The 288,358-nt window shown below is 41.4% G+C and overlaps 5 protein-coding genes and 2 pseudogenes across 7 annotated transcripts; 4 read left to right on the top strand and 3 right to left on the bottom strand.

Moving 5' to 3' along the window:
* Window positions 1-68,318: 68,318 nt before the first annotated feature.
* On the top strand, window positions 68,319-80,794 carry Ndufb6 (NADH:ubiquinone oxidoreductase subunit B6). The gene is made up of 5 exons (XM_004658383.2): window positions 68,319-68,379; window positions 68,460-68,647; window positions 70,926-71,018; window positions 76,616-76,660; window positions 80,634-80,794. Exons 2-5 carry the CDS (start codon window positions 68,468-68,470, stop codon window positions 80,700-80,702), a joined length of 387 nt encoding a protein of 128 aa, XP_004658440.1. The 5' UTR covers window positions 68,319-68,379; window positions 68,460-68,467; the 3' UTR covers window positions 80,703-80,794.
* Window positions 80,795-80,939: 145 nt separating this feature from the next.
* Window positions 80,940-81,677, bottom strand: Smim27 (small integral membrane protein 27). Its single transcript, XM_045160007.1, has 2 exons — window positions 81,585-81,677; window positions 80,940-81,290 (listed from the first exon to the last, which is right to left on the bottom strand). Exons 1-2 carry the CDS (start codon window positions 81,627-81,629, stop codon window positions 81,168-81,170), a joined length of 168 nt encoding a protein of 55 aa, XP_045015942.1. The 5' UTR covers window positions 81,630-81,677; the 3' UTR covers window positions 80,940-81,167.
* On the top strand, window positions 81,499-92,491 carry Topors (TOP1 binding arginine/serine rich protein, E3 ubiquitin ligase). Of its 2 annotated transcripts, XM_004658386.2 has the most exons (3): window positions 81,500-81,630; window positions 82,790-82,987; window positions 88,986-92,491. In XM_004658386.2, the coding sequence occupies exons 1-3, from the start codon at window positions 81,628-81,630 to the stop codon at window positions 91,896-91,898; spliced, it is 3,114 nt and encodes a 1,037-aa protein (XP_004658443.1). In that variant the 5' UTR covers window positions 81,500-81,627; the 3' UTR covers window positions 91,899-92,491. The 2 variants fall into 2 exon arrangements, with proteins under 2 accessions (XP_004658444.1, XP_004658443.1); XM_004658387.2 differs by lacking the exon at window positions 82,790-82,987 and having other exon boundaries at window positions 81,499-81,630.
* On the top strand, window positions 81,502-173,937 carry Ddx58 (DExD/H-box helicase 58). 2 transcript variants are annotated; one of them, XM_004658388.2, is made up of 19 exons: window positions 81,529-81,630; window positions 111,734-111,919; window positions 117,807-117,941; window positions 127,567-127,748; window positions 129,052-129,193; window positions 130,022-130,144; window positions 132,318-132,425; window positions 132,963-133,113; window positions 134,264-134,522; window positions 136,564-136,726; window positions 138,537-138,641; window positions 149,221-149,378; window positions 150,647-150,782; window positions 155,137-155,285; window positions 159,438-159,528; window positions 163,527-163,697; window positions 164,903-165,054; window positions 170,956-171,099; window positions 172,290-173,937. In XM_004658388.2, the coding sequence occupies exons 2-19, from the start codon at window positions 111,814-111,816 to the stop codon at window positions 172,584-172,586; spliced, it is 2,772 nt and encodes a 923-aa protein (XP_004658445.2). In that variant the 5' UTR covers window positions 81,529-81,630; window positions 111,734-111,813; the 3' UTR covers window positions 172,587-173,937. The 2 variants fall into 2 exon arrangements, with proteins under 2 accessions (XP_045015921.1, XP_004658445.2); XM_045159986.1 differs by lacking the exon at window positions 111,734-111,919 and having other exon boundaries at window positions 81,502-81,630.
* On the top strand, window positions 108,890-110,310 carry LOC101593986 (annotated as a pseudogene).
* Window positions 173,938-178,650: 4,713 nt separating the features above from the next.
* Window positions 178,651-237,319, bottom strand: Aco1 (aconitase 1). Its single transcript, XM_045153230.1, has 21 exons — window positions 237,236-237,319; window positions 216,482-216,645; window positions 215,069-215,237; window positions 213,144-213,281; window positions 206,332-206,401; window positions 206,052-206,235; window positions 205,085-205,224; window positions 202,828-202,999; window positions 200,250-200,350; window positions 199,263-199,379; window positions 198,180-198,339; window positions 196,598-196,733; window positions 193,747-193,831; window positions 192,719-192,875; window positions 190,572-190,696; window positions 189,491-189,595; window positions 188,718-188,860; window positions 187,636-187,783; window positions 183,424-183,546; window positions 181,644-181,829; window positions 178,651-180,783 (listed from the first exon to the last, which is right to left on the bottom strand). Exons 2-21 carry the CDS (start codon window positions 216,576-216,578, stop codon window positions 180,670-180,672), a joined length of 2,670 nt encoding a protein of 889 aa, XP_045009165.1. The 5' UTR covers window positions 216,579-216,645; window positions 237,236-237,319; the 3' UTR covers window positions 178,651-180,669.
* Window positions 237,320-255,203: 17,884 nt separating this feature from the next.
* Window positions 255,204-255,711, bottom strand: LOC101594273 (annotated as a pseudogene).
* Window positions 255,712-288,358: the final 32,647 nt, after the last annotated feature.

Genomic DNA, 288,358 nt, shown 5'->3' with positions numbered 1-288,358 from the left:
ACTAATTTTTTTCTGTGAAATCTTATTCCCTAAGAGAACTACAATAATATCTATTATTTAATTAATATATTAACATAACACTGTTTAATAATATTAATGATATTATTATATCAATATCACATAATAATTATAATAAGGAAATCTTATTCTAAATGAGATTTGAAGTTATTTTCAAAGAGAATTGGTGGAGAATTTCTACTCTGTCAATTGCACACAGATAGGTAAATGCTTACATGACTATCCATTATTCTCTAGCCAGGTATGTTTCTTAAGTCTCCATCTATCAGGTCTTTTTACACCTTGATCTTGTACTTACCACCCTCCAGAACCATGAGGAATAAATGTTTGTTATTTTTGTCATTCAATGTATGGTGATTTATTAAACCAGTGTAGCTGAGTAGGTGAGTGACTCTTGAAAACTTAATGAGGCAATGCAACTGGATTCAAAAATCTCGTTCTGCCCTTCTCTAACTATGTTATTTAAGCTCTTGTGTCTCAATTTCTCCATCTGTAATATAGGCATAGTATACCACATGGAACTATAAGTACTCAGTGAAAGGATATGCATATAAAGTGCTTAACACTTGCCTTATAAATTGGAGGCACTCTATAAATGTAAAGCTACAATGATACTGACAGTAATAGTCATTAGTATCAGCCTGAAGAGGAGAGTTTTAGGAGGAAGAAACAACTTTGATAAAAACTAAAAGATATTAGTAGGCTTAGTGTGGTGGTTTGAATGTGAATGTATGTCCTTTTCCCCCTCCCTCATAGTCTGAGGGATTTTTGATTAAGCTTGAAAGTTAAGTCTTTGGCAGCCTGCTGGAGGAACTGTCACTGAAGGCTGATCTTTTCTGAATACAGCCCTGAGGTGTGTGAAGAGCCAGTGTGAGCTCTGCCTGTTGGAGTTTGCTGGAGGTTGGTTTGTCTCTCTGCTATGGCTCTATGGAAGTGAGGCAGCTTCTTCTGCCATGATGAAGCTTCCCCTGAGTCCTGTCAGCCTGAAATAAACCCTTTCCTCCAATACACTGCCTCTGGTCAGATGTTTGTCCCAGCAATGAAAAGTAACTGCAACTCTTAGCAACTGGAAGGTCCTTCTTCATAGCAATGGATGGGGGTGAGGATGAAGCTGAACTCAGGTGGGGTACAGAGGGAATAGAAAGTGTAATGATTTGAATGTAAAATGTCCCCCATATCCTCAAATGTTTGAATACTTGGTCCTCCACTGGTGACAATTTGAAAAACTGTGGGGTCTTTGAGAGGTGGGGCTTTCGCTAGAGGAGATGTATTAAGTGCTCTGTGTGGGCTTTGGGGTGATATAGCCCGGCTCCAAGGCCAGTAGAAAGACTACTTCTCTTCCATTGGTGTGGAGATGTGACCCTGGTTTCCTGTTCAGGTCTACCATGCTTTTTCCAGCATGATGGGACTTCTCAAAACTATAAGCTGAAATAAACCTGTTCCACACACAAGCTGCTTCTGGTCAGTTGTTTTGTTCCAGCAACAGGAAGGTAACTAGCTGCTACAGAGATGTTGGTTTTGCAAGGAGGGGTTTTAGAGAGACGATTAGGCAATGTCCATTACCTATCCTTTGCCTCTCTGTGCACTGGGGGGCGGGGAGCCACTCACCAGGACAGAATGTCTTCAATTCCGAAGCCTCTGCAGGGAGTCAGGATTTTGCCTCTCTGGGTGGTACACTCCTACCTTTTCTTTACAAGAAAAATACTTAAACCCAAACTTCTAATTCTGGATTCTCTGCAGATTGTTAAATTATGACTTTAAATACTCAGAGGTTTCCAGCAGACATAACAAGCTGATACAATAAATACAAAAAGAGAAGGTGGGAGAAAGAGAAGGAAGGAGGGAGAGAGAAGGAAGAAAATCAATGAGAGAGAGAGGAAAAAAAGAGAGATTTGTAAAAGGCAGCAAGAGTGTTGTAAAAAGCTACTAATTGGTTAGCATGGGGATGACTAGGGGAGAGTTTGTGCCTTTGGAGGATCCAATGCAAGGTTCAAGCCAGGCATGGAAATTCCAGCACAGGGAGATGAGGCAAGAAGATCAAGAGGTCAAGTTCATCTTTAGCTGTGTTTGAGTTTGAAGCCATCCTTATCTCAGAAAAACAAACAACTAACTAAGCAAACACGGAAGATGGTGGATTCAGAGATTTTATTAACACATACTAAATTATAAACGTATTTTGTATGTGACTGTCAATACAGACAAAATGCAGAGCTAGTTTTCTTTCTTCCCTCTGCTTGCTGGAGAATTTATCTGTGTGGCAATAAGCTTGGGAAGTGGCAGAGAAGATGCTTGAGTTTTTAATTAGTTAATCTTGAAGTTAGCACTGTGTTTTGTGCCTGCAGTCACACTCTCACCACTAATTCTCACTGAGTAATTTCAGCTCACCAGACAAAAGGAAAAGTAATTTTTCAAGAGTAAGAACCACGGTTTCTGTTTTTCCCCAACTGAGCCAATGCTGTGTGTTTTCCTTAAAAGAACAGCAAGTAGTGCGTAATGAAGTTTCTGAGACATTACAGACCCAAGGAGATCTTCAAGTTCTCCCTACTGAGGATGCTTACACAAGTTTTTAAAAATTCATTTTTATTTACTCATTTATTTATTAGAGGCAGAGAGAGAGAATGACAACGGGCACACCAGGGCCTCTAGCCACTGCAAATGAACTCCAGATGCATGTGCCACCATGTGCATCTGGCTTACATGGGACCTGGAGAATCGAACTTGTGTCCTTAAGCTTCATAGGCATGTGCCTTAACTGCTAAACCATCTCTCCAGCCCCTGCTTATGGAAGTTTTGGCAAACTGTTATTGTGAGGAAAAAGAAAGGGCCCTGGACTGGAGTCACAACATCTAATGTCAAACTCTAGCTCTGTTACTCAGGCATGGCTAGGTCACCTCATGCCATCATTATGCCGCTGTTCCTAGTCTGTGAAATGGGGCAGTTGTTAACCTCATGTTTGTGCAATGAAATGAGAAGCCAAGTACTTAAAATGTCCAGGTTCACCTGCATCAAGGTGATAGAGACAAGCAGTGAGGATACTCGAAATGTACCTACGCAGAAATTCAGCAGCTGCTGAGAGTTCAATACTAAAACAAATTTAAAACACACCCACAATGGCTCAGGAAATTTTGTGGAGGAGGGGGTGGAAAGATTGTAACAGCAAGAGGGTGAGAGGGATTACTCCCTCACCAATGACTGACTGCTGATCTCACAACTCATAACCCACAACCCCATAGTGCATACCAACAAACCTACTGAGGAGGGCCCTCTGTGGAATGGGGGCAGGAAGTAGGTAAATTATGGTACCAACATATGATGTATCCATACAAAGTTTCTACTTAATAAAAAATAAAAGAAGCTGGGTGTGGTGGTGCACGCCTTTAATCCCAGCACTCGGGAGGCAGAGGTAGGAGGATGGCCGTGAGTTCGAGGCCACCCTGAGACTACATAGTGAATTCCAGGTCAGCCTGGGCCAGAGTGAGACCCTACCTCAAAAAATCAAAATAATAATAATAATAATAAATAAAATAAAAATAAAAGAAATGTCCAGGTTCCATTAGATTCCTTCCAAATGTGGATTCCTTAATAAATCTCTACTTTCTATTCAAGAAATATTTTGGATTCTTCCAACTTGTGGCTCTAGCAATTTTTCCACCCCTCTTCCACAAAAGGACCTGAGCCATGTTGGGTTTGTCTTAAGTCTACTTCAGTAATGGGCTCTCGGGAGCCTCTGGAGGTCTGCTTTGGTAGGTGTTGAGTGTCCTCAGTGTCTTTTTCCACCTTGGCGCTGATTATCGGTTCGGCCTGGAAGCAGCACTCTTGCTCCTCTCCCTAATTCCTCTGTGGTTTCAGTTGGGGCTAGGCTGAGGGGCCTCTGGTAGTTTATCTCCTTGGGTCTCTCTCCCATCTGAAAAAGAGAAGCAGTAATTATATTTTATATAAAAAAAAAAAAAGTCATGTGAATTGTACACGCAAGGGTAGTGGATGATCTAAGGTACATAGATTCTCACACTCCCTCCAAGCAACCTACCAAACAGGGTTAAACATGAACATGCAGTTTGGACACTTGCGGAGCCCCCAAGGGGCTGTGCTCTGATCACTTGCCATTCTGCGATGCTGCTGCACACTGCTGCCCTAAAATATACCTTTGCCTCCAAGGATACTGCAGGCTAATTTCAGCAGCTGGGAACCTGCCCAGACTGTCGTGGGCTTTTAGGGAAGCTGCCACTGGCAGGAGGACCTCAGTGGCACAGCCCCCAGCCATAGCAGGCCCCTAATGGAGAGTGATAAGTCACAGCAACAGATCCAAATATTTTTGCTAGTGTGAATATGGAGCTTGTTTAATTTTGTTTACATACAAGAAAAGAGTTACTTTGCCCCTGTGAGATCATTGTTTTCTGTTTTTGTTTTTTGTTTTTCAAGGTAGGGTCTCACTCTAGCTCAGGCTGACCTGGAATTCACTATGAAGTCTCAGGGTGGCCTCAAACTCACGGCCATCCTCCTACCTCTGCCTCCCAAGTGCTGGGACTAAAGGCGTGTGCCACCACGACTGGCTCAATGTTATTATTATTCTGTACCAGCTGTTGACACAAATTAGCAGGAAAGTTAGAAATAAGGGCTTGTGGGGGGCAGGCACTGGGTATATCTGACATCTCTTGGGGTACTGTGGTCCAGTTCCATGACCTTTACTATCAGCTAGATGAGGATCCAGTTCTTTCTTCCCTTACCAACTAGCTAGGTGATTTGTTGGCTTATATTCTCACTCTGAAGTAGGGACAGTACCTATTTCATACAATGAATTATATGAAATAATGCATATCATAATGACTTGTAAAGTGCTTTATACATAGTAAACCATGAGGAATCACACCTTATTATTTTTGTGTTACTTTTTTAAAGGGTTCTTTATTTTCATTTATCTATTTATTTTTATTTTAGAGGGAGAGAATTGGTGTGCCAGGGCCTCAGCCACTGAACTCAAACTCCAGACGCTTGCATCATCTAGTAGGCATGTGTGACCTTGTGCTTGCCTCACCTTTGTGGGTCTGGCTTACTTGGGATCTGGAGAGTCGAACATGGGTCCCTAGGCTTCTCAGACAAGTGCTTTAACTGCTCAGCCATATCTCCAGCCCTATTGTGTTACTCTTAATAATAAAAACTAAGTCTCATAGAAGTTAAGAAAGTTGGCCAGCATTACCCAGAAGGCTGGAACAAGGTCAGAGGCCAAGGCATTCTGCCTATGATTGCGTTACACTTCCCCTCACTCCACCAAAAAATAAAATAAATTTAAAAAAAGGAGGGATCACCCCAGTCATTCTGAGAGTGTTAGTTACTAAGCAAGGCATGCACTCCTGTGTTAGCATACCTTCAGAATATCCTTTTCTTTATTTTCAGCTACAACTTTATGGTGCAAGCTGAGCATACCCATCATTTCAAGCTTGATGAATGTGCCTTATGTCTGAGCTAAGCATGCACAGTAATGTGTCCACAATTTTTAAAATTATGGCCTCAATTAAGCAGGTTTAAAATTTGGCCCACCCCTACATGAATATGTATAGGTCTCTTTTTTATTTCAATCTTTTATTATCATTTTTAATTGACAACTTCCATAATTATAAACAATATCCCATGGTAATTCCCTCCCTCTCTCCACTTTCCCCTTTGAAACTCCACTCTCCATTTTATCCCCTTCCCCTCTCAATCAGTGTCTCTTTTTTTTAAAATTTTTTTTGTTCATTTTTTATTTATTTATTTGAGAGTGACAGACATAGAGAGAAAGACAGATAGAGGGTCTCTTTTATTTTGATGTTATATCTTTTCCTCCTATTATGATGTTCTTGTGTAGGTAGTGTCAGGCACTGTAAGGTCATGGATATCCAGGTCATTTTGTGTCTGGAAGAGCATGTTATAAGGAGTCCTATCCTTCCTTTGACTCTTACATTCTTTCCACCACCTCTTCCATAATGGACCCTGACCATGGAAGGTGTGATTGAGATATTTCAGTGCTGAGCACTCCTCTGTCACTTCTGCTCAACACCATGGTGCCTTCTGAGTCATTCTAAGGTCACTGCCATCTGAAAAGAGAAGGTTCTCTAACCAAAAGTGAGAGTAGCATTAATATAAGGGTATGAACATTAAGTGAAGTGCTTACTGGGCAACTTGGTGAGCATAGTACATACGTTTAGCCAGACAGCAGCAGATGTTATACCCCTAGGGCTCATGACTACCCCTGTTGTAGATTTTAGGTATCAGGGATGTATTCCCTCCCATGAAGTGGTCCTCCAGTCAAATTAGAGGGTGGTTGGCTTCTTCCATAACAGACATGCCACTATTGCACTCATTGGCTCATTTGGCCTGGCTTGCCAAATATAAGGCTTACAATATCCACTGTTGAGTATCTTCACTGGTGATTTCTCTGTCTCCCATTGAACTACATGCAGAATGGCTTCTTATAGCTTTCTGTCAGCTGGTCTACATGGAGGAGGTTTTCAGCTCAGCTCCAGCAGGATTTCTCAGTGACCTTGCAGCCCAAGTATGTTGAGTCTTCAACAATAGGGTCTTACCATCTATTACTGGTAGGAAACCAGGTCTCTTAAATAAAAGCCCCATGTTTTCCCCTGTCTGGGATGAGAGTATAGCTTTGGAGATGACTCCTATATTCTCTTTACCTGCTGCAGGTAATAAATCTTTGTCCACTCTTTTATGTCTTGGTAATGTACTTGTGGAGATGCAAAAGTGTTGAATCTGGTTATAGGAATACCAATTGCAAAGGCAGAATTTGGCAACTGCCACTATTGGGAAATAGTCAATTTGAGACAGAATTTTTTCAGGAACAAGAAGAAGAAGGAGAAGAAGAAGGAGGAGGAGAAGAAGAAAAAGCAGGACCCTATGCAATGGAGCTGATTAAACACACCAATCAGAATGAAATCTTAGAAATTCTCAGCCACCCTGGGAAATGAGCAGTGCTGTTCCTCAGAATAAGCTGAGGGTATAAATGTGTGCCTTAAAAAGATGTCGGTCCTAGGAGTGCCACTTTCTAGCAATATCCCTAATGCCTGCTGCTGAGCAGAGATGGGCAGGAAACCTTCTCTTGTGGCTGTTTTTTTTTCCTTTCCATTTAAAAAACAATATTCCTTGAATGTGTAGATTATAAAATCTCCCATGTGCTTTTTTGTAAGAAAAAAAATGGTACAAAGTAGCAATGCCTCTGGGTGTCCCTGGTCCTCCTGGAGGTACAGCTGTAGATGTCCACTTCCAGAGGCTTTACAAAGCAAGTGGGACTTTGGGTCTGGGTCTTCCACCTTTTTTTAGGCCTTTGGTCACACAACAGAGTTTAGGCTGGAATGTAAGACATGGCATATTGTAAAGCAGTCTGTGAGACTCCTCTGGGAGCTTTGGCAAGGAACATGTTGGGTCCCTGATCTTAGTTCATACTGTTGCTGCTGTGGATTTCAGTGACAGTGGCTCTTGTCCCTGTTTGAGAGAGAACACTTAGGAGTTGGGGAAAAATACTATCATAGATAGCCATTTATTTAGCTATTCCTAAAGGGAAAATTTCCAACAGCATAAACAAGCCAATTCAAGTATTTTATTAGATGAGAATGACTGCACAAATCTACTCAAAACTAAAGTAGCTAGACTGAATCAGGAGGATGTCAAGTTCAAAGCCTGTCTGGGCACAGAGTGACTGAGTTCAAGGCCAGCCTGGATAGCTTAGTGAGATTGTGTCTCAAAATAAAAATGAAAAGGTGGCTGGGGACATAGATCAGTGATTGAGAGCTTGTCTAAGATGAGTGAGGCCATTGATTCAAACTGAAAAATAGCAACAAACAAACAAACAAAAAGCCTGTTGTGATGGCTTGAATAAGATGTTCCCTATAAATTTACATGTTCTGAATGATTGGCCCCCAGCTGGTGGCAATTTGGTGGAACTATTACAGGAAACTGAGTCACACAGAGGTGGCACCAAGATAGAGTGAAGAATCAGAAAATTTGTTCATGTCGACTCAAAACAATAACTTCCAACGCCCAAGAACCAAGCTCTGAGGGCTCAGAGGTTTTATAGACAGTATGGCAGGCAGTCAGCCATCATCTTTAGTTCTTTGTAGTATTATAATTTTCTAAGGTTACATGATTTGGGGGCACAAATGGAAATTCCTTAGCAATCAGTGGTATGAAAGTACAAATGTAGGAAGAAGAGAAAGCTGTTTGTTCAGGGGTGTTTTTGCCTATGACTACACTAACCAGATAACATACAAGCAGAGTGCAGAGGTATTGAAAGAGAGGAGACACAGGGTCACGCTGTCTAAATTGTAAAGGCTTGTATAATAGAAACTTGTGTTTCAGAGTATCACCTGGGCCTGGTTTTTTTGTTAAATTTCTTGTACCACAAAGCCTTGTTGGAGGAGATGTGTTGTTGGGAATGGGCTTAGGAGTGTTGTAACCAGCTCCTCCTTGTCAGAAATGGGCTCACTCTCCTACTGCTATGTGCCACCTTCTGTGGCAGAGGTGATGCCTAGTCTCTGCTCATGCCATGGTGTCCTCTGCCATCATGGATCCATGGAGCTTCCCCTCAAGACTGTAAACTTAAAAAAAAAGCTTTCTTCCATCAGCTGCTTTTGGTTGGGTGCTATGTCCCAGAAACAGGAAGGTAACTATAATACCCATAGTATAACAAAATATAACTACTAACATTTCCAGGTGTTTTACACATTAGTAAAGAAAATTGACCTATAGTGGGTGACAGCACTATTGTTATCTCCAACATGCAGGTGATATGTAAACTTTAAGGGATATCCATAATCACAGTTTGGATAACCAAATAATGTCCTGAACTTTTTTCTGAACTGAATTATAATCTGGATTTTTTAAAAATCCAAACCTAGTGTTTGAGACCACTCTGCAAACTTCCTGGAATAATTAAGTTTCTCCTTTTATTTAAACCAGAAACTGTCACAGCTGTGAGTCTAAGGTAAGGGGAGGATTTGCATTTAAGAATTGCATTCCTGGACTGGAGATTGCCTGCAAATCCAAAGGACCTAGGTTCAATTTTCCAGGATGCACATAAGACAAATGCACACAGTGGCACATGCATCTAGAGTTTGTTTGCAGCAGCTGATGGCCCTGGTGTGCCCTCTCTCTCTCTCTCTGCGTCTTTATCTCTCAAATAAATGAATAAACAAATAATAAAATATTTTTCAAAAAAAATTAAAAAAGAATTGCATTCGTAACTTTACAGCACAGACAATATTTAAGGTTAAATTATTTTCAAAGAATAAACATTTATAAAGGACTTCAAAAGTATTTTAAAAGTTATATAAAATATGGAATTAGAAAACATCAGAATTATAAAGGATCTCAGAAGTGGCACATTCTGTCACTGCCACCTCTCTCCCATGTCATTCACAATTCTCACTAATTCATTTAAACAATTCTTTTCTTGGCAGAACACTCTTAGTTTATAATGCTTTTTGTTTTTAAGACACTCTACAACTTAGACATCTTTCTCATGTTCTCTCTACTGCCCACCTCCAAAATGGTGTGGGTGAATTATTGTTGAATCTCTACACGCTTTGTTAAGAAAACAAGATTTATACACCAGAAACAATATCCTTTTTTATTTTTTTTAATTTTTAAATTATTTTTATTTAGAGAGAGAGAGAGAGAGAATGGGTGTGCCAGGACCTTCAGCCTGTTGCAAGTGAACTCCAGATGCTTGCACCCCTTATAAGCATGTGCGACATTGCATGCTTGTGTCACTGTGTGTGGCTATGCAGGACCTGGAGATTTCAACATGAGTTCTTAGGCTTTGCAGGCAAGCTCCTTAACTGCTAAGCCATCTCTCCAGTCCAGAAACAATATTTTAACTCTATTTTTGTTTACTTTTCTCTGGACTCATGTTCATTTAATAGTATTATTTGCTGATTTGTTATTGTCTGCAACTTATTTGTAAATTTGTCCTAGTCAATAAGGCATCCATTGTCTAAATGATGCTATTGAGCCATTTGAATATCCCAACTGAGAATTACTATAAGTATAAAACATAACTAGATTTTAAGATGATACAAAATGAGATTGTAACACATGTGATCAGTACATTTACATATTGAACTAATAGTTTGAATGGGTTGAGTTCACATATATTATTAACATTAATTGCACCTATTTCTGTTTCAAGGTCATTAGTAGAAACTTTAAAGGGTCATATATAGCTCACATTGTGTTTTTATCAGAGCATAGATAAAATAATAAAGGAGATGCACCTCAAAAAGTTGAGTAAATCCAAGACTACCTATGACTACTGTGTAACAATTTCCTCAGAATTGAAATATTTCCTCCCAGAGGGAGGCTCAGGAGGTAAACAAATCTGGGAGAGTTGAATTTAAAAGGTCAGAAGACCACCCCCCAAGGTTAGAGAAGCAGTAAGCAACTGCCGGAAGGAGAACCTCTGAAAGTCACGCTGCGTGCTGGAGAGGTGCAGCTTCCTTGGGTCTTCACCAGGCGGGAGTGGGCTTTTCAGTGACGCAGCTGCCTTTGAGCCATTCATGTTCCTGTAAGTAGTGCCTCACCCTACACTCTAAATAACCCCAATCAACTCTTTGGTACAATTATGCTCTGATCTGTTGTCTGAGCCCCAATATCCCCCTCCAAATATTGCCACACCTTACAGAAATACACACTCTGTTCACTTGTTGCATGACTTTGATATTGCATAGTAAGTGTATCACTTTAACATACAAATGCAAATATCTACAGTGGTTCATGACTCACGTTTTCCAAGTATTGGCTTGCTTATGAAGTAGCTAAGTAGTTAGAAAAGTTCTCAAGAAGGGGTGAGAAGAGGGCACAGTCTTGCAAGGAAATTTGGAGAGTATTGTGTAATTTCCATCTAAGAGTGATGAAAACAAAGGCCTAAGCCATTAGCTCAGGGTGCCCTCTCTGGCAGGCCTTTGGCAAGAGACATAGCATCTTCTTAAGTGGGTCACAGACTGATTGTTTAACTTCCATTCATGGGGTCTGTTTCATTCTCTGCTGTCTCTGTTTGCGCCAAGGTGATTCTTTAAATAGTCGGGAAGGCATCACCGAAGGAGTCAAGGTTTCCTGCATGGTCATTATTAACTTCCGTTGTCAGTAGTTTCTTTACCTCCTGATGAGTCTTCAGGAGAGTCTGAGCTGCCCTTCTGGAACCCACCCAGGAAACTGTTATCAGAACTCTCCAGCCACTCGTGGATACCAACGCCAAGGAGCTGGAAAGAACTGTGTGGGAGGAAATGCCAGCCTTGCTGACTCAGGCAACTTCTTCAACCCAAGGTTGACGGGTAATTAGTGTGAGTGTGTTCCTGGGACCACAGGAGGCACGGTCATCCCAGACCCAGCTCCGTTAGCAACCCCACCAGGAGTGCTCAGGGTAATGAAATGCTCAAGCTCCACATAGAGCAGGGCCAGGACAGCCAGGCCCTGTGCTGGGAGCGGTGTGACCAGCAGCCCTCTGCATGCTGACATGTCTGGAGTGCAGGCAGCTGGTAGGGGAAAGAACTAATAATATCCCAGGAGCTATTAAAGCCCAACTACTCACAGCCTCTGCCTCTGCTTCAGAGGTGGCCTAGGTGAATGGACGCTCCAGTTTCAGTTCTCTCTAGAAAAACACTATTTGAAAGGTTAGCTACAAGACCATGGGCTTTATAGGGTCTCTAGATGTGGGACTGAGTAGTGATTCTGCAAGTTAACAGCTGTGTGATTTGGTCATATCAGTTAGCCTTTCAGAGATTCAATTCCCCTTGTAAAATGGGTACATAATAGATCCTTTTTGGGGTTGATGCCAGGCTTAGCCAAAAGCAGTAATCCAAAGTACCTGGCATTCAGCTCAAGCATGCAACAAATCCCTCTTTTTCTAGTGTATCTTTACTTTTAAGGCCTTTATGTGAGTAAACACCTTTCCTATGAAACCAGATTCCAACTTTGGGCCACAGAAGTGCTTTTCCATGTTTGTTTTGTAACTAACTATTCCACTTCAGATATTACTGAATTATGATGATGATGATAAGGTCAATGACAATGATTTTGTTATTTTGCATCAGTGTTTGGTCCTGTAACATCATTTTACCACCCCATATGACAAGTATTACCATCTCCATCTTACAGATGAGAAATGAGATTAAGAAAGACTAAGCTACAACTTTAGACATTATGCCCTGAGACATTGCCTTTCCCCAATCACTGACTGCTGCTCCCACAGTGCATGACCCACAATCCCCATGGGGATAACCTGCATCTCCAATGAGGATGGCCCCTTCAGAAAAGGGGCAAGAATAAGGGAAAGGATGGTACCAACAAGTATTGTTTCCATACTAAGTATGTCTATGACAAAAAAAAAAAAAAAAAGACTAAGTGGCTTGTCCAAGATGATGAAACTGAACAGTAGTCCTGGGAATAGTGCTGAAGTTAGCCAATGTAGACTGACTAACTACAGCACTATTATTCTTGACTGCTGTGTTATAAACTGAATCATTGTTATTCATTTATCTGTGTTTTCTAAGACCTAAAGATTTTTTATGTCCATAATAGGTATCAAAGAGTACTTCACACAGGAACCATTTCAGGGCTGGAGAGTTTGCTTAGTGGTTAAGGCCCTTACCTGTGAAGCCTAAGGACCCAGGTTCAGTTCCCCGGTATCCATGTAAGCCAGCTGCACAAGGGGGCACATGTGTCTGGAGTTCCTTTGCAGTGGCTGGATGAGGCCCTGGTGCACCCATTCTCTCTCTCAAATAAATAAATAAAATAAAATAAAAAATTTTTAAAAGGAACCATTCCAATATTAATGTCTTAATTTTGGAAGCTTACTACTATTTAATATTTTATTTAGACAAAAATTTTAATTGAAAGGTAATCAGAAAATCATTTTTTAAAAAATTTTTTTATGATTTTTATTTATTTATTTGAGAGTGACAGACAGAGAGAGAAAGAGGCAGATAGAGAGAGAGAGAGACAGAGAATGGGCACGCCAGGGCCTCCAGCCACTGCAGATGAACTCCAGATGCATGCGCCCCCTTGTGCATCTGGCTAACGTGGGTCCTGGGAAATTGAGCCTTGAACCGGGGTCCTTAGGCTTCACAGGCAAGTGCTTAACGACTAAGCCATCTCTCCAGCCCCAGAAAATCATTTTAATAAAAGAAAATTGAGCTGGGTGTAGTAGTTAATACTGTCACTTGGGAGGCTGAGGTAGGAGGATAGACAGTTTGGGGCCAATTGGGCTAGCCTGCGCTATACAGAGACCCTTTTGAAAGAAAAGAGACATAATAATTGATAGAGAGAAGACACACCCTATTAAGAGGAAAGGCTTCACCTTTAAAATACTATATGTCAAAAGTCTGAAACTGGGTGTGGTGACACATGCCTTTAATCCCAGCACTCAGGAGGCAGAGGTAAGAGGATCACCTTGAGTTCGAGGCCACCCTGAGCCTACATAGTGAATTCCAGGTCAGCCTGGGCTAGAGTGAAATCCTACCTAAAAAAAAAAAAAAAAAAAAAAAAGTCTGGGCTCTTCTTACCACCTCCACTGTTGCTCTCCTGAACCAAGCTTTCGTCATGCCTCACACTGTTGCCTGAATTACTTCAATAACTTCCCAACAGGACACCTCTTCCTTTAATTCACTACAGGCAATCTTGGTATACAGGCACAATGCAAGTAAGATAAAGTTACTTACTCTTTTTCTCGAAATTTTCAACAGTTCCTCATCACAAAGTAAAATCTGAAGGCAATATAATAATCTATAGCACCTACATAACTTTACCGTCGATGACCTCTCTTACTTCACAATTCACATCCACTTCCCTCTTGCTACCTGGACTCCTTGCATACACTCTGCCCTGGCTATATCCAAATTGCCCAGGGCAACCAAACCTTCATTTTTGGTGGTTATCTGCTTAAGTGTCATTGTTTTGGAAAGATATTCCCTGGCACTTCTTCCTTTGATCCCTTGAGTTCCCATCTTCTTTAGTCTGCCTGAATTTTTCCTGAGAACACCAGGGGGTACAATATGTAATGAAAGACCTGGAAACCAGACTGGCGCCATGACAGGCTTCAGTAAGGCACATCCCCGGCTAGGGCTAAGTTTCAAATTCCGGGTTAGGCAGAGGACCTGAGTCATCCCCTAGACACTTCCAGGCATGACTAAGACTTGCCCAAGACTTATCCCTTCTGCCTCTCTGCCCCAGCCAATCAAAATAATACAAGTACAGTTACTGTTTAAACCAACCAATCATGTAGCCGCCCCTGCTTCTTTGTTCAAATCCCTATAAAAACCCTGCCCTCCCGCTACTCCTGGCTGAGGCACGGATCCACTGTGTTGGTGAAGTAAAGAGTCCCAGCTTAAGCCAGAAATAAAGCTCTTTGCCTTTGCATGCATGTTTGGTTCTCTTTGGTGGTCACTGGGGGTGCCGAGAACTGGGCATAACAGTACTTGTTTATTTTTGGTTTCTCCCATTGAAATACTAGCCCATATTTTAGATTTCAAGAATGGTAGAGTGGATTATTCCGATCAAATCTACTGCATAAAGACAAATTGGAAACTGAATAATACACACATACTGACAAGCATTGGTAACTTAATGTATGAAAACTTGAATTTATTTATGTGTGTGTGTGCATGTGTGTGCCACGGTCTCTTGCCATTGTATAGGAATTCCAGATGCTTGTGTCACTTTTTGTGTCTGGCATTACAAAAGTATTAGAAAGTTGGTCCAGGGGCTGGAGAGATGGCTTAGTGGTTAAGCACTTGCCTGTGAAACCTACGGACCCTGTTGGAGGCTTGATTCCCCAGGACCCACGTTAGCCAGATGCACAAGGGGGCGCATGCATCTGGAGTTTGTTTGCAGTGACTGGAAGCCCTGGCGCGCCCATTCTCTCCCTCTCTCTCTCTCTCTCTCTCTCTGTCACTTTCAAATAAATAAATAAAAATAAACCAAAAATTTTTTTAAAAAGGCTCCAGGTTGGTGGAGAATCAGTTAATTAAAAAAAAAAAAAAGAAAGAAAGTTGGTCCAGGCCTGTAGGCTTCGCAAGCAAGTGACCTTAATCACTGAGCCATCTCCCCAGTCCTTGTACTCGTTACTTTTACATCACTGAGCAAATACTAATATAAACAAGTTGCCCTGGTTCATTTCAGTTGTCAATGTGAATGGATTGATAAATACCTAGGACATTAATGAGGCAGAATTTTGGGTATGTCTGTGAAGACACTTCGGGCGAGTTTTAAGGGAATGTGGACAGCACTATACCATGGGCTGGGGTTCCCAGCTGAACGAAACGGTGAAAAGGGAGTGCTGACATGCCCCTCTCTCTGCGTCCCAACTGCCCAGACAGCACGTTCTTGCCCACAGTGGCAGCTGCCTGCTATGGCGCCTTCCCAGCTGCCATGGATTCTCCCCATCAACCAGGAGACAGGTCCAGCTTTTCCTCCCTTAAGTGCATCTTGTCAGGAATTCGGTCTCAACAAGGAGAAAAGTAGCTAATAGCAATTTAAGGGAGAAGAGGTTTATTTTGGCTCGCTGTTCATCATGATGGGGAAGTGATGGCCACTGAAGTGCCTTGGCCCGGGTGGTGGAGGCTTGCAGCACCTTCTCCCCTAGTGCCTGAACAGGAAGCCGAGGCTTGTGCCAGAAGCAAGGGTAGGTTACACCTTAAAAGGCCCATCTCTAGTGGCTCACCTGCAAAGGCCGTGCCTCCTGCCACAAAGTTTCCACGACCTCCCAAAATAGGGCCATGAACTGGGGAGCAAGTGTTCCAACACACAAGCCTGTGGGAGAATTTCTCCTTCAAACCAGGGCAACCTAACAAGATAGGAAGCAATTGGAGCAAGGAAAATAATTGGAGTTCAAAGAAGTAGACCAGAACACTTTGGGAAAGGAGTTGCTGACGGTTAAAAAGCAGCGGCGGGGCAGCTCTTCACCGAGGCCTGGAAAATCACCAGCCTGCGCCCTGGAGCACAGGCGCTGCCATTTTGGCACTGAAGGACTTTGGCAACTCTGTTTGCAGCTGAGACACAGAGGGAAGCGTTTGAGACCCCAGCTGCGTGAAGGTTTGGGGAGTAGCATTCATCCCCTCACAGACAGAGAAACTCTAGTATAACATCCTTTTCTCTGGTTTGAGACAAAGACAGTGACCCAGAAAACTGTGGTATGGATTTTTTTTTTTTTTCTGGCCTGTAAACCCTCAGCCTAGTTCCAGGCTGCTAATGTACTTTACTCACATGAGTGGGGGGAGATAAAAATGAAAAGACAATGCGGTTGAAAATAACTTCGCCCTTGGTCTCAATCACTAAATATTAATTTGCTCGAAAAACTCTGAGGAAGATTATACAGCAAGTGAGGATTCAAGACACATCCAACCAAGCAAAACAGTAGACAACAGAATTGGTAATACGGATATGAGACCAACACAGAGAGGTTGTAAAACAGTACTGATACACAGGTGCTGTGTAACTTTTCCCAGGACATAAAGAGACACTTATTCATCTCACATAGAGAGGGCACCAACAGGACAGACTAAAGGAAAGATTCCATCCAAGTGCCACTTGGTTTACCAGTAAGTTTATGGGGTTATTTACATGGGTCACTTAGGGCGTCCACACCACTGGGACGTCCACAGCTTACATGCGGCTGCATCACAGAGCACTCCTACCTCAACTGCATACCTCTTCTGTAGTGGCCGTTGGAATCTCAGAGACCGGGGCAGCACTGGGAGGATCTGGAGAAGGGCTCATGATTCACCCTTCTCTCCAGAAGCAACATCAATAGTCTTCATCACCTGACGGTCTCAGCAGGTCATCACAGCTTCTCCGCTTCAAGATGGCAATGGTCATGTCCAGCCCAAGGGGACTAGTCACATTATAGCTTGTGTGTAGATGCTTTGCTTAAGCCATAAGAGGTGACATTGTAAAAGTGGAAAATGGCTAACTAGAAATTATTGAATGGGAAATAGAATGAGCAAATTTAAAAACTGAATGGACAGTCTAACAAGCAGGTTACATATAGCTCAAGAGATACTTTTTGAACCAGAAGCTGTGCCAGAGGAAAATACATAGAAACTTCAACAAAATGTAAAACTAGAGAATGTTAAAAAACAAAACAAAACAAAACACAGGATAGAGTGAAAAGACCAAACACTCCTCTAATTGGAATTTAAAGATGAGATGACAGATACAGTGAAAATATTTGAATTAAGCCAGAGAAAATATTTGAAAAGATCATTCAAAGAATTTCAGAGAAGTGATGAAATATATAAAGTTTTGTTACTTACTTAGTCCAAAGAGGTCAAATAGCACTAACTTGGATAAAAAGAAATATGCACCCAGATATTGCATAATGAAACTGCAGAAAATTAAATCCAAATAGAAAATGTTAAGAAACATAAACAAAGGAAATGGAGAGATATAAACACATGATCTGACCAAAAAGCTGAGGTCCCAGTAGTAAAGTGGAAACCCACAGTCATTGTGAAGACGTCTGCAGATCATGAAAAGTGCACAAACGATACATGGCAGTAGTGATAGAATGGCCGGAGCTTGTAATTTACACTATAGTAAAAGGTAAATATCCCTAATAAAGTTAATACAATTCTAATTTTAAATCCCAATATGAAAAAGTGAAAATTGAGCTGGGGAGATAGTTCAGCAGCTAAAGGTACCTGCTTGCAAAGCCTCTTGGCCTGGTTCAATTCTGTAGTGCCCATGTAAAGCCAGATGTACAAAGTGGAGTGTGTATCTGGACTTTGTTTGCAGAGGCAGGAGGTCTTGATGCATCTGTGCATTCTCTCTCTCACTTTCTTTGTTCACTTTCCCTTCTTCCTTTCCTCCCTCCCTCCTCACAAATACTTAAAATATATGTTAATGAAATTAACAAGATATTCTAAATTGTATATGGAAGAACAAAGAACCAAAAAGTACCAAAGTTAGTTTTGGAAAAAATAATCAAGTTTAAGAGCAGAACTCATTTCTATAAAATGTCTAGATTTAGTACGAAGGTATAGGACTTAAGTGTAGTGGGTCATGGGATAGATAAGCAAACCAGAACAGAAATTCAGAAAGGATCCATTTTCATATGGCAATATATCTGATATATGAGAAAGATAAATCAGTGATTGATATCTATGGTGTTAAAACAATTATTGAGCGAAAAGTGGAGAAACTAGATTTGTACTTCAGAATGAAATCCAACCCATTAAAAATAGATTTAAGAAGTAGATAAGAGAAGTAACACTCTACAACTTTTAGAAAGAACATAAGAGAATGAATGCCTTTATTAGTTTTAGTAGAAAAACACTTCTTATATTAGAAAAAGTATAAAGGAAAATTTGATAAGCTTGGTGTTGCAGTTGGGTTCATATTGCTGGTAGAAATCACCCAACTAAGAACAGCTTGTGGACTTGTGGGAAAAAGGATTTATTTTGGTTTACAGACGCAAGGGGAAGCTCCACAATGGCAGGGGAAATGATAGCATGAGCAGAGGATGGACATACCGCCCCCCCTCCAGCCCACATAAGGTGGACAACAGAAACAGGAGAGTGTGCCTAACACTGGCAGGGGAAACTGGCTATAACACCCATAAGCCCACCCCCAGCAATACACTTCCTCCAGGAGGCATTAATTCCCTAATCTCCATCAGCTGGGAACCTAGCTTCAGAACACCTAAGTTTATGGGGGACACCTGAATCAAACCACCACACTTGTTAAGATTGAAATCTAATATTTATAATAAGGATACCATTTAAATTGATGAAAAGACATGTCACAGTTTGGAAAAGTGCCACCATGCCCGGCTGGAAAAGTTATTTGCAATAGAAGCAATACTATACAAATTATATATGTATTATACAAAGAACTCTTCCTGATCATACTTGCACACACCAGCCCGGGCTACTTAACAAGATTCTGTATCAAAAAGAAAGAAAGGAAGGAAGAGAGGCAGGCAGGCAGGCAGGAAGGAGGGAGGAAGGGAGGGAGGGAGGGGGAGGGAAAAAATGGAGGGAGTGAAGAATGGAAGGAAGGAGGGGAGGGAGGGAGGGAGGGAAGGAAAAGTGTCACGCCCGCCTCACCAGCAAGGAGGACGCCACAATCAGGATTCTTCTGAACACACTTTATTGGGGACTGCCAAACTGCTAGATGCGAAGACGCGAAGACCCAGAACCACGAAAGGCAACTGTTTATATAGGGTTTTAGGCTGCTTACCCACAAATGATTGGTCAACTGTGGATATGTGGCCACCAGTGATTGGTTACTTTCTGGATGCCTCATTAGCATCGGCCCGCACCGGGTTGGAGCATGCGCACTGTGCTAAATTTACACCAGCTGTGACCAATAAGAGGCCAGAAACCGGCGCCAGCTTGTAATAGCGTCTGCGCGGCTCCTAACAGAAAAGGAAGGAAGGAGGGAAGGAAGAAGAGAAGAAAGAAAGAAGGAAATAAGGAAACAAAAGATAAACTCTTTCATGTCAAGAATAAGAGAGATTACTCAATACCATTACAAATTTAGATCAAATATATGAAGAGTAATTGTCAGAAAAGGAAAAGAATTAGTTCATAAACATGCAAAAAGATAGCTTTCACTAGGAAGCAGAAATGTAAAAATTAAAGTCATTAAAGATATTACACATTCATTAGATTAGTGAAAGTTATTAAGGCATCTGACAATGTCAAGTGTTAGAGTAGATGTGAAGAGCTGTAAATCTTAATCATCGATATAGGGTATATGAGCTGGCCTAGCTACTTTAGATAACAATTTGACAATGGCAAAAGTGACTGCAAGGCATCAAGTTTCTCCAGCACCATTTGCAGAAGATGCTGTCTTTGCTCCATGAGTGTTTTTGGTTCCTTTGTCAAAGATCAGGTATCTATAGTTACTCAAACTCATACCCGGATCTTCAATTCTATTCCACTGATGGGTTCTGTTGTGCCTGTTTTATGCCAGTGCTGTGCTGATTTTAGCACTGTGGTCTTATGGTATAACTTGAAATCAGGTATGGTGATACTAACTCAAGGTGTTCCTTTTGCTGAGTACATTTTTTATTTTTATTTTATTTTTTTACTATCTGAGGCCCTGTGGGTGGGCTTCCATATGAATTTTTAGATTGTTTTTTTCTAACTTTGTGAAGGATATTGCTGTGATCTTTATTGGAATTGCATTGAATTTGTATATTGTTTTTTGGTAGGATGGCCATTTTAATAATATTAATTCTTCCAACCCATAAGCATGGAAGGTCGTTCCATCTTCTCATGTCTTCCTTCAGTTCTTTATTCAGAGTTTTTGTTTTCATTGTATTGGTCTTTTACTTCTTTGGTTAGGGAGATTCCCAGCTACTTGATAGTGTGTGTGTGTGTGTGTGTGTGTGTGTGTGTCTATTGTAAATGGGACAGCTTCCCTGATTTCTTTTTCCATTCTGTTGTCATTAATATATATAAAGGCTAGAGATTTTTGTGTGTTGATTTTATATCCTGCCACTTTGCTAAAAGTGTTTATCAACTCTAGTTTTCTGGTGGGGTTTTTGGGATCTTTTAAGAACAGAATCATGTCATCTGTGAATAGGGTTAGTGTGTCTTCTTCTTTTTCAATTTGTATACCATTTATTTCTTTATAAGTTTTTAAATTTTTAATTATTTATTTTATTATTTGAGAGACAGAGAGAAAGAAGAGGGGAGGAAGGGAAATATGGGCACACCAGGGCCTTCAACCACTGCAAACTCCAGACACATGTGCCATTTTGTGCATCTGGCTTATGTGGGTCCTGGAGAATCAAATCTGGGTCCTTTGGCTTTGCAGGCAAATATCTTAACCACTAAGCAATCTCTCCAGCCCCCTTTTATTTCTTTCTCTTGTTATTGCTTGAGCCATGTCTTCAAGTACTATGTTGAAAAGCAGTGGTAAGAGTGGGTGCCACTGCCTAGTTCAAGACTTTAATGGGAGTGCTTCCAGTTTTTCCCCATTTAGTATGATACAGACTTTAGGTCTGTTGTATATTGCCTTTATCATGTTGCAATACAGGCCCTCCATTCCTATCTTCTCCAGTGTTTTAATCATGTAAAATCTAGTAGCTCTACCTCCAGGTGTGTACTTTGAAAAATGTGTCCTGAATATCTTCAAGTAGTCATATACTCTAGTATAAAAGGAACACATTGGAAACAATATAAGTGAACATCCATAGGAAACTTTGTAATATAATCATATTATAGAACATTATAGAGCCATGAAAAATGAAGAGAGTAGAGTTGAATCCATCAACATAGCCAAATAACCCAAACATAATACCTACTCAGAAAACATTCTTTTTTTAAAATTTTTATTTATTTTTTTATTAGCATTTACCATGATTATAAAAAAAAATCCCATGTTAATTCCCTCCCTCCCCCGACACTTTCTCCTTTGAAATTCCATTCTCCATCATATTACCTCCCTATCTCAATCATTGTACTTACATATATACAATATCAACCTATTAAGTACCCTCTTCTCTTCCTTTCTCTTCCCTTTATGTCTCCTTTTTAACTTTTTGGCCTCTGTTACTAAGTATTTTCCTTCTCATGCAGAAGCCCAGTCATCTGTAGCTAGGATCCACATATGAGAGAGAACATGTGGCATTTGGCTTTCTGGGCCTGGGTTACCTCACTTAATATAATCCTTTCCAGGTCCATCCATTTTTCTGCAAATTTCATAACTTCATTTTTCTTTACTGCTGAGTAGAACTCCATTGTATAAATGTGCCACATCTTCATTATCCACTCATCAGTTGAGGGACATCTAGGCTGGTTCCATTTCCCAGCTATTATAAATTGAGCAGCAATAAACATGGTTGAGCACATACTTCTAAGGAAATGAGATGAGTCCTTCGGATATATGCCTAGGAGTGCTATAGCTGGGTCATATGGTAGATCAATCTTTAGCTGTTTTAGGAACCTCCACACTGATTTCCACAATGGCTGGACCAGATTGCATTCCCACCAGCAATGTGGAAGGGTTCCAGAAAACATTCTTAAATAAAAATGCATACAAATTTTCAAAACATGACAATATTACAGATTATTTGGAGAAGCATACATAGGTAGTTCTTGTACAAAAGGCTACATCTAGCATGGTATAGCACATTTAGAGAAGGGTAATAAAGATCCCTAATTGATAATTTTTTTTTGTTCTGAAGCAGGATGTTCATTTAATTTTTCTCTATCTACTTGGGTATGTCTTAATATTATATAATAAATTTCATAACAAAGTAAAAATGATTTCAAGAAGTATACATGTCGATATTTATTTGTTTTACATGGTTATATTTTCTAATTTGTATTTTTTTTTTGTTTTCTTTTTGAGGTAGGGTTTTATTCTAGCCCAGGTTGACCTGGAACTCATTTGTAGTCCCAGGCTGGCCTCTGACTCCCGAGTGCTTGGATTAAAGGCATGTACCACCATGCCCAGCTTCTAATTTGCATTATTTTTATTTGAAAAACTTTTTTTCTTTTTATGTGTAGTATGTGGTATGTGTGTGTATGGTGTAGGCGTGTGTGTGTATGTGTGGGTACAACTGTATATGTCCTATGTGCACATGCGCACAGACCAGAGGAGGATGTCAAGTGTCCTTGTCTAACATTCTTGAGCCTTGCTATTTTTTTTTAAATTTTTTATTTTATTTATTTGAGAGAGACAGACACAGAGAGAAAGAGAGGTAGAGGGAGAGAGAGAGAATGGGCGCGCCAGGGCTTCCAGCCTCTGCAAATGAACTCCAGACGCGTGCGCCCCCTTGTGCATCTGGCTAACGTGGGACCTGGGGAACCGAGCCTCGAACCGGGGTCCTTAGGCTTCACAGGCAAGCGCTTAACCGCTAAGCCATCTCTCCAGCCCAAGCCTTGCTTTTTTGAAATGGGATCTCTCACTAAATTTGGGCCTAATCATTTTTCTGGCCAGACTGGCTGACCAGATAGCCCCAATGGATCTCCTGCCAACCTCAGAACTGGTGTGTGGTCACAGGAGTGTGTGGCCACCCTCAGCTTTTTATGTAGGTGTTGGGGATTGAATTCTCGTCCTCATGTTTGCACAGTAAGTGCCTTATACACTGAGCCATTCCCCAGCCCCATGAAGAACATTTTAAGACAGAAGATCCTTTCTTTACAGACATGGAGCTTTCACAAGGTCTTTCCTTATGCTATCTGTGGTGTTCTCTGGGACAGCCCCATACTCATATAACAGCTTGTAATCTTTCTTCTCCTGCTATTTGATCTGCTCAAGTTTAATGCTATTTAGGTTGGTACCTAGCCACTTCTCCCTGCGCCCCCACACCCTGCTCAATGATTGTTGGTATGTCTTGGACGAATGCTTTATAGTAAGTGCACAGATGACTAACATCCAAGGTCTTTGACAGGGTACATGACACCCTCTGGCTATGTCCACCTTATGTCACTTGCTCATTTCAAACACCTACAGCTCTCACAATAGACAGTGTTGTTTGCTTCTCCAAACAAAATATGCTTTCTCTGACTTCAAGGTTTTTGTCCATATCCTTCCTTATTCCTGAGGTATTTTCTCTATGTGGCAGTCATCTACAATGAATCAACAGTCAGCACCAGCATCCCTGATCTTCTCTCCTCACTCATTAATTCACTGAACAATTACTGTGATAGAATGAGTTATGCCCTCTACCACTAATTTCTCAGTCCCCAGAGGTTGTGAGTAATTCATCCTACATGGCAGAAGGACTTCAAAAATGTGATTAAGAATTTGGAGTTGAACAATGCAAGACCCACATTCCCCAGCGAGGGGGGTCCCTTCAGAGGGGTGAGGAGGCTAATGATGGTATCAATATGGCTATATACACACTGTGTACATAACTAATAAAAACAAATAATTAAAATTTAAAAAAGAATTTGGAGTTGAGAAGAAAAGATAGGTGACCAGGAAACAGAAGTAGAGAGATTTAGAGGTGCTACTTGGCTGGCCCTGGAGATAGATGAAGAGGTCATGACCCAAGGAACAGAAGGGACACAGCCCTAATGGCTGGAAATGGCAAAGAAATGGATTTTCCTCTGGAGACTGCAGAGAAGTCAATTCTACTGACACTGTGATTTTTTGCTTTGTAATTTAGATTACATTAAGAACTCCTGACATCTAGTGCTACAAGAGAATACATTTTTCTAATAAATTCTTGTCATAATGATAGAAAACTCCTAGGTTCATTTAGCTATCATTGGTCACATACAAACCCAGACATGAAAGACATAGTCATAGAAGATAGGCATGATCTCTATCTGATGAGGAATGCAGATATTAAACTAAGACAGACAGACAGTCAGACACACACACACACACACACACACACACACACACACACAAACATTCATGAAAATAATGTACTTCAATTACTTTAGGTTGATGGGGACAAGGAAAGTCTATTGATCAAATTCCATTTACTAGAACATGAAAGAAAAATAGGGATTAGTTATGTAAAGAGTGGTGAAAGAGGCTTTCTAATGAGCACATGCCAAGCCCTGAGGCAGATAGTGTTTGAGCTGGGGTGATGTGGGAAGAGAAGGGGCTGTAAGGACAGGCAGGATCTCAGTTATGGCTATCAATATTAGAGTATGGATTTCATGTTAAGTACAATGGGAAGACATTGTAAGATTTAAAACAGTGACCTGTCATAGTTATATTTTAAAAGATGACCGTGATTTCACTGTAGGGATTAGATTAGAACTGGGTGACAATGAGCTATGCAAGAAATGATGTGGGTGGAGAGGGAGAGATTTGGATAAATTCAACATTTAATTTTAAAGCAGGGCCTATTGGGACTGGAAAAGTGACTATAGGCATGAAATATTAAAGGCGTGTACTGGGTTTCTAACATAAACACATAGACAGATCTTTTGTATACTTTCTTGTAATGAGGACATGAAAGAATACATAGGGTGGGGATAGGAAATAGAAAATGTTTTGTTTTAAAAAACGTTCAACCAAGGTGCCTATGGAACAACTGAGCAGTGATTCAAGTGGGCGGTAGTTGAACATGTTGGTTGAGAACCCCAAATATGTCCCAGATGGCCTTTAAAGTCAGCATGTGGATGGGATTACCTGGGAAGAGTGACTTCTAGCCTAGAGGGAAAGACAGCAAGGGGAGGGAGACAGCAAAGAGATCAAAAGGAAATGCCCAAGAGAAGTGGAGAAAAGCCAGAAGCCATGGAACCACCAGAGCCCAAGGAAGTCAGAAGACAAGAGTGTCAAATGCCAGTAAGAGGCAAAAGAGACAGTGTTCTGAATCCAGCCATGTTGACGGCAAAGCTGGGGTAGTATTAGCCAGACCAAGGAGTGAGGCCTATGGCAAAGGGGGAGACTGTGTTACCAATTTATTTTTTAGGAGATTTTTTTTCCTTTTTGTATATCTATGTGTGATGTGTGTCTGTGTGTATATGCACATGTGTTTGTATGTGCATTGGTGCATGTATGTGTGTATAGTGGGTATACCTCAGTTATTATTCTCAGTTACACTGTCCATCTCTTTTTGAGAAAGCTTATCATTGGCCTGAAACTTACAAATTAGTCCAGACGGGCTGGCCAGCATGCTCCAGGGATCCATCTGTCTCTACTTCCCCAGTGCTGGAATTACAGGACATGCCAACCCAGCCAGCATATATGGATATTGGAGATCAAATTTGCAAGGCAGGGGCTGGAGAGCTGGCTTAGCGGTTAAGCGCTTGCCTGTGAAGTCTAAGGACCCTGGTTCGAGGCTCGGTTCCCCAGGTCCCACGTTAGCCAGATGCACAAGGGGGCGCACGCGTCTGGAGTTCGTTTGCAGCGGCTGGAAGCCCTGGCGCGCCCATTCTCTCTCTCTCTCCCTCTCTGTCTTTCTCTCTGTGTCTGTCGCTCTCAAATAAATAAATAAAAAAAAAATTAAAAAAAAAATTTGCAAGGCAGACCCTTTGCCAGTGGGGCTATCTTCCCAGTCCCCTTTTAGAAAAAGTTTTGAATAAAAGAGAATAAAATATTGAGTCACATCAGGAAAGGGATACCCAACCCAGGCTTTTCTTCAATCGTAATGACATGCCTGCTGCAGGTTTAGGCGCCGAGAGAGGAGTTCTAGTAGGAGAGAGGGGAGGTGGTCCACTGGCCAAGGCTCTTCAAAAGGCTGGAAGAAGGGTTACTTTTTGCTGGAGGAGGAAACATCTCCCACAAGGAGCAGGTGCATGCTCTTAGGTCTGCACTCTGGGAGGCAGGACAGCAGGCATTCTGCTCCATCTGATGACATGACTTCCCTCGTGTGTGCCATCTTCTGAAAGTAAGATGGAGCCGAAGAAGGAAAATGACTCACATCTTAGGAAGGTGGAGAAGTTGCTGGCCAGTCATTTATGATGAGGCAGTGGGCAGAACAGGCCATTTTTTCTACACATGAACTCTTCCTCGAACATGTGCCCACATGAGCACCATGACACCCTGCCGAGCAGTTGTCTGTGTGGCCCTTTCTCCTTTATGAGGATGTGAACACCTGGGAGGCATAGGTTTCATCTTCTCCATCTGACTGAGTATCTCCCATATCTTGCTACATTGCCTCCATGCCAAGAAAGAGTAAAACCAGTGGGAAACTTGCCACCAGTGGGCACTGATCTTCCCAGGCCCTGTAGGAAGAGAAGAGCATAAACCCAGCGAAGCCATGGTCAGCTGGCTCAGTGAAATAGTTATAGATCAAGGATCTCTCCTCAGACAGAGATAGTCAATGAACTTTGGAGAAAGTAGAAAACTCTAGAATATTTTCTGATGTCTCTTTCAACCAGAGTTGGATTAAAAAAAAAAAAAAGCCCTTTTAATGCTAGAGAGCATTATCTCCCCAAATCTCATGTTTCTTTTTCATTTTTCAGTCCTTTGTGAAGACATGACACTATGAATGTTTTGAAACAAACACTCTGAAGAAGTACACATTTTGTACTAAGCAACTTACGTGAAGAACTGTACATGATGTTTTTCTTTTTTACATAAAATTGTGTGGAAACAAGACAGGAATAGTAGCTCATATCTGTGATCTCAGTACTTGAGAGGATAAGGTGAGGCGATTGCAAATTTGAGGCCAGCTTGGTCTGCATAGCAAGACCCTATCTCAAAAAAAAAAAAATTACATGAAGGCTACAGTAATTCAGAATATGCAATATTAATGGAAGGATAGACATAAACTAATGAAATAGAAAAAGGTGACAATACCAAATATATCCAGAATTATGTGGTCAACTAATTTCTCAATGAATGTGCTAAGGCAATTTGATAAGTTTTTTTTTTTAATCAATGGTGCTAAGATAATAGAGTATTTATAGAGAAGGCAATACTTCAACCATACCATATGAAAAAACTAACTTGAAATGGATGATAGGCTGAAATGTAACATCTAAAATTATAAAGAATCTTATTATAAGTTAAAATGTTTTTAACTTTGATAAGGCAATTTTTTCCTAGGACATAAAACAAGATGAAACGTAAATGAAAAAAACTAATGAAATGAGCTTCATCAAAATTAAAAGGTTGTTGAGCTGGTCGTGGTGGTGCATACCTTTAATCCCAGCACTCGGGAGGCAGAGGTAGGAGGATCACCGTGAGTTTGAGGCCACCCTGAGACTACATAGTGAATTCCAGGTCAGCCTGGGCTAGAGTGAGACCCTCCCTCGAAAAACAAACAACAAAAAAATTAAAAGATTTATTATTTTAAATACATTATTAAGAAAATTAAAAATCAATTCAGACTAGCAGAGAACATTTGCAAAACACAAAATCGTTAAGCATTCTCCTAACTCTATAAATGGACGGGCGATCTGAGCAGCTTCTTCAGCACAGGTGAATGAAAACAAGCACATAAAATGCTCTATGTGATTAGCTACTAGGGAAATGCAAATGAAAACCACACAGATGTAACATTTCCCATCAAATAACATTTTTAAAAAGCAGTTATTGGTGGCAGTACAGACCTATAATCCCAGCCTCAGTAAGCTGAGGCAGGAGGGTTGACCTGAGTTGATGCAAGATTGGGCTATTCAGTGAGTACCAAGAAAGCCAGCACTGTGTAGCAAGACTCTGTCTCAAGAAACAAGCAAAACACAAACGAAGATGCCAAGTCACGTGCATTGCTGGTGAGCGCACAAAATGATCTAGTCATTTTGGAAAACAGTTTGGCAGTTATGTATTAAGAGTATACTTAATTACATGACTCAAAAATCCTACTTCTAAAATGTTACCCAAGCAAAATTGTATTGGTTAATTCTCTGTAACTATAATGAAATACCCAGGAAAGGCTTGGTAGGTGAAGAAGGGTTTATTTAGCTTCATTTGGGAGGCTGACAGTCCAAAGAGCATGACACTGGCTCTGGTGCTGATGAGGGCGTACTTTTGTATCACGTTGTGGCAGACACTGGTGGATGGCGTCATGTAGGAACTCAAGTGACGAAGAACGTCATGTGGTGAGATGGAAAGTCAGAGGTCAGACAACAACTTCGCTTGAGGCAATGGAGTCCCACACAGAACTTTGGGAATTATGCCCTCTGAAGGCAGTGCCCTTGATGACCTAGTCACTCTTCACGGGGGCCCACCTTTTAAAGGGCCCACACCACCACCCAACTCACCTCACTGCTGTCCAAGCCCCTAACTTTGTAAACTCTCGGGGGACAAACCACATCCAGACCAGAGCAGAAATGGATATATGCATCCATATGAAAATTTGATCACAAATGTTCATGGTAATTTTATTCACAACAGCCAAAAAACCAAGAGAAGGGGGCTGTTTAACTAATGGATAAATCAGTAAATACTGTCATAAACACACAATGGAATACTACTCAGTAATATTTGCGTGGAAGAGTCACTTTTTAAATAGCTCATGGTGACTCTTTCAGACCTGGCCTGACATTTTAGTTGTCTTTGAGGATTGCTGACAGAATATACCAGAGCTCTGGGGAGAAGGATAATGACAGATACTTCTCATTTCTCCCTCCCATTTGGCTTGCTTGCTTCTTCATCTGACTCTGTTCTTTCAGTCATTTCTGCTGTCCCAGATGGTTGGCTCATGACCCCCTAGGACACAGCCAGATAGCCAAGGATGTTGTCCCAGAAGAGCATTGCCGGGCATCTCAGCTGCCTCGCTGATTGGTCCAGTGCTCATATCGCTCAGAGCAGGAGGGGAAATAGTCCTGGGAGTGAGGGGGGTGGCTCATGTCCTGTGATTCTTGTGGTGGCCTGTCACTTACAAGCATAGAACCTTATATATAGCCCAGTGCCCATTTGCTGGCTTTCTTTTTAAGGTGCTTAGTTCTAGAGTGTGAAACTGAAATGTATGCGAAGCACACTAAAAATGCAGCAGCCTTAGAAAAGACACAATAACCTTGATGTCCTCAATTTAAAAATCTGTATGTAGACCAGCCAACAGAAAGCTGGAAAAAGCTGCACTGTATGCAGCCCAAGGGGAGACAGAAGTCATTAGCAGTGAAAACAGTGGACACTGGAAGCCTTAAGTGTGGCCAGACAGGCCAAATGACTGAACGAGTGCAACAGTGGCATGTCTGCTCTGGGGGAAACCAGCTGCTCTCTAATTGGAGTAGAGGCCCGCTCTATGGGAGGGAATACATGCCTGGTACTGAAAACCTAATCAAAAGCCTATGGCAGGGGAGGTCATGAGCCTTAGGGCTATAAAGCCTGCTCTTGTATGGATAAATGCATATATTACTCTCACCAAATTGTCCTGAAAGCACTATACTTAATGTTCATATTCATATTCATATATTAATGCTACTCTCACTTCTGGCTAGAGAAGCTTCTCTTTTCAGATGGCGATGACCACTGGGATGACCCAAAAGGCCACATAGTGCTGAGAAGAAGGGGCAGAGGAGTGTCCAGAACTGAAACATCTCTGTCACACCCTCCAAGGCTCAGAGTCCACTGTGGAAGAGGTGGCGGAAAGAATGTCAGAGCCGAAGGAAGGGGACCACTCCTTACAGCAAGTGGCCTTGGCACCCATGACTGTGCAGTCCCTAGTAATACTATACACGACCTTCATAATAGGAGAAAAAATGATGACATCAAATTAAAAGAGAGGCTAGGGCTGAGGAGATGGCTTAACGGTTAAGCACTCGCCTGTGAAGCCTCAGGACCCCGGTTCGAGGCTCGATTCCCCAGGACCCACATTAGCCAGATGCACAAGGGGGCACATGCATCTGGAGTTCACTTACAGTGGCTAGAGGCCCTGGTGTGCCCATTCTCTCTCAGTCTCTCTCTGCCTCTTTCTCTGTCTGTCACTTTCAAATAAATAAATAAGTATAAAACAAAAAAATTTTTAAAAAGAGAGACTAATGGAAAGAGGGATGGAGGAGAGAGAAATACCATGGTTTATTGTCTGTAAGTATAGAAATTGTATATATATATTTTTTTTTCTATACTAGTCTATTGCTACCTTATTTTTGTCTTCCCTCTTTCTATGTTTCCCTCCTTTTTTTTTTTTTCCTCCTGACTTCTTTCTTTACTTCTTCTTGTGTTTGATGAGTTTGGTTTTAGCTGGTTTGATTTTATTTGCTTAGTGTGGAATATTGCTGGCATTACCAATTACTGGTGGGAATAAATAGAAGTGAAAACATTTCATAGTGTTTGGAGACATAAATATGGACAATCCAATGATGTTCACTTTTATTGATGATAAGTAATGACCTCAGATCATTTAGGGCAAAGTTTTGCATTTACTAACTTTTTTCACTCAAAAAAGTAGTAGCACATGTGAAATTATAGAAAACAAAAACTCAGGCCAGAGACATTGCTTAGTGGGTAAGGCACATGCCTGTGAAGCCTAAGAACTCATGTTCAAACCTCCAAGTCTCACATAAGCCAGACATATAGTAATGCAAGTGCACAAAGTCTCATATGCACACAAGGGGATACACACGTTGGGAGTTCATTCACAGTGGCTGAAGGCCCTAGTGCACCCATTTCTCTCTCTTTCTCTAAGTAAATAAAAATTCATATATCCTAATTATAAAAGTTTTCCTCAAACTTGTTTTCCACAAGCACATGTGCTCCAGTATTTTACAGCTCTGAAGATGATGGTTATGGCGCGCACTGTGGGGAGAAGGGAAGGGAAGGCATAGCTCTGATTCCACTTGAGTGGTGGTTGTTGCTCTGCATGCCTTGCACTCAGTCTGCTGCAGGGGCAGAGCTGAGGTGGGTTTTCCCGGGTCTCTAGATTGGAATATGCAGTCAGTGACGCAGTAGGCTTCCAGTTAATAACATCCAGCTTTGTTACGGTCACCTGCTGCTGCTCAGCAGTTCCTGCAGGGTTCGATGCCTGCAGACCCGACCTGAGGTAATGATCACTCACTGCATTAAAGTGCATGTCCTCCTGAGGGGGTGGGGGCAGGGGAGTCTGAGAGGGCTCTGGTTCTTTCTCAGTTCCAGACTCTTATCTTGCCACAGGTCTCCTACGTGTGGCTCCTTTTTCCTGGAATGTGGCCCTGCGTCCACCTTCCCTCCATCTTCTACCCTCAGCACTGCTAGATTCTTCTCTTTCTCCTGTCACTTCGCCAGGAATGCTTTTCCTGCCCTCTTAAAGTAGTCTGTCAGTTGCATTATTTATTTCTCTTTTGCGACATCACAGAGGTGGTCACTGGGATTATAAATCAAGATATGGATAGCAAGAGCACCCTACACTGGGGACCAAGCTCTTCCTCCTTTTTATTGTGTCTTGTAAGCCAGAGGTTCTCTGATCATTGCTAAGTGACTAATAATTTTCTTCCATCCTAAACAATGAGGCTCCTGAACTCCATGTATCTTGATTTGGAAAAACAAAGAAATGTGCCACTCTTGCTGGCTGTATTTATTAGTCTGAAACTAGTGAATAACACAAGTTGTATACAGAAGTTTAATCTATGAAAGGCACACACAAGGTCAGTTAAGCTTTTTTTGTGGGGGGGGGGGGTTCGAGGTAGGGTCCCACTCTAGCCCAGGCTGACCTGGAATTCACTATGTAGTCTCAGGGTGGCCTCAAACTCATGGCGATCCTCCTACCTCTGCCTCCCAAATTCTGGAATTAAAGTCATGTGCCACCATGCCCAGCTCAGTTAAGCTTTTTAAAATACAACCCAGAAAAGAATACTGACACTCAAATAACCCCATACTCAATGCTTGTATATAATTCTGAGGAACTCTCAATGCTCTGTAAAAACTTCAGCGCCTAGAATGGAAATGGGTGCCACATAACTAAATAAAGAATAAAGGCTGGAGAGATGGCTTAGTGGTTAAGGCACTTGCCTGCAAAGCCAAAGGATCCAGTTTCAATTCTCCAGGACCCATGTTAGCCAGATGCACAAGGTGGTCCATGCTTCTGGTATTTGTTTGGAGTGTCTAAAGGCCTTGGCACACCTCTCTCTGTCTCTCTATCTCTCTCCCTGTCTCTCTCTCTCTCTTTGCCTCTTCTTCTCTCTCAAATAAATAAATAAAATATAAAAACGAATTAATATTTTATTATTGAAAAGGTTAAAATTTTATTGAAAGGCTAGGCGTACAGGCCTGTAACCCCAGTACCTGAGAGGCAGAAGTAGGATCATGAGTTTGAAGCCAACCTGGGCTACATAGCAAAGCCTTATTCTTTTTTCAAATGACTTTGGAGAGGTGAAGACTTTATTTTATTTATTTGAAAAAAGGAACTTCTGTCACTCTACCTTCAAGATTTCTCTGCCCAGTGGGCTGACTTGCCTTTAAGGAGATGAGTCATCCCCTGACTCAAACTTGAAGGCACTCTCTTCAGTACCTCACGTTTTATCTTTTGAATGACTTTAAGAGTCTGGGTTTGCTCTGAGTTTTTGCATTTGTGTTCTTTTCAATGTTTTACCATTCAGTCATAAGTTATATATCTACCCAGAGTTCTGTACTTTCAGAAGAAACTCAGTATTCTAAGTTACAAAAAACGCATTAATTCTAAACCCTTATTAGCAGCTTACACTCAGCTGCTATTAGTAATTTGTATTGTGTTAACAGAGAAAAGGATGCCTCTTGAAGACAGATCAGCATGCCTATGTTCTATGAATAAATATTTTGAGGTGATCAATGAATATATAAATATAGCAAAGCAATTATTCATTTAATAATTGAATGAATAATTGGTTCGAATAGGTAAGACACACACACACAGCTGCCTTTATAAGAAAAGACTTCTCCTCCTTAAAGGACTGTTTGTTAGTACCAATCCTTAGCTGTTACCATGGCTACATAATTTATCAGAAATGATGCCCTGGTATGGGTTTAAGCAAACTTTGGAGAGGAGCTGGACATACTTGGGGGTCCTGGAAGCCCAGGGACTTCTGATCTGGACATTTCAGTGGCTTGGCCTGCTGTGTGTCTCCCAGTGCTGTACATCTTATAGGAACAAAGAAAACAGGTGTATAAGCCACAGAACGAGTTAAGAGATACCCCTATATTGGTACTCTAAGAGAAATCAAATCAAGGAGCTAGCTACAGTTAGAATGGTGCTGATAAAGATTAGTGGTCTAATACAAACTCAAAATTGCAGTAAATAAAATGGTCTTCATAATATGCTGTTAATTCCAGGGCTGCCTAAGGGGTGTGAAGCTGTGCTGTTTACAAATTCTAACTGTAGATAGCACGCATACACACATGGTTGTATCTCTGAGTGCCAAGAGGTATTTATAAGTTGAGAGGCAGATGGCTAGGACAGCAGATCTGAGCATGTGAATTCTAGCTGCTGTGTGGTCCCAAAGGGAAGCAGCATACATGCAGAGAGGACAGACCAAAATGGAGGACTTGTCACCCAGTCCCAAAATGGAATGCCACTTAGGCTGACGGGCTCCTTTCAAATACTGTATCTTCATTGTTTTTTAGTTTAAATACACTATCTTCATTCTTTCACAAAAGTAATGCATTAGAAGAAAAGAAAATATGTAAAGTAGAAAGGGAAAGTCCCCGTAAGTGTGACAAGAAAACTCCATGACCAATGTGGTTTGCATGGTCCAGACACCCTTGCCATAGTGCAATGCCACTGGAGCGATGCATGTACTTCATTTAATCAGTCATGTGCTGATGAGCATTTACATTGTTAGTGACTTTTCTCTGTTTTACAGACTCTATAGGAACTATCGTTATGCATAGATTACTGTGCTCTTACTGAATTTTCTCTTTAGGAGGAATGTGAGAAGTGAAATTTCTGGATCTGAAGTGTGCACATTTTACATTTGAGTCCATGTTGCTAAATTATCTTCCAGAAAGGTCACACAACTTCACCCTCAACAATGCAGATGGCAGTTTCCCTCTGAATTATATATAACTATATATATATATATATATATATATATATATATATATATATATATAATATACTATAATCATGTAACAATTATATAATATATGATTAAACAAAATAAATTATAATTATATAATATATAATGTATATAATATATAATAATATGTAACATAATAACAATATTGTAGAAGTGCATATATACATATTGCACATAGATAATATGTAAACATGAACACATACTAGATTTTCTTTCTTAAGTGAGTTGACAGGTCCCATGTTGTGGGGTCCTATCATTGCTGTATAACAAGCAATCACAGATAAAGCAATAGCCATCTTACTAGCGTGGCAGAAAAGAAAAAAAGTTAGCAGCTAAACTGATTCACTGAGTTACTGTAAGAGTTAAGTGCTGAGGTGCTAAACTTATCTTTTTCAGCAGATGGAAAAAATCTCAAAGAGAAAACTTCAGAAAGGGCCCAGAGGGGCAATAAGAAGGAAAAACAGTTTAGGCTAAGACAAAATAAAATGGAGATTATTGTTAGGGCAACCTGACTACAGAAATGATTGATAAGCAAATTGTCTTGTTTGTTCACTTAACCCCCCCCTCGGCTATGAAAACTATAAAATAAAATTAAAATCTCAGCTTGAGGCCAGAGCTTCTTTAGAGAGCTATCTTAAGGTCTTTGGCCTGGGTAAATAAACTCTTCTACTTTCACTCATTCTGGCGTTGGAATGATCTTTCCAGAGAATTTCTGCAATACTAGGTCTCATGATTTCATGGATGAAGCATTTGGGTAGGACTCAGGTGATTCTCTTCTCCATAAAGTGTTGAATGGTTGTCTGCATAGTGTGGAGTTGGTGTCTGGGGTGGTCTGGAAGGTCCTCAGTGGTCTTAGCATTTGTTTAGTATCTCAATGGAAATGGCTAGAAGTCTTCACCAATTAATTAGTTCTTCTCTATGGAGTTCCAGAGCCTGTCTCTGAGGACACACATCACTCAAAGAACCTGCAGGAGAAATCATCAGTCATCCTAAACTCAGGGTGAGCAAATTATAACTCTCACCATCCTAAATTGATCAAAGCAGAGCTGAGAGTTGGTTCAGTCAGCCAAGTGCTTGCTTCCCCAACATGAGGACCCGTGTTTGATTACCTATACTCATGTAAAAAGCCAAGTGTGACCACACATATTTGTAATCCCAGAGATGTGGAGGTAGGCACATCTCTTGCCTGGGGCTTGCCAGTGGGCTAGTCTAGCTGAATTAGCAAGTCTTGGGTCCAGTGAGAGACTGTCTTTAAAGAGGGGGCTGAAGAGATGGCTCAGTGCATAAAGAAAGAACTTGCCACACAAGCATGAGTACATGAGCCCAGATACCTAGAACTCCTGTGAAGCAAGACCCTGAAGCATGAATGTAATTCCAGTGTCCCTATGGTGACAAGGAACGTGGAGCTAGGAGAATCTCCTAGTTCACAGGCCAGCTCGCCTGGCGTGCACAGTGGTGAGATCCTATCTCAAACAAACTGGGAGGTGAGGACCAATACCTGAAATTGTTCTCTGACCTCCACACTTGGGAATGGCACATGTGTGCCCTCACTCACACACAAGAATGCACATGCTTCATACACACATGCACATAAACATACACTGAAAAATAAGAAGCAAGAGTAAGAAAGATACACAACATTAACCTCTAGCCTACACACACATGCATGCATACACACATGCATGCACATATGCACACATTCATGTGTACTTGTACATGTACAATGCAAATCTGCATGCATACCATATGCACACATTAATTAATTAAGTCAAAAGAGGCGCAGGTCATCCTATTTCTAGAAAAAGAATATTAGAATCTACCTCTCAAGGGGAAGAGAAGAATGACAAAGAATTTGTTACCACCTTAAAGTTTGTTACAAATGTTATTAATGTATTTCTTAATATTAAAAATTCTACCCAGCATTTGGGAGCTGAGATAGGGGGATTGCAGTGAGTTTGAGAGCAACCTGAGACCACATATTGAATTCCAGGCCAGCCTGGGTTAGAGCGAGACCCTATCTTGAAAAAACAACAACAAAAATCTTAAAAAAAAAAAAAAAAAAGTCTTTGCAGTGGACAGAGGTTAATGCAGAGATCCATAACTGGCAAAAATACTGAGAATAAGTGACTATTTGTGCCCAGCTCTATATGGGACATCCCTCCAAAGCTTAGGGAACATTGCTGAAGGGGGTCAAAATATAAGAGCCAGAAAATGGGGAGCAGTGCAGTAGAGGCTGTCTTCTGGACAGGACATGGCTGCTACACTCGAACTCACAGCAGCTGTGCTTTCTGAACAAGACTGATCCCATCAACATCCTATCATGGATATAAGACCCACTCTTCCCAGAGGAGTTACTGGCAGTTAACCATTGCTGGAGAAGAGCCAGATTTTTCAGAGGTGCAGCCACTGGCAAGATACCAATCATGCTCATGCAAGCAACCCTGATTTAACTCAGAGTATCACAGAAAAAAGTAGGAAGGGGATAGTTGGGAAGAAGAATGATTTTAGTGAGAAGGGGATAAGAGAAGGTGATGGAGCACAATACATTTACATATATTAAATTATAAAAAGTAAAAGAAAGATACATTTTTAAGAGAAAAAAGAAAAAGAGCAGGAGGAAGACAAAAAGGAAGGAAGGAGAAGTCTGAATTTCTGGTGATTTTCCATATGAATTCTACATTGCTTATCTGGACTTTACTATGAGACATAAACATGTGGTCCAACATGAGTTATTTTGTTCTGTTACAACATGCACAGTGTGACATTACCAGCTTCTATAATGGCTGTGGGAAAATGACCAAAACACATTTCCAGTAATATATGATCACACAAGGAAAGCCAGAGCAGTGAACTAAAAAGAGGTCTGGCTCCAAATTAGGACAGTAAGGTTTTGGTACCTAACTTACCTATAGTCAGCTCTGTGATCTCAGCCAAATCTCTCTCTGTTGCTCTATATTCTCATTCATAAATGAGATCATTTTATACCATTAAAATATAATATAGACTGAGTTCAGTGGTGCACACCTTTAATCCCAGCACTTGGGAGTCAGAGGTAGGAGGATCGCTGTGAGTTCAAGACTAGCATGAGACTACATAGTGAATTCTAGGTCAGCCTTGGCTAGAATGAGACCCTACCTTGAAAAACCAATATATATAATATTTATCTATGGATTAGGGATATAGCTCAGTTGGTAAAGTGCCTTCCTAGAGTGTATGAAGTCCTAGGTTTGATCCACAGCACCACATAAAATGGGTGTAGTGTCATACAGCTGTAATCCTAGCACTCAGGAGGTAGAGGCAGTAGTTCAAGGTCATTCTTGGCTACATAGTGAGTTTGATGCTAGCCTAAGATACATAAGACCCTGCTTTAAAATGTGTGTGTCACTCGGGAGGCAGGGAGGAGGATTGCCATGAGTTCAAAGCCACCCTGAGACTACATAGTGAATTCCAGGTCAGCCTGAGCTAGAGTGAGACCCTGCCTTGAAAAAAAATGTGTGTGTGTGTGTGTGTGTATTTAAGGGGTTGGGGATTTAGCTCCGTGGTAAAATGCTTATCTATAGCTGCAAAATACTTTTCTGTAGTTGGAGGAGTTGAGGGTGGGAAGGAGAGTTTGTCCAGAGAAGTGGGCAGTCAATGTCAGGTCCTGACTGTGTGCTCTCTCCTGAGTCGAGCAATGTCCTTGACCAGGGCCAGCATTCCAATGTGGGGCAGGTATTGCCTCATCCATGGGCTTTAGTCGGATCCCCAGCTGGACCAGCGCCTATGAGAATGGATGCCCCACCAACCCCACATACTGAGGCAAAGACCTACAATACCAAAATGAGCTCCTGTGTATGGTAGCCTCCCTATCACTAAGACCACATCTCTACATTTTGTTTACTCCTCTTTCCTTAGTTCTCCTTCTGGAAAACAGATGTCGGCAGCAAGGTTGAAGAGCCCCTTTCCAAATGGTGTCTTCTATAGTTTTCTTTGCTTCCTTCTTGCTGGCTGCTGCTGCTGCTTACTCCTTGCCATTTAGTTGGGGTTTATTTTATTAGGTTCTGCAGAAGAAATGCGCTCTGATGTGGCTTCCTTTCACCCACACGTTCAGAAGTGAGGTGTATTGTACACCACTGGGGACTCCAGGCAGGCAATTCTTGGGCCACCCTTAGGAAAGAAACAAAGCACTATATTGATGGTTGTGGTATAAGAAGATTAAGTAAAAATGGAGACCTTTATTCCATACTGACCTTGAAAATTGAGGTGGTTTCTGATTTGTATTTATTTAAATCATGTGCTTGTTTCTAAGGGCTTAAAAAGGAAGGCCAACACACTTAGTTTTACCTTTCCCAACATAGCAAAATGCTAAAGGTAAATAATCGCAGATTTAAAACTTATGCATCTAAAACAGACTTAAAACACTCCCGCAGCATCCTCAAGGTCACATAAAACACCAGAGCCACTAAACTAAATACACAATCTCCTTGCCCTAAGATGTCTCCCTTTAAAAGCAGCTGAGCTGAACACCTCTAACCTCACCAGCCTTTAGGTTTATTTATCTTACAATGTGAAACTAATTCTTTCATTACCTTTAGAGATTAATTCTGTGTGCTGACTTCCACAAGACCTGATGGTTTCCACTTGTGCTTAGCCACATTTTCAGCAGCACCCCGGAGACAGCGTCAGTGCTGCATGCAGGGATTTCACTGCACTGTTCACAGCGAGATCAGCAAAAGGGCGGATAAATCCCTGGGCGCAGGTTTAATTTTGTTGCCAGAAAAAGAAAAACCACTGTTCAGAGACCATCAGACTCAGCTTCTCCGATGTGCCTCTGCAAAGAGCAATGGCCAGGAAACAGCATATCCTGGAGACCCCCTCCCCCATGGCAGCTGTTTGCCAGGATGGGGAGGCTGTCCTGGGAGCCCAGAATTAGGCTCTTCTGTGCGGCTAGGTCACAAGTCCTCCAGGGCTGCTTTGCTTCGCAGCTCTTGGCACGTGTGCTTCGCCATTAGCTTCACTTCCCGGTGTTCCTTGGATGAGTCACAGTGATTGCTCCACATGTCACCTTAACCCAGCAAGCGCTTGAGGAAGAATGGCTTATTTTAATGTGTCACATGGCTGAAGAGGCCTGTGGCCAGTGGCCATGACCACTGATTTTCTGGTATGCATCACAAGGATGAGTGAAGAGTAGTAATGGGGGCGGGGGAGCAGCGGTTAAGCACCTGTGCTCTGGGTTCAGGACCTTGAATCCATGTTCTACCTCTGCCTGCATGACTGGGCAAGGTATTCAAGCTCGTCACACCTCAGGTTCCTTATTTGTAACATGCAATGATAATCATGGAACCCATTGGGAGGACTTCAAAACCTAATGCCTGGAGAGTTCTTAGCCATGTGCAAATGTTCTCAGTGATGCCGCTGCCTTGTGATGCATACCAGTGGCGAAGCTTCATATTTATGCTTTCATATTTATGGCCAGAATTGCTTCCTCAGGAGGGAGTCTTATTTGTGCAACACTTTATTTTGTGGGACCCTAGGATATATTTGGATCTGAAGAAGCTAAATTACTACATGAGAAAGGGGTGAAAAATTGAAAGCAGGGGTTTGTGGGTTAAGAACCTAGGAGAGAAAGAAAGCAGTGGAAAAGGGTCAGGGAAGGGAGAACAACCAGGAAGGGAGTTTTGAAGGTGAGAACATGGAATGTGGTTTTTCACCTTTCACTTTTCTTCAGAGTGTATGCTGTAACTTCCCTTCCAACACCCAGAATCTAACTGATGCTGTTCACCAATACTGTGGTGGCAGCAGAGCTAGGAAGGCTGTTGAGTTCTGTCATCTAGTTGGTGCAGTGTGACTGAGCACTGTGAACAGACACAAAAACCAGAGGACATGTTGGGGAGATGGCACCTGGTTTCTGTGTAGATTTCAACAGGTCTGACCAAGCTAGCTGTGTTTGCCCTCTGTTAAACTTTATCTATTTAGGTAGTCTTATGGTTAGGCAGATATGAGCTCTTTCCACAGTGGGAATGGGGGTGCAAAGGGCAGTACCACAATTACCTGTTTTCCAGTACCTTTGTGTAACCTGTTCTGTGTTAGGTTTTGGGCAAACTGCCTCTCTCCACAACTGTGATATGTGGCACCCCCAGTGTGCCCAGGCCTATGACTTTGTAATACTTACTGTAAGCCCTACTTCCCCAGGGTCAGGACATCAAGGAGAGCTGGAGAGATGACTTGGTGGTTAAGGTTCTTGCCTGCAATGCCAAAGGGCCCAGGTTGACTTCCCCAGGGCGTACGTAAGCCAGATGCATAAGATGGTGCATGTGTCTGTAGTTTGTTTGCAGCAGCTGAAGACCCTGGTGTACCCAATCTCTCTCTCTCTCTCTCTCTCTCTCTCTCTCTCTCTCTCTTAAATAAAATTTAAAAAGTAAAAAACAAAGATATTAAGGAATGCTATCTCCTTCCAGTCCTGCCTGTGGCTCTGAGTGGAGAGGTGACAGTCCATGCCTCACTTCCCCAAAGGAGTTTAGTAGGTGCTCCCAGTTAGGTAGGCTTGGGTCACAGGTGCTCAACTCTCTTTCAGTCACCTTCCATACCTCCCATGCAAGCCCTCCCTCACAGTGCAGTACCCACCTCTCCAGCAGCCTGTAACAGCCACCTTCCCCTCATTGAGTTCCAAATCTTCTTTCCTTTTGCTTCTGATCCCGCCATCCTCTTGCCGGGCCTTAAATAAATCTTGGGCCCAAGAAACAGTTTACCTCTTAGTCCTTGGTTCTCAGACTCAAATCCTACACTCTACCATGCTGCCCCAACCCTCCATCAATGCCCGACATGGGCTCTGTCTGCTTTGTTCCTCGAATCAGTGTCTCCATCTGAAGATACTGGAAAACATGTTTTAAATCTCTTTCCACCAGCACTCTGGTTCAATCCTCCCAAGAGAGGTGCTGCTCTATTTCCCTTGAGATTCAATTGTATAGCACTCAGCATCCTCTTTTGCTTGCTTCTCCTTTGGGCAATGTTCTTACAGAGTGGCCACCAAACCCCATGCTGCCAGGAAGTGCATTTTTTTTTTTTTACAAGTGTTCACAACTGTGGTGTTCTGTGTGTAAATTAATGGTTTCACCATCTGCCTGGTCACACAGTCTGAAATCCAAGATTGTTGCTTTTCCCATCTGGGATTTTTTAATCCTTCAAAATTATAGACAAATTCATGAAACCACAGAGTATGACATCTTTCCATCTTTTCATGAGACTTAATGATTCTGCTGTGATTCTCTTGGAAACTTGTTCATAAGTGATGGAAGTATATACCTTTTATAAACTGGCCCTCTGAGAGCCTGGATTCGCCTCTTAACACGACTCTCTTCCTCATACTCAGGCCGTCGCCATATCTTACCAACACTACTTCTGAAATCTCTTACATGTCCCCCACTACTTTGTTAGAAGGGTTGGACCTTCCCTTCATGTGGCCACATGGTTGTAGTAACCTTTTGACTGAGTAGTTTTGCCCCTAAATTCTTCTCTTTCCCTCCATTGTTGGGTAAGTTGCTCTTGTGTTATACGGCATGGATTTTTTTTTTTTTTTTTCGAGGTAGGGTCTCACTCTGGCTCAGGCTGACCTGGAATTCACTATGTAGTCTCAGGGTGGCCTAGAACTCACGGCGATCCTCCTACCTCTGCCTCCCGAGTGCTGGGATTAAAGGCGTGTGCCACCATGCCCGGCATGGATTATTTTTTAAAAAGTCTAAACTTTGTAAGCAAAACTACTGTCAGCTTGATCATCTGTCATTCCTCTGTATTATTCAGCTTCACTGAGCAGTTCATATTTCCAGAAAATTCTATGTTAGTTCAGGCCTGTCCTGATGCTTGCTGTCAATATGATCTTTTCTTTCTTCTCTACTTAGAGGATAACTCCTAGCTTCAAATTAAATCATGAAACTACTCTGATGTCTCCAGGAAGTCTAATTAATGAGCCAGTGGTCAGTCCTATGCTTTGCCCCTTGTCTCTGTATGCTCTTCCCACAGGCAGAATATGGTTTCAATGCTTACTGAGAGCATATAATCCACAGATGTATATCTCATGCAGACTCATATGTATTCTCCATATTGACATTCCCATTTATTAAAATTCTTAAGTTCTCTCTGCCCATGTTGTGAAAATTTGAGTGAGGCCAAATTCAAAACTAAGGGTGGCACAGACTTCAGGACAGCATAGCACTCAGGATGTGGCATGGTTAGTATTGGCTGCTTTTACCCAGGTATGTTGCGAGGATTGGGAGAAAAAAAGCAGAACAGAAGCATTTGAAAAATGTAGTTTATCAAGGAAAGGAACTTAAATGTGGCTAAAGTTGCAGCCAAAATAAGTACACAAAATGTGACTATTTTAAAGAGATTTGTAGCCAGGTGTGGTGGTGCACGCCTTTAATCCCAGACTCGGGAGGCAGAGGTAGGAGAATAACAGAGTTCAAAACCACCCTGAGACTACATAGTGAATTCCAGGTCAGTCTGGGCTACAGTGAGACCTACCTGGAAAAACAAAACAAAAAATAAAATTAAAAACTTTTAAATAAAAAATAAAGAGATTTGTGTCATTAAAGAAAGTCATGAACTTTGCAATAAGACAATAGAAAGGGAGCTTTCATGACAAGATCCTACCCATTAGAGGTTCCAGTATGTTAAAATGCCAAAGCATAGAAAAAACTTTCCTTTGAAAGAAAAAAGAAACCTGAAAAAGAAAACTTCCAGGGTGCTCTGTTCAGTGGGCCAATTGGGAACTGAGAGGCCAATGATCCATGGGAACCTGACTACTTCTTATGCAGACAGCAAAACTTCATGTCATCTATATGGTGCTGATTTTGCAGGAGTTATGGGGTTATGAAGGCTTGTACAGAGGTTTTTGAGAAGAGCCTAGGAGGCTAGGCAGTGTGCATCAGGGTTGAATACCTAGCAGAGGGCCTCTGAGTGGGTTACGTGTGAAGCTGGGAATGTAAATTCTAAGTTGTAATAGAAATTCCAGGATGGTTAAAATGCCAGGATGTGTGTGTACCTGCCCAGGAAATCTACAGGCCCTGTGTGGAGCTGGCCTCAGAGAGGTCATGTATACTCTAGGTAGCAGGACCATGGGGCAGGGATGTTGGAGAGCTGGTAATGCCACCAATTGTCCCAGATGCAAGACATGGTGCTATGGGATTTAATGTTAGCTCTCTTAAGGTTTGTCCTTGCTTTGGTCCACTCTTCCCTTGCTGTCTTCCCCTTCATCGCTTTTAGAATGGGATGATTTGTGCTATGTCATTGTATATTAGAAGTATATAGCTTTCTTTTTAATTTTATCATAGTTAAGCATTTGTCTTGAGTCTCAGAAAAAACTCAACTTTCAACTTCTGAATAGTGTTGGGACTCTTAAGACTCTGGGGACTTTTAAAGATGGACTAAGTGCATTTTATATTATAAAAAGTCATGAGCCTGAGGGGGTCCAGGGATGGAGTTTTGTGGTTTGAATTTGAATGTTCCCCATAAGCTCATATTTGATTTAGTAGTCCTCAGCTTGTGGCACAAGGATGTGAAGTCTTTATGAGAAGTCTGGCTCGTGGAAGTAAATCAGAAAGGGAGGATCTTTGGAGACTATACTCCCAACATACCCTCTCTGCTTCCTGATCAGCCACATGAGAACACCTTCTGTGACATCATTGCCATGGACTAAGCTACTTCCCCACTCTGGTGAGTCTAAATAATCTTTCCTCCCATAAGTTTTTCTGCCTGTTATTTTGTCACAGTGATACAAAAGTAATATCTTTTTAATCACTTTACTTATGATCATTTTATTTATCTATATATTCATTCATTTATTAGCCATTCATTCACTTATTTTTGAAACAGTGACTTACTATGTATTCCAGGATGTTCTGGCACTCATGACTGTCTTGCCTCAGCCTCCCAAGTGATGCATGACAGGCATGTGTCACTATGTCTTCATGTTCATGGTATGCTATGATATTTCTGGGACTCCATACTGATATTGTTCTCTAGATCACCGATGCTGTGTTTATCTCTGCCTTTAGGTCTTTTTCTCCTTGTGCTAATAATTACTTTGGATACTTTCAGTTGCTCTGCCTCAAGTTCCATGATCTTATTTTGTATAGTGTTTAAGTTGTTGTTAATCTTGTACATTGTATTGTTCATTTCATAGATTATACTCTCATTTTAATTTTTTTTATTTTTATGTATTTATTTGATAGCAACAGACAGAGAGAGAAAGAGGCAGAGAGAGAGAGAGAGAGAGAGAATGGGCATGCCAGGGCCTCCAGCCACTGCAAACAAACTCCAGATGGCGTGCGCCCCCTTGTGCATCTGGCTAACATGGGTCCTGGGGAATCGAGCCTCAACCAGGGTCCTTAGGCTTCACAGGCAAGTGCTTAACCACTAAGCCATCTCTCCAGCCCTATACTCTCATTTTATAGAGTTTCATGTGTCTTTCATATCATTAAAATCTTCTGATAATTATTTTTTAATTAATTTATTTCCAAGCAGAGAAAGAGACAGAGAAGACAGAGAGAGAATGGGTATGCCAGGGCATCTAGCTACTGCAAACAAACTCCAAACACATGTGCCACCTTGTGCATCTGGCTTACATAGGTACTAGGAAATCAAGCCTGATCCTTATGCTTTGCAGGCAAGTGCCTTAACTACTGAGCCCAGCCCAATTCTTGCTTTTTATACATCCTTGAATATCTGTTGTATATTTAAAATATATTCTTTATTGCTAATCCCATTATATCATTTTGCTTTATTTCTATTGATTAGTGTTTTTTTTTCTTTTCTTTTTTTCTTTTTTTTTAAATATTTTATCTTTATTTACTTATTTGAGAGAGACACATACAGAAATAGGCAGGTAGAGAAAGAGAGAATGGAAGCACCAGGGCCTCCAGCCATTGCAAATGAACTCCAGATGCGTGCGCCCCCTTGTGCATCTGGCTTATGTAGGTCCTGGAGAGTCGAACCTGGGTCCTTTGGCTTTGCAGGCAAACACCTTCACCACTAAGACAACTCTCCAGTCCTTGATTAGTGTTTTTTAACCTCATAGTTATGTTATTTATTTATTTATTTTTTACTCCTTCACATGCCTGCCATTAGCTTGTTATTGATTTCTTAGACTTCCTTCTCTGGGGTCAGGAAGTTCTGTCTCACATGTGCCCAGATCATTTCTCAGCTGAAGACCTCATAGTTCTATAGCTTGTACCTCTCTGAAGTTCTAGCTACTGAGTCTCATCAACTTTTAATCTTTGGTTCCTCAACTTAATGGCTCTGCCTTGCTCTATTTGGAATTTTTATTCCTGTACTACAATTTGGAAACTTTTTCTAGCAGAGACAACATCAACTGTGGGTTTATCTCCAGTGTTTCCTTCTGTTAGAGATCATAGTCCTGTCTATTTGCCAATGGTTTAAAACCATTGATCCATAAATTTTGTTTGATTTTATAGTTGACTAAGGAAGAAAGCTAAATTTAGTCCCTTATAGTTCATCATAGCCAGTGGTGGAATTGTATCCACATCAGCCTCGACCCTGGACTCTACCACACATATAAAAGCATACAGAATTGTGCAAATTTGGTGGGAGCTATATTTGAGTAAGTAAAGAAATATAAAGCTTCCATAAATTTGGAAGAACTGGGATGGAAAGTTTTCGTTCCAGTCATCCAAATGGCCATGGTACTGATGGGAGATTACTTATGTTCTCAGTTCTCAGTTATTGTTGTTGATATGATTATCTGCACAGTAATGTAGAGTGTATAATAAGGGCTCTATTCAAGTGAGAGAATAATCTTAGGGGATGGAATGAGTAGAGATTCTTGTGTTGACTTCCTTGGTTTCTGGGAATAAGCCAATGTTGCTTCTACCAATTTTTTTTTTATTTTTATTTATTTATTTATTTATTTATTTGGTGGGCTGATGAGAGTAGGTGTGATAGAACATCCATTACTGGTCTCCACTGAGCAGGACCAATGACAGAGAAAGAAAGAAAGAAAGAAAGAAAGAAAGAAAGAAAGAAAGAAAGAAAGAAAGAAAGAAAGAAAGAAAGGAAGAGAGAGAGAGAGAGAGAGAAAGAAAGAAAGGAAGGACAGGAACAGGGCCCACTATCCATTTCATTGACTTTCTATCTGTTATCAGATGAATTCCTTTTTTTTTTTTTTACTTTGAGAACCAATACCTGGGGCAATGGATGCGTGTATAAATGGATGCATAGATAGGCAAAAGAGACAGTAGGATCCTCTGTTCAGTCTAATCAGCAATTATAAAGCTACTTTAAAATGACAAATTCAGGCTCTGGTTATTAAATACTGAGTTTGAAGCTTTTATTATAACCATCTCATTCAGAGAGCATTTTAACTTAGTGGACGTAACAGAGTCCTTAGGGATTTGGAAAATGTGTGTCTCAAAACAGAGCTGTAGAGAAGGGGGTGTACAATCTTTGCTGGTTGTATGATCCACTTGGAGCAAGGGAGGTTGTCAACTTGGGCTGCTTTCTGAATGCGTGCATCATGGTGGCTGATTCTGTGTTTTGTGGGAAAGGCTGTTATTTCTTTTTTTTTTTTTAAATTATTTATTTATTTATTTGAGAGCGACAGACACAGAGAGAAAGACAGATAGAGGGAGAGAGAGAGAATGGGCACGCCAGGGCTTCCAGCCTCTGCAAACGAACTCCAGACGCGTGCGCCCCCTTGTGCATCTGGCTAATGTGGGACCTGGGGAACCGAGCCTCGAACCGGGGTCCTTAGGCTTCACAGGCAAGCGCTTAACCGCTAAGCCATCTCTCCAGCCCAAGGCTGTTATTTCAATGCAGGTTTTTCATCTTAAACAATTTGTTCAAAAATGAAATACTTGCTGTTAAGAAAACTCTAGGTTAGATTATTTTACCAAAACATTTTCCATGTCATGCTAAAAGATGAAATTCACCACATCAGTAGAACTTCAGGAAAACCGGTTACAACTGATCATGAAGTGCCTGAATTCTTGACAAGATCTAAAAATGCAGGTCATTGGCAAGCTGTTCACCTATAGCCATGTAATGTTTGTAAGCAGGGATATCCAGTAGAATCCCCTTATTGTGAAACTATGATAGCACCCTCTAAAACCTTATTTTTAATGTTTTAAAATTCACTTTACATCTAAGTATGATGACACAGGTCTGTAATACCAACATTCACTCAGGAGGCTGAGGCAGGAGGATAGCTGTGAGTTCAAGACAAGCCTAGACTACTGTAGTGGTTTCAATCAGATGTATCCCATAAACTCGCATATTTTGAATGCTTGGTCCCCAGCTGCTGACAATTTGGGAGATGGAGCCTGGAGGAGGTGTGTTGTTGGGGGGCAGGCCTCTGGTTGCTATAGTCAGCTCTCCCTTGACTCATTGTCCTGCTGCTGTTATCCACCTGTGGTGGCAAAGGTAATGTCCAGCCTCTGCTCAACTCATGCTTTCCCTTGCCATCATGAAGCTTCCCCTTGAGACTGCAAGCCAAAATAAAGAACTCTCCTTCCATTGGCTGCTTTAGGTTGGTTGCTTTATTCTAGCAACACAAAGTTAACTCCAACAACCACAAAGCACAACTATGTCACAAAAATTGAGCTGAGGCTATAGTTCAGTGGTAGAAAACTTGTTAGAATGTTCAAGAATATGGATTCAATCCCCAGTACCAAAAAAAACTTCCCTTTTAATATTTCTCAGGCAAATTCCTAATATAAATAAGGCTATTCATAAATAAATACATTCCCAGCCGGGTGTGGTGTCACATGCCTTTAATCCCAGCACTCAGGAGGTAGGAGGATCACCATGAGTTTAAGGCCACCCTGAGACTACATAGTAAATTCCAGGTAAGCCTGGGCCAGAGTGAGACCCTATCTCAAACCCCCCCCCCCCCGCCAAAAAAAAATCCCACTCAAATTCCTGCCCTGACTAATTTGGCAATACCATGTTCTGTGGATATACATGTGACAAAGTTGCCAAAACTTCTAAGTTATTTGCTTATTTCTCTTTTTATGGATAACAGTATTTCTAGCCTACCTCTCACACTGCTCTCCCTTCAACTATGAGATCTCATTGGAGAATTAAGAATTCCCTAATTGACACAAAATATGAGATTTACACAGAATAATATGACATCTGATGTATAGCTATTTGTCATAGATATAATTGGATTGATGTAAGTCACCAAACACATTGTTGGCCTCATGTGAAGTCTCAAAGTGTGTGTCAATGGACTGGTTGGAGAGAAGACTTTTGAGGAAGAGCATATGTGAATCTCTCCCTTCCCCAAACAAATGGAGGGTTTATTCTCCAAATTCATTTTATTCTCACTGGAAACAGCTAAATTCTATCTTCCAGCACCTCCTACAGTTAGGTGAGGATCTGTGATTGAATTTTGGCAAGTAGAATATAGTTCTAAAAGTTCTACCCTTCTTATAGTCCTGGCATCCATAATATTTTCCATATTTTTTTTCCCTGCCCTGTCCCCATCTGGTAGATGTCATTACCTAGGAAGGCGTTGGGAGCTTCTGGCAGTCTAGATCTTTTAATGACTAAATGACACATCACCCTTAAGAATCCCCACAACCTTCAATGAACTATGGTGGGGGCATGAAATATTCATTATCAATGAAATTTCAAGTGATTTGTGAATACAGGAGAGAAGAAGTTGGGAAAAAGGTAAGATGATAATTGGATAGAAAAATATCGCATTCTTCAGACAGATGTTTGAACATTCAGACTTTGCAGGTTTCAGAGTAAGAACATGGTTGATAAGATTGAAAATGCCCAGCAGAAGAGCTCCAAGTTGAACTACAAAGTGCTTCCTCACAGAGCTTGGTTTTATGGAGCCGAAAAGGCAGGCTGTGATGATTAGCTTGGGCATAAATGCTTCCAGTGCTTTCTGTGGTGAGGCCATTGAGGCATCTGCAGTGAGGGGAATCTGGGAATGGGAGTTGCCAGTTTTACTACCAGATGCTAATGCCATCACACCCTCTTACATGGCAACTAAATGTCTTAAACTTTATTCCAGCATACTCTGCAAAATAGGATGTGTGTTTGTTTCCATACATGTTCAGGCGTATTCAGGGTATACAAGGTGTGATAATAGTAAAGTTGTTTTCATCTGAGCCAGTTGTGGAAAGCCACACTTGGCACACATTTCACACACAAGAAAGTCTTCAGATGAGCAAAAAAATAGAAATTGCTGGGCCACAGAAGTCAGAATTTACTGAGAAGGAACTTTGTATAATACTGTGTTTTGGCAGACAGGACAAGCAAACGTGAGTGGTGGGTGAGGACAGAGAGCCATGAATAATATGGTTCTGTTAAACAAAAAGGCCATTGGTTTTGTCATGCAAGCTTGGGGGAGGAGGAGAAGGGAAACTGAACAGTATATGCAAAATGAAGGCAGAATAATAAGAGCCTTGAAAGCCATCCCTAGTGCTAAGTCAGAGCTTCTAGATCAGTAAAATATATAACAAGTGAGACATAGCCAAACATTTGCTCTGATAGCTGCTATCTTCATCTTTCCCAAATGGCACACTGAAGATGGGAAAAGATAGGACTGAACACTCTGCTCCTAAATATAAACATTCAGAGATAATGGTACTCATCTGCGCTTCGTCCTTCAATATCCTTTCTTCTTGTCAGCCTGATGACAGAAGGACCTCACTCTAGATTGTTCTGAATCCTTTTCATTCTATACTACCTTTTCTGCTGTGAAGCCTCACTCAGGTAGCTAATCTCTCCCTTTCTGTGAAGCCACAGTACTAGACTTAGGTCTCTGGTATGTCCTGCTTTTTGCAAGTACTTATCGCTTATTTGGCTCCCACACTACACTGTACGTTCATTGTGGTGGGGGTAATTATGTCTCATTTAACTCTCTGTCTGAACACTGAGGGTAAGACCTGCTGTCTTGTAAGAAGGAAAATAATATTGATAAATGCATGCATACATGGATGGACAGTAGGTAAGGTTTTTTCGAGGGGGTTGTTTGTTTGCTTTGTTTTCAGCAGGGCTCAGGGCCTCAGGTATTCTAAGCTGGCCTTGCCTCCACATCTGAAGTGCTAGGATTTCAGGCATGTGCCACCAGCCGGAGCTGGGATCCAGGGTGTCATGCCTGCTAAGTAATCACTCTATCAACTGAGCTAGATCCTCAGTCCTATTTATTTCCTCTTTTAAGATGGCTAGAGCCAGGCCTGGTGGTACAATCTATAATCCCAGTTACTTTGGATGCTAAGGCAGGAATATCACACATCAAGGCCCACCTGAGATACAGAATGAGTTCAAGGCCAGCCTGAGCAACTTAGTGAAATGCTTTCTCAAAATAAAAAATTGGAAAAAAGGGGGCTAAAAGTATAGCTAAGTAGTAGACACATGCATGTGTGTGTTTCTGAGGTAGTAGTTTCAATCTCTGGTACTTGGAGAAAAAAAAATATTGGGCCTGGGCCTGGTGGCACATATCTGAAATGCAGTATTCAGGAGGCTGAGGCAGGGGAATCACAGGTTCTAGGCCAGCCTGGGGGCTTTATTCTTCCATCTACCACAACTGTGACAGACACTTGTACACTTGCTTGTCTACAAAATTGTCGTCCTTTGTTAGATGCCCTTAATTTTATTCATAAACTTATTCTCAGCACAACTCAGGATCTACCATGTGTAAAACACTAAAATATTTACTGAATGAATAGGGAGATAAATTGAGAATGCTATCTCAGAATTTGATAAAAATTCTGTACTGTAATTAGACTGTGGCCAGCACACTGCTTCTGTGTTCACATGTGGTAAGGCAAGCTTGGAAGCAGAAGTATGATGGGACATATCTGGAGGATGCTAAGAGTACACTGCTTAAGACTTAAAAATCTACGGAGAACTTTGCACTGGCCACCGTAATGTTTTGCATTTTGATTTTGAGACCTTGTCTCTCTTAAAGATATAAACCCAGTTGAGCCAATCATAATCCATGTGTTGCTTCTGAGTAGAACCTGTGAGCAAGGAGTTCAGTCAAAAGTGATAGGAGGAATTTTGTGGAAGAGGGGGCAGAAAGAATGTCAGAGCCACAAGTTGGGTCATGATACACAGAGACATTTATCCTACCCATAACTGTGGGCTAACTCCACATTGCGTGACCCATATACCTCAACAAGGAGGGGCCAGGGACATAGGGTAGGACATGGATGAGCCTAACAATGGTACCAACTTGACTGTATTCACTGAGTACAAAACTAATTAATTAAAAAAAGAAAAAAAGTGATAGGAGGCAGACAGCTGCTGTGGGTGTCATCAAAGCTGTGGACAAGAAGGCTTCTGGAGCTGGCAAGATCACCAAGTCTTCCCCCAAAAGCTTAGAATGCTAAATGAATAAACATCTACCACCCCAGTGTTAACCAGTAATGGAAAAATGGTCTTGCAACTGTTTGTCTCAATTGGCTCTTTAATAGTAAAAGACTAGTTAATGTTATCAATGCATCTTAAAACATTCAGAAGGAAAAGAGAATGTTATGTGGATGGTGTGTATGCATGCATGCATGCATGAGTGTGTGCATGCATGACAGAGACAGAGAGAGAGACAGAGAAAGAGACACAGAGAGAGTTTTACGTTACTAGTTTTTTAAAAAATTTATTTATTTATTTATTTGAGAGCGACAGACACAGAGAGAAAGACAGATAGAGGGAGAGAGAATGGGTGCGCCAGGGCTTCCAGCCTCTGCAAACAAACTCCAGACGAGTGCGCCCCCTTGTGCATCTGGCTAATGTGGGACCTGGGGAACTGAGCCTTGAACCGGGGTCCTTAGGCTTCACAAGCAAGCGCTTAACCACTAGGCCATCTCTCCAGCCCACGTTACTAGTTTTTAAAATCAGTACTTTTCAACGGAAACTCAACCAAAAATATGTCATAGAACTTTGAGACTCACTAAAACAAAGTTGGAAGGGAAAACAATGAAAGTGTTCTACTGACCTACTGTTTCTTGTGTAGTAGCTTTGGGGGCATTGGACGTGAGGAGTTGATTTCCCGTGACAGGCAGAGGTAAGAGGGCTGAGCCTAACCACAGCAGAGACTATTGAAGAATACACTAGTTCATGGCATCTTCAGAGCCAATGTGACCTTGCGATGTCCACTTTTCACTTAAGTGAAGTCACTGATGTTACATTTATACTCAGACATATCCAAGACCAGTAGAACATGTCTGAGCTTATGGTTTCTTTTTATTTTTATTTTAGCAATTTATTTATTTGAGACAGGAGACACACACACACACACACACACAGAGAGAGAGAGAGAGAGAGAGAGAGAGAGAGAGAGAGAGAGAGGGAGCAGGCCAAGGTTTCAGCCACTGCAAACGAACTCAAGATGCATGTGCTACCTTGTGCATCTGGCTTATGTGGGTACTGGGGCATTGAACCTGGGTCCTTAGGCTTTCCAGACACATACCTTACCTGCTAAGCCATCTCTCCAGACCCATGTTAAACGATTTTAAGCAATACTTTCCTTTTTTACTACTAATAATGACTCATATCATGTCACATCTAAGTAAGAAGTGAAGGTAAAAATATATCAATTATTGTGTAAATCTGTGTCATAATCAATGGGGATGAGTCAGATCCTGTGCTTTCTCTCTCCCCCCCCCCCAGCCATATTTTCCTCAGTAAGATGAATTAAAACTGAGAAGGAAAAAGATAGGATTAGTTGCCTATGGGGGTGGGGAGGTAGAAGAAGAAAGAAAACAACAGAAAAGGGAGAAAGGAAAGAAAATTGTGCTTTTGTAAAATTTAAGAAAAGTTTGGCTTAAATATTTTGTTCTTGATATTTTATAAGATATGAATTAAATGAAATTTACAAGGTTGAGGTTAGGAGATAGTCTTATATTTAAGAATACTAGTTTGTTCATCAAAAAATTAAAAATCAAAATCAGAAAACAAAAATGGAATTATATGATCCAGCAATCCCACTTTTGGACATATACAAAGAAAACAAAAGAAACCAATGTACCAAAGAAATACCTTCACTCTCAATCTCATTGCAACATTAATCACAGTAGCCTAGTTGTGCACATACGCGTACACACACACACACACACACACACACACACGAAAAGGGAAGACAAATTGTTGCATATTTCCAGTGTTATTATATCTTTACTCACATATTCACCAACATCAAACTCTTTGTATTGTTTGTTTCAGTTATGAACCTGAATTATTGTAAAATTGGTTACAACGAAAATGAATAGCATTCAAGCAATGGATGTTCTAATACAACAAAAGCAATGGTATTGGGTTGAATCGTGGGAAGATGCCTTTGGGAGGTATTATGCTTCAGACTTTTCAATGTGCTGGTACATCGGTGGAATCACTGAGTATTGTTTTCATTTTTCCTTGTAAACAATGGCATCCATTTGAAGCAATTCATTGTTCTGATGAGCTGATCTGGTTATTAGCAACCTCCAATTTGCAGTAGGTTAACAAACATTTTAATAATAAAAGGCCATAATGACAACTCTATTTTACCCATTAACTCATTTGCTGTTTGAGCTATTGCTAGTAGGTATATATAGAGATGAAAACCATGTTTTGTGAAGTGTGAAATCCAGGGACTGTTCACCACTTCCCTACATATGAATGGCTGCCACACATTCATTCAAATATTATGCCAGACACATGGCCTCCAATTGGCTCCTTCAGTTGGAAAGGCACATGCAAATCTGGATATCTGGTTATAAGGTGGTTGTTTAAGTGATAGAGATAATCTCACACCACTAAACTTTAAAAATCATGGTGGAAATGGAAACACAAGCCAGAACTTGAAGATTTACTCCTACTGTGTTAATGATTTTAATCAATCACTTCTAGATTGTTGATTGGCATCACTTGCTACTGGAAGTGATGATCCAGCTAGCAGTAGAAATCTGAACAAATGAGCCTTGCCTTCATCTACTAGATATCTGAGATCTCCGAGAGGAACCAGCCATGATGGCACAGACCTGCAATCCTCAACACTCAGGAGGCTGAGGCAAGAGGCTTGTCATGAGTTTGAGGCCAGTGTGGGCTACATAATGAAATCAAGGCCAGCCTGGGCAACTTAGTGAGATCTCCAAAAGCTAAAAATAAACAGGAATTCTGTTCTGATCTCTGAATATTAAGACAACAATAGGCATGCCAAATGTGGTCCTACATGGAAATTAATATCCAGGTCAGGGTACAGCTCAAAACTCCATCTCTGGACCACCTCGGGTCACCTTCTGGGTAAGTAATGAAATTCAGTAAGAAGTTGATTATATTGGTTTCTGTGCATTCCTCCTAAATACGAATGGAAGTAGAAATGTTTCTTACACATCTGCACAAACTTTTATAATTAACAGACAAGTTTTCCCACTTACCATCTTGCAGCCAGTGATATTTTGTGGCAGAATGATGCAATTTTTGAAGCTAAAGAGCAAGCTGAAAGAATCTTACAGGAAGCTGAAGGAAGTGAACATTTTTCAATCATTTGGCTTGAGCAGCATTTAAAGGGAAGAAGGAGCAAATGTTCTTAGGTTACAGACTGAAAGCCGGAGAGGGTCTGTCCTAGTGGCAACTGGTCTGGTAGCCAGGTCTTTCACTCAAATCAACTTTCTGTCTACTCCCTGCAATCCATGGTCTCAATTTCCTATCTGTCCCAAATAATACACCCTGCCAGGGGACAATCTAAGACCCCTTGTAAGTGTAGACTCTTTATTGACAGATCCACAGGCAAAGTAGTAAGTTTACATGACAGAAGTCATGTCCTCATTTCATCTCCTGGTTCCTTCTTTCCCCTGCCCACTAACCAGTTCCTTCCCATTTTGTGGTTACTGAGACCTTACATAAAAACCTCATTTACTTGTGTTTATGATTTTCTAGCAAGCTAGGCTGCCCTCTGGTGGGATGTCTGGTATTAACCCAGCTGGAGCTGGTTTATCCTGGTGGTGATAAACCCACACTCTTGCACTGTTTTATTCACTTCAGCCTGACAAGATGTATAGCCTGGGATAGATGAAATGGGATGGAATGTGGCAGGCAGTATCTGGTAGTACAAGAATTACATTTTTCTGAACAATATTAATTTAATTTATTATTTTCAAATGTGAGAGCGGGGGAGTGTAGTAATTTCCTAGAGAAAGTCAGAATGAAGGGCCTCCAATCAAGAAATTACTAGATGCATTTAATACCACTCATAAAGGGGACATTTATTTGGAATGTCATTGGGACCTGAAATATAGTCCTTCCTAGTATGATTAAGCATTCAGGAACTTGTTCTAATATAAGCATTAATTGTGTAGATTTAGTCATAACAGAGTTAAGGGCTCTAGCTTAGGTAATTTGCAATTTTTATCATAAAGTGTAGCTGTCATGAGACAATACAGATTAAAATAACTTAAAAAATAGTTTATTTAATAATTCAAGGCTGGGCTGGAGAGATGGCTTAGCGGTTAAGCGCTTGCCTATGAAGCCTAAGAACCCCGGTTCAAGGCTCGGTTCCCCAGGTCCCACGTTAGCCAGATGCACAAGGGGGTGCAAGTGTCTGGAGTTCATTTGCAGAGGCTGGAAGCCCTGGAGCGCCCATTCTCTCTCTCCCCCTCTATCTGTCTTTCTCTCTGTGTCTGTCACTCTCAAATAAATAAAAAATTTAAAAAAAATAATAATAATTCAAGGAATGGATTTTAATTTTTTTTTTTTTTTTTTTTTTGGTTTTTCAAGGTAGGGTTTCCCTCTAGTCCAGGCTGACCTGAAATTCACTATGTAGTCTCAGGGTGGCCTTTTACTCACAGTGATTCTCCTACCTCTGCCTCCTGAGTGCTGGGATTAAAGGCGTGTGCCACCACGCCCAGCTCCAGATTTAAAATTTTATTTGAAAATTTTAATTATTTATAAAACAGTTCATGGAAAAAATATAATGAGTCCATTATCATATATCTTCAATAACTGCCAACTCATTAATAATCTCATTTACTTTATCCTTCTTTTCCTCTTTCCCTTTATGGTTATTGAGAAATAAGTTCTAGACACCACATCCTTTCATCTGTGTAAATAGAATGTTTCTCTAAAAGATGACAGCTCCCCTTTAAAAATATTAACCACAAGATTATTATTGCAGTTTGAATGTATGTCCCCAATAGACTCATGTATTTTATTAAGCTTGTAACTTGTATTTCCAGTTTCCTGGCTGGAAGAGGTGTCACAGTGGATGGCTCCTGGGGACCAGCCCTAAGATGTGTTTGGGGGTGGATCTGATTTCTCACCTAAAGCTATACAGAGGTTTTGAGCTCTGGCTATGCTTGCTTATGGTGCTGGCTGTTTGGTGGTCTCTCTCTTTATTTGGAGTTGTGAATGGGAGCCACCTTCTTCTGCCATTGTGGAGCGTCCCCTGGATCTGTAAGCTTGAAATAAATCCCCTTTTCCCCTAATCTATGTCTGGTTTGGATGTTCATCCTAGCAATGTGGAGCTGATTACAATTATCATATGCAAAGATTAATAATACTTCCTTAATATCATGACATAATCAAAGTAGTCAATATTTCCTCTCTATGGAGGTTTTATTCTCTCCTTCATTCCTTAATATATCCTTGATTAAGATAAAAATAACCTACATGCAGTTCCTATAACTTGAATTTATCTGAATATATTATTTTAGTGTTGCATGAGGAGTCTCTCAGTGCCCTGCAATTCACCCTTCAGATAAATAGATAATCTAAAAACTGTTCAGATTCCAGTTCAATTTGTTTGGCAAAGCTATTTCACAGGCAACAAGAGATGACTGAAAGAGGAGGCAGCTGCCTTCTGTTTGAGACTGCATTGATTCATGAATCAAGGGTTGAAAATGGTGACACTAATCCTGTCAGGTTTCTTCTTTTATTAGGTTTTATACTCTTTCTCTGAAGAAATTATCCTTATAAGCTCTTTTGTACCATAGTTTGTACAAAGGCTAGCAGACATGCTTGATTTTATTTTAACCAGATTTAAAAATAACGTGTTAGTTCCTTAACCTCATCCAAAGTAACAGATTAAAAATTATTTTGAATTCAGCTATGTGAATATGTTTAATAAGTTTCATAATTTTTATGTGTGTATATATTCATGTGTGTGCCACTGTATGTATGTGGAGGTCAGAGGACAGTCTCTGGAAGTCTGTCCTCTCTTTGAACCTCATTTGCGACAAGGTCTCTTTTGCTGCCTGGTGGATGTCTCAGTGGTTAAGGCATTTGGTTGTCAGGATCTGTTTTCTTGTTATTTGGCACTGGGAAGGCCAGACTAGATGGGCTGTGAGCTTTGGAATTCTTCTGACTCTGCTTTCCATTGCCATAGGTGTTGGGGTGGACAGATATGTGCACCACTTTGTGTCTTGCTTTACATGATTCTGGGGCCCTGAACATGGTCATCAGACTTGCAGAGCAAATGTCTTTAACTCCCAGAAGTATTTTATATTTTAAAACACCAATAAAGTGATTTTTATTAATGCTCAAATTTTTCCATCGTTGATCAGGGAGAGTTTATTATTCAAGTGTCTCCTGAACCCTTTGACATGATGCTACTAGTATTTAAAAATTCCTGGGCTGGAGAGATGGCTTAGCGGTTAAGCGCTTGCCTGTGAAGCCTAAAGACCCCGGTTCGAGGCTCGATTCTCCAGGACCCACGTTAGCCAGATGCACAAGGGGGCACATATGTCTGGAGTTCATTTGCAGTGGCTGGAAGCCCTGTTACGCCCATTCTCTCTTTCTCTCTCTCTCTCTCTATCTGCCTCTTTCTCTCTCGGTCACTCTCAAATAAATAAATAAAAATGAACAAAATTTTTTTAAAATTCCTGCCAACTTCTGGATAAGATGGCAGAATAGGAACCACATGAAAGAAAAAGGGAGCGGGGGTGGGGGTGGGGGAAGAAGTAAGATTCCACACAATGCACCCTTCTCATAAAATGAAGGTCAGTGAGTAACCAGCAACCTAGAAAAGTATCTGACAGAGAAGCAAGGAGCTACCAGCAACATAATCAGTGTGGTTTCATCCCCATTCTCTGGAGCTGCTGCTAGAGAGTGTACAAGCCAGTGTCAAAGGGCTTGAGCATATCTGGGCACCAGGGCTAGGCACCATTTGGTGACAGCCACTGGGGAGTGCACAACCTAGGGGAAGGGTCAGCAGCAAAGAGATTGAGCAGGGCATGCACCAGGGCTGGCTGTCATCCTATGGTGCAGCTGGAGCACTCACAACCCAGGGGAAGGACCAGCTGGAAGAGTATGAGCAGGGCTGACGACTAGGGCTCAGACCTACTCTGTGGTGGCAACTGTTGAAGAGCACACGACCCAGGAAAAGGGCTAGCAGGAAAGGTTGAAAACTGGGCTAATCATTACTGCCTAGGAATTTGCCAGCCTGCAGGGGGTGTGGGTCCCAGGCCAGTGGGGAAGCATGGGGGTGGGGCGAACCTCAAGGGGCTGGGCAATCTCCATCAAGTAGCAGCAGAGAAGAGAATGAGGGGCCAAGATACTAGAGCACATAGCCTTTGGGAAGTGTTCCTACTTGCTAGGCCCAGCTCTGCCTTAACCACTGTGGTGGCTTGATTCAGGTGTCCCCCATGAACTTAGGTGTTCTGAATGCTAGGTTCCCAGCTGGTGGAGATTCTGGAATGAATGCCCCTGGGATGTGGTGTATGGTTGGGGGCAGGCTTAAGAGTGTTATAACCAGTTTCCCCATGCTAGTACTTGGCATACTCTTTTGTTCCTGTTGTCCACCTGATGTTGGCCAGAACGTGATGTCCAATCTCTCCTCATGCATGGTTTTCCCCTTCCATCATGGAGCTTCCCTTCAAGTCTGTAAACCAAAATAAATCGTTTAATTTTTTTCCCAACAGTTGATCTTGGTCAGGTGATTTCTGCCACCAGTGTGAATCTGCAACAGTGCCATAAGAGTAATGTTGGTACCAGAATGCTGCTAGACACCTGACTGTGTGGCTGTGGCCTTTTAGATTTTCAAGAGGAATGTGGAAGGATTTGAAACCTTGGCCTAAGATGACTTGCAGTACTATAAGTACAGCTTGATGGATTATTCTGGTCAGAGTTGCAAGACCTGAATACAGTAAGAACTATGGACTGTGAGGTTTGGCTTATGAGGGTGAGAAAGAGCTTTGTCTGGACTGGGCTTAGAAGCAGTTTGTGTGGGAGGCTTGCTGTTATGCCTATATCCTGAGAACTTGTGCAGGGTTGCAGTACGTAAAAACGAACTGGTGTGTGCAGTGGGATATGGCACAGAAAGAAATCTTTGGGCTGAAACTGCTGCCCATTCAGCTGCAATTATATGAGAGATTACAACCATTGAGACTGGGCCAGCTGACTTGCAGTGGGGCAACAGGAAGAATGTAAATTCTTTTGAAGGGACCTGAATGCTCAAAGACTGTCTTGTTCTTTAAAGTCTGCTTTATTCCCCGCCTGGATTAACAAATTAGTACTCTACCTGGTATTGTGGAGTAAAGAAATGCAGTAAAGAGAGGGTCATTGAATTTGCAACATGGTCTTGTGTTTTGGAAATGGTCATGGGCAGTGTGAAGCAGATTTGCTGGATGCCTACATGGAGACCCAATGGAGCCAAGAGGATGGACTGTAGGTTACAGTAGAGATGCAGGGACTATGAGATGGCTGCTAAGGAGAGCTGTAGGCCCTAGATGAAGTTTTCCAGGACTGTGAGTAGCCTAGCTGGAGGGGCAGAATTGGAACTCCAGAGACTTGTTGCTGGTTCGAATTATTGGACTTGGAGATTTGTCACTGGTTAGAGTTTTGGGCTTGGAGCTACAGAGGTCAATGTTTTCCCTGGTTGTTTTGAATCTTGTATTGGTTGACTATTTCTTTGTTATGCCCAATACCATCTTTTGCAGGGTGAGTGTTTATTCTGTGCCATTATGGGCTTTTGGGTTTTTTTTTTTTTGTTTTTTTTTTTTTTTGGTATTATGGCTCAGTTAAAAGAGCTTGGACTATGGGGATATATGTACATCATTAGGATTGATAAAAAAGTATGGGGACTTTTAAAGTTGGATGGATGCATTGCATTTTATATCATATATAGTTATCAGTTTATGGGGGCCAGGGGCAGAATGTGGTGGTTTGATTCAGGTGAGCCTCATCAACTTAGGTGTTCTGAATTCTAGGTTCCCAGCTGATGGAGATTTGGGAATTAATGCCTCCTAGAGGTGGTGTAGTGGTGGTAGTAGGCTTATGGGGGTTATAGCCATTTTCCCCATACCAGTGTTTGGCACACTCTCCTGTTTCTGTTGTCTACCTGATGTTAGCCAGGAAGTGATGTCTACCCTCTGCTCATACCATCATTTTCCCCTGTCATCATAGATCTTCCCCTTGAGTCTGTAAGCCAAAATAAACCCCCTTTTCCCCCAAAAGCTGCTCTTGGTCAGGTGATTAATGCCAGCATTGTGAACCTGACTGAAATAACCAGTAACCTATTTGGAAAAGATTCTACTTCTCACACTCACCTTGCAAGTCCCCAAAAGAAAAAAAAATTAAATATCTGAAGAAGGGCTGAAGTACCAGCTCCATCCCCCCAGATGGGACTTGGAGCTGATCTCACTCCAAAACTCCAGACAGGGACAAGCACTGGAAGAACAGTGCCTCATCTTGGACACTTGGCATGCCCGGTCTCCAAGGTATTGCCAAGACTTGCCTGGAGGTGGCACACACAAAGCAGACCCTGATTAGACTTAAGTGCACCCAGCCCAATCCACTGGAGAGACTTCCATTCCATACCCATTGTGATCAAATTAGGCCAGGTCACCCAACAAAGACTATACAAAAGCTGCTATTGCTGCATTCTCAGCAAGATTACTGATCTAGAGGTTGGCAGACCCCAACACAAAGCAGATAACATCTAGCAAAGGGATCCCCACCAGTCCCACAATGGAAGTCTCCAATGAAAGCTGAGAGGAAACCCAAGACCTAGAATCCTAAAATAAAATCACATAAAAGCATTTTAAACAAACTTAATAAGACCATGAAACAAATGACTGGATGAAAGAGAAGAAAATGGACAAGGAGTCATTAAAAAAGAACTCCAGGAATGGCTGAAGGAAATGGAAGAAAATTAGCAAAAAGAAATCAATTTACAAATCAAAGGATGGAAATGTGATGAAAAGAACTCAAAAAAATGGGGCCAGATGTAGTGGCACATACCTTTAATCCTCACACTCAGGAGGCAGAAGCAGGAGGATCATTGTGAGTCTGAGGCCAGCCTAAGACTACATAGTGAATTCCAGTTTAGCCTGGGTCTGGACTAGAGTGAGACCCTACCTCAACCCTGCCCCTCCCCCTAACAAAAGAACTCAAAGGATGGATGCAGAAAATGGAAGGAAATCAACAAGAATCACTCAGTCGAAGGCTGAAGGAAATAAAAGAGAATCAAGAAACAATATTCCATAGATGGTTCATTGAAATTGGGGATAATCAAAAAGATATCAATAGAAGGTTAAAGGAATTTGATGAGCATCAACAAATAACTGAGTTGATAGGCCAATGGAATGAACCCAACAAGGACATGTCCAAATGCATGAATGAACTCTAAGAGAAAAGCAAGAAGGTCAAATAGAGAAATGAAATGGAATTCAGGAAAGAGATGGAAATGCTGGAGAAAAACATAACAGAAAGCAGAAATGCAATAACTTTCTTAAAAGGCTTCCATGAAAGTTTTACCAACAGAATAGACCTCATCGAAGACATAATTTCAGAACTCGAGGACAAGATAGGAGAATTAGATCAGGGGCCGGAGAGATGGCCTCGTGGTTAAAGTACTTGCCTGCAAAGACAACGGACCAAGGTTTGATTCCCCAGGACCCACATGAGTCAGATGCACAAGGTGGTGAAAATGAATGGAGTTGCCTCTGGTGTGCCCATTCTCTCTCTCTCTCTCTCTCTGTTGTTCTCCTCTTCCTCTTTCTCTCTTTCTATCTCTCTCTCTCAAATAAATAAATAATAATAAAAATAAATTTAAAAAAGAATTAGATCAGGACTCCAAAATCAATGTCAAATTAAAAAAAAAATGTGCAAACAGAACTTGAGGGAAGTTTGGGACACCTTAAAAAGACCAAATATTTAGATGATAGGCATATAGGAAGGAAAGTAAATAAAAGCCAAATGCATAGAGAATATATTTAACAAAATTATTGAAGAAAAATGTCCAAACCTTATAAAAGAGAGAACCAACCAGTTACAGGAGGCACACAAAACACCAAATACATCAGACCAGAGAAGAGATTCCTCATGTCACATTATAATTAACACCAAACAGAAACAAGGAGAGAATACTAAAACCTGCAAGAGAAAAACAGCTAATCACATGCAGAGGTAAGCCCATCAGAATTATCTTGGATTTTTCAATGGAAACCTTAAAGCCAAAAAAGCTGAGAATGGTATATTTCAAAAGCTAAAGGACCATGACTGGCAAGCCAAATTACTATTCCCAGAAAAATTATCTCTCCCTATACAAGGTAAAAGAAAAACTTTTCACAACATAAACCAGCTTTATGTGAATATGAGCACTAAGCCAGGCCTACAGAGAATACTACATAGAATCCTCAACAGTGAAGGGATGAATATTCATATGAGGCTACAGGAGAGAAAAATAAATAATAAAAACCAGTACAGACATAAAAGCATATAAAGACCAAGAAAATATAAAATTCTACAAATCTCTCAACTTGGTAGGGATGAACCCACACCTCGTAGTTCATTGCAGTCAGCTTCTTGTTGTTGGCAGAAAACATTTGACCAAGAGCAGCTTGTGAGAGAAAAGGGCTTATTTTGGCTTACAGACTTGAGGAGAAGCTACATGATGGCAGGGGAAAACAATGGCATGAACAGAGGCTGGACATCACCTCCTGGCCAACATCAGGTGAACAACAGCATCAGGAGAGTGTGCCAAACACTGGCAAGGGAAAACTGCCTGTAGGAGGCTCTAATTCTCAAATTACCACCAGTTGAGTACCTAGTATTCAGAACATATAAGTTTATGGGGGACACCTGAAGCAAACCACCACACAGTTATGTCATTGAACATTAGTGGACTCAACTCCCCAATCAAAAGACACAGGTTAGCAAGCTGGATCAAAAAGCTGAATCCATTCATTTGCTGCTTATAAGAAACCTATCTTATGATTAAAGACAGACAACCATTTAGGGTAAAAGGACAGAAAAAGATATTCTAAGAAAATGAAATAAGAAACAAATAGAAATTTCTGTCCTCCTATCTGACAAAATACACTTTAAACCAAAAAGTAATAAAAAGATATAGGGAAGGCCACTTCATACTCATTAAAGGAACAATCCAACAAAAAGATATTTAGAATCATGAATCAATATGCACAAAACACAGGGGAACCAAATTTTACAAAGCAAAATCTACAACACAATGAACCAAATATAAATCCCCAAACCATAATAGTTAGGAGAATTTAATATCCCACTATCATCATTAGACAGATCAACCAAATAGAAAATAAACAGAGAAATAATAGCTAAGCAAAACCATAGACCAAGTGAATTAACATAGATCTACAGAACATTCCACCCTAATTCTACAGAATATATATTCTTCTCAGTAGCTCATGGAACCTTATATAAAATAGATCACATGTTAAACCATAAATCATGTCTCCATAAATTCATGTAAATTGATATAATTCCTTGCATTTTATCTGACCACAATGCAATAAAGTTAGAAATTAACAATAGTAATAACAAAAAACATACTAACTCCTGGAAATTGAACAACTCACTATTTAAAAATAAATGGGTCATTAAGTTATCATAAAAGGAAATCAATAAATTTATAGAGATAAATAATAATGAAAACACAACACACCCAAACTTATAGAGCACAATGAAGTCAATTCTCAGAGAAGTTTTTAGCACTACATGCCCACATTACAAATATACAGAGATCTCAAATAAGTCACTTAAATATCCATCTGAAGGCATTGGGAGAAACAACAGTCTAAGCCAAAAAGTACCAAATGGAAACAACTTATCACGTTCAAAGCAGAAATCAATGAATAGAAGATAAAGGAAACAATTTAAAATTGTTTAAATTTAAAAGAATGATGAAACAATGAGCTGGTTGTTTGAAAAAGTAAGTGACATCGATACACCCCTGGCCAAATTGATCAAAAGAAAAACAAAAGGACTCAAGTGAACAAGATTGGTATTGAAAACAAAATGTTACAACTAATACCAATGAGATGGGAAGAACCATCAGGCATATTTCAAAAACTACTCCACAAACCTGGAAGAAACTGATGAATATTTTGACTTATACCACCTGCCAAAAGTAAAACCAGAACAGATAAATTACCTGAACAAACCTATTATTTATAATGAAATGGAAAAAGTAATAAAAAAAATCTCCCAACCAAAAAGTCCAGACCCAGATGGATTCACAGATGAATTCTACCAAACCTTCATTCCAGAACTAAAATCCCTTCTCATTATTTTACATACTTGAAAAAGATGGAAAGTTCCCAAACTCCTTCTATGAAAACTTGCATTACTTTAATACCTAAACCAGACAGAGACGCAAGAATAGAAAACTATAGACCAATATCCCTGACAAATATAGATGTAAGAATTCTCAATAAAATCCTTGCAACTCAAATCCAATAACATTTCAAAAGCATCATCTACCTTGATCAAGTAAATCTCATCCCAGGGATGCAGTGATGGTTCAACATACAGATATGGATAAATGTAATTCACCCTATAAATAAACTTAAGCACAATAATCATATATGATAGTTTCAATAGATGCATAAAAGGACTTTGAAAAAATACAACACCCCTTCATGATTAAACCAATGCAGAGATTAGGGATGGGGAGACAATATTTCAGCATACTAAAGGCTATATGTAACACAACTTTCACAGAATGGGACAAATCTTTGCCAGCTACATCCCTAACAGGAGTCTAATATCTAGAATTTACAGAGGACTAAAAATAAATAAATAAATAAATAAAAACCCTAAGAATCCAATCAAAAAAATGGGATAGAGAATTGAACATAGAATTCTCAAGGAAAGAAATACAAATGGCCATTACACACTTAAAGAGATGTTCAACATCTTTAGTCATCACAGAAATCAAATCATCTTTGAGATTCCATCTCACTCCAGTCAGGGTGGCATTCTTCAAAAGTATCCAAAAATCCAGGCATGGTGGCACATGCTTTTAATCTCAGCACTTGGGAGGCAGAGGTAGAAGGATTACTGTGAGTTCAAGGCCAGTCTGGGACTACAGAGTGAATTCCAGGTCAGCCTGGGCTCCAGTGAAATCCTACTTCAAAACCTGCCTGCCCCCCATACACCACATTTTAAAAATCCAGGTATGGTGGCACACTCCTTTTATCCTAGCACTTAAGAGGCAGAGGTAGGAGGATCACTGTGAGTTTGAAGCCAGCCTGGGACTACAAAGTGAGTTCCAGGTTAGCCTGAAGTAGTGAAAGACCCTACTTCAAAAAAAAAAATAATAATAATAGAAAGACAACACATACTGGTAAGGATATGAGGAAAGAGCAAAAATTATCCACTGCTGGTGGGAGTGCAAACTTGTACAATCACTATAGAAATCAGTATGGAGACTCCTAAAAAAGATGAAAATAGATCTACCATTTGATCCAGCAATACCACTCCTGGGAATATACTCTGAACACTTCACTCTATTGCAGAGATAATTGCTCAGGCATGTTTGTTGCAGTTCACCATAACTAGGAACTGGAATCAGCCCAGATGCCTATCCACTGATGAATGGATAAGAAGATGTGGTGCATATACACAATGGAATTCTACTCAATATTAAGGAAAAATGAAATAATGAAAATTTCAGGAAAATGGCTGAAGTTGGGGGAAAAAAGTCATTCTAAGTGAGGTCACCCAGGCACAGAGAAACAAACACCACATGTTCTCTCTCATTTGCAGTTCCTAACTGGGACCAATTGGATATGAGTGCCAACTGTAGTAAGCATCAGGAATATGGGCATAAAACTAGAATGAAACCAGAAGAGGAAATAGGGACAGAGGAGAGAAGAGTAGATACTTGGCAGGAGAGAGGAGGAATACAGGGGGCGGGAGGGTCTTTGAGGGGTAGGGGTTAGGGAGGGTGGGAAGGGGAATTACACAAAACTTAAGACAACATGAATCAGTTCCATACAAACCCTCCTTTTGGTTAGCATTCTACAAGATACAACCACCAATAAAGGGGGAGTGCTGGCAGTCTGGTCAGCAGTGCTCTGTGGAAGGAGGACAAAGCTTAACCTTTAAATCATAGGCTCTGGCTGGTAAGTAAGTTTGGGGCCATCCTCCTGCATCAGTACCAGGAGAAAATGGTATATTTGGAGACCACAGTGCAGGAACTAGAGATGCTCTTTGCTACAGGGTTGGCCATTTTTCTTATGGCCACTATCAACAACAGACCTCAAACAGAAGTACGTATATGTGTAAAGATGACACTAATCAGAAGCCCATATTAATTCTTACTATTCAGAATTTAGGATTTGGAAGATTTTGAATTAAACTCATATAATTTATATGTTTCTCCTTTTTCCCATACCACAAATATTAGATCTAAGGGATGAGGATGTAGATTTGTGACAGAGCATTTGTTAACCTGCATGAGGCTCTGGGTTGGATTCTGGGACCACCTCTTCCCCCCCCAAAAAAGTTATTCTCAATGCTAAGAAAAAATCATTTCAGATGAAGTAGATATATTGGATGAACAATACGACCACCACAAACAACTATTTATTTTTTCTTTTGGGGGTTTTGCCTTTTCTTATTTTTGAAGTTCTTTTGTTTTCAAAACGTCTTAAAAGTTTTCACTTTGCCGTTTTTCTGTTTTTTAGGGTTCTCTTGTTGTAGATGCTCAGTAACAGATGGCTTCAAGGTAGATCCCTGTGTTTTACTTTAGAGGTTTCCGTTTTTGTAAATTTAAGTTTTAAGAAATCACTTGTTTTCATTTGTATTATTTTTAAAATTTCAGAGAGCATGTATGTACATAATATTACCACTACTCACCCTTTATTGGATAAAAGGTATACTGTAAATATAGCTTAGTGTAGGTGCGTTTAAAAAAAAAAACTGAGTCTCGATATAACTCCTGAGTTATATATAGGATTTTTGTGATATAATTTTTTCAGCTAGTCCTGTATCAAGGGATTTGGGAGGCAGTTTCCAACGTTTTGCTATGGCTAACGGTGCTGTGGTGAATATTCGTGCCCCTTCATATTTTTGCCAAGTGGATTGCTGGAACGAGTGAATGGGCCCGTGTAATCTTCTCAAAGAGCTGCTGTACAGATGGAGGAAGACACTGGAATTGCCACTCAAGGTCACTTTACCAGTTACTAATAGGACTGGGAGTTGAACTTTGATGTAACTGTCTGCAAGATCCAGGTCATGGAGACAAATCCCAAGGTGGGTTGGGACGAGCAAGGAATTAGACGCCACACATTCATAGGCCTATCTTCCTGGCTCCCAGTACCAGCTCTTTCTTATCATAACCCCCCGCCTCCCGCCTCTCATACTTTGTCACTCACTATTCCTTTATCTCATAAAAAAGGAGGCCCTCCAGGCTTAGAGGTCAAAGGTGCTTGGTTACAAAGCCTGCCGTCACAGGTTTGATTCCTCAGTCCCTATGTAAAGCCAGACTCAAAAACTGGTGCCTGCCTCTCTGGAGTTCGCCTCTCTCTAATAAATAAAAAATACATTTTTTTTTTTTAAGCGCTGGGGAGATGGCTTAGCGGTTAAGGGCAAAGTCTGTCAGTACAGGTTCAATTCCCCAGTACCCACGTCTACTGTACAAAGTGGCACATGTGTCTGCAGTTCCTTTGCAGCGGCTAGAGGTCCTGGCACTTTGGTAATCTATCTCCCTCCCTCCCTCTCTGCCCGCAAATGAACGGAAAAGACCGCGGGAGAGCGGGCTCTGCGCACGCGCGGCCGGGCCTGGCCGTGACGTCACCGCCGCGCGCCGCTCCCCGCGTCCTCGCAAGGTCGCCGTGTGCCGCGGCCGCGCGTAAGTGACCGGACCTCGGTTCGGGGGCACGCCGCCTCCTTTTTGCCTTGCTGTAAGGCTTTTTTTATTCCCCCTTACAGTTGGCGACATGACGGGGTACACGCCGGATGAGAAGCTGCGGCTGCAGCAGCTGCGGGAGCTGAGAAGGCGATGGCTGAAGGACCAGGAACTCAGCCCCCGGGAGCCTGTGCTGCCCCCGCGGAAGATGTGGCCCATGGAGGCTTTCTGGAATAACTTCCTGCGGGACGGCGCCGCGTGGAAGAAGTCGGTGAGTGAGGGACCTGCTGGGCCCGGATTTTCACACCTCACCGCGGCCGCGGCCGGCCACTGAACATCTCCGTGCAGTCGCGTCGAGGAATGACGTGGTTCTGAGCTCGCAGGACCCGTAGGTCCCCAGAGGAGAACCTCAGGTTTTACGAGGATGTGTCTTGTCCGGAGAGTCCTGGGCTGGGATCAGGAGTCCAGGAGTATCATGTCCTTTGCTGCCAAGTGTGCGAGGGGGAGACGAATCTTGGGTTTTACAGTACCCTGCACGTCGGGTTCTTTCGATTGTAGAAATCTTCCCTCCAAATGACAGGCAAGAAGGAACTCTCCGGAGTGAAAACCTGTGATTTTAGCATTTGAGGACACTGGTCTGACTTGTAAGGCGGAGATGATAAAGATGAGCTGTCACTGCATCCACTCACCTGAAAGGACAGTGAGCCCCCAGCTGGTAGCGCAGCCTCCTGGGCCACAAAACACAAGGTGCTTTGCAAGTCAGACTCTAAAGCTCCCTTTCTAAACTACCATTTTGTGCTTTTAACACACTGTTTCTTTTCTTAAAAAACAATTGCATTTCTGGACTTCCTAGACAGACTCATTCAAAGATTGGTCTTTCAGGATTCTTTGTATTTTCTTGAAGTCTGTTAGTTAAATCACATCAATTATGAGTGATGAGTCCTGTGTTAGAATTGCTTGTAGTTAAAGTAGTACTAGTAAGTAGCGTGTGCACTCTTGCTGTTTGGGTCTGTATGCTACCATTGCTTTTTACTCCTGTATGAAAGAAACTGTCCCTGATTCTCATTTTAAATGTGAGGCTTAAAAAAATTCAGTGATTTTTCCAGTGGCCCCAAGTGCTAGGAATCGAAGGAATTTAAGTTGTCTGTCACCCTTTGTGTCCCTGGTTGAAAGCACTTTAAGGAAGTAATCATTTGTTGAATTTCATTTTTATTACTGTGGATTTTTTTTTTCTTTTACAGTCATACTTATTACATACTCTTGGCCTTTCCCTGAAAGGATAGTGTGTTTCAGTCAATGAAAAGTTCCATTTTCTTTAAAAAAAATTTATTTGCAAGCAGAGGGAGACAGAGAATGAATAAAGACACCTGGGCCTCTGGCTGGCATGTGTCATTTTGTGCATCTGGCTTTCTGTGGGTACTGGGGAGTTGATTCCAGGTCATTAGGCTTTTCAGGAAAGTGCCTTAGCTGCTGTACCATTTCTCCATCCCTGAAAAGTTCCATTTTTAGTTCTTTTGTCTTTATCTTTTAAAATAGTATGTCAGAAGAGATCTCAGTGAGTTTGGACTACCCTTATCTTAATACGAAGTGTTTTTTGTTTTTTCTCCTTAAGCACATACATACAAATGCCTTACTTTAGTCTTGTGAAATGTTACATAGGCTATGGAGATTGCCCAGTGGTTAAAGGTGCTTGTTTGCAAAGCCTGTTGGCCCAGGTTCAATTCCCCAGCACCACATAAAGCTATATGTAAAAAGTAGTGCAGACATGGGGTGGTTGCAGCATCAAGAGACTCTAGCATGCCCATGTGTGCACATGTGCACACACAATAAAAAATTTAAAAATGCTAAGTAGGAGGCCTTGCATATAACTACTACAGATACTGAGTAGGTAGGTTAGCTACAGACTATAAGGAAATCTGTTCCACTTAGAAGTTTGTAATCATGACATTGTTATTCTGTTGATGGTTTTTTGTTTTGTTTTGTTTTTGCTTTGCTTTGCTTTTGTTCCACACACATTGAAAAACGAGTTATCTCACACTGGTATGGTGGCGCATGCTTGTAATCTCAGCACTTGGAAAGCTGAAGCAGGAGGAGTTTGAGGCCAGCCTGGTTTAAAGATTGAGATTCTTAGCCGGGCATGGTGACGCATGCCTTTAATCCCAGCACTCAGGAGGCAGAGGTAGGAGGATCGCTGTGAGTTCAAGGCCACTCTGAAATTCCATAGTGAATTCCAGGTCAGCCTGGGCTAGAGTGAAACCCTACCTCAAAAAACCAAAAAAAAAAAAAAAAAAAAAAAAAAAAAAAGATTGAGATTCTTGCCAGGTGTGGTGGCGCATGCCTTTAACCAGCACTTGGGAGCCAGAGGTAGGAGGATTGCTGTGAGTTCAAGGCCACCCTGAGACTACAGAGTGAATTTCAGGTCAGCCTGAGCTAGAGTGAGACCCTACCTTGAAAAACAAAAAACAAACAAAAAAAAAAATTGAGATTCTGTCTCAAGATAAATAAAAATGGTATTATTTATTTGTTTTATGTATATGTTTTTTCCATAGATCCATAATGCATACCGGTCCAGTGTTTTTGCTGTTGCTAATGTACTTATACCTCTCTGGCTTGTTCATTATTACATCAAATACCATGTATCTGTAAGTATGTTTTAAGTAAGTGCTTTTCAGGATTTATTTTAGATTGTCCAAAATAATTTCCTGTAATTGTCCTGTACTCTACTTTGGGGAAATATCATTTATATGGTGGTTTTTGAAGTACTTTGAATCCTTTAGAGTAAAAGGTTTAATGAAACTTAAATAACTGGGTACAGTTTTTCAGACAATTACTCTTTATACTAGTTTGTAACTGAAAATGTATTTCTTTGTAGAAGTAATATTTGTTCAGAATATCTAAACGTAGAGTGCTGAGCAGGATGTAGAAAATAATTCTTTTTTGAGAATAGGTATGTGTGTGGTGGTTTGATTCAGGTGTCCCCCATAAACTTAGGTTCCCAGCTGATGGTGATTTGGGAATTAATGTCTCCTGGAGGCAGTGCATTGTTGGGGGTGGGCTTATGGGTATTATAGCCAGTGTCCCCTTGCCAGTATTTGGCACACTCTTCTGTTCCTGTTGTTGCCTGATGTTGGCCAGGAGGTGATGTCCACTCTCTGCTCATGCCATTGTTTCCTTTATTGTTATGGAGCCTCTCTTTGAGCCCATAAGCCAAAATAAACCTTTTGTCCCCTCAAGCTGCTCTTGGTCAAGTGATTTCTGCCAGTAATGTGAACCTGACTGCAACAATATGGTATAAGTGGACATTCAAAAAACACAAATATTATAAGCATTCCTCCCCTTCTTTTGGCTCTTATATCCTTACGTCACCTCTTCCGCAATGTACTCTGAACCTTGGAGAATGTGATAGAGATGTCTTCCATTTAACACTCCAGTGTCACCACTTCTCAGCACTATGGTGAGTTTTGAGTCACCCCAGTGGTCACCACCATCTGCAAAGAGAAGCTTCTCTAACCAAAATAGAGGGCATTAATGTATGGACATAAAGTGTTCAGAGTGCAGTGTGGTGGGCATAATGTATCATGTAGCCAGACAAGAGTAGTAGTTACTCCCCTAGGGCTTATGGTTTCTTCAGCCATAGACTTTTGACTAAATTTCCAGTACTAGGCATGTATTCTGTCCTGTGGAGCAGGCCCTCCAAGCCAATCAAAGACTGGTTGGTTTACCCATAACAGACATGCCATTGTTGTACCAGTTGATATTTTTAGTCTGGCTAGCGAACCATAAGACTTGCAAGGGTCCACTGCTGGTTAACACCATTTATGACTTCTCTCTCACAAAAGGCTACATGCTGTATAGCTTTTTCCAGCATTCTGACAACTAGTCAGCAGGGAGGAGGTTTCTAGCTCAGCTCCAGCTTGATTTCTCAGTAACTTGCAGCCCAAGCATATGGCATTTTCAGCAATAGGGTCTTACCATCTAGTTCCAGCGGCTAACCAAGAGCCTTGGCAATGGCCTGTGATGTTTTGTGGGTATCAGGTGCCTCCCTGGCCAACAACTCACTAGAAGGTATCCCACCTCTGGCACTGAATTTTTTCCAATAACAATGTATGTCTTCTGGGGGCACCCTTATCCACGTCTAGAACTTTACTTTGTTTTTGCCTGATTTTTTAGTTTTCTTTCATTGGAACCCAAGATGTCCAAAAGCTTGAACCTTTGAAAGATCTTGGATGGGCTAACTGAATGGAGCCAGTGACCATATTTTAATGGCTAGAGATAGCACAGAGTGGTTCATGATGTTGGGTTTCAGACAGGGTAAGGGAGGTTTGAGGTTTGTGGGCTATGTGGAAGGGGGAGCAGTGGTGACTGTGCTGTGTGAACACTGGCACTCAAATACAGTAAAGAGGCCATTCTTGTACTCAGTGAAGGACATTAGATCCTGAGAGGGCTGCTCGAGAGGAGTTTAAGCACCCCTAATCGGGAAGAAGCATGGCAGCAACCTGGTTGAGGATATTGAAACCTGAGATACCTGTAGAAGGATGGTATGGGCCAGTGGTGGAGTAAGATGCTAGATCCCAAATGTGGTGAGGTTCAGCATATTGCCATATAGTGCTAGTGACAGGAGATTTAATATATGTCCAAAAAAAAAAGCCAAATATGTACATAATGTTGATAATAACAGGACCCAGAAGTCTTACTGTTGGAAAGGTTATTTGCAAAAAGGGAGAAAAGAAAACCTTGTAGAATGGAATTAGGATTGGGAGAATTGATAGGAAGCCACAGTCATTACCACATGTTCGTTGGTAGATGTGAATGGTGGTGTTTATATGTATGGTATACTCACTAGCTGTCTACTGAGAAAGCTTAGTACTGCCCTTTAGTTATTAGAACACATATCAACCAAGTCTCTTTGTGAATATATTTTTCCACTGAAAGGATGCAGTCCCTCTGTCCCTGGTGCAGTAGGTTCTCCACTTGCCCAGGCTGATCTGGAATCCACTACATAGTCTCAGGCTGGCCTCAAATTCACAGTGATTTTCCTACCTCAGCCTCCCAAATGCTGGAATTAAAGGTGTGGGCCACCACACCCAGCAAAAGAACAGCATGCTCACACTGCCCCATGGCAGCGTGGAAAGCCAGTGTTAGCAGCTGTAATGCACACTCGAAGCTGGACTTTTAAAATTTTTAATTAATTAATTTGCAGAGAGAGGAGATAGAAGAGAGACAGAGAATGAGAGTGCCAGGGCCTCCAGCCATTGCAAAGGAACTCCAGATGCATGCACCACTGTGCATCTGGCTGTACATGGGTACTGGAGAATCAAACCTGGGTCGTTAGGCTTTGCAGGCAATCACCTTAACTGTTGAGCCATCTCTCCAGCCTGGATGCTGAGCTTTTTAGAGGAATTATTGATTCCAAGGTTGGGTAGGGAAGCCATAAAAGCTTGCAACATACTGTTGAGCCAGAAAATAAATAAATGCTCAAAGAATGGTGGGGGTTAATCAGAGGGACACAATAATCATGTCAAAAGGACTCATACTGGGACATTTTGAGCATCAAAATAATAGTAGCAGTTGACGAGTCATCTAAGTAAACTAAATGTTGTGAGTCCACACAGATATAAATACAGGAGTAGAAGAGATGAGAGCTTTCTTACATAGTAGATTGGTAAGTAATAAATGGACAAAGAATGATAGAATTAGGAGTTACCATTTGAGAGTCTTCATGGTAACATTTGATCCAGCTAGGGAACATCAAAGGTTGCTAAAGTTAATCTTAAAATATATATCCTTAAAGTACGTATTTATTTTTTTTAAATAGTTTGTTTATTTGCAAGCAGAGAGAGAGACAGGATTGGTGCACTAGGACCTCTAGCCACTGCAAATGAACTCTAGATGCATGTGCCACTTTGTATATCCGGTTTTACATGGGTACTGGGGAATCGAACCCAGGTCACTAGGCTGAGGCAAGTGGCTTAACTGCTGAGCCATCTCTCCAGCCCAGTACTTAATACTAGTGAGCAGTATCTCAGCATTGTTAATGGGACAGATTGAAAGTATATATACTTGATAAGATGGAGCATCTGTTTTGTAATGTTCCTGTCAACAGTGCCTAATCTAAAGTCAATTATGAGGGAACATAAAATGAAGAAATTAAGGAACTGTTCTGCATTCTTGGCTTGTTACCTGCAAAAGTGTCAAGATCATGCAAGAATAGGAATGTAAGAAGAATAATTCCAAATTGAAGAATAGTAAAATGATGTCAAGGAAATACAAGTTTTGACTAATGAGCATAATCTTTATCAGAAGGTGATGATGTTAGAAGCTATAATTATGGAGCACAAGAGAAGGGTGTTCAGAGGAGCTTTTCTGAGAAGTCTCAACAATTATTCAGACAATTGATAAAATTTGAATGAGTTCTTTAGACTTGATAGATAGGTGTCAGTGTTAATTTCCTGATCTTGATGGTTGTATTATAATTATTCTTTTGTTTTGTTTTTTGAGGTAGGGTCTTGTAGCCCAGGCTGACCTGGAATTCACTATGTAGTCTCAGGGTGGCCTCAAACTCATGGTGATCCTCCTACCTCTGCCTTCCGAGTGTTGGGATTAAAGGCATGCACCACCATGCTTGGCCTAAAATTTCCATTTTTAAGTGAGAGAATGACTTGATAAATGCAAGAACAATGTAGAAAACATCCATATGTAGGGTAGAAGGAAGGAAAGTTCTACCTCAGGCAGGTCAGCTGGAGGCTGTTGCAGTTTGGTAGGTATTTCTGGGTGACTTTCCTTAGCCACAGGTGGGCACATTAAAACATTTTATATCTTGCTTGGGTAGGTGGAGTCCTGCATCTTCATTAAGGTTATAGCCAGTTTGCTTCAGTTAAATCCTTTGCTACATAATTGAATTCTACATCTCTCTTAAGGCATTGTACTGTTGTCCTGCCTTTGGCTACAGTTCTTAATAAAGGAATCTTATTTTCTCATATTTCATGTTTCTCTCATAATCTAGTTCTCCCTGCTTTTTATCATTCTATGTCTAATATCATGCCAATAATCTTTTAGATATTTTTATGTAGTATCTTGTATAGCCAAGTGTAGTCAGTACATTTATTCGACATATGTTTCATTAGCACCTCTGTGAGCCAGGCACTGTTCTAAACACAGGCATAGATCAATGAACAAAGCAGGTGTGTACCTGTCTTCATTAAATATGTAGTCTTGGAGACTGGCAATAAGTACATGGACAGAGTAGCACATAATATGGGTCTAAGAGCTGACTGAGTATCTAAAAGAAAAATAAGTAGGATAAAAGGAAGAGAATGTCAGGAGCTGCTATTTTAATTAGGCCTGAGGAAGTGATGCTTGCAGTCAACCTAAGTGAGATGAGGCTATGGGCCAAGCATATGCCTAGAAGAGCACTTCAGGTGGAAGAATGAGCACCAAGACACTGAGACAGCAGGTTTCACTGAGTGGACTGACAGCTAAAAAGCCATTGTGGCTTCGAACCTCAAGGGAGAGTGTGACAGGAGATCCAAGTGTCTGGTCATGTAGGGCTGTAGAAATCACAGTAAGGACTCTATTTTAAGAATACACATTGAAAGCTAGGTGTGGTGGCACACAGTCTTAATCCTAGCACTTGGGAGGCTGAGATAGGAGGATCGCTGTGAGTTTGAGGCCACCCTGAGACTTCATAGTGAATTCCAGGTCAGCCTGGGCTAGAGTGAAACCCTGCTAAAAAGAAAGAAAGGAAGGAAGGAGGGAGGGAGGGAAGGAAGGAAGAAAAAAAAGGAGAATACACACTGAAAGGGTCACTCTACCTGGTCATCAGTAGGAAGAATGACTAGGAAGTAGTGTTGAGGTGGACAGTAATAGCAGATTTGGCAAGAGTGGTAGTAGTAGAGGTGGTGAGAAGCTGTTGGGTTCAGGGTACATAACAAGGCTGGCCCAATAGGATCTGCTGAGGAGTCAGAGGTTTTGGGCCTTTAGAACTGGGGAATAAAAGTGCTGTTTACTAAGGTAGGACCCATGGGATATAGCAATTTGAGCCTTTGGAAAATTAAATGCTGGTCCTGGTTAACTTTGAGATGCCTATTGACAGCTAAGTAGAGATCCTGAATAAATTTGTTGGATCTATGTATGAGTCTGAAGTTCAGAAAGTCTGGGGCTTAAGCTGAAATTTGGGATATGATCTGTTTATTTTCAGAAGAAATTTTAATATTATAATTAACGGGTGTTTTTCTTGCAGCAAAAACCATATGGCATTGTTGAAAAGAAGCCCAGAATATTTCCAGTGAGTCTCAAAACTTATTTTTGTTCATTATTTTTCTCCCCCATCTTCAAGTAATTATTAGATTCATTAGACTAAAATTATTCTTTCTTCTTACTGACCATGTAAGTGCCTGCTTTATGTACTTATTAATAAAACAAAAAGGTGGCAGGAAGCAGTATGGCTTAGCAACCACAGTTAAAAATAGGAAGTGAATATTATAATCATCAACCTTGTTTTATGCCCTAGGTTGTCCTAGAGCAGAAGGTACCAACAGTGATTCATACTGGGTAAAAGGCTCAGGTTATGAGCCCTAGGAAATGCCTGAGCATGGTGACAACTACTAAATTTTTATTTCCAAAGTGACTTCCTGTAGCTTTGTGCCTGCAGCTCTACACTGTTGAAATCAAAAGCCATTAATATGTGTTGAAAATTCTATGCTGTGAACATGTAAGCTTTGTTACTAAGTTTTAAAAAATTATTACTCAGTATTTGGGATTGTTATTGGTTGTTGGTAAAGTTATAGGAAACCGTAAAATCTGTTGTATCTATTTGTAGTCATAATGAACTGCCACTAGCTACAACAAGGCACTTTCATGGAGAACCACCAACATTGGCTACTGTCCCTGTTGGGACTCTGCTTTAGAAGACGTAACAGGGGACTTCTGTTATTTATTTATGTATAACAAACATGTGTCCAGCTCTAGGGAGTCTTATTAGTTGGGTAATTAATATTTGGTTTTCTGTTTATGTTTGCTTCTGTTATGTTTGCCATTCCTGCTCAAAGGAAAAAGAAGGCTATCTACAGAAGACCACACCAGCGATTTGGCAGCATTTTATTTATCTTTCTGCTATGGTTCTTGCCTGTTTTTATGCCATTGACCTCTTTGAGATTCTTTCCTTTTGAGAAACACAGGAAGGAGGCTTCTTGATTTGTGTCCTGCAATTGAAGCATTTGGTGTCTTCAGCAATCGGTCCAACCATCTAGCTCTGGTGGGAAACTAAGAGCCTTGGCAATAGCATGTATTGTTTTGAGGGCTTCAGAAGCCTCTCTGGCCAACTACTGAGTGGGAAGTATCCCACTTGGGATGATTTTGAAGTGAGAGTTTGGAAGTAACTTACATACTTCACCTCAAATCTTATTAGCCAACCTCATTCTCATTTTCCCAGGTATCTATGTGCTCTTTGCTGTTTCTCTGACTGATACATGGAATCTTAGTCACCAAATAACTTTCTGCTGCTTTCTCCCACTACACACACAGTGCCTGCTGTAGGGAGAAATCTCAGAGTCCCATTCCTGCATGGTAACCAACACACAGTCCAATAGTCCCACACTATGCATGGCAGTGTATTTCAGGTCCAGATGTGAGTTCTCTACATTTGAGGATCTGTGATGCCAAGTTGTGGTTTAAATGAAACGTCCCCGGAGATGGAGCCTTGATGGAGGTGTGTCACTAGGGGCTGACCTTGGAGGTTTATTATTCCAGCCCTACTGGGTGTTCATTAGCCTGCTCACTTGCAGCTGTTTCCTGTTGATATGTGATAATGTGAGCCTGTTTGTACTCTTTCCCTACCACGTAGAAGCTTCCCCTCAAAACTGTAAGCTGAATAAACCTTGTTGTGGTTGGGTGTTGTGTCCCAGTTACAAGGTCAGTGCAACACAAGTCTCCCTTCCTGGAAGACATGCCATAGTTCTGTAGCAGAATTTGGATAGCAGAGTAGTCTGATTCTTGTAGTCAGATGTACACTACTAACCCTTATGTGTGGGGCAAGTTACTTGAGAAGGCATTGGTTTTGATTCCTGGAAGGAACACCGTCATTCACTGTTTCTCCTGAGTTGGAACGCATACTCATTAGGGATGTACAGCCTTCACAGCCTGCCTCCTGACAGGTTGAATCCTAGAAGTTTAAATTTCAAAATATTGAGAAACTTCTGTAGTCTATGTTGTTAAACCTTTAATGTTTGACAAGCAAGGAAAAAAGCTGATAAGCATTTCATGTTTGCTTCTAGTCAGCTGCACAGACCAGCATCTGTTCTCTCTATAGCCATCAAAGACTCATTTTCCTTGTCCTCAATGCATCTGCCTTTCTCAGCTCAGTGACAGCTATTTGAACTATCTGAAACAGATTGGTTCAAAGGCTCTCTTCACTTTAATCTGTTCTTGGCTGTGGGACTGAAGCCTGTCTGTGTAATGGGATGAGTTGGGCTGCTGTGGCTTAGAATCTCTTGTATTAGTAACACCCACACACACACCCTCTTCTTTTTTGGGGGGGAGGATTCTATGTAGGGTGTCACTCTAGCCCAGTCTGACCTGGAATTCACTATGTATTGTAAAGCTGGTCTTGAACTCACAGTGATCCTCCGATCTCAGCCTCCCAAGTACTGGGATGGCATGCACCATCATGCAGGGTTTGTGTTAGTAACTCTTACTGGTTAGGGATTCAGAAGCCATCTGATCTTCTGATACTACAAGTTCCATGCTTTTAGATCTTTTCCTTTTTTTTTATCCTTTCAAACCAGCCTGAGTGCATGTTTCTTAAAGTATTTAAAAGTATTTAAAGTATTTTCCTAAAGCAACCAGTAGTGCACAAATGTATTCCATAACCTTTTTTTTTCTTCTAAAAAGTTACATTGTAATTAAAATCTGCCTATAAGTTGTTGTAGGGGACACTTTCCTACATAGTCTGCCACTGCCGTTTTTTTATTTTTTTCTTTTGACATGGGTCTATGTATCCCCATTTGGCCTTGAATTTGTAATTCAAATAATAGTCCTGAGTAATACCCATCTAGGGAATGTCAGGGTTGGGGGTAATCCTACTCTATTGAATCATTTAGGGACTGCCAGGAGTCTGTAAACTTAACACATCAGAAATTTAAGTTAAATAATTTGCTTGACATCATACTGCTTTCCAGTGAAGGTTTCCCCGTATTTTTACCACTTGACTTTGGCTTCACAGCCCATACCCTTTTAACTGTGTACTGTGTCTAGGTTTGAAAAGACACTGGGACCAGTGTATAGCTGCTTAAAGACTCTATCCTTCTCAGGTGTCTGAGGTGATCACTTAGCACATTCAGTTGCTAGGAATTCATTCTCTCATTTTGAACTGATTATGTTTTCTTGGACTTCCTACTAAGACTTCTATTTCTTGAGCCATACAAAATAAAGATTACCCTTTATAATCTGGAGAACACAACATTCATATACCTTTTCTCTGGATTTTGGATACCATATACTGAAGTTTAGACAGCTTGTTTTGTTTCAGTCCTTATTAAGGTGAATATCAGAGTTCAACTAGCTTTTCCATGCAAGGCCTGACCAACATGAGATAGAGTAAAACTGCCACCTATAAAGTCTAAGATTAAAAAAAAAAAAATCAGTTATTTGCAAGGTATAAGAGACAGGTGGAGAGAATGGGTACACCAGGGTCTCCAGCCACTGAAAACAAACTCCATATGTGTGTGCCATCTAATGCATCTGGCTTACATGGGTACTGGGGAATTGAACCTGGGTCATTTGGCTTTGCAGGCAAGCACCTTAAGCACTAGGCCATCTCTCCAGCCCAGTCTAAGATTTTTCTACCTGGTGATGGAACTTTGGAGCAGTGGATGGGAGGAATAAAGGCCAGAGTCTTTTATAGTGAAATCTTTGTTTACTCCTTTGATTGTAATGATGACTTTACAGGTATATTTGTGTCAAAATTAATTATAGTTTGAATATGCAGTTTATTACATCAATTATATATCACTAAATCTTTAAGTTTTGATCTGATACTTAAGTCTGTATGAATTAACATTAAATTTAGTTATTTAAATCTCATGAAATCTAAATACATCAGTTATATATGAAAATGCACATGAAATTTCAGTTGAATATTTTAACAGATATAAAATATCAGTTTTTTGTGTTCATATATGTTGAACTAATAGTATTTTATAATGAAATGCATGTTTAATTTCAAAAGGTTTTTCTATTAAATGCTTCTTTATTTTTCTTAGGGTGATACAATTCTGGAGACTGGAGAAGTAATCCCACCAATGAAAGATTTTCCTGATCAGCATCACTAAGGATAACTTAAAATTTTCAGGGACCTATCTTATATTGCTGTAATTTACTCAATCTATTTACTCAAAAACTAATAAAGTTTAATCTTAGAAAAGTGTTTCTTATATTTTCCCCCAAACATTGTACAACTTGAGGCAGTAATTTGACAATAAATATGAAGAAAAATGCTAAGAAAATGATAAGATTAGCTACCTTTTTTCTGGTGGTTCTTGACCTGATAGACACAAAACCTACAAGTATTTAGTCAGTTACATAAAATATTTATTTTCTCACACAATGCTGATTTGGTATGGGAGGGTGAAATGTAATATGCAATAAACAGAACAAATACCTCATGCTTGCTAACCCTATTTGAAAAATTGGCATGAAATGTTTATTATAAAGAACTATCCAAAAATAAGTTTGGTAAGTTTGTATTAAGTCTTCATGGTGTCAGATAAGATTACTGAGAATTAGGCCCAGGAGAATTACAAGCGCTCATTGGCTCCGAAGATTCGGTCTGGGAAGTCCTTCCTCAGCTGTCGTCGCGCAGCCACAGTGGATGCATAGATGACGTATCCCCACGAAAGGGAAACCACGGCAAGCAGCAGCTGCGGAGGGGGGGAGCGGGAAGCAGCGTCACCGCGCGGCCCTCGCCCCGTCCCGCCGCCTTCCGCCCGGGGCGAAGGTGGGAGCACCGGCTCGGGGCGCGGGGTCCCGGCGGCGCCCTCCCGCCCGCTGGCCGCGCCCCTTACGTCACGGCGGAAGAGCGTGTCCAGGAAGGGGCGGAGTTCGGGGAGAAAACGCTGAATTCGGGAATGGGGCTTGGAGTTTCTGAGTGCCCGGGATAGTGGGCTTGCAGACCGCGAAACGGACGCTGGAGCCCCGGGGAACCCGGCACCTACCGCTGAGTACACCCAGTCCAGGGTGCGGCGACTCACGGGCTTCATGGTGAGGAGGCGGCGGCGCGCGGGAGCGGGCGGACTCTGCGGGCCCTACAGCAGGCTCGCGGGCGGGGGCAGCGGCCCGGCGGCGGCAGCCATCTTTCTCCCGGGCGGAGCGCCGCCCCCGCGCCTCGGCCCGCGCGTTCTGCCCGGCGCTGCGAGCGCGGTCACGTGCCCGGGGCCTAGCCCGCCTCCGCGTGGGCGCGGGGGGATGTGATGGGATCCGGGAGAGAATAGGCTTAAAGTTGCGTTTTATTTTCTCCTTCCCTGGGGAGCTAGGCAGTCCTCTTCAAACAACTTTCTTCCCATTTGCGGTGCAGTGTGGATGCAAAATCCTGTCCCGCCGTGTTTCTGTAAAAGTTTATTCGGAAAACAGCTCACGTTTTGCATGTTCCACGTGCCCCTCGCCCCCGGCATCGGCTCCCGCGTAGTGGTGCAGGTGGGACGTTTGCATGCTCGTGCCCCCACGAGCAGCCGCGGTCCGCCCGCTTCTGGGTCGCCTGGCTCGGTTAGTGAACTCGCCGCATCGGGAAACGAGCGGCTTGCGAATGTAGTATTCCTAAGAAGCACTGGGTCGCACGGCCGGCGGCGTCGGCAAGCGTTCGTTCACGGTAGATCGGGTGCTGAGAGCCGCATCGCGGACCCCGGCCTGCGCGGGACCCCGCCGCTGCCGGGTTCTCCGTGGTGTTAGTGTTCTGCGGAGCTCAGGGGGCGCGGAGGGGGACGGCAGGCCTTACGTAGAGGCAAGCATCTGCTCTTCCGGGGGGGCCGGGATCGACTGCCGTCCGTGGGGTTCCGGCGCGGCTTTCGGCGGCGGGTGCCGCGAGGTCCTTCATGCACTAACGCCGCAGATGATTTGGGGCGTGGGCGACGCCGAGGCGGTTGTGTGGCCCAGGTGAAGTCGAGGCCGCACACCGAGCTTGTGTCCTTGCAAGCCCCTCGACCGTTACCTGCGAAAGCCCAGGGGTCCTCCGGGCCGGTGGGGGAAGGGCGGGTGTCGGCGGCGGGCCCCGCCCCCTGCGCGCGCGCCCGCCCCCCGCCCGCCCCACCGCGCCTGCGCCTGCGCCGAGCCAGCGCGCGTAGAGTTGTGGCGCACGGGGCCGGGGAGGGTCTCGCCTTCGCCCCGCCCACAAACCGCCTTCGGTGAAGAGCGTTTCTCGTCGCAGGGCTCGCCGCCGCCGCCGCCGGGTTCGCCGCCGCGTCGCGAGGAGCGTGAAGCGCCCCCTGTGGCTCCGGCCGACGAGGGGAGGCGGAGAAGTCGCCGGGTTCGCCTGCGCGGCTCCTGCCGTCACCGACCCAGCCTCCTGGGCCGCCGGGAGCTCCCCACGAGCGCCGCCGCCGGGCCTGCGCCCGCGTCCTCCGAGGTGAGCGGGTGGGAACAATGGGGCGAGGGGGTGGGGAGGGCCGGGGACGCGGGGCTGCGGCCTCGAGCTGGTGGGCCGGCCCGGCCTGGGAGGGTCGGGGTCCCGGGGCGGCCTCCATGGAAGACACCTGTGGCTGGCCGCGGGGCGCAGTGAGGGGGCGGGTCCCGCGTCCCCGAGGGACCGCCGTCCGTGGGGAGGGTCACCTTGCCGGACCCGACCCCTGAGCCTCGCTCCAGGGGCCAGAGCAGTATTCTCCCGGTGGTTATGTAATGCGCGTGGTGCCGCCGCGGGCTCCGTGGGCCGCGGTTCGGCCGGCGCCGCGACCCGTGACTAGTGTGCCGGGTCCATACTCCCTGTGAGCTGGGCTTGCATACCTGTCACTTCCTCACCCTTGGAATTAGTCACTTTCCTCTCAGGCTGCTCCTTCAGACTGGAAGGGGGCAGTGCTGAGTTGAAGCACATAGACGTTTAAAAAGAAAACTGAATTATTTTGGGTAGGCAGTTTGGCAAATTATCTAAGAAGAATAAACCTACTACAGATGTAAGCTACGATGGTGTGGATTGTTTCTTTTTTCTTTTTTTTTTTGGGGGGGGGGAAGTTGTTTGGTTTTTTTAGCATCTGAAATGCAAAGCTCTCCAGTCAGCTGCCAACAATCATTCTTTCCTGGAATAAGTGGCCTTTTTTGAGGGTTAATAGTTCCCGAGGAAATCATTTTGCTACTGGAATTGAAACCACATTTCTTAGATGTAGTTGGTGGGTCCTGTAACTTTTGGAATTGGTGAGTACACTGCAGTTCAGAGAGATACAGTGATTTCAGCAGCAGATTTTTTTTTTTTTTAATATTAAGGCTGTCTAGTTTGTCTGCTTGTGAACTCTGTTGGACACTTCGCCTAAATATATTAAACCCCATGTGGGCTGAAGAGATGGCCCGACTGTTAACGATGCTTGCTTGCAAAGCCATAGCCTGGATTCAGTTCCTCAGTTCCCCAGTTCCCACGTAAAGCCAGATGCTCAAAGTGGCACATGTGTCTGGAGTTTATTTGCAGTGGCAAGAGGCCCTGGTGTGTGTTCTCTCTTTCTCTCAAATAAAAATGTTTCTAAAGAAACATGGTATGTATGATGGCTATTTAGTTGTTACAGACCCCTTTCCAGTTATGAGTGATCACTACCAAAAATAACTTATTTTATCAGTGTTCTCACTGTGCATCAAGCAGGTACTAAGTCCTTACATGGATTACATCCATTCACACAGTCGGAATTTTTTTTAAAAAGGCCACTGCTACCCCACAGTTTTTTTTTTTTTAAAGATACATTTATTTATTTGAGAGAGAGAAAGCGAGCGAGCGTGCGCACGAGGCCTCCAGCACTGCAAACGAACTCCAGGTATATGCACCGCCTTGTGCATCTGGCTTACATGGGTCCTGGAGAATCGAACTGGGATCCTTTGGCTTTGTAGGCAAATAGTGCTAAGCCATGTCTCCAGCCCCTGCCCCACTTTATAATTGAGAACAGTTATGGTTTTGAGAGATAACTTCCTATCAGAGCTGTGCTTTCTCTGCGTTAGAACTAACATTGGATGATTCAAATTCTACCATCCAGTGATAATTTAAGAAATATTTAAAATTAGCAGATAACCTTTTTTTTTTAATTTTATTTTTGGTTTTTTGAGGTAGGGTCTCAATCTGGTCCAGGCTGATCTGGAATTAACTCTTTCATCTCAGGGTGGCCTTGAACTCATGGCATTCCTCCTACCTCTGCCTCCCTAGTGCTGGGATTAAAGGCGTGCGCCACCACGCCTGGCTTCAGATAACTTTTATATAGGAAGTTTATCTTTGTAGAAAGTGTGATCCTGCAAGAAAGTCTGAGTTTGTAGTTTTTCAAATGTCTTGTACTTATGGTTTTATTCAAACTCCTGGTTCTTCATCTCTGCTTGTTTTCCCTAGATAGGTGTGACTGTTGATTATGTGAAATCTACTAAATTGTCACATAGAGGGATTTTTTTGCTTTGTTTTTGTTTTTTTCAAGGCGTAGAGTCTCACTCTGGCCCAGGCTGACCTGCAACTCACTCTCTGGGTGGGTCCCTCGGTGGCCCCAAATACATAGTGATCCTACTTCTGCCTCCTGGGTGCTAGGATTAAAGGCCCCTGGCCTTCATAGAGTTTTTTTTTTTTTTTTTTTTTTTTTAATTATTGTTTGAACTGTATTTGAGAAAGCAACGGTTTGGTTTAAACCAGTCATCCTAATAATAAGTTGTATTTTGGATTTGGGAGGCTTTTTAGGAAATGAGATTGGGGCATAAGAACTGATTATTATTTCTTATGGAAACATTAAGTTGTAGACTATATTCCTGTAGTGCTAGAGTGAAGGAACTCTTCTATAGACTTACTCTAAAACTTGAGGCACTAAATATATATAGATCCACCTTATCAGAACCTCCTCTATAAAGCTTTCACTCCTATCTATTCCTAGTTTTATGCTTTAACTGATTTTTTTTTTCCTTGTGGTAGGGTCCCACGCTACCCAGGCTGGCCTCAAACTCACAGTGACCCTCCTACCTTGGCTTCCTGAGTGCTGGGATTAAAGGTGTGTGCCAACATGCTTGGCCAGGAGCTTTTTCTTGGACATAAGTTGTCATTTCTATAGGATAAATACTGACGTGGAATTGGTGGGTCAAATGGTAATTTTTGTTACTTCATTTATGGTTTAACAGATTCTGAAGGGGGCTGGATTTTTCAAGGCAGGGTCTAACTTGCTGAGGTAGAGCTGGAAGTCAGTCTGTAGCTCTAGGCTGGCCTTGGACCAAAGTGATTCTCCTACTTCAGACTCTGAAGTACTGAGAGTAAAGGCATGCACAACCACACCTGACCTTAACAGACCTTTTAATTTTAGTAGTTAGTGCTTTAGTATTTAGTATTTAGATTCAGTACACCTGAATCAAACCACCACAGTGCTAATTTTGAATAGATAATCCTTTGATTATCTCTCTGCATTGCCATCATTGTATGTGTCTCGTGAGTACCATGTAGATAAGTGTTTTTTGATTTTTCAAAGTAAGGTCTCACTGTAGCTCAGGCTGACCTGGAATTCACTCTTTAGTCTCAGGGTGGCCTCGAACTCATGGCAACCATCCTACCTCTGCCTCCTGAGTGCTGGGATTAAAGGCATGTGTCACCATGCCCGGTTTAGATAAGTATTTTTTTGTGTGGAAATGCAAATTACTCTTTACCTCTTGGCCAGGGATATCCTTGGTCAGTGTTAGTCTTGCACTGTTAAAGTGATTAATAGGTTTCTATAAATTAGGGGTGAAAAGACTTGGGGTTTCATGTTTTGAAAAAGGCAGACTTCATGGAGATTTTGTTTTATTTGCATTTGATACTATCAAGTAATTTTCTTCAGTAGTTGAATTTTAGATTGGTTTTTTCTTTTTCATATTTTTTGAGGACAGAAACCAGAGACTTGAGTGTAGCTAGGCAATCATTCTGCCATGGAGTTCCCTATATGCTAAGGTCTGAGTTGTGTATTATTAGAAATGTTCAGTGAGCACTGAAATTCTAAAATTTACAAAATACACATGTAGATAAAATGCATCAATTTGAAATTCACCAGTCTTCATTATCCAAATATAAGGCATGGATTAAAGTATAGGATTGACGTAGGTTTACAGAGTCAGTTTCACTAGAAACCTTGCTTTTAGTTCAGGTCACCTAATAGCCTCAACACTTCTTTCACTGTTCTTTCCCACTAAACACACAGAACATACGTGCACTGTCTCCAATCCTATAGGTCCCCCCCCCCATGTAAATTTAACTTTGTAGTTAAATTATTATGTAGTTATTAACTATGTAGTTTCAGGTTGGCCTTGAACATTTGTCGATTCTCCTTCCTCTGCTTCCTAAGTGCTGGGATTAAAGCCATGTACTGCTACACCTGGCTAGGTTTTTATTTTTCATCCATGAATAAGTGGATTAAAGTGCATAAATAGAGGAAATTACTGAGAAATGTGATAACATTGAGAGGATAAATATAAATATATTCACAAGTGTTGAGGATGTGATATTAGTGGTAGAACACTTGCCTGGTATTTGAGAGTCTCTGGGTTCAATTCCACAGCAACACCAAAAATCTATAATCATATTGCCAAAAATGTTGTATTTACAATTCTGCTTTCTTATACCTATTTAATACTTAAAGACAGTAATGAGTTTTGAATTTCCAGAAAATAGACTGGAAATATTTGTATCCTTAAAGAAATACTTGTTCAGTATTAACATTGATTTTCTGTTGAGTTATGCTTCTGAGAGAGACAAGATACCTTAGGTGACCATGTTTAATTTGCCTTTAAATATCTTGTTTGACACACACACACACACACAAGCACATGTACGTGTGTGTGTGTGCGCGCGCGCGCAGTATTTTGTGCATCTGGCTTTATGTGGGTGCTAGGGAATCAAACCCTGGTCCTTAACGCTTTTTAGGCAGTTGCATTAACCACTGAGCAGTCTCTCAGGCAAAACAGCCCCAGAATGTGTTTAATTTGGAAATCCTATGATCGAATTTCACAAGTACAGGTTTTGTTGTAGTTTTGCTTTCATTTTGTAGTTTGTTAAGGCCAGTGAGTTTATTTATAAAGTTATAGTTAGCTAAATTTAGTACTTGAGGAGGGAAGTAGAAAATGATGAATAGTAGTCCTAGAGAAAGGCAAAGGATGAAATTCTTATTTAATATATGCAAAGTGATTACTATAGAATTTAGCAGAAGATGGCATTTATAGATGAAAAGGCCAACATATAATGCAAACTAGATTGCAGCTCTGGCGAGAGTCACTTTGTAAGTTAATGAGCTGATGTAAACTGGTACATTTGAAGAGTACATTACTGATCTTTAATATGCTAATGGTAACTGTGGGTGGAGATAACAGAAGGAGACAGGAAACATAATTTCATGATACTTCATGATTTGACACTTGATTAAATAAAAATGCTAAGGAAATCTGGGTGTGGAGAGACAAGCCTGTAACCCCAGCATTTAAGAGGCAGATCAAAGAGGATTACCATGATTAGAGGTCAGGTTATGGCAGCTAGTGAAAACTTGTCTCAAAAACTAAAAGGGATCTAAGGAAGGATCCTTACAAATATTTACAAAGGTCAATGATGGGTGGAATATATATGAGTGTAGTATACAAGTATAGGAGAATAGTGATTGTGAGCCAGGCATTCCCATTTAGCCTTCACTGAAAGGTCCTTTATAGTGAATCTTTTTTTTTTTTTTTTTTTTTTGGTTTTTCGAGGTAGGGTCTCCCTGTGGTCCAGGCTGACCTGGAATAAACTCTGTAGTCCAGGGTGGCCTTGAACTCACGGCGATCCTCCTACCTCTGCCTCCCGAGTGCTGGGATTAAAGGCGTGCGCCACCACGCCCGGCTTTATGGTGAATCTTTAAATGAAAACTATAGCTCTGCTTTAAACAGTTTTCTTATGTGTAAATTCACAAAAGTGGTTATAGGAAAGTAAATCTCCTGCATCATACAGAAAATAAATCATTAGTACATGATGTTAGGGACATGTACATATGAAAACTTATTAGAGAGAAAGGGAGAGAATGGATATGTCAGGGCCTGTAGCCACTGCAAATGAACTTCAGATGCGTGCACCACCTTGTGCATCTGGCTTTACATGGGTCCTTGGGCTTTGCCAGCAAGCACCATAACTGCTAAGCCATCTAATTGTTTTTTACTACTCTTTCTTTTATAAGGCAGAATCCATTCTCATTGACCTACACAAGTGAAATTCAAGCACACTGGTTATTGGGGGGTGTGGAGACAGACAGGATTTAGCCTTAGGAAATCTGACCATAGAGGTCATACTCTACTGTCTTGGTATCTTAAGCCATTCAAGTATTTTCAACACAGTATGTTCCAAAGTTTTATTAAGACACATTTTTGTTCATATTCTTTTTTCAGTCTGTTATCAGGTTACTGATATATTTCTTTCCCTTTTACAGATAATGGCATCAGCTGCTAAGGACTTTAAAATGGACAACTTTTCACCCAAAGCTGGCACTAGCAAATTGCAACAGACAGTACCAGCTGATGCATCTCCTGATTCTAAGTGCCCTATATGCTTGGATAGATTTGATAATGTGTCTTACTTAGATCGCTGCTTACATAAGTTCTGCTTTCGCTGTGTGCAGGAGTGGTCAAAAAACAAAGCTGAATGTCCACTGTGTAAGCAGCCCTTTGATTCTATTTTCCATTCTGTGAGGGCAGAAGATGACTTCAAGGAGTATGTCCTACGGCCTTCATATAATGGTTCTTTCACCACTCCTGATGTTCGACGATTTCGCTACCGCACAACCATGACAAGAGAACGAAATGCTTCTGTTTACTCACCTGGTAGCACGATGAATAGAAGAACAACTACTCCACCAGACAGTGGAGTGCTATTTGAAGGGTTAGGCATTTCAGCAAGATCTAGAGATGTTGAAATTCCTCATTTTATGAGACAAATTGCAACAAGGAGGCCAGCTACTTCAGATGAAAGATCTTTGCGGAAAATTCAGGAACAAGATATCATTAATTTTAGACGAACTCTCTACCGAGCTGGTGCACGGGTTAGAAATATTGAGGATGGTGGCCGCTACAGGGATATTTCTGCTGAGTTTTTTCGTAGAAATCCAGCTTGCCTTCACAGATTAGTCCCTTGGCTAAAACGCGAACTTACAGTTCTCTTTGGAGCTCATGGCTCTTTAGTCAACATTGTCCAGCACATCATCATGAGTAATGTTACTCGTTATGACTTGGAAAGTCAGGCATTTGTGTCTGACTTAAGGCCATTTTTGCTTAATCGGACTGAGCATTTTATACATGAATTCATCAGTTTTGCTCGATCTCCTTTTAACATGGCAGCTTTTGACCAACATGCTAATTATGATTGTCCTGCTCCTTCATACGAAGAGGGCAGCCATTCTGATTCTTCAGTCATAACAATATCTCCAGATGAGGCTGAGACCCAAGAGCTAGATATTAATGCAGCCACTGTTAGGCAGGCACCATGGGATGATGAAACTCCAGGACCATCTTACTCAAGCTCGGAGCAGGTGCCTGTCACCATGTCTACCCTTATAAATACTTCTGACAGTTCAGATGAAGAACTTGGCACAGAAGGGACCACATCTCAGGTACAAGAAGTACAAGCCAATGAGGATGTAAATAATGACAGTGATTCATCCTCTGATAATTGTGTCATTGTTGGATTTGTTAAACCACTAGCTGAAAGGACCCCAGAACTTGTTGAACTCTCCTCTGATTCTGAGGAGTTAGGCCCTTTTGAGAAAATGGAGTCAGTGAAGACCCAAGAACAAGAGCAGTCTTACAGTTCTGATAGTGATGTTAGCAGAAGTTCATCTCCACGTTCTGTCCTTGGAAAGGATGAACAAATGAGTAAAAGTCATTGTGACTCTACAGTAACCAAATCAAAGAAAGAAGAGAAACAAGCTATATCAGTGTCGTCTCCCAGAGACCTGAGCTCATCTGTGAGAGGAGATAGAGTGTATTCCCCACATAGCCACAAACACAGACAGAGGGGAAGATCCAGAAGTTCCGACTCACGGTCCCAGAGTAGAAGTGGGCATGATCAGAGGAATCATAGGAAGCATCATGGAAAGAAGAAAACAAAGAACAAACGGTCCAGAAGCAGGGAGAGTAGTAGCAGACCCAGAGGGAGGAGAGACAAGAAGAGGTCAAGAACTAGAGATAGCAGCTGGTCAAGGAAAAGCCAAACTCTTTCTCTAAGTAGTGAAAGCACAAGCAGGTCAAGGTCTCGTAGCAGTGATCATGGCAAGAGGAGATCACGGAGCAGAAACCGAGATCGTTACTATTTAAGAAATAATTACGGAAGCAAATATAAGTGGGAATATACTTACTATAGTAGAAATAAGGACAGGGATGGCTATGAGTCGTCATACAGGAGGCGGACTCTATCTAGAGCTCATTATTCTAGACAATCGTCAAGTCCAGAGTTTAGAATTCAGTCCTTTTCTGAAAGAACAAATGCTAGGAAAAAAAATCACAGTGAAAGAAAGTATTACTACTATGAAAGACATAGATCAAGAAGCCTGTCCAGCAGCAGGTCAAGGACCGCATCTACTGGCCCTGACCGGGTGAGAAATGAAAAGCCTGGAGGGAAACGAAAATACAAAACCCGGCATTTGGAGGGTACTAATGAAGTGGACCAACCATCTCGTGAATTTGCGTCAAAAGCAAAAGACAGTCATTACCAAAAATCCTCAAAATTGGATGGAAACTACAAAAATGAGAGTGACAGCTTTTCAGAGAGCCGGTCACCAGACAGAGAACAAAAACACAGGAGGAAAAGAAGGACCCGAAGTCTAAGTGTAGAAATCGTTTATGAAGGAAAAGCTACCGATACAACCAAACATCATAAAAAGAAAAAGAAGAAACATAAGAAAAAGCATAAAAAACACCATGGAGATAAGTCTTCTCGTTCTCCCATTGTCATAACCATTGACAGTGATAGTGATAAAGACTCTGAAGTAAAAGTAGATATGGAATGTAATAGTGGTGGTCCTCAAGACCCTATGCAGAAGGAGCTTTTGACTACTTCCTTGGACCTATTTGAAAATAAAGATGTTGTCACAATAGAAGATGAATTTGGTGCTCTGGACAGAGTGTGTGATATTACTACACTCAATAACAGCTTGAATAATGTCAATCGAACTGTGGATAACAGTCTATCCCAGACAGTCTCAATTGAACAGACACTTTATGTAAGAGAAGAAAGCACCTTTCCCTCTGATTTGGAGAGCCAGTCCAGTAATGTATCTATTCAAACTGAGCCATCAAGACAATTGCCATCTCCGCGGACATTATTGTCAGTGTCTCTTGGTAGAGACTGATGTGTCTTAAAACTGCCAAAGCATCTCATTGAGCATTCAGATGGTATAGAAAGGAGAGAACAAGCAAGAACAATCTCCTCTTCTGCAGTCAATGTGATGACTTTTCCCTTGTCAAATATTACGGGGCTTTTGTGTGCGTGTGTTAACTTGTAAAGTTCATTATTTGTTCAAATGTATGTTTCTCCCCCAGAAATATGCACTTTTAAGTGAAGAAAAATGTTGCTAGCAGTTTATTTAAAACTTGCAATCCTTTTTAAATAAAAAATTAGAAATTTTAGAAGTTATTTCATAAAGCCATATGGTATTAACATTTTTAAGGTGATGTACTCGATATTTTTGAAATTTTTTTTGAAAGTTACTCTGAAAATGGTTATAAGCTAGGATAATCCCTTTGGACAGTTATTTTTCTTAAAAGATTTATATGATTCAAAACCATTTCTTTGGGCCAAATTGAGGCCAATCTGCACAGGTTATTTTGACTTCTGCCAAAAGAAAGTTTTAATATTTCCTTTATATACTTGTTATCTGGATTGCCAGTAAAATGTGTATTCTACAAAAGAAAAAAATAAAATAACACTTGAAGACTTGAGGAATATTCCTGTGCACTATTGCGTTTTTTATTAAAAGAAAAGTTTTATGAGAGCTGGAATCTGGAAATGGGTGGTGAGCATTTATAGATGTTTGTTCCAGTGATGACTTGGGGCTGTAATCTGGTCTGGAGGATAAAGCATCTTAGTTGCTTTCTGTCTTTAGCAAATTGTGGCTTTGGAGCATATTACTACTAAAACACAAGAAACCCTTGCCAAGCTTCTATTGGTAGTCCTTCACCTGATGTAGCAATGCTTTATCTTGTTTTAAAGAAGATAAAATTGCTCTACATCTAGCCTGATGTGGGATTGCCAATGATGAGCAGAGCTTGACTAGAGAGACCCTGACTAGGAAAAAAAGTTATACATGTAATGTTTATGTGTATTTACATAAATAGGTATATATGTAAGTAAAATGGTGACCTACTCTTGGGTGGAAGTGAAGGTTGAGTTGGAATCTAGAAAAGTTGACAATAACTAGGAGTCATTTCTGTCAGTGCAGGAAAATCTGTCATGGTCCAAAGGCACAAGGGGGTGTAGCATTTTTCTAAGAAAAGGTAGCAGGAAATACAGCTGAAGGAATAGACTTTGTACTTTCAGAATTACTTTCTAGTTAGGTGCATGTCTAAAGCCAAAATGTCCACATTTTTGATTTGATTTGATTTGATTTTTGATTTGATTTCTTCCTACAGCCCTTATTGCTAAATCTAGGCAGTCAAAATTTCTCATCTGTAGTCCATAATGGGTCTCTGCTTGCCTCCACTATTACTTTATTTTCACACTTTTCTATCCATTCTTGAAATATGCAAAAGATTTTTTTTTTTTCATTTCTCTGCTAAAAATCTTCCAGTACCTTCTCTTTAAATGATAAAAGCAGACAAAAGTTCCACCTACATGATAACAGCTTGTGGATCTCTCTAGTTAGGTTTAGTCCTATCTTCTGCATTTCTTGCTCCTCTCTACTCAGGCCACACTGGTCCACGGGTCTGTAGAGGTACTGCTCCTTTCTACATCAGAGCCTTCATAGTTTTTGTTTTTCCTTTATTTCCGGAAACATTCTGGCTAAACTTCTATTAGAGTGTACTGGAACATTTCCTTCCCCCCCCCCCCTCCCAACAACTTTTAGAATATACTTGCAAGCACAGAGAATGAGTATGCTAGGGCCTCTAGCCACTGCAAGTGCACTCTAGATACATGCACCACTTTGTGCATCTGGCTTTACATGGGTACTAGGGAATTTAACCCAGGTTGTTAGGCTATACATAAAAGTGCCTTAACCATTTGATCATCTATCTCTCCTGCCCAACAACTTGCTTTTTCAACATTAGGATCTTCAACAGGCTTATCACAATTGGTAACTGGTTACAAAATTTCTACTCCCATCATTCTAAATGTCCCATAACATCTGGAAGTGTACTGCTGTAGCCTTCCACTGCTGCACATAGCAAGTACTTAAAATACTGATTGATTGAATATTCAATATGTTTCACAGTTCTCAAAAGATTTTATGTGTCTCTCTGTGGTAGGGTTTCCCTCTAGCCCAGACCTAAAATTCATTATGTAGTCTCAGGGTGGCCTCGAACTCATCCTCCTACCTCTGCCTCCCAAGTACTGGGAGATTTTATGCATCCTGATGCAAATAAAGTTACTTCAGGAAGATGGTAAACTAACATGCCCAGGAAATTCCATCACTAATTGTTTTAAAATATTTTTGTTTAAGAGAAAGGCACACCAGAGCCTCCAGCCACTACAAATGAACTCCAGATGCTTGCACCACTTTGTGTATAATCTGTTTCACATGCATGTGCTGTGTTCAGTTTAACAGAACCTTCCGTGATTGAACTTCATTTTTCATTAACCTTTCTGTATTGCCGAGGATGGCTCCTGGATCACATGTCCTTGCTCTAATTAACATAGGTTTAATCTTTTTTATGTGCCTTATATCCTTACTATTGGTTTTCAAATGATGATAAAAGGGCATGAATATTACACTTTTTAACTGGTATTTCCAAAGTAGCTTATTAAAAAGTTGCAGAAATTTTGTCTAGTAATCTGAAAGTTTTTGCCATACTCCACCCCCTTTTTTTGGCCAAATAGATGCCTTCCAGATGGACATGTATTTGCTTTTCTGGTTTTTAATTTTTTTACTAGTGTATATTGTACATAATGGTGGGTTTCACTGCACTGTTTCAAACATGTATTTAACATACATTGGTCATATTTAGTCCCAAAATAGCTTGTCCCACTGGTCTTCCTAAGTAGTCTTTGTACTTCCATGTTTGTTTTTTAAACTAAATTCCTTATAATGAGAAAACATAATACTGCCTTTCAGACTCTGGCTTATTTAGCGTGATGATCTCCAGTTGTATCTAGTTTCTTGAAAATAATATGGTTTCATTCTTTATTGTGTATATATACCATGTTTGTCCATTAATGGGCATCTAGGCTGGGTCCGTAACTTGTCTTTTGTGACTAGTATATGCAGTATTTCTGTGAACTATTTGTTACATATATAAATGTCCTTTTACCCCTTAATACTAGTCTTAGTATGATTCTCAAGGAAATGTAACTGATAAAATGACAAGTGACCTTTCTAATGTCCTTTATATTAGTTCTCCCCCCCTCCATAGGGTCCAATTCAGTAAAGCATTTTGTTTCTTTTTAAGGGCTAACAGTTCATTATCCCTTGTCTTTCCTGACATTAATACTTCTGAAGAAGTAAGTTTTATAGAATATTCTTCAGTTTCTGATTTTCTTCGTGGCTACATTCAGGCTATATGTTTGGGGCCAGACTACACGCATGTGTGTGTGGGGGGGATTGTATCTGGAGGCACTTGTCCATTTTCCCCTTGATACTTAGGTTACTTTTTTCTATGTCTAATCACTTATTTCTCTGTAATGAAGTAATCTGTGGGGAGATACCTTGAAGTCATGTAGGCAACCCGTTCCTCAAGCTTCTGCCTAGATTTAGCATTTGTTAATTTTTGCCTGAATCAGTTCTTACTGTAATGACTAAAAGTGCTAATTCTCTGTATATTCAGTAGGTGGTGGTAGTATGGACCCAGGGATTCTTCATTGAGCAGGCTACAGACTTTATTTTTCCTCATTTTTATGCTCAGGTTTTCCATATTTGGCCAATGACAACATTTCCAAGCTGTTTTTGTATCCTCTTAATAGATTTTCTCTGTGTGTGTGTGTTTGTGTGTTTTCTAGTCTTAACAAGAACATTTGAGTCTTAACTATTTACCTTCCTGAAGTCAGGTATTGCTTTTAAGGCTCTTTAGAGGCATGCTGCTTTTATCTAGTGTTTAATGACTTTACAGTCCAGCTTGGAAAATAACTTCTTTCCCCAGTATTGTTCTTCAAAATACTATACTGTGTGAGTGTGGGTGCATCATGTACCACAGCATGTTTACAGGTCAGAGGATAGCTTTGAGATATCTTTGTGTTCCACCATCTTTGAGACAGTCTCTTGTGCTGCAAAGGGGTTGCCAGACTGCAAATAATTATCAGACTCGCTGTCCTTTCAGCCTCAGATTCTCCTGGCTCTGGCTCCCATTGTCGTAAGTGAGTTGGAACCACAGGTGCATGTGCCATTTTGCATCTGGCTGTATGTGGTGGTTGAGAAATGGAATCTTAGCTGGAAGGCTTTGCAAGCAAATGCCTTTAACCACTGAGCTGTCTCACTCCCCACCTTCAATATTAACAATTTGGGTTAACAAGAACCTTGCTGTCCTTAAGATGTACCTCACTTGGACAGAAAAGTAGCCAATCTTCTCTGCCTGATAGGCAAGTTTAATACTTTTGACTTCCTCTATTCTTGCTTGATTGTACTGTATTCCATTTCACCATTGAGTCCTTGTACATTCTCTTCTAACATCTAAAAATTCTTCCTCGTTCTTTTTTGATATTGAACTTTTTGAAAGAACCAGTTTTTCCATGTAGCTTCTTCATAGATTCTGGTTGCTTCTGAATTCTCCATTGTTCATGTTTCTGTACCATGTATATTTTACTTACTTTTACAGTGTCAAATCATTCCACAAAACCTTATTTATTATGTAGATAATATGCAGTGTACTTGTACATTAGATGCCAGGAGTTTTGTGCAACAGTATAAGGATACTGCCCTGGAATTGGGGCAGTGGCTCTGGTTAAAAGTGCTTGTATAAACCTGATGACTAGAGTTCACATCTCGGACAGATGGAAATAGTGCACCTGTCTAATCCCAACACCTGGTGATGGGAGGTGGAGTCAGGAGAATCCTGAAACTGCTGGGCCAGCTAGTCTGATATTAGCAAGGGTAAAGTCCTGGCCCCAAAGTAGGAGGAGAGGACTGACACACTGGGGCTTGCACAGTGGTCCACGTGCATCTGTTCATAAATGTAGGCCTGGCCTTAATGATGGGGAAGGGTGCAGGAGGCTCAGAAAGTACTGTGTGCATCCGTGGCTCTTTGTAAAGTACATTGAAATCAGTGAACCAGTGTGACCACAAGCAGCAGGAAATGCCAAACTGACAAGGTAGCACAAGATTTGGAGGTGGTGGGCATGTGATTTGGCATTCCAGTACATGGAACAGTTCTACAAGGGTGTCAGTAACCACATGATGTAGTGGGGGTAATACTTAAGAGTTGCTGGGCTATAAAATATGACAGAATATGTGATATGAGACTGAAAGTTGGCTGTGTATTGAACATCATACAGACTTAAATATTTGTATGCAAGCAGAGAGAGAATGGGCATGCTGGACCTCTCGCTGCTGCACTTGAACTCAAGATGTATGTGCCACTGTGCATCTGGCTTTATGTACTGGGGAACTGAACCCAGTTCATTGGGCTTTGCAGGCAAGTGCCTTAACTGCTGAGCCATTTCTCCAACCCCATATAGATATTTTTTAAAATTCTTTAAAAATTATTTGCAAGAGCCAGGCGTGATGGCACATGCCTTTAATCCCAGCACTTGGGAGACAGAAGTAGGTGGATCGCCCTGAGTTTGAGGCCACCCTGAGACTACATAGTGAGTTCCAGATCAGCCTGGGTTAGAATGAGACCCTACCTCGAAAAACAGCATCTGTCTTTCTGCTTGGTTCCTCTAGCCTGCTGCTGGCTCTCTAACTTAAACATGTATTGGGATCAACAGATAGCATTGTTAAAATACCCCCTGAGGGGCTGGAGAGATGGCTTAGCAGTTAAGTGCTTGCCTGTGAAACCTAAGGACCCCGGTTTGAGGCTCGATTCCCCAGGACCCACGTTAGCCAGATGCACAAGGGGGCACACGCATCTGGAAATCGTCTGCAGTGGCTGGAAGCCCTGGCATGCCTATTCTCTCTCTCTCTGCCTCTTACTCTGTCAGTCACTCTCAAATAAATAAACCAAAAAAATTAAAAATAATAAAATACCCCCTGAGTTGATTATTCAGGCCTAGGATGCTAAGTCCTTGCTTTTCTACTGAGTTTCCCCCATGGTTTGATGCTGCTATTGACAATGCAATTTGAGAACTACTGCTTCTAGCTAATCTATCCATATATGTTCCACATCTCACCTCCCTTTGACATGGCTTCAGATGTTCACTGAATCTTTTTTCTCCTGTATTTAAATTGATTTTCTGCTCAGGTTTGCTGATGGGCAGCATCTGCATCAGCGTCTTTGGTATGCAGGATGTGGCTGCACTGGATCAGGATGTGTACTGTAATGGCTGCTCTGTGCACATGCTGATGCCGGGGACTCAGTCTCAGCAAGCAAGTGTGCGTGTTCTCAGGGTTCTTCAATCCTGCCTGTCCCCCAGTGTCCCCTTGTCAGTGGTATCACCACTCATGCAGCTGCTCAGAGTAAACAATGCAGAGTTCTGCTTTATTCTTACATATCCTATATTCAAAACACCAGTGAATTTTTATTTATTTATTTTTACTTGAGAGCTACAGACAGAGAAAGAGGCAGAGAGAGGGAGGGAGGGAAAATGGGCATGCCAGGGCCTCCAGCCACTGCAAACAAATTCCAGACGCATGCGCCCCCTTGTGCATCTGGTTAATGTGGGTCCTGGAGAATTGAGCCTTGAACTGAGGTTCTTAGGCTTCGCAGGCAAGATCTTAACCGCTAAGCCATCTCTCCAGCTGACACCAGTGAATTTTTGCAGAGGTTTTAAAAATTCTCTCTTTTGGGCTGGAGAGATGGCTTAGTTGTTAAGGCACTTGCCTGCAAAGACTAAGGACCCAGGTTCTGTTCCCTGGAACCTACCATGTAAGGCAGATGTACAATGTGACGCATGAGTCTGGAGTTTGTTTCCAGTGGCTGGAGGCCTTGGCATGCCCATTCTCTCTATCTGCCTCTTTGTGTCTCTCAAATAAATAAATGAAAATGAAATTCTATATCCTGCAAATTTACCATGACCACTGCTGTAAACCATGTCTAATTTGCCAGCATGTCTCATTTGAGCTACTGTTGTAGCTGCTTAGCTAGTCACTCCTTCTACCTTCATCCCCTAGTGGTTTGTTTTTCTTCAGTTTCTACAGTGAACTTTAAAAATATTTTATTTTATTAATTTGTTTATTTGAGAGAAAGAAAGAGGCAGATACAGAGAATGGATGTGTCAGGGCCTCTAGCCATTACAAACAAGCTTCAGATGCATGAGCCACTTTGTGCATCTGGCTTTACGTGGACACTGGACAATTGAACCTGGGTCCTTAGACAAAAATATATTAATTATGGGCTGGAGAGATGGCTAAACAGTCAAGGGACTTGCCTGCAAAGCCTAAGGACCACGCTAGAATGTGGTAAGCTCTAAGCCTATCTTCTCCATCCTGCTATTCTCAAACTAGATACTTACAATATATAATTCATGGCCAGCCACTCAGTCCTATCTCTACAATACATTTTGATTCATTGTTTAGTCTCCACTGTTACTATCCTTCCTATACCCTTGACATCTTTTACTTGAGTCACTTCCCAACTGATCTACTCACTCTGGATAGGAGCCAGAGAGGTCTTTTAAAATAAGGACTCCAGTTATGTTGCTTTAAAGGAATTAACTACCTTGTCACTTCCACTGCATACCACCCACACTGCTCACAAAATTTCAGGTTCAAATGTCTTTCACTTGTTTTTATTTTTAAATATATATTTTTTAAATTTTTTATTTATCTATTTGAGAGCGACAGACACAGAGAGAAAAACAGATAGAGGGAGAGAGAAAGAATGGGCGTGCCAGGGCTTCCAGCCTCTGCAAATGAACTCCAGACGCGTGTGCCCCCTTGTGCATCTGGCTAACGTGGACCTGGGGAACCGAGCCTTGAACCGGAGTCCTTAGGCTTCACAGGCAAGTGCTTAACTGCTAAGCCATCTCTCCAGCCCTTATTTTTAAATATTTTTATTATTAGAGAGAGAAAGAAAGAATATGGACATACCAGGTCCTTCTGCCCCTGCAAATAAACTCCAGATGCAGTCTCCTTGTGCATCTACTCCTTGTGCATCTGGCTTTTAAGGTACTGGAAAATTGAACCCAGCCTCTCAGGCTTTTAAAAAGTAATTATTTTGAGAGAGAGAGAGAAAGAAAGAGACAAATGGGCTCACCAGGGTGTTCAGCCACTGTGAACAAACTCCAGACGCATGTCCCCCTTGTTCCCATGTGCAACACTGTGTGCTTGCATCACTGTGCATCTGGCTTACATTGGGACCTGGAGATTCAAACTAAGTTAGGCTCTGCAGGAAAGCACCTTAACTGCTAAACCATCTCTTCAGCCCACAGTCAGACTTTCTATGCAAGGGCCTTTACTGCTGAGCCATCTCTTCAGTCCTTTTTTGTTGTTAACTTCTTTGTGCAGCCTGTCCCTCTGCCTAACCATCTCTTCTCAGTCCCCTCTCCCCCCGCGTGTGTGTATTTTAATGGGATTCCTTCTCATTCTTAAGTATGAGTTCCAATGTGCCCTGCTCGTTTGGGCATTCCTTTACTGTTAAACTGAAATACTTTTCTCTATGATACTCCACATTTGGCACTTACTTGTGGTTTTCCATCTTTACGTTGTGTTCTTTCTCCAACCAGACTCATAAGTTCATAAAGAACAGTTTTTAAATTTATCTTTCTATGTTAACTGCTTTTCACAGTATTTGACATTGACAGATAATCTGTAAATGTGTTGAGTAAATAAAGAGAGTCTAAGACTGAAATTTTTCTTGTCACCGTCCTGTAATACTACTTCTGCAATGGCCTTGGTCAAATTTTACCTTGGAATATGCTTTTTTTGGTTTGTTGTGGTGGTTGTTGTTTTTTTGAGGTAGGGTCTCACTCTGGCTCAGGCTGACCTGGAATTAACTATGTAGTCTCACAGTGGCCTCAAACTCCAGGTGATCCTCCTACCTCTGCCTCCCTAGTACCAGGATTAAAGGCGTGTGCCACCATGCCCGGCAGGAATATGCCATTTTCACATTTAATTTATAATATAGTTGAGGTTTAATAAATCCATTGACATTAAAGGGTTCATTATATTCCAGTGGTAGCAAAAAGAGATACATATTTTATCTTTTTTAAGGAATTTGGGATCTTATTTTTCTCAGTTAAAATCTCAAATTTAGGGCCTAACATAACCTTATAATCTTAGCACTCAGAAGGCAGGGACAGGAGGATCTGAAGTTGAAGATCAGTCTGAACTACATAGTGAGTTCCAGGCAGTCTGGCTGCTGTTTCACAAAGCAACCCAAAGCTGGGTGTGGTGGCGTATGCCTTTAATCCCAGCACTCAGCAGGCAGAGGAAGGAGGATCGCCATGAGTTCAAGGCCACCCTAAGATTACATAGTGAATTCCATGTCAGCCTCAGCTAGAGTGAAACCCTAAAAGCAACCCAGACAAAACCCCACAACTCCAAGCCGGGTGTGGTGGTGTGGGGTTGTTAAAAACCCAAATCCAAGGCCTCATACGGTGGCATAATCTTGTAATTCCAGTATTCAGGAGACTTCAGACAGGAGGATCATTACCTTGAAGCCAGACTGGGTACATAGGGAGACTGTCACAACACACCAAGATAAACCACAAATACTTAGCATAGTAGTTTGAATAACAGCTATAAATGTGACTAAATATAACTACTAAAGAAAAACATTAAGAAATTGAAGAGACTTGAAGTGTTGGGGGGGGCAACAACAGGAATTGTACTATATAAGAGTGATTTATTTGGCTTTTTTTTTTTTTTTTGAGGTAGCATCTCACTCTAACCCAGGGTGACATGGAACTCACTGTATAGTCCTAGGGTGGCCTTGAATTCATAACAATCCTACCTCTGCCTCCTGAGTGCTGGGATTAAAGGTGTGTGCCACCATGTTTGGTTTATTTGACTTTCTTTTCTCATGATAGCTTTCTCCAGTCTAGATGGAGGCCATGATGTAAGCAGAAAGCCATAATCGGTGTCTTTGAAGATGGACCCTGTTGCAGTCATGTTCACATTGCTGGCAGAAATCACCTGACCAAGAACAGCTTTTGGGAAAAGGGGGTTTATTTTGGCTTACAGACTCGAGGGGATGTTCCACAATGGCAGGGGAAAACAATGGCATGAGCAGAAGGTGGACATCACTTCCTGGCTATCATCAGGTGGACAACAGGAGAGTCTGACAAACACTGGCATGGGGAAAATGGCTATGACACCCATAAGCCTACCCCCACTAATACACCGTCTCCAGGAGGCATTAATTCCCAAATCTTCATCAGCTGCCCTTGACCCTCTAGGAGGCGTTAATTCCCAAATCTCCCATCACTGGGAACCTAGCATTCAGAACACCTAAGTTTATGGGGGACACCTGAATCAAACCACCACATTCTGCCTTTGTTCCCCATAAACTAACATACATACATGATATAAAATACAATGCATTCAGTCCAACTTTAAAAGCCCCCATGTTTTTTTTTTTTTTTTTTTAGCAATCCTACTGATGTTCAATCTTCCCCATAGTTCAAGGTCTTTTAACTGAGCCGTAACACCAAAAAAATCCCCCCCAAGCCCATAATGGGACAGAATAAACACATTGCAAAAGATGGCATTGGGTATAGCAAAGAAATAGCCAACCCAATACAAGATTTAAACAGGGCAAACATCAAACTGCAGCTTCAAGTCCAACAACTGTAGTCAGTGACAAGACTCCAAGTCCAATAATCCTAATCAGCAAGAAGATTCTGTAGTTCCAATGCTGCATCTCCACAGTCCTGGAAAACTTCACCCAGGGCCAGCAGCTCTCCTTGGCAGCCATATCATGGTCCTGGCTGCTATCACCACTGGGTCTCCACTGCAACCCATGGTTCATTCTCACGATTCTATCAGATCTCTCTGCAGGCATCCAGCAAACCTGCTTCACATTGCCCATGGCCGTTTCCAAAACAAGACTGCACTGCAAACTTAATGACCCTCTCTTTCTTGCATTTCTTATACTCTGTAATACCAGGTGGGGTGCCAACTTGTTAATCCAGGGGGGAATAAAGCAGACTTTGAAGAACAGGACACTCCTTCAGCATTCAGTTCCCTTCAAAAGATTGCATTCTTTTTTGTTGTCTCAAAGCAGTTCAGCTGGCCAAATCTCAATGGTTTCATCTTATATAGTTGTAGCAGAACAGGTAGCAGTTTGGGCCTAAAGATTTCTTTCTGTGCTATGCCCCTCTGCACACACCATCCCATTTCTACGTACTGCAACCCTGCACAGCTTCTCAGGATATGGACATCTCATACAAATTGCTTCTAGCGCAGACCAGACAAAGCCCCTTTTCACCCTCATAAACCAAACCTCACATTCCATAGTTCTTACTGCATTCAGGTCTTGCAATTCTGACCAGTATTATCCATCAAGCTGTACTTACAGCACTGCAAGGTGTCCCTTAGGCCAAAGTTTCACATTCATCCACATTCCTCTTGAAATCAGTTCCAAAAGGCCAAAGGCACACAGTCAGGTGTCGAGCAGCAAATGACCCCACTCTCAGTACCAACATTACTATTGCAGTCAGGTTTACATTGCTGGCAGAAATTACCTGACCAAGAGCAGCTTTGGGGGCAAAAGGATTCATTTTGGCTTACAGACTTAAGGGGATGCTCCAGGATGGCAGGGAAAACGATGGCATGAGCAGAGGGTGGACATCACTTCCTAGCCAACATCAGATGGACAACAGGAACAGGAGAGTGTGTCAAACACTGGAATGAGGAAACTGGCTATAATACCCATAAGCCCATCTCCAACAATACACTGCCTCCAGGAGGTCCCAAGTCTTTATCAGCTGGGAACCTAGCATCCAGAACACCTAAGTTTATGGGGAACACCTGAATCAAACCACCATAGACCCCTAGTGTTGCAGTCAGGGTTGCATTGCTGGCAGAAATCACCCAACTAAGAGCAGCTTGTGGGATAAAAAAGAGGTTTATTTTGGCTTACAAGCTTGAGGGGGAAGCTCCATGATGGCAGTGAAAACGATGCCATGAACAGAGGGTGGACATCACCCCTTGGCCATCATAAGGTGGACCATAGCAACAGGAGAATGTGCCAGACACTGACAAGGGGACACTGGCTATAACACCCATAAGCCTACCCCCAACAATACACTGCCTTCTGGATGTGTTAATTCCCAAAACTCCATTAGCTGGGAACCTAGCATTCAGGACCCCTAGGTTTATGGGGGACACCTGAATCAAACTACCACATTCTACCTCTGGCCCCCATAAACTGATAACCATCCATAACTTAAAATGCAGTGCATTCATCCAACTTTAAAAGTCCCCATAGTTTTTATCAATCCCAATGATGTTCAAGCATCCCCATAGTCCAAGATCTCTTAACTGAACCATAATACCACCCCCCCAAACCTAGAATGGCACCGAATAAACATTAATACTGAAAAAGGTAGCATTGGGCATGGCAAAGAAATACTCCAGTAATACATGATATAAACAGGGCAAATACCAAACAGTAGCTCCAAGTCCAACAACTCTAGCCTGTGACAAATCTCCAAGTCCAATAATTCTAACCAGCAACAAGTCTCTGGAGTTTCAGTTCCACCCCTCCAGCTAGACTACTCACAGTCCTGGAAAACTTCATCAGGGCCAGCAGCTCTCCTTAACAGGCCATCTTGTGGTCCTGGCATCTCCACTGGCTCTCCACTACAATCCATGGTTCATCCTCATGGCTCCAGGGGTTCTCCATACAGGCATCTAGCAAACCTTCTTCACACTGCCCATGGTCATTTCCAAAACACAAGACCAAGACCATGTTGTAAACTCAATGACCCTCTCTTTCCTGCATTTCTTATACTTCACAATACCAGGTAGGGTACCAATTTGTTAATCCAGGTTGGAATAAAGCAGACTTTGAAGAACAGGACACTCCTTGAGCATTCAGGCCCCTTCAAAAGAGTCTGCATTCTTCCTGTTGCCCCAGTGCAGATCAGCTGGCCCAATTTCAAAGGTTGTAATCTCTCAACTGCAGCTGAATGGGCAGCAATTCACCCAACGAATTTTCTTTCTGTGTTATATTCCTCTGCTCACATCAGTTCATTTCTACACAAAGCAACCCTGCACAACTTCTCAGGACCCAGGCATAAGAGCAAACTTCCCACACAAACTTCTAGCCCAGTCCAAGCAAAGCTCTTTCTCACCCTCATAAGCCCAATCTCACAGTCCATAGTTCTTACTGCATTCAGGCTGTACTTATAGTACTGCAAGGCATCTCTGAGGCCAATGTTTCAAATCCTTCCACATTCCTTTTGAAAATCAGCTCCAAAAGGCCAAAGCCACACGGTCTGGTGTCTAGCAGCAATCCCACGCCTCGTTACCACTTTACTGTTGCAGTCATGTTCGCATTGCTAGTAGAAATCACCCAACCAAGAGCAGCTTGTGGGAAAAAGAGTTTTATTTTGGCTTACAGGCTTGAGGGAGAAGCTTCATGATGGCAGGGAAAATGAGGGCATAAACAGAGGGTGGACCTCACCCCCTGGCCGACATAAGGTGGACTATAGCAAAAGGAGAGTGTGCCAAACACTGACAAGGGGACAATGGCTATAACACCCATAAGCCTGTCCCAAACAATACACTGCCTCCTGGATGTATTAATTCCCAAATCTCCATCACCTGGGAACCTAGATTTCAGAACACTTAAAGTTTATAGGAGACTCCTGAATCAAACTACCACATCTAGCTTCCAAAGTGGTTGGATTTTGAGAAAGAAATTTCAGAAAGAAAGACAAAGAGAGAGCTCTAAAACTGAAATACTTCTGTGCAGGGAGGGTTCCCAGAAGCTTATGTAAGCAATAGCTGGAAGCCTGAAAGAGCTCAAGGGATGTTTCAGCTGCCACCCCAGAGAAGTCAGATTGTAGAGGTAGAGTTCCACTGATTTAGAAGGGATGTGTAACATAGACATCTCACTAAAATTCCTGTAGGCTGCAGTTGTCAGAGAAGACCACAATCCAGCACTACAGATTAAACATGCATTAAGGGCCAAATGGAAAGAGACCTACCACCGTGTGTAAATGAAGCTTTTTTAAGTTCACAGTGAACAATTAATAATTTAATGGCATGCTAGAATAAAAGTAGCATTTCTAAGAATAAAAGAATCCAGCGATTCTATATCTATTATGTCAGCATAAAATTAAAATTATTAGATATGTGAGGGGATCCAAAATCAAGAGAAAAAGCAGTAACAAAGACAGTCTGTGAAATGAATTAACAAACAAGGACTTTAGTTTTTTTCAGTATTGGGATTAATTGGCCCTAGGACCTAATTACATAATAGGCAAATGATTTACCACTAAGCCACATCCCCAGCCCTCTACTTTTTATTTTAGACAGAATCTTAGTAAGTTGAGCACAAGGGAGAAAACACCTGTGGAGTGAGTGTCATAGCCATTGGAGGAGCTAGCAGACTGAGCGTTAGGACTCAGGAGAGAAGAGGATGTAGCCCCAGCCCTTTCTGTTCCTCACTGTGCACCTTGCCACACTTGATTAATCCAAACTTAAGAAGAAGCCACTACAGGTAAATTGTAAGAGCAAGTATTGAATCTGGACTCTTCCCTATATTGCTAGGTCTCTGGTTTTATGTTCCCAAAGTACCCTAAACATTCAACATAACCATTTTTGTTGTAAATTGCAAAGCATCTGTGCCTTGCCTGACTTCAACCTTGCTGAAGGTGAAAGTTGCTTGTCTTGGAATTTGCTACAATGTGAACAGTGTGTTCTCAAATATTTGTTGCTGTAATTAATGAAACTAAATAGCGGGGCAGGGAAGTTGCTCATGCTGGCCTTGAACTTCAAGTCTCCCTGCCCCACCTTCCTGTGGTGAGCTGGAATTATAGGCCTGCACCACCAGGCCTGGTTTGGACTTTAGAGACATTAATAGGAATGTGTACTAAACATAAAAGATAGGCATAATGGATGAACAGATGGAGATTCTAAGCTGAGTCATAGGAAATGAAGTAAGGGAAATACCCAATTAAAATTCTCAAACTGTTAAGAAAATTTTTTTTTTAAATTTATTTATTTGAGAGTGACAGACACAGAGAGAAAGACAGATAGAGGGAGAGAGAGAGAATGGGCGCGCCAGGGCTTCCAGCCTCTGCAAACGAACTCCAGACGCGTGCGCCCCCTTGTGCATCTGGCTAACGTGGGACCTGGGGAACCGAGCCTCGAACCGGGGTCCTTAGGCTTCACAGGCAAGCGCTTAACCGCTAAGCCATCTCTCCAGCCCTAAAAAAATTTTTTAAAAAACATGAAAAATGATACAGAGCCCTTAAGAGTAGACTGGAGAAGCCAGAAGAAGTGATATCATGGCAACTATGAATGGTAACAGAATGCCAAACACCATGGAGGGTTAGAAAATATGCATTTTTCTTATTTAAAAAACAACAGATTTCACAACCAAGCTTATAATATATTGCGTGTAACATACAGAAGACAAGTTTTGACAGTAGAATACCATGTGGATGGAATGGGATATATAAAATTATATGGTTATAAAGATTTATATTTTATGTGGTTATAAAGATTTTGTATTGCATCTGATGAGGTGCAATAATAATTCCACAGGGAATGAGGTTATTTAAGGATGCATATTGTCATCCTTAGAGCATCTACTAACATATACATACACTCACACGCATAAATGTGTATGTAAGTTAAGGATGCAAATTGTAATTCTTACAGCAACTACTACCATATACGCATACACATACAAATGCTTGTACCTGTGTATTACTGCAGTTACCTTTCCATTGCCAGGATAAAATACCTGACCAAAGGCAGCTGATAGGAGGAAAGTTGTTTATTTTGGCTTACAGTTTCCAGGAGAAGTGTCTTGATGGCAGGGGAAACATGACATGGGCAGAGGCTACACAGCACCTCTGCCACCACAAATGGAAAACAGCAGCAGGAGAGTAAGCCAAACTCTTAACAAGGGGAGGCCGTATATAACAGCCCTAAGCCTGCCCCCAGCGACACGCGTCCTCCAACAAGGCTCCACTTCCCACATTGCCATCAGCTGGGAAGCAAGCATTCAGAACGCATGAATTTATGGGGGACATCTAATCCAAACCACCACATGTATGGAAAGAGATGTGTAACTAATAGGTATTAAAGTAAAGTTATATTTAAATCAAAGGAATGAAGACGAAAAAGAATAAAATCAGCTGAAACCAACAGCCAAGTTGAAGTTTTTAAAAAAAAAAAAAATATATATATATATATATATTTATTTATTTATTTATTTAAGAGTGACAGACAAAAAGGCAGAAGAAGCGAGAGAATGGGCACATCAGGGCCTCCAGCTATTGCAAACGAACTCCAGACACGTGCTACCTTGTGCATCTGGCATACATGGGCACTGGGGAAATCGAGCCTGGAAAGGGGTCCTTAGGCTTCACAGGGCAAGTGCTTAACCGCCACGCCATCTCTTCTTTGGCCCACAAATTGAAGTTTTAAATTCATACCATTATTTAAATGTAAATTGTTTTAATTCTTCAATTAAATCCAAACATTTTAAAAATGGATAAAAAAGCAAGATCCAACTATATGCACTTTAAAGCAAAAGGATATTTCAAATATGCCGTGCAAACAATAGGAATAAAATTAGTGGTGTGCTGTGATTGGCTGGCACAGCTCAAAGGCCAATGGTGATAGGCTGCTGAGAAGACGGAAGGTTTGAATGATTTTCCTTTCATTGGCTGGGGTCTTCGCCTGCCTTCCTTTCTCCCAAGGCAAGTTCGTATGGACTTGCAGTTCGCAGCTGTCTCAGCTGGCGAATCACAGAGACCCGGTGGACCCAAATGGACAATACAGTGAGTTAGGAGGACTGAGTTTCTTCCAGCCAAGCTGGGTGGTCAGGATCTAGTCAGACCTCCTCTCTTCATTTCATCTTTCAAGTCCTGCGGTCGCTTGGTTTTTTTCCTTGTGAGGACTCTGAAACCATGTCTACAGAAATCTTCCCATCCCTAAAGGAAGAGGAAAACTCTGTCTCAGGACCCAGTTTTAGGTCCAATCAGAGGAAGATGTTACAGCTACTCTTGGAACTAGACTTCGTTTATCAACTGTCCAACTTACCTTCCATTTTGGGGGACAAACTCCTTGACTCTGCAAACCTAAGCATTTTATCTGGAGGAACCCCAAAACATTGCCTTGATCTTTCAAATCTTAGCAGTGGGGAGATGTCTGCCACTTAGTGTACCACTTCTTCAGACCTTGATGAAACCTGTCCCTTGGATTCTTCAGGGCATCGCGAAGTGCAGTTAGTTGTGAACAGTCATCCCCAGGACCTCATGAAAGACATCACAGCACAGTTTGTTTCTAGTGCTCCAAATTCCTCTGGCCATGGCCATGGATAGAAAGATGCAGTGTGTGCTTATATAAAAACAAAAACAAACAAACAAAACCATTACTTTAAAGGTTTTGGAGTGGCAGACACCTAGGATCCTGAGATTTAAAAGAAAGCCTCTTGCATCTCCCCTTTCTTTGCTGGACGATGGAAATGTGTTGAAAAGTAAAATGGAGTATTTGGGAAGTCCCATTATTGTGATTCTAAAGTTGGATAGAAATCCAAAGCTAGAAGACCAGGAAGAAGAAATTTCAGGTGAACTGGTGGATTTTTTTTTTTTTTTATTGGGAGATCAAGAAGATATCAAAGATTTAAGTCTACAGAAAATAGACTCTCTTGGTGACATCACTCAGACCCTAGAGGTAAATTCTGGCCAGGGACATCTGATAGGTGATTTCTTCAAGGTGTGTGTCAGGGAGACACCAAGATATGAAGTACATCAACCCAGAATCAGGACCCTTAAACATGCATAGTCAGAAAGAACTACATGACTTCTTTCTGAAGAAACCCCATCATCCCTTTGAATATCCAGAAGAGAATAATCACTGTGTTCCACTGTGAATTCTCAGAGAGAGGCCCGTGAATGTGCTGCTCTCTGAGAGAAAAGGACAGGGCTGTGAATCAGTATCCCGCACTGTATACCCGGAGCTGTATATCTTTTTTTGTTTTTGGTTTTTCGAGGTAGGGTCTCACTCTAGCCCAGGCTGACCTGGAATCCACTATGGAGTCTCAGGGTGGCCTTGAACTCACAGCGATCCACCTACCTCTGCCTCCCAAGTGCTGAGATTAAAGGTGTGCGCCACCACACCCGGCTCAGAGCTGTATATCTTTAAAGTGGGCTACAGAGACTTTTTTCCATATATGGGTCTGTGTGAGCCACAGAGCTACTGCCCAGGGCATCAGCAGTACCACCAGTCTGAGCTGCTGCGGTGGGGAAGCCAGAGCAAAGCTCAGGAAGGGGAATGGCAGTTATGGGAACAGATCGCCCACCTGGTACAGGACGTGAGCCCTTCATAGTGGGTGAGCCAAGGCAGCAAAGGAGTCACCCAAAGGTGCTAAGAGATGTCTACAAGCCGACAGGCTGCCACACTAATGAAATCCCAGGCCTGGGGACTGGTTAGGTTTAAGTGGAGCTGCTGACTGCGGCCTGGTCCTGGAGCTGACTGGCTCTAAAAGCCTGTGGCCTCAAGTTGAGTTGCTTTGGGATCTCTGGCATTCTTCTTCCCATTTCCTCATTTCTTACAAGTTAAACAGCTGCTTCTCTCCCTGGACTTTGGCCTATGGAAGATTGTTGCCTACCTTCTTTCTCAGTATTCTTTGCTGGCCCCCCTCCAATTTTTCAAATGAGAAAGTAAACATTACAGAAAGAGAAAAATAAAAAAAAATTAGTATGGCTATGGGAATATCACATGGTGTAGACTTTGAGATATAGTGATGGTGAGAAAGAGACCTTTTACAATAATGTAATAATAAGCCTAAATGTAAAAGCATCAAATACCAGTTTCAATATTTATGGAGCAAAAAAACTGATGCAACAAAAGGTACAAATAGAAAAATGAGTAATTACAGTTGAAGGTTTCAACATTTCTCTCTCAGTGTTAGTAGAGCAAGTAGAATATTAGTGTTAAGTTTTGTGGTTGGCAATGGAGGACCAATCAGGAGATTTTGGGTCTAAGACTTTATTGTACCCAGGAAGAGGGAGATAAGAAGAGAGAGACAGGGAGGAAAAGAGGGGAGGGGAGGGAAGAGAAACAAGGGTGCATGCACCCAATAGAGAAGGGGAGAAAAGGGGGGGATGCACACACCTGCAGCGGGAGAGCCTTTAAAAAGGACAGTGAGTGAAGGCCAGGGAGAAGGTTTTATGGAGAGCGGAGAGAAACTGTTCTGTGAGGGAGGGGCCTTAGGTGATGTGCTGAGGTGTGGCTTGGGGGAAGGTGACTTTCCCTCCTCTAGGCCCAGAAGTATACCCAGTTACTCAGTGTACACAGGAGGCAAACCCAGAATCCCAGGGTTAACATGACCAGGTGGCCAGATGGTGGTGGTGGGGAGATAGAAAGCTCTAAGACTAACAATTTGTTATACTTGCATTATAAGCAATAGACCCTAAAACTATAGCATAGCCATTCTTAAGTGCATATGAAGTGTCTATCAAGATAGTCTATTTTCTGTAGGACCTAGCTGATCTGGGGACAGTGGCTACAGCTGTGTAGCTATTAAAAATTCACTGAATTGCACATTTACTTGGGTGCATTTTACTGTTAGAAAGTTTACCACTACAAACGCAAAACAAAGTCTTCATTTGAAAATAGTCAGTTCCAGGGGTGTAGAATCAGCAGCTCTTCCGGAGTCAGAACCGAAACTGACGAGTCCAGCCCATCTGCAATCAGTTGCAGTTTCGATCTTTACTCCGGTAGTCACTTTCAGGTCCATTTCCCGGCAGGCCCCGCCCCTCCCTGGCCGCTCTTGTCCCCAGTTCCTGGGAGCCCCGGCCCAGACCGCGACTGCGCGGGAGGCGGCAGCATGACGGCCGAGCAGCGGCGGAACCTGTTCGCGTTCGAAAACTATATCAGGAAAATTCTGGATCCAACCTACATCCTCAGCTACATGGCCCCCTGGCTTGATGACGGTGAGTGGTCCCCAGCGGCTCCACTGGCAGCGTTAAAAAAAAAAAAAAATGTCCTTCTTGCCGGTTCCCACAGCCCCTTGTCCCAGACTGAATCACAGTTTGATGGCCAGGGTGGAGAAACTGAAATCCAGCAAGATGGAGTAACTTCGTAAAGGGTGTAACTCCTTCTTACAGGCAAAGCTGGGGAAGAAATCGTCATTTCATTTATTTTCATTAATATTCTAGACTACTGTGTGCGCAAAGCTTTGTGGCCCAAAGGGCAAGGGCAGACATACAAAAACGTGACGTGCCGCTGCCCAAGATGCTGTCACATCTCAAAGGCGGTGTACGCGAGCGCTTCCAACTGGCAGGAAGCTGCTTAACCTAGTGTGTTCAGCTTCAGTGCAGCTGTTTCTCTCTAGCACTGGAGGCGCATGATGGTGGTAACAGCCACTTTGCAAATTGTATCGACTTGCTTTCTGCTGTAGATGAATGAGCAGAGACTTCTTCCAAGAGGAAAATAGTAGTGTTTCAAAGCGTCGTTGGTCATAAGGGATTCTTGACATTACCACAGAAGGGAATTACATGATGAGCCAGTAGGAAGCAGAGTTAGAGTTTATTGAGGATATTTTTTATCATAGATCTTTAGCACAGAGGTTAATACACGAGGCTCAGGGGGAAACAATGAGATTTTTTTAAAAAGAAAAAAAAAACTAAATAAATATCCAAGTGATTCTAAGGAGAGTCACAAGTGTTTCTGTAATGGGTAAATATTGTTTTGATGGCTTTCGAGTTTCATAGGGTTTCTAAGACCCTCCTCCCTTTATCTTTAACATTACCCAGTGAGTAAGAAGGTTAAAAATTAAAGGATTTTCTCTAATAAACAAAATTGTAAGGTCGAATTTTGAGGGGAACTACCTAGCAATGAGAGGAGAGTCCCAAACACTCAAGGTTAAAGATCATTTTGGCCCCAACTGAACAGTTTATTTATAGTCTTGGATAAGATGCCTGTAGGAAACACACTGTGGACCATTCTTGCTCTAGCAGTGGCACCCCAAAGTTCCTGCCTTTTCCATAAAAAAGCAGGCCAGATTTGGGAAGCATAACTTCTTCCCTTTCTCAGGGTTCTCTTCCTATATCTTCATAAGCCCTGTCTTTTTATCCTTAGGAGTCCAAGTGAGATAGAAGATCTGATAGCTACTTTTCATTTTCCAAGTTAGGGAGTTTCTGGAAATTGCAGATAATTTGGGTGCATCATTGCTCTGGAAAACCAAACCATAGGTCATGGAATGAGGAGTGAATGTCACCAACAAGTGCATCTCCATTTTTCCATGGTGTCCAGAGAGATATAATAAAATTACTTCATAATGATCACTGTAGCTTGGGCCCCTGAAAAATGTAACCTCACTCAGGTCATCCATTTCAGGAATTTCTGGATGAAATGGTAACAGACTGTCATAACTTCTATTCTTTCATCTTATTGTTTTTTAAATTAATGTTTAAGTTAGCATACAGAGTAACAGGTTTCATTATGGCACTTTCAGAGACATGGGTCATTAGACTCTGCTCTCATTTGTTGCCCTCATTTACTGCCTTCCCCTTCTGGACCCCTCTGTCTGGTTCCTTTTCTTCTTCCAGGCACTCACAGTATTTGCTTTCTTATCATGTGTGTTCCATTATCCCAGTCCCACCACTTTTAAGATATCTTTCTTCCATATCATGGTCGATCCTCTCTAGTTTTATGACCTACACACATATGTCAATATACACACATATGTACACATATTTTATTTTAAATGCAGGATCCACATACAAGAGAATATATGCCATCTTTCTGAGTCTCACTTTGCTTAGTACATGATTTCCATTTCCATCCATTTTCCTGCAAATGCCATGGTTTGGTTTTTCTTTAGGAGGACATGAAATTATTTCCCTTTTTCTTTATCCATTCCCCAGTCTATGGTCATCTAAGCTGGTTCCATGTCCTGGCGTGAGCAGTGCAACACGGATGTACGAGTATCTCAGTGATGTGTCAATTTAAAATTCTTCTGATATAGACCCAACAATGATACAACTGGGTCATATGATAGTTCTATTTTCTGTGGATAGAAAAACAGGGAGGGAGGGAGGGAGGGAAGGAGAGAGGGAGAGAGAGAGAGAGAGAGAGAGAGAGAGAGAGAGAGAGAGAGAGAGAGAGAGAGAGAGAAAGAAAGAGGGAAAGAGGGAGCCTGGCAGGAGACAGCTCTGTGGAATTGGAACTTCCATACCAGCAGTTTTAAGTCTCAGGTTCCTATCCACTTTAGCAAAGATTTGAGATTTACCTCAGAGGAAGGTAAATTGTGAGATTTGTTTTCTTTTACCTGGTGATCTCTGAGATAAGTCTCATATTTTGGCAGTACAGAATGGAAAGATTAGTGCAAGCATTAGTGTGTGGGTAAAAAAATTGGTGAGAAAATCTGAGAGTGCAGTTTGAGTTAAAGTTGGTTGAACTTGGAATTGACTGGAACTTGCAGAAGCAGAAGACTGTCAAGATGGGAGCCATGTGATGAGGTGTGCGTGAGAGAGAATGCGTAAGTGCTGAATCCTAGGCACCGGCAATCAGTGTCAGCAGAGATCAAGCTACAGATATTTATGTTTTAAAATGTAAATTATAAAGCTAGTTAAATTTTCCCTAACAACTAGTTTTTATGTTCATGAGTACTTATGCTACCTTTTACATGATACTGAAAAAATTGGGTTGGAGATTTGAGTTGGTTTGGGGAAGAGGTTTTCGTGGTAGAATATGTTATCAGCCTAATCCTCGGTAGTCTTATGAAAATGTATCTCTTAATTATTTTTTAAACTGTATTCACATTGTCTTCCAAGATATCTTAAGTTATATTTTTTCTTTCTTTCTTTTTGTTTTTTTAGGGATGCTTCTTACTTGAGGACTACTTTTTTTTAAAATTGAGGTATAATTTGTCAGGGGCTGTGTTCTGATGAAACTTCTGACAACTGTAGCTGCATGTTTTGCTCTAGTCTTCCACGTGGCATTTTGTTTACATCTAAAGTCATGTGATCATTAACTTTGGGGACTATTTTGCATGAGTGTTAATACAAGTTAAAACCCAGTTGACCTCATTGCATGTCACCCTATGAATGTTAACAATGGAAGGAATGCCTCGCCTGTAATATACTGTTACTTTTGGACTGAAAAGCTAGAGAAGAAACTTAATTTGCTTCTTTGTGTAAATCAAGATGTCTAGAGTATCCTGGTTGACCTCAGTAGATAAGGGGAGTCAATAGTGTCTGGATCTTCATTTGGGTGGATTTGCAATCTACATGCAATATTAACTAGACCAGACAGTTTCTCAGTTCCATAAGTATACATAGGCTTCCCCCACCTCCTTGCGCACTAACTAGTTACTGAACTTTTTTTTTTTTTTTTTTTTTTTTAAATATTTATTTATTTAATTATTTGAGAACAACAGACACAGAGAGAAAGACAGATAGAGGGAGAGAGAGAGAATGGGCGCGCCAGGGCTTCCAGCCTCTGCAAACGAACTCCAGACGCTTGCGCCCCCTTGTGCATCTGGCTAACGTGGGACCTGGGGAACCGAGCCTCGAACCGGGGTCCTTAGGCTTCACAGGCAAGCGCTTAACCGCTAAGCCATCTCTCCAGCCCTAGTTACTGAACTTTTAAAACTGGTATTGTAACATTACAACAGTGCAGTATGTGTTACTTTTCTGAGGCAAACTAAGAATAAGTGGGGAAACAAGCAAGAGTGCTGTTTTTATGGTGAACCTAGTACCAGAACAAAGGTAAAGGAGATAGACACAGAGAACAATCAACTCCTACCAAACCAAATATCCAGAGACACAGAGGCCCCCAAGACCTCATCAGTGAAGCAGACCTAAAATGAATCCAACATGGCTCAGGGAAATTTGTGGGAGAGGGACCAGAAAGAATGTCAAAGCCACATGTTGGGTCATGATACACAGAGACATTCCCTCCTACCCATAAGTGATGGCTAACCCCACAATGCACGACCCATATACTCCAACAAGGAGGGTCCCTGTGGAGTGGGGGAGGACAGGGAGGAAGCTAACAATGGTACCAACTTGACTGTATTCACTGAGTACAAAACCAATAAAAAATAAAAATAAACTATTTACCAAAAAATTCAGTATCTTGGAATATCCATAAGCAAGGAAGCTTCAAGTATTTTTGATTAAGCTTCCTACTTAGTCCTCAGCTGGTGGAGATTTTGGAAGGTGGAGGCTTGCTGTGGGAGATGTTTTACTGCAGGCAGACCTTGACCTTGGGGTTGAGTAGTCCATCTCCACTGTGTGTTCAGAGGCAGCTCCTGCTTATTGTTCTCTCTCTGCTGTGGATGTCTGACATGAGGCAGCTTCCTCTGCCATCGTGAAGCTTCCCCTTGAAACTGTAAGCCTGAAATAAACCTTTCCCACCCATAATCTGCCTCTGGCCAGGTGTTCATCTCAGCAATGAGAAGCTGACTGCTGCAGGGAGGGTCAGCCCATGCTACTTTACAGAGGGTGCAGGTTTGTGAATGTGTTAGTTCTCCTAAGTTGCTGGGTAGTTACAACATAGTCATAACTGAAATATTGAAAGTTAAGTGAAAAGAGCAAATTGAAGAGCACTATGTACAGTTTTTTTTTTTTTTGTTTTGTTTTTTACATCTTTGAATGTTAGAGACACAGACGGTAGAGGGCCTTCCATCCTCTGCCAGACACTTTTAGCATTATGAATCAGGCCTGGACTATAGCTCAGTGGGAAAGCTCCCTCACTTGATGTATTGCATTCTTATGGTGTTTTGTTAAAATGGAGTGATAAAATGGTATACAATAGATTACCTTGAAAACATTGTGTTATGTGAAAGAAGCCAGCCACAAAGACCACATGCTCTATGATTTTATTTACATGAAATGTCCACTATAAGGTCTGGGGATGTAGTCCAATTGTAGAGCACTTTGCCTTATATGCACAAGGCCTGAAAACAGAGTAGCCAAGTCTATAAGACTCTCAAATTGATTACTGGTTGCAGGGAGTGAGTGCTAATTAATGAATAAGGGTTCTTTTTTTTAATCATAATGAAAATGTACTAAAAATGGATTCCTAACTCTAAAATCAATTGAGCTTTATATTTTAAGCATGAATTTTTATTGCTACCAGTAAATTTACTGTTGATAGATACCCCTTAATGAAAGCTATGATAGAAGGTGTTCCTCCCTTCTTTGTTCATTCAATAAGCCTGTGTTGGGTACCTGGATGTACCAGGTCTTCAAGCTTTAAGAACACACTGGTAATAATACTGATAACTTGTGCTCTCCTTTGGAATTTGTATTCCTTGAGCTACGAAAACAAGGGAAACTATCAAATGTGAGGCAGTGGTTTGGACAGTACTCCCTAGGCATGGAGTTACTGTGCACAATCAGAATGAACAACAGTAGATTAGTAGAGTTCTTTACCGTTAGGCTCACAGTTTCTCTTTAGCTCCTTCCACTTTTCCTACTCTCCTAGAAAATCCTAGACTAAACCATGAATATACCCTTCTTTATTTTCAGCTGCTTGTTGTACCCACTAGAATTGTTACTGATGCCGTGGACTGTTCCCTCATGCACTCTTAGTACACCTGTTGCTTCAGCCTCTTGAACAACCTTTTTCTTCAATGTAGCTGGTGCTGCTGTGACTTCTGCTTGTTGTGGGGGCAGCTTTCCAATATCTAGAAGATACTCCTTTTCTAGGTGTGATCTCAGACTTCAGAAAATCTGCTCTTTTCCTGATGTTCTTCCAATTCTGCTACTTTGTTATAGCCTTTAAATCATTCCAGAAGATCTGTTCTGCCTTTTCTTCAATGGTTAGTGGTTCTACAGTTCTCTGACTCATTTTTGCTTCTGTTTGTAGATAAGATGCAATATATCCAGGCTGAGAAAAACAACAAGGGCCCAATGGAGGCTGCATCACTTTTCCTCCAGTTCCTCCTAGAGCTCCAGGGGACAGATTGGTTCCGTGGCCTTCTAGATGCCCTATGCCATGCAGGTTAGTCCACTCTTACTCACAATTCAGAGCGTGTTATGTTGTGAATCAGGATACTGAGAAAGGGAACAGTTACTACTTTTGAAGTATTTGCATGTGGTTTATGTCTCCATATGGAGCAAGGTAAAAAAAATATTTTTAGAGAGATGACATAAGCATTTATCTGATATAGCAAAAGAAATCTCCATAGAATATATTTAATTAGTATATAAAATTAGTAGGAAAGGTGAGCAAGATTACTGGAACTCCAATGTCCTTCAAGAGGAGAATGGATAAATACATTTTCTAATGTTCACACACTAGCCTACTATACCACAGTGAAAATGTGTGAATACATCTGTATGTGACAACTCAGTTGAATCACAGACATGAAATATTAAACTTTAAAAAGGTCATAGAGACTTAACTCTTACAGGATATAGAAGCTATAAAGTTCTCTATAAACTAAACTAAGCATACACTTTAGAGGCAATCAAATGCCATTTGACTATTAAAACAATCATTAAGTGTAGGATAGTATGATGTTTAGACAGACAACATGGGAAAGAGAAGGTGTGCACAGGTTTTGGAATATTCTAGGTCTTAAGTTGAATAGTAAGCTCTTACATATACATTTTGTTATACTCTTATGACCTACAATTGCATAACTTAAAAATTTCTGTTTCAGAACTATAATGTGTTCTTTAGTCTCTGATGTTTATAATATAGAGTCAGTCTTGCCTAGAAATGACCAACATCATACAAATCACATAGTCCACCTTCCCCTTCTCTGTTCATGAGGAAACTAATGCATAGTGAGATGCCTTGTTTGGGGTCACACAGAAACTCTGGAGCTGTTTGAGGGCAATTTGCACCAAAGACATGATAATGTGAGGTCAGACATTGAATTTCAAAGCCAAATCAGCCACTTACCACCTAGGTGATTTTGGCCAAGTCCTTTGGTCTCTCTGATGCTCCACCTTACTCATTTGTTAGAGAAGTCAAGGAATCATTTTCTTTGGGTTGTAAATGGTGAATTAGAACACATACATAAAGAACTTAGCTCTGTGCATATGAGAAGCATTATAGCAAAATGATTTAAAAACTGAAAGATTAAGAAAAAATTGTTACTACTACAGGAAATAATTTGGATGATGAGGTAGTCACCATTATCTATGCCAACAAGTGGCAGGACAAATATATTATATTATATGGTATAGTAGTTTGAATAGATGGCCCCCAGTATATTAAGTGCTTTATTAGTTTTCAGTTTGGATCTACAGCTACCTGGCTGGAGAAGGTGTCACTGGGCAGATCTTAAGGTGTGGTGGTGGGTTTGAAATTCCAGTCAAAAGATATGCAAGACTTCCAGTTAAGATGGTGGCATAGGAACCACACCAAAGCAGCCTGGGGGAGAAAAAGGAAAAAAAAAAAAAAAAAAAAAAAGAAAAAAAGAAAAGAAAAAGAAAAATACACTCTTCTACTAAAAAGTGAAGGTGTATAAAAAATTATCAACCACAGCAGAGAAGTAGGAAAGATCCAGAGCTTCTAGAGATCCAGAGACCAGAGAAACAGGTAGAAGCAGCTCCAGCCATGGTGGCACTAGGTCTGCATAGCCATAGACACAGCTGCCAGGCTTGGCCTGAGCCAGCCACAGGAAAAGCCAGATGAGGGCATTTTCCACTCATACCAGCCTCCTCACAAACTCAAGAAATGTGAAGGGGAAGATGGCAGGGACCAACAGAGCAACTTGTGAGGAAGAGAATTGTGAGGACCACCAGGAAAACTTCAGCCACCATCCACAGCCCCCCCTTCCCCCACTGCCAGTGCAAGTGCCAGCAAACACCAGAGACCTGGGGAAGGGAACTCACCTTCACAGTACCCAGCACAGGCAATCAGAGCAGTGACCCACCAACTCATCAAGCCTACCTGAACCCACAGCACAGCAAAGAGGGACCCAAGTGGGCACACACCATAGCTGAGACCAAAGCCATCCCAAAAGGTAACTGGGATTATGCCAGGTCAGTACCCACCAAATAAGCCTAATATATAGGGTTGCACTGAAAGTGATAATTGCACCTTCTATGTCAGGATAAACTATATCTTAAATCTGATGGATGGGTCAGATATGCCACTCTTAAATAAGCTATGTTTTGGGCTTATAATTTGTTGCTTCCTGATTTGTAGTGCCTTTGTCTCCTCTTCTGTCTTCATTGCAGAAGGGTCTCACTTGGTCACAAGCTGACCTTGGAACCCTCTACAGACCAGAAATCTCAGCCTCCCAGTTGACAGGATTAAGGGGCAGCACACATCCTGAGGACTGTGACTTTGATAGAGGATCTGTTGTAATACCTACTCTTGCATAAATACTCTGTGCTGTTTTCCATTGAATGTGTATATTGTTTCGATAAATTTTAGAATTTGCCTGTATTTTGTTCTACCCAGCCTACTAGAATACTCTCATTGCAGGCAAACCCAAAACCTGGGTCACTTGTGTTTACTTTGAGAGTCTTTTTTTTTTTTAAATATTTTTTGTTCATTTTTTATTTATTTATTTGAGAGCAACAGACACAGAGAGAAAGACAGATAGAGGGAGAGAGAGAGAATGGGCACGCCAGGCCTTCCAGCCACTGCAAACGAACTCCAGACGCGTGTGCCCCCTTGTGCATCTGGCTAACGTGGGACCTGGGGAACCGAGCCTCGAACCGGGGTCCATAGGCTTCATAGGCGAGTGCTTAACCGCTAAGCCATTTCTCCAGCCTGACTCTGAGAGTCTTAAGAGCTATACCCAGCACCTTAAGCTCCTACCATGAAGATATATAACCTCAGATTGATTGATGCATCTAATAATACTGCAGATAATTAGAAAATCCAAGCATTAAATTAATTGAAGATGCAAAAATCTCTACAGTATAATACAAGAAATCCAAAAAGTCAAGACAATATAAGCCACCAAAAATTATAAATCCATCAGAAATGACCTACAGTGAGACTGATTTAGGGGAAATACCTGAGAAAGATTTCAAAAGAATAATTATAAATATGCTCAAAGAAATCAAAGAGGAAGTCAAAGGAATCAAAGAAGACATAGGAAACCAACTTAATGAAATAAGGAGGTCAATACAAGACATAAATAAGGAAACAGAAATAATAAAGAAAACCAGTCAGAAATACTAGCAATTACAAACACAGTCTGAAGTAAAAATTCTGTAGAAAATCTCACCTGTAGAATGGATGAAGGAGAGAACAGAATATCTAAACTAGAAGACCAGGTGGCAAATCTAATATAGTCCAACAAAGAGCAAGACAAACTAATAGGAAGGTTTGAATGGGAATTTCAAGATATTTGGGACACTATGAACTCAAATATAAGAATTCAGGATACAGTAGAAGGCATAGTAGGCATTTTCAACAAAACCATAGAATCAAACGTCTCCCAAATTGGAAAAGAGATGCCAATGCAGATACAGGAAGCCTTTAGAACACCAAATAGATAAAACTTAAGAAGAACCTTTCCTTATCATATTATAATTAAACTACCAAACACACAAACCAAAGAAAACATATTGAAATCAGTTAGAGAGAAAAATCAAGTCACATACAAAGGCAAGCCCATCAGGATCACAGCAGATTACTCAACACAAACTTTAAAAGCCAGAAGGGCTTGCAATGATATATTCCAAGTTCTGAAAGATAACAGTTGTCAACCAAGGCTACTTTATCCTGCAAAGCTATCCATTAAAATAAATGGAGAAATAAGGATATTCCACAACAAAAGCAGGCTAAAGGAATATTTGAAGACAAAACCAGCTCTACAGAAAATACTTGAAAGAATCCTCCATGCTGAAGAGAAAGAAAAGCACACATATATAAAGAACTTGGAAAAAATAAACCATACTCAAATACTAGTTAATACAAGAGAACAAAGGTAAAACCAGAAGAAATACAAAGCAAGAAAAATGGCAAAAATAAATACACACCTTTCAATAATAACTCTTAATACTAATAGCCTAATGCCCCAACCAAAAGACACAGGTTTGCAGACTGAGTTTAAAAGCAAGATTGTTCAGTTTGTTGCCTCCAAGAAATTCACCTTTCTACAAAGAATGGACAAAATACACTACTCACTACTAGATGGACAATATACTACTAAATGATGAATGGTTCAATGAGGAAATCAAGAAGAAAATTTAAAAAATCATAGAATCAAATGATAATGAGAACACAACATACCAAAACCTTTGGGACACAATGAAGACAGTCCTAAGAGGGAAATTAATAGTTTAAGTGCCTAGATTAAGAATTTGGATGGCCGAAGAGATAGCTTAGTGGTTGAGGCACTTGTCTGCAAGGCCTAAGGACCCATGTTCAACTCTCCAGATTCCACATTAGCCAGATGCACAAAAGTTATGGCAAGTGCAAGGTCACACATGCCCACTGCTGGCCCAAGCCCCTGGTGTTCAATTGCTGTGGCTGAGGCCCTGGCATGCCAATTCTCTCTCCCTGTGTGTGTCTCTCTCTCATTCTAAAATAAAAAATAAAAATACTTAAAGAATTTGGAAAGGTAGCTGGGCATGGTGGCACATGCCTTTAATCCCAGCACTTGGGAGGCAGAGGTAGGAGGATCACCGTGAGTTCGTGGCTATCCTGAGACTACATAGTAAATTCCATTTCAGCCTGGACTAGAGGAGTTAAACCCTACCTTGTAAAACAAAAACAAACAAACAAAAAAAGAATTTGGAAGGGTCACAATAAACAACTTAATGCTTCACTTTAAGACGTTAGAAAAAGAAGAACAAGGCAAACAGAAAATCAGTAGATGGGAAGAAATAATAAAGATTAGGGCAGAAGTTGATGAAATAGAAACTAAGAAAACAATCCAAAGAATCAATGAGCAAAGAGTTGGTTCTTTGAAAGGATAAACAAGATTGATAAACCTTTAGCAAATGTGACCAAAAGAAAGAGAGACACAAATTAATAAAATTAGAAATGACAAAGGCACCATCACAACAGATACCAGAGAAATTCAAAAAATCATAGGGACATATTATAACATATACTCTACTAAGTTTGAAAATCTGAAGGAAATGGATGATTTTCTTGATTTATATGACCTATACAAATTAAATCAAGATGAGATTAACCACTTAAATAGACCAATAAAAAGTATGGAGATCCAAGAAGTTATCAAAAATCTCCCAACTAAAAAATGTCCAGGCCCAGATGGACTGGTGAATTTTACCAGACCTTCATGGAAGAACTAACACCAATGCTTCTCAAACTTCTCCATAACATAGAAAAGGAAGGAATACTACAAAAATCCTTCTATGAAGCCAGCATCAACCTGATACCCAAAACAAAGTTAGAACAGAAAAAATAGAAAATTACAGACCAATCTCCCTCATGAAGATAGATGCAAAAATTCTCAATAACATAGTAGCCAACAGAATACAAGAATATATGAGAAAGATCATTCACCCCAATCAAGTAGGCTTCATCCCAGAGATGTAGGGATGGTTCAATATACACAAATTGATAAATGTAATACATTATATAAGTGGACTGAAGGACAAAATCACATGATCATCTTATTAGATGCAGAAAAAGTATTTGACAAAATTCAACATCCCTTCATGATAAAAGTCCTACAGAGACTGGGAATAGAAGGGACATATATCAACATAATAAAGGCTATTTATGACAAACCTACAGCCTACATAATACAAAATGGAGAAAAACTTGAAGCTTTTCCATTAAATTCAGGAACAAGACAAGAGTGTCCACTGTCCCCACTTTTATTTAATATAGTACTGGAAGTCTTAGTCATAGCAATAAGGCAAGAGACACACATAAAAGGAATACAAATTGGAAAGGAAGAAATAAAGTTATCACTATTTGCATATGATATGATTCTATACATAAGGATCGTAAAGACTACCAGCAAACTGTTGGAGCTGATAAACATCTATAGCCATGTAGCAGGATACAAAATAAACACAGAGAAATCAGTAGCCTTCCTATATGCTAAGAACAAACACACAGAAGATGAAATCAGTGAATCACTCCTATTCACAAAAAAAAAAAAAAAAAAAAGTAGGGAAAACCCTTCAATATATTGGTCTTGGCAAAGACTTTCTGAATATAACCCCAGTTGCTCAGGCAATAAAACCACAGATTAACTTCTGGGACCTCTTGAAACTGCAAAGCTTTTGTACAGCAAAGGACACTGTGAATAGCACAAACAGACAACCTACAGAATGGGAGAAAATCTTTGCCAGCTACACATCTGACAGTGGATTAATACCAAGGATATACAAAGAATTCAAAAAACTAATAAGAAATCAAACCACCCAACTAAAGAAAGGGCTATGGACCTAAATAGTTCTCAAAAGAAGAAATATAGATGGCATATAAACATCTAAAAATGGCAACATCCTTAGCCATCAGAGAAATAGAGATTAAAACTACATTAAGATTCTATCTCACTCCTGTCAGATTGGCTATCATCATGAAAACAAATAACCATAAATGCTGGTGAGGATGCAGAAAAAGAGGAACCTGTCTGCCCTGTTGGTGGGTATGCAATCTGTTCCAACCTTTGTGCAAATCAGTGTGGAGGTTCTTGAGACAGCTAAAAATAGACCTAACATATGACCCAGCTATACGACTCCTAGGAATATAGCCTAAGGACTTGTCTTATTACCTTAGAGACACTTTGTCAACCATGTTTATTGCCACTCTATTCACAACAGCTAGGAAGTAGAACCAGCCTAGATGTCCCTCAACTGATAAGTGGATAGTGAAGATGTGGCACATTTACACAATGGAGTTCTCCTCAGCAATAAAGAAAAATGAAATGATGAAATTTGTAGGAAAATAGATGGATCTGGAAAAGATTATACTTAGTGAGGTAACCCAGGCCCCAAAAGCCAAATGTCACATGTTTTCTCTCACATGTGGTTCCTAGCTGCAAATGATTGGACTTGTATGTGATAGGAAAAAAACTCAGTAGCATAGGCTAGTAAACTAGAAAGGGGATATAAAGGGAATATAAAGGGAGGAAGGGGGGACTTAATAGGATGGTATTGTATATATGTAAGTAGAAGAACACATTAATGGGGGTGAAAAGGCCTAAGTGAGGTCAGGGGAAGAGATTGAACAAAGTAAAGGTGGAGGAAGAGCTAATCAAAATCTAAGAGGATATAAATAAATCATATGGAAACCCACTTTGGACAATGGGACACTCAGAAGCCATAGATTGTTGGTAGAAAATTTTCAGTGCCAGGGATGGGAGACCTTCCAGTGATTTGTTGGCCAGGGAGGTCAGTGATACCCCTAAAATATTACAGGCCATTGCCAAGGCTCTTGGTTTTCCACCAGGAACAGGGGGTAAGACCCTATTGCTGAAGACTCCACATACTTGGGTTTCAAGGTCACTGAGAAATCCTGCTGGAGCTGAGCTAAAAACTCCTCTATATAAACCAGCTGACAGAAAGCTGGAAAAAGTTACACTGCATGCAGTTCAATGGGAGGGAGAGAAATCACCAATGGAGATATTCAACAGTGGACATTGCAAGCCTTAAATTTGGCCAGCCAGGCCATATGACCCAATGGATGCAATAGTGGCATGTCTTTTATGGGAGAAACCAACTACTCTCCAATTGGACTGGAGGCCTGCTCCATGGCAGGGAATATATTTCTGATACTGAATACCTTCCACAGGGGTAGTCATGAGCCCTAAGGGTGTAACATCTGCTGATATCTGGCTAAATGTACATACCGTGCTTACCAAACTGCCCAGTAAGCCCTTTCCTTTATGTTCATACCCATATATTAATGCTACTCTTACTTTTGGTTAGAGAAGCTTCTCTTTTCAGATGGCAGTGACCTTGGGATGACTCAGACGGAACCATGGTGCTGAGAAGTGACAGAGGAGTGCTCAGTAGTGTACTATCTCTATCACATTTTTCAAGGCTCAGGGTCCATTGTGGAAGAGGTGGTGGAAAGAATGTAAGAGCCAAAGGAAGGGTACGACTCCTTACAAAATTACTCCTTCAGACACAAAATGTCCTGAATATCCATGACCTGACAGTTCCTGGCACTACCTACACAAGACCATCATAATAGGAGGAAAATATCATGACATCAAAGTTTACACAAAACCTGAATATCAGACATAAATTTGCTAGAGAAAAAACCCTGAATATCAGACATAAATTTGCTAGAGAAAAACCTAGAGGGAAAATATTATGACGTTGGACTGGACAGTGATTTCTTGGATATGATCTTAAATGCTGAATGAACAAAAGCAAAAGTAGACTATTAGGTCTGCATCAAACATAAAATTTTTTGTACATTAAAAGTCACAACTGGGCTGGAGAGATGGCTTAGTGGTAAAGGCATTTGCCTGCAAAGCCAAAAGATCTTGGTTTGGTTCCCCAGGACCCACTTAAGCCAGATGCACAAGGTGTTGCATGCATCTGGAGTTTGCAGTTGTGGGAGGCCTGGTGTGCCCATTATCTCTCTGTGTCTCTTTCTGCCTCTTTCTCTCTCTCTCTCTCAAATAAGTAAATAAAATAAAAATACTGAAAAAAAAAAGTCACAACTAATGGAAGAAAGTGTTTTTAAATCATGCATCAGATGAGGGATTACTATCCGGAATATATAAAGATATTTTATAATTGCAATAAAGAAAACCAACCACCCGAGTAAAAATCTAAACAGGATTTGTTATTCCCTCGTGGCATGGAAGCATGGCAGAGCAGGAAGCCAGTGTCACACTGTAGCATAGCAAGGAGGAAAGAGCGAGAACAACAGGTAGGGCTGGGCTGTAAAACCTCAAGGCCTGCTCCAAGTGACACACTTCCTTCAGCAAGCCTCCAGGTCCTGCAAGTTGCACCTTTCCAAACATTCTCACCGACTATTAGTTAAATACTCAAACACAGGTGTCCATGGGGATGGATGTTTTATATTCAAACCACAATAAGCAAATAAATTAATAAAATTTATGGAGAAAACTATGTGGCATATATCTTCACAATAAATAATTCATCAGCTTTAAGAAGAAAGTAAAGGGCCAGAGAGAAGGCTTAGTTGTCAATTTCACTTCCTGTACAAGCATAAGACTTATTAGGTTGGTATCCATGCTGTGGGCTGGGCTGTCTGCCCATGTGAGGGTCTGAGAACCTGGTAGCTAGCTGCTCATTGTACAAAGCTGGATGACCCGGCAGTTCCCAGTTTGGTACTGAAGGCCTGGAAGATTCCTGGAGAGCTACTGGTCTTCAGGCCCAAAAAACTGGATTCAGGTGTCAGAGAAGGATAGCAGCAACTAAACAGAAGTAATCACCAGTGAGGGAGTGAAGGCAGACATGGGTAACAGGACTGCTTTTTTCCTAGCATCTCCTTTACGTAGGCTGCCACCAGAAGGGCACCCACTCTGGGGAAGGTCTTCCCTACTTCTTAGAAATGCTTTCACAGACTTGCCAGAAGGGGCGGGGGGGGGGGGGAGGGGAGGAGGAGGGTCTCTTACCTGATTAATGTTCCAATCAAGTTGACAATAGAAAGAATCATCAGACATTCAAACATGATTCCTATGATTTTGACATCAAACCACTTCTTGTTCTCATAAAATATTCTTATTTTCTTCCAGGTTACTCTGGACTTTATGAAGCCCTTGAAAGTTGGGATTTCCTAAAAATTGAAAAATTAGAGGAGCATAGATTACTTTTAAAACGCTTACAACCAGAATTGAAAGCCAAAATTATTCCAACAGATATCCTTCCTGACATATCTCAATGCTTAATTCCTCAGGAATGTGAAGAAATTAGACAGGTAAATTGATATAAAATACCAAATTTGGAGGAAGTAATTAGAATATGGGAAATGTCTTCTTTTTATTTTTTGGTACTGTTTTGAACCTAAAAAGATAATTGAACCTCACAGTAGCCCCCCTATCTAAGTAGAATTACCTAGAATTGTACTTTTAATGTGAATCAAGTAATTTTCATGTCAGAATTTTTTCAAGTTTGATGTTTTCAGTTAAAATAACCTATTGTTTTTCTGAATAAGATTTTATGTAAGGTAAATTAAATTGAACAGTATAGTAAATGAAAAAAACAAAAATGACTATAGACTAACAGTTAAGCACTTATATTCTTGGACTAAATAAATTTTGTTAAAACCCTAGCTTAACCACTTAACTAGTGCTGTGATATTGGGCAATTCACTTAGCTTCTGTGATGTCTGCTTCTTCATGCATTTGCATAAAGTAGGGAAAATATAATACCATATTAACATGGTATTTTATGAGGGTTAAATACTAGGTGTAAAGTGCTTCTATAAACCTGGTGTACAATGCTATGTGCACAGTAAATTTTAATTAGTATCATTAGTAATAAAAGTCATAATAATCCTGCTTTGAATAAAACACTTGTTACAATATTGGTATATTCTTCCAAGTATATTTCTGTTGCCAAAATGTACATATTATAAATGATTACCTAATGGATTCATTTTCTCCCATAATATTGCTTATGATAAATTTAGAAGATACAAAGACTTAGTGTGGCATATAAAGAACACAGAGCCGGGCATGGTGGCACATGACTTTAATCCCAGCACTTGGGAGGTGGAGGTAGGATTGCCATGAGTTCAAGGCCACCCTGAGACTACATAGTTAATTCCAGGTCAGCCTGGACCAAAGTGAGACCCTACCTAGAAAAACAAAACAAACAAACAAACAAACAAACACCCCACCAGATGAAGGAAGGAGTATTTGATTTGATTTAAATTTTTATTATTTATTCTGGTGTGTGTGTGGATGCATATGCATGCATGCATACACCAGCATCTCTTGCTGCTGCAGATGAATGGCTGGCTTTACATGGGTGGCTATGAAATTAAATTATTGGCAGGCCTTGCAAGCAAGTGCCTATAACTACTGAGCAATCTCCCAGCCCTTGGGGAGAGTGTTTTAAAAGATAATGTTGGGCGTAGTAAGAATGGTGGTAACTAAGACCCATGGAACCACCATTCACAGTGATTTCATTTTCATCATCCCTTGAATTAACATTTCTTCATTGAAAACCTATAAAGGGACATTGTGAGACCAATGAACTACATTTGTTTTGCTTAGATTTGCACCAATAAAGGGATGATAGCAGGTGCAGAAAAATTGGTTGAATGTCTTCAGAGATCAGACAAGGAGAATTGGCCCAAGACTTTGAAACTTGCTTTGGAGAAAGAAGGGTACGATGAACTGTGGATTGTGGACGAAGGTAGAGTATTCCAAGGAAGAGCCTGGGAACATGCCGTGCCCTGCCCCACCCCCACATATCCCTCAGAGCTTGTTGCATTCCTTCCCATTTATACTTCCTGTCACAGACTGCATCTTCAGTGAAAGATAAGCTTGAAAATACATTCTGGTAGGGAGGAAGTTACTTGCCATGAAACTGGCTGTATGTAACTCCTGAAAGTGTACAAGGGAACCTGCTGTCATTTATAATTAGCCCATCTGGTCCAAAGAATTGGAGAAGGCAGAGTATGAGTTTAGGTTATCAGAGAAATAGCTTGCCAATTATAGAGGTAAAAGTTCAAATTCCAGGATGACCTCCCTTTCAGATTGTAATCTGAATGTTAAGAATGCTAGACCATGGTTGGTTCTCTTCCCATGAAGCCATCTGGAACTGAACAGAACTAGGCTAAAGAAAAATTTGCTGTGATTAAGCAATTCATTCATGTCTGAGCTATCATTTGGCTTCTCTTGGTATCCTTTCAGAGCCCTGCATTGAAGCCAAGTTTGATAAACAGCAGCATGTCTAGTCTTAGCTTCACCCAGTCATTAGAACATAAGTTCTGGAGAATGGTTATATCAATTCACATCTGTTATCTTGGTTCAAGGATTGGTCGGAGATGAAAGCTGTGCATGTCTGCCAAATACTACTTCTCTAATGTGCCTATGAATCCTTGGAGGTCTTTTTCGAGTGCAGCTACACTTTAGTAGGGGCTCAATGGAAATGTAAACTTTTAATTTTATGGCTTTGTGGGGCTTTCACAATAAAAAACATATTCATGTTAATATTATAAAGGTTTGTCTCTTCCCAAAGGTATGAAAAATATGGAAAAGAAAGCTGTTGAAGATGATGAAATGGAAATTTCCAGCATACAGATTTTCTACCAGGAAGAGCAAGAGTGCCAGAATCTTAGTCAGAATTCCAGTCCACCTCCAGGTTCCTAGCATTGTTTGTTCTTTTCCATAATGGGGACTGTCTGCTAGTTTTTTGTAGGGGGGGGCATGTTTTGCAGTGCCAAAAGTCCAAACTTTTGAAAAGGCTTTTTTGTTGTTGTTTGCTCATGTGTATGGAGTATATGTGTGGAGTATATGCAGTCAGGTTCGCATTGCTGGCAGAAGTCAATCAGAGCAGCTTTTGGGAAAAAGGGAGTTTATTTTGGCTTACAGACTCACGGGGAAGCTCCATGATAGCAGGATAAAATGATGGCATGAGCAGAGGCTGGACATCACCCCTTCACCAACATCAGATGGACAATAGCAATAGGAGAGTGTGCCAAACACTGGCAAGGGGACACTGGCTATAATACCCATAAGCCTACCCGCAACAACACACTGCCTCCAGGTTCCCAAACTTCCACCAGCTGGGAACCTAGCATTCAGAACACCTAAGTTTATGGGGAACACCTGAATCAAACCACCACATATGTGATGTGATGTGTGGCCTGTGGAAGCCAGAGAATGTCGGGTGTCCTGTTTTCACTATCTGCCTGTTTCCTTGAGACAGAGTCTCTCACTCAACACAGAGCTGCTCTAGTGATTCTTTGGTCCACCTACTTGCCCCATAACTGCCACAGGCCTGGGGTTATAGACACTTGTGTCTTTGCCCAGCTGTTTTTGTGCGTGCTTGGAAATCGAACTCAGGGAATATCAGGTTCTCTTAGGTCCTTTCAGGCCCTAGCCACTTAAAAAGTGGGTTGAAGGAGAATTAAGAAAGGAAAGAGAATTTGTGTTAAATATAAGTACTTTATAACTAGGAATGCTATTCTTTTCTTGGCTTCCACTACTGCTATTCCTTTACAGAAATTGTTTTACTGCTAAGAAAGTATGCACATGTCAACATTGGAATGTAAAGGGAGCCCTCTCAGAGCCTCAATATCTATGAAATCCAAAGGCAGCCTTGCCCTGTAAAAGAATACTCTATTTGTGAGCCACTTACACAGTTTTCTTCCAAGATCTCTAGCTACCATGAAGGTTGATGTATTATAGGTACTCAGCTGGGATCCAGCCTAGGCTATTTGCCACAGAGTGTTTGGAGGTCTTGCCTCCAAGTGCAGGGACTTCTCATCCACACAAATGAGCTATGTAAGTTATCTGTGGCCTAGGATGTCCCTTTTATGTCTCTTAAAGCATATTTTCATGACAGGGTGATCGGAGGTTGTCTACTATGCCATAATAAAAGTTACTGAGGGAATTGGGAAGAAAGTTAAGATTAATCATGTGTAGTATCAGAAGAAAAATGTGATTTTTTTAAAAAAAGGATGAGATAATAAAAAGAGAACTTACAGATTACATCTACAAGGTTTTTGCCATTCCATATGGATTGCTTTAAATATTTTGACACATAAAGAGTTTTACATCTCTTTTAAGTGAAGTTGATTTTCTTAATATTTTAGAAAACCCTCCCTTTCTTTAAAATGGATAGGTTAGACTCACTAGATGATTTCCAAGGTCTTTTCTGTCTCTTGACATTTTATAATTTTTTGAGATTAAAGCCACTGATTATTTTTCAAAGCTCTTTTGGTTGAATTGAAAGAAAATATCATTTGAGAATCTAAGGAAATATGCAGCATGGTTACTCCTGACTAAGAAAGTGCTTTACAAATCCAAAATTAGAGATGGGCATGGTGGTGCACACCTTTAATCCCAGCACTTGGGAGTCAGAGGTAGGAGGATTGCTATAAGTTCAAGGCCACCCTGATACTAACTCCAGGTCAGCCTGGGCTACAGCAAGACTCTACCTTGAAAAACAAAGAATCCAAGATTAGCAGTTTGGTTTTCCTAAACTTCTTGAAGGGCTTTGTTATGTTGTACCACATGGCCCTGTATCAGGCCATTCTTGCTTTGCAGTTTATTCATTAGTCCTCCATGATGGCTTAAAAGTTCATTATGGGCTTTCCTCTTTCCCCTGCTTTCTTACCACTGATACTTTGTCATTGAGATGTTAGTTTGTACCTCAAATAAGTGAAGAAGGAAAGCTACAGGATTTAATGACCCAAGATTCTAAACCAGAAACAAGGCCCTTCTTGCTAGAGTTGTAGTTCATGTCCATTGAATTATGGTTATCCACAGGATTCCCCAGAGAACTAGCCATTGTTTCTTTTATCTTGTAGACAATTCTTATACTAACTTGTATGACCCATTGAAACCAAGAAATTACCAACTGGAGCTTGCTTTGCCTGCTAAGAAAGGAAAAAATACAATAATATGTGCTCCTACTGGTAAGTCAGCTGCCATTGCTTATGTGGTTTCTCTCCTTGTTTGCTTCCTTTATTTCTTACATTGAATCCTGTTGCATTTATCTTTGTAAAGATGATCCTAGAGTCTCAATATATTTTCCAGTTTACTTTTAGTTCTGGCTATTTAAATTCATGTTGTCTAGGAAGTACTGTGATAGTTTTTAACCCTAGCTAGTCCACTTAAGTTACTGGTTTGTTGGGCTAGAGAGATGGCTTAGTGGTTAAGGCATATGCCTGCGAAGCCTAAGGATCCTGGTTTGATTCTCCAGGTCTCACATAAGCCAGATGTACATGGTGGCACATGTGTCTGAAGTTTGTTTGCAGTGTCTAGAGGCCTGGCATACCCATTCTCATTCTTTCTGTCACTGGCTCTAATAAATAAGTAAATAAAAATAAGAAAAATCTTTAAAAGTTACTGGTTTATCATCCCAGTGGTATTAGTGAAATCAAAAATCAATACCTTTGCTCAGAAATAATGAACATTAGTTTTATGTTTTCTTTTTCTTTCCATTTAAAAAGGTTGTGGGAAAACCTTTGTGTCACTTCTTATCTGTGAGCATCACCTTAAAAAGTTTCCACCAGGACAAGGAAAAGTTGTCTTTTTTGCTAATCAAATCCCTGTATATGAACAGCAAGCATCTGTATTCTCAAGATATTTTCAAAGACTTGGGTAGGTATGACAGTCTGTTCAATTTCTTTTTTTCTAAGTACATGTGACAAATATATTTTGTTCTGTTTTTATTTTCTTCTTTTTGAGACAACTTCATATATATCCCAGGGTGGCCTCTAACTTACTATGTAGATGAGGCCTTAAACTTCTGATCCTTCTGTTTATAACTCCCAAATTCTACAATTATAGATTTATGCCACCATATCCAATTTTTTGTGTGTATATGAATGTATATGGGTGTGTAGGATGTGTGTTGTGTATGTATGGTGTAGTGTGTGGACAGAGAGTGTCAGATGGTGTTCTTCCATTTATTTTCTTTAAATGAAGCCTCTCACTGAACCCAGAGCTGCCATTTTCAGTCAGACAGGCTGACTAACTTCAGCAGTTCTCCTGTCTCTACTGTCCAGAGGACTGGGCTTACATGCATGCATGCATGGTCATAGCCAACTTTATGTGGGCGCTAAAGATCAATTCACTTGGTCTCAGGCCATCATGCTCATGTAGTAAGTACTCTTACCTGATAAGCCATGTCCCCAGACTATTGTGTTTTCAAAAACCATGATTAAAAAAATAAAAAGTATCAGCCAGGCATGGTTGTACACATCTTTAATCCCAGCATGTGGAGGCAGAGGTAGGTGGATCACTGTGAGTTTGAGGCCATTCTGGGCTAGAGTGAGACCTTACTTCAAAAAAACAAAACCAAAACAGAAAAAAAGTATCATAGACTCAACTTTGATTATCCAGATGTAATTCCTTTGTGAATTCAAGTCTTTTGTTGTTGTTGTTGTTGTTGTTTAGCTACCCCAGAGATCTTAAGCCCTCCTGATTTGTTCTTTCATAGTAAATGACTTGGTATACCAACATGACATTTAAATGACACATTTAACTTCTTTAGTAATTTTATGCTTTACTTGATATTATTCTTTTAATAACTCTCCAAGTGACTTGAAAGAACCATGAACACTGTGAGCAACTATAACCTACTTGCATTTGTTGGCTACTTGCTTCATGTCAGATTCACTATTGACTCAACTTCCTTCCAGATATATTCCTTTTAGCCATAAGGAAAACTGTTCTGATCTAGTATTTTGTCATTATGTTTCCTAGTTCTCATCATGGTTGGTAACAGGAAATTTCTGTTGTTTTCCAGCTACAGAGTTGTGGGTATTTCTGGAGCAACAGCTGAGAATACTCCAGTGAAACAGACTATTGAGAATAATGACATTATCATCTTAACACCACAAATTCTTGTGAACAATCTTAAAAATGGAACCATTCCATCAGTGTCTGTCTTTACTTTGATGATATTTGATGAATGCCATCATACCAACAAACACCACCCATACAATATGATCATGTTCAGTTATCTGGATCAGAAACTCGGAGGCGCGTCAGCCCCACTGCCCCAGGTATCTCCAGTCAAATGGACTCCACAGAAAAGCCAAATCTTCCTGTATTTTATTCCTATACTCTTATGACCACATTTTCAGGTTCTGAGTCCCATACTATGCAACTCAGTGATTAATTTTGATTCATTATATATTCATTCACTTAACATAGAGTTGCCCCTTGATTCCTGGCTCTCCTTAAATGCTAAGACCAAAGGTGCTTATGCCTCTTGTATAAGATGCCATTGTGTTTACATATAACTTACAGATTTCTTGCTTCTTAAAAAAATGGTAAAGTTCTGCATTTAGTTTTTTAAATTAATCGCAACCAGGCAGTTTTATTTAATACCAAAGTCAACTAATAGTAACAGTAGGTATTTTGAAATTTTTATGGTATGTTTTCCTCTGAGAAGTTTTAACTTTTCAAAAATTTTCTTTATTAATACCTGTGCTTAGTGGTTAGTTTTGGTTAACCCATCCTTTCCCTCTCATCTTCTCTAGCTGTCTGACACCTGCTACTCAGCTTTCCCCTTTCCACCGCCAGTATTCCCATTTGGATTTTCATATCACTTAAGAACTGCTACTTTCCCTACTCTTCTCTCCTGAAGCCTCATTTTCCCCATTTTAATGGGCTCCTTTCTAGTTTTCCCATCTACTTGAAATCATTTTAGCTCACTTATAATACATAGTATAATGCTAATGTTATATAAATAGTCACATTGTATCATTTAGGGAATAGTGACAGGAAAACTTGTATATGTTTAGTACCTGTGGATTTTTAAAAAATATTTTTGATTGATCCATGGTTGTTTGAACCCACAGATACAGACTGGTGGACATGGTGGGCCAATTGTATATATTATTTGTCCCCATGGGCCTTGTGCACTATTCTAGGCAATTGGGGCACCAGTATAAAAGACAATCCTATCTTTCAAACAGGTAAACTTGTATAGAGAGCTATAAAAATAGAATTGTGTTACAGTTTATTTTGAGAGGTGGGATGGAGATATGTAGAGGGTATATTTGGAACATAAGTGAGAGCACTCCTTGATGCTTTGGGAAAGGCAATGCCTAATACAGGTCAATTCCAGTAATAGGGTGCTGTTTGTCTAGAGGTGTGGAGGCATGAAAGAGCCTCTAGAATCTAGAATCTCAAAACTCTTCAATATTACTTGAGTGTAGAATGTAAGGTAGAGACTAGCAGTAGATGAGGCAGAATGGGAGAGGAGGAATGAGTGATAGAGCTGTTAAGATATAAGATGTCCCTGGAAACTAGAAAGTGTAAGGCTAGTGGACACATAGGTGAATTAGTATAGGAGACAAGGAACACCATGTCTGATGTCATGTGGGAAGAGTCAAGTCATTTCAGTGAGCATTTCTTAGATGAGTCAGGAAGGAAAAGGAATCAACCATTGGTACATAACCTCTCCTTTCTCTTGATCATGGGGGAGGTAGATCCATTGCTGGAAATCATCATCATAGACAAGTGAGAGGGAGCTGAAAGGATAGAGAAGAAACAAGGAGAACTGGGATGGATACACTGAAGAATGCCTTAACCATCTAGGAAGTACAGGTTCAAAGAAACTTAGTGTAGTATCCACAGACAAAAATGTTCCCTTCCATAGCAATCACATTTCTTACAGCTTATTCCTCTTGAGTCATGTTGGTGTTCCCAAAATCATTGGTGAGCTAACTACTCTGTAATTGCTGAGTATTTTTTAGAAAAGTTATATTATGATTCCACACAGCTACCATTTTAAATTACTGTTGTTTCTCAACTTTACAGATTTTTAACTATACAGGAATCACAATAGATGTGATTGGAATTAACCTCTGTCATTCCTTTTCCTTTTCAGTAGGATGTTCTCCATGTCATAGGGAGAACTAGGGATGAAGACAAGAGCATCCAGGCCTGGAGTGGGTTTCTTCTCTGTGTGCTGATTAGTATCTAGCAGATGAACTGGGACTCCTGCATTTAAGTAGTGATTTGCCTAGTAGGGCCTTTCTGCTTACAGTGTTTTCAAGAATGTCAGAAAGCATAATGTCAGAATGCTCCTTCCAGATCATTGGACTGACTGCCTCAGTTGGTGTGGGAGATGCCAAAACCATAGAGGACGCCACTAGTTACATCTGCAAACTGTGTGCTGCTCTTGATGTAACTGTGATAGCAACAGTGAGAGACAACTTGGAGGAGCTGGAGCAAGTTGTTTATAAGCCCCAGAAAAGTAAGTGGACTCAGCAGCAAGCCTTCTGTGATTTTTGTAGTGTTCCAGTACCCACTTCAGAGACATTTGGATGAACACTGAACTTTGATTCTTTTTTTTTTTTGTTTATTTTTTTCGAGGTAGGGTCTCACTCTAGCCCAAGCTGACCTGGAATTCATTATGGAGTCTCAGGGTGGCCTCAAACTCATGGCAATCCTCCTACCTCTGCCTCCTGAGTGCTGGGATTAAAGGCGTGTGCCACCATGCCCGGCTGAACTTTGACTCTTTATTTAGTGAAAAGTATGTAACCCCAAACTTCAGAAGTAGTCACACTTCCAACCTTTCTCCCTAAGTGACCTCTTCCTCCAACAAAGAGAGATCTTCAGAAGTGTCCTAAAAGGAGTAAACATTCTTATTACCCTCACACAGGGGCTAGCAATAATGTAAAGGAGGTGATGAGAAAAGTCTTAGCCCAGTGCCTCCCTGTCTTCCGTGCTGGAAGCAGATACTGTGTGATCATCAAAGCTTGGATATGTATTTGATAGTTGTAGTTGAAATTATCTGAATTAATCAAATCTCCCTTCAAAAGGCCATATTGGGTTTTTAACATAAGATTGACCACTAAATGGTTATGGACTTCATTGTACTAGCCACATGAGGGCAGGGGTGGTGGTGGAAAATGAGAGGTACAGATGTCATTGTTGCTCTGAGCATCGTATGACAGAGTCTAAGGCTGAAAAGATTGGAAGTTTCAAGGGGCACAGTTATGGTCCTTTTTGTTCATTTTTATTTACTTATTTAAGAGTGACAGAGAGAGAAAGAGAGAGAGAGAGAGAGAGAGAGAGAGAGAGAGAGAGAGAGAGAATGGGTGCACCAGCCACTGCAAATGAACTCCAGACACGTGTGCCTCCTTGTGCATCTGGCTAACGTGGGTCCTAAGGAAATGAGCCTTGAACCGGTGTCCTTAGGCTTCACAGGCAAGTGCTTAACCACTAAGCCATCTCTCCATCCTGGTTATGATCCTTTTTGAAAGCTACCTATGAGAAGTGTGGAGAAGGTACCCAAGCCTTTTTGTGTCACATGTGAATTTATAAATTGGTTGCTCCAGGTGGGTAAACTTCAGCTCCACTTGCATCCTGTATCCCCAGCTTTGCTGTTCTTCTCAAGCATGCTGTAATCTCTCTCTCAGTGTGTATTCATGCTGTGCATTATCCACAACTGTTCTTGCTTCATCCTTATTTCTTCCCACACTTATCCTACATCACTGCCTCCGCCCAAGGAATTAGATACTCCTTTCTCCATGCTCCATGACATTTGCCTGTCCCTATGCTACAGAGCTCTGACTTGAGAACCTATCCTTCTTTTCTCCTAAGACTGTGCCATTCTATGGAGTGTGAGGTGTGTTCTTGTCAACAAGGCTTGTGATGAGCAGTAATTTTCTGCCAAAAGAACACAATAATGAACAGTGGGAGCAGTGTGAACCCTCTTGGCAGTTGGGCATATATGGCAGGAGTATAGGAAGGCACAGAAACAAGGTTAAAGTGTAGCATTTGCAGAAATGAAGGCTATCACACATGTCAAGGCAGAGGCAATGGGAAAGCCAGAGTGAGAAGCTGAATTAAACCTTGATCATGAAAATACATGTGAGAATCAGCAGGAAGCAGCATGGAGCTGTTGCAAGCCTTTTGAGTTTTGCTGTATTACTTGAACCACTGCTAGTGAACATGGGGTCTCCAATATCCCAGAGTACATAACAAAAAGTATGGAGGTGTCTGCATTGAATATGGTCTGTGCATTCTCAACACTGCTCACTTACCTTTGATGGTTCTAGTTTCTAGGAAAGTGGAATCACGGGCTACCAACACATTTAAACTAATCATATCACAGCTGATGAAGGAGACAGAGAACCTAGCAAAGAACGTCTCTGTGGAACTTGGTAAGTTCTGTTCATAACTGTCTGAGAGTTCAACCTCAAATTCTGTTCCGTGTACTTGAGAAAATTATTATTTACTCAGCTCTATTTACTTCAGTAGTAAGAGCATATCCAGATGTGGACTTCATAGGGGTTTGTTGGTCTTTTTTTGAGACAGAGACTTGTTATATAGCTCTGGCTGGCTTGGGACTCATTATGTAGTATAGCCTGGAATCAAATTTGCAGCAGCCCTCAGGTTCTCAAGTGCTGGGATTCCAGGCATGTGCCACCATACCTAGCTCAGGTGTGGACTGTCACAATTATAGGTTATTCAGGAATTTTATAGGAACTCTTTTATTTTCTCTTCTTTCGATTTTATTTATTTATTTTTGACTTATTTTCTTTTTAAAAATTTTCTATTTTTTAAATATATTTTACTTATTTATTTATTTAAGAGAGAAAGAGGTAGAGAGTGGGAGAGAGAGAGAGAATGGGCACCCTAGGGCCTCCAGCCACTGCAAACAAACTCCAGATCCATGTACCACCTTGTGCATCTGGCTTACATGGGTCCTGGAGAATTGAACCAGGGTCCTTAGGCTTTGCAGACAAATGCCTTAACTGCTAAGCTATCTCTCCAGCCCCAATTTTTGACTTATTTTTTATATGTGTATATAGTATGCATGCTTATGTGCATATGTGTGGGTACACATGTGTACATGTATGTGTGGAGGTCACAGGTCAATACTGGGTGTCTTCCTCAGTCAGTGTCCATCTTCTTTTTTAAATTTAAAATTTTTGTTTTGTTTTGTCTTGTTTTTTGAGGTAGGGTCTCACTTTAGTTCAGGCGGACCTGGAATTCACTATGTAGTCTCAGGGTAGCTTCACACTCACACTCATGGTGATCCTCCTACCTCTGCCTCCCTAGTGCTGGTTTAAAGGTATGCGCCACCACTCTCGGCTAAATTTTTAAATTATTTATTTTTATTTGTTTTTAAATTTTTATTGACAACTTCCATAATTATAGACAATAAGCCATGATAATTCCCTCCCCCCAACTTTTCCATATACAACTCCACTTTCCATCATATTGTCTCCCCCTCTAAATTAGTCTCTCTTTTATTTTGATGTCATCATATTTTCTCCTATTATTAGGGCCTGATATGGGTAGTGCCAGGCACTGCAAGGTCATGCATATCCAGATATGTAGACCATTGTGTGTCTGGAAGAGTGCATTGTGAGCAGTCCTACCCTTCCTTTGGCTCTTACATTCTTTCTCTTTTCTCTTCCACAATGGACCCTGAGCCTTGGAAAGTGTGATAGAGATGTCTCAGTGGTTAACACTCCATTGTCACTTCTTCTCAGGACTGTGGTGACTTTAGTCATCCCAGTGGTCACTTCCATCTGAAAAGAGAAGCTTCTCTATCCAAAAGTGAGAATAGAGTTAACATATGGGTGTGAACATTTACAGAACTGATTCCTGGACAATCTGGTGAGCATAATACATGCATCTAGCCAGACACCAACAGAGGTTACAACTCCTAGGACTCATGACTACCCCCATCATAGGTTGTTAGTACCAGGCATGTATTTCCTCCGTTGGAGTGGGCCTCCTGTCCAATTAGAGAGCAATTGGTTTCTTCCATAACAGACGTGCCACTATTGTACCATTGGCTCATTTGGCCTGCCTGGCCAAATTTAAGGCTTGCAGTGCCCACTGTTATTTGTCTCTGATGATGACTTCTCTCTCCCATAGAGCTGCATGCAGCATAGCTTTGTTCCAGCTTTCTGTCAGCTGCTCTACAGGGATGAGGTTTTCAGCTCAGCCTCAGCTTGGTTTCTCAGTGACCTTGTAGCCTGTGGAGTCTTCAACAATAGGGTCATACCATTTTTCCTGTTGGGAAACCAAGAGCTTAGATATGGCCTATAATGTTTTGGGGGCATCAGGGAACTCCCTGGCCAACAACTCACTGGAAGGTGTCCCGTCCCTGGCACTGAGCATTTTCTAGTAACAATCTATGTCTTGTGGGTGTGCCATTGTCCCAAGTAGTAGGTTTCCATATGGCTTATTCATACCATCTTAGATTTTTATTAACCCTCCCTCACCCTTACTTTACTCAATCTCTTCCCCTGACCTCCCTTAGGCCATTCCACCCCCAGTAATCTGTGCATCTACTTACACATATACAATACAATACTATCCTCTTAAGTCCTCTCCTCTCTTCCCCGCGGTATAGCCCCTTCTAACTTAATGGCCTCTGCTACTGAGTGTTTTTTTTTTTTTTTTTTTCTTCTGAGGTAGGGTCTTGCTCTGGCTCAGGCTGACCTGGAATTCACTCTTCAATCTCAGGCTGGCCTTGAACTCATGGCAATCCTCCTACCTCTGCCTCCCGAGTGCTGGGATTAAAGGCGTGCGCCACCACACCCAATGCTACTGAGTTTTATTACAACTTACATACAAGTCTAAACATTTGTAGGTAGGATCTATATATAAGAAGGAACATGTGGTGCTTGGCTTTCTGGGCCTGGGTTACTCACTAAGTATAATCCTTTCCAGATCCATTCATTTCCCTGCAAATTTCATAATTACATTTTTTATTACTGCTGAATACAACTCCATTGTATAAATGTACATCACACCTTCATTATCCATTCATCAGTTCAGGGACATCTAGGCTGGTTCCTTTTCCTAGCTGTAGATGTACAAGTATCTCTCAGGTAGTAAGATGAGGCCTTAGGAAATATGCCTAGAAGTGGTATAGCTGGGTCATATGGTAGATCTATTTTTAGCTGTCTCAGGAACCTATACACTGATTTCCACAATTGCTGAGCCAGTGTACATTCCCATCAACAGTGTAAAAGTGTTCTTTTTCTGCATCCTCACCAGTGTTTATTGTTATTTGTTTTCTTGATGATAACAATTGTGACAGTATAGAGATGGAATCTCAACGTAGTTTAAATTTGCATTTTCCTGATGGCTACGGATGTAGAACATTTTTCTTAAATGTTTATAGGCAATCTGTATTTCTTCTTTTGAGAATTCTCTATTTAGTTCCATAGCCCATTTTTTCATTGGGTGGTTTGAATTCTCATTTACTTTTTTGAGTTCTTTGTATATCCTGGATATTAATCCTCTGTCAGATGTATAGCTGGCAAAGATTTTTTCCCATTCCATGGGTTGCGTCTTTGCTCTATTCATGGTGTCCTTTGCTGTACAAAAGCTTTGTAATTTCATGAGGTCCCAGTGGCTGATTTGTGGTTTTATTTCCTGAGCAACTGGGGTCATATTCAGAAAGTCATTGCCTATGCCAAAATGTTACAGGGTATCCTCTACTTTTTTCTCTAGCAGTTTCAGTTTCAGCTCTGATATTAAGGTCTTTTATTCATTTGGATTTGATTCTTGTGCATAAAGAGAGATAGGAATCAATTTTCATCCTTCTACATATAGATACACAGTTTTCCCAGCATCATTTGTTAAAGAGGCTGTCTTTTCTCCAATAATTATTTCTGGCTTTTTTTTTTTTTTTGGTTTTTCGAGGTAGGGTCTCACCCTGGTCCAGGCTGACCTGGAATTAACTATGTAGTCTCAGGGTGGCCTCGAACTCATGGTGATCCTCCTACCTCTGCCTCCCGAGTGCTGGGATTAAAGACGTGCGCCACCACGCCCGGCTATTTCTGGCATTTTTGTTGAAAATCAGGTGGCTGTAGCTGCTCAGACTTACATCTGGGTTCTCTGTTCTGTTCTATTGACCGACATCTCTGTCTTTGTGCCAGTTCCATGCTGTTTTTGTAATTTTGGCTTGGTAATATAGGTTAAAATCAGGTATCCTGATATGGCCAGCTTTACTTTTGTTGCTCAAAATAGTCTTGACTATTCAAGGTTTTTTTAGCACTTTCAAATGAACTTTAGGATTTTTTTTCTATTTCTGTGAAGGTTGCCATTGGAATTTTGATGGGGACTACACTAAATGTGTGGATTGCTTTTGGTAAGATTGCCATTTTCACAATATTGATTCTTCCAATCAGAGAACATGGGTTGTCTTTCCATTTCCTAGTATCTTCTGCAATTTGTCTCTTGAGTATATTAAAGTTTTCATTGTGGAGATCCTTCACTTTCTTGGTTAGGTTTATTCCAAGGTACTTTATTTATTTATTATTTATTTTGAGAATGGGAGTGATTCCTTGATTTCATCCCCAGCATGTTTGTTGTTAGTACATAGGAAGGCTACTGATTTCTGTGTGTTTATTTTATATCCTGCTACATTACTAAAAGTGTTTATCAGCTCTAACAGTTTGCTCATAGAGTCGGTATAGTACAAATAATGATAATTTGATCTCTTCCTTCACAATTTGTATCCCTTTTATGTGTGTCTCTTGCCTTATTGCTATAGCTAAGACTTTCAATGCTATCTTAAGTAAAAGTGGGGACAGTGGAACCCTTGTCTTACTCCTGATTTTAGTGGAAAAGCTTCAAGTTTTTCCCATTTTAGTATTATATTGGCTGCAAGTTTATCATTAATAGCCTTTATTATGTTGAGATATGTTCCTTCTATTCCCAGTTTCTATAGGACTTTTACCATGAAAGATGTTGGATTTTGTTAAATGCATTTTCTGCACCTATTGATATGATCATGTGATTTTTGTCCTTTAGCCCATGTATGTAATGTATCATTATCATTTATCAATTTGCATATGTTGAACCATCCATGCATCTCTGGGATAAAGCCTACTTGGTTGGGTGAACAATCTTTCGGATATAATCTTGTATTCTGTTTGCCAATATTTTTGTTGAGAATGTTTGCATCTATGTTCAAGAGGGAGATTGGTCTGTACTTTTCTTTCTTTCTTTCTTTCTTTCTTTCTTTCTTTCTTTCTTTCTTTCTTTCTTTCTTTTTTTTTGTTCTGTTGCTGTCTGGTTTTAGTATCAGCATAATGCTTGCTTTGTCGAAGGAGTTTGGTAGTATTCCTTCCTTTTCTATGTTATGGAGAAGTTTGAGAAGCATTGGTGTTAGTTCTTCCATGAATATCTGGTAAAATTCACTGGTGAATCCATCTTGGCCTACTTTTTTGTGCTGGGAGATTTTTTTTATAACTGCATTGATTTCCGTACTTGTTATAGATATATTTTAATGGTTTATCTTATGTTAATTTAATTTTGGTAGGTCATATAAGTCTAGGAAGTCATCCATTTCTTTCAGATTTTCAAACTTAGTGGAGTATATGTTCTTCAAATTTGTTCTTATGATTTTCTGAATTTCTTTGGTATCTGTTGTAATGGTATCTTTTTCATCTCTAATTTTATTGTTTTGTGTCTCTTCTTCCTTTCTTTTAGTTGTGTTTGCTAAGGATTTGTCAACTGTAGTAGATAGCTTCCAGGTCACTGATAATGAGCTTCCAAACCATGCACAATTATGGGAGGGAGGGGTTTATTGAAGCTTACAGATCCAGGGTAAGTTCTATAATGGCAGAAGAAGCTGGCTGGCTTTCACAGGTCCACGCAGAGAGAGAGAAGCCACAAACCCAAAACCCAAAAGCCACACCACACAGCACACTTCAGCAACTCCAGGAGGAACTCAGGCACTTTGCTTATCTTTACTCTGGAATTCCAAATCCACCACCACTCCTTATGCTGGACTGTTAGATCCCCCCAGTGACTCCTCCTCCAGCCAGGTGGCTGGAAATCCAAGAAGTTAAAAAAAAATCTCCTGAATCTATTGGGGGGCATCTACCACATCAATCTTGTTTATCCTTTCAAAGAACCAATTCTGTGTTTCATTGATTCTTTGTATTTTTTTATCTTTGATTTCTATTTCATTAATTTCTTCCATAGTCTTGATTATTTCTTCTCGTCTACCGATGTTTGGTTTGCCTTGTTCTTCTTTTTCCAAGGCCTCAATGTGAAGCACTAAATTGCTTATTTTCAGGCAGGTATGGGGGTGTACATCTTTAATCCCGGCACTCTCAGGAGGCAGAGGTAGGAGGATCACCTTGATTCAAAGGCCACCCTGAGACTACATCCAAGTCAGTCTGAGCTGGGGTAAGGCCCTACCTCGAAAAGCCAAAAAAAAAAAAAAAAAAGTTGTTTATTTGCAACCTTTCTAATTTCTTTGTACAGGCACTTACAGCTATAAATTTCCCTCTCAGGACTGCCTTCATTGTGTCCCAAAGTTTTTGGCATGTTGTATTCTCATCTATGAATTTTTTGATTTTCTTCTTGATTTCTTCATTGACCCATCTATCATTTATCCTAACTAAAGGAACTAGCAAGATACTAAAACTTTAGTATTTTATTGTTTCCTTTAGTTTCCATGATTTTGTGCATGCTGTATAGTGGGGTTTTTTTTTGTTTTGTTTTTTTTGGTTTTTTTTGGTGTTGATTTGTATACTATTGTGATGGGATAGAGTGCAAGGAATTATTTCGATGTTTTTTGTATTTGTTAAGATTTTCTTTGTGTTGTCATATATGGTCTCTTTTAGAGAATATTCCGTGTGTTGGTGAAAAGTATGTGTATTCTGAAGCATTTGGATGAAATGTCCTGTATATATCTGTTAGGTCCACTTGTTCTATGACCTCATTTAGTCCAGATGCTTCTTTGTTTATTTTTTTTGCCGGGATGACCTGTCAATTGATGCGAGTGGGGTGTTTAAGTCACCCACTACCACTGTGTTTGTTGTTATATGTGACCTTAATTCTAATAGTGTTTGTTTGATGAAATTGGGAACCTTCATGTTTCGTTCATATATGTTTAGAATTGTAATGTCCTTCTTTTGGAGTGTTCCTTTAATTAATATAAATGACCTTCGTTATCTTTCCCAACTAATGTTGGTTTGAAATCTACCCTGTCAGATATTAGGATAGCAACACCTACTTGTTTTCTAGGCCCATTTGCTTGTAATACCATTTTCAAACTTTTCACCCTAAGATAGTATCCATCTTTTTAAAAAATATTTTATATTTAATTATTTATTTATTTGACAAAGAAAGAGGGAGAGAGAGGGAGAGAATGGGCACACCAGGGCTTCTAGCCACTGCAAATGAACTCCAGACGTGTGCATCCCCTTGTGCATCTGGCTAACATGGGTCCTGGGGAATCGAACCTAGGCCCTTGGGCCTTGCAGACAAATGCCTTAATAGCTAATCCATCCCACCAGCCTGTGTCCATTTTTTATGTAAACATGATTTTCTTGGAGGTAACAAACAAAAAGATCCTGCTTTTTAACCAAGTCTGTAAGCCTGTGTCTTTTGGTTGGGGCATTGAGACCATTGATATTAAGAGTTATTATTGAAAGATGTGCATTTATTCTGGCTTTTCTTCTTGTTTTGTAGTTATTCCTGTTTATCCTTTGCTTTTGCATTAAGTATTATTTGAGTATGGTTTATATTTTCCTATTTCCTTATTTGTGTGGTTTTCTTTCTCTTCAGCATTAAGGATCTTTTCAAGTATTTTCTGTAGGGTTGGTTGAGTGGTAATATATTCCTTTAGCCTGTTTGTGTTATGGAATGACCTTATTTCTCCATCAATTTGGAGGGATAGCTTTTCTGGATAAAGTAATCTTGGTTGATAATTGTTATTTTTCAGAATGGGGAGTACATGTTTCTAAGCCCTTCTGGCTTTTAAAGTTTGTGTTGTGTAATCTACTGTGATCCCGAAGTGCTTGCCTTTGTGTGCGACTTGATTTTTCTCTGTAACTGTTTTCAATATATTTTCTTCAGTTTCTGTGTTTTGTAGTTTAACTATAATATGATGGTGAGAGATTCTTTCCTGATTTTGTATCTGTATTGTATCTGTATCTGTATCTGTATTGGCATCACTTTCTTATTTAGGTGAAATTTTCTTCTATGATTTTGTTGGAAATACCTAGTATGCCTATGGGGTGAAATTCTTCTCCTTCTACTATGCCCTGGATTCTTACGTTTGATCTCTTCATAGTGTTCTGAATATCTTGAAATTCCCATTCATGCTTTCCTATTAGTTTATCTTTCTCTTTGTTGTACTGTATTAGATCTACCACCTGGTCATCTAGTTTAGATAGTCTCTCCTCTCCTTGATTCATTTTACTGGTGAGACTTTCTATAGTTTTCTATTTGACTTATTCTATTTTGCATTTCTAGTATTTCTGATTGGTATTTTTTCCATTATTTCTATTTCCTTACTTGTGTCTTGTATTGACCTCCTTATTTCATTAAGCTGGTTTTCTGTATTCACTTTCAGGATTTTATTTTCTTCTTTGATTCCTCTGAGTATTAATATAATCATATTTTAAAAATCTTCATGAGGCATTTCATCTAAAGCAGCCTCACTGGAGGTCATGTCTGATGGATTTATAATTTTTAGTGGAATTATATTGTCTTGATTTTTTTGTGTTTCTTGTGTTATAATGTACATATTTTTGCATCTTGAGTTAATTTGATGTTTGTGCTTTCTAATTATCTACAGTGTTTTTAGCCATGTAGATCCAACTTCATATATCTTTAGAGCAGGGGTTAAGGTGCTGGCATAGCTATTATGCTCCCAGAGTAACAGCAGAAGTGACCCTAGGTGTTGAGTTTGTCTGCTGTTCAACTATTCTAGTAGGCTGAGTGGAGCGAATTACTGATGAATTCTAAAATTCAATGAGCAATATATGCATTCAATGAAATTGAGTACAGAGTATTTATGCATGAGTGGGAAGCTGGGCATGGTGTCACATGCTTTTAATCCCAGCAATTGAGAGGCAGAGGTAGGAGGATCACCATGTGTTCGAGGTCACCCTGAGACTATATAGTGAATTCCAGGTCAGCCTGAGCTAGAGTGAGACCCTACCTCAAAAAACAAAAATGAAACAAAAAATTAATATTTGTTTGTAGCTGGGTGTGGTGGTGCACGCCTTTAATCCAAGCACTCAGGAGGCAGAGGTAGGAGGATCACTGTGAGTTTGAGGCCACCATGAGACTACATAGTGAATTCCAGGTCAGCCTGGGCTAGAGTGAAACCCTACCTTGGAAAAACAAAACAAAAGAGTGGGGATTAAAACAAACAGATAATCTAATAAAATCAGAGTTCCTTAGATTGCCCCATACCCTTAACTGGGAGGCTGAGTTTTGTGGTCTGAAGTGGGTTCCAGGTCAGCCTGGGGCTGCCCCCAATAATGACAAAAAAAGATAAAGGCCCTATAAATCAGTCAACACCAAAATACAGTTTATTTGAGACTGGTAAAGCCGACCAAGATTACATCAATGAAATCTAACATATAACCTGCCATGACATTGAAGGTGAGTTTAGGGCTTCCAGTGCAGGCCTGTGTACCTGGCTTTGTGTAAGTAGCCCGTTACCTTTTGGAATGACTTCCCATCTCAGCAATGCTGAGCGCCCACCTTGGTCCCTCTCTGTTGTGCTGATGACTCAGTTAGGCTGCTTGGGTCCCTTGATCTTGTGTTCTGATCAGCTGTGCTGGATCCTGTGTGGCTGGGGTGTTGATAAGTTCTCCGGTGGTTCTTGGTACGAGTATATAGGGGATGGGAGGCTATGCAGGGTGCCTGGAGTTATACTGGAGCTGGTCAGCTCGTCCATTTGTGTTCTCTTTCAGCAGCCACTCAGCTGGTCCCTGCTGTCTTCCCTTAGGGTATCTTGACTTTGCAAGGAGGCTGTTGTGAATGGAAAATCCCTTCACCTGGCTTCTACTTCTATGGCTCTGTACTGTACCGGGCTATATAGGCATGCGGATTGGGGTCACTGGTGCTATGTCATCGCAGCCACGTTTGTGCTTTCTGCTTGCTAGAAGTTCCCAGTCTCTCCTGTTGTTCTGCTGTGGTATGCATCAGATGCCTCCATGGAAGTCTTTGAGCTCCTATTCTGTGGTTGGCTCTGTGAACTCTGCTCTGGAGGTCAGATGGTCTCTCCTCAGAGAAAGGCAGAGCAAGCTGTTCTCCCCTCCCGCTTTTTTGTTTGTTTGTTTTTCAAGGTATGGTCTCAATGTAGTCCAGGCTGACCTGGAATTCACTATGTAGTCTCAGGCTGGCCTCGAACTCATGATGATCCTCCTACCTCTGCCTCCTGAGTGCTGGGGTTAAAGGCGTGTGCCACCACACACCTGGCTTTCTCCCATTTTTGTTTATCCTTTTCTCATGAAACTTTTGAGACATTTTTTTCCTCACTGCATCATTACTTAAAAAAAAAAAAGGCTTCTTTTTTTTTAATCGAAATCCTTTGTTTTACTTGTGGGCTACTTTGTTTATCAGCTAATAAAGCCAGGAGAGTGCAAGCTCAGACATTCTAGATCTGAGATCTTATCTTCCCCAAACATATTAGCTGTGTGACTTTGGGTAAATTACTTTAACTTTGCCAAACTTCCATTTCTGCATGTAAAAATGAAATATGTACTTCATAAAATTGTAAAACTTAAGTGAAACTATGAATGTAAAGCACTTTAAGTTTTGGAACATAGTACTAGGTAAGTAATAATTTTATATGTTTATACATACACATATGCACACATGCGCAAACACTGCTGAAAACTCAGATTATTTCAGGAGAAATATCCTTATTTATAGAGAGTAAGAAGGAAATCAGAGGATGAGGCAGGTTAGAATTATAAGTAACTGAAAACTTTTTTTTTAACCCTCCAGGAAAATTATTTCAAATTCAAAACAGGCAGTTTGGCACCCAGAAATATGAACAGTGGATTGTTGCAGTTCATCACGCATGCAAGGTGTTTCAGATGGCGGACAAGGAGGAAGAGAGCAGAGTCTGTAAAGCACTGTTTCTGTACACCTCACATTTGCGGGTGCGTTACTTCTTCAGAAGGCATGTGAGCTGCGCTGTGGCAGCTGAGAGAACATTGGTTGCTGATGCTGTCCCCAAGAGCTCAAGTTAGGAATCCCTTCAGAAAATTCACCTGAAACAAACGCATACCTCAGTGTTAAATTTCAGAAAATAAGCTAGAATGGTGCTTATTTTCTGAAATTTAACACTGAGGTATAGGACTGAAGCAAAGGCTCAGATTCTATGCCATGCCTGTAGCATTCCCATATTTGACATGGTCGGAAAAAATTAGATGGTCATGAGACAGTACTGTTGTAGATACGTGAACACTGGCAGTCAACTCTGAAGTTTGATGAGTGGGTCCCATTGCTGTGTCCTGAAGCATGAAGAGAGCACATGCTTTTGGTCAAGTCACATGTTTAGAAGCCCAAGCATCCCAGGTTAAGAGAGAAGTGAAGAACAATATTAGCAACTATCACCTCAGCTTATTTTATCATTGAAGATATAAGAATGTATTCAACAGCATGTATCTGTGGGATTTTTAATTAGCTTTATTGGCTTTGGGTGTAGGTGGTGAGGTCCATCATTCTGAAAGATGCATTTACAAATTAGTGATTACTTCAGAATGTGGGATGAATGACTGAATTATGATGCAGGTTACCATAGACAGCTGAAGAAGTAACAGCCCCAGGCTGACCTGGAATTCACTTTATTCTCAGGGTGGCCTAGAGCTCGTGGCGATCCTACTACCTCTGCCTCCTGAGTGCTGGGATTGAAGGCGTGCGCCATCATGCCAAGCCTTAAGATTTCTTTTAAAAAATATTTTTATTTATTATTTGAAAGGAGAGAGAGAATGCCAGGTTCTCTTGTATTTCAAACAAACTCCACATGCACTTCAGGTATATGGCTTTACATGGATACTGCAGAATTGAATTCAGGCCAGCAGACTTTGTAGGCAAACACCATTAACCACTCAGCCATCTTCATAGCCTGATGTTAAAAATTCAACTGGGCCAGGCTTGGTGGTGCACACCTTTGATCCCAGCAATTGGGAGGCAGCGGTAAGAGGAGCACTGTGAATTTGAGGCCACCCTGAGACTACATAATGAATTCCAGGTCAGCCTGGACTAGAGTGAGACTCTGCCTCAAACAACAACAAAAATCAACTTGACTAGTTGAGAAACCTTTTCTTGAAATAAATTCTTTGCTAAGTACAACTAGTTGAGCTTTTGTATAAAGAATGTATGTGACAATGGAAACATAGTGAAACTCAATTTTCATTTTAAACAGAAATATAACGATGCTCTCATCATCAATGAGGATGCACAAATGAAGGATGCTCTGAAATACCTAAAAGACTTTTTTAACAACCTCCGAGAAGCAACATTTGATGAGATTGAGCAAGATCTTACACGGAGGTTTGAAGGTGAGGGGTGTTTTCAGAGGTGGAATCCACTGGCGTCTGATTCTGGTGTTTAGCCAAGCATAGTAACACATGCCTTTCATGCAAGTACTTGGAAGGCAGAGAAAAGGGGATTGCTGTGAATACGAGGCCAGTCTGGGGCTACAGAGTGAGTTCCAGATTAGCCTGGGCTAGAGTTAGGCCCTACCTTGAATAAAGCAAAACACAAACGAAAAAAGAATAGAGGCATAGTCTCTCTGTCCTCATTTAAAGAGACTGACTGAGGCCTCAAGAGCTCAACAGTGAACACCAACAGCCCCACTGAGGAGAAGCCTCAGGAAAAGTGGGGCCAGGGAAGAGGGAATATAAAACTACAACTTTTGTAAAAAGCAAAATAAAATAACAAAACAAAATATTCTGTTGTTTATACCAGTTCTTATCCGGAAAAAGGAAAAACAATAGGATTAGTAAATGATAGTTTCATACATTTAATAGATAGTGACATTCTTTTTGTTTAACTTTTAGTAATTTTACAAAGATTTCAAAAGCACCAAAAGCTGTCTAATAATAATATTATAATATGCATATATTTCTATATAGCGAGTAAAACAAAATGACCTTACTGCCTTCATATTATTACAAAAACGATGCAAAGATATTACATGGAAAGTAAGTTTTCTTCTTCCTCTCAAGTTACTTTTCCTAAAACAATCACTGTTAGTAATTTGTTTTTGCCTCTACAGCACTCGTTGTACATATGTGTAAGCAGTGTAGTCCTGATATGGCTAGTACTCTGGATAGTGGTATTTTCAGCAGCTTCAGGGTTAGATGAACATGAAATAAGACACATATTAGAGGTACACTCGTTTGTCAGTGATGTGTATATGCAAATTTTGCTGAAAAAAAATAGTAGCTTTACAATTGTGATTTCTTCGTTTATTTGTGCTATTCATAATTTAACAGCTAAATTTAATATATATATTATGTCTTATCATTTTCCACTTTTTCACCTTTTTACATGTGAATGGAGTGTGTATGTGTGTTCATATGTATGTGGGTGTGTTTGCGTGTGTGTGCACATGTGGAAGCCAGAAGTCAATCTTGTATGTCTTTCCTCAGTTGTTCTTTGAGACAGGGTCTGTCATGGAGCCTTGAGCTCATCAGTTCGGCTAGACTGTGTAGCCAGTGAGCCCCAGGAATCCTCCTGTCTCTGCCTCCCCACAGGCGCACATCACCATGTTAGGCATTTCACGTGGGTGTGGGGAATCTGAACTCAGGTCCTTGTACTTGAGTGGCAAGCGCTTTACCCACTGCGCCATCTCCCCAGTCACTTTCTCATCACTTTCACAAGTGTGGACTGCTAACCAAAGCTCAAACAGTATTATCTTGACTGCTGTTGTATAAATACTCCCAAGCATTGCCACCTTCAACCACCAGATGTCATTGAAATAGGGTCAAAAGACGAACAGCAGGGCTGCAGAGTTGGATCAGTGGATAAAGAACTTGCTGAGTAACTGAGGTCAGATCTTCAGGCCTCACATAAAAGCTGGAAGCTGTGGTGGGATAGAAGTATTATTCCAGTGTGCATGCTGTGAGAAATGAGGCAGAGACTGGAGAATTTCTCAGAAGCTCGCAAACCTGATGAATGAGAAACCCTTCCTCACAACATGAGGTGAGAGGCAAGGACTGACCTGAAAGTGGTCCTGTGACATCTGTACACATGCATGGCATGCCTGGCCCACACATGCACACTCATATATGCACACCCACATATGCATACTTGCACATCAACCAGAGGAAGAAAGAGAGAGAGAAGGAGAAAGAGAAAGAAAATGGTGAACAGTATCATGGCATTCTCTAACATTTCTGCCAAGCATACACAATAGATACATACATATATACTCAATAATTAAAAAGCATAAGTAGTAAAAATAGTTAAATAATGGGGATGTGCTATTTATTACGTTTATTTTATTTTTCTTTTTGGTTTTTTGAGGTAGGGTCTCACTATAGCCCAGACTGGAGTTTCAGGGTGTCCTCGAACTCACGGCGATCCTCCTACCTCTGCCTCCCAAGTACTGGGATTAAAGGCATGTGCCACCACGCCCGGCCATTTATTTTTATTTTTTAAAAAGTGTTTTGTTTTGTTTTTGGTTTTTTGAGGTAGGGTCTCACTATGGTCCAGGCTGACCTGGAATTAACTCTGTCATCTCAGGGTGGCCTTGAACTCATGGCAATCCTCCTACCTCTGCCTCCCAAGTGCTGGGATTAAAGGCGTGCGCCACCATGCCCGGCTTTGTTTTGTTTTTATTTGCAAGCACAGGGAGGTAGAGAGATGAGACACACACACAGAGAATGGGAACACCAGGACCTCCAGCCATTGCAAACTCCAGATGCATATGAAAATTGAACCTGGGTTGTTAGGTTTTGCAGGCAAGTGCCTTAACTGCTGAGCCATTTATCTAGCTCATATATCAATTTTTAACATGATTGATTACATATTCATATTATTGGATTTTGGTAGTGATTGTATTTAAAACCAGATCATATAATTCTCAAAAACATAACAATTAATTATCTCAATCTGGTGTGATCTGGCTCTAGCATGCCACATTTTTATACACACATACACAAACACATAAACACACAGTTTTTTCTTCTAAAGATTCAGGATACAATATGAAAAAATTTTTTTTAACTTAAACTATTGTAATGTGCTATCAGGGGACAAGGAACTTCTTTCCCTAGCCTTTGAATTCCAAACTTCAGACACTTGTCCATTCCAATAAAGAACTGAGAAAACAGATTCTGAAAAGGTTAAATAATAAGGCTTATTTGAAAAAAAATTGATATCCAAGGAAAGGCTGGAATGGTGGAGGGGATTTCTAGGGAAACTGAAGAAGGGCCAGAGCTTAAAGAAACACACATACCCACGAGGGAAGAGGAAAAAAGGATATAAGTCTTTTGCCTTTGTATTATAAAAACAGTTAACAAGGCAGTTAGCAAGGATCCCCTAGCTTAGAAGAGAGTAACAAAATAAAAAAAAGTCACCTCCACTGGGCTGGGATAGGGGGATGGCTTCTCAAAGTAGAGACCTGGGGTTTCAGAGTTAGGAGAAATGAATAGCTAAGAAGTAGGCCTTGCCCACTGGGCCAGCCCCTCTTATAGCTTAATCGGGGTGGACTTTACCCTCAGTCTCAGGTGGGCCCGAGAGAGAGCTGATTGTTTTAGACTCAGGGTCCTGGCCCCAAAAGAGAGTGTACCTGAGCAGAGGGTGCTGTTGCTGAGGGATGATATTGTTCCAGATGCTGGATTCTGGCTCTGCTGAAGCAGGTGATGTGTTATCTCTTTTGAGTTTCTCTTTGGGCCCTCCCCTAGCATCTTACTTATAAAATAGAACTACCTTGCTCTTATTTCTCTGTCATTATGCTTGTGATCTTTCCATATTAGTATATTTATAGATCTCTTTTTAATTCTTTTTGGTTTTACGAGGTAAATTCCAGGCTGACCTGGAATTCACTATGTATTCTCAGGGTGGCCTAAAACTCACAGTGATCCTCCTACCTCTGCCTCCTTAGTGCTGGGATTAAAGGCATGCATCACCACGCCTAGCTTCTCTTATTAATTTAAAAAAATATTTGATATATTTATTTGAGGCAGGGAAGATAGAGAGACAGAGAGGATGGGCATGCTAGGGCCTCCAGCCACTGTAAACAAACTCCAGATGGATGTGCCACCTTGTGCATCTGACTTTTTGTGAGTCCTGGGGAATGGAACCTGGGCCCTTTGGCTTTGCAGGCAAGTGCCTTAACTCTTATTAATTTTAACAAATATATTATATTTAAATCAAATGTATGTATACCCTATGATCTACTAACCTATTCCCCAGTTGCTGGGCATTTAGATTATTTCCTTGATTGCTTTTATATTCTAATCCAGTCGCATCCTTGGAATTAGCTTTGTGGTCTGGCAGATGTTGCTATGTTGACTTTTTGATTTAAATTCACAGTTATTGCTCATAAAATTCTGATCAGTAATTGAGAATTTAAATTTTTGAACTAAGGTCAGAGTATGTTGTAAATTTTATTACTTTTTAGTTTTTAAAATTAAATGTTCTCAGGCTGGAGAGATGGCTTAGCGGTTAAGCGCTCGCCTGTGAAGCCTAAGGACCCCGGTTCGAGGCTCGGTTCCCCAGGTCCCACGTTAGCTAGATGCACAAGGGGGCGCACGCGTCTGGAGTTCGTTTGCAGAGGCTGGAAGCCCTGGCGCACCCATTCTCTCTCTCTCTCTCTATCTAGCTTTCTCTCTGTCTCTGTCGCTCTCAAATAAATAAATAAAATATAAAAAAAATTTAAAATTAAATGTTCTCCATTTTCAGAAAAGCTGGAAGAACTAGAAAATGTTTCCATGGATCCCAGCAATGAGAATCCTAAGCTCAGAGACCTCTACTTGATCTTGCAAGAAGAATATCACTTAAATCCAGACACAAAAACCATTCTGTTTGTGAAAACTAGAGCACTTGTAGATGTAAGCCTTATGTGTGTGCATGTGCATGCATGTGTGTGAAACAAGTTGATCCCACTTCATCAAAAATGTTATTCTTTCCTCCCTGCTCTAAAATTATGTATCCATATATGTGTAGGTCTATTTTGATTACTTTTAGTTTATTCTTTTTTGTTTAAGAGAGATATTTTGTTTATTCTTATTTATTTGAGAGCAATAGACAGAGAGAGAGAAAGAGGCAGAGAGAGAGAGAGAGACAGAGAGAATGGATGCGCCAGGACCTCCAGCCACTGCAAATGAACTCCAGATGCATGCACCCCCTTGTGTATCTGGCTAACATGGGTCCTGGGGAATCGACCCTTGAACCAGGTCCTTGGGCTTCACAGGCAAGCGCTTAACCACTAAGCCATCTCTCCAGCCCCTTTTTGTTTATTCTTACACTAATGCCTCACTGTCTTACCATCGATTGTAAGTCTTGATACTGTAGAATAAACATTCATCCTTTTTTAATACTTCAGTCAAGAAGTTAAATTCTAGGGACTAGGGAGAAAGCTCAGTGGATAAAGTGCTTACCACTCAGGCTGGAGTACATAAGTTTGTGTCTCCTGACTCCACAGCCCACTTAAAGAACAGAAGTTGAGGCACACTTCTGTAATCTCACTCTGCCTATGACAAGATGGGCAGTGGAGGCAGGAGAATTTCCCAGAAGGTCCCAGATTAGAATGAGAACAAAGGACCCTGCCTCAAACAAGGAGCAAGAAGATGTGGGATAACACCTGAGAGCTGTCCTCGGACCTCCACATGTGCGTGTGTTGCCACACCAGTGTGCTGCGCTTATACACCTGGATCTATATCACATACCCAAAGTTTTAAAATGTAAATTATAACCAGTGTATAGGTTTTGATTTACATTTCACTAATGACTAATATGGTTGAATATCTTCCATATGCTTACAAATGACTTCTGTTTCATCTTTGCTGAGGTATTTATTCAGATTCTTTTGATCTTTTTAAAGTTAGGTTTGGGGCTGAGATACAGCTCCATGGTTGAGCTCTTTTTGCCTAGCATACATTAGGTCTTACTGAGTTTAATCCCCCAGTTCTGGAAAAAGAAATTAGATTTTCATCCTATTTTTGAGTTTTTAAAAATATTCTTTTTACAATTTGACAAAAATTTCTCTGTGAGACCTATGATTTGCAGATATTTTCTTATTCAATATAGCTTGATTTGTTTTTCTAACAAGCACCTTAACCACTGAGAAATCTCTTCAACCCACTTGATTATTTTATCTTTAATAGCATCTCTTGCAGATTGAAAAGTTAAAGTCCAGTTTATTCTTTTTTCCCCCCTGCATTATGCCCATGAAATATCTTTGTTTGCCTAAGGTCACAAGATTGAAAGTTTTTCTTATCATTTAGAAGTTGTATAGTTTTTCATCTTATATTTATACCTATAATCTACCTTGAATTTTTTGTTTGTTTGGTTTTCGAGGTAGGGTCTTACTCTAGCCCAGGCTCACCTGGAATTCACTATGTGGTCTCAGAGCAGCATTGAACTTATGATGATTCTCCTACCTCTGCCTCCCAAGTGCTGGGATTAAGGGCATGTGCCACCATTCCTGGTTTATCTTGAATTTTTAAAAATATGTTTTATTTATTTGTTTGAGAGAGAGGGAAAAACAGGGTCACAGAAAGGGAGTGAGTATGAGTCCATTAGGGTCTCCTGCAACTGCAAACAAACTCCATGTACATGCACCATTTGTGCCTCTGGCTTTATGTGGGTACTGGGGAATCAAACCCAAGATACCAGGCTTCCAGGATTTGCAAGCAAGTGCCTTTAATTGCTGAGCCATCTCTCCAGCTTCTAGTTTGAATTTTTTTGTTTGTTTGTTTGGTTTTTTGAGGTAGGGTGTCACTCTAGCCCAGACTGACCTGGAATTCACTATGGAGTCTCAGGGTGGCTTTGAACTCAAGGTGATCCTCCTACCTTTGCTTCCTGAGTGTTGGAATTAAAGGCGTGTACTACCATGCCCGGCTCTATCTTGAATTTTTATATAATGTGTGAGGTATGTGTTGAAATGATTGTTTCTTTATATGAATAGCCTGTTGTTTCAGCATTGTATGTTAACAAAACTATCTTTTATTGAATTACCATTGTAACTTGCTAAAAAATAATGAGTTCAAGGCCAGCCTCAGCTTATTCATATTGAGGTCAAAGTCAGCCTGAGTTGAATGAAACCCTGTTTTTAAAATCACTAGCCTGGGCTGAAGAGATGGCTTAGTGATTAAGGCACTTGCCTGCAAGTCAAAGGACTTGGGTTCAATTCCCCAGGACCCACATAAGCTAGATGTACAAGGAGACACACGCATCTGGAGTTTGTTTGCAGTGGGTAGAGGCCCTGGTGAGCACCCATTCTTTTTCTCTCTCTCTCCTCCACTGCCTATTTCTGTATCTTTCTCAAATAAATAAATAAATGAAATCACTAGGCTGTATTTGGATGTACCTATTTCTGTTTCTTATATCTGTACACCATGTTCTGATCTATGTATCTGTCCTGTTTGAATACTGTAGCTTTATAGTAAGTCTGGAAATGGGCACAGTGAGTCTTGCAACTTTTTATTTTAGCTATGTTCCTTTGCCTTCCCATGTGCATTTTTAGAATCAGACTGCCCATGTCTATGAAAATAGCTGCTAAGATCATATTTGGGATGGCATTAAAATCTATGGATACCTTTGGGAAGAAATGATACACTAATATTAGTAAAGTCCATGACCATAGCATATGTTTTCATTTACATAAGTTTGTTAAAATATATTTTATTTATTTATTTGAGAGAGAGAAAGAGGGAAAGGAAGAGGGAGAGAGAGAGAAAGAATGGGCTTGCCAAGGCCTCCAGCCACTGAAAACGAACTCCAGATGCATGTGCCCCTTATGCAGCTGGCTTATGTGGGTTCTGGAGAATCAAACCGGGATCCTTTGGTTTTGCAGGTAAATGCCTTAAACGCTAAGCCATCCCTCCAGACCTACATAATTTTTTTTTAATCTAGTGGTGAATAATGTTACTACCAAAACTTGTAATCATAAAATAACAAGTATTTACTATTGTATAAAATCTGTGGGTCAAGATCTAGAAACAAATTAACGGGATGTTTCTGGCTCAAGGTCTCTCATGAGGCTGCAGCCAATTTAAGTCTTTTCTGGGGATCAATTCCCATGCTACTTCAAGAAGCTATTGGCAGGTCTTGGAAGATGTGCTTCTGAGTTCACCCATGTGGGCATCCCCTCAGCTGCTTGATAACATGATGGCTAGCTATCCTCAGAGTGAACGATCTGAGAGAGAGGAGGGAAAGAATACCTATTTTGAAGTCAGTCATCTTATAAGTCATCTTGGAACTGATGTCTGTCATGCTGTTTTCATTAGAAGCAAGTTGCAAAGTCATTTCACACTCAGCGAGGGGGAAAAGCATTTGAATGTAGAGGCAGAGGTCAATAAAGGTTACCTACAATTTTTTTTTAAATCAGTTTTTGTCATTTTTAGCAGAGATCTTGCATATGTTTTGTTAGACCTAGGTATTAGTTTTTGTGTTACTATCATCAAATGTTACTTTAAAATGTTTTCAAATTGGGGCTGGAGAGATTGCTTAGTGGTTAAGGTACTTGCCTGCAAAGCCTAAGGACCCAGTTTTGCTTCTACAGGCCCCATGTTAGCCAGATGCACATTGTGGTGCATGTATCTGGATTTTGTTTGCAGTGGCTAGAGGTCCTGGCTTGCCCATTCTCTCTCTTCCTCTGTCTCTAAAAATTTGAAAAAAAAAAATTTTTCAAATTGTGTTTGTCTTTTGCTAATAGCTAATATGTATGTGTTTAATTGATTTATGCATATTGCCCTTGCATTTTGGAATCTTACTGAGTTCACTTACTTTACAATGTAGCCAGTATTCTGAACATTGCTTGTATTCACTTAAAATGTCTTAGAAATTAAACCTTAATAAAGTACCAAGTTCCATACCAGTAGAGTTAACCCTCACACGGAATTCGAGATGGATTTTCAATCTGAAATCCACCTGTACACTAGCAATATATTGTTTACTTTTGTATATATTTTAGTATTGAGTGAACATAAGGTTTACAGTTTGCATATGGTGTCCAACTGCTTATTGCTTGTCCATTTTAGGCTTTAAAGAAGTGGATTGAAGAAAATTCTGCACTCAGCTTTCTAAAGCCTGGCATATTGACTGGACGTGGTAGAACAAAGCAGGTCACAGGTATTTACATAGAGTGAATTGGATTTAGTGTACTACATGTATAAGATATATCCTACATTCACATTTTATCTTAATGCTTCTATCAGGGTTCAACAAGAGAAATACAACTAAGTAGGCAATTTTATATATGGATGTAGTGTGTATGTATATTTACATGGACACAGAAGCTTCTTGAAAATGAATTGGCTTCACAAATGGGCTAGCAATTCAAGTGTGAGACCTGTAGGGCAGTTGTTCAGGAAGGGAAGAGTAGGAACAGTTTGGAACCCCCAAAGGATGAATGGTTTGAAACTCAAACTCAGGGGTAGCCCAGGCTGTCTTTCAAAAAGGTCACCTGAGTAGGTCAGGCCTACCTAGGATGAATTCTCTTTTGATTAACTCAAAGTCAGTTGATTAGGGATTTCAAAATATATTTTTATTTATTTATTTGAGAGAAAGGGAAAGAGAAAGAGGCAGATAGAGGGAGTATAGGTACATCAGGGCCTCAAGCCACTGCAAACAAACTCCAGATGCATGTGCCACCTTGTGCATTTGGCTTACGTGGGTTCTGGAGAGTTGAACCTGGGTCCTTTGGCTTTGCTAGCAAATGCCTTAACTGCTAACCCATCTCTCCAGCCCTTATGAAGGATTTTAATCATGTCTGCAAAATCCCTTCACAGTTGTCACTGCCATCTGATAAGAGAAGCTTCTCTAAGCAGAAGTGAGAGTAACAGTCATATATTGTCATAAACATAAATACTTAGCTACTACTTTAGGCCTAATTATCCAGTTAGCTAAACAGCAGTAGTAGCTTCTCTCCAGAGCTTAAGACCCACTGAGCCATAGTGGGTTTTTTTTTTTTTGTTTTTAGATTTTCAATACCAGGCATGAATTGCCTCCCATGGAACAGACCTCAAATTCAATCAGGGAACCGTTTAGTTTGCCCTTTAACAGATATTCCACTATGACACCAGTTGTTTACATTTTGCCTGGGTTGCCAGCCATGTAGCTTGTAAGGTCTACTGTTTTTTAAGCCCATTGATAACTTTTCTCCCCTAGAAGGCTGCATGGAAAATTTTGACCATTTTTTTTTTCTGCCAAGTTCTCTTCCTTTTATAGCTGAACTAGAAAAAAATGTGGGCTTTTACAAAAAGCTATAGGTTGTTTGCTGTCTAAATATCTCCATTTAAAAAAAAATTTTTATTCAGCATTTTGTGAAAAAAGCAGGTTACCTAATCTCTATATCGCACTTTCTTTAGTCAAAAGGAAAAATAATACCAAAATACCTAGTTCATAGGGCTGATGTGAATGCCGAAATCTGAGTTATGACCTGCTTTCAAATGACTTGGGCTAAAAATAACTTTTTAAATGGTTGAAAAAAATCAAGAACATATTTCCTGGCATTTGAAATGAATATGAAATTCAATTGTAAGTATTTATAAACAGTTGGTTGGAACATAGTTGTGCTCATCCATTTGTATGTTCTTTGGTTGCTGAGCAAGTACGACAGTAAGGCCAACTAAGCCGCACACATGTCCTACCAAGCTCTATATAGAAGACACCGGATTTAGGGTTCAGACCATGTTAAATATTGGCTATCATTTACATACAGACATATACATAGTATGTTTTGTTTGCTTGGCTTTGGTTTTTCTGAGAATATATGTGACTCCAAAAGGAAAAGAAGGTACACATGTATCTAATATAGAACAATCTGGGTAAAGAAAACTCAGAAGAAAAGTTTGAAATATATAGGGATTGAGTTTTAAGCAACTTTCTAAAAATAAGACTGAATGTATTAGAATTATCATGACTTTGCATTATAAATAATTCATAAGCCCAGAGAGTCTTCTACTAACTGAGATCCAACTGCCAGTCAGGTGAAGGAAAGCAATTAGGCTTCCTGTGCTGGCCTGAGGCGGCGTTCTCTGTGAAGAGTGACGTGAAGATCAGAAGGCAGTTCAGCTAATACCCATCATGTTTTAACCTAAATGTGCGTAGTCTTTGAGCTTCCATTTTGAGTGGTGCCATGATCACGTGAATTGGCTGCTCACCACATCTGAGCTTTACTCCATCTTCAGACCATTAACATTTAGTTTCAGCTGGGTGTGGTGGCACACACCTTTAACCCTGGCACTCGGGAGGCAGAGATAGGAGGAGGGCTGTGAGTTTAAGGCCAGCCTGAGACTATATAGTGAATTCCAGGTCAGCCTAGTCTAGAGTGAGACACCTACATCAAAATAAATTAATAAGAGCTGGAGAGATGGCTTAGTGGTTAAGCACTTGCCTGTGAAGCCTAAGGACCCCGGTTCGAGGCTCGGTTCCCCAGGTCCCACGTTAGCCAGATGCACAAGGGGGCGCACGCGTCTGGAGTTCGTTTGCAGAGGCTGGAAGCCCTGGCGCGCCCATTCTCTCTCTCTGCCTCTATCTGTCTTTCTCTCTGTGTCTGTCCCTCTCAAATAAATAAATAAATAAATTTAAAAAAATTATAAAAAATAATAAATTAATAACTTCCAACATCAGAGGATATTAGAAGGCAATGTATGGATGTCTTAGCCAAGTTCATTTTCTTATGTCCTCACCAAAAGGAAATCTGCTTAGGCTCGATCAGGCAAAATGGAGTCCAGTTGCACAGTGACCAGCTCTGCATAGGACCCATGACCAGGACTTACCCTATGGTTTCATGACTGTTGTCATTGAGCCTGGAACATGGTCTGAATTCTGTGCATTTTTCACTCTTCTAACTTCTTCACACCTTACAGATTGACTACCTGCCTCCAAATGTCAGTTCAGATTCAAAAAGGAGCCCAAATATAGCTCAAGTGCTTATTTCAACCCTATAGCTGCAACCAGGGAAACAGGCTCTGTATAAATCAGTCATATAACTTCGTAACAGACTTCCATGGTTGTACATAAAAGTGCTTGTTTACTGACACCACAGCCTCTGTGGGTAGGGAGGTCAGCGTGTAGGAGGAGCTTTGCTCCAGGCACTTCCCTCCAGCTAGGGACTGTCATCCCAGAGGGCTTCCAGAGTGTCTGCTATAACCTTATTGAGACCACTAATGGGAAATACTGGGAATATGGGCAGATTTTAGAACTCAGGTTTGGAAAAGACAAGCTTTATTTTGGTCTGCATACTATTAAGTGAGAATTTAGTTACAGGCCCCATTTAAGTCTAAGAGAAACAGCGAAGTATAATTTAGCTGTGTGCCCTTCAAGAGAAACAGGGTTTAGTTGAGCAGACAGAAAAACATGATACAACTGTATTGATGCAGAGTTTCACTCCAGAGGGTCTGGTAGGAATGATTCCTGGAGAGCAGGAGTTGGGGTAAATACCCAATAGTACACACTATTTGGGTCCTAGAATTAAGCTTAATGAACCTTAAGGTCCTTTTCTATAAAGAGGAATCAAGCCGGGTGTGGTGGCGCATGCCTTTAATCCCTGCAATTGGGAGGCAGAGGTAGGAGGACTGCCGTGAGTTTGAGGCCACCCTGAGACTCCCTAGCGAATTCCAGGTCAGTCTGGGCTAGTGAGAGACCCTACCTCGAAAAACAAAATAAAAAAATAAAAAAATAAAGAGGAATCATAACACCCTCTTGGTGTAAAGAGTTAGCGAAGTTCTAACTGGTGAGTTGTGCGTTGTGAAAATGCTTTCTCAGCTGTGAACCCCTGGACACATATGAAAAGATGCTATTGTAGCTGTTGACACTTGTGCTGAAGGGTCAATATTTTTCTCCTTTTGGAATAACAAGGATAAAGGCACACAACTAGTAAGTACTGAGTTGGGATCTAAATTTAAGCAGTACCATGACGCAGAACCAGCTGCTAAAGGCTACCATCAGTGCCCTCTCTGAAACAGGCTTAGGAATAGGTGATACTGCCCAGTATTGCTGGAAGTTCATTAATGTAAAACACCTATCCAAGTGCTTGGCATGCATAAGCATCCCATGATGGGTAGCAAGTTTTTCAAGGGGAAAGTTTCTGTGGGGAGTCGTTTCAAATCCTCTTGTCTGTGCAGGGATGACTCTCCCGGCACAGAAGTGTGTCCTGGAAGCATTCAGAGCTAGCAGTGATAACAATATTCTGATTGCCACCTCGGTTGCTGATGAAGGCATTGACATTGCGGAGTGCAATCTGGTTATCCTGTACGAATATGTGGGAAACGTCATCAAAATGATCCAGACCCGAGGTGAGAGACACTTGCACCCTTTTCACATGGGACCCACTTCCTCTGGTTTGTGTGTTTGTCATTTTAGCTTTTCCCCTTTGCTAACCCATGGGCAAATACATGATCAGTGGTATAGTGGACTCATGGTACTATGGTTCCCAAAGTAGTCAGGATTGGGTGGCTGTATCTTTGCCCACAGTCCCCTGTAGTGAGATTCTTGTTCACAATGCTGCCGCTTACTTGCCCAGCATTGACTGACAAGGATAATTCCCACTCAGTTGGGGGCTTTCCCAGTCACTGTGTAGACCTGTCATAGATCTGGACTGGCAGCTCCCTATATCCCAGAAGAGATACTCCAGAGTCTCTCTTCCTTTTATTTTTCTTTTCTTCAAGTTGCCGTAAGAATAGCCATGACATTACTTTTCCTCACTAACATCTCTGGGAATGTCACTTCCTTATATAGAAACACTAGTGGCTTCTCACTTCATCTGCTGTTAAAGTTCCAGTCTCTTCTCCCTTTCTTCTCTTTGCTTATTGGCTGATTCAGCCCATTAGACTTGGTTTATTGCTTGTTGAAAGAACTGTTTATGTATTATATTCATCATTTCACATTTTCTCCATCATACTGGAACTAATTCTCTCAGCTAGAATAATCTCTTTTTTTTCTTTTTTTTTGTTTTTTTAAGGTAGGGTCTCACTCTAGCCCAGGCTGACCTGGAATTCACTATGGAGTCTCAGGGTGGCCTCGAACTCATGGCAATCCTCCTACCTCTGCCTCCTGAGCGCTGAGATTAAAGGCGTGCGCCACCACGCCCGGCTAGAATAATCTCTTTTGAATGTATGTTACCCTTTCTGTCTATCTTTGTATTAGCATTGACAGTTTTCTTCTACCTGTGTTCTGGTGGTGGTGAACCTATCTCTTTATCACCTAAAAGGCTCTTGAGGGACAATCTATTTATTATTCATCTTAGAATGCTCACTGTGTCAGTACTGAGGGCCTGTGCTAGACTATAATAGCCTGCCCATCACTGCACCTTTGGAGACCCTAACAAAGCTAACTTAAGGTGGGTCCCTAGATTATCTTTTACATATAACTGGGCACTTTCCTTTGAGTCCACTCTTAACAGTTCAGCAATGAAAGTTGAACTCTGGGGATACTTCTGTTTGTGTTCCCACTCTAATCTTGTGTCGGTTCTGTATCAAGAACACGAAATATTTTCTGATAGGCAGAGGCAGAGCAAAAGACAGCAAGTGCTTCCTTCTAACTAGTAATGACGACGTGATTGACAAAGAAAACAAAAACGTGTTTATGGAAAAAATGATGAACGAATCCATTTCAAGACTTCAAACATGGGATGAAACAAAATTTGAAAGAACGGTAGGTATTTCCTTCTGTATTATTCTTTTAGAATCTGAACAGAAATAATATCATTGTCACCTATGTGACCTATGTCTGTCTATCTCCTATCTGTCTAGATATCTATCTATCTATCTATCTGTCATCTATCTATCTATCTATCTATCTATCTATCTATCTATCTATCTATCTATCATCTATCTGGGTGATCCAGTGCCTCCAGCCACTGTAAATGAACTCCAGATGCATGCGCCCCCTTGTGCATCTGGCTAACATGGATCCTGGGGATTAGAGCCTCGAACTGGGGTCCTTAGGCTTCACAGGCAAGTGCTTAACCACTAAGCCATCTCTTCAGCCCACTTATTTGTCTTTTTAGGCAGGGTCTCATGTAGCCTAGCCTGGCCTTGAACTTGCTAGGTAGGTGATGATGACCTTGAATTTTTAAAATCTTCCTCCTCCTATGTTCCATGTTCTAGAATCATGAATCATATTCTGGAGTTATTGGTATATACCAACCACACCTGGCTGACTTTCATTATATTATTCAGAAGTTTTGATCAGAACAGTATGTTTCTGCTTAAACTTTTTTCTTGCAGTAAGCATTAAATTTATTGTTTTAAAGTATGTCAATGATAATAAAAATGTACTTTATTCATGCCAATAACTCATGATGTGTTTTTAGACCCCCAAAGCAAACTAAGCTAGATTTGCTGTTGATTAGTTCATGTTGAGGACTATGTATACCCTGACACTGCAGGATATAGCTCTTCTTCATCTCTTTAGAATTCTCCACCATTCTGAGGGTCCTCAGAGAATAGTCTCAGGCCATGGGGCAGGTGCTGGGTGATAATGTATGCCATGCAGTGTTAGACCTCTCAGAACAGCCTCTTGGCAGTGACCTTCATTTGTAATTTTCTTGGTAATGCAGAAACATGAAATCAGATGGGAAGGCCAAGAAACACAGCCAAGCATGTGTAATGTGTTTATATACTTTCCTAAATCTTTTATAAAGATTTGCCTCAGAATCTTTGGAAGAATTAAACATTGCAGGACTGCAGGACAGTGTTTTTTGTTTTTCTAGAATTAGCAGTTCAAATCTCAATTTTTTTTCACTTACAGTGTGACCTCAGATAGCTACTTTGGTTTTTATTATTTTTATGCCTTCATTTATGGGACTAAAATGAGAAGTATGCATTGCTTAGCTCAGAACTTGGCATAATATGTGCTGAAACATGAGTGTCACAGTGTCGTTTGACTTAATGAAGAGTAACTTTCCAGTTCAGTGGACCAGATTCATAGCATCCATAACTTTAAAAGTTATGTTAAGAAGCAGTGATCTAAAACAAGTTAATCCTTATTTTAGGTCAAAATTACAACTTTATGTCAATGTTTATTCATCTTAAAAAAGCACTTTTGAGCTGGAGAGATGGCTTAGTGGTTAAGGCACTTGCCTGTAAAACCCGTGTTCAACTCACTAGATCCCACATAAGCCAGAGATACAAGGTGATGCATGCACAAGGTTGCACGTATGCACAATGTGGGCACATGCATCTGCAGTTCGATTGCTGTGTCTTGAGGTCTTGGTTCACCAATTCTCTCTTTCTTATGATAAAAACAAAAAACAAACATTCCTATATTTTCTACATTTTCAGTGAGAAAAATATACTTGGAAACCTTTGGTCCCTCTTAATATTACTGATAAGAGTTCTCTTTTGACTGAACTATGTCCCCACTTTATAGAATAAAGGAGTATTGTCAATAAAGGTTTGAAAACCATATTGAATTTTAATAAACATGGAGTAATTTTTATCTCTTCCATCGAGTAACACTTAGTCTTAGGTGATCGAAGCAATCCAGTGAATGCTGAGAAAGACAGAAGCTGGACTGGAGGCAGACATGCTTTTGTAGCAGCACTCTAGGCCAAATTAGACAATTTAATCCTGGCTTAGTTTGGCTCACACCCACGTTCAGAGTGAAGAAAGAGTGGTAAAGAATGAGCGGGGCAGGGGACGTCTCACTGGCAGCTGTGGCAGCTGGAGCCTAAGCCACAGTATCGTCTCTGTTCTGGCATCCATGACCAACCAGACTGCTCTGTTTAAAGGGGCAAGCTTTGCCTCAAAAGGCCTAGCAGAACAAGACAAGAGGTGGATGGGGTGATGAATTCATGTGACATGGAAACAGAAGGCAGGACTATTAGGAGGGCAGGGGACAGGGACGTGCAAGAAAGTGGACGGGGTAAGGGAGAGAAATGAGTAAGAACAAACTGTAACAACATATATGTATGAAAAGGCCATAATGAAATCCAGCACTGTGTGTGCTAACTGAAAAAGAAAACAGTGAGAGCTTCCTCCCTACCCCCTTTAGTGACCGGTCACGAGGGCTTAGGGGTTGCCTTTGAGCACTCCGGCCCCTGTGAACTGACTTTGGTGAGAAGAAGGGAAGGAAGACATTGGAGCCCTCAGGGCAGTCTGCTGGGAGACTAGTGCTCCCCCCCAGCTCTTCAGCCGCTGCCCGCTGTCTCTGTTACATAGTCCACTCCACTAGAGCACCTGCTCCCCCAGCCTGGGGCTGGGGCTGGGTATGCCCAGGTTCCTCTGCATCAGCTGAACATGTAGGCAGTCCAGGGCTATTCAGTAACTCATTTTCTTGGTGGAAGCGCCAGGATTTGGTAGTGGTTTATTCTGGAGGAATAAAGAGTATTTTAGATGGTTCTGGTTTTAAGTGTCATAATATAAAGTATAATCTGAAACCAAAATAAAGTAGTCTATTTTCCCTTCCTTATGGAGTCAAGATAGGACACGAAGGTTGCCTTTAATGAAGAATTTCCAGTCGGATGTCTGCCTGGGATTGCACAAGGCAGAGTTCTAACTTGCTTTCTCATCTCTGTGCATAGCGTGATGTTTGTCTCCCACAGCAGGTGTGGGGGGGGGAGGAGGGTCATGTGACACACACACGGCCACTGTAGTTTTCTCTTGCTCGGTCACCGACTTTTGCTGGTCATTGCTTTAGTCTGCTAGGATTTGTATCTGTCACCAGCAGTACATTTGAGAAACTTGATATTGCTACTATTTAATTGAATTTTACTAGATAATAAAAATTTGATATAAGTGAATAGAAAATGGATACATAAAGGGAAAGCTTATATTTTTACTCTTTCCTGTCACATTCCTCTGACCTCCTGTCTGTCTGCAGTACTGATTAGACCCATGTCTGAAAAAAAAGAAGGTAAAATTAAAACTGCTCAAGAAGATATACATGAAGAGTTTGTATCCCTGGGACATACACACATCTGACACCCCAGTCCTGTAGAGAGTGCAGACAAGAGAATCACTGGGGCCGGCTGGTCACAGTCTGAGGGAAAAGCCACAACTCCAAGTTCAGAGAGAGATTTTGTGCCAAGAAACAGTGGCAGAGCGATAGAGAAGGACACCTGATGTTGACCTTTGGTCTCCACACTGCACATGAGGCTCGTGCATCTGCATACCACACATACCATACCATACATCACACACACACACCAGCACACACGTTGACTTTAGGTTTCAGATTAGCTTTGGATAAAAAAAAAAAAAAAAAGGCCAGTTGGGCAGAATGAACCTATGGAAATATCAGTTTTAGGGAACACGGCTGGCATCTCACTCTGTCAGGCTGAGTGGATAAGGAGCTTCTTTTAGAATAAACATTTCCAGAATGGAAAGAAAATGAAACTGACCATGTTCTGAGAGGCATAACTGAACCTGAGTCCTGTCTTTGGAGAAGAAAATCACAAGACCATAGAAATAGAAAACTTACAATAGTGCAAATAATTTTGTTATTGAGACAAAATTCATGTGACATGGAAATAACCATTTTTATTTTTTATTTGAGAGAAAGAGGAAGAGGGGGAGAGAGAGAGAGAGAGAGAGAGAGAGAGAGAGAGAGAGAGTATTGGGATGTGAGGGCTACCTGCCACTACAAACTCCAGCTTGTGTTGTTTGAGACCTGTGTGGCCGTATTTCTTTCACTTTTAAAATTTTATTTATTATTTATTTGCAAGCAGAGGGAGACAGAGAAAGAGAAAGAGAATATAGGCACTCCAGGGCCTCTAGCTCCTGCAAATTAACTCCAGATGCATGCACTACATTGCTCATCTGGTTTTACATGGGTACTGGGGAATCAAACCAGGGTTGTTAGGCTGTGCAGGCAAGCACCTAAACCACTAAGCCCATATTTCACTGTTTATGTTCTGTTCTCTTTCCTTTCTGGATTCCAATATCATGAATGCACATTGAATACATGTTTTCTCAGTAGCCCTGAAGGTTCTTGAGGCTGTATGCATTTTATTTTCAGTCTGTTTTCTTCTTGCTGTTTAGTTTTGATAGTTTCCTTTGCTCCAGTTTTCAGGTCCCAGTTACTTCTGCTGTTGACCCCCTCTATTGAACTTTTTACTTGATTACTATGAACCTTTATATTTTCTTTTAAACAATATACTTTAAAAAAAATTATTCATTAGAGACAGAGAGAGAGAAAGGGAGGGAGAGAATGGGTGTGCCAAGGCCTCTAGCCACTGCAAATGAACTCCAGATGCATGAGCCACATTGTATATCAAGCTTACGTGGGACCTGAAGAAGGGAGCCTGGATCCTTAGGCTTTGCAGGCAAGCACCTTAACCACTAAGCCATCTCTCCAACCCAGCCTTTAGATTTTTTAACATTCAGAAATGTCTGAGTGTGCAACAAGACTATTTTTTTTTAATCATGTCTACTTTAAAATCCTCGTCACATAATTCAAACATCTTATCACTTCATTGTTGGCATGAACTAATAGTCACTTTTTAATGCTGAGGTCTTTCCATTTCATGGTATAAAGAGTGATGTTTGACTACAGCGTAGACATTTTCATATTATGGTATGAGACTCTGAATCCTATTTGATCCGTGTTGGCTGGCTCCTGACACTGCTCTGGCCATGTGGAGATGATACCTATTCAGCTTCTTGGCCTTATAAGGGATGAGATCTGTTTGTTACTGCTGGAAATTCTATCTCCTTACATGATCTTACTGATACTGGGTAAGGGGGGCTACATTATTACTAAGTCCACAGGGCTGAAAATCCTGGCTCTTCCTTGACCTTCTCTGACAGTACCTTGGTATTAGGGTGTCTCATTCCAAGGCAGAAATCCAGGTTTTCTTGACCTGTGCTGGTATGGGGGGGTTGGGCTACAGGGTCATCCTTTTCCCCTCCCCCACTGTGGAGTAGACCAATTATGGTCTAAATTTCTGGTCCTTTATCAGGGACAACAGGCTTTTGTTGAGAATTTTTTGTCTCCATTCTTACTGTCTGCATCTTAATATCCATATCTGGGACATACCAAGTGAAAAGAAAACCCAGGGGAATTCACCACCATGCTATTCCTTGGGCCCTGGGTTCCTGGCTGGTCTGTCCTTTTCACTCTTCAAAATCTAATTGGAATCCATGGTTCTTACTATACTTAGCTAAAGTCCAAATATTGAATTAGTATATTGCTGTGCCGTATATGCATTGGACTGTACTGGACTTCAACAATCTTTCCTGTTGTGAAGGAGAGAGAAAATTTCAGAAGGCGAGGTCTGCTTCTCCTTTGTTCAGGTTTAATGCCTGAACCAGTCCATTTTACAGTGAGGGATTTCCAGAGTCTAGGATAGTTCACATTACTGTTTTATGGGCATCTCTGAGGAAGCAATTGAAAGACTAATTGAAGGCAGTAGTTAAACATTAATTATTTGTTAATAGTTAACAAATAGTAGTTAAACATTAATTATTATTGTGAAGAGAACCAATAAATTTTGAGTTTTTTAAATAAACAAAACAATAGGAACAGGTATGCTCACAGGAGTGGTCTGCATGTGTTTATATACTTGTGTGCATGTGTATGGTATTTAAGAGACTTTCTTTTGGCATGAAGGTTTCCCGTATACAGATGGATGAAAAATCCATCAGAGATAATCAACACAAACCACTAACTGTCCCTGACAATAAAAACAAAAAGCTGCTCTGTGGAAAGTGCAAAGCCTTTGCGTGTCACACAGCTGACATCCGAGTGATAAAGGTAAGCTGTTTCTTACAAAGAGAACATGGTCATTTTTTAGTACTACTAGAAGCTCACTGTCTACTGGTAAAATATTTATAGCACTAATACTAATGCTTATTCCTTTGGCCATATCCTGTATTTAAAGAAATACCACGTCTTCTTGCTTATATGTAGAAGCTAGAAATAGCATAGAACAGAGGTCCCTACAGGTGCATGGACTCCAGGGTTATGAGCAGGGAAGTAAAAGAAGGTCTATTAACAGGAGCTCAAATAGAGCCAGGCAGGATGGACAAGGGGTAGGGGTCTATGGATAGCAAATTGAGTTTATTATGGGTCTTGTTTTTTGGTTTTTTCGAGGTAGGGTCTCCCTCTAGCTCAGGCTGACCTGGAATTCACTATGTAGTCTCAGGGTGGCCTCGAGCTCACAGATATCCTCCAGAGTTCTGGGATTAAAGGTGTGAGCCACCATGCCTGGCTATCATGGGTCTTACAAGAGTGAGATGGTGGAGTCTGAAGCTTTACAACACAAAGAAGCAATAAATGGTTGAAGCTGATGGATATACATTACCCTGATTTGATCATCACACATTGTACCTGCATATCATTATCCTATAAATATGCACAATTTTGTCAATTGCTGTGTGGAGGACTCTACAGTTGACTGTGGGTGGGTCCTGTGGATATCCTTGTTTCTGACTCTCTTCAGATGCATAGACCCTTAGCTGTCCTTCTCCAGTTTTTGAATTGTGCCTGTTAGGTCCACTGGTGAACTTGACCTTCCACAGATTAATAAAGAGGCCTCCACCCTCTTCATGAGGTGCTCAGTTTCACCACTCCCCTCCCCACCAGTGTAAGAGATCAGCCTCCTTCCCCCAGTGTAAACTGAATGGAGCCTTATCTCACTTGCTCTTCAGATTACTGTGGAGTTTGTCTCTTTTTTAAAAAAAATATTTTATTTATTTGAGAGAGAGAAAGGCAGAGAGAGAATGGACATGCAAGGCCTCCAGCCGCTGCAAATGCACTCCACATGTATGGGCCACCTTATGCATCTAGCATTATGTGGGTACTGGGGAATCGAATTTGGGTCCTTAGTCTTTGCAGGCAAGTGCCTTAACCACTGAGCAATCTCTCCATCCCAGTTTGTTGTTGTTTCAATCACAACTATGGACTGCCTCTAACAACCTCTTGTGTACTGTGCCCTCTCTTAGAATTCCCATTACACAGTGCTTGGAAATGGTTTTAAGGACCGCTTTGTACGTAAACCACACCCTAAGCCAAAGATATATGATGGTTTTGAGAAGAAAGAAAAAATATTCTGTGCCAGACCGAACTGTGGCCACGACTGGGGAATCCACGTGAGATATAAGGCATTGGAGATTCCAGTCATAAAAATTGAAAGCTTTGTGGTTGAAGACATAGCAACTGGAGCTCAGCACCACTACTCTAGGTGGAAGGACTTTCATTTGGAGTGGATGCAGTTTGAAGCTATGGAATTGTCCATATGACCTCAGGGCACCAGTCCTGGGCTGCCGGGATCCTGTGTGCCTCTGTGAGGATGTTGTGCATTCTGTATTGACGACCAGCTAACTAACCTCCTGTTTAACAGTTCATACTATACCCTACTCTCAAAGCACATGTGAATGAGTTGAATCACTCATTGCTTCTACACCAACAGTAGCTATAATACTTGGGGATAACCTTAGAATCTTTTTCTATCCATTTCAGGACTCAATAAAACATACCTGCTCCCTATACACTGTGAAGAATGAAACGGTTGTTCTCCATAGTTCACTTTCTTTCCTTAAACTGCTTTTCAAGGCTAGTGACTGTGATTGCAAAACCCAGTGGGTACCACCTGGTGCCCATTTGATCCCTTTGTTGGCCCTGATATTCTTTCTCTTCTCTTGACTTTCTTCTTCTTCTTCTTCCTTCCTCCTCCTCCTTCCTCCTCTTCCCTCTCCCCCCTCCCCCTCCCTTTACATCAGTGTGTGACATAATTTTAAAACACGATAGGAGACAGCTTTTAGTACATGCTACACTATTCCCGAGAAAGTACTTGTTCCTTTGTTTATTATACTTCTTACCCTATTTATTTGTTCTCTTAACCTGTGCCCACTTCCCCTTTAAGTAGTCATCTCAAGCCATTTCCAATAATGTTTGATGTTTAACACTTAGGCAATTTCCAGTTAAGTCCTTGATGAGGAAGCTTAATTTAGCTGTGTGCTTTACCTAAGTACATAGAATGCACATTCCAGTGGCGTTCTTCTATCTCTTAGCAAGGTCTATGGGTGCTTCTGAGACCTTAGTTTGGGGTTCGTGAGATATGACAAGTGGGTGAGTGTGGTTACTGCCAACAGACCAAGGTATTTTGCGTTCAGATCAGGGTAGAGCAATAGTGATGTCTAGTGCCACAGAATTTGAACATCTTTAAAAAAGACTCAGAGAAGTTATTTGCAGTACACCAAGGCTGTCAATAACTTAAGACAAAACTCTGGAGATACATGACCACATAACCCTTTTCAAATGACACCTATTTCTACCTGAAGACCACTGGAGGCCACAGAGGACATAGTCGGCCACCCAGACTACCCAGATCGATCCTGGAGGTCAGTGGGATGACAGAGCATCCACTTTGCTTTCCACTTATTCTGGTGAGCAGTATGGTTAGCAAGGAGCCAAGAACTTGCCTGTCTCATAACTCCTCTTGGCATTATCCTTGGTCTACTGATGAAGGACACAGACTTTAAGAGTTACTAAATGGCTTTTAATCAAAACAATGTATGAAATGTACAATGTATAGTAGTTTATCAGTAAAACTCCTAGTAAGATGCAATAAAAATGGACTACTTAAATCAATTTGCTGAGAGCTTTTTCATTTATCTTCTTATATGTGAATATGTGGTTGCCTTTCTTTGTTGCTATAGTTTTTAAAAACTCTAATGGAATATATATATAACATCTATTGGATATCTATTACAGAAGAGAAAAATATTTTTAAACCTTTAAATCATTTAATTTAGATGAGGCAAGTAGCTCTTTTTTCAGCCAATAGAGAAAAGAAAGGCTAAAGCTGAAACAGAACTGAGAACTTGACTTTTGCATGAAGTCTAGTCACTGCCAGGTACACCCTGAGCAAAGGAAGCACTTGGCTAATATGTACTGAATAAAGAAGCATACCGTGACAGATGCCCGAATGCTGGTCACTGGATTTCCTGATGGAAAGCTGTATTCCAGAGCCAGCAGGACAGTCTCCCCCATGGGCACATGACCAGCCCCACTCCAGTACCCTAGCTAGTTGCCCAACCATGGTTAATTTTTAAGTTCTTCAGATGGTTCAGTCTGTTAGACAGCCATAGACCCCAGATCTGCATGGCTGTGGCTGGTATTGACATTACAGTATTTTTTTAATAGTCTTCAATCAAAGGCTGACAATGTAATAAAGTTCACAGACTCTTGATTCCTATTAACTTAATTTCAAAAAACCAAACAGATGCCAGAATTTCTTCAAGTGTGTCCTGTGAAGCACGGTGCTATAAGAGCCATCTTCTCTGTGATTTGCAGCATACATTGTCACTGTCTGTTTTAAGGCATTAACATACATTTAACCCAGCAGTTCCTAAATGCACTGACCCCCAAAGCCCTCTAGGTTCTGGACATTGCAAACATCCTGGAGAGGCCCAATAACAGGAACTTAGCTGGGATACTGAGTTTGATTCAGGTGTCCCCATAAAGTTAGGTGTTATAAATGCTAGGTTCCCATCTGACGGAGATTTGGGAATTAATGCCTGCTAGAGGCAGTGTATTGTTGGGGGCGGGCTTATGGATGTTATAGACAGTTTCCCCAAGCCAGTGTTTGGCACACTCTCCTGTTGCTATGGTCCACCTTATGTTGGCCAGGGGTGATGTCCACCCTCTGCTTATGCCATCGTTTTCCTCTGCCATCATGGAGCTTCCCCTTGAACCTATAAGCCAAAATAAACCTTTTTCTCAGAAGCTGCTCTTGGTTGGGTGATTTCTATCAGCAATGCGAACCTGATTGCAACCAAACTGGAGTTAGCTTCTGCAGCATGCTAGTAACTTTTTCAATATATCATAAAATAAAATTACTAATTTCACCCCACAAACTTAAGAGTTTAGACTCAATTCATGAGAAACAAACTTTAAAATTGCCAGTAAAAAAACAAGCCATAATTATCTTTGTTTATGATAAATGAGCATGTTAAATTACGTTTGTGGCCATTGCATTTAACAATTTTATAAAGCAATCAGTGGAACCTTGGCTACTACTTTTACAAATAGTTCAATATTACTCCTACATAACAACATAGGCTACTGCACGCTATCCCAATATAGCTGTGAAAAGGAGGCTGTGCCAAAAACAAGGTTCTTCACTTAGGGGACATTGCATCCCTGGTACCTTTATCCTAGGGAATGTTACGAGGCAAATTTCTGAGATGACAAATCACTGTTACCCAATAGTTGCTGGCAGTCACAGACTGGCCCATGGAGGAGCCCAGAAGAAATAGCCAATGCATATAGACACTGTCTAAAGGTCAATAGAGGGTGTGGTAAAAGGGGAAATCATGGACAGGAAGCTTGAGTTTAAGTTACCAGAACCAATCAAGCTTGAAGTCTTGGCCACCAGTTTTGTGTTTGTCTGCTTTTGCAAGGTAGGGTTACGCCCTAGCTCAGGCTAACCTGGATCATATTTTGTACACCCAGGCTGGCCTTGAACTCACAAAGATACACCTACCTCTGCCTCCAGAGTGCTGAGGTCAACGGGGTGTGCCGCAGTGCCTGCACTGCTGTTCTTTTACTTACTTGGGCCAGTGAATTTTTCCTTCTCGCTTAGCTAGTTTGAATTGTGCTTCTAATACTGAGACTAATAAGTCTTCCTTTACATAGCCTGCATGTCACAAAGACATTATACATAAACACACATGAAAGCCATCCTGTAGCCAAACATGCATGCCCTTATTGAATTAAATAACTTTCTCAGTTAACTCTCCATGGATGACACAGAATGTCTGTTTCTCCAAGAGAAAGAGGCAGTAATGGACCTGAAAAATCCTAAGAACAAAGGAGATGGACATCCCCCCACCCAAGAGAGGAAGGAGGCACTGGAGCCAGCCAGAGCAGTACACGTGTAACTAGACAGTATGAAGACCAGCATTTTCTTGAGGAGTCAGGTTAAAAGGTTGTTCAGTTTTATTATGCTCCAGCGTAGGACACTGGCCAAGAATACTGTAGCAGGGGATATATTTGCAGGTAGAGGAGGGTAGTCCAGAAGTAAAGGACCTCATTCCAGAAGTCACAGCTTCAAGAACTCATTCCCTCATAACCATGTTCTTAGACTGCTCAGGCTGCTACAACAAAATCCTACTGACTCAGTAGCTTAACAACAGAATTTTTTGGAGGCCAAGATCAAGATACTGAAAGACTTAGCGCCTATTTCACTGATGGGTCGGGTCCCTCTTGCTATGTCTTCTTACAGTGGAAGAGGAGAAGGTTTGGGGCTTCTTTGAAAAGGGTACCAGTTGAATTCACGAGAGCTCTGGCTCCATCACCAAATCATTTTCCAAAGGCCCCACTTCTTATTATTCTGGATACTAGGATTTTGGCACACAGATTTTGGAGGGATACACACATTCAGACAATAGGAACAATTGAATGGAGAAAGCTTTACAGCCAGATGCTTAGTCACAGAGAGCCAAGGAATAGTGAGCTGGTTCTTGGCCTTTCTTACTTGTTTTATATCAAGACTGACACTAACTTGCTCTTCGCAGCCTTTTTTTTGTATGTCATGAGATTGCTTGTAATTTTATTTGTAAACACAAACTGGATTCCCAAGACCTCAGAGGCAGGATGCTATGAAACCTGCTTTCACCCCTCATCTGGCAAGAGGTAGAAACAACATTAGATCACAGGGCTTCTGAGGACCAGGCTGGACCTGAACAGATAGTCCACCATGGCCCCAGGCTTTAGGCCTTGTCTTAGCACTAGACCAGCCTGTAAAGTGCTACTCATGGGGCTAGACCTTGCACATACGGGCTCCAGGTGTGCTCAGTACCAGACTGACCTCTAAGCCTCTCTGCTTCAGCAGACCCAAGAGCCAGACCTTACTGACAAGTGTGGAAGCTGCCATGAAACCGAATTCTAGCGCTGCCCTGGGATCCCGGGCTAGAGCAGTCCCCATGGGCCCAACTTCTAGGCCCACCCTGGCAGCTTCAGGTACTAGGGCAGTACCCACAATCACATGGTCTACCCTGAGCCCGAGGACCCACATTATATGCCTCCTGGTCCAAGGAACCTATGGACCCAGCATCTAAGCCCAGTCATGTTTGCTCTGTACCAGATGAGCCCCTATGGATCAAGGGCCCAGGCACTTCCTTGAAGTTACAGGTCCAAGACTCACTCAGGCACTGTTACCCACTGTGGGCACAGGACACAGGCAAACCCTAGTGAAGCCACACTATAGCCCAGCCCACCTTGTCTGCTAACCATGGTACCAAGTGCCAAGAGGTCCTGGTGCACTCACTCATTCTATTTCTTTCTTTCTTTCTGTCACACAAAAGCACATGCAAATAAATATTATTTTGAATAAAGAACAATTAGAGAAATAGGATCCCATTAAAGGGATGAAATAAAGCATCAGTCACTGATATCAATGAAATGGAGATTTATAATCTCATGACAAAGAGTTTAAAATAGTTGGCTTAAGAAAGCTTAAAACAGGGTAGAGAGATGGCTCAGTGGTTAAGGCACTTGCCTACAAAGCCTAACAATGTAGGTTTAATTCCCCAGTGTCTACATAAAGCCAGATGCACAAAGCGGCACATTCGTTTGCAGTGGGTGGAGGCCCTGGTATGTCCATCCTCTGTCTTTCTTCTCTCTTGGCTTGAAAATAAATATTTTAAAAAGGATGAATGATAGAAAGATAGATTAAGATACCAAGAGAAAAATAATTCGATGAGATTGAAAAACAATGCCCAAATTGAGAACTCAAAAAAATCAAATTCTAGTACAGGAAAATACAATCAGTGAAAAAAAGAATGTAACACAGTGTCAACAGCATGATAAACAAAAGAAAAACCAGTGCATTAAAAAGCAGGCTATTTGAAAGTTTGTAAGGAGAAAAAGAAAAGGAATAAAGAAGCTTATGGGATTTCATTTTTTTTCGAGGTAGGGTCTCACTCTGGCTCAGGCTGACCTGGAATTCACTATGTAGTGTCAGGGTGGCCTTGAACTCACATGGGATTTTTTTTTCTCCCCAGAAGTAGGGTCTTGCTCTAGCTAAGGCTGACTTGGGCTTCACTATGGTGTCTCAGGCTGGCCGCAAACTCACAGCCATCCTTCTATCTCTGCCTCCCATGTGCCGGAATTATAGGTGTGTACCACCACACTTGGCATGATTGTTTTTAACATGAACCCCACACAGACAAAGTACAAGCAACAAAAATAAAAATGGGTAAAATGGTTGCATCAAAATTAATATCTGTAGCCAAGGAACAGGAGTGAACCTATGGAACTGGAGAAAATACTCAAAATCAAAACTCAAAAATCAAAACGTGAAAGGATATGAAATTTCTTTGGGGAGGAATCAGTTTAAGAGCTCTTTTGTACAACATGATGATTACAATTAATAGCAATATATTACGATCTTTTGAAAGTATATTTTTAACAGTCACTAACAGTTATCTCATGACAAAAACAATTATGTGAGGTAATACATGTTAGCTGAATTTAGATACTCAACAGTGTTTACATATTTCAAAATCAAGTTGTTCACAGTAATACAATTTTTACTTCTCAATAAAAAAGTTGAAGATAGAAAACAAAGCCTCCCTCACATTACATTTTAATCCATAACAAAAGCACTATCTGGGCTGAGCCAAGGTAGACTACGTATGGTCCTATCCTTAGTTTTCTAGTTCTTATATAGCTCTGACGGAATCAGGCCCCATGGCAGGAGCACTCAAGAAAAGGGGCAGCTGGCTAGCTCCCACAGGGAATAAACTCAGAGGGAATTCATGACTTACAAGTGGTTAAGACCTGGAAAAATCTTTTCTGGACTTAAAATGCGTTACTTTGTTACCTTGTGGTACTGCTGGGGAACACGCAGGGACGTGAGCAAGCTGGGCAACCCCTGAGCTACATACCAGGCCTCATGATCTGTTGTTTATCCTAACATGTATAGTGGAACTAATAATACTTTGCCCGTTTCAATGTATTGCTAACCTTTGTATTAAAAACTGAATGACAAAAGTAATTATTATAAGGATTTAAACTGTAAGATGTCCAGTTAGGGACTGAGAGTGTCTGCTTTCCCAAAGTTCCTATGTTGAAACCCTAACCCTAAAAGTAGCCTGGTGATTAGGTACTCTAAAATGAGGTTATGAGGATAGGGCCCTATATTCTGTATAATTAGTGTTCTTATATGAAAAGAGACCAGGAAGCCAATTCTTTCTCTTCTGAAGCATATACCAAGGAAAGGCCATCTACAAGCCAAAAAGAGTGTGCTCAGCAGAGACTGACGCAGCTAGAACTTGGCCTTGGACTTACAGGCCCCAGAACTGTGAGAATACAAAATACACCATTCATACATTCTGTGACATTTTGTTAGAACAGCCTGAACAGATGAAGGTATGCCCTGAAACTTCAGTCATGAAAATGAAGAGACTTGTGGCCACTAAAAAGCTATGACTGGCTCACCATACTAACATCTTTGCTACTGCTACCAAGCCACTTTACCTCCTTCCCTGCCGCTCGCAAACAGGCAGTAATACAGTGCTTCCTCAACATGCCCTCTATACCAGTCCAGTGTAGGGTTAGTTGGAAAAACCAGAGAACATGAAGATCTTCCAGGCTTCAGGATGGTATTCCTCCTGGTATCACAAAGCCATGACCACATTCCCAGCAAAACTTAATTCCAAAGCCAACACATTTTCCATGAACATATATTTAATAGTATTCAAACTAGAAATCCTGTGGGCTGAGGATAGTAAAAGAAAAATCTCTCTTTCTCATGTTGATCTATCAAAAAGTTCATAATTATAAAACTCCAATGTCTGACTTATCCACAGGTGTTTTGCTTGCTCACTACTATGATGTGAAGTGTAAAAAAGTTCTTACCTATCCACATCAGTTAACACTGGGGTAACATGCAGAGGCCGGGGCCCCTGATGGGAGGGTCTCACTGAACAGAGGAAACAGTGAGGAAGTCAGAAGGATGGAGACACTTCTGAGAATACTTGCTAGTGTTCAACTAAAAATTAGTAATTAGGGGTGCATTAAAAATCAATGTCCTATGGTCAGTAACTTTAAAGAAAAACTAGTTCTGGTACTAATGATTTTTCCATGGTTCTATCAAAATTATACAAAAGGATAAGAAGATTAACAAAAATAGAGAATGTAGAAACTTCTGGCTCTGTGCTTCTAGCAATGGCATTCAAACTGCAGCGCCCACTTGCTGTCTTCAAGGCAACACCCAAATGGAGGTAGGGGAGGCTGCTCCCCAGTCCATGGCTGGCTGGGACTTGGGTGCCTCATGGGTGCAGAAGCAAGGGCAGGTCGCCGAGGAAACAGGGCCTACTGGGCCATCTTGCGGATCATGTAGTTGAGGATGCCTCCATTGTGGAAGTAAGTGAGCTCCACGTCAGTGTCGAACCTCATCACAGCCTGGAAGGTCTTCCCAGTATCCAGCTGCCATGGCAAAGAAGCAGAGAAGGGGTGAGAGCCGCCTCCCGTCTCAGGGAGACGCCATCCTGCCTCCAGCCGGCCACGCCAAGTGCGGTGCGCACGCCAGCATGCCGGCAGTACGTGGAGCTGGTGGTCTCTGGCTCTGGCCCAGCCCTGCCTAATGAGAACCCGCTTTTCAACAAGACCTCTGACAGACTCATTTACCCATTCTGAAAAAACACTGCTGAATATAAATGATGTAGCTGGGAGGCACCTGAGCATGAAAAACGGCCTCATAAGGCAACAGTCACTCACTAGTGAGGCTGGGTGGCTTTTGTAAGCTTTCCGGGCACAGGCCTCTGGGTGGCTGCCTTTCAGGCAGAGGGCCCGGCTGCTCACCCTGCAACATGGAGCTCAGCCCTGCCTCTGCTGCACACCAAGTCACCCGGGCTTCTTCTGTGGATGGGTCTTTATCACCCTTGGCTAAGTAAAGCCTGGGCCTGGGGTGAGGCTCAAAGAGAGGGTGAATGTGTATGGTGGTCACATTTTCATAACAAAAAAGTTGTTTAGATAATGTAAAATGTCATCCTCCAACTTTCATCACTATTCTGTGGGGTGAGTGGGACTGAAAGAATAGAGACTGGGGCTGGCTAGGGATGGGAGCTAAGACTGGAGCTGATGGACACAATGAATGAAGAGAAATACCCACTACGCCAACAGGTATCAACTGTGTCAAGTTGTTCAGGCAAGTGGGGAAGGTGCCAGTAGGACTCCAAGTCTAATGCGGTTCTACTGTGTGATTTTCCCTCTGAAATTCTCTTCCCACTAATTTCCTTCCAGGGAGATGATTACAACGGACTCTGCATGGAGGAGCTTTTGCTCACCTTGACCTGAACGTTCATGCGCGGTCTGAGGTCTTCAGGAATGCTGATGGTGTACCGTTCCCGCCCTGTGAGTCCCAGGGAGTCTGCGCTCTCCCCAGGGAGGTACTCGAGGGGAATCACTCCCATTCCGACAAGGTTACTGCGGTGGATGCGCTCGTAGCTCTCCGCCAGTACAGCTTTGATGCCCTGATGAGCCAAGAGTTTGGACACATTGTCAACCTTTTGCTTCGGGTACACAGAAACTTTACAAAATGCTAGTTCTTAAGACAGTTTTCATAGCTTAATTCTAAGGATCTTTTAGTCTTTAAGATATTACTGCATAGCTATAAATAACCTTGTGAGTCCTACCTGACTGCCTATAATGCACCAACACTATGTAAGCAGAACGGTGGGTTCTCTCCTACCCTCCACCACTGTGTGACATTACAGATGCTATTACTGCCCCCTTTATTTTCATGTGGTCTAACCACCCACTGAAGTTTGTTAAGATCCCTTAACAAACTGCCACTGTATCTGGAATCTATACCCTCAACATAACAAAACATAAAGTTATTTTGTTTTCCTTATGTTTCTCTTACATTTTCCCTTATTTTATAGGTACATTAAGCAGCAAAAAGGTATAATCTAGAGAGTAGCTTTCAGCACATGCTACAGTGACTGTGCACTGTTTTAATACTTCTTCTTTCAAGGATCAAACTGCACTGAATAGTGTTCATGCTCCCCATAAAGGGTATTTACTGTTAGTGTAGATAATTAGTACTATACCACAGAACCAATGAAGCAGACTACCTTATTAATGGGGCTTCCCCATTAGTTATTACTAGCTAATTTGGGGCATACTTTTGAGACACGGCACCAGACTCCTCTTGGGAGCTTATTGAGACATATATTCTTGGATAACACCAAGATTTGCTATAGGCAGTGTGAGATGGCAGGGGGACAGTGAGTTTTATAAATTCTGAGAACTAGGGCTACAGAGATGGCTTAGCGGTTTTAAGCGCTTGCCTGTGAAGCCTAAGGATCCCGGATCAAGGCTTGATTCTCCAGGACCCACGTTAGCCAGATGCACAAGGGGGCGCACCCGTCAGGAGTTCATTTGCAGTGGCCGGAGGCCCTGGCGTGCCCATTCTGTCTCTCTCTCTATCTGCCTCTTTCTCTCTCTCTGTCTGTCACTTTCAAATAAATACACACAAAAAAAAAAAATTTAAAAAAAAGTTCTGAGAACTTTGACTATTAGGTAGTGGTTCTCAAACAGAATTACATATAAAAATCACCAATTAGAGTAGATTCTTTGGGGAGACCAAGAAAAAAGGTCTTTAAGAAAACATCCTACAAATGTTTCTCAAGTTGAGTACCACTGCCCCAGAGGATTCTTTGGGACAGGAGAGAGCTTACAGAGATGTATGTGTTTGCTGTGGGGGAAGCAAACAGTGGCCTGAGCTCTGTCACTGGCTGTGCCGCAGGGTAAGGCCACAGCTTCCTGTCCCTCTATGGGGTGGCAGTGTGCTCGGCTGGGCAGTGCAGCACTGAAACTGCCCAACTTGAGATTCCACAGGCCTTCCTCCAAATGGAAAATACAGAAGCCCCCAAAGCCTATGGTGTGTGACTGATCCAAGGGAACCCCTTCACCTCTACTATGTTGCCCTTGGCGGAGTGTAATAAATACAGATCTGCCCGCAAGCAGGGACTGAGGGAGCTCTTTCAGGATATCTTGGAGAGCAGAACAACCGAATTTACTCCTGGGTGCCCACCAGCTGGGAGGTCTCTGCTCCACACTCACCAGTAGGAAAGGGCCCTTGGCCGCCCAGTCTCGGGAGCTGCCGGAGCCATACTCTTTGCCAGCCAGAACAATCAGGGGAAGGCCAGCCTGCTGGTACCGCTCAGCAGCATCAAACACATCAAGCTGGAGAAGAGAAAAGGAAGGCTGAACAGATGCCGGAAAGGCAGACTGGACATTGGACCCTGGAAAAAGTGCAGGGTTAGCAGGTCTGTAGACAGCTGAGTCAATGCAGAACCCAACTACTGTCCAATTTTATAAAAATATTCAAATCCTAGGGTATTGGGAGGAAAAAAGGAAACTAGATGTTTACTAAACTATTTTGGGATTTGGAAAACAGAATCCTCCTAAGCTCAATATCTGAGACTCAGAAATAACTGGTTACAAGAAAAAAAAAATCACCCCCTCCACCCCACAGAACACAGGCAATGTGTACTGACTGGTATTATATAAAACACAAAGTCTTGTCCTTGCTACATACAGGCCAAGGGAGGAGGTAACAGCAGCATGAATAGAAGCAAGACCCAATAATGGTCAGAAAAAGTGAAATCCCCTAATTTGTGTGTGTGTGTGTGTGTGTGTGTGTGCACATGGGTGTACTGATGCATGCACCCCATGCAATGCCTGCAGAGGACAGAGGGGAACACAGGGTGTCCCCATCAGTCTTAACTTTTGTTGAGACAGGGTTTCTCACTGAATCTGGAGCTGCTGTTTTCAGTCAGAATGGCTCACCAGAGCACCCCAGTGATTCTCTGGTCTCCATCCTCCCACTTACACGTAGTTACTGTGGCCACACCAAGCTTTCTGTAGCGTGCCGAGCGTCAAATCCAGGCTGTCTCAGATGCTCTCAGGTATTCATGCCAGCACTCTTACCTGCTGACTACTCATTTCCCAGCCCCTCAGCTAATATTTTAACATGAGAAACACGCTACAGAAGTAGACTTATCATAGTAATATGAATATTCTGCTAGATTGAGAATTCACACAAATTTGATATGATCGTTGGTGACTGAGTAAGGAAACTATTTTCCTTAGCAAAGTGAGTCGGAAAGCAATGTCTCTTAAAGGAGAATCACTTACTCACTGTGGTGGTTTGATTCAGGTGTCTCCCATAAACTTAGGTGTTGTAAATGCTAGGTTCCCAGCTGATGGAGATTTAGGAGTTAATGCCTTCTGGAAGCAGTTGGGGGCGGGCTTATGGGTGTTATAGCCAGTTTCCCTTTGCCAGTGTTTGGCACACTCTCCTGTTGCTATGGTCCACCTTATGTTGGCCAGGGGGTGATGTCCACTCTCTGCTCATGCCATCATTTTCCCCTGCCATTGTGGTGCTTCCCCTTGAGCCTATAAGCCAAAACAAACTTTTTCCCCCACAAGCTGCTCTTGGCTGGGTGATTTCTACCAGCAACGTGAACCTGGCTGCAACACACGCTTTACTCACTGAGATTAGAGTGCGCGCCACACAAGCACGAGGAGCCGAGGGTGTGGTGCGGTGGAGTGTGCCCGTAACCCCATGCTAGGGATGTAGAGACAGAGTTCTTAGGGCACAAGGGCTAGCTAGTTAAAGCACATCAGTTCAAAAGGTAAGGTGGCCATGCTGGGGGGTTCCTTTCAGTCTCCTTTCCTAGATCACACATATTTTCCCTTTTTGGTTAACTTCCTCCTTTTTGTGGATCGCGGTCACCAAGGGGCTTCCTAAGAAGGATCCATGGATGTCCTCGAAGTCTTTGATACTTGAGCATTCAAAACAAAGAGCACTGCCTGGGAGTGGTCATCCTCCTCTCTCTAAGTTTCCAGTGCTGCTGTTAGGAAGCCTGGAAAATTTCTGATCCTCTGCCACTGTATGTAAGCGGGTTTTCCCTTGCTGGAACTTTCTACATCCTTTCCTAACCTCTGCTGTTGTAATTCCACAATGACGTGTGTCTCTTCAACGTGGATTCTCAGCTCCTTCAGCCGTGGACACGTACTCCTTGTGCTATTTCTCTAATCACTTCCTTCCTGCTCTGTGTCTGTTTTCCTTTAGTCCCTCTCATTAGTCAGATACTGAGCCACCTGTGTTCTGTCCTTAATTGTCTTCTTACATGTTCTCTTGAAAGTTCCCTGTGTTGTTCTGTTCTATATGCGTGGAGATTTTCAAAACTAATCTATCTTTCCTGCGAAACTTTTGAGGGACTTCTTTTAAAGCTCTTGGCTTGTGATTGTTATTTTGAAGCAATGGCAAAATTGAGTCACCTCTGACGAGATGATTCTACACCATGGCTTAACTAATTTCTTATTCTTTGGGAATTGAGCTTAAATAGACTTTGAATGAAATGTCGGTCTGTTTTAAAGTATTTTGAAAGTTTTCTTCTAATCTTCACAATGTCCTATCCTGCTCCTCCCTTCCCAGTCTTTGTCTAGGCCCATCTTTCAAGTCCAAATCTTGGTCCCATCACCCGTGCATCCCTGAGTCTAAATTCCTCATTTAATTAAGGCGAGGCACATATTTTCTTTTTTGTTTTCCGCGGTAGGGTCTCATTCTACCCTAGGCTGACCTAGAATTCACTAGGTAGTCTCAGGGTGTCCTCAAACTCACGGTGATCCTCCTACCTCTGCCACCCAAGTGCTGGGATTAAAAGCATGTGCCACCACATCAGCTTGACTACACATGTTCTATCATAGCAGGACTTATAAAAATGTGTCACTTCGGTGCAGCTGCCTGGGCCCTCCCTTTAGCGTACACCCTTGTCTTTCCTATGGTCTCTTGAGTATTTCATATTAAGTGATCCCTATTTCATATAAGCATTTATTATTCATCTACTGGGTTAGATCCTTACAAGGAACCAATATAGTTTGCTTTACAAAAATAGTCTATTCTGAGTGAGGCAACATGCAGGGTGGCAAAGGGCACAAACTTCAGGGCTAGGTTTGGGGGTTTAATCTCAGCTTTCCCAATGTGTGAGCTGAGGGGTCACATGACCTTTCTATTCTCTACCTTACATTCTCAACTGAAACACAGATAATTATGGTGTCTACCTCAAAGCACTATTACTAGTATTAAATAAATGAACATATGCAAAGAGCTTGTAATTGTGCCTGGAGTGGAGCAAGGTACACCGAAATGTTAGCTACCATTATTTTTGCTTAATTTGCAAGGCTATTTGCAGGAAGTTTCACAAAATTTCTTGGGGACCCATGCCACGTGGCAGGCATCATACAGGATTTTACAGGTCATTCTGTTTTAAGTGGCAGAACTGTGTAAGCCAGGTGTTATTTTTACCTCATGGACTGAAAGAGAAAATGAAGCCTAGAGAAAGAAATAAGTGGCCAAGCACAGTGTGAGGAGCTGAGACCTACGCCCAGGCTTGTGTGTTTACGTATGGGCTTCCCCACCTCTCACACCCCACGCTTAAAAACAAACAGCCCCGGACATATACCAGCTTCAAACAGTTGCCCTCAGCACTCAAGCAGGCATCAAAGGACTCCTGTATTATTCCTTGTTTTCCTAGCGGGTGCGGTGAATTAAATCAAACACTAATAAGACTATAAGTATATACTTCTTGATAAACAGCCTCTAATCCACAATTTCCTCTTCAAATACTTTAAAACAGACCAACATTTCATTCAAAGTCTATTTAAGCTCAATTCCCAAAGAATAAGAAATTAGTTAAGCCATGGTGTAGAATCTTTTTATTTTCTTAGCATGCATGTGTGTGTGTGTGTTTGTGTTGTATAGTGTATGTGGCATGTATACATATGTGTTTGTGTGTGAAGATGGAGCAGAACATCGATGTCCTCCCCTAACTGGTCATCTACTTTGTTTCCTGAGAAAGTTTCTCACTGAGCACACAGCTGCCAGCTCTTTTGTAGACTGGCTCAGCAGTGAGCCCCAGTGACACTCCTATGTGTCTCTGACGTTGCAGGCCTGCGTGGCCACACCCAGCTCTGTATGCAGTGCTGGGAATAAGCTCGGTCCATCCAGGGTTTCATGCTTGCAAGATAAGTGCTCTTACCCACTGAGCTATCTTCCCAACCCTGGTGTAGGCTCTCTAAGCAAGAAGAGGTTTTAAATTCTACCAGCGACAACATAAGGGCACCTGGCCAGAGGAATATAGGAAGCCAGAAGAAGAATGCAGCTGCAAAGGAAAAGCAGAGTCGAAGGAAAGTCACTGAGAAAACGGTCAATCCCCCAGAGCCTAAAAACTACTGCTTTTTGAAGGAAGAAGGGAAAATACTCACAATTTCTCCAGAAGGAAGATGTATAGTCTGTGGAGCCTGCTTGTTCAAAAATTTGTTCAACAAGCGAATGTTGGCAAAGGTCCCCCGTGCCATAATGGCATCGTTTCCTCGGCGGGAGCCGTAAGAATTGAAATCTCGTGGAGTTAGGCTAACGACCAGAACAAGAAAGGAGATAGTTTAGGGAAGTGAGCACGGATTAAACTTAGCTTACACCCAGAGAAGAATGCCATAAACATAGCTATTTCACTAAACTTCCAAGAACTGTTCTCCAAGGCAGGGCAGCTATTCTCAAAGCTCCAGCTGAGGGAAGTCAGAAGCGGGCTGCACTGGGCAGAAAGGCAGAAGTTAAGCTCCTGCGTCAATTTAGTGTCTTCCCAATCTGGACAGAAAATCAGAAGGAGCTCTACAAGGAGTCTTTATCCTACTAACTCCTCAGGTAGCTTGTACAGCTATATATAAGGTAAGAAGCTAAACTGAAAACAAAACAGGGGCTGGAGAGATGTCTTAGGGGTTAGGGTTCCCAAATCTCTTAAGTAATCAGGAACTCAATACAAAAAAGAAGCAACTTTCAGAAGTTTACATAGTTTACAACTTTCAGAAGATAAAAATTATAGCACTAAACCAAATTAATGTCAGTATTTACATGACAGAAGAGGATGCTGTCATTCTGAATGCTGTCATATCTGAGGGACATATGAAGGGGTGAGTGAGCTGCAAATTCCTTAAGCAGTTCTCTGTAAAGATCAAGTTTCTCCACCAGGGCACAAGCAGTGTGTTTCTGGTTATGTCACTGTTGAACCTCAAGGCTGTGCCACAAGCTGGGAGGAGGGAAGACACCTGAGTCTAAGGCATACACCTGCCCAAGAGTTACTTTCCCTTTCTCTCTGCTGCCACTCAAGAGCTCTTGTGGAGCTACCAAGTAACAAAACAGGAAAATCAACTGGCTTTCCCATACTCGCGGTCAGTGAAAAACCAGTCTGATTGAGACCACGTGAAACAGAGACCTAGCTTCATTCACCCTCCGCACTCCTTTACTCCACCTGTGCTTTTCGCCTCTCCCACCCCACCTCACTCACACTTACCCTCTGTTAGTTAAGTAGCGAGCAGCAGGGCTGTTTCTGGCAATATTTCCAGCTGGGGAGATATGGTCAGTTGTTACCGAGTCTCCCAAATTTAATAGCACATAGGCATCCACTATAGATTGTGGGGGCTGGAGATCCAGGGTCTAGCAAAACATACAATTAGTCAGTAGTTTCCCAAGTTTCTCAAACAGGTAACCAGCTGACCACAACAGTAGTTGAACCACACTGACAGCTCTATATCTATCCATGGAAAATTCTAGTTTCCTGGTTTATAGCAAAGATGCAAGTGAAGTGCATTCACTCAAAACATTACTATTTTAGTCTTAATTAGGAGTGAAGTACAGGCCACATTCCCTCAAAAGCAGCAGGAATACAACCACATATAACACTCTCTTCAGCTCCTCACAAGTTTTCAGATGCTGACTTCTTTTGTATCCTTCCCTAATGAACCATCAGGGGTGTAAGACTTAAAGATGGCAGGTCCTGGGGATGTTCTGGAATAGTCCTGCAGGCCTGACAGGGTCCTCATCTAGGTGATGTTTGCATACCAGAGTGCCTTGCAGAGCCACACAGAACCTCTGTCCAGAGAAACAGTCCTTAGAGCCAAGCCTCCCAGCCTCCTACAACACGTTCCAGCATTACCTGCCTGAGTATGCCAAGGTTTTCATGGAATTAGCAGTCCATGCCAGTGGTGAGAGAACACAGTGCATGCTATGAGGGAAAAATCTTTTACGTAACTTGTTTTGTTAAAAAAGTAAAAAAAAATATCATACCAGGTTTTCAAAGAATGGTGGTGATTTAATGTATGTAGATTTAGGATTCCAGAAATACAGCTTGTCTGACGGGGCTGCTAAGGCATTCCAGCTTTTGTTTACAGTCTTAATAAAAGAAAGAAAGACCTAATCATATTCCATTTCAGGGAAAACTTACATTCAAACTAAGAGGTAAAATAAAAACTTTTTATTCTTAACAGACACACACAAGGCTTCCTTCATACTAAAATCAAGTCTTGCTACTTAATGTAGGAATCCTAAGACCTACTAAAAAGGCAGGAATGATCCTACTTCCTAGGAGGCACACCTAGGTGACTCTCTCACATCCAGCCACTTTGTCCCATGATTGAGATATGTAGAGACTGCTTCTCACTATTGCCCTCTTGCTCGTTCTCATGGAAACCATCTACCATGCTGATACTGCGAAGAGGCCCAGGTAGACATTGCTGTGGGAGGCCTCCTGGGAACCTCAGCCCAACCCCCATAGGAGTGGGCCTCAGTGGATGCCAGCCCAGAGGGAAGGACATTGATTGGAGCAGTGTGAAGGCAGAGGTACCCAGAGAGCCTGCACCTGGATTCCTGACCATAGAAACTGACTTATCTTTTTGGTACAACATTCTAAATTTCACATGTTTGGTATACATCATAGATAATGGATATATGTTCTTAAAATTGGGCTAAACACGGGCTGGAGAGATGGCTTAGCAGTTAAGGCACCTGCCTGTAAAGCCTAAGGACCCAGGTTCAATTCCTTAGTACCCACGTTAAGACAGATGCCAAGGTAGCACATGCATCTGGAGTTTGTTTGCAGTGGCTGGAGGCCCTGGTGTATCCATTCTCTCTCTACCCCCTCCCAACCTCTTTCTCTATCTCTCAAATTAATAAATATTTTTTAAAAAAGAATGGGATCCACAGTAGAAAAGCGACCAAGAACCTTTCCCTAGTTATCTAAAGAAATAAATGCTCCTCTCTGCAGTTTACACTCCTGTCTAGCTCCTCGAGGTCTGTAGCTAGGACACAGAGCAGAGGTGTTTACAGTGCCTGAGAACAGAACGGGCGGCAGGGCAGAGAAGGGCTTCACCTCAATTTTCTGATAGACCTCCTTAAACATCCCGGGGATGACATACTGCCGCTCCACCTCCTGGATCTCATCTCGAGTTGGCCAGATATCCTTCAGAAACACTTGCCGTCCCTGTGCATTCACTCCTGGGGGAAACATGCCACTAATGAGAAAAAGAACATCAAACAACTCCATTTTCATTATCAGATAGTTGAATTTGTTTCCTCTCAAAAATTATATTTTCTCTGTCTCTCCTTCCCTTCCTCTCATTTTAAGCAGTCTCAGTTGAGCCCAGTTGAACCTGAAACTTACTCTATAGCCTAGGCTGGCCTAGAACTCATTGTAATCCTCCTATCTCAGCCTCCAGAGTGCTAGGATTAAAAGCATAAAAGTCATCATGCCCAGTTAGGAGTTATGTTAGATAAAGTCTATACAAACACTCAACTAGTAATACAAAACCCTCGCCATGAAGAGAAATAAAGGTTAGGTCCCCACAGCTTTTGGATGACTTTTCATCAGCTCTTCAAATATAACCTTGTTTTATGTGCTCTTCCAGGGCTGAGAAGATGGCTCAATGGTTAAAATATGCTTGCATGCAAAGCCTACTGGCTTAGCCACTCATGGAAACTGCACGTAAAAAGTGGAGTGACATCTGGCATTTGTTTGCAGCAGCAAGAAGCCCTGGCACACCCAAACCCACACATGTGCAAAAAAAGTATATTAAATTTTTTTTGTAAAGACTAGTTTAGGTGCTTTTATGTTATTATTATTATGATGATGATTTTGTTTTTTTGAGGTAGAGTCTCACTCTGGCCCAGGCTGACCTGGAATTCACTATGTTGTCTCAGGGTGGCCTCGAACTCACAGTGATCCTCCTACCTCTGCCTCCCGAGTGCTGGGATTAAAGGCGTGTGCCACCACGCCCGGCTTTATGTGCTTTTATTTAAAGAAATTTAATATAGAGCTGGGACCTCCACCTTTATGAGCTGTGTATCTGCTACTTCAACTGCAGAGTGAAAATAGAAAAAAAAAAAAAGACCTGTATTAAACTTACATATTTTGTCACTGTTCCTTATTCAATGATACAATATTTATATAACTACTTATATAGTATTATATAATATATATAATATGTAATTGTATTATATATTATAATATATATATTTTATAGTAATACTCATATAGTAACACTGTATTCAGTATTGGGTAATTTGGAGACATAGGTAATAGATAGGCTATGTCGTCTGCTTGGCAGATTTTAGTATCCTCAGAGGCTCGTGAAGACAATCCCCCAGGACACTGGAGACATCTGCATGATGCTGTCTCATGAATGGGGCACTCTCACTCTGCATTCATGTCTGAAGGAAGCTGATGTAAACACATGACCACCACAGGCTTCTGTGTAGACCGTCACATGCAACTTCACTGCTGTGCTTAAGGGCTATTTTAAACTCAAAATTCACCACAAAAAATACAAAAATGTGAAAATCTGGTACCAGCTACACTGTTAGAGCCCTAGGTTGTAGGGTAAGAGATGCCATGAGGCAGCAGGGTGTCGTTTCATTTTATCGGCACTTTTCATGCGGCTCAACATCGCACCCTGTGTGCTTGTCTGTGTAGGACCTGAAAACACTATGAATACGGATTTAGGGTGAAAATATATTTTAGTAGGCAGAAACTGCAAATAATGAAGATCAACAGTACCTCTAAAGTTATGGTTTTCTAGGGTAAACTTAAGGGGCATTGTTTCTTAATTATCTAATCTCCCAGGCTGGCCTGAGGAGGGCAGCAAGCCTGCAGTCCAGAAGCAAGGAGAGGAAGTACCAGCTCTCATGCACTTGGTCTGAAAAGCTGAAATATCTGCACTGTGTTCCAACAAAGCGTGTATCACACAGTCCAGTAGGGTGGGAAAGGGGGACCTTAGAAGAAGCCAAGTAGCAAAGCTCTAATACTTTGGGAATTTATATTCCCTTTTGTCACCTGTAGCCCCCCAACGAGTCTTGTTTACTTCCATTATGTGTTAGTTGTGTTCTGGAGAACAGTGAAGAGACTTCCTCACTATCTTCCTTCTTGAGACTCTATGCTTCATTTTGTATTAACAAAAGTAGCAACTTTCTTCCACTAATATTTTTAAGTGGAAAAAAATAGTTACAAAAACAAAATTTTACCCAGTGGCTCTTTTTCAAAGTCAATCCTGATGGTTCCAGCGATTGCATAGGCTATTACTAAGGGGGGTGATGCTAAATAGTTGGCCCGGGTGTTAGGATGGACTCGACCTTCAAAATTCCTGTTCCCAGATAGTACTCCAACAGCTACGAGGTCTCCCTGTGAAGGTAAGAGAACAATCAGGTCACAAAGGGAAGACACTGCCTGAACATCTCATGTCAGATCAGCTGTTTCCACATCTTGTGGTCTTGTGGGTGAGCTCTCTTAGCTACCCTTACCCTGGTTCTCTCCTATTCTACATCACGGTTATTGCTGACGGGATCTAACAACAGGTGGGAAAGACTGAAAGGTGGTGTCTAAATGTCTAAAGCAAACCACAGAGACTCAATAGTATTTTTCAAAGCTGTAGATTATGGAGGTTAAAATTAAGCCAGAAGTATGAGCTAGAGATGGCTTTGCAGTTAAGGTTCTTGCCTGCGAAGCCTAAGGACCCAGGTTCAATTTCCCAAGACCCATGTAAGCTAGATGCACAGGGTGGTGCATGTGTCTGGAGTTCGTTTGCAGTGGCTAGAGACCCTGGCATGCCCATGCCCATTCTCTCTCTCTGCCTCTTTCTCTCTCAAATAAATAAATGCTTATTAAAAAATCAAGCCAATAGGATCTAGCTTAGATTCACTTGTAATGAGGTGTGTTTGACTTTGAATCAAGTTCCAAATGACCAGCAACAAACAATTCTAGAGCCCTCTGCAGCCAAAACCAGCATGTCGTAAGCACTTACCTAGGTGCCAGGCTTTGCAATGTTTTACATTTATGATCATAATTCTCTTATCTCCAACTTACAGTTATGGAAACTAAGGCACAAATCAGTTACTTAACTTACCCAGTGTTATATAGCCAGTATTTCTACTTCTGAAGACCATACCTTTAACCATATACTGATTCCATGAAATGTCTTAAAACTGCCAGCATTCGCTATGTCTTATAGCAACAGAAAGACTCTCTGGAGACCAGCACGCTCTTCTTTCATTACCTGAGTGATGGCTTCTACCACGGGCTCAGGCAGGGGTCCACTGTTGCCAATGCAGGTCATACAGCCATAGCCTACCACATCAAACCTAGGTGTCAAAAGGGAGGCACAGAAAGGGTCACTTTCAGCTGGCAGCAACTACTGGAGGCCACATGTCACAAATGAATGGCAGCACATGAATAAGTTTAGGACAGCGCCATTCCACAGAGCTCTTCTTCCTAAAAGCACTTGGTTATAGCTTACCTAATAAGAATACTGTTCACATTTTTAACTTATAATGAATCGAATAATCTAGAACATTTAAAAGCTGAAATGAAATATGCTATTAAATGTCCCCATTCCCTAGTACTTTGTTTAAAATTGTGCATTTCTTTGCAATGGGGGAGGGAGGGGAAATAAAAAGAGTGGGCATGCCAGGACCTCATGCCACTGCAAATGAATTCCAGATGCATGCACGACTTAGTGCATCTGTCTCTGTGGCTACTGGAGAATCAAACCCAGGCCATCAAGCTTTGTCAGCAAGTGCCATTAACCACTGAGCAATCTCTCCAGCCTCCATTCCCTACTATTATTGTGTACTTCTATGAACTTTTGAATTTTATAAGATACATGGAAAAAATAGATGTCATCCAAACTAGTAATAATATGGTAACTGGAGAAACTGTATTTGACAATCACTAATTTGCCACAAGGAATTATGTGATGGTTTGATTCAGGTGTCCCCCATAAACTTAGGTGTTCTGAATGCTAGGTTCCCAGCTGATGGAGATTTGGGAATTAACACCCTCAGGAGGCAGTGTATTGTTGGGGGTGGGTTTATGGGTGTTATAGCCAGTTTCCCCACTTGTTCCTGTTGTTCACCTTATGTGGGCCAGAGGGTGATGTCTACCCTCTGCTCATGCCATCATTTTCCCCTGCCATCGTGGAGCTTCCTCTCGAGCCTATAAGCCAAAATAAACCTTTTTCCTACAAGCTGCTCTTGGTTGGATGATTTCTACCAGCAATGTGAACCTGACTGCAACAGTAAAGTAGTACTGAGGAGTGGGGTTGCTACTAGACACCTGACTGTGTGGCTTTGGCTTCTTGGAGCTGATTTTTAAGAGGAAGGTGGAAGGATTTGAAACCTTGGCCTAAGAAACATCTTGCAGTGCTGTAAGTACAGCTTGATGGACTATTCTGGTCAGAGTTGAAAGACCTGAATGTAGTAAAAACTATGGACTGTGAGGTTTGGCTTATGAGGGTGAGAAAAAGCTTTGCTTGTACTGGGTTAGCAGTTTGTGTGAAAAGCTTGCTGTTATGCCTGGGTCCTGAGAAGTTGTGCAGGGTTGTTTTGCATAGAAATGAACTGGTGTGAGCAGGTGGATATGGCACAGCAAGAAAAATCTTTGGGTGAACTGCTGCCTGTTCACCTGCAATTGAGATTACAACCTTTGAGATTGGGCCAGCTGACTTGCCCTAGGGCAAGAGGAAGAATATATGCCCTTTTGAAGGAGCCTGAGTGCTCAAGGAGTGCCTGTTCTTCAAAGTCTGCTTTATTCCCCTCCTGGATTAACAAACTGGTACTCTACCTGGTATTGTGGAGTATAAGAAATGTAGGAAAGAAAGGGTTATTGAGTTTGCAACATGGTCTTGTGCTTTGGAAATGGCCATGGGCAGTGTGAAGCAGGTTTGCTGGATGCCTGCATGGAGACCCCGTGGGGCCATGAAGATGAACCGTGGGTTGCAGTGGAGACCCAGTGGAGATGCCGGGACCATGAGATGGCTGCCAAGGAGAGCTGCCAGCCCTGGATGAAGTTTTCCAGGACTGTGAGAAGCCTAGCTGGAAGGACAGCATTGGAACTCCAGAGACTTGTTGCTGGTTAGAATTAAAGAACTTGGAGACATGTCTCTGGTTAGAGTTGTTGGACCTGGAGCTACAGAGTTTGATGATGTCCTGTTTAAATCATGTATTGCTTGAGTATTTCTTTACTGTGCTCAATACCATCTTTTGCAGTGTGAATGTTTATTCTGTACCATTATGGGGATTTTGAGGTTACTTTTTGATATTATGGCTCACTTAAAAGATCTTAGACTATGAGGATGTATGTATATCAGTGGAATTGATTAAAAACTATGGGGACTTTTAAAGCTGGATGAATGCATTGCATTTTACATCATGTATGATTATCAGTTTATAGGGGCCAGGGGCAGAATGTAGTGGTTTGATTCAGGTGGCCCCCCATAAACTTAGGTGTTCTAAATTCTAGGTTCCCAGCTGATGGAGATTTGGGAATTAACATCTCCTGGAGGGAGTGTGTTGTTGGGGGCAGGCTTATGGTGTAACAGCCAGTTTCCCCTTGCCAGTGTTTGTCACACTCTTCTGTTCCTGTTGTCCACCTTATGTGGGCCAGGGGTGATGTCCACCCTATGCCATCGTTTTCCCCTGCCATCGTGGAGCTTCCCCTCGAGCCTGTAAGCCAAAATAAACCTCTTTTTTTCTCCACAGGCTGCTCTTGGTTGGGTGATTTCTACCAGCAATGGGAACATGACAGCAATAAATTAGAATGTCTTCAGCAAGAGTACATAAGTATCTTCATGCCAAAAGGCAGAGTCGGGGAGGAAGGGGCTCCTCCCATAGGCGGCTGGTGGCACAAGGAGGCGCTGGGTTTAGCACAGTGAGCACAGGCTCCAACCTCCGAGGGCACACTTGTGTGATGACCAAGCAGCACCTCTGCACCTGCGGGTGCTAAACCTCAGGGGTGCTGGCATCTAAGTCTCCCTACCACAGATAAAAGGCTACAGTTAGCTAGCACTAGGCAAACTCACAGCTGTTACACAGTGACCAAGATACACAAGCATTAAAATTCTCCCTCACCCCAGCTGAGACAGATATGGCATGACTCCACTCTCTCGCAGGTAGTAGGTGACCACACCACTTCCTGGAGACAGGCTGGTTTTGATGTAAGGCTTCACATTCAGGCCAGCATCCACAGCTTTCTTTGCCAACAATCCTGTGAAACAGTAAACAGACAGAGTGAGGGCCTGTCTGCCCCAGGTAGATGCCAAGAACACTTCAGGAAAGAACCTGATTTGTTTTCAGTCACATCTCCTCCCTGATACAAATCAAAAGTTCACTACTCAGGGACATTTACATGTATGTAGAAAACTTGAAATGAGTAATGACATGAAGAAAGAGATGGGGTTGCTTTTGTTCCTTTGAAGAGATACATCCAAAACCATTTAGGGATATATTACAAAATGAGTTTTAATTCTCAGTGGGAAAACTGATCTAATTATGTTTGATATAGATGAAAATTACAATTGGAAGGCTCTTTCCAAAAGTATATGAATTATATTCTAGTTGACATGGAACAGCCTATAAGTAAAACTAGACTACAGATAATCCTCAAGATGATCTGAAAGTCTGGACCTTTGGACTCTGGACAAATTTAGTGACTATAAGTGAAAAGCATGTGCTCTTACAGGAATCATAATAGAACAGGGGAGAAATGAGGGATGGGGCAAGGGTAAAAATAGAAAAGAGCTCCAGACAAGCTGGTGATGTACCCCAAGAAAAGTGGTTTGTTCCAGATAAGGAAAGGTTGGGTGGGAAAGATGAACACTTTGAAAAGAAAGGTTTTTGAAATGAACTCCAGACGCATGCGCCCCCTTGTGCATCCGGCTAATGTGGGTCCTGGGGAATCAAGCCTCGAACTGGGGTCCTTAGGCTTCACAGGCAAGCGCTTAACTGCTAAGCCATCTCTCCAGCCCTTAGTGAGCCTTTTATGTAAACATTAACTACTTCACTGCGCTGCATAACAGGCCGGGTGCAGGGAGATTTATCATCCAGTGCCTGTGCCCTGATTCAGCTGCAACTGCTAATGGACCAAAACAGCACAAAGTTCCACTGTCAGGGAATTAGAGAACAAAGTCTGTGACATGACAGCGGGGTCTATGTCTATTTTCCTTCTAAAGTAAGACTCAGATTCTAGTCTCAGAAGAAACCCAGTTTCCTTTGTTTTCTCCTTATTTCCTGTGCTAATTCCCAACGGCAAGTCTATCACACAGTATGAACCCTACCTCAAGTATTTTACTTTGAAGCTGGCAGGGCGTGATGGCACATACCTTTAATCCCAGCACTCAGAAGGCAGAGGTAGGAGGATCGCTGTGAGTTTGAGGGCACCCTGAGACTACATGGTGAATTGAGGTCAGCTGGGCTAGAGTGAGACCCTACCTCAAAAAGCCAACCAAAGAAACAAACAGAAAAAAACCCAAATATTCTGCTTTGGATATTGTTTGTTGTGCACATATTTCTATGCCCAGTAAGTCTGCATCTGCAAAGAGAAGGTCCAGGGATCTACACAGATGACACCATTGTGACCTTGGACCATGCATGTTTGGAGTGTTTACCACCTGCACATGCCTGTGATCATGAGGATGGACTTCAATGCACTCACCTGCTCCCAACATCACAGATGGATTGCTGGTATTTGTGCAGCTGGTGATGGCAGCAATTACCACGGAGCCATGGGTAAGAGTGAATTCACCATCATTATAGATGAATGTCTTATGATCATTATGATGGTCTGAAGCAACCTGGAATCCTTTAAATCCTTGCTATGGGAAGGAAAAACACAAGTATTTATGTTATATGAATAAAACCTCCCTGTCATATTTTTTCCTTATATTTCTGATAGTTTCTTAAATGTGTGTGTGTGTGTGTGTGTGTGTATAATTTAATCCATGACATTACTATACAGTTTAACAGACATGGATTGAGTGAGACTACTGCTTCTTCTGACACTACAAAATTTACAGAAAGGTAGCACTTTACCAGATTCAACTAATCTGGATCAATAATGCAAAATACAAGTGAACATTCAGCATAATGATGTTTCTGGGATAAAATCCACCTTTCATAATAATCATTAATTTTGGAAATGCTCACTGAAAATCTGTGTTCAACACATTATATTGGGTACTGTATGGGTCCCAAAATGACACAAATCTTATACTCAGAAGTTCAGTTCAGTAAGTGAAATCATGCAAATACAGCACCAACAATATAAGCTAAGTAATATGGAATCCCACCAAAGAATTTCAGACCAAGTGCCACGAGGTTTCAAGAGAGGGAAATATGACGTTCTGCTGCAAGATGCCAGGGCCATGCTGCAGAGGAGCTGGCATGTGACCCAAGCCTCATGCATCTGACGTGACAGCAGGGCAGGTAGCAGGGAAGAGATACTGCACGCAGGCAGGGGCATGAATAAAAGTACAAAGACCTGAAACACGCGGGCGAGTAGAGCGAACAATGTGCTGGGCACATGAAAGGTAGATATGCGTAAAGGTGGGTTATGTTATGCTTAAAATGTGCTTAAAGGTGGGAAGGTGCTTGGCCCACAGCTAATGGGGACTCATGAAGCATTCTACAATGGAGAAGAAATGCTCTCCGCACCAGGCTTTAGAAAGATCCATCACAAAGTGGGGTGACAGCCTGGATATTTAGAAACAGGGCAGAGAGCAGAGTCCAGAGGCCCTACCTTGGCTCCAAGGCAGCTTTCAAAGTCCTTTTTCATTTCAGACACAGCAACTTTGTCCTGAGGCCTTTTGGGTCCACTGCAGCAAGGCACAACAGTTTTCAAATCTAACTCCACAACCTGTGCATCCAAGCCAAAAGGAATTACAGAAGTCATACATTACCCACAGAGAAGCAGCCCAGCCATACTAGGAAATGGAAAACATCTTGGCAATTAAAACAATGAAAATGATGATCACATTCTAAAACAAAGAAGCTAGCGTTCATCTTAACACTTAAGACATGAATTTCATAAGACCAAGATGGGCACGGAAGGAGTGAGGGACAGACAGAGCTTCTTGCTGCCTCAGAGACGGGACTGGGTGCTTAGTGGCTGCTTGTCCATGGTTTTTAGGCTGAGGTGGGTTTTCTAGTGAAATGACTGCTAAGGTGATTTGGCAGGGATGCAGCCACATGTTATCAGTATCGAAAATGGGCTTTAGACTCAGGGTACTTCCTTCTCTCAATGGCATAAGAAAACTGGGTCCCAAGTCTGGGTTTACCCTCTAATACCGGCTGTCTAGAAAAGCACAGCTTCAATGGGCACTTTCAGAAAATAAAGACAGGTCGTGGGATAAGCACCATTGATGTGGTCATACCTTCATTCTTTTCAGGACTATAACAATAATGGACTTAGCTTTGAAATAGCTCCAGCTACTCCAGGAACATCTTTCAACCATGTGCCAAGTACAAGCTGTGAATCAGTGGTTGCAAAGGGGGGACTCAACTCACAGTGACAGGCCAGTAGAGATGTTGAGTTATTGTGCTCTATTAATAATTTCCTTACCCTTTCTATTTTTCAGTCTTTTATCACTATGCTTCCCTGAGATGAAATGGCAATAAGTATTTTCTACAGCAATAACCCATCCCCTCCTTCCAAGAAAAAGCACAAACAAAAGAATTTGCAGCATTGGGGAAAAAGAAATATGTTTGTTGGATACTGCTGTCATACCTGGGCGAAGTCTGGGTCTTGAGAAGAGTCATTGAAATCTCGAAACATTCCCACAGCTTGAAGATACTTTTTAATATCCTTTACTTGGCTTTCATCACGACCTAGATGCATTAGGAATATCAAGTAACATGTTAGTATTTTCTGGTTCTAAACTGATTCCCCATTTGCAGTTCTTAAGGAATATGAATTTCTTTCTTTTTTTTGTTTGTCTTTTTGGTTTGTTGAGGTAGGATCTTGGACTAGCCTAGGCTGACCTGGAATTCACTATGTAGTCTCAGGGTGGCCTTGAACTCACAGCAATCCTACCTCTGCCTCCCCAGTGCTGGGATTAAAGGTGTGTGCCACCACACCCAGCTAGGAATATGAATTTCTTATACACACATACATATGTGCACATGGCCCCCATATTAATATTTCCTGATTAAAGGCTACAAACTGATACTGTTATTTAAGGAATATGAATTTCATATATACATATGCATGCATACATACCTGTGAATGCATGCAACACACACACACACACACACACACACAAGCTCTGCTGAAGCCTCAGCGTTCATATTTAAAGGCTGACCTTCTGGTTGGTGCTGGTTTTTACCAGGGGTCATCTGCTCTATCAAATGACTTTTAGGGGCAAAGATTCTGGTTCTACTTATAGATATGCACCTTTTTTTGGTTATAAACATTAGAGGATCCTAAGCTTGAGTTCACTGTCAAGGGGCACCCGTATGTGTCATTGCTTCACTTACCACGATGACTTTGGCAAGTCACACTACTTCCATTAAAAACAGTTACCAAGCAGCCCAAAGCCCTGGCTCATAAGCACTTCCGATGTGTCCGGAACTACAGGCTAAATGACTTCAATGAATTACTTCCAACTCTGGTCTTTTATCATGATCTTATGAGACATGTACTATCGTTCTCATTTACAGACAAGGAAATTCTAGCTCCGGAAAATTATTAGTTAACCTTTTTTTCTCATGGCACACAGCCACTAACTGATAGAAAGGGGATATGAACCTGATTTTGCCTTCAAAGTCCAAGTATTAACTTACATTGCTGTATCATCAGATTGTACCCTGAGCCCCTTTCTTACCAAGAACCTGGTAAGAAGATAATGTTCATAAAGTATGTCCAACAGAAGCGCAGTGTTTCTTCTCAGACTACAAGCTCAACCCACCAAAACCAGAATGTTTTGTCTGTTTCAATGGAATTGTCAAGTCACAGGTGTCCAGTACAGACCTCGTAAAAGACGGCTGTATGGAGCTTCACGGTATCCACCGTTGCTTGGCCCACTGCTCAGTATTTCCCATGACATCTTTTGTGAAGATGCACAGAAAACATTTCCCATAGGGCGAGGAAGAGACAGTTTCACTCTCCAGCTGTAGGATATTCATTTCCGTTTGATGTTAAGAATTTGGTTCTGGATCACAAAGACCCTCACAGACCTGGTTTTGGGATGCCTACTGCCTCCCCTCTTTTGTAGGCTGACACCCTCAAACATTTATGTGGTTCTTTTATTTCTGCATCCTTTTTACTTCAAATGCTTTGACAAACAGTTCTAGAGTAGTTATATTTAATAGACACATTCTTAAGCCTTTCAACACAATCTTTACTTCTAGAGAAATTTGGTCATGCTCTATTTTCTATTTATCAGAAACTATACAAATTTCAAAAATCCTTTCCACTACTTGTCCCTTCACTTTACTCCTTTATCTGTTCAATTCTCAGCTCCATGAGCCTTTTGCTGATGTTCCCATGCCTAGGAATCTCTTAGGCACCCCACCTCCCCATTTTCTTTTTCCACATATGCATGTTTACTTGTGTCCTAGCTCTCAGGAGAGGAAGCTCTGTGAGAAGAAGGGCTTTATCTCATTTCGAGCTGTGTGTCTAGGGTTTAGATCATATATTAGTAATGTACTCAATTAACAACTGAATGAATATTAAATGTTTTTTAAAATAAACCTGAGAACGTAAAAACAACTTATTTTCAAAGTAAAAAATCTATACAAAATTAAAGGTCCATTCACATAAAATGCCTTCCTATGAAGAGTGTCATTTCCATTTTGGGGCAACCAAAGGAGACATAACAGAGTTTTCCCTGAGTGAAGCAAGGCAGCTGTCAGTTTGGATTCCAGCTCTGCTATGAATTAATCTTGGGTAACAACATTTCTCTAGTCCTCAGTCTTCCCTCCTATGACTTAATCAACCAATCAATCAGTCTACCTTATAGATGTATAAAGAAGTGTATTCCAGTGCTTGGTATACTACAGGTAACCCACAGGTAACAAACAGTTCCACTCCCTGTAACCTTTCGTTTAACATAAAAACACTAGAAGTTGAAAACCAGTGTCAGTAGTCAGGGTCGTGGGGTGCTAGAGCTCTTTCTACTGGGTGTAGCACCTCCACCTCCAGATATCCCCAGATTGCATCAACACAGTGCTGACTTCACAGAGTGGGGAAAAAACAAGGAGCTCTAATACAAGGGCACCATGTGAGACAGGCAGAGGCAGGCTGGGCTCTCAGCATTCTAGGCCCTTTAACAAGGAGCCCTCAGCTTTCCCAGTCCTCTACTTACCTGTCTGCAACAGGTACATGATACTAACTTCATCAACTGGGAAAAAGGCAGCAGTTGCTCCATACTCTGGACACATGTTGGCGATTGTAGCTCGGTCAGCAATGGATAGCTGGGCTACCCCTGGTCCAAAGAACTCCACAAATTTGCCCACAACGCCAACCTGCCGGAGGTGCTATGTAGCAGAAGTAACAGGAAAGCTTGAGAGCCCACATGCAAAACACAGAACTATCTCTGCAATTCTCATGAACTGACCTTAAATGTGAACACAATTAATAAATTAGCCCAATATGTTTTAGATGACTTAAAAAAATAAAAAGCAATGCTGCCTACGGCAATATGGCATCTAGGATTGGATCCTGAAATGGCAAAGACTTTACTGAGATGGCTGGTGATATGTGTGGTTAGGAGTACACATGAATATTAACTTCTTAGTTATTAAAAATTGATTTGGGCTGTGCATGGTGGTGTACACCTTTAATCCCAGCACTCGGGAGGCAGAGGTAGGAGGATTGCTGTGAATTTGAAGCCACCCTGAGATGACATAGTGAATTCCAGGTCAGCCTGGGCTAGAGTGAGACCCTACCTCAAAAAACCAAAAAAAAAAAAAAAGATTTGGGGGCCTGGAGAGATGGCTTAGCAGTTACTCGACTCTCTAGATCCCATGAAGCCAGATGCACAAAGGTGAGGCAAGCCCAAGGATGCACAGGTTCACTAGGTGGTGCAAGTGTCTGGTGTTCGATTGCAGTGGCTGAGGCCTTGGCATGCCAATTCTCTTTCTCTAAAAAGGAAAAAACTGCTTTGGGGTGTGTGTGTGCACACACATGTTCCCGTGTACACCATGATAGAACTCTTGGGTCTGTCCTCACCTTCCACCTCATCTGAGGTCCCGTGGGCTCTGGAAGTGTGATCAACTGAGGCACACAGAGGTACACGTGTGGCACGGGCTTGTCCACTGAGCCACCTCTCCAGCCAACTCTGTGGTTTTAGCTAGTATGCCATAGTTATGTAAGATGTTCACATTAAGGGACTCTTTGTACTATCTACCAATCCTCTTATAAACCCAAGAGTGTGTTGAAATAGCTTAGTTTTCAAAAAGGAAAAAAAAAAAAAAGTCATGCCCAAACTATAAATAACATTAAACAAGGTTTTTCTAGATGGATCATTAAAAATGTCCACAAGTGAATAAAAATTGAATTCTGTGAGCTTTTAAATAAACTCAATTATTGTGTACTTATGCTAGTTAAGTATATGATTTGCCCTCAAAGTTATAATACACAAAATTTTTGCTATAGATACAAGTCAAATGTAACAAAACATACACACCTATATCTTTCCATATTAGCCGTCAGCCAATGCCGAGTCTGTGTGACTGATCTGGCTTTGCATGAAGCCAGCTGCACAGGCAGCTGCCAACTGCATGGAAAAGTATTTTGATTCCGTGGACTCTTATCAAATTTTGTGCGCAAGACCCATGTTTGAAAATAGTGGATGAACCTGGCATTTTCTATGGTAGCCAGATAAATACAATTCCAAATTCCACAAAGATTAATCAAAGAGAAACCTTTGGCCTTTTTCAGTACAGTGTCTACAGAGAAGTTCTTTAAGCTATATAACCAGGAAAAAAAAAAACTGTGTTTAAGATAATAAAAAATCACTACTTTTTGCTAATAGTTAAAAAAAAATGAGACTGTCGTATTTGCAAAGCAAGAACATGTACATAAAAGATGGGTTTCCTGAAAGAACTTTAAAAAAGCTTAAAATTTCCCAATTTGTAGAAATATCTACTACAATAAATGTAACATAACACAGAGAATTTAAGAAGTTGGATGTTATTTATAGAAATAATTTAACATTTACATTTTTTAAACGATCTGCATGAACAAAAAATGTAGCAGAGGTATAAACATGTATGGAAACAAATCGTATAAGCCCACAACAGAATTTATTTTGGAGAACAGGGAGGACAGTTTCAACTACAAATAGTATCTACCACTGCCTTAGAACAGACAGCTTCTGAAACAAGCCTGGTAGAATATTATCATCTCTTAAATCCAGGTAATGAGAATAAGAATATCCTTTTAATGTCTGTGTGCTTTATACCACAATGTCTAAAATTAGGAAAAAGAACAAAATAAAGTTGACTGTCTAAACCGCAGAAGACCGCTAGCACAAATGCACACAGGACCCCAGAGACTCCAGGACGTTTCTGTCACTGACTTTGGACTCTCCACAGCAAAAGCAGTGTATCATTCATTACCTTGGTAATGGTGAGCACGATGTCAGTGGATGTTACCAGAGGGTGGGGCTTTCCCACTAGCCTGTAGCCAACCACCTGGGGAAGCACCATGCTGATTGGCTGACCCAGCATGACAGCTTCTGCTTCGATACCACCTACACCTGCAATGAACAAATGGATAGAGTAATGCTCTCATGTTCCTCGCTATGGCCTCACCCATAAACTCAATCAATTCAGACAGCATGTTGGACTGGTACAGAGCTGTATTTCAATAAGGAACAGTTCATTTTCTGTATTCCCTTTGTAGAATTTTTAACAAATGCTTCTTAAAGTGTGCACCCCTTCAACCACACAAATACCTGTAATATAATGCCCCACTCCACAAAAAGCAGAGTGTGCGAGTCTCCACTGTTTTTTCTTTTTCTAAATTTTATTTTATTCTTACTTAATAATTTTTTATTTATTTGAGAGCAATAGACAGATAAAGAAAGAGAGAGAAAAACTGGGCACGCCAGGACCTCCAACCATAGCAAATAAACTACAGATGCATGGGCCACCTTGTGCATCTGGTTTACATGGGTCCTGGGGAACTGAGCTTGAACTGGGGTCCTTAGGCTTAACAGGCAAGCACTTAACTACTAAGCCATCTCTCCAGTCCTTTTAAAAAAAAAATTTGTTTATTTATTTGAGAGCAACAGAGAGAGAGAATGGAGTCTCCACTGTTAATAAACAATATAGCTGATATTCACTTATGTAAAGTGTCCCTAAACTTATTTCCAGTTTAGAGCCCAAACAAAATGGAGCACCTCCTGGGTATAAGGCATTTTTCTAGGCACTAAAAATACAACAATAAACAAGAGAGACAAAATGTATCCCTCCTGTACTTGGGGCTTATACAAGTATGTGTCACTGAGATGTCATGGCGACAGAGCGAGTTACGACACGTGCTCTAGGACAAAGCACAACATAAGAACCTGGGAGGACTCACCCCAACCGAGAACGCCCAGCCCGTCAATCATGGTGGTGTGCGAATCTGTGCCCACAAGGCTGTCTGGGTAGTAATATCCGTCCTGATCGAACACTACTCTTGCCAAGTATTCCAAATTCACCTGGTGAATGATTCCGGAGCCAGGGGGAATAATCCGCATGTTATGAAAGGCCTTGGAGCCCCACTAGGATTGAACAAAAGAAACACCATGGCTATCTCATGAGCTTCAACTCGGTCCACCTGCACACCTGTCTGCACTCCCCATGCAAACTGCCCATACCTTTAAAAATTCAAATCGTTCTCTATTCCTTTCAAATTCCAGGTCTTGATTCTTCTGTAAACTGTCTGCCCTGTCAGAGAGAAAAACTAAATGCATCAATTTCAGGGCTTAACATGTTACTGGTCAAATTTATTGGTGAAGAATAAACAAAATGGCAACTACATTTGCCTATGGGGAGGCACTAGAAATTTCATTATTTCCATCTGAAAGAAGAGAGGTAGATCACATACTTGATGTAAACTGATTATTTGGTTCAAATGATCCCTACCACGACCATATACAGTGAAAAAAGGTAAGCAGAATTCAAGTTAAAAGTAACCCTAGGGCTGGAAAGACGGTTTAGTGGTTGAGGCACTTGCTTGCAAAGCCAAAGGACTGGAGCTTGGTTCTCCAGGACTCATGTAAGCCAGATGCACAAGGTGGTGCATGCTTATAGAGTTTGTTTGCAGCAGCTGGAGGCTGTGGAACACCCATTCTCTTTCCCTACCTGCCTCTTTCTCTCGCTAATAAATAAAGAAATATTAAAATATTTAAAAAAATCCTAAAGTCTGACTCACAGGAACTCAAGACATATATGACGGTAGCAGCACAGACATTTAAGGAAGCCTTCACATCCATGACCTGTCATAACATTTATTGACATTTGCTGGAACCAGCTATGATCTCAATGCTTGATTAATTTGCTCACTGCATCTCTATCATAGAGCTTTGAGTTGTTAAAGTGAAAATGCAACTCTGAGAAGTTAAGAAGCAGCTGGGCACGCACAGACAGGGAATGGTGAAAGTGGAACTGAAGCCAGGCAGTCCAAGTCAGAGTTTACACAACTGCTCCCTACCCCACACTGCTTCCTGCAGGAGCAGTCAGGAACCACAGCAGTAAGAATGGCAGCAGGAGCTAAAGTGCACCATACGTCACCTCATTCTGTCGTCATGACAACCCCTCATGCTATCCTCAATCCAGTGGCAGCAGCTAAGGCACAGGAAAGCTTGACAACTTGTCTATGGTCGGTGACTGATCAATGACAGTGTCCTCTGAACCCATGTCTGACTGGCCCTAGGTGTCTCTACCTTAACCATCTTACTTCTTACCCACCCTTCCTTTTCCTAACTGTCAATTGACTACCTATCTAATGCCCTGCTGGGAATACAAAAATGGCAAAAGCTGCACAGTCACTGCCCATGCAGCTAGGGGCCTAGCAAGAGAAGCAGAAGGAACCAAGTAATAATAAGGGTGTTATTATTCAATGCCTGACATTACAATTCACGGTCACAGGGAACATGCAGACAGGACCATGAACTCAGACCAACAAAGCTTCCTAAATGAACCTCATTGAGTTAACTTTGTTTTGTTTTCTTTTCTGAAACAGAGTCTCAAGTAGCCTAGACTGGCCTTGAATTCCACATACTGAACTCCCCAGATACTGAGAGACGTGTGCCCCCACGCCCAGCTCCAATCTAGAGAACTCTTTAAAAAAAAATTATTTGTAACGGGCAAGAGAGAGAAACAGAGAGAGAATGGATGTGCCAAGGCCTCCAGCCAATGCAAACAAACTCCAGATGTGTTTGCCACTTTGTACATGTGGCTTTACATGGGTACTGGGAAATAGAACTTAGGTTGTTAGGCTTTGCAGGTAAGCACCTTAACCATTGAGCCATCTCTCCAGCCTCCAAGAACTCTTAAGCCTGTGAATATGAATAGCTTCACAATCAGATGGGAAAAAAAAAATCTCCTTAGTTACATTATTTAAATTCACACTTGGATATAGTTCATAGAGTCTGAGAATCACATGGACTGGACTTCTAGAAATTCACAAATAATATTTATAAAAATGTTTTCACACTTATGAAATCTGGTCAGAAATTATTATGAAACTCTTACTGGACGATAAAGGGGTATTTCTAAGATTACAACATCAAACTTTACAACAATATTACATTCTCAGTTCTTAAAGTTGATGTGAGCTGAACTAATATTCAAACTAGCCAAAGAGCTTAGAAATAACTAAGTGAAACTGTATCCCTCTAACACCCCTTACCCAGTATTTTTTTTAAGCTCATTTCTGGAACAGAGCTGGGAATAGGCTCACAACTTATGTTTCCACACATCACATTCAATCCCTTAAGAAAATGAAGAGGTCAGAATGTCAAATTACAAAATCAAAACTGAAAAACAAAAAAAGAAAACTACCACAATGAAAGCCTTTCTAACAAGAATGTTCTAATTATAATGTAAGTACATTCACTAGATTTGCATATTTGGATTCAGTAAGTTCTCTTGCATTTTCTTTACTATGGGGTAAGTGAGAAAGGTTTATAAAAAAATAGAACCATGGTTGATGGAAGCAAGTATTTAAAGGGAAGAAAAAACTCATGGTGGAAAACCAGATGCATTAATGACCATGAGCACAGCATACTTTCGACTGTCTCCACCAGTACTCTGACCTTCCGTGGCAAAATGAGGGCAAGCCCATTAGCTTCAGTGACAGTCTCCAAGAAACAAAGTTAGCTATAACTTTGTGAGGCCACTTTTATTACTTCTGATGTGGGACTTGAGGAAACATCCTTACTATCAAATAGGTAATACTTTATGGCTATATTTTTAATTTTTCCTTTGAAAACAACAACAAAAAAAAAACACATTAAAACTGAGACCAAACACATTTGTCTGAATACTGAATTTATCTGGTTTGGATATATGCAACATTAACTGGAGAGTGACCAAAGCCCACTTAAATATCCATGGATGTAAAATAATGGTAATCATGTTTCCCTTTGAGTGGCTTATTCTCTTAAATGACTTTTAAAAATATTTATTTATTTGAGAGAGAGAGACACAGACAGACAGACAGACAACGAGAAAGGGCATGCCAGGGCCTCTAACCGCTGCAAATGAACCCCAGACACATGCACCACCTTGTGTATCTGGCTTACATGGGTAGCGGGGAATCAAATCTTCACAGGCAAGTCCCTTAACTGCTAAGTCACCTCTGCATCCCTCTTAAAAGATTTTTTAGACTATCAAATAATACTTTCTCATAGTAAAAATAAACAAAGACTAATTATAATTCCAGAAATGACTCAGATCAGTCTGGCACCTCTTTCGGTTCTTGCATAACTTTAGATCTAGCCGGGGATCACAGATGCAGTTCAGCTTCCGACACGCTGAGCTACAGCCTGAGCATGATCCAGGCGTCATAAAGCACTTCACACCTAAACCAAACCGAGCGACTACCTCATTACTGACTCCAGGGATGTGCCATCATTTAATACTCATATATGTTGGACACTTAGCTTCTACATTTTCATTTATAAATACTTCAGTGAACATTACTATGAAGATTTTTCTGAATTTTCAGTATTTATTAAGGTATAAGGAAGCAAAAATCCTAGAATAAAAGATATAGAAATTTCTAGTAATACTACATATTCCTTTCCATTACTGAAAATTATAGTGTAAGTGGCAGTATACATAGTGTTTCCTTTTTGGCACTTTCTTGTTTTTTTTTAAATTAATTTATTGATTAAAAAAATGGACTCTAATATTTTACCTTTTTATTATTTCTAAGATTGAAAAGCCTTTTAATAATGTTTACCACTTGTGTTTCTTTTTAACGTGAAATATATACTTATATTTGTCCATTTACTTATTTATTTATGTTTCGAGGTAGGGTTTTGCTCTAGCCCAGGCTGACGTGGAGTTCACTATGTAGTCTCAGGGTATCCTTGAATGCACAGCAATCCTCCTACCTCTGCCTCCCAAGGGCTGGGATTAAAGGTATGCACCACCATACCCAGGTTTTTGTTTTTTTTTTTTCTAAATAGATTACATATGTTCTTTATTTGTTAAGAATATTGATCCTTTATATTTATTCCAAATAATATATTTGTTGCAGTTTTCAAATTTCCCCCCTTTTTCTTGTTTCATTTATTTCCTCTAAATTTATAAAAGTCTATCATAAAGACAGTATACATATACAAAATAACATTTTCTTTTAATTTTTTTTAAAAACAAACCTGGGGCTGGGGAGATGGCTCAGTGTTTAAAGGGGCTTGTTTGCAAAGTCTGCTGGACAAGGTTCAATTCCCCAATGCCTACATAAAGCCAGACACACAAGGTGGCACATATGTCTGGAGTTCATTTGCTGTGGCAAGAAGCTCTGGCATGCTCATTCTCTCTCAAACAAACTATAACATTTACAAAAACAAACAAAAAAAAACCCCTTCATGCTTCAATTCAAATAAAGTGCTCCTTCCAGTAAGTATCTAATTTCTCTAGTGGTGAAGTTGAAAAGTTACTTCTTTCTCCACTGAGAGCGAGTTTACAGTCATAAAACGTCTAGTTGCTGGCCTCTTAAAACTGCTTGATTGTTCTTTCCTATGTCCAAACCAATATTCTATAACCCTGCAGTTACTCTTCTAAAAGATGGGTTGTACTTTTCTAGCTTATTTTGGCTCAACTCTCTGATGTGATCAGTGGCACTGTGAACAGAAGTGACCTTGTGCTGATCCTCAGGTAGCCTTTTAAGTGAGAAAGCCTGCTTCCCATGCCTCCTCAGCTTAGAACCCTTTCTCCTTTAGACTGCATATGTGGCAGCTCTTTTCCATTTGCATTTCTTTGGAGCCCAGACTAAAGGTGAAAGCATTTACCAGGTGCAGTTACAGGGCTTCACCATCACCCCTGACATTTCTCCATGGATATTGGGATAAGGCTCAGATGCTTATGCTTCCAAGACAAGCTCTTTACTGACTTTAAAAAAAAAGTGTGTGTTTCTTTCATTTTTGCTGAATTCAGAATATTTTGGGTACAGTCCTGTCACAGCATTTTCATGACTTTTTTTTATTACATCTTAATTATATAATTAAAATCTGACAAGTACAGATAAAAAAAAAATGTGTGTGTGTCACATGTACTATGGCATGCAGATCAAAGGGTAACTTGAAAGTTTCTTTGAAACAGGGCCTCTTGACATTCCTGCCACATTGTAAGCTTGACTAGCTGCCCCATGAGCTTGGGATTTTCCTGGCTCCATCTCTCACTGTGAGTATCACAGATGCATGTACCACTTTGCATCAGCTTTACAGGGATGCTGGGGAATTGAACCAGGCACAGCAGGCTTTGTAAGCAAGTATCTCAAACCACTGAGCCATTTCTCTAGCCAAAATGGCTGATTTTATGCCCAACAAAATCTTCATGGTTTGGTGGTTAAAACTCTGCCTTTTGGATAAAGGACAAATAATAGGGTTTTGTCTTAGCTCTTTTCTACTTGTCTATGCCATTTTGAGTCAAAGGGAAAAAGCCACTAGCTTTTTCTTTTTCCCTCGAGTTTGACTATCAAGTCTTTTGGGTTCCAACAAGTCATTCAAGTGTTGTCACTTGGCCTCTAGTGGTGTACATTTATAACACTATGTCTTTCTGTGTATCATATAGAAGCCAGGGACTACACAGCAGTGTTTACTGTTCTGAAGACATTTATGACTCCATTTCAAACAACATCTTCTGGAGAAGGCTGAAGAATAAAATAAACTTATTAAGAATAAAGTAAAGCTCATTAAGAAAAGCCAAGTCAGGAAAACTGACATATTACTACTTGACTTGCAAATATGGACCTTGCAGTTATCTTCTCAGTGGGTTAAAACTGTACCTACCATGTGTATTATGCTTCAGAAATACTTGCTTTTTAAAAATTCATTAAGAGGTCAGCCCTAAACTAATAGTTTGCAACCACATTATCTCATGTTTAATTTACTCCTTTGTAAAAAGTTGCCATTACTAAAACATTTTACTTATGTATATGCAAGCAGAAAAAGAGACAGGGAGAGAGAAAATGGGCACGCCAGGGCCTCCAGCCGCTGCAAACAAACTCCAGATACACGTGCCGCCCTAAGCATCTGGCTTTACATGGGTACTGGGGAATCAAACCCAGGTCGGTTGTTAGGCTCTGCAGGAAAGTGCCTTAACCACTGAACCATCTCTCCAATTCAACAACTAAGACATTTTAACATCTACACTTTGGGCTATCAAGAGTGAAATGACAGACAAAAAAGAAATGAAACATTCTTAGAACTTTAGATGATTCCCATCTACAGGTATAGTAGTAACATTAACGTAGCTATCATCATTCTCATTCGACCCAAGGGGAATCTCACGGTTATCTGGCTTAGTACACTAAGTGCATATTACATGCACAGCTCTCTCTTTGGGGAGCCCGTGGTGCGGTAATCAAGCTAATTCAGGGATAATTCAAGGGTGATGGCGAAGTCCTGTAACTACAGGATTACCACAGACTGGAAGTCTAACAATGTGAACATGATGCAGGTTGAGAGTAAAGGACTGCGGAGAACTTATGTCTGCCGAGAGAGGCAGGGAGGACTTTGACAGGAGAGGAGAGGAGAGGTTATCCCTGAAACCAGAGGAGACACGGAGAAACAAGGAGCGTTACAGAAGCACAGATGGCACACACACAGAACAGTTACTTACAGTGAAAATAAGAAAACTCCAGTAAATTAAAAAAAACTCAACTCTTCCAAAGTCAGACACACACACCTTTACTGACCAGCTCTAAGGACAGAACTCCGTGTGTGTGCTCTTGCTCAGAGTACAAGCTGGCTCCAATCAGAGCAGACATACATTCCCCTTAAAAGATATTCACTGGAAATTCTATGTTCAGTATAAATTTCCCCAAAAGTTTTTTTTTCAAGTATGTGTACACATTAAAGAGAGAGAGAGAGAGAGAGAGAGAGAGAGAGAGAGAGATAAACCAAGATTTTACACGAAAGCAGAAAAGGCAGGAATTCATCTTAACCCTCCTCACCTTCTATTGAAATCAACCTGGATGGAATGGTCAATCACAAGATCAGCAGGACAGATAGGGTTTATTTTCTCTGGATTTCCACCCAACTTCTTCACGGCATCACGCATGGCTGCAAAGTCCACCACGGCAGGCACACCCCTAGAAGAGGGGGAGAAGCAAGCCTTAATCATGTGGAAATAGAATTTGCAGTCTTTGAAAATATATGTAAGGGGCCATCTCAACACAAGCTAACCATGCATGACTAAGAAAAGTGAGTGTTTCTAGGCATATTTCCTTGAGCAGAAATCATATAGGCAATAAACCCTGATGGAGCAGAATCTCTTCATAGAAGTTTACCACTATATTCATTTAATAAAAACATGGTCTACAAAGACCAAGTGTGGGGAAGCTGGAATGTTCACATTGAGGAATGCTTATTACTGTGACTGCTTCCAGCCACATGGTGGGTAGAAAAAGTCTTAGACAAGGCAGACAAATGCAATTGCAAATTCAATATAATTCAAAGGAGCGGATATAATTCAGAAAAATGGCCTGTGAATTGGATTTCTGTTACGTGAATCAATCCTTCTATTATCTTTAAATTATAGACTTTGGAAGATTTTTTTTTTAGGTAAAGAAATTAGATGTTCTGTTTAGGGTTGAGCACACAACAGTCACTTATTCTCAGCAATTGTATCAGCTATGCATCTCTGCATTAACCACAGAAGAAAGAAACTTCCGTGATTGAGGCTGACAGCAGCACTAATTCCACAGGAACAAATATAAATATTTTAAGGCAATTTCACATCTATTCCATCTAGCATAGCAACAGTAGTAAGTTCCCTAGCCACAGGCTTTCTGGCCAGGTCTACAGTACCAGGCATTAATTCCCTCCTGTGCAAGGAATGTAAAAGCAGGAGAGAGCGGGTCTATGGAATGCTGTCTTCTGGATATAATATGGCCATTATACTCCAACTCACAGCAGCTGTGGTTATCTGCACATGACTGAGCCTGTCAGTATTTCATCATGGATAAAGAAATAGCTCACAATGCCACACACTTGGAGCTAATGGCAGCTAGTAAGTCCTGGGGGTGTGTGTCATGTTCTTCAGTGTTGTGTCATTGATAACTTGCCCGTACTCCACTAAATAACCTCCCACACATGCTCGTTCAAGTAACCCTAAAACTAAATAAAACAACACAACAAAAAGCATGAAAAAGATGGGAGTCACTAGGAAAAGCTTCAGTGGGACTAGGACGGGAATAAGAGGGCAATTTGGGAGGTATAAGGTAAAATAACACTAGTACACACATTAAAGTGTCAAAAACAGGAAAAAAAAAGAAATTGGGTCCATGAAAGGAATAAAATAGCATCATTTAAAAATGGCAGTATACTGGGGCACAGTGGTTCGTACCTTTTAGCCTGGCTCTGGGGAGGCTGGGGTAGGAGGATAGAGGTGAGTTTGAGGCCATCCTAGGCTACAGTGAGTTCCAGGTCAGCCTGAGCTATAGAGAAGCTCTGCATTTAAAAACAAATAAATAAAATAAATAAGAAAAGAAAAAAGAAAAAGAAAACATACAAAAAAAGAAGTATTCTGTCTCAATCAAGAGGCTACAGAGGAAGCATGGGCTCCCAGCATGGGAGTGGAGGCTCAGCACTTCCAGCCTCGTGAAGGGCCTCATCCCTCCTTGCAGGCTGCACAACAGGTTTCAGGTATACTGGGGTTCACCTTGGGCAAAAGAGACCACACAAATCTCGTCCACTGGAAAAGGTAGAGTCCCAATGTATCTGAGACTGCCACAGATATTCCTGTTTACACTCACTACAAGGAGAAAAGCACTTTGCTTTCAGAAGTGTCTGGATAGTGAGCGACAAACTTCAGAGCCACTGTAAAACGCTTTTTGCTAGTTGAAAGGCTGATGACTCTAAATGACATTAGACTCACGTAAAGTCCTGCAGAATGACACGGGCAGGCTTAAATGGTACTTCTATGCTCTTATGCTGCATAATATTCCAATTTAGGATATTTTCAATGTCATTTTTCTTCACCAAAAACTCATCACAGTTCCGAATGGCTGCCTCCAGGAGAACTCTGATGGAAAATGGTAAGCGCCCTGGGAGTAGAAGCAGAAAGCATTAGAAAACAAACAAAAACTTGAGACACATTATTATAAGATCTCTCTCTAATGTCCTTCTTCACATGAACTTGATACGAGACATAAGATTATTCTTCCAATAGGAAGGGAGTGAAGTGATTGGTAAATTTAGGATTTAAGAGATATTTAGTAGTAGTAAACACAGACCAAGCAAAAATAAAATATTATAGTTTTTTCTCATATAAAATGGTTGGCTTGATTTGGATTCCAGTAACAGAAAGAAGTTTCCCTTGAGTCATCATGTCTCACAATTAATCTACATTTTTTGCCATATGATGCATTAGCAAGTCATCTATATTTATGCATATAGTAAAAGTATATAAAAAACTAAAATAATATAAAAATTAATGTTCAAGAAGTATGAAAATAACCTATTTATAATTATTCTAATTAAGCCCACAGTATAGGAACACATACCTTTCAAGAGAAAACCCTACATATAGTGTAGTGTAGCACAGTTACTAGTAATTGGAGTTTCTAAGATAAAACAACTGTAATGCTTAAGAAAACCTACTTGATTTACAAAACAAGAATTCCATTTTTATGTATCAAAATTACTCATTTGGAAAGGATAGTAAAAGGTATAATAGGATTTGGAATAAAAATTATGTTCTTGCCCTCTTCTGAGGCCCACATACTTGAGAAATGAGCAAGTTGATTTCCTTTGGCCCTCAGCCTCCTTGGGATCTTTCTCTCTCTCTTGCTTTTATTGAGAGAAAGAGGCACGTAGATAGAGAATGGGTGCACCAGAGTCTCCAGCTGCTGCAAATGAACTCCAGGTGCATGTGCCACTTTGTACATCAGGCTTACGTGGGTCCTGGAGAATAGAGCCTCGAACCAGGGTCCTTAGGCTTCACAGGCAAGCACTTAACCACTAAGCCATCTCTCCAGCCCAGGATCTTGTTTTATAAACATCCCAAAGAGTTGTTAAGGTCATACAGAATCTACAACATATCCCCTATGTTATATAGTGTCCAAACCCTCTCCATACTATGGCATATCACAGAAATGTACAAGAATACAATCATTCCCTATTCCAAAATGACCAATCAGGAAGACTGCTTAACCTGGGAACATTCAGTCATTCCTGCTACTCTCTCTTCCAACTCTCCTAATGGCTAATTAACTTCATAATCTGCATATTATACAAGTAAGATTCCAACTATAGTCAGAGCAATTGCATCATAAACCCATATACCTACCATATCTTGAGTCTTCCAATTTATTCAAATTGAAGAATTTCTTTCCTGGTTGCGCAGGGTCCAAGGGCTCAGCAAGGTGTGCAAAAGGGTTCTTCATGATCGGTATTGGTCACAGGTCCCCGAGAATGAAGAGAACTTAATTTTCTTTTTGGAAGTTGGGCTCTCTGTAACAATTATGGTACACATTAACTTAAAAGAAATTGCTTGGGGCTGGGGGAGGGTACTCAGTTATATTGTGTTGTAGGCACAAAACCCTGGATCCAATCTCTGGCAGTGTATGAAGTAAGGTGCAGTGACCCACAGCTGTAATTCTAGCACCTGGAGGTGGGGGCAGGAGGATCAGGAGTTCAAGGTCTTCCTTATTTACACAGTGAGCGAGAAGCCAGCCTGGGCTACAGGGAGAATTTATCTTTAAAAAAAAAATCAGGGCTAGAGAGATGGCTTAGTGGTTAAGTGGTTGCCTGTGAAGCTTAAGGACCCCAGTTTGAGGCTTGATTCCCCAGGACCCATGTAATCCAATGTACAAGGTGGTGTGTGCATCTGGAGTTTGCAGTAGCTGGAGGCTCTGGTATGCCCATGTTTTTTTCTTTCTCTGCCGCTCAAATAAGTAAATAAAATTAAACAAAATTTAACAAGAAATCATTTATTACCTGTTAACAGGAAGTGGGTGGAATATAGATGAACAAGAGTGGTATTTGTAGCATAATAGGATTTTGTGAAGCTGCTGCGCATGAAAAGCAGACTTTCCCTCTCAGAACGGTACAGAGCCCCAAATATCTTTTGTCCTATGTCTACAACTTTCCAGCATTCTTCCACTAATTTGATGCAGACGAAGGGAAATGGAGCCTACATCTCACAAAAATTCTAGATATGAGAATCTAAATTCGTGGGTAGGGCAGTGGGAAGAGTCCATTTCATGTACCATGCAATTACATGGGACTTGGACTTTTGAAGTGGAGATGAGAGCGGATTTTTCTGACATTGTCTTACATTTCTAGTTTGCACTCTGTGTAGCATTTTAAACAAACCTGACCACTACTGTAGACATCTTCTTGACATGCCTTGGTATTGATGGCAAGAGTATGCTGGCACTGGGGAATCTCCCTTCCCTCCCCCACTCCCTCTTCTTTCCTTTTGTGCTGGGATCAGCTCAAATGCTTTAGCTGTTTGCAGGGTCCTTGAGAGGGCACTGGTCCTGGGTACATGACACATATAAAAGATGATTTCAAATAACAACACCACTTAGAAAAACACACATCGGGGTGGGAGTCAGTTGAATGGCTTTCAGCTAGTCCTCTTAGGCAAAAACTCACTAATCAATCCATACCCCAATATTCTTTTTTAAAAAGTATTTTTATTTTTAATTTTTATCAGAGACAGCAAGCAAGAGAGGGAAAGAGAGAAATAGTGCACCAGGGCTTCTGGCCACTGAAAATGAACTCCAGACGCATGCGCTGTCTTGTGTGCATGCACAACCTTGTTCACTTGCATCACTGCGAGTCTGGTTTACATGGGACTTGGAGAATCAAACATGAGTCCTTAGGTTTTGAAGCACCTTAACCGCTAATCCATCTCTCTAGCCCCATCCCCCAATAGTCTTAATTTTAAGACAGTAATAGCCATTTCCTTGCTTATTTCTAAGGCTTATGAGTAATTATTTAAATATTCAACACATTTATGGAATGACAACTATACAAGGATCAATAAATGACCTTACAAGAAAAGACCTTTTGTGAGGACACTGTCAGTCAGAAGTATGTCCTGTTTCCACAGTCAGAGCCTTATCTTCACCAAGGACAAAAAAGGGACTGGCTAGCCACTGACAGTGCACGCCTTTAATCCCAGCACTTGGGAAGCACAAGTAGGAAGATGACCGTGAGTTCAAGGCCACCCTAAGACTACGTAGTGAATTCCAAGTCAGCCTGGGCTAGAGTAAGACCCTACCTTGAAAAACATAACAAAACCAAACAAAACAAAAAAGGAACTGATTATCTTAATAGGAACAAGGGCCTAGAAGTCAGAACATGAAGAGACACTTTTAGTTTTTATGTGCCTTTAGTAATGTTTGCATTTTTTTTTTTTTTTGGTTTTTTTCAAGGTAGGGTCTCGCTCTGGTCCAGGCTGACCTGGAATTAACTCTGTAGTCTCAGGGTGGCCTCGAACTCATGGCGATCCTCCTCCCTCTGCCTCCCAAGTGCTGGGATTAAAGGCGTGCGCCACCACGCCCGGCTATGTTTGCATTTTATTTGTATATACATAAAAGCTTTAAAAGTATTAAGAATTTTAAAAGAATATATATATATATATATATATATATATACACACACACACACACACACACACACACACACACACACACACTTTTTTTTTGTTTTTTTGAGGCAGGGTCTCACTCTAGCTCAATGCTGACATGGAATTTACTATGTAGTCTCAGGGTGGCCTTGAACTCACGGTGATCCTCCTACCTTTGCCTCCCAAGTGCACCACCACCCCGGCAAGAAATGGATATTTGCATAACTATTATTCCAAGGCCCAGCACAGAATGAGTATCTCTAACCTAAAATCTGATATTTAAAGTGATTGGAAATCTGTAACTTTTGTGTGTCTATGTCATGCCACACATATAATATGTGACATCTGACCTCATGGAAGTAGTCACAGTTAGAACAGAGCAGTGTCAACGTACACATAAGTCCATATAGGCTATGTATACAAAGTGCACATGAAGCTTAAATATTTTCATGTTGAGATTTAGGTCTCAGCCACTAATCTCATTATGCATATGCAAGTATTTCAAATTCTAAAATATTCTGAAATAATATTTTTAAGTATTTTATTTATTTGCAAGGAGAGAAAGAGAGAATGAATGAGAATGGGTATGCCAGGGCCACTGCAAACTATCTCCAGACATGTGAGCCACCTTTGTCTATCCAGCCTTACATGGGTTCTGGGGAGTCGAACCCAAGCTGTTAGGCTTTGCAGTAAAAGCTATCTCCCTAGCCCTAAAAAAGCTATTTTTGAGATATGGTCTCACCATGCAGACCAGGTTGGCTTTGAACATGTGGTGGGCAATTTTCTCGCCTCTGCCTCCTTGGAGTAGGGATTATAGGTACATACCACTGCACTAGCTAGGACTATGTAAAATCTGAAACAACTCTGGTCCCAAGCATTTTAATAAAGGGCACTCAGTTTATACTAGGTAGTTCGGCAAGAAGCAGTTGGTTGCAAAGCAGCCTGTCTTCTGGAAGTTACCAGTGAAACAGGGACAAGAGTCCGGTACCTGTGACAGGCCTGGGGCAGCCCAGCAATTTTCCTTGAACTCCTCTCATGGTTCACATGGGTTCACAGCAGTTGCCACCTGGCAAGAGAGGGAAGGTACCTGACCCAATATGAGGCAACTGCCTTCCTCCTCTAGGAACTGTGTTATGGAAACTGAACAAGAAAGGGTGGCCAGGGACAACCAACAACCCTGCTTATCGAAGTATGTCCCAAGGCCATGGCCTGAGAGTGGGGCAACTTTCTTGTTCTAATACAGACTCTGAATACCTGCCTTGGACAACAGCAGCACTCACTAGATTGAGCTGCCCAGGTGATCCTAATACCCGTCCAAGATCACAGCTGCTGCAGTGGCACGCCGGCAGAGAAACCTGACTCAGTTCATGAAACGGTGGTGCCACACGCAGGTACTGACTCCAGGGAGCAGGCGGGGATCTTGTACAGAAACGCAGGCTGTGTGCAGAGTATGGCTTTAGTTTGTGAGGCGAGTGTGCATGCAAGGTAACGCGCCCCATGAATGCAGGAGATCTATCTTCAGTCAGCGGGGCAAGAGCCAGGACTGGGAAATTATGATCTTCTGTTTAATGAGCAAGCGTGTCTGAAGTAGTTTACAAATCTATGGGCTTGGAAAACGAGACTAATGATTTTGAAGAAAGTATGTATTTACAAAAAACATGCTGCTAGTACACCTCTTGATGTGCCATCCATGCTACAACTTTCAGGCTCAATTTTTCCACCCTAAATAACAGCCACTCCAACTGTAAAACTACTGTTTTGCCTGCTTTAAAAAAGAAATAAAAAAAGATTAACAGCAGCACAGCTGCAGGGGTGGGGGATGTTTCCGAGTGCAGTCGAGGAAGTAGCAGAAACCTAAAGGACTTCTGAACTGTCCCTCCCTCGGGCTCATGGCCTACGAGGGCCAGGTGTCCGGAGTCTGCCACAGTTCCACAACTAAACCATTGCTACGATGTGCTCACATTTACCGTCGCTCTGTGAGAGCCGCCGGGCTGGTTTCCTTTCCCATAGCTCACAGGTGCTGACCCTAACGACTCCTGCTACTCCCATCGCCCTGCAAAGCCAGTTCGTGTCTCAAGATGGATACAGGGCCGGGCGTGGTGGCGCACACCTTTAATCCCAGCACTCGGGAGGCCGAGGTAGGAGGATCACCATGAATTCAAGGCCACCCTGAGACTACATAGTGAACAGAGAATTCCAGGTCGGCGTGGGCCAGAGTGAGACCCTACCTCCAAAAACCAAAAACCAAACAACAACAACAACAACAAAAAAAAAAAAGGGTAAGATGGATATAGGGAGGGACCTATTGGCTCCTCTAGAAGGTTGCTTGTATAAAGAGCTTAGTCTGTCCTCACCTTTTTTTTTTTTTTTTTTTTTTTGAGAAACAAGGTAATTAGCTAACTCTGTTACAGCCATGAAGTAATGCTATTAAAGAAGTTAGAGAAGGCATGTGGGATTATGTATCTGAGTGTAGGGTCATGGAATGTCTGGCAACAGTGAAGGTTTCTGCACACTAAAAATGAACTCAAAGTCAAATGTGAAATGAGTCCCAGACCTCTGCAATCTTGGCCCAGAACACGTGTACTGTGCATGCCATCACAGCATGCAGCTCCAACCCATGCTGCCCCAACACCTTGGCTCAGATAAAAGACTATTACGTGGGAATTGCTATGTTTTCACCATACAATACGAAGTTTTCTGCTCTTATAAAAACATAATGGCTTAACTACAGAAAAAAAAAGACTTAATATTTTACCATCATGTTTTAGTGTCTAAATGTTAAATTATGCTATCTTTTAAAAAAATATTTTCTTTTATTTATTAGAGAGATAGAATGATTGGGCATGGCAGGGCCTCTAGCCACTGCAAGCAAATGCCAGATGCATGCACCACTTTGTGCATCTGGCTTATGTGGGTCCTGTAAAACTGAACTCGGGTCCTTAGGCTTCACAGACAAGTGCCTTAACTATGAAACCACCTCTCCAGGACCCAAATTATGGTATCTTTGGATTGGACCCAAATGCTTGATTTTAAAAATGGTTGTTTGAGTTGCTAACTTGAGTTTCATAAAAGAAGATCAATAAATGAATTCTGGCTTGAGGACAACATGGCCCTAAAACATACTCCTGCCACTCTGTCCTAGGTATTTATATGAAGCAATATTATTAATTAATTAATGTTATTAAGTCCAAATATGTCACCTCTAAAAATGTCCAAGATGTTCTATATCCCACAGTGCCAAGGAAACAAACACATCTATCTCATTAGAATGGACACTTGCTTTGTCTTTAACAAATGATGAAATTATATGCATACCAAAGAATTGTTTTAAAATATCTTCATGATTACTATTAAGTGTTTGATTTGACCTTGGGAAAAAAGGGGTCAGAAGTGGAAAAGGTTTACGGCACTGGGCTCAGCACTGTAGTTCTGTTTACCACTGTGCAGACTACAGCTCAGAGGGATGGTAAAACCTAGAGCATTCATCTTCTAAGACGCACAGTGTAATTTTATTTTTGAGACAAGGTCTCACATAGCACAGGCTGGCTTTGAACTGCTGATCCTCCAGCTTCCACGTGAGTGCTGGGGTTAGATGTGCACCACCATGCTGGGCTTCAGAGTGAGGTATTAAACCCTAGCTTTTCCCATTGTCCACTCTCTGTACACACAGGGGCTCCTGCTACATAAGTGATGCTGGTTGGAGGTCACTCAGCTGCCCCTAGAGCCATAAGAAATCCTAAAATGACCAGCTTAGGTCTGAATGTAGAAGTTGTCACAACTTCTTCCCATTGGTCCTTCACCACCTAGTCTGAGCCAGACATTTGACCCATGTTCCTGGGCAATCTTTAATGAGCCACAGGTCAGTAGAAAACAATCATGGCTATGTTACAGCAACTAAAAACTGGTTTTGCTTTGAAGTTGGGAAATAACCCCTTCACATGAATCCCAGGGCTCAGGAATCTAGAGTTACTCCAAGTTCCACCCACATGATCACTCTTTGCAAACCTCCTTATAGGAGGTCCCAGTGGTTTGGTGATTCCATGAGAAAGCCAAAAATGAATACAGTTCAAAGAGGAAGTAAGGTGACAGACCTTTAGCTTGGGAACAGGTCCAGACCAAGAACTGAATATAGGCACAGCCAACACTTTCAATGCTTCCTAGGCTGACTTTTCACTGGCCAAATCCCACCCCATCCATGCCAGTGGCTGCCGATTCCAAAACTACTTCAGATCTGTGGCTTTATCTTGGCAGTACACAACTGGCCAGGGGGCCCTGCCGACTTCCCACACCCACACCCACAGAAAGCATAGGCCTCATTTGTCAATTCCTTTCTTATCTGTTCCCTTTCTTCTACTGCCCTGTTCCTGCCTCTTGTCTCTGTATCTAATCTCATGCAGTAATAGGGAGAGAGGAAAGAACCTGGAAACTAAGCTCTGGGTCTGGGAGGCAGGGTTGGCACATTATCCTCCCCCCCACCCTTTGGAAGTGGGAAGGTGCATATATGGGGGTATGGTCAGACTGCGGCCTTCTCTGTTCCATGGACATGATTTTGCGTGGAGGTGGGGTGGGGGGAGTAGAACAGAGCGGAGTAGGCAGTGAAACCTTCTAGCAACGAAGCTGAAGCAGTTTTTCAGAGCTTGGGCTTGTTAGTACTCAGGGCTGTGGAACACTCACACCTGATTGTTGAATCAAGTAAGACTCGTGACAAGTTCTTGTATTAGTTACTTTAAAGGAGATACCTGCACCCTCTCAGAAGCCCTTTGCTGCACTTACGTTCTGAGTGAAGACAATTATTTCATAGGTGTCACAGCTAACCCACTGAGAAGTGCCTGCTGGGTGACTAGTAACATCAGGATTCTCACAGCACACTGGAAGTTGGGGCTGGCAAGTAGTGTTCAAACACCAGGGTTTTAGAGGGAATCACTAAAATAATACTAAATATTCTAAATGCTGGACACAGGCTCATCTGAGGTAGTCAGGCAAATCCAAGACAGGAATCTGACGAGTCATACTTGTGGTAAGTGGGAAGGAGAGCTCAGAGTCCGAGAGTCGTGCTGTTCACTGACCCTGGCCTAGCTGAGGAAACCTGCAGGATCTGGAACTTTCACTTGTGGATAAGCAGCATGGCACCAACCTATCGCCACACCCTGGTCACACCTTCCTGGCTGCTGAGAAGGCAAAGACACCGACCAGACGATGGTGAACTTTCTGCACAAAACCTGAGCGATGACCTAGCACTCGCGATGAGGACACATAGTCTGGCAAACAGTGATCGTTTAGGGCATGAGATTCCTTAGTGGTAAGACCAAGAGGGGAATACAGATGATCTTTCTGCCAATGAGACACACATTTCCTATAGGAAAACAAATGTTTAACATACTTCATGGAATGTTTTGAAAAAGTACCATGGACATGTATGTAGCACAGTGGACAGGCTCTTCTGTGAAGTTAGTTCTACACTCACTGAGTAAACTTCCATGTAGTTCACAGCTCTGGAATGCTGACCGACCACTAAACTTTGGAAAAATAACTTATGGTTAAGTTTTTGACAACCTGTCCTGGGTAAACAGTTATTCCAAAGAGGCATAGAAGGACAAATTTTATTGGTAGAAATATCAAATACATGACTTCTTAGATTCACAGAATATATGTGAACAAAGACACATTTAGTGATATAAATTTCAAAAGCTATAGAATAATATAAACTGTGGTAGTTTGAATGAAGTGTTTTCTATAGCCTCATGTGAGCTGAATACTTGTTTCCCAGTTGGTGGCAACTTAGGAAAATTGCGGGGCTTTTAGGAGATGTTGCCTTGCCAGAGGAGGCGGCCTCTAAGTTTATTAGTTCCTTACTGGGTGTTCACAGTGAAGCGGCTCACGTTTATTGCTTCCTCCCAGCTGATGTGACAATATATGATGCCCAGCTGCCTGTCATGTCTTTCCTGCCACAAAGAAACTTCCTCTCAAAACTGTAAGACCCTCCCTCTCACCCTGTCCCCAGCTCTCTTTCCTCACCCTCCAGTAACAGTAGGACACTAAACTACCATGAAATCACACTTTCTTGGGTACTGGTAAGTTTGGTTATGTTATACAAAGACATAGAAGCCCTGTGTAGAGGAAAGAGAAGACCATGAAACTGGCGTGGTGTCTCAATTTGTCACCCCAGTACTTGGGAGGTTGAGGTAGGAAGAGGGCAAGTTCAGATCAGTGGGCTACAGAATGAGACCATGTTTAAAAAAAAAAAAAATCAAGTTGGATAGATGAAAATAAACATCTTCTACAGCACTATAGTTGAGATCTAGATTTGTATCCACACCTCCAATAAAAGATTATACCACATATTGTTTATAAACTTATTTCAATTTTTTTGGTTTGTTTTTTTCGACATAGGGTCTCACTCTAGCCCAGGCTGACCTGGAATTCACTACATCGTCTCAGGATGGCCTTGAACTCACAGCAATCCTCCTACCACTGCCTCCCGAGTGCTGGGATTAAGGCGTGTGCACCACCCCAGCTTCGATTTGGTTTTTAATCTTTCTTCCCTCTCTCCCTCCCTCCCTTTCCTTTTCTCTATCTCTCTCCCTCCCTATCTTCTTTCTTTCTCCTTGTGTTTCCCTTCCTTCCTCCCCCTCTCACACTTTCTCAGATAGGCAAGGTTGGCCTAGAACTCACAGTGTAGCTGAGGAAGACCTTAAACTTCTGATCCTTCTGCCTCCACTTCCCAAGTGCTAGGATTATAGGTGCGCACCTCCACCTGGTTTCTCCTGTGCTTGGGGTTGACCTCGGGGCTTCTTCGTGCATGGCAGGCACATAATCTACCAACTGAGTTCAGTGCTAGTTCCTCCCTTTGCTGCTCGGTAGGCGGTTCACCAGATGTATCAATAGGGCAAGTGTGATAGTTAATATCACTTTTAATGTCAAATTTATCAACCACGTCTATACTAACTCATTTCAATCATTTTCATTAAAATACTTACATTGTTTCCAAATATTAGCTTTCAAACACTACAGCTCTTGGACACAGAGCGTAGCAAGACCCTAACCCATTACCTGAAATAAACTCTTTGTTTTCCCTTACAAACTGAGCAGGTGAGCAAAAGGACTGCCACCTTCACCACATCCCACATCACCAGCTCATCTGGGGAAGGTTGCACTGGTAAACTGACCCTTCTCTGGAGCATGACTAGAGGTGCCCAAACCAGCCAGCATAGAATCTGCTCTTACATTTCACCAAGTTGAGAGAGTGAAAAGCCAAACTTCACTTTACTAGCCAGTGAGGTGGAGTATTTCCCATCTGTCTCTTAGACACGTGAATATTCTCATTTGTAAACTGCTTCTCTGCCAGACAGGCCAAGCCGAGTGACACTAGGATGGCCTCTGGTGACCAAATGTTCTCCTCCTCAAGGGACGTGACTGAGATATTGATATGGATGAGTCAGTTCTGTAAGCCTGGTGGGGCTGGGGCCACCCTTGCCCTCTCTCTGGACTTGAGGACTTGCAGTCTACGAATTTCCCCTCACTAAAGTGACAGCTCTAACATGTGACGCACAATTTAACTGTGCTGGCACAAGTGTGAGCCTCAGTGGTTACAGCAAAATAAGAGGCTCATCAGCTTACATGGTGGACAAAATTCCCATTTGCTCCAGGAAGCTTTGCCATATATGACTCCAGACTGAATATACGTGTCAAGTCGGCCATCCTGCAAGTGGTTTTGTGATAGAGGTTACAGTACTTGGATAGATGTAAGCCATCAGTCTTGCTCGAAAATCATAATGGGCCATGCACACTGCAGTTGACAGTGAATAATTTATAGCAGCACCCAATAGGCGCCATGCTATGGTGGTCATCCATCAAAGCCCGATGTGTAGATGTTTGGAACAGGTGCAATGTATTAGCTGAAAGCCAATGATGCAGGGCAAACATAGGGTTTCAATCCAGCCTATGGAATAAATGAGCCTCTGATTCACTGGCCCTTGCCATCAGAGACGAGCCCCGTTAAGCCGCCTTATGATGGTGCGCAAGCACAGAGATTCATGGGCACAACAGCCAACCAGCACTTGCACCTCAGGAGGGGCACAGGAGGGCCCTAAGCAGCAGACCCTTGTTAATAGTGGGGAAAGGATAGAGTATGGGGTTTTTGGATTTCCGTTTTGGGGCCACACATCAGTTTTCGGAGGACTACATTGTCTACAGAGCCTGCAGGTGATGAGGTGAGAACCGCCTCTGTGGTCTGGGCACTGACAGCACACCTTCAGGATTGTTTGCTTGGAGTAACTATATAGATTTTAAGTCTATGTGAACAGATGGAAATTCTTCAGTATTTCTTGTGGTATGCCCGTCTCTCTTCCTATACCTTCCTAAACATATTCATCGTGAATTTTCACAGCTCTAGGGCTGACTTCAGTTTACTGGAAAGCTGGCTGTGTTTATTTATTTTCCTGTTTAAAGAAAAATTAATTGGTCCCATTCCCAAGCTGACTATGATGTATCTAAACATGCTACTTATGAACAGTATTTTTGTCAAAGGAAAGATTCCAAGGACGTCTATGTAAGCATAAACAACACTGAGGTCAGACCACGTGAGGCAGCAAAATCACCATGGGCTGTCCATGGCTTTCACAAATGATGAGCTCGAAACGCTCCTCCTGTGCTTTTATGTGATGGGGACATATGTTAAAAACTGGACTATTAAGTGTGCTTAAGTTTTCCCAGAGGCTAGGTCAACTTTATGATCCTTCAGCTGTTTGTTTCTCATAGCTTAGGCCTGGTGCCAGGCTCCTGCGACACCAGCACGTAGAGGATCGTTAGAAAGAGAAGCCCGAACAACAATGGCCTGTTTGGCTCAGAATAGAAAACAACGAGTGGCACGGAATGGGTCTTGGAGAAAGGAATGGCTCTTAACAGTAACCAGACCCAGCAGCACCCATTTTCCTGGAGCACTGATTTCATGTGAGGTGCATGGCTGCTACAGAGCTGGAGCAATGCCTCTGCCTATTTCAGAAGGCTTCACTATCAGTAACTTGTTTCTTCTTGTTACATTTAAAGTTACTGGCCTATTTCCTCTCAAACCTTCTATCTATTCTAAACAATGGACCAGAATGACCTACACATACTTCTAGATTTTTTTTTTTCAGTTTTAAAAAATGTTTTGTTTATTTATATGAGAAACAGATAGAGAGAGAAAAAAAGTGTGCCGGGGCCTTCAGCCACTGCAAACAAACTCCAGACACATGCACCACCTTGTGCATCTGGCTTTACATGTGTACTGGGGAATCAAACCTGGGTCCTTTGGTTTTGCTGGCAGGTACTTTAACCAATAAACCTTTTCTTTTCTTTTTAAATATTTTTCTAGATTTTTAAAAAACTTAAAATGGTTGTTAAATAATTTAGTTTCACTGTAATAATTTAGGCATATAACTTTCCAGTGCTTCAGCTTCCCACCAACAATCTAAACAATAAGGTTGGATAATGATCTTATGGTCATTAGTGGGGCTTAAAAAGTGCCATGTACAGACTCCAACTAAGTCCTGCTGGATCTAAGTTGTGTGGTATCTACCTGCCATTTTTTGAGACAGGGTCTTGCTATGAAGCCTAGGATGGCCTTGAACTCTCAACCTTCTTCCCTCATCTGACCAAGTGATGGGATTACAGGATACATCTTGTCTAGCTTGTCCTGAGGAAGAGAGGAATAAAGCAGGGCAGGCAGCCTTATTTATTGAAAAAAATTACAGACTAGTTGAGACTCATTCTTTAGGAATACTTGAAGACGTTTTCAAGCTCATTAATTTATTTTGTGATGAACTTTGGCCTTACATTTTAGGAATCAGAAAGGATGTTACCACAAAGGGCTGTGAGTGCCCTTGCCAGAGGTCTCCCAGAGCCACGCTATCTCTGTGTGCTCACCAAGCTACTGAGACCAGAGCGGTCTCATCAGGACCTCAGAAGTGTTTGGACTCAGGAAATGATGACTCAAGTTCCCAGAAGCTCCACTTATGACGCCCGTCTCATTGATTTTCCATGGGAAAAGTAAGAGGCAGGAGGACCTGGTGCTCCTGGTTGCTGACCAGCACTTGCTGCCCCACAGCAGGACCGCCTCTCAGGAGGTACAAATCTGAACCCAGATGTAGGCTTGACAGGATGGGAACTACAGAGTACAGACTGCAGGCCACAGACTCTTAGGCAACAGTATTCTAGTTCCATCTCAGTGACACGCAGTGGCACAGTTTACATGTGACTCTCATTTCACTGGGTCAAAGATGTGACAAGTAATAGAAGCACTAAAATTTTAGCCGTCTGGTGCTGTGCCTCTCAGGACTGTCTAACAAAAGGAAGTGATGGGGATCCACCCACAAGCTCGGTATTTGTGGCTCATTAGGATGAAAGAGGAACATCCCATCCTCCTCTGCCACACTCTGACAACCGTATCAGCCAGGTGATAGAGTATCTTGCAGCCTGTGCTACAGTAGCAGTGGACACAGGGTGATGAAAGGCATCCAGCCAAGGAGAAGGCCCTGTCCACCATGGGGCAGAGAAGGGCCAGGCAACAGTAGCACCTTCCAGAACCACACTGATACGATGGGAGGCTGATGAGAGAACATGTTAGCAGAGAACAATGAATATACACGCACAAAAGAGTGGTGGTGTGGGAATCATAATGCCCTTCTATGTAAGTGAAAGAAAACTATGGTAATTAGGGTCTAGATCACAAGGGACCCCACTCAAAGAACCAAATTTACACAGAAGGCACGGCGGGGCGGGGGGGGGGGGCGCTGTTCAAAGATTTCAGGCTACAATCTTCAAGACTAGATGTGATTTTCAGGGATCACATGGCATTGGTGTGCACTGGCTCGAGGCAAGGATGCTATTAGCCTGGTACCAAGAAATTAGGTTTTTGGGCTGGAGAGATGGCTTAGCGGTTAAGGCGCTTGCCTACAAAGCCAGAGGACCTTGGTTTGATTCCCCAGGACCCACACAAGCCAGATGCACAAGGTGGCACATGTGTCTGGAGTTCATTTGCAGTGGCTGGAAGCCCTGGAGTGCCCATTCTCTTTCTCTCTCTTACTCTTTCCTCAAATAAATAAATGAATAATTTTTTTTTTTAAATCAGGTTTCATAGTAGCCAAATCAGAAGCTGAGGACAGAATCATTGAGGAAGTACAGGAGGGAAAAGATCTGGGGGAGAGTTACAAAACCAGAACAGGGCAAGTGGGAAAAGTATCAGAGCCAATGTGCAAGATGGCGCTAGCTTGCTGGTTTTAGAGCTGGTGAATATGGGATGAAGACAGTACCATGAGTGGCCTGGAGCTCAGGAGATAGGGCTAGGACAGAAGTTTAGAAGAATGGTAGCAAACAAGCAGCATTGTAGAAAAAGAGCTACATTTTTCCAGAAATGGCTCCAATACAAAGGTGGGGATTGCCATTGTGGAGCTAAACACTTCACCACAAAGTCTAATAAAGTCTTTAAGCAACTCTGGGACAAAGACCAAAATACCATTTTACTGGTGACAAGACAGTAGTGGAGGGGTTAGGTCAACTGCCAAGGCCTCTGGTGAGTGATCACACCAGGAGCGCTGAGAGCCAAACTCAGGCCTCCGATGACAGAACCCACCGTCTATACTCAGCACGTGGCCTCCCACCTAGAATAATCACAACACATATACAAAGATCCAAGTTTTAAAAAATGGAGTTTGAAAATTAAAATCCACTTTAAAATAAACTGAAACCCTAAAACGCCAAGCTCCCTCAAAAGTCCTTCAATTTGGCAAAAGTTGTGTGATTGGTCACTCTGACAAGGTAGCTTAGAGTGGCTAATGAAGGCAACACCAGCACTCAGAAGATGACCGGCTCCTCACAGGCACTCATAGTCATGAGAAACGGCCCCCTCCACTCCAGGGCGAGTGCTGACCTCACCTTAACAAGCAATCTCGCCACCCCAGGTAACCTGTGCACATGGCAGGTTCTTGGCAATGGTTTATCCACTGCTCTTCCTCTGAACCAAAAAGCAGGTAGGAAGCCAACTTCTCTCAGTGACACACCTGCATGAACTTGGTCACAACATGTGCCCTGTTTTGAAATTCCGTGATAATGGTCACCAAAAGGATAGGAGGATAATGAATGATTGTCTTCCATACTTCCATAAGTCTACTGCAGCAACGGCACAGGCAAGTTACACTTTGCAGAGACAGCCCAGCCCAGAGTTCTCCTGAGGTCAGGAGAAAAGCTCCATGGCTCGCAGGCAGAGTCTGCCAAGTCATCAGTGTGCATAAACTTCATAAACTTGACAACAGTCTACAGAGAACATGAGGACCCAGAGAAACAGCTAGCTTAGAACAAGACACCATGACAATCATCCTAAGGCATTCAGATGAACAAGAACCAGTTCTCAGAGCCACACATACAATGCTTACCAAAACAGTTTTCTGTCTTTGCCAGTTGCAACATTTAATCCCAAATTCTTCTGGTTTCTAACCTGCACTTTAGTCACACTCTGTCACTTATTGCTGTGGACAAGATTCCCTCTGGCTTGTTAGTCTCAGCTTAATTCTTTTTTTTTTTTTTAAGTAGCAATGCCTCTTTGCACTTCTCTGCCCAGATAACGTGCTGCTGGGATGATTCGGGAAGGTAACACGTGAAGCAAGCAGGGAGCGCCATGCCATGCGCTACATAACCCATGAGACTAGCAGTTTCTTCACAGGGCTGAACTTGGCCCTTTCATGGACTGCTAAAGTAGGCTACTTCTCCTATCAAAGAGAGAAACACAGGGCTAGAGAGACGGTTCAGCAGTTAAAGGCCCTTGCTTGAAAAGCCTGATGGCCTGGGATCAATTCCCTAGTACCCAAATAAAGACAGGGGCACAGAGTGATACATGCATCTGGAGTCATCTGCAGTGTTAAGAGGCGCTGGTGCACCCATTCTCATTCTCTCTCACCTTGAAAATAAATAAAATAGAATAGATTTAAATATATACATTTTAAACAGTCAAGAACTACTTTTCTCTAATAAAAGTGACCCAATATTATTTATTTTTTAAACTTTTAAGTATTTTTCCTGGGGTGAGGTAAAGGAAAGCATTCTAAGATTAGACAAGATCTAGAGATTACAGATGTGTAAGTGAACAAATATTTCCTAAAAATAAATAAATGGTTCATCACAATTCCATAAATATTTCAAAATCCATGCAAACGAGAGATATTATTCCTGGCCCTAAGCAATGCATGAAAATGTGTGATGGATTGCTGTTATACTTAAATTTTTTTCTCCAATAATTTGATCAATTTGGTAAGTATTTGAGTATTATTTTTGCATTAAGTATTGTTACATACCACAAGAGAAAGAAAGAGCAGGAAAATCCTTCTTCTATACAAAGACTACAATTTAACAGAGAGACTAAGATAAGCAGTATCTTTAAGTTAATTATAGTAAGATTAGGGTCAGAAGAAAGGTTAGTAGAGAAAAATAACCACAACTGCGATTTGAGAAAGGAACCACAGGAGGAAAGACCAAGCTTTAGTCTTGGGGCAGAGGAAAGAACGATCGAAAGCAGAAGCTTTTTTACAAGGTAACAGAGGGAGTGTGCAAGTTCTGTTTGGCTGATGTTAGGACAGTTCCAAGGCCTTCCCAATGGCAGCCAGTGCTTGCTACATAAGAAGGAACCTAAGAACTTTATGTTGTTAAACAGTTGGGAGTGAAATGCTAAGTCCTGGCAGAGGAACCAGAGAAGTGAGGCTGAAGAGACATCTGCGAGGAAATAACGGTCAGTTCGTACGTGTAGAAGAGGAGAGCTTACACTCGAGAGTCCTCTCCACTCATCTGTGCCCAAGATTTCAGAAGGCAGGAAGACAGAAAAAAGGGAGGAAAGGAGGGAGGGTAGGAGATGTTCAGCTGATGTTATTAAACCTATGACGGTTTCTAACTTCTAGGTCGAGGGAAGAGAGGTCATAGCAGACTTCAGGAAGTTGACAGAGCACAGTGTGACTCTAGGGGTCAACGTGACTGTTTTCAGTTCCTCCTGCCTGGTTCTCCTTACTTGACTTTCCTCCCTCTGGGAGAAAGACTGAGCAGGGATTTGCTGCCAGGCAGGCTGCTGGTAACTCAGCGTAAGAAGCATGGGTGCCGCTGTGTCCTCAGTGTGCTACGTGCACAAGCGACTGCAGAGCTGATTTCAGACAACCAGAGTCCCTGTTTGTTCATGCATGAAAGCAATGATAAGGAAAGCTCAAGAAAAATCTAAAAAACCCTATCGCTAACACCAGAAAAACACTCAACATTTCAACAAATACACCTCCTTTGCCCAGGCGTGCATCCACGCATACACACATGCACATGCACCCTCTCCTCTCCTCGGAAACAGAATCACAGGGAAACGGACCTGCATTGGGGACTTTTTAGTTCAAAAACTATACAACGGTATTTTGTAACACTAGTGTAAGGTTTCACCATGGCCTACCAGGGGACACTCTGATTTAGTACTTCTAACCTTGGACAAATGTTGAAGCCAAACATTAGTACTGTTTAATAAAACACTTTGACTTAAGAGGGTTTGTGCTAACTAATAACTAATAATTTCAGTAATAAACATAAGTATGGGCTGGAGAGATGGCTTAGTGGTTAAGTGCTTGCCTGTGAAGCCTAAGAACCCCAGTTTGAGGCTCAGTTCCTCAGGTCCCACGTTAGCCAGATGCACAAGGGGGCTCACGCGTCTGGAGTTCGTTTGCAGTGGCTGGAAGCCCTGGCGTGCCCATTCTCTCTCTCTCCCTCTATCTGTCTTTCTCTCTGTGTCTGTCACTCTCAAATAAATAAATAAATAAATAAACCATAAGTATTACATATACTAATTCAGAGATGTGATATCATAAAGTAACTTGTCTTAACTAGGAGAGGGGTAGATGCTGCACTATTACTAAAAAAAAAAAATACCCTTAACTCCCTTTAAAGAGTAGATATATACTATTAGGATTTAGTTTTCAATTTTGTTTTTATGTTACAAAAACAACAAATGAATGTTATAGGATAGACAGGCATCTAGTATTATAAAAATAACAAGGAAATGTTCCCTGATTTGGTTCCACCCCATTTCACTACTCAGAGCTGGCTACTCTTAAAAATATTTATTTGAAATTTTCATTTTATTTTAAAGACAGTGAAAGAGAGACCAAGGGAGAGGACAGAGAGAGTGAGAGAACTGGCATGCCAGGACCTCATCCACTGCATTTGAACTCTGGACACTTGCGCTCCTAGTGGGCATGTGCAACCTTGCACTTGCCTCACCTTTGTGTGTCTGACTTAAGTGGGATCTGGAGAGAGAGACTGAACGTGGGTCCTTAGGCTTCATAAGTGTCGTAACCACTAAGTCATCTCTCCAGCCCATAGCTGGCTACTCTTAATAGTTTGATATGTCTGTCTTCTGTTTATGAGGCTACTTTGAATCTCTGGGAGAATAATCACACATACAAACAGCTTATGTATATATACATGGATACAAATATGCCCACGTATACTACACATAAACACACAGTAGAAGATAGCCAAGTGTAAGGAAGATTTTGTTTTCCTTTCTTTTGTTCCTGCCCTTGAAGTCAGAATAGTTGTTAAGAGATGCTCCTGAGTTTTGCTAAAGAACACTCACATCCATTGACTGAACTGGAATGCAGGTTCATCCACCCCAATGTAATGCCTGAGATGGCTTCAGAAAAGGAGCTGGGAATGAATATTCCCACTCACCATCCATGTCTGTCTCGTCAAACTTGACCATATGTAGGCTGCCGTTACACAGACTACTGTGGATTCTTTTATGATCGATTCCCAAACCTCGGTAGTTCCTACCTGAAGATATATCCTTGTGGTAGATCAGGTCCCAGGATAAAGCCCTACAGAATTTCCTTCTCTATAAAATGACCTTTGAAACACGGCTCCTTGTCCTTATTCTAGTACAGGGGTTTGCAAACGGTGGCCGAGCACCTGCTTTTGTAAATAAGGCTGCAGTTGAACAGAGCCGTGCTTCTTTGTTTGCATACTGCCTGTGATGTTTCACACAACAGCGGCAGAGCTGCTCGGCTGAGACAGAGACCACACAGTCTTAGAGGCCTATGCTTTTTCCTATCTGCCCCTTGAACAAAAAGTCTACTGATCCCATATTGTAGGATATTTTTAAAAGTTTTTGTCTCTACCAAACATTTTGGAAGACCTGACATCACATAGTGTCTTTGTTCAGCTAAGAAATCTGTTTCTTTGTTTTAAAAGCATCTAAAAGTAAAAGAAACTAAGCGACCCAAAGCACCTCTGGACAGTGGTCATGGTGTGCTGGTAAATGTTTAACAAAGAGCCCAGATTTGCAGTGTTGGCCAATTTCCACAGTGTGCATATTCTTATCATGGCTTATTCCAAGCTAAAAACAACGTAATGCCATGGAACAGAGAGCTGAGAAGAGACATGAACAAATGTTATTATGAACCATCTTCAGTAAATCACGGGTTGTTTGGGATGCCTGCTACCAATAGCCCAAACCTGTAAAGTCAGACAGACACTCATGTCCTGAGGGATGGCTGTCCCAGTAACCAATCTCAGGTGGGAAGTAACTTTCCTGAGGAAACAAAGTGGGCACATGCTAAAGAATGTTAGTTTTAATCATCTCCACAGTGCAGAAATCTGGTTTCCTTAGTATACGCGTTAGAAGCCCCATTCTATTATAGCATCTTGTTCTTCATACAGGACCAGGCCAGTAGCTACCTATGATATTGATGGCAAATTCCAGGCAGACAGACCTACATCTTTTATGCTCACTACTTGCCCAGCATCCCATACAGAACTAAGCACAAGACAAAGAGGTCACAAAATATCTACTGAAGGATAAAGTGTGGCACCACTACCAAAAGTGTTTAGACCCTACCCCCTTCCCCTTTGCAGACTTAAAAACAGCATGAGTGACATGTCACTTCTCTGCATCAGCTGCAGCATCTGGTAAATTGCTGGTAGAGGAAAGAGTTGGAGTTTTTCCCCTTTGATGTATGTATCTATGTATATGATTGACCTCAAACCTGTGCAGCAGCAGAAAGTCAAGGAGGGAATCCAGGGAAGCAGTCCATCTGCCTATCACTCATCAAAATGCAAACAGCTGCTTCCAGCAGGTGCAGAGGAAGGACCACCCACAACCACAAACCTCTGGAAGGGGAAAGCTAGAGTCTTAAGACTGGTTGCATATTCCAATAGATCCAAAGCTAGCAACCACACAGCCACAAAGAGGGGAACAGGCTGGGGTGTTTTACAAATAACCTCTCAACTGGTAGGTAAGCTCACACCAACCTCCACACTTGGCACGGTGTCTTTGTAGGCACTTCTCTGAACTCACAAGTCCTGTTTGTCAAATCACTCTTCAATTCTGATGGACAGACTGGTCAGCTCAGCATGCATAGAAACCAGCCATGTGTAAGCCTTGCCAAGTTTTCACGGGGGCAGAAGCAGTGTCATTAAGTGTGGACCTAGTCCTTGGTTTTAAACATGAGGTTAAGCAGGGTCCCAATATTGGGGGTTAACACTCCCCACTTAGAGGCTCACAAACTAGCCAGCAGGCAAACAATAATAATATTAAAAGTATTTGGCTTTTCCATCCTCACATTTTCAGACCCAAGCTCCCTGACACGTGGTAATTTGCAGCTGATCGAATGCAGAAGCAGATCTAAGCAACCTGTCTTCTAGTAAGCAGAGATTTGCTGCAATGTAAAATGCCACTCTTAATAACTTTGCTTTGTAAAATACAAGTATTTAACAACAACAACAACAACAACAAAAACTTATGTTACCCAGGCGTGGTGTTGCACGCCTTTAATCCCAGCACTCGGGAGGCGGAGGTATAAAGATCACCATGAGTTCAAGGCCACCTTGAGGCTACACAGAGAATTCCCAGGTCAGCCTGAGCTAGACTGAGACCCTACCTCGAAAAACCAAAAGAATAAAATAAAAATAAATAAATAAACTTATGTTAAGATACAGTCTTCTATTAATTTTTAATGTTCTTAAATATACTAAACATCTCAGTTTTATTTATACACGGCAAGTGTCAGTATCTATCACCTATCTGCCATCAGTCAGACCCATATAAACAAGGGCTCCTCAAGCGCACAAAAGGACTGGGAGCCGCAGAAGTTTGGGAACTTCTACCCGGCGGCTGTCCGGGCGGAGAGCGTCCCGAGCGCTGCAGGGAGGAGGACGGGCCACCCCGACCGCGCGGTCTCCGGGGACCCCGACTCCGAGCCGGCCCTCCGCGGAGGGGACCTCGCCCTCGCCCGCCTCCCTCCTCTCCTCCCCGACGGAGGGTCCGCGCGGGGCGGGCGCGGGCTCGGCCCGGGGCAGGCTCCCCCGCGCGCAGTCTCGCGGACCCGAGGGCCACGGCCACAGCGGGGCCCGGGCCGGGCGGGCAGCACGCCTTCCCCGGGCCGCGGCCGCAGCCCGCGCCTGCTCCCTACTCACCCGGACCGCAGGCTGGGGCTCGGCTGGCCGCGCTCCTCCCCCAGCCGCCGGGCCGGACGCCGGGGCGGCCGCGCAGGGCCGGAACCCGCGGCCGCCGGGGGCGGGGCGTCCGAGGAGCGGCGCGGGGCGGGAGCCGCGGGCGGGGGCGCGGGCGGGGGCGCGGGCGGGGCGTCCGAGGAGCGGGAGCGCGGGCGGGGGCGGGCGGGAGCCGCGGGCGGGGGCGCGGAGGGAGAAGGCGGCCCTTTGTCTCCCGCTTCCCTGCGCGATGCTGCGCGCCGCCCTCGCTCGGCCTCCTTCCCCGCGGGGTTACCTCCCAACATTCCTTCTATGGACTTTTTTTTTTTTTTTTTTGCGGTTGGCTAGCCGAAGATGACCTTGAACTTCTAATTCTCCAGCCTCCCCCTCCTGGCGTACTGGGTTTATAGGTGCTCCCACTGTTTCGCCAGGCTGTGCTTATTTTCTATAGACAAGATCTCATTCTGTAGCCGAGGCTGGCCTCAATCTCACTGCTATCCTCCTACACCAGCTTCTCAAGAGCCCAGGGATTAAAGGCTGAGCCACCAGACCTCAAAAAAATATATATTATATATTATATATACGTATAATATATATTTTATTATTATATATTATATTATATATATATATATATTTGAGAGACAGAAAGAGAAACAGATAGAGCCTCTTGCTACTACTGCAAATGAACTCCAGACTCATGCTCCACTTTGTACAGCTGGCTTTGTAAGCAAATGCCTTTCACACAACAGGCCTTTAAAATTTTTTATTTATTTATTTTTGTTGCCAAGTGTAGTGGCGCACGTCTTTAAACCCAGCACTCTGGAGGCAGAGGTAGGTGTATCACCATGAGTTCGAGGCCACCCTGAGGCTACATAGGAAATTCCAGCTCAGCCTGAGCTACAGTGAAACCCTACCTCGAAACAAACAAAATTATTTATTTTTATTTGAGACAGAAAGGGAGAGAGAATGGGCATGCCAGGGCCCTTAGCCACTGCAAATGAACTCCAGACTTATGCACCACTTTGTGCATCTGGCTTACGTGGGACCTGGAGAATTGAACCAGGGTCTTTAGGTTTTGCAAGCGACTTAACCGCTAAGCGATCTCTCCAACCCAACCAGGCCTTTTCTAAAATAAATCTGTTCTCCGTTTTAAATTTGTGTGAAGCATACAAAATACATGTTAGAGTTCACCCTTCTCAGGATAGGACCACAACATTTCTGTGAGTTATGAATGCAAAAATGTTATGTGTAAACTTTTTGTAAAACTGTGAAAATCCTTCATGTTATAATACCTACTGCTCACCAATCTAAGATCTGAGAAAGAAGACTGAGCGGGCCTTCTGGGCACCTGTCTTCAGTGTTGGTGGGAGTTGTGCCCTGCAAGTGAATGTGAGTTCAAAGAAGAGATTAACTTTGTCCGAGGTGTACAACCTTTTGACATTGTGACATGACATTGTCATCCGCAGATATGTTGGGCTGGTCACATTCATAGACTCCTAGGATGCAAGTGGCCCCAGATTGACTGGACACACCCTCAGATGATATATGGTGAGGTTTTCTGCCCAAAGTATTTGGAAAGTCTGTGGTTGTTTTTGTTAGTTTTTATATTGAATTATTGTAGTTTTCAATCTTGAATGAGAGATTTAGAGAATGAATGACTAATAGCTAATGTTAGAATCAGCTAGCTGGGGGACCCTAGCCAGAAAAAAATCCATAAATAGTCAAGGAGCCATTTATTTAGTGTTGTAGGTTGTATTAGTGAGGGTTCTGTAGAGGAACAGAACTTCTAGAATGAATTATTTTAAAAAGGGAATTTATTGGATTAGTTTGTGGTAGTCCAATAGTAGTTGCAAGCCTAAGAATTACGGTACCTGGTAGCTGCTCAGTCCATGTGGCCAGATGCCTTAGCAGACCCCTTCTCGCACAGCAGATGGCTCAGGAAAGCCTGGAGGCTTCCTGAGGAGCGGCTGGGTCTCCATCCACGCAGGTCTTGAGTTGATGCTGGTCTTCAGTCGCCCAGGTCTTCAATCCACACTGGAAGGCAGCTAGCAGCTCCAGCAGCCAAGTGGAAGGAAGGAAAAGGGGCTCTTTTCACCCAGAGCTTCCTTATAGGAAGTCCCCCTCTGAGCAGGCTGCCTGCTCTGGGGGAAGGACTCACTCTGGGGGAAGGTATCAATATAGTATCACAAGGTAAGTTTGTAAACCAGTCACATGCTTCACATTGCAACAATCAGGTTTTCTTTTATTCTGAGTCAATAAGGAGGTGCTTCTTCCAGGCCCCAGTGAGGATAGCTTCAGAGCCAGTAGAGTCACCTAGAGGTTATTACAGCTTGTTTTTCAGGGAGAGGAAGCTCCCCAACACGTGAAAGTTGCTGAAATGGCCATGACTAGAACAAGGACTCCTGAAGCAGACATTATGACATCAGCAACATCTCTGGTTTCCCAATGGCAAATGTGATCAAAGCAGCCAGGTTGCCACTCTGGTAACTGGTAAGAGCTTGCCAGTTGCCAAAAGAAGAGACCTTGGTAGTGAGCACCCTACTCAAGGCAATTAGGCACAAGAAAAAGAGTCTGACAGCTGTTAATCTAAGAGCCAAATCAGGCTGCGCCCCCCCCCCAACAGCTAAACTTATTTAATTTTTTTTTTAATTTATTTATTTGAGAGCAACAGACACAGAGAGAAAGACAGATAGAGGGAGAGAGAGAGAATGGGCACGCCAGGGCTTCCAGCCTCTGCAAACGAACTCCAGATGCATGCGCCCCCCTGTGCATCTGGCTAACGTGGGACCTGGGGAACCGAGCCTCGAACCGGGGTCCTTAGGCTTCACAGGCAAGCGCTTAACCGCTAAGCCATCTCTCCAGCCCAGCTAAGCTTATTTAAAGGAAAAACAAGCACTAAATTGTGTTTACAATAAAGACTTGTAATGTAGCTGACATTTTCTATGTAACAGCGCCTAACCTCTAGCCAAGGAGATGGGCCCTTCTGATCTGCCGCTGCCTCACTGATAGCAATATTAATGGCGACAGTTACCACTTACTGCCCCTATTAGACCTAAATCCTGGCCGTTGGAACTTTATTCAGTTTAGCCAACCACCTGGGAAGAGCGTGCCTGTGTGAACTGTGCCACAGCGGTTTCGGTCCTCAGCATGTCTGACTCCCATGCCAACGCCCTTCTCTCATGCTACACTGTGGGCCCACTTACTCTGTAGTTTCATTTTGAAACAGGGAGTCATTTATTCTACTTCTAATGGCGGGAGATTTTTCCAATCCCCTGATCCCTTCCATTCACATTAATTGAACACATTTTCCTTGAATGCCTACCACATGCTAGAGGTTCACCACAATCCCTGAAAAACTGCAATACTACATCCTCTCGGGAGACAGAGAGGATATAAGAGGTGAATGGGTAGAGAGCTAGGGAGTAAGGTGAGAACTTGTCCAGCTGAAGTTTGACTTGTACTGAGGTAGCCCTATCTTGATGTTCAGTGACAGCAGACAAATGACTAATAATCCATGAGTAAAAAACGAATAATTAACTCAGAGTTAGAAAGAGACAGAGATTGGAAAACGTGTTTGGCAAAACCACGAAGGAAATAGTTCTCATATCTCTCTGCTCTCTTGCACTGTGACATGTCACCAATGATATGCTGATTAGGAATACAGTGACCTCTCTTCTGTTCCTGTCCCTACTTTTACTCTGTGGTATTTGACACTGGTGATTAATCTTCTTGGAACTGTAGTCTCTGTTTGGCTTTCTCTGCTCTCATGATTCACTGCTTCTCTCTTCCACCCCTTTTATTTGGCTCATTCACTGCACTCTTTCTCATCTTGCTTTGCATGCTACTCTGTATGCTGGTGAGGTTTTGTCCATTTTCCGACTAACAAACTCCTTGCTATTTCCAGTTGAAGCCTGCTATTTCTCTATCATCTATATCATTTTGTAGAAAAGAAGGACTTCGATGTGTTGTAAATGAACTTTCGCTGCGGTAGTCTAGAATTCTTTACTCTTTTTTTTTTTATACAACCTTCTTCTGATCTCCACCCTCCTTATTTCCAGTCTTTTGTTGCATCACCACTTGATGTTCCAAAGGTCTTATTATTCATTGCATCTACAGCAGGCGTTCTGTTGTCTCCAGCCATCTGTTTGTCTACTCATCCAGCTTCTACTTCATCCTGAACCTTACATCTTGAATTTGAATCTCATGGTCTCTTGAGAAACACAAACACTCAAGCATTGAGATCCATATTATTATGCCCACATCAACTCTGTCTAATAAATATTTCTGGCCTGGAACAAAAGGTTTTGCTAGTGCCCTCTCAAAGTAGAGTGCACATATATGGACTTTTTGAGAGGAAGCCTCCCATGTGTGGTCATTGCTCAAAACCACAGTTCTGCTCCCCTGGTAAGAGGCAGATGGGCCTTGAGGTGAAGTTACAGTAATGTTCTAGGAGGCTTACCTGCCTGAAGCTTCTAATTAACAATGAGGACTTTACTTACTTACTTACTTATTTGCAAACACAGAGAGAGAGAGACAGAGAGAGAGAAAAAATGAGAATTAGTGTTCCAGGGCCTCTTGCTACTGCATATGAACTCCAGATACATGTGCTACTTTGTGCATATGGTTTTATGTGGATGCTGGGGAATTGAACCCTGGGCTGTCATTCTTTGCAATCAAATGCCTTTAACTGTTGAGCCATCTCTATCTTTCCAGCCCCAAGACCTTTAAGTTCTGAGGAACCTCTATATTTCACACTGACATTGCAGTGTGGCTTAGGTATATGTTTGAACAATGCATCACTAGGCCATTTTGTCTTGCTAGTATCATAAAGCATACTTACATAGACTAAGATGGCTAAGCATCAGGAGGTCATAGAAACATATGTGGTCATCATTGTATGTGCAGCCCATAGTAGGTTAAAATGCTGTTATAAGTTGTATGGTTGTACTTTTATAGACTGGACTTTCATAGTTTAGTGAAAGGTCCCGAGAACTGATTTGTTACCGTGCTTTGCCATTTCTAGTGTGCTTGCATACATGCATTGTTTCATAGAAAGGAAGTGATGACAGAGAGAATCTAGCATAATGGTTCTCAAGCCTCAAGTGCTGCTCTCATAGAGAGGTTGTGTTTGTCCAGCCAGTCAGAGGTCCTCCCTTTGAGAAACACTTGTGGGGTTCCTCAGACTCAGCAATGAATCTTTACTAAAAACCCCTATAACTTCTGGCTGGAAAGATGGTTCAGAGATTAAGGTGCTTTTCTGCAAATCATAAGGACCTGAGTTTTAGTACCCACATAAAGCCATATGCATTAGGTGGCACATGCATCTGCAGTTCATTTATGGTGGCTTTAGGCCCTGGTGCACCCATTCTCTCTCTCTCTCTCCCTCTTTCTTATTGTCCTAAATACATTTTAACAAATTAAAATATATATATAACCTCCTGTATCCTATATCTCCTAGAGTGGTTGATTCATTGTCTCAGAGGTGAAATCTATACTCAGATTGTAAAAATATAAATTTTTCCACAGGTTTTTCAGCTCCTGTCATGTCCACAGATTGTTTCCAAGGGCCTGCCACCTGTAGTACACACTACATGAGGGCAGGGGCCATGCCAGTTTATTGTCTCCTGGGTGCATGAGCCTGACCCACGGTGATGCACAGCAAGGCTTGTTGATCACCATCAACACCCTTCTGTCACCTGTTCTTTGGTTCCCTGCTGGCCTTCACGCTATCCAGGTGTCTCTTACATAACAGAGAAGACCACCGTTTGTCAGTGAATGAAGCAGAGGTGCTCCTCTTCTTGATTTTCCTGTTTGATGGGATTTATCACTCAATGTATAGCCTTCTGTTGTCAGGGAGAATTTGAAGTAAATTTTTTTTTTTGTTCCTTTAAAAACTGAAAAGCTATATTCATAAGGCCAGGAAGGTTCAGATCCATGTTGACTCCGTGTAACAGCCAGCACTCCAGCACCCTCTCTACCCGCTGTCTACTTAGTTTTCCCACTCTTTCTTATTGCTTAAGCATCTGGATTCCTGAAGAGGTACCTTCCCAGAATCCTCTGGACAAAGGCTTACATTAAGCAGCATTTCCCTCAGTCTAGCTAATAATAAAACCCAAATGTCATTAAATATCCACTTACACTTCACAGCAACCACTTGAAGTTTGTGGACTTACCACTGAGGTTATTATCATTAGATAAGGAAATCAAGGTTCAGAGCAGTCACATCATTGCTTCAGAACACAATACTCCTGGTTTGAATCAAGGCTGGTCTTACCCATAACTTCATGTTTTTAGCCTTCACACAACAAAATAGTTGTCTGCAGCTCTAAATTATTGTTGTTACTTATAGGAGAAGAAAAGGGAATTAGATACTGGAAATTAACTTGAGTTACCACACTGCATGGCTTGTTCTCCTGGGTGACAGTGCAGAGAGCCCTGCTGCAGGGAAAGATGGTCTTTATTCTGGAGGATGGAAGTGCTAGAAATCAAGAGCAGCTGTGAGAATTTCAACACCGTGCCACAATATGAGGTGTCTGACATCACGTTCCATCTATGTGAATTTGCTAGACACATTTTTAATGCCTTATCTTTTTTCAAAGAGAGGATTGATGTGCTAAAGCTACACAGGTACACAAAATACAGTGTCATGATCTAAGGCTGACACTGATTTTTTTCTCAATAAAATAATTTGGTAACATTAACAAGTGTAAGTGGGGGGAAGGTAGCCAATTAGTTGCTGATGTGGCTCACTTCTAGTTCTAGTTTATAAGACAGACTGGTTTCATGTGTGATTTTTGAAAGGGAATATATCCCAGCTCTCTCATCACTTCTTCTCCATTCTAGGTGTTATGGAAACAACAAACTCAGCGCAGAACCATGCATGCTGTCTTGTCTATTCCAAGGGGGTCCATGAAAGCACCTTGAAGCTTAAGTAAAAAAGACCATGGTCAGCTGCTGCCCTCTGTTGATTGAATGTGAACACACAGCAAACCCATTGTCAATGCAAAAAAGAGGATGGTTTAGCCTTGTGAGAGCAAATACAAGAAAGACACATAATTGGATTAAGAAATTTACTTTCTGTACCTTGATTTCATATTCAGCTAATGTCCTAAAAGAGTATAGAGCAGATATTTATTTGGTCAGTGAACTGGCTTTAATAGCCTGGTATGATGGGTTCCCTTATAACTATGAATAAATTAATTCCCACTCAGAGAGTTGGGGACTTATTATTATTATTTTCCTATTGCTTTTGGATATTACTTTAATGTTTACACAAGACATAATAGCATTCGTCTTTGACATGTCAAAATATGTCATTTCTTAATAATGCCTGGTTCTACCAGCTGAGGAAGGTATGGGGACTTGAAACTCAAGTAATTTTAAAGCTGCCCACACTCCAGATGGTTCTGTACTTTGCCTTTCAGCTTCCACAGAGAAAAGAAATTGAATCAAGCACCTCTGGCACTGTCTTTCAGAGAGGAGACAGATCTTATGATGGAGATGGGCAGCCCTGGTCCCCCACTGCCCACGAGGTGCAGGTTCTCTGTGGGCAGATCCTGTGAAAATCTGTACAGCCATGGATGGAAGCCACTAAATCATTTTCTCCATCTCCTGTGACAGTTCTGGGACTGTGGCAGTTGTTGCATTCCACCACTGTGAAAGTGGAGTCCACAGGTGTGAGTGGGGAGGGCATCACACCTAGTCTGCTCATGCACAAGACTGAGCTCAGTACCCCTGGCACCTAGAAAAGTACCCAGCATATGTGGACACTAGGAACATACTAACCTAGGAGGGGCTCATGGAGCATGCCTTCAAGCTCTCCGATTGGTCTGAGAAGGACCTTTACCTCTCTGAGTCTCAGTTTCCCTCTGGAATCTGTGAAGGTAAGAAGACCTACTGGCAGTGCAGTAATAGACAAGAATGGCTCATGGAAACCACCAATGACTGGAAATTCTACACAGAGGTCAGGGATACAAGATGACAAAAACACATTACCAACAAGGTGACCCTGGAGGACCTTATTTTAAGTGAGATAAGCCAGGCATGGAAGGACAGGTTCAGCTCCAGCTTGTAAGCACTCCTTCCCTTCCTTTGGCTCTTGTATTTTTTCTGCCATCTCTTCTACAATGGTCCCTGAACCTTAGAGGGTGTGATAGAGATGTCTCACTTAGTGCTAAACAATCCATTGTCCTTTCTTCTAGCACTTTGGTGAATTTTGAGTACTCCCCACCCTACCCCAGTGCCATCTGAAAAGAGAAACTTCCCTAACCAAAAGTAAGAGTAGAATTAATATCTGGGCATTAACATGTGTTTCCTGGGCAGTTTGGTGGGGATAATATAGGTATTTAGCCAGACAGAAATAGTATTTTCCCCATTATGACCTCTTAAGACATAGGCTTTTCCTTAGGTACCAGGCAGGAATTTCCTCCTGTGGGGCAGGCCTCAAGTCTACTCAGAGAGCAGTTGACTTCCCCAGTAATTGACATGCCACTATTGTATCAGCTGGTACTTTTGGCCTGGCTGGCCAGTCTTAAGGTTTGCATTGTCCACTGCTGTTTACCACCATTGATGATTTCTCTCTCCCATAGGGTTGCATGAAGCATAGCTTTTTCTAGCTTTCTGTTAGCTAGTCCACAGGGAGGAGGTTTCCAGCTCGGCTCCAACTTGAATTCTCAGTGACCTGCAGCCAAAGCATGTGGAGTCTCCAGCAATAGGGTCTTACCGTCTAGTTCTGGTGGGCTATCAAGAGCCTTGGCAATGTCTGTGATGTTTGTGGGAGTATCAGGGGCCTGCCTGACCAACAACTTGCTGGAAGATATTCCACTTTTTATTTATTTATTTATTTATTTATTTATTTATTTATTTATTTATTTGAGAGCAACAGACACAGAGAGAAAGACAGATAGAGGGAGAGAGAGAGAATGGGCACGCCAGGGCTTCCAGCCTCTGCAAACGAACTCCAGATGCATGCGCCCCCTTGTGCATCTGGCTAACATGGGACCTGGGGAACTGAGCCTCGAACCGGGATCCTTAGGCTTCACAGGCAAGCGCTTAACCACTAAGCCATCTCTCCAGCCCATATTCCACTTTTGGCATTAAAAATTTTCTAAGAACCATCTATGGCTTTTTTGCACAGCATTATCCATCTCTACAAGGACTTCTGCCCAAATTCTTTCTTTTTTAACATATATATATATATATGTTATATATATATATATATATATATACATATATATATGCCTATACATATATATGTATATATACATATATCTATGCATATACATATATATACATACATATGCATATGTATGTATGATTTGCTAATGAAGAAGGAGGTTTCCATATGACTTATTCATAAATCTTAAATTTTGACTGTCCTTCCTCCCATATCCTCCTCTCCTCTGTCCCTTCCCTTTAGACCATTTGCTCCCTACTGTATTTTGCCCCTCTACTTATATGTCAACTATACCTTCCTCTTAAGCTCTCCCCTCTTCTTCCTCCCTAAATAACCCCTTTCTGTCTTCCAGGCCTCTACTAATGAATTTTATTCCAACTCACAAACAAATCTCAACATTTGAAGCTGGGATCCACATATGGGAGAACATGAAGTGTTTGACTTTCTGAGCCTGGATCATCTCACTTAGTATATTCTTTTCCAGATCCATCCATTTCCCTGTAAATTTCACAATTTAATTTTCTTACCAGCTGAATAAAACTTCCTTGTGTAAATATACCACAATTTCATTTTCCATTCATCAGTTGAAGGGCATCTAGACTAGTTCCATTCCTAAGTATAGTTTACATTCCCACCAACAGTGGAGAAAGGTTCCTTTTTCCAGGATTTTGCCAGTATTTATTGTCATTCGATTTCTAGATAATAGCCATTCTAACCGGAGTGAGATGGAATCTCAAAGTAGTTTTAGTTTGCATTTTCCTGATGGCCAAGGATGTAGAACATGTTTTTAGATGCTTATTAACCATTTGAACTTCATTTTTTAGAGCTCTTTATTAAGTCTTATAACCCATTTTTTTGATTGAGGTGTTTGATATTTTATTAGTTTTTTGAGTTCTTTGTAAATCTTAGATATAAATTCTCTGTCAGGTGTATCACTGCCAAAGATTTTCTCCCATTCTTTAGGCTTCCCCTTTGCTCTATTCATAGTGTCCTTGGCTGAACAAAAGCCTTTTCAATTCATGAGGTCCCAGTGGTTGACTAGTTGTCTTAGTTCCTGGTAGTATAAAATTTCCTTCTCTGAAGGTAAGCTGCCATTTTCTGCATATTGCATATTTTTTGTGCATGTATGTGTCATACAAGCATTGTGTGTGTACATGTGTGTGAGTGTGTGTATGTGTGTATGTGCACATGTGCCAAGGCAGATGTTGATGTCTTTCTTAATTACTCTCCACAGTCTTTTTTTTTTTTTTTTTTTTTTTTTGAGGTAGGGATTCTCTCTAGCCCCCTCTGACCTGGAACTCACTGTAGTCTCAGATTGGTTTTGAACTCACAGCAGTACTCCTACTTCAGCCTCCTGAGTGCTGGGATTAAAGGCATAAACCACCATGCCCAGCTCTCCACATTAATTTTTGAATACAGTGAACAAGGAAATTGCTGACTCAGCTAGACAAGCCAGCTAACAAGTCCCAAGAATCTTCTATTTCTGTTTCCCCAACACTGGTGGTGCAGGATTTTGGTTCAAGAGATGGATTAAATTCTATAAAGATGCAGGAGATCCCAGGTCCATGGATCCCAACTTTTGGCTCCTTATCTTAGTTGGCAAAGAATTGAAAACATGGACTCTGAGAAAGGAAAATTATGAATTATGAGGTCCATTTAGGGAGAGTGAAGATTCAGAGGGAAGACTAGCAGGAAGCCTCAAGCCCTTGGATGAGAGTTAGTCAGGTGGGGGTTCTAGTACTGCCAGGGCAGGCAAAGTGACATCCATGTTCTCCTCGGGCCTCTGTCCCTGGATGACTGCCTAGAAAACCCCATCTTGCTCCTGTTCATCCTTCACTGGGAAAACAGGCACTGCTCTGCCTGGTTTTCATGTGGATGTTGAGGATCCAAGCTCATGCTCATGTGGCAAGGATTGTACTGATGGAGTATCTCCCCAGCCCCACTCTGGACTTTTAAAATCTACTGTCTTTGGTTTTCACTAATGGGAATTTTCCCATTAATTTATTATTTTTTTCTACTTGGTGTTTATAGGGCTTTTAAAGTCTTCTCGTCCAATGTCAGGAGACAATGGTCATCTGGCTGGCTACACTGAGAGTTTCCCAGAAGTGACCTATTTAGGGCAAGAAAAGAGTCACAATGAATCTCTGAAAAAAAAAAAAATCCTAGGGCTGGGGAGCTGGGCAAAGTACTTGACTCACAAACATGAAGACACAAGTTTGGATGCCTATTTACCATGTAAAAACCAAGAATAGCTCAGGTTCAGTAGTCAGGGCTTGCTGGCTAGCTAGGTCTAAGTAAATAGGTGAGCTCTGGGTACAGTGAGAGACACTGTCTCAAAAAATGAAGCAGAGGACTGGGTGTGGTGAAGGTGGGGATACCTCAGTGGCAGAGCGCTTGCCCAGCATGCACACGGCCCTAGATTTGACCCCAGCACTGAAGAACTAAACAAACACCCTTTTTTGAGCAAGGTATGGTGGCTTATACCTATAATCCCAGTACTTGGGAGGCTAAAGTAGAATTGCTGTGAGTTCAAGGTCACCCTGAACTACAGAGTGAGTTCCATTTGGTCAGCCTGGGCTAAAGTGAGACTCTGACTCAAAAACATTTAGAAAGGTGGAAAGTAACTGAGGAAGACTTTAAACAATAGGGCATTGTCATGTTTTACATACTAATGGACAACATAGGAAAAGATAGAAGTTATAGTAGTCTGCACTGCTTTTAGATGATCATATATACTGGTATTGATGCCTATTAAAGATTCTGCACAACTATACAGAAATACAACTCGTACGATTAGTAACTCTGTGACCAATGAGCGTAAGAGTGCATGCTGGGCCAAGCCGTCTTTCAGTGCGGGCGACAGAAATGCTTTCAGGAGAAACATGCTTTGTTCTACATAATTAAAGTGAAGCAACTTCTGGATTTTCATTTCTTTAAAATTTTACAATCTATTCTGCTCAGATTTAAATTTCAAACAGATTTTGCTATAAAATAAGCTTCTTTATTTAAAGCTTTTATGTATTATGTTGAAGTTATCTGTATAAAAGGAAACAGAAAATTTCCCCAAAGATTCATTTTATTTTACATATGCATTAATATTCAAACCCACTTTTATAAAAGCTAGTTTGTCATTTAAGATTTTATACCTTTTGATGAAATAATTGTTTTAGACCTATCTTTAGTCTCTTCAATTTGATTCTTTTACAAAACATTGCTTTTAGTGTTTTTAAATGAGGAAACCAAAATATTCTGTCACACTTTGCCCTAAGAACCATAATATGAATAAAAAGATTAGCTAAGCATCACAGTAGCTGGTTTGCATTCAATATCAAAGTGTATTTCCTGCTTGGGAAAATTGTTCAGAGATGTATTTCCTTACATTCTAGACATATTATCCATTACGTTTGGAGTCTTTGAAATCTGTGATGGCTTAGACATCATATAAATAGCAGCACTATTAACAATCACAGAATTAATGAGGATAATCATGAGATTAAGTGTGTAAAATGCCAGAGTTAGCGTAAACCCAGTAATGCCTCTGCATATGACATTTTTGTTTTGCCACAGGGCTAAGTCCTGTGAGCTGGTTTCTTCAGTAGAGCCAATACATTATTACTACAATTAAACTGCTCACTGTTTTTGCAACTTTTAGTAAGCAAAATGAGGTGGAGAAGATATTTACTATTGTGTAGTAAAGTATAAAAGTGGGTTTCAATAGAGGTGAAACTAGGAACAGTTCTGCATATCATTTTGATTATCATCATTATAATAAAACCTGTTTATTAAAAAAATCTTTGAAAACACACACACACATCCCATTAAAAACTATACATAATCCTTATCTGTCATGGTTGACTTATCAGTGCCATAAAGCTCAATTCCTATTTGACCTATTTCTGTAAGTAAGGTGCACACAATATGTAGTTTCACATGTGACATTTCCTTCAAAATGTAGCATCAGAAATTTTTCTCAGGATTTTGGAAGTTAATTGAAAATGTGATTTTACATTGTTGTGGCTTGACCACACAATGGAATAACACTGAGCAATGAAAAGGAACAAATTATTGATATGTGCAACAATGTGAATACATTTCCAGATAATTACACTGATTGAAAAAAGTTAAAAATAAGTACATTCTGTATGATGTATTTTTTATAAAATTTTAGGAAATGCAAAAATCTAGTGGTCTGATTATTTGGGGAGCAAGCATGTGACAGGAGGAATTCCAGACATTTTTAGAGATGATGGCTATGTCTACTATCTTGAATATGTAATTTAACAAAATTGTATACCTTAAGTGTGTATAGCTAATTATGCATATTGCTTAATACAATTATTACAACCACAGACTTAACATATGTTTCTGTACTGATGGCTATAGTTGGATCTTGAGTAACTCCCAAAGCGTTTGTGTTACAGGCTTGGACTCTAGGGTGCTGCTGCTGCAAGGTGAGAAAGACCTCCTGAGACGTCTTCAGGACATTTGAGTGTGTGCCTCCACACACACACACATTTTGGCCATGAGGTAAATGGTTTTACTCCCCCATATGCCACTTCAATGACATGTTATCCCATCGCATGTCCAAAGCAATTAGACCAACTTGGGCTGTGTGCGTTCCAACCTGAAGGTAGAGAAAAGGAAATGACAGAAAATTGTATCACACTAAAGGAAAGTGGTAAATGTAGAACCAAGAAGGGCAGGGCAGGGCAGGGCAGGGCAGGGCAGGGCAGGGCAGGGCAGGGCAGGGCAGGGAAAAGGGAAGGGAAGGGAAGGGAAGGGAAGGGAAGGGAAGGGAAGGGAAGGGAAGGGAAGGGAAGGGAGAAGGGAAGGGAAGGGAAGGGAAGGGAAGGGAAGGGAAGGGAAGGGAAGGGAAGGGAAGGGAAGGGAAATAGCAATCACAAAATAGCTTGTAAGAGTTCACCTATTAGCAGAAAGAAAATCTCAGGTAAGTGAAAAAATTGACAAATTCCAGCTACAATTTTCTCCCTCTCCCTTTCTCTCTCCATCTCTCTTTTTTCTTTTTCTCCCTTCCCCTTCTTTCATTCCCCCTTACTCCTTCCGTCCCTCCTTTCTTTTCTTTCCTTCCTCCCTCCCTTCCTCCCTCCTTCCTTCCCTCCCTCCCTCCTTTTTTTCTTTCTTCTCTCTCTATCACACAATGAAGCCCAAGCTAGTCTCATATTCACAATTCTCCTGCTTCAGCCTCCCAAGTGCTAAGATTAGAAACATGTACCACAAGGTAAACATAATGTTCTTTCTTTCTTCTTTTTTTTTTTTTTTTTTTTTTTTTTAGAGAGAGTAAGGGAAACATAGAGATAGAGAGAACTGGCACACCAGGGTCTCAGTCACTGCAATTGAACTCCAGACACTTACATCACCTAGTGGGCATGTGTGACCTTGTGCTTGCCTCACATTCTGTGTGTCTGGTGTACATGGGATCTAGAGAGTAGAACATGGGTCCTTAGGCTTTGCAGGCCTTAACTGCTAAGCCATCTCTCCAGCCCTCTGTTAGATTGATTGATTCAAAAAATGGTATTAAGATTTGATAGTTATAGCATTTAACTCTTCAATTATTTCCTGTATTTTTCCTCTTTATGATATGGAGTCTTCACATTGAGGCAGTGCAGTTAATGTGTCAGATAGCAGGGGTCATGCTTGAAGCATCTGAAACCAGAAGGCTCCGGTTCAAGCCTACTTATTGCTACTGAGCTACACACCCCTGGAGAAGTTACCTCCTTTGAGCTCAGTTTCCTTATCAGCTAAAGAGGATAATAATATACTCACTTCATATGGATGTTTTAAGATTTAAATAAAATCATATTTATAAAGCTCTTATAATGGTCTTTGACATATAGTAAGAACTTTGGTAGATAAGTGTTTATCACATGATTTCATTTGTATTTTTAAAATTTTTATTTATTTGAGAGTGACAGACAGAAAGAGGGAGGGAGGGAGAGAGAGAAAGAGAGAGAGAGAGTGGGCACATCAGGGCCTCTAGCCACTGCAAACAAACTCCAGACATGTGCGCCCCCTTGTGCATCTGGCTAACGTGGGTCCTGGGGAGTGAGGCCTTGAACTGGGGTCCTTAGGCTTCATAGGCAAGCGCTTAATCACTAAGCCATCTCTCCAGCCCTCATTGTATTTTTTTTAAGATTTATTTATTTTTATTTATTTGAGAGAGAGATAGATACACAGAGAAAGAAAATGGGAGAGGGAGGGAGAGAGGGAGAGAATGGGCATGCTAGGACCTCTAACTGCTGCAAATGAACTCCAAATGCGTGTGCCACCTTGTGCATCTGGCTTACATGAATAGATACTGGGGAATTGAACCTGAGTCCTTAGGGCTTTGCAGGCAAATTCTGTAACTGCTAAGCCATCTTTTCAGCCCCTTATTTGTAATTTTGATGCTAAACATTTCTTACTATATTAATATGGGAATGTTTCACATGTTAACATTGTAGCAGAAAATGGTGTTATGTTTCCTTACTCATCATCATCCGTCCATAATAAGTCAAATGGGTTTGTTTCATATTTTTATTTTATTACTGACCTCTTATGGATGTATTTTTGGTTTTATAACCTAAATTTTAATTTTCTAGGTAAATGGTTCAATCAATTGTAAATAATAATTTTTAAAATTTTAATTGACACATCATAATTGTACTTACTTACAGGCACAGTGAGGAATTTCAATCCATGGGTACACTGTGAAATATCAAAGATAATTGCCTTATCTTTCATTTCAGACATTTGTCAGCTCTTTGTGTTTGAAGCATTAAAAATGTCTTTACTAGTGATTTTTGAAATATTTAATTAATTATTGTTAACTATAGATATCTCTCTAGATTAGAAAATTAGAAGCTATTACTCTCAGTTAATTGCATACCTGCACCCATTAATTATCCTCTTTCCTTCCTGACCTCCTCACACCTGTCCAAGTTCTGATTATAACTATTCTATTCTCTACCTCTAGGAGATCAGCATTTTAGCTTTCACATACAAATGAGAACATGCAGTACTTTTTTTTTCCATGCCTGGCTTATTTCACTGAACATGATGTTCTGTAGTTCCATTCATATTACTGCAAATGACAGATTTCAGTCTTTATTGCTGACTAGTACTGAATTGTGTATATATGCTGCATTTTCTGCATTAATTCATCCTTTGATGGGCACCTAGATTAATTCTATATCTTGTTTATTGTAACTAGTGCTGTGACAAACACGAAATTTCAGATGTTTCTCTGACATACAGATGAAAATATTAATTTTGGCTTCTTATTTACAATATCATTTTTGTTATCGTCACTGTCAGATTCAAAACTTTGCAACAATATGGAATAGTATTGAAGAATGGCATTGAGAATCAATGTTTCAAGTCTTTTGCATCCTTGTTTATATTAAAAATATAAAGTTATACTATATAAAAATATAAACATAGGAAAAAGTTTATAAATTATGTGTCAGATATTACTGTAGGTAATTATTTGCTTCAGACTAAAAAATGGGTCATAATAACAAAATAGCTATGACCATATCTCTTCATTTTTTTAATTTTTAAACTCTTAATTTTTTATTTTAAAATATCAATTTTTTATACCAAGCAAAGACAATAATTTCAAAATACAATCCCTGGATTAAACAGATTTCCCTAATGACACCTAATCAGAGATACTAAGTCAGGTAATAGATAATCGGGACCATGCATGATCAGTTAAGTCACTTACCACTATATTCATATGATTCATTTTCCATCACATACGCATTCAGGGGTTCACTTTGCCTGTGAGTCTCATGACAAAACAGACCATAAAGTTTAACCTGAGGAAATTCCAAAGGAAATGTCAGGACCCTTGAGTAGAATTGTGTAGACGAAGGTTCAAGTAAGGCTAATGAGAGAGTCCTCTACCCTCTGAAGAGGTGATGTAAGGAATGGGAACCAGGCCTTCATGGGAACTTACTAGCTACATGATGTCCCGATAAGGACTCCCGCTAGCAGCTAGCCATCTTAAGAAAGCTGCAGCTGTTGTCACAGAAATACAAGGTGGAGCAGTCTGTACAAATGCAAGCATGATTTTTTAAATGTTTTTTTTTTTTAAATTGAAACCTAACAAATTGTCTAGTTACATTTCCCCACAAAACCACAGACTGGGTAATAATTAAGTCTCTAGGCAACATATTCAAAGCTGTGATTAAAAATTAAAAATAAATCCACCCCCCAAAAAGTAATAAGGAAAGAAAAAACAAACCCCAGTCCTCAGGTTCAATGAAGAGAACCCAGCTACACACACACGAGCTAAGCAAGAGCAGCGTTCTGCTTGGCTCAGGAGGCCGGAGACATCCTAACAACCCCAGTCAGAGCAGTAACTTCAAGTTGCCTGCTTCCAGTTTCCAAGTCTTGAATAAAGATCCTAGTTTTTCTAATACAAAACCCCTCTCATAAGTTGTTTTATTTACAATGGCAACTCTGAAAAGTTCACTGAAGTTAACTGGACAATAAACCAGGCAGAAATCGCTTTATAGAAGACAGAAAAAGCCCAAGATGCTACTCTCTCCAGAGAACCCATAGCTCACTTTTATCGAGAGTAAAGAAAGACAATTCCGCTCACACTTGGAGGAACTCCGCCTTTAACTTGGAATCTGTACTCAGACTCCACATGCAAGGAGGACACTATAATGCTAATACAACTGATTTGCTGCTGCATTTCCCTGCTGTTTGTCTAATATTAACATTATAAGCAGAGCAGTGCAACCAGTATTGGGAACAATCCTTATAGTGTTACAGTGTCGGGCACAACCTTTTAGTTCTCTTCGCACCACTGGTTCTCTTTGAGCACCTGGGCCTCTTCTCTTCCGTAAAGTCATTTTTGATATTGAAGGTCTTGCGATCTCCTCAGGAGTCTTCCCCTTAATCATATTGGCAAGTCTTGCATGTAACGTCCAGCAAACCTTTGAAGTCTAAGTAGTTTGCAGCCAGAATAAGTTCAAAAGTGTTCCTTGGTCAACTTTCAGGAATTCTTGGTCCCACACAGGGATATCATCTGTCCACCTCTCTTTGTTCTCGTCATCCTCAGGAGGAGGAGGGTCGTCCTTATGGTGGGTACACTACTGAATGACCTTTTTAGTATTGCTGCATTAACATTTGGTAGGGGAACTGGGTCATCATCTCCTTCACCATCCATTCCCAAATCTTCCAGCATGGTTTTGATGGTTACAGACTGCTTGGCAATTTCTACATCAACTTCAAATATCTCTCCATCAGAACTTTTCAACTTAATTGAAAGCATGGTGTTGGGGGTCAGCACCGCGGGCTGGAGGCCCACGGGAATGGCGAGGAGTCCACATACGGGAGAAAAAGATGGACGACAAGGCCCGCATGATTGGTTTTGCGGTCTATAAATAATAATCTTCAAAATGCCAAGCATTCTGGCTCTGTCCCCTCCCTCCCTCCCTCCCTCCCTCCCTCCCTCCCTCCCTCCCTCCGTCCCTCCCTCTCTCTTTCTTTCTTTCTTTCCTTCTTTTTTCCTTCCTTCCTTCCCTCTTTCCCTCCCTCCTTCCTTCTCTCCCTCCTTCCTTTCTTTCTTTCACTCTTTTCTGACATGAGAAGTGATAGACATACATGGGACACAGGATGGCCTACTGATGGACCTTTTCGAAGTACTCTCTGGAAGCTGCCAGACTTGGCTTGATCACAGGGAACTCTGTTGTCCAGTTTGCTGGGCAGACTTTGTCACTAAAAGCAACAATTTCCATGGGAGACACAAAGGAGAAATCCAAAGGATAGAAGAACAGAAAGTATTTTCCCTTAAAGGCATCAAGACTTACCTCTTTGAACTCCCCGCTGACAAAGGCTGTACCTGTAAAATCAGGTGTGTGCTGGGTGACAGCAGCAGCATGGTGTGCAGCACTGGTTCTAAAGGCAAATTCTCGCTGGGCAGAGCCAGGCCATGGCGTGTTTGTCAAGCATGTTCTTCTGGAAGCAACAGGTATAAGGGATGCAGAGGAAGAAATGCCCTTGGAAATGGTGCCCAGGTGCCCAGCAACAGAGGCTGGGAGCAGCCTTCCCACAGCTGCTGCCATCTTCACTCAGTGCATGCGGGACACTTTTAATTTTTATTTATTGTTATTATTATTATTATTATTTTTTTTTACAAAGTTTGTAGTCTGATATTCCCTCTTCCTTGTCCCACTTTCCCTGAGGGCTTTTCTCAGTGAGGTTGTTGGTATTCACTTTTGGGTAATTAAACTCCCTGTCCTTCAGGATATTTCTACCCTGTGGTTCATAAAATCTTCTGGTACCTTACTTTTTTTTTTCTTAAACTTTTTCTTATTGGTGGCTTCCATAATTATAGACAATAAACCATGATAATTCCCTTTCCTCCCCCACTTTCCCCTTCACACATCCATTGTCCATAATATTCTCCCCCTCAATTAGTTTTTCTTTTATTTTGATTTCGTCATCTTTTCCTCCTATTATGAGGGTCTTGTGTAAGTAGTACCAGGTATTGAAAGGTCATGGATGCCCAGGCCATTTTGTGTCTGAAAGATGGCATTGTAAGCAGTCTTGCTCTTCCTTTGGTTATTATACTCTTTCCGCCACCTCTTCCACTATGTGCCCTGAGCCTTGGAGGATGTGATCGAGATGTTCAGTGCTGAACACTCCTATGTCACATCTTCTTCTTCTTTTTTTTTTTTTTTGAGGTAGGGTCTCACTCTAGCCCAGGCTGACCTGGAATTCACTATGGAGTCTCAGGGTGGCCTCTAACTCATGGCAATCCTCTTGCCTCTGCCTCCCGAGTGCTGGGATTAAAGGTGTGTGCCACCATGCCTGGCTATGTCACTTCTTCTTAGTACTGTGGTGCCTTCTAAGTCATCTCAGAGGTCACTGCCATCTGAAAAGGGAAGTTTCTCTAATCCAAAAGTGAGAGTTAGTGTCAATACATGAATATGAACATTAAGAGAAGTGCTTACTGGGCAGTAGTTTACTGAGCATAATATATGCATTTAGCCAGACACCAGCAGGCATTATACTCCTAGGGCTCATGACTTCCTACTGTCATAGGCTTTCAGTACCAGGCATGCATTCCCTTCCGTGGAGCAGGCCTCTAGTCCAGTTGGTAAGTGGTTGGCGTCCTCTATAACAGATTTGCTGCTATTGCCCCTGTTGGCTCATTTGGTCTGGCTGGCCAAACTAAAGGCTTGCCAGTGTCCACTGTTGTTTATCTTCACTGGTGACTTCTCTGTTTCCCATGGAGCTACATGCAGCATAGCTTTTTCCAGCTTTCTGTCAGCTGGTCTATAGGAAGAATGTTTCCAGCTCAGTTCCACCTTTATTTCTCAGTAACCCTGGAGCCCAAGCATGTGGTCTTCAGCAATATGGTCTTACTATCTATTCCTGATGGGAAGCCAAGAGCATTGACAATGGCCTGTAATAGTTTGTAGGCATTAGGGAACTCCCTGGGCAACAGCTCACTGGAAGGTATCCTATCTCTGGCACTGAAATTTTTCTAGTAACAATCTATGGCTTCTGGGCGCATCATTATCCAAAAATGTAGGTTTCCATATGGCTTATTCATATCCTCTTAAAGTTTCATTAACCCTCTCCCAACCCTGCCTTTACTCAATCTCTTCCCCTAACCTTACTGAGGCCATTCCACTCCCACCCAGTAATTTGTTCATCTATCTACATATATGCAATACCATCCAATTAAGTCCTCCCCTCCTCCCTTGTAGCCTCTTTCTAGCTTACTGGATTCTGCTATTGATTTTTACCCCAACTCACATACAAGTCTAAACATTTGTAGCTAGGATCCACGTATGAGAAAGAACATGTGGCATTTGGCTTTCTGGGCCTGGGTTACCTCACTTAGTATAATTCTTTCCAGCTCCATCTATTTCCCTGCAAATTTCATCATTTCATTTTTCTTTACCACTGAGTATAACTCTATTGTGTAAATGTATGTTACACTTTCATTATCCACTCAGCAGTTGAGGGACATCTAGGCTGGTTCCGTTTCCCAGCTATTGAATAGGATAGCAATAAACATGTATGTGCAAGTTTCTCTAAGGTAGTGAGATAAGCCCTTAAGATATATGCCTAGCAGTGGTATAGCTGGGTCATATGGTAAATCTATTTTTGGCTGTCTCAGGAACCTCCACAATGGCTATACAAGTTTATATACCCTCAAACAATGTAGAAGAGTTGCTCTTTTTCTGCATCCTCACCAGTATTGTCATTTGTTTTCTTGATGATAGCCATTCTGACAGCAGTGAGATGGAATTTCAAAGTAGTTTTAATTTTCATTTCCCTGATGGCTAAGGATATAGAACACTTTTCTAGATGTTTATAGGCCATCTGTGTTTCTTTGAGAACTCTATTTAGTTCCATAGCCATTTTTTAACTAGGTTGTTTGAGTTCTTATTATTTAGTTTTTTTGAGTGCTTTTGCATATCCTGGATATTAATCCTCTGTCAGATGTATAGCTGGCAAAGACTTTCTCCCATTCTGTAGATTTACTCTTTGTTCTATTCACAGTGTCCTTTGCTATACAAAAGCTTTGTAATTTTGTTAGGTCCCAGTGGTTGATTAGTGGCTTTATTTCCTGAGCAACTAGGACTCTATTCAGAAAGTTGTTGCCTATGCCAGTATGTTGAAGGGTTTCCCCTGGTTTTTCCCTCTAGCATTTTCAGAGTTTCAGGTTTGATATTAAGGTTTGTGATTCATTTGGATTTGATTCTTGTATATGGAGAGAGATAAAGAGATAAAGGTTTCTATTCATTGAGGTGGTGGTACACGCCTTTAATCTCAGCATTCAGGAGGCAGAGGTAGGAAAATTTCCCTGAGTTCAAGGCTACCCTGAGAGTACATAATGAATTCCAGCTCAGTCTGGACTAGAGTGAGACCCTACCTTGGAACAACCCCCCCGCAAAAAAGATTTATATTCTTCTTTATACATATAAATATATAAATATCCAGGTTTTCCAGAACCATTTGTTATAGAAGTTTTTATTTTTCCAATGAGCATTTTTGTCAAAAATCAAGTGTCTGTAGCTTCTTGGAGTTACATCTCAGTCCTCAATTCTGTTCCATTGATCTACGTGTCTGTCTTTGTGCCAGTACCATGCTGTTTTTGTTACTATGGCTCTGTAATAAGGCTTAAAATCAGGTATGGTTTTCATTGTAGAGATCCTTCACTTCCTTGGTTAGGTTTATTCCAAGATACTTTTTTTTGTGAGGCAATTGTGCATGGGACTGAGTGCCTGATTTCATCTTCAGCATGTTTGTTGTTCATATAGTATATACTGATTTCTTTGTGTTTATTTTGTATCCTTTTATGTTGCTAAAATTGTTTATCAGCTCTCAGAGTTCTCTGGTAGAGTCTTTAGGGTTCTTTTTGTATAGAATCATATCATCTGCAAATAATGATAATTTGATCTTTTCTTTTCCATCTTGTATCCTTTTATGTGTGTCTCTTGACTTATTGCTATAGCTAAGACTTCTTGCACTATATTAAATAAAAGTGGGGACAGTGGACACCCTTGTTTTGTCCTGATCTTAGTGGAAAAGCTTGAAGTTTATCCCCATTTAGTCTTATGTTGGCTGTAGGTTTGTCATAAATAGCCTTTGTTACATTGAGATATGTTTCTTTTATTGTCAGTTTCTTTAGGACTTTTACTGAGAAGGGATGTTGGATTTGTCAAATACATTTTATGCATCTATTGAGATCATCATGTGATTTTTGTCTTTCAGTTCATTTATATGTTGTACTACATTTACCAATTTGCATATATTGAGCCATCCTTACGTCTCTGGGATAAAACCTACTTGGTCAGAGTGAATGATCTTCTTGATACATTTTTGTATTCTGTTTGCCAGTATTTTGTTGAGAATTTTTGTATGTATATCCATGGGGGAGATTGGCCTGTAATTTTCTTGTTATGTTCTGTCATTGTCTGATTTTTGTATCAGTGTAATTCTGGCTTCATAGAAGGAGTTTGGTAGTATTCCTTCTATTTCTATTTTATGGAAAAGTTTGGGAAGCATTGGTGTTAGCTCTTCCATGAAGGTCTGATAAAATTCACCAAGCGAATCCATCTGGGCCTGGACATTTTTAGTTGGGAGATTTTTACAACTGTGTTAATCTCCATTTGATTTAATTTTTGTAGATCATGTAAGTCAAGGAAATCATCCATTTCTTTTAGATTTTCAAACTTAGTGGAGCATATATTCTTTTTTTTATATAAATTTTTATTAATATTTTCCATGATTATAAAATATATCCCATTGTAATTCCCTCCCTCCCCACCCCCACACTTTCCCATTTGAAATTCCATTCTCCATCATATTACCTCCCCATTACAATCATTGTAATTACATATATACAATATCAACCTATTAAGTATCCTCCTCCCTTCCTTTCTCTACCCTTTATGTCTCCTTTTTAACTTACTGGCCTCTGCTACTAAGTATTTTCATTCTCACGCAGAAGCCCAATCATCTGTAGCTAGGATCCACATATGAGAGAGAACATGTGGCGCTTGGCTTTCTGGGCCTGGGTTACCTGACTTAGTATAATACTTTCCAGGTCCATCCATTTTTCTGCAAATTTCATAACTTCATTTTTCTTTACCGCTGAGTAGAACTCCATTATATAAATGTGCCACATCTTCATTATCCACTCATCTGTTGAGGGACATCTAGGCTGGTTCCATTTCCCAGCTATTATAAATTGAGCAGCAATAAACATGGTTGAGCACGTACTTCTAAGGAAATGAGATGAGTCCTTTGGATATATGCCTAGGAGTGCTATAGCTGGGTCATATGTAGATCAATCTCTAGCTGTTTTAGGAACCTCCACACTGTTTTCCACAATGGCTGGACCAGATTGCATTCCCACCAGCAGTGCAGAAGGGTTCCTTTTTTTCCACATCCCCGCCAACATTTATGATCATTTGTTTTCATGATGGTGGCCAATCTGACAGGAGTGAGATGGAATCTCAATGTAGTTTTAATCTGCATTTCCCTGATGACTAGTGACGTAGAACATTTTTTTAGATGCTTATATGCCATTCGTATTTCTTCCTTTGAGAACTCTCTATTTAGCTCCATAGCCCATTTTTTGATTGACTTGTTTGATTCCTTATTATTTAACTTTTTGAGTTCTTTGTAGATCCTAGATATTAATCCTCTATCAGATATATAGCTGGCGAAGATTTTTTCCCATTCTGTAGGTTGCCTCTTTGCTTTTTTCACTGTGTCCTTTGCTGTGCAAAATCTTTGTAATTTCATGAGGTCCCAGTGATTAATCTGTGGTTTTATTGCCTGAGCAATTGGGGTTGCATTCAGAAAGTCTTTGCCAAGACCAATATGTTGAAGGGTTTCCTCTACTTTTTCCTCTAGCAGTTTCAGAGATTCCGGTCTGATGTTAAGGTCTTTAATCCATTTGGACTTAATTCTTGTGCATGGCGAGAGAGAAGAATCTATTTTCATCCTTCTGCAGATATATATCCAGTTTTCAAAACACCATTTGCTGAAGAGGCTGTCTCTTCTCCAATGAGTATTTTTGGCATTTTTATCAAATATCAGGTGGCTATAGCTACTTGGGCTTACATCTGGGTCCTCTATTCTGTTCCACTGATCTACATGTCTGTTTTTGTGCCAGTACCATGCTGTTTTTGTTACTATGGCTCTGTAGTATAGGTTAAAATCAGGTATGGTGATACCACCAGGCTCTTTTTTGTTGCTCAGTATTATTTTAGATATTCGAGGTTTTTGTGATTCCAAATGATTTTTTGGATTGTTTTTTTCTATTTCCATGAAGAAAGCCTTTGGAATTTTGATAGGGATTGCATTAAATGTGTAGATTGCTTTAGGTAAGATTGCCATTTTCACAATATTGATTCTTCCAGTCCAGGAACAGGGGATGTTTCTCCACTTTCTAGTGTCTTCTACAATTTCTCGCTTGAGTGTTTTAAAGTTATCATTGTATAGATTCTTTACTTCCTTGGTTAGGTTTATTCCAAGGTACTTTATTTTTTTTGATGCAATTGTGAATGGGAGTGATTCTCTGATTTCATCCTCTGTGTGCTTGTTGTTAGCATATATGAAGGCTACTGATTTCTGTGTATTTATTTTGTATCCTGCTACATTGCTGTAGGTTTTGATCAGCTCTAACAGCTTGCTAGTAGAGTCTTTAGGGTCCTTTTTGTATAGAATCATGTCATCTGAAAATAATGATAACTTGATCTCTTCCTTTCCAATTTGTATCCCTTTTATGTGTGTCTCTTGCCTTATTGCTATGGCTAAGACTTCCAAAACTATATTAAATAAAAGTGGGGATAGTAGACACCCTTGTCTTGTTCCTGATTTTAGTGGAAAAGCTTCCAGTTTTTCCCCATTTAGTAATATGTTGGCTGTAGGCTTGTCATAAATAGACTTTATTATATTGAGATAGGTTCCTTCTATTCCCAGTCTCTGTAGGACTTTTATCATGAAGGGATGTTGGATTTTGTCAAATGCTTTCTCTGCGTCTAATGAGATGATCATGTGATTTTTGTCCTTCAACCCGTTTATGTAATGTATTACATTTATAGATTTGCGTATGTTGAACCATCCCTGCATCTCTGGGATAAAGCCTACTTGGTCAGGGTGAATGATCTTTTTGATATACTCTTGTATTCTGTTTGCCAATACTTTGTTGTGAATTTTTGCATCTATGTTCATGAGGGAGATTGGTCTGTAATTTTCTTTTTTTGTTCTATCTTTGCCTGGTTTTGGTATCAGGGTGATGCTGGCCCCATAGAAGGAGTTTGGTAGAATTCCTTCTTTTTCTATTTCCTGGAAAAGCTTAAGAAGCAATGGTGTTAGCTCTTCCTTAAACGTCTGGTAAAATTCAGCAGTGAATCCATCTGGGCCTGGGCTTTTTTTAGTTGGGAGATTATTGATAACTGTTCGGATCTCTATGTTTGTTATAGGTCTATTTAAGTGATTAATCTCATTTTGATTTAATTTAGGTAGGTCATATAGATCGAGGAAATCATCCATTTCCTTCAGATTTTCATACTTTGTGGAGTATATGCTTTTATAGTATGTCCCTATGATTTTTTGGATTTCTCTGGAATCTGTTATGATGTTACCTTGTTCATCTCTGATTTTATTAATTTGTGTCTCTTCTCTCTTTCTTTTGTTCAGATTTTCTAAGGGTTTATCAATCTTGTTTATCCTTTCAAAGAACCAACTCTTTGTTTCATTAATTCTTTGAATTGTTCTTTTTGTTTCTATTTCATTAATTTCTGCCCTAATCTTTATTATTTCTTCCCGTCTACTGATTTTTGGTTTGCCTTGTTCTTCTTTTTCCAAGGCTTTAAGGCGAAGCATTAGGTCGTTTACTTGCGACCTTTCTAATTTCTTAATATAGGCACTTAAGGCTATAAATTTACCTCTTAGAACTGCCTTCATTGTGTCCCAGAGATTTTGGTATGTTGTGTTCTCATTATCATTTGACTCTATAAATTTTTTGATTTCCTTTTTGATTTCTTCATTGACCCATTCATCAAGCATATATTCTTAAAGTATGTCCTCATGATGTTTTGAATTTCATTGATATCTGTTGTGATGGTGTCTTTTTTCATCTCTACTTTTATTGATTTGTGTCTCTTCTCTCTTTTGGTCCAAGTTGCCAAGGGTTTATCAATGTTGTTTATTCTTGCAAAGAACCAACTCTTAGTTTCATTGATTCTTTTCTTTTCTTTTCCTTCCTTCCTTCCTTCCTTCCTTCCTTCCTTCCTTCCTTCCTTCCTTCCTTTCTTTCTTTCTTTCTTTCTTTCTTTCTTTCTTTTGTTTCTGTTTCATTACTTTCTGCCCTAATCTTTTATTATAATTTCCCATCTACTGATTTCTGGTTTGCCTTGTGTTTCTTTTTACAAGGCTTTAAGGTGAAGCATTAAATTGTTTACTTGTGACCTTTCTAATTTTTTTTTTTAAATTATTTATTTATTTGAGAGCGACAGACACAGAGAGAAAGACAGATAGAGGGAGAGAGAGAGAATAGGCGCGCCAGGGCTTCCAGCCTCTGCAAACGAACTCCAGATGCATGCGCCCCCTTGTGCATCTGGCTAACGTGGGACCTGGGGAACCGAGCCTCAAACCGGGGTCCTTAGGCTTCACAGGCAAGCACTTAACCACTAAGCCATCTCTCCAGTCCCTTTCTAATTTTTTTAATACAGGCACTTAAAGCTATAAATTTCCCTCTTAGGACTCCCTTCATTGTATCCAAAAGTTTTTGATATTTTGTGGTCTCATTATCATTTCACTCTTTGAATTTTTGATTACCTTCCTGATTTCTTCATTGACCCATTCATCATTTCATAGTTCACTGTTTAGTTTCCATGACCCTGTGTATGTCCTATAGCTTTTCTTGCTATTAATTTGTAGTTTAATCCCATTATGATCAGATAGAATACAAGGGTTTATTTTAATTTTCTTGTATTTGTGGCCATTTGGCCTGCCTTTTAGGAAGTAGAATTTTATGGTACCATTGCCGTTTGAGTCTAGACTTGTGTTTCCAAATATATAGTTTATTTTAGAGAATGTTTCATGAGCTGCTGAAAATAATGTTTATTCTGTAGCATTTGGATGGAATATTCTGTAGATATCTGTTAGTTCCATTTCTTCTATGACCTCATTTAATCCAGATGCTTCTCTGTTTATTTCTTACTAGGATGACCTGTCAACTGATGACAGTGGGTATTAAAGTCATCCACTGCAATTGTGTTTGGTGGTATCTGTTGTTTGTATCTATTATGTCTAATAGTATTTGTTGATGAAACTGGGAGTCCCCATGTTAGGTACATATGTTTAGAATTGTAATGTCCTCCTGTTGGAGTATTCCTTTAATCAATATAAAGTGACCTTTCTTTTTCCTAACTAATGTTTGCTTGAATTGTATCCTGCCAGATATTAGGATAGCAATACCTGCTTGTTTTCTAGGTGCATCTGCTTGCAATACTGCTTTCCATCCTTTCACCCTAAGATAGTGGAAATAGATATGAAAATAAATAATGGAAAGGTGAGTTTCTTGGAGGCAATAAATAGAAGGATCCTGTTTTTTTATTTTTATTATTTATTTGAGAGGGAGAAAGAGACAGAGATGGTGGGGGTTGAGGCAGAGAGAGGAAGAGAAAAAGAAAGAGGGAGAGGGAGAGGGAAAGGGAGAATGGGTGCACCAGGGCATCCGGCCACTGCAAATAAACTCCAAATGTATTCATTAACTTGTGCATCTGGCTTACATGAGCCCTGGAGAATCAAACCTTGGTTATTTGGCTGTAGGCAGGCACCTTAACCCCTAAGCCATCTCTCCAGCCCAGGATCCTGTCTTTTAACCAATCTGCAAGCCTATATCTTTTGGTTGGTGCATTGAGGCTGTTGATATTAAGATTTATTACTGAAAGGTCTGCATTTATTTTTGCCATTCTTCTTGTTTTGCAGTTCATTCTATTTTTCCTTTACTCTCTTATATTAACTATTATTGAGTATGGTTTATTTTTTCCTATTTCCTCATGTGTGTGCTTTCCTTTCTTTTCAGCATGAAGGATCCCATCACATATTTTCTGTAGAGCTGGCTTATTGATCATATATTCCTTTAGCTTGTTTTTGTTATGGAATGTCCTTATTTCTCCATCAATTTGGATGGATAGCTTTTCTGGATAAAGTAATCTTGGTTGACAGTTATTATCTTTCAGAACTTGGAATACATCATTCCAAGCCCTTCTGGCTTTTAAAGTTTGTGTTGAGTAATCTGCTATTATCCTTATGGAATTGCTTTTAAAATATTTTATTTTTATTTACTTATGAGAGAGAGAGAGAGTGGGGGGGGGAGAATGAATGAGAATGGGCACAACAGGGCCTCCAGCCACGCAAACAAACTCCAGATGCATGTGCCACCTTGTGCATCTGGCTTATGTGGGTCCTGGGGACTTGAACTTGGGTCCTTTGCCTTTGCAGGCAAATGCCTTAACCACTAAGCCATCTCTCCAGCCCCTGGGCTTGCTTTTATATGTGACTTGATTTTTCACTCTAACTGTTTTCAATATGTTTTCTTTGGTTTGTGTGTTTTATAGTTTAATTATAATATGGCAGTGAGAGTTTCTTTCCTGACTTTGTCTGTTTGGTGTTCTGAAGGCGTTTGACCTCTTCATAGTGTTACAAATGTCTTGAAATTCCCATTCATGCCTTCCTATTATTTTGTCTTTCTCTTTGTTGCACTGTATTAGACCTGCCTGGTCTTCTAGATATTCTCTCCTCTCCTTGATCCATTATACTGGTGAGACTTTCTATAGAGTTTTATATTTGATTCACTTGGCTTTTCATTTCTAATATTTCTGTTTGGTATTTTTTCATTACTTCAATTTCCTACTCATGTCTTGTATTAACCTCCTTATTTCATTATGTTAGTTTCTGGTGTTCTCTTGGAATTTCTTCAGGAGTTTGTTTTCTTCTTTGATTCCTTTGGACATAGATATAATCATGTTGTATAATCTTTGTCAGGCATTTCATCTAAATCATTCTCACTGGAGGTCATTTTTGATAGAGTTATAATTTTTGGTGGAATTGTATTGTCTTGATGTTTTGTGTTTCTTGTAATATAATGTAGAGATTTTTGCATCTTGAGTTCATTTGATGCTTAGGTTTTCTAATTATCTGCAGTAGTTTTAGCCATGTATATCTGACTTTATATATCTTCAGGGTAGGAGTTTAAGGTGCCAGGTGTACCTCTTATATTTCTCCCAGGGTAATAGCAGAAGTGACCTTATGTGTTGAGTTTGTCTGCTTAACAAGTATTCTAGTAGGCTAGGTAGATCAAATTACTGGAAAACTCTAAAATTCAACTGAGCAACAAAAACATTCAATCAAAACTAGCACAGAGTATTTATGCCAGAGTGGAGATTAAATCAAACAAATAATCTAAAAACGCCAAATTCCCGAAGGGTGTGTCTTGCCCTACATCCTAATCCTACCAACTGGGAGGTTCAGACTTGTGGTCTGAAATGGGTTCCAGTTCACCCTGGGGCTGAGTTGGACCCTGCCTCCAATAACAACAGAAGTAAAAGACAAAGGCCCTATAAATCAGAAAACATCAAAGGCAACAATAGTTAACACCAAAATACAGCTTATTTGAGAATGGTAAAGCCAACCAAGAATACACCAATCGAATGTAACATATAACCTGCCCTGACATGGAAGGTGAGATTTGCACTTCCAGTCAGGACTGAGTACCTGGCTTTGTGCAAGTAGACCCTGCTACCTTTGGGAATGGCATCTAATCTCACCAATGCTGAGTCCCAGTTCTATCCCTGGCTGTTGTGCTGTGGAGTTGGTTAGGCTGCTTGGGCTGCTGGATCTGGTGTTCTGATCACCTGTGCTGGATGCTGTGTGGCTGGGGGGTGGGTGAGTTCTCTGGTATTCATGTCTCTGGTGGTTGGGGAATGGGAAGCTGTGCAGGATCCCTGGAGCTGTACTGGAGCTGCTCCGTTGGTTCCATTTATGTTCTCCGTCAGAGCTGCTCAGCTGGTCCCTGCTGTCTTCTTTTTTATGTTTCTTGACTTTGTGAAGAGGCTGGCATGAGTAGAAAATCCCTTCACCTATTATTATTATTATTATTATTATTATTATTATTATTATTATTATTTTTACCTTGTTTTTGCTCTGCACTGTCCAGGCAGGTGCACAGACCAGGGCTGCTGGGGCCTCCGAGAGATTCTGGCTGGTTTCCTGCTTGCTAGATTATCTGAGTCTCTCTTGCTTCTCTCTTGTGTTTGATAATTACTTACACACCCTCATTTTTAAGTAGAAGATTGTATTTTGCTGTTTTTTTGCTTATTACCCTCCCTACATTCCTTTTGTGTGGCTACTGCACCACCTCTTACCCATAACTCCTCCTGGCCCCCCTCTTCTGCAATGGTCTGTGAGCCTTGGCAAGTCTGTTAGAAGTCTGGTTTTGTGTTACCTGTAACCTCTGGGTTTCTGATTTCCCGTGTTTTGATTGATCACAGTGTCTGTTGCCATCCCCCTGGAACTGGTTGTCAGGTTAATAGTGGGAGTGACACTTTTGGTGGTGCTTTCTCTGCAATTTCTCATGGGCCTTGGCAGATGTGGTAGACATGGCACATCTTATGATTTGGATCTCCTCAGTTTTTTCTGTTGTCTGTAAAATAAAACAGGTTCTCCAACCAAGTGTTCTCTCCATCTTTTCTTTTGTTCTTTTATATCTCTTTCTCCTTTTTATCCCTCTCTCCTACAGTAACCCCTATTTTGAAATTGTATGTCTTTCCCAGGCTTATACATAAGCAACATATACTTCAGCTTTCTCTCTTTTTAACTTTATTTTTATTTATTTACTTATTTTTATTATTTTTTATTAATTAGTTTTGTACTCAGTGAATGCAGTCAAGTTGGTACCATTGTTAGCCTCCTCCCTATCCTCTCCACTCCCCCTGGCCTCTCCTTGTTGAGGTATATGGGTCATGCATTGTGTAGTTAGCCCTCAGTTATGGGTAGAAGGAAATGTCTCTGAGTATCATGACCCAAAGTGTGGCCATGACATTCTTTCTGCCCCCGCTTCCAAAAAATTTCCCTGAGCCATGTTAGGTTCATTTTAGGTCTGCTTCAGTGACGAGGTCTTGGGGGCCTTTGTGTCTCTGGATATCTGATTTGGTAGGAGTTGATTACTCTCTGTGTCATCTCCTTCACCCTTGTGATGGTACCAGGTTCACAAAGAAAACAGCACCCTTGCTTGTTTCACCAATTGCTGGGCTCCCCGCTGCCCCACCGCCCCGGCAGGTAGTGCTGAGGAAGGACCAGGCCGGCTGGTTCCTCCCAAGGGGTTGAGGAGGAGGATGAGTGTCAATGGCCAGGAACACACCACCAAGCCAGAAGTCTTAGCTATTCTTAGTTTCAGCTGGGGCCCTTTTGAGGTATGACAGGGTGGTTCTCTCCTTAGGATCTGTGTCTATCTGAAAAAGAGAAGCAGATTCTCCAATGTAGAATAAAGATAACACCAGATAAATGGGACAACCCTTATTTGTTTTTTATAGAGAATTTAATAGGTATAGGCCCTCTTGTAGCCCACAATTGGTGGTAGCTTGATAATGGAGAGTGGGTTCAGTTTTGGATATGATTTTGACTTGTTTCCCATCTCCAGCTATGAGTTCTGTTCCACTGAGAAGACCAGTTAACCAAATCAAGAGCAGTTGGTTTCCCACCATGGCTGTACACCACTATTGCACTTGTGTGGGCATCACGACAGGTTATTTGCTGCTAAGTAGGTTAGACCATGAGTTGCTTGCACAGATATTGGTCTTTTCCCCCCAGTCACCCATGTAGCACCTTCTGGCATTAGATGCCCTGACTGTCTGGGGACTGACTGTCTTCCAGCTTCCAGCCATGCCATTCCATTTTATGTGTCGACTGCATAACATGTCTTCAGTAGTAGGGTCTTACCTCTAACCTTTGGTGGGTCATCAAGTACTCTGACAGAAATCTGTATTTCTTTTAGGAAACCTTATAGGCCTCTCTGATCCAAAGCTCATTGTGGATGATTGCCACCTGCTGGTACTGGGAGTTACAGGTCAGTGCCCACGAAGGGAAGGAAGAAAAAGATAAGTAATATAAACAAGTTAGAGAGAAGAGAGAGAGAGAGAGAGAGAGAGAGAGAGAGAGAGAGAGAGAGAGAGAGAGAGAGAGAGGCTGTGGCATTAAGGTCAGTTTTCATCGTACACTCACTTTCCAGTGCCTTATGACTCAGGTGTTCCCTATAAGGGCCTGGTGAAAGTTCACCCATTTGGAATGCCTTTTAGAATATAGAATTTGATGGTACCTTTGTCGTTTGGGTCTACATTTCAGTTTTCTCATTGTAAGTGAACCTAAGTGGCAGAAGTTTTCTCTATGATGGTTAATCTTGATTATCAACTTGATGGAATTTAGAATCACCTTTGGGCATATCTGTGAGGGCATTTCCAGTGAGATTTAACCAATCAACAAAGACCCACCCTGAATGTGTCCCTCACTACCCTATGGCTGAGGTCCTGGACTGTATAAAAAGGAGAGGAGAAGCTGAGCACAGGCATCCAAGTCCCTCTAGTTCCCAGCTGTGGATGCGCATGCTCAGCTGCTGTCTGTGCTCCTGCCACCAGGCCTGCCCGCTGTGATGAGGCATTCTGAAGCTGTAAACCACATAATTCCTCCCTGAACTGCTTTTTTTTTTTGTCATATATTTTGTCACAATATTGAGCAAAGTAGCTAATACTCTCTCCATATTATTTTGGGACTCATTTTTACTAATTAGTTTATGAGATTTATTCATTTTGATATGTGGGAGTTTTGTTTATAAATAACAACCATTATATTACATTATTATCGATTTCCTTCCTGAAATAGTTGTTTTGATTATTTCAAAACTTGCTTTAATAAACAATAAAATTAAAAAGAAACAACTTGCCTCATTCCTCCTTTTTGCACATGACCTTAACTATTTCATGCAGGAAGCATTTCTGAAATAAGATGTATTACTTGGAATTACAGAATTGATCTCTTTATATCCTCTTCCTGTTTCTTCTCTTTCCTTCCTTATTTTTTTTTAAAGCAGAATCTCACTATGTAGTCCAAACTAGCCTTGAATCTGGAGCATCCCTACTGCCTGACCCTTCTAGGTGCTAGGATTACTGATGTGCATCACCATATGAGCTGTCTCTTCTTGCTTCAATAGATGTGTTCTAATTTTCTCCTCAGCTTCTGGAATGTTTAAATCCTTTTTATCTTAATAAAAGTCAAAATTCCTATTCTTTTTTTTATCTACCTATATGAACTTTGGTAGTAGAGTATTTTAATTATTCCTCAACTATAAACATATATTTATATAATGATTTCTGTATCTTTTCCAACTGGGTACCAGGTGTTGGTTCTTTATCTCACTCACACTTCTGATATTTTTTCCATCTTCTGTGTTCTCATTGTTTCCCCCTTACTTGATCTATGTGTTGCAGATAAAGGGGTCTCAGCATCTCTATCTGTGCATGTGGGTTTTTCCGTTATTTTCCTCCCTGTGGTGTTGAGGATCACATCAGGTACTCACACATACTGGGCAAATGCTTTAATACTCTGCTATATTCCTACTCACCATTTTTCTTTATAAATTGTAATTTGTTTTGGCTTATACATTTTATTTGTATTATGAGATGTCAAAGAAGGATAATTATTCCTTTATGTTAGTAAAAGTATTCCTTTTATTATTAATATCTCCTGGCTTCCTGTTTATTTTAAAGCAGGTATTTTTTCTGACATTAATATTGTTATGTTGGCTTTATAATAATTATGTTTTATTTTGTTTATACTGTTTGTATTTTATTTTAATCTTCTTGTGAAGTTTTTAGTTTTTTTCTTATAAATAACATATATTTCTGGGGATGTGGCTCAATTGGTAGAGTGCATGTCTAGCATGAACAAAGCTCTGGGTTCAAGTCACAGCACCTCATAAACCGGGCATGGTGGCACATGCCTACAATCCCAGCACTTAGAAGGTGAAGACAGGCGATTTAGAAGTTTAAAGTCATCTTTGGCTATATAGGGAGATCAAGGCCAGCCTGGAATGCATTTTAAAATATGTGATTTTAAAATAAAATAATTTTTAAAAGGCTGGGGATATAGTTCAGTGGTAGAACATTTGCCTTGTATGAATAAGGTTAAGAGTTCAATCCCTAATTCCATAAAATAGGCATATTTAAATAACACATATTGTCCTACTTTATAAGTAAAGGATACATCCTAAGACCTCCACTGCATGCCAGGTTGGAATCTATGAATTTATCCTCTTTATACACTGATAAAATAGGTCAGACTTTCAGCAATTGCCAAGGACTCTAATGGTAGGGAATAAAGTAGGAATTTAGGTTATTGCAGCATGGGCATGACACAAAGACAATGCCTTTCTGAGTGCATATGAACAGAGGGACCAGAATCCGTACCACCGAGGCCACAGGGCAGCTAGCAATGGTGATAGATGTGCCAAGACAAATCAGAACACAACAGCATATCTAGTTAGTGCAATTAAAGATTTCAACCTTTGAGGGATTGTTTGTTTGTTTATTTATTTATGTGTGTGTTTGTGTGTGTGTGTGTGTATGCATGCCTGTATGTGAGTGCAGTTATGTGTGTCAAACATGTGGAGGTCAAAGGACAACTTGCACGTCAGTCCTCATTTTCCACTTGATTTTGAGGAAGAGTATCTTGTTCACTGCTTCTTTCACATGCTTCTGGGAAGTTCTCCTGTCTTGTCTTCCTTCTTGTTGTAAGTATTCTGGGATTACGAAAGCCTGCTATAATTTACAGCTCTTATGTGGGACCTGGGGATCTGAACCTGCGCACTCAGAGTTGTATAGCAAAATTTTCCCCTGAGTCATCACCCATCCCCCCAAACCTTTCTCATAAACACAGAGAGAGGGGTTGAGGATGGATTTCTGTGGAGGTTTGTGTTGCACATCCAGCCTGTTGGCTCAGCTACACCAGTGAAAAACAAGTCATTATGGTAAAACGTGTGTGCATTTAGCCCAGAGTATTGCTACTTTTAAGTAATTAGTATTTTTTTTCTAGTAATATACTATATCACTAGGAATTACAGAATTAATCTGTTTATAACGTCTTCTTCTTCCTCTTCCATCTTTTGTTTTTGAGGCAGGATATCACGATGTAGCCCAAAGTGGCCTGGAACTTGAAGCAACCCTTCTGCCTTGGCCTCAGTGCGGTATTACTGATGCACATCATCAGTATACCAAGCATGTACTTTACCACTCGACTGCATCCCCAACCCTAAGACATTCTTTTTTTTTTTTTTTTTTTTATATCAGGTTTTTAACCAGAGACAGAGAGAAAGCGAGAGTGAGAAAGAGTACATGCACATGTGCGGGACAGAATTGGTTCACCAAGGCCTTCTGCCGCCGCAACTGACCTCCAGATGCATGGGCCACATTGTGTACGTATGTGACCTTGTGCATTTAGGCTACATGGGATCTGGGCCATCAGACATGGGTCTTTAGGCTTCATAGCTAAGTGCCTGGCATATCAAAACATCCTTGGGTCTCTCCTGCAAACCATGATCCATCTCCCAATGGCACCACTAGCCTCTTTAGGAAGGTCATCATGCCCTGTCTGTATGGTGCATCTCAATAGTAGCTCCTGGAATCGTGTGCACTTCACCCACTCCATGCATTTTTTCTTGCTTCCAAAACTAATACTAGGTGTGCAGGGCTCAGCCATATTCTTAATTTAGGGACGAAATAAATTGTGACCTTGAAGAGCAGTTTTCTTCTTTTCAGATCTCCTCTCAAAAGTTAGCATTCCCATTACTCAGTCTTTCTGGGCTGGGATCACCTCAGGCATTCTCTCCACAGTAAAGCAGTTGGCCATCTTCCTTCCAAATGTTAATATATTTGACCATAGCAGCTTCAGCAGCCAGTCTTTGTGCCAGTAATTTTAAACTTGCTTGAGTTTTTTTTTTTTTTTTGCCTTAAAATTCCAGAAGGCATCTTCAGTTGTAAACATTAAGTTTCTCATTCCTCCAGCACACAAATTCCAAAAGACCAAAATCCACATGTTCAACTCCTGGCAGCAATTGTGTAGCATACAGCCTCAGGTTGATGGGTGAACCTCTAAACCAAACACAGTTTATTGGAGGAAGAAGGGATTCATTTCAAGCTTACAGATATAGGGGAAGGTCCATAACGGCAGAAGAGGCTAGTCCTTTCACTGGTCCAAGCAGAGAGAGAAAAGCCATAAGCCACCACCAGTACCACCAGCAAGCACATTCAGGAACCCAGAAAGAACTTAGGCACTTTGTATATCTTAGACTGGACTTTAGATCTGTTCCCAGTAACACCTCCTCCAGCCAGGTAGCTGGAAATCCAAGCTTAAGTAAAACTCCTAAATCTACTGGGGGCATCTATTCAAACTACCACACATGGGTACTGGGGAATTGAACCCAGGCTGTCAGGCTTTGCAAGTAAGTGTCTTTCATTGCTGAGCCATCTGTCCAGTTCCGGAATCATACTTCTTTGTTAGCTAATTAGTATATTTTGGGGGAGGGAGGGAAAGAGAGAGAAAAGGAGAGGGAAAGGAGAGAGGAAAAGAAAGCACTTGGGTGGAAGTACATTCTTGGGGCAGAGAAAGCTTTACCCTGAAGCCATAGATTATTGGAGGCAAATCTCAGTTAATTCCAGTGCTGGAGATAGGTAAACACACTTGAATCTATTTATATGGGTCTGCTTCTGGTATCTATATTCTGTTCAATTGATCTGTTTGTTCTCTAATTTACAGTGTCCTGGTCATTGTTGCTTGTAATACCTTTTGAATTTGTGTAGTGTCTGGACTCCAACTTTGCTCTTTGCCTTAGCTATTCTGGATATTTTGTCTTTTTTAAAATATAAACTTTAGAGGGCTGGAGAGATGGCTTAGCGGTTAAGCGCTTGCCTGTGAAGCCTAAGGACCCCGGTTCGAGGCTCGGTTCCCCAGGTCCCACGTTAGCCAGATGCACAAGGGGGCGCACGCATCTGGAGTTCGTTTGCAGAGGCTGGAAGCCCTGGCGCGCCCATTCTCTCTCTCTCCCTCTATCTGTCTTTCTCTCTGTGTCTGTCGTTCTCAAATAAATAAAAATTAAAAAAAAAATAAACTTTAGAGTCAGTTTGTCGGTTCTACATCCAATTCATCAATCCAATATCAAATAAGCTTTTTGTGGATTCATTTTGGGATATGTGTGAGCGTTTCGACCCATGACATGGAGTGGTGACTGATACGCGGACAATATTTATCGTATTTGTCATTGTTCTCTACTTCTTACTTTTGTTCTGCTTCAGTTCTCTTCCACTCTTTACTGTTAAATTTGTTTACTTATTTGTTTGTCTGCATGTGCGTTTGTGTGTAGTGTGTGCACGTTCATATGCGTGTGGGTACATGAGTATGCACGTGTGTGGAGGCCAGGGGCTGATTTCAGCTGTCTGTCTTACCTGCTTGCTGTCCAACTTACTTTTGAGTCAGGGTCTCTCACTGGACCTAGAGCTCACCAACTGAACTACGCAAGCTGGCCAGCAAGCCTCGGGACCCACCTGTCCCTGCCTCCCTGGCACTGGGATGACAGGTATGCACACCATGCCCAGCACTGAATGTGGGTGCTGAGGATCAGAACTCAGGCCCTCATGCTTGCATAGCAAGCACTTAACCAACTGAAGCCTCGTTCCCTCCCTTTTTCTAAGCTTGTTGTAGTTGCTGCCCTAGAGCTTAAAAAAAAAAAGAAAGAAAGAAAGAAAACCAACGTAACTGGCACAACAACGTAACACCTACCCTTCATGTGGCGTGTGTACTTTGCAGTAATAAAATCTTCCTTACGTCTTCCTTATCATCCCTTTACCATTGCTGTCATTAATTTATTATTAATTTATTACACACAAAACTGCACTTAATTGAATCCTTTATTGCTCTTGTTACTTTGAACAAACTTACCTGTTAAGAAGCGTGGTGGGGCTGAGGGTGAGGCTCAGCGTGCAGGGGCCTGAGGGCACCTCAGCCCTGACAAAGGATCAAAGTGAGGTTCACTTTACCTTCAGTTCTTCATCCTCTGATGTCCTCCTTATCTTTACTTAGATCTGTTTCTGACCTATATTATTTTCCTGTTCTTTGAAGAACTTCTTTTTATATTATTTTTGCCACGAAAAATCTACTGATAACACATTCTCTCAATTTTTGTTTTTTGGAGAAAAGATTTATCTTCATTTCTCTTTGAAGGATAATTTCACAGGTCAAAGAATTCTATGTCTTTCTTTTCTCTCTCAGCACTTTAAATGTATCACTTCACTCCTTTCTTGCATAGAAGATATCCGTCAGATATAATTCTTATTTTAGCTGCTCAATAGGAAAAGTGGTTCCCTACTTTCCACCCCTAGCTTCTTTTAAGAGTTAAGGAAATCTTTTGATATTCTACAGCTTGAATATAACAGGCCTAAGAATAAATTTTAAAATTTTGCACCTTGAATATACTATGCCTACATACAGATTTTTCTCTCCATTTTCTTTCTGGCATGTTTCCTGTTCTGAGCTTCCTGGATCTGTGGCTTAGTATCTTACATTAATTTGAGGAAATTTTTCATTATAACTTCAGATATTACTTTTCTTTCTTCCTTTCTTTTTTTCTTTTTCAGCTTTTCTCATTATAAGAATGTGTGTTAGTTATACTTTTTTGTCATTGCCCTACACAGCCTAGATATTCTATTCTCTTTTTTTGTTGTCGTTGCTTATTTTTCTTTATTTATTTGAAAGCGACAGATAGAGAAAGAGCAGATAGATAGAGAGGGAGAATGGGCATGCCAGGGCCTCCAGCCACTGCAAACAAACTCCAGATGCATGCGCCCCCTTGTGCATCTGGCTTAATGTGGATCCTCGGGAATCAAGTCTCGAACTGGGGTCCTTAGGCTTCACAGGAAAGAGCTTAACCACTAAGCAATCTCTCCAGTCCCCTATTTCCTTTTTTTTTTAAGTAGACTTAAAAAAATTGTGTGTGTGTGTGTCTATATATGCTAAGATCTCTTGCTACAGAAAATAAACACCAGATGTATGTAACACTTTCTTGTGTCTTGCTTCATGTAGGCTCTGGGGAATTGAACTCAAGCTGGCAAGCTTTGCAAGGAGGCATCTTTAACCTCTGAGCCATCTCCTCCACTCCCTGTTCTCTTTGTATCAGTCTCTGTCTTTCAATTTTGGAAGATTCTATTGACATATCCTCAAGTTCAGAGATTCTCTCTTCATCCATTCTAGTCTACTGACAGGCTCACCTGAGACACCCTTCATGTATTTGTTATCTTTTTTGTTTTTTGGTTTTTCAAGGTAGGGTCTCACTCTGGCCCAGGCTGACCTGGAATTCACTATGGAGTCTCAGGGTGGCCTCAAAGTCACGGCGATCCTCCTACCTCTGCCTCCTGAGTGCTGGGATTATAGGCGTGCACCACCATGCCCAGCTGACATATTTGGTCTCTAGAATTTCTGTTTGATGTTTTCTTAGAATTTCTATCCCTCAGCTTATATTACCTGTCTGTTCTTGCAAGTTATTTACTTTTCCCATAGAAACTTTAGCATATTAATCACGGTTTAAAAATTCCTGGTATGATAGTTCATATATTCCTGTCATATCTATTTCTGTTGCTTGTTTGGTATCTTCAAACTGTGTTTGCCATTTAGCTCACCCTGTAAATTGTGGTTGAATGACAAATATGGTGCACTGAGTTACAAAGCTGCAGTAAACAGGCCTTTGATGCTGTGTTGGGCCTGTAAGCATTCTAGAGTCCCATAGCAGGCCTCAGTGTCTTGAGGAGCCTGTGACTCCCTGGAGAGTCCTTGACCAGTTCTTTATCTGTGTTAAGATGGTTGGTTTAATTGAGTGAGATTTGAGTAGCTCTCTTCTCTCAGGAAGGCTAGGCTCTAATAATCCTATAACACCAGAATCTAGTAGAAATCCTTTCTCCTGAGGGGAGACCTTGTTAAGAACAGAATATTCTTTTTTTTTTCTTTTTTTTTGGTTTTGCAAGGTAGGGTTTCACTGTAGCTCAGGCTGACCTGGAATTCACTATGTAGTCTCAGGGTGGCCTCGAACTCATGACGATCCTCCTATCTCTGCCTGCCGAGTGCTGGGATTAAAGGTGTATGCCACCATGCCTGGCAAGAACAGAATATTCTTTTTAATGGTTGTATTGTTCTTCCCCCATGCTGGAATTACTGATACTCACTGAGAAGCCCTGGCCAGCTCCCAGAGGCAAAACTCCAGCCAGTCCCCATGGCTGCTTTGCCTGTCGTCTTCAGCTCCTAAACCTGTCCAAGCTCAGCCTCCAGCCAGTGCCAGTAGCTCTCTGGTTTTCCCACTGTGGCCCTGCTTCCTTTCAGGCTTCTGGTTTGGGGTTCCTGTTTCTGCTCAGGTAAGCTGTGATTCTCTGAATCTGCCTATCTTTCTAGGTTGGAGTGGTAGCAATGATTTGCTTAGACACTTCATTTCTCTGATGATCTAAGAGATGGATTTTTTTTTTTTTTTTTTGTGCAGTCAGCTTTTTACTTGTTAGGCTGGAGTAGTAACTTCTAAGTTCCTCACATGCTGAGCTAGAAGCCAGTGTCCAGGTATATTTTACTGGTTGTTCTATTAGTGGGGAGCTGCCATCTTCCCCTGATTGGGCCACCCTTGACACTCTGCCTTGCCTTGCTGTGGCTGGAACTCTGCCCATCCTTATCTGCTTTGTGGGCTACCCACATTTGGGTGCAGAGAGTGACTGCAAGGCTGGAGGAGGAAGAAGGGATTATCCTTTACTGTCTTCCTCACATCCTTATCATTCTTGCTGATTGCTTTTAGGCCATTTTAGATTCTTCCTTTAGGCCAGTGATTCAGTAAAAGGATGGTGAGATCAAGGAAATTATAGAGAAGCATGGCAAAACTTTTTCTTATAGTGACTGTAGCTACTACTAAAACTCTCCTGTTCACTGAATACCTAGTAGGTGTTATTTTAACTATATCATTTCATTAAATACATGAAATCTGCAAAACAACAAATGCCAGAAAAGAAAAGTGACTTGTTCAAGGTCTCACACTTTGTATAAATGGAAGAAGAGTGTGTGTGTGTGTGTGTGTGTGTGTGTGTGTTTGTTTAAGGTAATTTTCTTCTCTCACTCTAGCTCAGGCTTACCTGAAATGCATTCTTTAACCCCAGGCTGGCTTCAAACTCATAGTGATTCTTCTACTTCACAGTGCGACTGCTGGGATTAAAGGCATGTGTCACCACACCTGGAAGAACTGGGTTTAAAAAAATGTTGAATTTATTGTTTATTTATTTATTTGAAGGGGGGAAGGAGGGAAGAAGGGAGGGAGGGAGGGAGAGAGAGAGAAAGGGGGGGGGGGAGAAAGAATAGACATGCCAGGGCCTCCAGCCACTGCAAATGAACTCGAGATGCATGCACCACCTTGTGCATCTGGCTTATGTGGGTCCTAGGGAATTGAACAGAGGTCCTTTGGCTTTGCAGGCAAACATCTTAACTGTTAAACCATCTCCCAGCCCAGAACTGGGTTTTAATCTCAGTTCTGACAAATGAAACACAGGATATATATAACTTTTACTATAGTTGTATAAAGTCACAGAGAGATTAGAACATTACAAAGGTTTCAAGAATATTGTTCAGTCTCAAGAATTCCATGGGTGATGTGCATAGGATGACCTTGCCAGAAGAAGGGAACAAGTGCTTCAAAGGTGGAGATATGTTGTTGGTAAAATGGAGAAATGGGTTCAGGTTTAATATGTAGTATCAGTTTCTTATATTTGTGAAACTTATTGGCACTTTTGTCTCCCTATATATTTTTGTCACTTATAATCTGTTCCAAAATGAGGACCGATGTGTTAGCATTTCCAATATTTTACTTATCCTGTAAAACATCATTGAAAAAGATGATCTCATTTAAACTAATCTGGATTAAATCTATGTACAATACAACTTCATGAGCTTATACCTTTGTTTTTGAGAGAGAGAAAGAGAGGGAGAGAGAGAGAGAGAGAGAGAGGGGGGGGGAAAGAGAGAGAGAATGGGCGCACAAGGGTCTTCAGCCATTGCAAATGCACTCGAGACGCACGCGCTGCCTGTGGTACATGTGCAACATTGCATGCTTGTATCACCGTGTGTCTGGCTATGTGGGATCTAGAGTCTTGAACATGAGTTCTTAGGCATCGCAGGCAAGTGCCTTAACCACTAAGCAATCTCTCCAGCCCTCATATGCTTATATCTTATTTTGGATATCCAGCTTTGCTTTAGAAATTATGATATAAGAAACTTCTTGGCTTTGAGATATAGATTTATAAACTCCTGAAGGTCAAAAGCTTAATCCAGGGCAGATCTATGTAATTATTAACAGTAGATTTATTATTTATTTATTTTATTATTAGATATGGACATATTTAGTATGTAAACAACACATGCTGATATCATCCTTTCCCTTTTCCTTGTCCCTTTTCTGAAGAGGCCTTCCTCACTGGGGATGTAGGTCAACCCCATGGGAATTGTGGGTCATGCATTATGGGTGGGACTGGGGGGAAGAGGCAATGTCTCTGTGCAAAATGTCCCAACTTGTGGCTCTATCAATCTTTCTGCCTCTTCTGTAAAATTCCCTGAGCCATGCTGAGAGCATTTTAAGTTTACTTCAGTGATGGGCACTTAGGAGCCTTTGGGTCTCTGGTTTAGTAGGTGTTGAGTGTCCTCAGTGTCTATCTCCTTCACCCTTGTGCTGATATCAGATTCACTAAGAAAGCAGCGCTCTTGCTCATTTCCCCAATCCCTCTTTGGTTTCAGCTGGGGCCGGGGTGGAGCCTGCTGGGTTGTTTATCTCCTCAGGTCCAGTTCCCATGTGGAAAAGATAAGCAGATTTCCACTTCAGCACACTGTCAGCTCCGGTAACCCCAACAGCAGAATTTTTTGAGAGACAAAATGGAGAACGCTAATCCATAGTTACCAGGGAACATTTGGTTTCAAGATGTTATTTGCAATACCAACTTGTGCCAATAGATGGAGAAGTTGTTCCATATAAGCCAGATGTTGGGTTCCTTTAATGAGGAATAAAGAAATTTAGGTTTCTGGCAAGTTTAAATGGATTTCCTTAATAAAAATGAAAAGTAGAAAAACTAGGTTACTTATAAATTTCAACAGGAAATGGTATTAACAGAGGACAAGAATTTCACTAATTTCAATTAAGTGTACATGAAACTCTTATTGCTTACATTGTTTTTGAAATTTAGTCATTCTACTTTTAGATGTGAATGTATGTATGCCTGTATTTATACATGGCCTTGTATGAAAAAAAAATTTAAATAATGTGCACTATTTTGTACTAAGAGAGATAAAATATAACCAAATAGCAAAATAACAATATACTTTGAAATAAAGGTGGGCTACAAATCTGTCCTGGAACTTCCTAGAAGTTGATGTCATTAGCATAAGCTACATGATCTCATGTCCTTAATATCAAAACACAGAGTCATAGATTAGTTTGTTGTGCCCAGACCAGGAACTCTATCCCTTGAAAATTCACAGAGAGGATACTGTGTAACATAATGAAGAATAAGCACACTGACACTTTTGCTATGGCTGCCTCCTATGGTTTTAGTTGGTGACACCAGAGTGCTGTCCCATTAAAGGGAATCAGGTGGAGGAGACAGGGAAATACCATATATCCAACCACTTTCTTGGAGTATGATTTCTGATTCTGTAGATGAATTGGAAAAAGCAACATAGAACCTATCAATTAAGCGTATACCTTATTTCTTTAACTGGGGATTCAGTAGAGGTGGAGGACTACTGTTAAGACTAACGTGCTGCATGCACAACACTTAGCCTGAGCCTGACGGGGAACAAAGCCTCAGGACAAGCTGTTCATGGGTTGAGGAGATGGCTTAGTGGTTGAAGTTCCTGCCTGCAAACACTAAGGACTCAGGTTTGAATCCACAGTACCCACATAAGCCAGATTGCATGAGGTGGCACGTTCCATCTGAAGTTTGTTTGCAGCAGCTAAAGGCCCTGGTGCACCCATTCTTTCTCTCCCTCCTTACAAGTAAATGAATCAATGGATTTTTATAAAGCTGTCCACATTAAGCTTGAACTATCACCGCCTCAGTCAAAGGCCATGTGATGCCTGATGTGACCATGTTGACATCCATGAGGACTCTGTTGATTTCATCCACGTACTTTCAAAGACCTGAGCTTGGGTAGTCTTTCTATCTCCTTCTGGAGGGATTTTCTCTAGCCTCATGAGTTTTTCATTATGTTTCAGATCTCTGGAGCATCTGTGACCTGTAGTGCTTCCAGATTCTCTTGACATCTTGTCTTGCTTGGTCCTTTGCTGTCTGCACTATTCTAGAAAGCATGCCTACTTTGGATCATGGGACATAAGCCAGGCTCCAAATATCTCAGCCTTTCTAACATTGCCTTCAGACCAGGGTTCCTTCTGTTCTTAGGAAGACATATCAGACCACTACCATCAGATTGATGGCTTCATTCTTGACTATCTTTCCCTGATTTCTGCCAGCCTGTGGCAAGTGCCCATTTACTGACAGCAACTTCTGGGGTTAGTCACTAATCCAGCCCACCCTTGGTTTATTCACACCCACTCTTTCTGCCATCAAACATGGAATTATTGCAATACAGGCTGGAAGTAACCAGAAGTCATTGAGTTCACCTGCCACACCACATTCATGTCCCCTCCCCAGTTAAACCTCTGCTCTCTACCATATTGTCAACTCTACCAAATAGAATATCATGATAAGTTCGAATTCTATAGCCTGAGGACATGCTAAAAGTATGCATTTTGACTTGTATTTCTGCACACTGGTTAAGAGAATGTACCCTGAATTCTGTTTTGTTTCCATTAACCTTTTTCTGAGAAATTACTGACCCTGAATATTGGAGCCGCAAATGGATTCTTTTGACAAGTATCCTGTCAGGAAGCAACCTCTGTGTATTGTGTGGCTTTTAGTCTGCAAATGCTTCCCTTCGGTGCATCGATTCCTATAAGAAGTGTCTATTGGAGTGGTTTCCATGTGTGAGGATTTTAGGAGGATTTCTGCCTCTGTTGTTTCAAGAAACCTGCATTCAGAAGAATTTCCAGCTCACCTAATTTTATAGCCGGCACTAGTTGTTTACGTCATTGCTTCTCCCTCCTACCTGCTTGAGATCTTTCCAGATCAATGATCTTCTGATTTCTTCCAAAGCTTCCTCTTCACCCTGTACTCCCAGTTTTAAGTCAGGTATTTGTATCCTGACATATTTTGCACGTTCCTGTCAGCTTTGAGAAAATCATCTGAAATCCTTCCCTAGCTCAGGTTAGAGTGTGCCACTGTAATTTAGTCTTAAGTTAGAAGCTGTGTGTGGAGACAAAACAACACCACCACTTTGATCTTACATTCCTCAAATGGGATTTGTGTGTCCACTACAATACAGATGTCTGTGAAATCACCCCTTAGTGTAGCCACAGGAAGACAGGTTTGGATTGCAGACATGTCTGCAGCTATAGTATGTAGTCTTGGCTCATTCATCATTTTCACATAATATTACCACTAACCATGGACCCAGAAGCACCAATTCTAGAAAGTCTAGTTTTGCAGGGGCTATCCAGCCCTTTCCTTTTCTGTTGTGGTTATAATAATAATTTTTAAAAAGGCTCACAATAAATAGTGATCTGTCCTCAATCATGTATGAGGGCTCTTGCGAGAGAAAGACTGATAGGATATGTACGTGGACACGTGAGAGAGGACACGAGGGGAATGGGCTCACACCTATGGCAGCTGAGAAGTACCACCACAAGTAATCCATGTACAGGACAGTCTGGGATGTGGCACTGTGGCTCAGTCCAAACTGGAAAGCCTCAGAACCAGGGAAGCTCAGGGCCCACGGTTCTGAAGTCCTGGCATCTCAAGGCCAACAAATCTGGAGTTCTGATGTTGGAGGCAGGAGATGCGTGTGATCTCAGGAGGACATGGGAGGGCTGCTAGCTCAGCTTCCGTGTTTGTTCTGCTTCCCATGCTCACTGAGGGAAGGTCTTCCCTACCTAGTCCACTCACATGCTAACCTCCTCTGGAGTCTCCCTCACAGACACACCCAGACGAATGCTCTCCTGGGTTTTTAGGTAGTCTCATCAGGTTGACAGGTGGAAGTAACAATCAAAATTAGTGAGTATGTGGTTGAGCAGAAGGCTCAGCAGATAAAATGCTTGCTGCACAAGCATGAGGACCTGAGTTTGCATCTTCAGAGCCCACGTGAAGCCAGACACAGAAGTGTGCATCTGTAATCTTGTGTGCCTATGGCAAGGAAGGGAGGTGGGGACACATGAATCTCCCAAGCTCATAGGCCACTTAGCTTGACATACACAATGATAAACAGCAAGAGACCCTGCTCAAATAAGGTGGAAGGTGAGGATCAGCCCCTGAGTTGTCTTCTGATTTTCATGTGTGTCATGGCACACCCATACACACTACATTTGGATTTATATTGTGTATGTGTGAAAACTGAGGGGGAGGCAAGGAGCAGAGAGAAAACAAAAGAAGTTGGAGACAATGGTAATATAATCAACTAATCAACTGAAAAGTGAGCCTTCACTAAAGCCTTGCTGGAGAGACAGCCCAAGAACCGAAAGGAATTGTATTTGACATGCACCGCCCCGTTCATGTTCACAACTACCAGCATTGTCCTGACTCCTCAACTTCAGGTGTTTGCAGCAAATGCAATGCGGCAGCCTCGTTTCTAAGGAGCTGGTCCTGACTCCTAAGCTTAAGGTGTTTGTAACAAATGCAATGTGGCAGCCTGGTTTCTAGGAGCAGGTCAGACTGCCATGAAGCATCTCTGGAATACCTTGGCTGTTGTTAAAAGCTACACAGAACTGACTCCAGATGGTACCTGTAGGGTGCATTGCAATCTTTTCACACACATTACTTGTATTTGCATTTATGGGTTATAATCAATGTGGTTAAGAAAAACACTGACTGAGAGGCTCTGGAAAAGACCTTTTAGCACAGCAACATCACGTTGGTTTCAGTTACATTGGGGAAAAAATGAGAGCTGTGAGTCATGGAGAGAATTCAGGCAGATTGGAAGTCAGAAAGATAGCTTTAACTTGGTTAGGGACACATATGCTTTTGTGTGGTGGCAGCAGCTAGCAGATTCTTCCAGATAGGAGGATTTTCCACCATCCCCTCATTACCTAGAGTGGGAATTTGTCAAATTTGCTGGTGTTGGCTCTTTATTTTGCATGTGCACATGTGTATGGTGTGTGTGTGTGCATGTGTGTGTATGCTCATAGGCATGTGGGCACATATATGTCTGCATTCATGTGGAGACCAGAGGCTGATGTCGAGTGTCTTCCTCTGTTGCTCTGTACATTATTCTTGTTGAAGCTGGAGCTCACTAATTCACATAATCTATCTGGCCAATGAGTCTTGATTCCCTGTCTCCACCTCTGCAGTGCTGGGACTACACGTGTACAGTGCCACACCCAGCATTGTATATGGGTTCTGGGGAGCTGAACTCAGGTCCTTATGCTTGTGTGGCACGCGCTTTACCCATAAGCCACCTTCCCAGCACTTTGTTGACCTTTTTATGTACCAGGAATAATTTTTTTTAGACAGAGCAAGAGAGAGAGAGCAAGACGGTGGGGGGGGGGGGGGAGAATTGGCATGCCAGGGCTTGAGCCACTGATATTGAACTCCAGATGATTGTGACCCCTAGAGGTCATGTGCAACCTTATGTTTGCCTCACCTTTGTGGATCTGGCTAAGGTGGGATCTGGTGAGTAGAACATGGGTCCTTAAGCTTTCCAGGCAAGCACCTTCACCAAGGCAAGCTTGTGGGAAAAAGAGGTTTATTTTGGCTTACAGGCTCGAGAGGGAAGCTTCATGATGGCAGGGGAAAATGATGGCATGAGCAGAGGGTGGACATCACTCCCTGGCCCACATAAGATGGACAATAGGAACAAGAGAGTGTGCCATACACTGGCAAGGGGTAACTGGCTATAACACCCATAGTCTGCCCACAACAATACACTCCCTCCAGCAGGTGTTGATTCCCAAATCTCTATCAGCTGGGAACCTAGCATTCAGAACACCTAAGATTATTGAGAGAAACCTCAATCAAACCACCATAGGGGTCATGGCTTGTTACTTAAAAATGATGTGTAGGGACACGTGTCCAGGTGCATAGAGTCATGTGAAGCAGGCCCAGGGCCAGCACTGGCCTGCGCAGAGCAACAAAGCATCATGCAGCTGTGTATGGAACCTGAGGCTGTGGATACATACATCTGCTCTGCTTTGGAAGAGGGGCTCTGGGAATCTCCCTGGGGACTGTCTTCCCAGACTAGCTGGTTTGTGGAGATCTGAGAAGACAATTAAACATGTGTTCCATCTGCTTGGTGGGAGGCTGGTGAATGGGGGAGAAGGAGATGGAAGGGGAAGCAGTGAGGGACATCACTTCATGTTACCCTAGATCTGCTACAAAATGGTTTGACCTAATAGGGTCTAATGCAGAGTTCTTGTGAAGATCAAGAGAATAATATTGGAAGATTTTACACAATAAATTTCACTTCTGGCACCCAAACATGTGGTCCCTAAAAAATGTACAAAATATTAACCCATAGTAATTTTATTGATTTAAATCAATCCTAACACTGATTACTTTTGGAGAATAGATTTTATTTTTCTTCCTCATCTATAATTCTAAAATAGACATGAATAATCTTTTCTAAAAAATTATTTTTTTTTTACAGAGAGAGAATTGGCATGCCAGGGCCTCAGTCACTGTAATCAAACTCCAGACCCTTTTGCCACCTAGTGGGCATGTGTGACTTTGTGCTTGCTTTGCCTTTGTGTGTCTGGATTATGTGGAATCTGGAGAGTTGAATATGGGTTCTTAGGTTTTGCAGGCAAATACCTTAACAGCTAAGCCATCTCTCTAGTCCTGAATTACCTTTTTTAGAATAAAGTATTTATTTTTATTTATATTTATTTATTTATTTGAGCAACAGACATAGAAAGAAAGAGGGAGAGAGAGAGGGAGAGAGAGAGAGAATGGGTGTGCCAGGGCCTCCAGCCACTGCAAAGGAACTCCAGATGCATGCACCACCTTGTGCATCTGGCTTACGTGGTTCCTGGGGAATCAAACCTCCAACTGGGGTCCTTAGGCTTCACAGTCAAGCACTTAACTGCTAAGCTGTCTCTCCAGTCTATGAATTACATTTTATAATATGAGACAACTTTTCTTTATGAAGCTGAATCCATGATCCATTTTAAGTCCTCTTTCTCACACCTTCCCAAATGTGGATTCCACAGGACAATATTAGTTCTTGTTCAACCCTCCACAAATAGATTCATTCTAGTTGAGAGCTTGGTGGCCACCTCACTGGTGCCTCCTTGCCCAGGGAAAAGCACACTTGCATTCTGGGCAAGAGCTAGAGGTTACTTCATCTGAAGTGTCTCACCTGTACTTTAAGAAAGATACTTGAGTTTTAAACGAAAGACTTTCTCACAACTGTGCTGAATAGAGAAGCCAAAAATTGCAGATGGGCTTGTATCCATCATGATTTCCCAAGATCTGCAATTGGGAGCCTAATTTATTTGGAAGGCTGTCTCTTTGCACGTGCTTTATTAATCTGTGGGACTCACCATATTTGGCTTTTAGCAGACACAGTCTTCTGAGGGTGGCTCAGTGGAGCAGCTGCTCTAGACCGGAAAGTGATGCTCTCCAGCGGAGTGTACATATGAGCCACCTGGGGGTAACTGGGGGTGCCTAAACAGAAGCGTTTGTCAGTGGAGAGATGTTTCTATCAGTTCTGTTTGGAAACAGCAGATGTCATATTCTGCTTCCACTGCGTCCCTGCCAGAATCCAGTGATTAGCATTGTATGATGGAGTGGGACCATGGGGCGCTTTGGTGGAGATGATGGTTTTCTTCTGGGGGGTCGCAGGAGTGACAGTGGGATTTGATGAAAAACAAGATGGTGTTGTGGCATCCATTTTGGTTTATGGTCTGTTTGGAAATTATAGAACCAAGGGACGTTTAGAGGTCCACATGTGTGTAAATTACTCTCCACATCCACCTAAACACAGCTTCATATTTTGATCTGATTTGCTAACTCTTGATTTTGGACAATGACTCAGCCTTTCCCATGTTGCCAGAGGCTGTGTATGTAATAGAAGCATCACATGCAGTGACAAGCTTGTAGAAAAAGCAGTCTTCACCGATACAGATCAAACGGAAGCGTTTCCATGAGAAAGTGGAGCGCTGAGCTGGTTGTCTTTCTCTGTCCCTGCGCTAAGTTGGCAGCTCAGTCACGCTCCGCAGCTGTCTA

This window comes from Jaculus jaculus, chromosome 1 (genome assembly GCF_020740685.1).
Source record: "Jaculus jaculus isolate mJacJac1 chromosome 1, mJacJac1.mat.Y.cur, whole genome shotgun sequence".
NCBI lineage: Eukaryota > Metazoa > Chordata > Mammalia > Rodentia > Dipodidae > Jaculus > Jaculus jaculus.
Note: the sequence above shows the minus strand (reverse complement) of the source record. Positions and strands in the feature narration are given on the sequence as shown.

What these genes read in the sequence shown, in the direction of transcription:
- Ndufb6 (XM_004658383.2), top strand. Translation starts at nt 68,468, where the DNA reads ATGACGGGGTACACGCCGGATGAGAAGCTGCGGCTGCAGCAGCTGCGG. An exon ending in GCGCCGCGTGGAAGAAGTCG is followed by an intron (nt 68,648 to 70,925) that starts GTGAGTGAGGGA and finishes TTTTTTCCATAG; the next exon opens with ATCCATAATGCATACCGGTC. An exon ending in AGAAGCCCAGAATATTTCCA is followed by an intron (nt 76,661 to 80,633) that starts GTGAGTCTCAAA and finishes TATTTTTCTTAG; the next exon opens with GGTGATACAATTCTGGAGAC.
- Topors (XM_004658386.2), top strand. An exon ending in CTGCGCCCGCGTCCTCCGAG is followed by an intron (nt 82,988 to 88,985) that starts GTGAGCGGGTGG and finishes TCCCTTTTACAG; the next exon opens with ATAATGGCATCAGCTGCTAA.
- Smim27 (XM_045160007.1), bottom strand. Translation starts at nt 81,629, where the DNA reads ATGAAGCCCGTGAGTCGCCGCACCCTGGACTGGGTGTACTCAGCG. An exon ending in TGGACTGGGTGTACTCAGCG is followed by an intron (nt 81,291 to 81,584) that starts GTAGGTGCCGGG and finishes CCCCCTCCGCAG; the next exon opens with CTGCTGCTTGCCGTGGTTTC.
- Ddx58 (XM_004658388.2), top strand. Translation starts at nt 111,814, where the DNA reads ATGACGGCCGAGCAGCGGCGGAACCTGTTCGCGTTCGAAAACTATATC. An exon ending in AATGTGAAGAAATTAGACAG is followed by an intron (nt 127,749 to 129,051) that starts GTAAATTGATAT and finishes TGTTTTGCTTAG; the next exon opens with ATTTGCACCAATAAAGGGAT. An exon ending in TAGAACAAAGCAGGTCACAG is followed by an intron (nt 159,529 to 163,526) that starts GTATTTACATAG and finishes TTGTCTGTGCAG; the next exon opens with GGATGACTCTCCCGGCACAG.
- Aco1 (XM_045153230.1), bottom strand. Translation starts at nt 216,578, where the DNA reads ATGAAGAACCCTTTTGCACACCTTGCTGAGCCCTTGGACCCTGCGCAA. An exon ending in ATTGGAAGACTCAAGATATG is followed by an intron (nt 215,238 to 216,481) that starts GTAGGTATATGG and finishes TTCTACTCCCAG; the next exon opens with GGCGCTTACCATTTTCCATC. An exon ending in CAGGTTGATTTCAATAGAAG is followed by an intron (nt 206,402 to 213,143) that starts GTGAGGAGGGTT and finishes TCTCTCTGACAG; the next exon opens with GGCAGACAGTTTACAGAAGA.